General features: G+C 45.2%; 7 protein-coding genes across 10 annotated transcripts; 5 read left to right on the forward strand and 2 right to left on the reverse strand.

Annotated features, from left to right (window-relative positions):
* Positions 1-586: 586 nt before the first annotated feature.
* FGF16 (fibroblast growth factor 16) lies at positions 587-11,220 on the forward strand (the record flags this gene model as incomplete). The annotated part of the gene is given in 4 exon segments (XM_084212991.1): positions 587-794; positions 797-1,093; positions 7,267-7,370; positions 10,975-11,220. Coding segments are annotated over 4 exon segments (855 nt in total).
* Positions 11,221-16,692: 5,472 nt separating this feature from the next.
* On the reverse strand, positions 16,693-85,412 carry ATRX (ATRX chromatin remodeler). Of its 3 annotated transcripts, none has more exons than XM_084213264.1 (35): positions 85,273-85,412; positions 74,129-74,241; positions 71,094-71,149; positions 70,209-70,261; positions 68,550-68,674; positions 67,209-67,328; positions 64,086-64,195; positions 61,979-62,046; positions 58,077-61,033; positions 55,156-55,234; positions 49,043-49,173; positions 48,334-48,543; positions 46,709-46,802; positions 46,095-46,203; positions 45,321-45,500; positions 44,823-44,964; positions 44,330-44,439; positions 42,377-42,523; positions 42,008-42,185; positions 37,053-37,190; positions 36,238-36,413; positions 35,018-35,135; positions 34,349-34,479; positions 33,968-34,056; positions 33,624-33,793; positions 32,583-32,736; positions 32,169-32,272; positions 30,592-30,700; positions 29,413-29,590; positions 27,473-27,667; positions 22,805-22,954; positions 21,526-21,648; positions 20,894-20,989; positions 20,283-20,411; positions 16,693-19,547 (listed from the first exon to the last, which is right to left on the reverse strand). In XM_084213264.1, exons 1-35 carry the CDS (start codon positions 85,290-85,292, stop codon positions 19,269-19,271), a joined length of 7,341 nt encoding a protein of 2,446 aa, XP_084069390.1. In that variant the 5' UTR covers positions 85,293-85,412; the 3' UTR covers positions 16,693-19,268. The 3 variants fall into 3 exon arrangements, with proteins under 3 accessions (XP_084069390.1, XP_084069389.1, XP_084069391.1); XM_084213263.1 differs by having other exon boundaries at positions 48,334-48,546; XM_084213265.1 differs by lacking the exon at positions 67,209-67,328 and having other exon boundaries at positions 48,334-48,546.
* Positions 85,413-90,460: 5,048 nt separating this feature from the next.
* MAGT1 (magnesium transporter 1) lies at positions 90,461-100,928 on the reverse strand. Its single transcript, XM_084213132.1, has 10 exons — positions 100,817-100,928; positions 99,512-99,681; positions 98,530-98,647; positions 97,429-97,569; positions 96,762-96,902; positions 96,349-96,438; positions 95,107-95,170; positions 93,415-93,489; positions 92,894-92,984; positions 90,461-91,923 (listed from the first exon to the last, which is right to left on the reverse strand). The coding sequence occupies exons 1-10, from the start codon at positions 100,907-100,909 to the stop codon at positions 91,908-91,910; spliced, it is 999 nt and encodes a 332-aa protein (XP_084069258.1). The 5' UTR covers positions 100,910-100,928; the 3' UTR covers positions 90,461-91,907.
* Positions 100,929-102,623: 1,695 nt separating this feature from the next.
* Positions 102,624-104,907, forward strand: COX7B (cytochrome c oxidase subunit 7B). Its single transcript, XM_084213043.1, has 3 exons — positions 102,624-102,780; positions 104,037-104,161; positions 104,709-104,907. The coding sequence occupies exons 1-3, from the start codon at positions 102,744-102,746 to the stop codon at positions 104,781-104,783; spliced, it is 237 nt and encodes a 78-aa protein (XP_084069169.1). The 5' UTR covers positions 102,624-102,743; the 3' UTR covers positions 104,784-104,907.
* A 752-nt stretch (positions 104,908-105,659) lies between these two features.
* Positions 105,660-135,159, forward strand: ATP7A (ATPase copper transporting alpha). The gene is made up of 23 exons (XM_084213051.1): positions 105,660-105,723; positions 111,726-111,869; positions 114,312-114,801; positions 115,559-116,290; positions 117,035-117,241; positions 118,207-118,370; positions 118,997-119,158; positions 119,797-119,873; positions 120,039-120,264; positions 121,191-121,424; positions 121,683-121,774; positions 122,236-122,363; positions 122,509-122,663; positions 122,962-123,096; positions 125,224-125,418; positions 126,452-126,634; positions 126,928-127,141; positions 127,780-127,926; positions 128,350-128,492; positions 128,797-129,000; positions 129,537-129,654; positions 130,610-130,712; positions 132,049-135,159. Exons 2-23 carry the CDS (start codon positions 111,762-111,764, stop codon positions 132,323-132,325), a joined length of 4,494 nt encoding a protein of 1,497 aa, XP_084069177.1. The 5' UTR covers positions 105,660-105,723; positions 111,726-111,761; the 3' UTR covers positions 132,326-135,159.
* Positions 135,160-141,075: 5,916 nt separating this feature from the next.
* On the forward strand, positions 141,076-152,393 carry PGK1 (phosphoglycerate kinase 1). The gene is made up of 11 exons (XM_084212982.1): positions 141,076-141,225; positions 143,737-143,787; positions 144,639-144,794; positions 144,908-145,052; positions 147,093-147,196; positions 147,919-148,038; positions 148,659-148,773; positions 149,060-149,239; positions 149,758-149,935; positions 150,037-150,135; positions 151,924-152,393. The coding sequence occupies exons 1-11, from the start codon at positions 141,161-141,163 to the stop codon at positions 151,962-151,964; spliced, it is 1,254 nt and encodes a 417-aa protein (XP_084069108.1). The 5' UTR covers positions 141,076-141,160; the 3' UTR covers positions 151,965-152,393.
* Positions 152,394-155,296: 2,903 nt separating this feature from the next.
* On the forward strand, positions 155,297-213,750 carry AMOT (angiomotin). 2 transcript variants are annotated; one of them, XM_084212855.1, is made up of 13 exons: positions 155,297-155,393; positions 180,180-180,345; positions 181,745-182,663; positions 189,327-189,780; positions 191,192-191,336; positions 192,668-192,760; positions 195,265-195,410; positions 204,857-205,006; positions 206,488-206,678; positions 208,538-208,660; positions 209,278-209,510; positions 210,280-210,504; positions 211,470-213,750. In XM_084212855.1, exons 3-13 carry the CDS (start codon positions 181,792-181,794, stop codon positions 211,568-211,570), a joined length of 2,733 nt encoding a protein of 910 aa, XP_084068981.1. In that variant the 5' UTR covers positions 155,297-155,393; positions 180,180-180,345; positions 181,745-181,791; the 3' UTR covers positions 211,571-213,750. The 2 variants fall into 2 exon arrangements, with proteins under 2 accessions (XP_084068981.1, XP_084068980.1); XM_084212854.1 differs by lacking the exon at positions 155,297-155,393 and adding an exon at positions 166,569-166,974.
* Positions 213,751-285,385: the final 71,635 nt, after the last annotated feature.

Below are 285,385 nucleotides of genomic sequence, written 5' to 3' on the forward strand. Positions count from 1 at the left end.
CCGCTCGCTCTCCCTTCCCTCCCTGCGGCTGTAACCCGGCCGTATAGCCCGTGGGATCGCCTTTCAGGAAGATCGCATTCCGTTTTTACAAGTTCGGCTGCAAAACGCGTCTCGACCCTCTCCTCACGTGTTGTTTTTTTCCACTGTGTCCGTTCCGGGGGGTGGTGGGTGGGGGGCAAGCTCGGGGTTGAGTAGGTGGCGGCACCGACGGACCTGGGGCTTCCGACAGCCCCGGGGCCACCGACCCACCCCGGGGCTCCGACCGACTCGGCCCGTGCGGGGTCTGGGGTCGCGGCTGCGGGGTCGGGCAGGGCCGGGAGCCGGGCCGGGGCTGCCGGCGGTGCGGGAGCGGGTGCGTGCGGGAGCTCCATGATTTCATCGTCGGCTGGCGGAGACCTGCCAAGAGCTGTTACGCCTCACTGCGATGTGTAGCTTTTTCCTGCCATTTTTTTCATAATAAAAGAGGGAGTGAAGCGGGCCTTTTTTTTTTTTCTTCTTCTTCTTTTTTTTTTTCCTCTTTTTTTAAAGGAAAAAAAGAAGCCAAATGCATCAGAGAAGGGGGGGAGGGAAGCAATAGCCAAAGGGGATGCCAGTGAGGTGTGGCTTGCATTTAAATATCCAATATGTCAATGTAAGGGGAGTGTGTACGTATATAAAGTGCAGTTCGCATCCGACGGCGGGACACTGGATCCAGCGATGGGAGGCGCGGGCGGCGCGGGGCCGGGCCGGGGCCGGCAGCGCGGGGCCGGGCGGCCGCAGCCCGCGCTCTGAGCGGCCGCTCTGCCCGCGCCCCCGGGGCCGCTCCGCTCCGCGCCCATGGCCGAGGTGGGTGGCTTCCTGGGCGCGCTGGACCCCGACCTGCACGGCTTTCCCCCCGCGCTGGGCGCCGGGCTGCCCCTCGCCGACTCCCCCGGCTTCCTCAACGAGCGCCTGGGGCAGATCGAGGGGCGGCTGCAGCGGGGCTCCCCCACCGACTTCGCTCACCTCAAGGGCATCCTGCGGCGGCGGCAGCTCTACTGCCGCACCGGCTTCCACCTGGAAATCTTCCCCAACGGCACGGTGCAGGGCACCCGGCAGGACCACAGCCGCTTCGGTAAGGGGCCGGGGGGTGCCCGAGCAGGTGCCCTGCGCGCACAACTAATTACCCCGCTAATATAAATCATCCCGGGACGGATATAATTGGCCTCCTAAACAAATGCGCTCACTCCCTAGCAATGCGGGAGTTTTTATTTCCAATTTCCTAGTCTCCCGGTGCTTAGCCTTTCTGCAGGTGCACTAAAACGTGCCTTTGCAAGAAAAACTAAAAAAAAAAAAAAAAAAAAAAAAATAAAGAAAGAAAAGAGGACGGTAACCAGCTTTAGCTCTGCCTCTGAAGTTAGTCGTGAGGAAGGCAAAACAGAGACGTTCCTCGTTGGAATTTCTTGGAAATTCCTAGGTTGGAAAAAGAAATTCCTCGCTTTTTTTAGTTGTTTCTTTCTTTCTTTTTTCTTTTTTTTTTTAACTCCTCCTTCTTTCTGGCGTCTGCAGATATTTGTGAGCTTCTCCCCAAAGCGGGCAGGGATCTGTTGGCTGGAGGGGTGTCGGGAGCTGGTTTTGGGAAGGTCGTTGGAAAGGAAAGGAAAGGGGGAAGCTGAATAGGGAAAAACACTTAGGGAACCTCGGAAAGAAAGAAGATGGAACAATAGGCTGAGCACCGTGGATTTACCTTGCTGCCCGGGATACAGCTGGAAGAATGCAGTGCCTGTATCAGTGGCATACAAGAGCAGTGATGTCTAATGAGACTATATGTAATCTTCAAAAAATGCATCCCAAGCCACAGGCAAAAGGGTACAGTCAGTTTGAGCACAGTAAGAGAAATTCCCGCTACTCCAGCATCTAGTGCAGGTGTCTGTATAAGCTATCAACAAGTCCCATGCCAGTGATCTCAGCTATGTTGTCAACAGGTTGCAAGACGTGCTCGCAAGACTTTTTATAGTTTTCAAGTGATTTAACTCCTCGGTGAAAGGAATTCTTTTTTTGCCTTTACTTGTTTGTAAGCAGTCAGTTCTGATACTCCGGGAAGTGCTGCCGCTGCTATTGTTGGAGGTGTAAGGCAGGTTTTTGGAACAATTGGGGAAGCTTATCTTTCCATAAACACCAGGTGTGTGCATGGCATGTCCCTGCCTAAATCAACAAGAAAGTCATAACCCGCGGGTCAGAGTCAGGTACTAATATGCTCGCGGGGCGAGCGTTCTTTAATTACCTCCTGAAAACACCCATCTTTTAACCTTTCATGCTGTAATACGCAATGGGTTTCCACGTTCAAAGAGTCGAAAGCAAACCCATTGCATCTGCTTGGTTTTAGTTCAAGCTGCCACGTAGTGTTTCTAGTCTATCTGTTCTTTTTCCTTACCTTTGTAGAACTAAACAGCCAGTTTCCAATGGCAGCATTTGTTTCAGATCCATTTTTTATAAAGATTGAGTGAAACAAGTATATTTTCCAACTTGGAAAAAACATGTTAGACATGCTAAAACTTTTCATGGATTTTGCACGCTGACGTTTAAGTCACACAGTGATTTCAATAAATCGAAACATTGGCATTCCCTAAGTGTTTTAGCAGTCCACATCCAGCTCCGTAAACTAGACCAGACTTCAGATATTATAGTTTTCTGCTTCAGGGTTTTCCCAGAGGCGGTGTAAAATAAATAGTTATTTGTTGTAATTGCAAGACAAAGCCCCAAAGGATTAGACTGGAATCCTTGCGTTCAGATCAAGTTGGACTAAGCCTTGCTTCAGCAGAGACTCAAAGCAATAATGTATTGGCACACAGTATTCACCATCTGCATTCAGTAGCCATGAATATTTAAATTCCAATGTTACTGGTATGGTTCATATTAGGATGTCATGTATCGATGCATTCCTAAATTTTGCATGCAACAATCAGAAAGAAGTAACTTATAACAGGAATAGGCAGCCTGAGCGATTCTGGGGACTCCAAAGCTGTGGTGAGGGGTGCAGAGGTAGACAAGGGGTTCAGGGAAGCACTTTAAAGCTGCATTAAATCTTGAAGGACCTGGAGAAATACTTAGAAATCCAGGATCAAGCCTATGTGGCTGGAAGGTAGCACGAGCAGATAATTAAGGTGCTCCATGGATGGCAGAGACGCCACAGCCAAGGCACGTGTCCAGCTGCAGGTGGGATGTTGGGTAAAGCAGACTTGGCATCCCCATCTCTTAATTTGGAAGGGATTCAGGAATAGACAGGTGGTATCTGCACCCTCCCATGCACAGCCATCCCAAAAGCTACCAGATGTGCAAGATATCCTCATCTTCCAGAGAGGAAAATAGCCAAAGCCCCACTGATGTAGAGCAGTCCCAAGGTCCCAATAGTGAGGGTTAAAAGAAGAGATTCTTTTGTACCACAGCATTTGGGGGTGTGACTGTAGGACACGGGAGGTACTGGCATCATCCACCCACACTGCCTGAGCAATCACTGGAATTACTGCCTCTTATCTGTCAAGGACTGGAGCTTTCCTAAATCACACCTGTCTTCTGGAATGTGATATTTTATACTTCTAAAAACACAGATTCTTGCAAGAACAATGGCGTGCAGCTTATTTTTCCTAGAGGGGCTTTAATGCAAAATGTGGAAAAGCCCTCTAGGTTTCTTGGAAGAAAGCTCATTCTCATACTACAGAAGTGCCCAAATTCGCTCTCTTAGCTGGCAGCTCTGGCAAGGTCACCCCCAAAAGGATAAAGTGTTTTCCAAAATGTATCTCTCTCACTGCATCTACTCAGAACTTTCCTCTACAGACAAATAAAGGACGATCAAAATCTGGAGGGGGTCTGGACTGACATTAGCACCCCTATGACAATCCTTCTCAGAATGAAACTGAGAGAAATTTGCCAGGAGAATCCCTGCCAGGAGGAACTGCTCCTTTTCTGCCTCACATCTCTTTTACAGCAGCATTAAAGAAGTGAACCCAACGGTGCTACTCACTGCAGTGGAGGAGGGAAAGAGGCCTTGAGGTTGCACTGCAGATGAATAAAGGCAGAAAACAAAGCTCTTCTGGGGTACAAACCTGCTCATGGATATGTTACACAGATTCCTAGAGAAGCTGCTGAGACCTCCAGAGAAAGTTTGGCTGTAATTTTGATATTCAGACCATAGTGCACCTGTTGCTGAACAGTTGTTGAGGTTTTTAGCTGAAGCTTTAGGTTTGTAGCCATTAATACAACATCTGATGTTTCTGTACTCCAGCTCCTGAATACAGTCATGTAAGAAGAGACAGGTGCAGGGAGCTGAATTGTTCGTTGAGGGATGGTTTAGAGTAAGGCGAGAGTGTGTGGGTCTGGCCATGGCAAAGCTCAGGAGATTATTCAGTGCTTTAGTGGTAAATGAATCCAGTCAGAGTCTTAATCAAATCTCTCCAAGTCTTATCTGGAAAGACTCAAGGAACAAAGAAAATGAATAATCAAAGTGAGGGGAAAAAGGAGGCAAGTCCTGGGGGAAAGAAAAAAAGAAAGCAAAAGAAAAAAACAAAAGCATGTTCTACCACAAAAACACACCGCTACAATTGGAAAGAGAATTCTTGAGCTGGCCCCAGTGGCCACTCCCTGTGCTGCTGGGGATCAGATGTACGAAGCTGCAATTTTGTCTAGAATTGGAGTGAGTTAAGGACAGGATGGATATCCGCCCACATATTTTCAGCCTTCACTCTGTCTCCTGACTTTGTGGGTTCAAGTTATGTTCTTAATGCTCTTTCAACATAGTCATCTTCCATGCATGTCTCCAAGTGCCACTCAGCGATCAGAAAAAAGGAATACTACAAGGGATGTTGTCAGAGGAGATTGTCATGGGCACGTCTTGGAAGAAATTTCATTTGCAAAACCCATATCTACCCAACTTGCACCAGGTGAGGGATGTCTCATTCCTGCTCAGAGAGGGAAGATGCTGATGCTGCTCCTGGCTTGGTCCTTCCCAGGTCTTTGGAGACCTGGACTGATGTACCTCATACAGAGCATGTGTGTGGGCATACTCGTAAGAAAAGATCTGGGTTCCCCTGCCTTAAGACACCCTCAGTTTCTCAGTGGAACCAGCAACATTTTCCTGCTTCTCAGAAGTGACAGGAGACAAAAAAAGTGCTGATGCTGATGTCTATACCTACAGGAAGGTCGATCTACCATTCTCCAGCTACTTGATATGTTTCACTTGAATATTCCTTTGTCTCCAGCCTGGGAAACACTCCCCCATTCCTGGGTGTATCTGTGTACTCCTGCTTTACTTTTTACACTCCCGTAGTTGTCCATCTTTCCTCACTCTCTCCTTTTCAAAGAGAGGCTGTGCTAATTTCTGGTCTGCAAATGGGAAAAAGCACTCAGCAGTTCAGTAACTCCCTCCTGTCAGAACTGGTGGGTAGTGAAGAGAGGAAACCACCCCTCATCTGCACCTCTCTCCTCCCTGTTTGGGATTCTTTTCAGCTAAGAAACCACAACAGTTACTGAGAAGAGCAGAGCCAAGGTCTGTGCCTGTCTGGCTTGGAAAAGCTGCCTTCCTTGACTATACTGCCTGTTCCTGATGTTTCTGCAGGCAGGATGTGTCCCCAGGCCAGGATGTGTAGCTGGGTATATTTCAGCCTGTAAAATGTCTTCTCTGGTCCATAAAGTGTGATTTGTGGTGTTTGCTTCCCTGTTTGTCTCCAGGCCTTGCCGCTCCCAAGTCCATATTTCGTGTCCCCTAGCACCTGCTGGTTTCAGTGAGGGCTGGATTAGATGCACAAGGCCCAGAGCAGGCAGGGGAACAGCAGGACAGGTCTGAGGGTAGGGAGGAATTCCTGCAGCCGGCTTAGCTGCCAGCACCTGACGATGAGTCTGCACTGCACCAAGTGGGTCAGGGGTGTCCATGGCCGTCCGCACTGTCCTGTATTTAGGCAGTGATGCAGTGTCATCTGAGAGTTGTCACATCCATGTCCCAGGCTGTGGGGTGACCCAGAGCTGTGGCTGCCACTGAAGTCAGCTGGCTCAGGTGGCCGCTTGTCACGCGGTGGCTTAAAACCAAGGCAATACTTTTAAGAGGAGCTCTGGGAGGTAACCTGATCAGAGCATCAATTGCCCAGGGCTGGATGTTTTGGGAGCTAAATTAGGAGAATTGGAGCCATGCTAAAGGTTAGAGCAACTTTCCCCTCCAGTCAATGGAGACATGCAGTCATCAGATGAGATGAGGAAAACCCTCTTCCTTTTGCCTCCCAGCTAATTAATCCTGCACTGGACACTGGCAAAACTGCCTGTGACCTCTACATAGGTAGTGTGTGAAATCCATAATAACACAGTCCCACCACTCCTTTCAGGAAGTCTTCCTGGGCAGATTGAAGGTCCCCATCACTTGTGGTGTTGGGTAGGGGCTGTTTGTTTTTAAGTGCTTCACCAAAGGTTCTCCAGTTACAAGTCTTTCCCCCACTGAAACAGCTGCAGCTGTGGGGGTGTAGCAGCCAGACCCTGCTGTTTCTTTCCCGAGGAAATGAGGCTGCCACCATCATTGCAGGAGTGCAAGGGTAAAACAGTTGCTGTTGCCGGGCTAGGGATGGCTGGGACAGATGCTGCTGGACTGGGAAGAGGCAGGAGGCTGGGACAGGCAGCAGGACATAGGGGGCAGGAGGGGGTTCTGGCAGTAACAGTGGCAGGGGGTGATGGAGAATGGACTGGCATTTCCCTGGCTCCAAAAGCTGCAGAGGAAGATGCATTTTTAACCTGCGTGCTTTGAAGCTGAATTATATCTCTATGGCTTTATATACATTTTGCTTTGACAAGTATCCCACTGGAGTGCCAGGATGAAGATAGTCCTCACAGACATCTCTTCCAGTGCTTTTCACTTCTTTTTAGTGACCCCATGACTATAAAATCTGTAGGACAATCATCTTATTCTAGAAGACAAAACGACACTCATTTTGGTGAAGAATAAAACCTAGCTTGGTAACAGCCTTCTGACATTGCTAGTGGCCAGGACCAAGTTTCTACATCTGTCTTCTTGGTGATAATTATGAAGAAAATCCAAACCCAAACCAACAAAACCTTGCAAAGCTTTTCTCATTAGCAAAGACAATCCCTCTTAGGCAACTCAAATTCACAATGCTGGGGAGAAGCCCAGACTGGAACTCAGAAGATTGCACACAGATGGGACTATAGAGTTAAGAACTGTATTGTTACTGGGAATGGCTGGTTTGTTTGTGTTGCTGGAGCCTGGTGTTGTTTTTTTCCTCTGTATGATTTGCAGGTTTTTTTCCTTTTTAGGGATTTTGGAGTTTATTAGCCTGGCAGTGGGGCTGGTGAGCATCCGTGGGGTGGACTCCGGACTCTACCTCGGCATGAATGAGAGAGGCGAGCTCTATGGGTCGGTAAGTTCAGGCTGGGCTGATTGCACCCTGTCCCACAGCCTCAGCTGTGCCACAAGATGCTCTGGCACAGGCCCTCCACGTCCTTGGGGTGCCAGTGATCTCCAACCTACCCTTGATGCCACTGCTGTTTTAACACAAATGATATATAGGAAACTGGGTTTGAGGGAGGATTCACTCCTGCTGTGGGAGCCCACAGTGGTGCCCAGCCCCCAGACATCACACTGGGGTTTTGCCTTTCAGAAATGGTGTGGCAATGGCCAGGTAAAGGTAGGGGGACATTCAGCAAAAAGCCATGGTTGTTTATGTGTTTTCCCAGCCTGAGTAACATATTAATTGTATTCACCTCTCATGGTCAGGTCTACACCTATCTGCAGGTCTTGTCTTTATATTATGGCTCTTTAACCAACAGAAGCTGAAATTGTAGCCTGAGTGTTATTGTGAAATTCTCTGTAACTCCTTTTAGGAGTTAAGGGCTGCTGTTCATGATTTCCTAGAAGTGCCATTTTCAGGCTAAAATTTTCCATGTTTTGACTAAAAACCCCAAGTGTAAACTCGTTAAGTGTTATGACTTACAGTCAAAATGCCAGGTCTTAACAGCTGGGCAGAGGTGCTTCCTACAGGTTAATTTAACTCAGTTCCTAATTATTTAGCTCAATTAAGGGTGGATCACAGTAAAAATAAAATGAAATCAAATAAACCGGTTTTAAACCAAAGCAGAAGGCAGCACTTCCTCTCACCATCAGATAAGCTTCAGTGTACAAGTAAAACTCACGTATTCTGCATACACAGAAGCTGTAAGAAAACCTTTGATTGGCAAACCATGAGTTTAGCTCATTTTTCCTTGTCCCGTTTCCACCTGAGACTGCCACAGACCCTTCCACCGTTTAAGACACAGCTGCTGATGTTTATATGAGATAGTTGTCCAGAGAAGCTGTGGCTGCCCCTTCCCTTGCAGTGTCCAAGGGCAGGCTGGATGGGGCTTAGAGCAATGTGGGATAGTGGAAGGTGTCTCTGCCCAGGGCAGGGATGAGCTTTAAGGTCCTTTCCAACCCAAACCACTCTGTGATTCTCTGATCATCAAATACTGCATGTACCAGTAACTGTTCTTTTCCCACCTCATTTCTGTAACAGCTTCTGCCCAGCACAGCTGTTAAATGCAGAGACAGTGGTTAAATTAAAAATGTGCAAAATAGAAAAAAGAAAAATCACCAGGATTCCATAAACCACAAAACCTCCTGAAGCACACTTCAGAAAGCAGGGCTAGAGCAGCATCTCTTCTGTCAAACTCTAAGGCTGCTCAGCCGCCCCTGGAGTTTCAGCTTTCACTCATGCCTGCTGGAGAACATGAGCCCTTGTATCCCCCCCTCTTTGCCTTCAAACCTTGCAGCTCTGATTGTGAATCGAGTTTCATGATGGGTTAATTAAATTCTAGATCCCGTGTTCATGTTACAACACAGAAACAAAAATAGGGTAACATTTTACAGCACTGAATCTGGAAACAGAATTGACCTGAAGACAGTCGTGGGAGCTGTCCCTGCCCATGGCAGGGGTCTGTAATGAGGTGATCTTTAAGGTTGTTTCCAACCCGAACCATTCTGGGATCTTGTGCACCAGGCAGGACGCTGCAGGGATGCACTAAAAGGCTGCTCCGAGCTGCCGGCGTCACGAGCCAGGTCCCCAAATAACCCTGGAGTTTTAAAATCTGGGACACGTGGGTTGTACAATGATGGCTTTTGGAACTCAAAAGCCACTACAGTATTCTTAATTAAAGGTCCATAAAACAGTGCCTGACAACAGCATTAGCATTACAATGGTATTTTGGGAGATCACAGTACAGCGGTATTTTTAAATTTTCAGCAAGTTTATTATTTCCCTCTGTGCCAACTTTGCCTGATGCCTGTGTTGATGCAGCCAGAGCCAGCCATCCCCACAGCGACACGTGGAGTCCCCTCAGGACACAGAGCTTTCCGCCTGTCCCTGTTGGCCTCTCGCCAGCATTGCTGTAAAGCTCCCCAAGGATTTCAGAAATGCCACTAATAAATACTTAGGGCAGCAAAAGTCACGGGCAGCACCTTGCCTGCTGCCTGTGCGGTGTCAGGTTCAGTGGGGACATCCCGGGGCTTGGAAAGGAATAAATCACACCTTGCAGAATCACCCCAGACTCGCCAGACATTTTCCACAAGCACTGTACTCCAAACTGCCCAGTGCAGTACAGGGGAATGGGGGCAAAGCAGCAGCCAGAGTTCAGCCAGTCATCGGGTTCCAACATATTCCAAGTAGATGGCATCTGAGAGGAGGGAAAAAACCCAGCCTGTATTTATTGACAGAACTGGGAAGAGAAGCCCGTGGTTCCCTGGGTCTCAGATGGCCAAGGCTGTGGCCTAGGACTTTTGGAGGGCTCACAACTCACCTCAGGCTTTATTTAATTAGCAGCAAAACATTGAAAACAGGTTCTGAGCACAGGTGAGCTCCTGGATTGTGTTACAAAACACATCTACTCCAAGCAGTAACATTTACTGAGCACTCAGTGTGCCTCAGAGAGGACACATTCCCTGCCCAGATAGTTTACAGTGGAGGGACAGTGGCTGTAATATTAGAGCACTCTACATTTGCAGGCTGCCCTTCAGCTGAAAGGGCTCCCAGTCACCCTGGCAGTACCCTTGTGGGATGGGATGGCTGGACCCTCTGTGACAGCGCAGCAGGGCTGGCAAAGCCACCTGTGTCCTTGTGGGGCAGAGGGACAGCCTTGCTCCCCACTGCAGCCAGGCACATCCCTGTAGCTGGCACATGGAGATGGGAGGGAGAGGGAAGGAACACTGGACATAAACGAAAGGTCCATCATCAAAGAGCCACTGCCCAGACCCCCCAGCTGTAATGGCTGGATGGGAAGGCTTGCTGTGGCTGTGGTGACACCAGTGCCATCTGTCCCCCCCACACCAGCGTGGGAAGCACCAGCCACACACCCTCATCACATCACCTGTCACCACCCTAAATGTTCCCTGGGGTCTGACATCCCTCATCCCTCTGGGTCTTTTTACAGCCTCCCATCACAACTCACTGCCACTCCAGGAGGTGAAATCCTGAGCAATGCTTTCATTCCCATCTCAGTGCATCCACCTGTGTGCCCTGAACTTCCAAAGCAGTGCTTGCTCCTGTTTTCCTGTTTAGAATCCTTCAGATGTGCTGCCTGCTGCTTCTCTCCCCCAAAAGAGGGGATTTGGGGTGTGTGGTACCTTGGAGGGGGCTGCTACAGGGGGATGTGTCCTTGTTTGGCAAGCTCAAATTCACACCTGGACAGGTTTGGAGCTTTGTTGTGTTCCTGATTTATTCATTGAGCACCTTTGCAAAATCCATGCCCACCTTCTCCTGCTTTTGTCTCCTCCCTCCTCCAACTCCAGAGGTCCTTGGCTCTTGACTTGTGCCCATTTCCAGCTCTCATCCAGGGGAGTCATCCCCAGCAGCACAGTCCTCATCCTCAGGGGAGCCAGGAGAAGGCAGCTGGGAAAATGCTAGATAAACAAAGTAAGGAATGGTGGCAATGTTCTCTCCTGTATCTTTTTGACACGAGTCTCTCTCTGTTCCCCCGCTGCGCTGCCCATGGCAGAAGAAGCTCACCCGGGAGTGCGTTTTCCGCGAGCAGTTTGAGGAGAACTGGTACAACACGTACGCCTCGACGCTGTACAAGCACCCCGACTCGGAGCGCCAGTACTACGTGGCCCTCAACAAGGACGGCTCCCCCCGCGAGGGGTACAGGACTAAGAGACACCAGAAATTCACCCACTTCTTACCCCGGCCCGTGGACCCTGCCAAAATCCCTGCCATGTACAGAGACCTCTTCCACTACAGGTGATGGTTCCTGCAGTGTCAGTGTACATACCTGGGCTCCCAAGCTTTTTCCCAGAGCACTCTATTAATAGTCATTCCATCATTCCTGTAAGAGTAGATGACCTAGGGAAGCACTTACATTGAATTCAGACACTGCTGTTCCTCCTTGTTTCCAGTGTATATCGAACCTGGGTTATTTATGGGGCGGGGGCAGGGGAAGGGAGGGAACCCTACATTTAATCTTCCATTTTCGTTCACTTTCGTTACCCGGTTGCTACAAGAGAGGCTGGATATTCAATGTTACGGTTGCTTAAAGGAACGAGCAGGTGAGCAAACCTGATCGCTGGGGAAAAGAAAGCCCCAAAACCACCTAAAATGAAGAGCAGAAAAGAAAACAAAGACCACAGAACTGCTGCAGATGTTGCTGCTGAGCTGGGATAGTTCCCTGCTAAGAAAAAGCCTTTAAGTGGTGCCCTGCTTAAGCAGCCTGGGAGTTTGCAACATGGATGATGCTCCATGGACTGGTCCTGATTTGTGGGGTTCTTCCTGCTGTTGGGGTGGGAATGGGGCAAGGAACATTATTCAGATGTAAGCATGGATACTGTGCATAAGGACAAAACTATTTATAAAATGTATATGATATTTATTTTATATATTTATTTATTTCAAAATAATTTTATTTTTAATGAGAGATGCTATGACCGGATTTTCATCAGGAAGAATAAGGTCCTACTGAAACAGGAAAAAAAATGAGTTTTAAGAGCTTATCGGCAATAAAATTGTCTTTATATTATAGATTTCTCGCTAGCCCTTTTTTTTGGCACTCTTCAACAACTAACCCAGTATTTCCCTAGCAACATGAACAATAAATCCACCTCTGAAAGGGCTTTGTGCAGTAAAGATCAATTACCTAAGCACCAAACTCCTGCAGGAAGATGACATCAAATCACAGGTGTGGGAAGCACCAGCTCGGCCTCCTTGGAGCGAGAGGCAGCGCCGTGGATTTACCATCCTGCTCAAATCCAAGAGGACAAACATTTGGAGCATCTGCTGTGTTTTGGGTGGACCCATCAGTCCTGCAATAAAACCAGCACATCTTGCATGATATTTACCTGCAGCACCATGAAAAATCCGTGGAGAAATAGAAAGCAACAACAGCAATTCTAAACCCCCTCACTTTTAGGCACTTCCCGTGGATGAGGGTCACCCCCTGCTGCAGGCAGTGCTCAGATGTTCATGGCTGTGTGGCATTTTCCTCTGCAGAAGCTGCCTGGTCCCACAGTCCTGTCACCTTTCCTCTGCCTCCAGCTGGGCCCAGCAAACCTGATGATATTTGGCAGCCCTGAGCCAGCCCCATATTCCCAGCTGGTGCCCAAGAGTGCCAGGGAGCACGGCCCTCCTCCAGTCAGGCCAGGCCAGGGACACTCATGGGGGAGGCTGGGCTGTACCAGCACAGGCCTTCAAGTGACATTTGTGCCACATCTGCCCTTGCTGCCTGCTTGGGATGTCACAGACCTGCAGGGAAAGCTTCCAGCAAACGATGCCAGCTCATGTTTTGTCCCCTGCAATCAGCAGAGAGGGATTTCAGCACAGTGGGAGCAGGAGTGTGTGGTCGCAGAGGCACAGGCACTTTGCAGCACGAGGAGAGGCTGACAGCAAACAGGGTTCTCTGGAGTGTGCAAAAACCTGAACAACTACAGCTGTGGTGGCTCTGGCTTTTCCTTATCACAACTGCTTTGTCCCCAGTGTTGTTTCTTAACCTCCTTCTTGCAAAACAGTCATGGTAACACCTCAGCTCCTTCATCTTCAGCCTGTGAATTCCCAGGACATTTTCACTGACCTAGCGATGATCCACACCAGCTTCTTCATGAGCTACATCCCTGATGGAGCAGCAGCCCTAGAGGCCAGCTCAGCTCCCGACTGTCTCACCCTCTCTGCCACCTCCCATGTCCCCGCCACGTCCCTTTGCTGTCCCAGCGGGTCCAGCAGCCACCAGACGACAGGCTGGGGTTGGCAATGAGGAGATTACAGGAGCTTTACCTTCAATGATCCAGACATGAAGGAATTTAATCCCGTGTTTGAAATAAAAAGAGTTTATTTAGCTTCTTCCTCTGAGTCACTGCCGAAACATCTCATCCCCGGCTGCTGTGTCGGGAGCTCCATCGCTCACGAGACGCGTCCTCAGGTGCACTTTTGACCTTCCCCTGCATCAAGGGAAATCCCTCAGCCCTGGAGCCTTGCTTGCCCCTGGGATGATCCTGCTCCCTCCAGCCAGGGCTTTCTGTTGTGCTTGAAGATAAATCTGATGGTTAAGATCCTGCTCCTTTTCAAAATGAAGGTCAAAACCTGATCTCAGCAATGTCAAGTACATCTTTTACCAACTCCAAAGGGACATGATTTGGCCCATGGGGACGATGCTGGACTTGTTCTTCTGATACCCAACCTTCTGCCACACAGGGACACACAGGTACCAGGGATGCTGTAAAACACCTTTTCAGGATCTGGGTTCCAAAAACTCATACTTGCAAAAAGCAAAATCCACAAAGAATTTACTGGAAACCCCTTGGAAAAAGCTGGTGTCCTGTCCTGTGTGGGGAATTCATTAAATGGGGAATTCAGCACTGCTAAATCCCACCCAAATGGTACTTTCACAGGTATTGACATTGTTTGGTTCTGGGTCAGCAAAGCAGCTGAAGATGTGAGTGACCTGGGAGCAGGGGACACCACAGACATGGGGTGCATTTTGAGTGGCACAGGAGGGGGCTGTGATGCACACTGGGTTTGTGTGAGCACACTCATCTCTCCACCTCCCCCGGTCCAGCTGTTTCCCCACCTGAAGATGCCAACTGCTCCTTTGGCCTGGAGGTGTTACAGGGCTGGCAGATGGACCTTGTTAGGAAAGTTTGAGAGGAAAACATGTTTGGGTTGCTTGAAGCTAACAGAATCTTCCAAGTCAGCAAAGGAAACTGTGTTTGTTTGGGGTCTCTGCTGATGTAGATTCCATGGGATTCGAAGTCACAACAGCCAACTGTAAAACTTCTCTCAAAGGGGAGACAGAGGCTGGTGCAGGGGGTGGCTGTGATCCCCAAAAGCCCCACTGTGCCCCTGAGCCCAGAGCTGTCCTACACACAAGGCTGAGCGTCTGGAAACACCACAGCAAACGGGACAAAGGCATCTCTTCAACCCTTCTCCTTCCACGCCAGAGGGGTGGGCCTGTTCTGTGAAACATTATCCTGGGACAGCTGTGCAGAGCAGGAGGGAGGAGGCTCCAGCAAAGAGGTGGGAAAGTGCTGCAATCTCACTACGGAGGGTGCAGAAACAGAGGGGAGCTGCCTGGGAGAGGCCAACACGGAGCCAAGCACAAGTGCCTTTCTCCCTGGCCTTGGCTCATGATCCAGGGCACAGGGATGGATTGTCTGGAGACTGACCAACATCCATGTGCCCTCAGGGACATGCCCATGGAGACCCTGCTGCCTGTGGGTGGAATGCATGGCTTGGGGCTCCTTTCTCCAAAGAAGAAATGGAGAGGAGCCCCCAGAGACTCACCTCCTGTGGAGAGAGTGATGGAGAGCCCAAAACTACAGAGGGAATCCAGAAAGAAGAAATCCAGGAACTGCTGAAAGGCAATGAAGGTGTCATAGTGTTGTCTCACCTGGCTGGGCATCCAGAGAGATGTGCTGCTGCTGCCAGACTTTGGCTGAGATGTTTCTGGAAGGGCACCCAGGGATGGAGCATTCCTGAAGAAGGGCTGAAGTTTGTGTTGATGTGGAGACAAAGACATCTGCACCCCTTGGATCAGTGCTGGTTATTGCTTTTTCCAAAACTGCCCCAGAGCTGCTGACTCCTCATCGTGGAGAACACCCAGGCTGTCACCTCACACCTGGGCTGGGGTTGAGCAGGAAGCCCAGGGATTCTTAGGCTCTTCCCTCCCTGTGCCAGGAGGCATCTGGCACTGAGATGCCACAGAGCAGGGCAGGTCACCACACCAGACATGGCCAGGGCACGTGTCCTCCACTGCTGCTGCTTGTGGGCATGGCAAGAGCCCAGGAAATGAGCAACACTGAACTCCTAAAGCAGCTGGTGTGCCTGGATCGGGCTTTGGGGGGTGCATCAGGTACCAGTTCCTGTCTCACTCATTCTTAAGCAGGTTTTGTGCACACAAGGCCAGGGTGGTGTTTGAGATCAGACCTTGGAGGTGGCTGAGCACAGACCCAAGGGGTGACCCCACCTCCCCCTGTGCCCCTGCCCTTCTCCAGGGCAGTGTCCCCACTCGGGCCACAGCCCCTTCCAACACTCTCCTCCAGTGACCCCCAAGCCGTCCCTAGGGAAAGCAGGAACAGGAGCTGTGGCTGGATGAAAGGGTCACACACAGGATGAACTCATCCCACTCATCCCAGCCACACACAGCAGGGCAGGAGCTTGTCCAGACCCTTCACAGCAGCACAGCTTTGCCAGAACCACATTTGGAATTCTGCTGCTGCTCAGGCCTCATCCCCAGGGTGGGTTCCACAGCACAGAGGGTGCACAGGGGGTTATTTGACACCTGAGCAGGTCTGGGAAGTTCAGACACCACGTGATTACTGGTGCTGGTGCTGCAACACCAGCTTTTTTCCAGACTACTCCAGCTGGGAACATTTAGGACATTTGGCTTTCCATAAACATTGAAAATCTACCCAACTTCAAAACTATTTTTTGCTTGAACTGATGAATTTAGTTTTATTTACTGTGTGCAGAGTGGTTCTGCTTTTAAGATAAAGGCAAAAGCTGCTCAGGCTGGGTACAGCTGACACAGCAACGGGGCTGGTCAGTGTTAGGACACCTCAGCACAATGTTTGGGACATGGGACTCGTCCCAGGAGACCTCCCAGCCCAACACAGACAGCCACATCCAGCCTGAGCTGCCCACTGCCTTCCATCAGCGTTCAGCCAAGTTAGAAGTCACAGGGATATTTAAAAACACGCTGCCCACAGGGCCCCTTGGGGCACAACTCCAACATTTTCACCTCAGACACCATTCCCACCTCCCTCAGCTTCACCAAGGCTGTGCCCCTGAGCAGCCCTGCAGTGCCAGGGAACGAGCAGAGGGCACCTTTAAACACAAATAGTGCACTTCCCTTTGCCTAGGAAAGGGGGTGTTGTGCCCAACAGGTGGGATTTAGTAACTAAGGAAGGGAGAAGTACAACTACCAGGTTAAAATACAGCAGCACCTTATTCTGATTTGACTAAGCAGAACTTCACCTCACTTTTAACCATCTCACTGCTGGACAACTCATTTCATTTTTAACAGACAGACTGGCAGGAGCTGCTATTAATAAAGTAATTTGAAAATCTGGACCACAGCTATTTTCCCTAAATGAAATCAATGGCTATATCCACTAAAGTCACTGTAGAAAACAGTAAGAGCTTCAACTCACAGCACAGTTCTCCAAAGACACATCCCAGGCTGAATCCCTGTGGAGTTAACACTGGACTGTGAATGTAGCACAAGGCACGTTGATGTATTTTGGTCACTTTATTAAATGAGATATTAAATAGTTTAAGTTTCAACTACTAAAACAGCACTTTGAATGGTGAAAACACATAGTATATCGTCATACTTGAATGCTTCTTCTTTTTTAAAAACACATTTCCAGTCCTTATATATATTACAAAACAGCCTTATAGGAAGAGGGGACACCTTTTCTATAGTACTTAAGATATTTAATACAGAACTGAAAAGCCATCTAATAGAAACAAAGGCAAGTCTTCACAGCTGTATGATTTCAGCAGCCAAAGCTGGTTGATGGACTGAAACATTACTATACAACTGGGACAAAACATATACAATATCACAATACTAAGCAAAAACGCTTTACATCCAAAGGAATAAACAGGTTACAAAATGTGGATAATTTAGCAGGCAAAACTGTATTACAAGCAACATTTTTATTTGTCATCTTAAGCCATTTTTATCTAGTTAAAACATCTAAAACAAATATAAAAATGAGCCTTTTATTATCTTACTGATGTATGTTCTGTCTTTAAGTACTGGTTAAAGCCTGATGTTATACTCAAAGCACGTTGTTATGCAGCTAAAATGTCGAGTGAGAAACGTAAGCAAAGTGGTCCAGGTTTTACTTCAATGCTTATCTTGTATTCCTTCTTGTGCATTAGTCTTCTGTTATCCATAGGTTTGTCCAGGATGAAATAAAATGTGCCTTTCAATGTTGCCTAAAACTTCCACATTTAAGTCTTTGAGTTACTGTAAAACTCCACTTAACATTCCCAGGTTTGGTAGAAAGTACTTCTCTTATTCACAACACGTAGGAATATCGGTGACAGTTACCCAGAGTACATTTGCCTTCAAATGTTTGTCTCAACATCTCACTTTTGTCTCTTCTAGTGCCAACATGTCTCTCTTTGCTCCCTCCCCCAGATCAGTTAATTGTAGAGCTGGCAGAGCACTAGAACACACTGAGGGTCTTTTGTGGTATCTTGTCATCAAAGAGTCCAAGACAGAAACTTGTCAGCTGCGCTTGCAGCAGCCCAAACAACCTCTGTCCACGTCACAAACCAAGTGTGAGTCACACACCAAAACATCGTGGAACATCTGCACGTTTGGATGCAAAACTTGTCCATTCAGGGCAAGAACTCAAACTCTTGCAAGAAACTTCCCAGAAACCAAAATGATTTTAGTTCACGCCAGCATCAGAAGAGCCCAGCACAACGTGGAGCCACCGCCTCCATCTGTCTGCAGAGCTCTGTGCTGTCCACACACCACCACCTCCATGTTCCTGCCACTCACTTGTGCCCCCAGATGATCAATGGGGTTTTTTTGGGAGATAAGAATCAACCAAAGTCTATGCAAAGGAAAGCCCTATTTGTATTTAATAAGAACCTGACAAGCACAACAAGTGTGGGCAAAGAGAGTGATAATGGTATAGAATAAACCTGAAATTTATCTCTGGCCTACATTAAAAAAACCCCAAACCAGAACAGAAACAAAAGCAAAATCAAGCTCTTTGTGTCCTAACCCATGTTTTCACACAACTGAAGGGATGGGGAGGAGTGCATAACCCCATCTCTACAGTGAAGTCGTTTCACGCTTCTGGCAGCTCCAGAAGTTGCTGCAGCACTTTCTCTGCATGGATTTCCAATGGGCAGTGGCTGTGCCATGCTGAAGGGGGTTCTCTGACAGGCCACCTGACCCTGCCCACCACCATCTTACCCCAAAAGAGAGGAGCTGAGCGGTGTTGGCCCGTCCCCCATTGCCGGCAATGGAGGAGACAGTAGCACCAGCGTGGAGGAGTTACAGAAATGTGCTTTGTGCTGGACTCCACAGCGAGGGATCAGCCTGTGAAGGAAAAGCATCTCCCACTCCCAGACCATCAGCTGTTATTCCATCACATGGAACTGAAAATAAGAAATGGCAGCAGACTGGGGAAGGCCCAGTCATGTTTAAGGCTGGATGCACAGTTCCCTGTGTCTCAGAGCAGTAGTAGTTACAAATATTGCACTCAGTTCTGTTTCAGAGAGCATTTTCAGCTCCTGTTCCATTCAGCACAGATGACCCGTGAAGGAAACTAGACTATTTCTGTTACAACGTTCCCACTAATAGAAAGAAATGGGTAAGCAGAAAAGTATTCCATAATTTGAGGAATCAACTCTAATCAAGAACTCAGCTGTTTTCAATTCACATATGTCAGACTGAACTTACAGACCTGCAGTCCTTCCTAAGCTTCCCAAAGCTTTGCAGCCACGAAAAGCAAGCGTAGGAGTTTAGACAGGAAACCTGTGGAGATGCTACTGTAACGGGAGGACTTGTTTTCACTGAAAACAACTTGTTATCTCCTGTACTCAACATATGTAAGAAGATTCTAGGCAACATCACTGACAACAGGGAAAACATCGTGACCTATTTAAACAAAGCTGAAACACTAATATGGAACATGGTATTTTAAGGGGAGCAACCAAACTATTCTTTTTAATTTTTTTTTTTTTTTTTTACAGTTGAGTTCTGTTAGGCCATTGATTCCTAAAAAAATAAAAGTTCTTTCTCTGATTTTAACAATCCTTTAGGCTTTTAGTGCAAAATCACATTGATTTCCCTTGGGAAGGCCCTGGATTTTTGCCTCTCATTGGGGGTGGTGCTCGTTGTAGGGGTGGTGGCTGCATCCCACCAGACACTGACTGATACATTCCTCTCACATCTATGGCTGGGTAGCTGGAAGGATTCATGATTAAATTTGGAGGCTTTGGCATCATGAGGTGGCCCATGGCTGCTTGCTGGTAGGACATCTGCTGCTGCTGCTGCTGGTTGTACTGGTGCTGGAGCCGCCTGTTCATCAGGATCCTCTGGACACACCCGATCAACTGTGGAGGGAAAGCAGAGCTGCCTGAGTGCACGACCCGTCCCCCTGCTCCCAGGATCAGGTTCAGAGCTGAAATCAATTTGTTAGGGACAGCATGGCTGGGGGAAAAAGCCCCATTGTTATCACCATCCCTAATGTGATGGCATTCAGCAGCCCATTACTGGAGAAACCATTTAGTAACAGCATTTAGGGCTCAGTTCTCCTGAAGACTTGGCTATTGTGTTGCAGGCAGCATTTAGCTGAGTTGCCATGGCAACATGTACTCTACTGTGAAATTATTCCCAGGTATAAGTTACATCATCATTTGTCAGGTACCATCCATCTTCCCTTTGAAAGTCCCGCCTGTGGACTGTCAGTGTTTGTTTGCCTGAAAGAAAAACTCTTCCCTCTGACATCATCTGGGCAACTTTCAGATTCTGCAAAGTAATTCTAAGCTAAAACAACATTACCAACACTTTCTAAGATGTGTTTCCTAAGTGGCTGGCTGAGCTCTGGGAATCAGATTTCTCTTTACGCCTCATGACCTCGCAGCAAAGCCCTTCAGCTCCAAAGCCTGGAGAGCGGCTTTTTCATCAACCTCTCCCTCCCCGAGGCCAAGCAATGAACTCCAGCACACTGCTGACCACTCTGTGAGGGATATTTATGTCCTAAACATACACTTGTAGCTGAGGAATGAACACACACAAGCTCCTCATTGACACTCTGACAGTAGATAAATAAATGCAGGATATTTTACCATCTGCTGTTTCCCGAGGACGTCGTTGTAAATGGCTTCTCGGCGCTTCACGTCCAGCTCCTGGCTCGCCTGTCTGTTCAGGGCCAGGGCCTGCACCTGGCTCTCCGTCAGGGTTAAGTTTTCTTTCCACTGGAAAGCAAAAAACCCAAAACCTTCTTGGCACTGGTGGTTTGAACAAAAACCTGACAGTAACTGTGGCCCTATGTCATGTTCGCAGCTGCACCAAGAGTTAAACAGCCCAACTTCCAGTGAGTGCAGAACTGCTCCCCCAGAACCAGAACCAGCAGTTATTAGTTCTTCTAACTGGCAATTAACAGTCCACAAAATACAATAGCTACTTGCCTGTAATTGCTATTCTGATTTCTAAAAAAAACCAGCATTTTCAGAGCATGGCAAATACTTATGGATCTAAACTGCCACTCCTGTAAGGCTCTGTGCCAGCCACACACCACCAAGGGTTACTGCTGGGATACAGGTCACTCCCAACTGGAAATGATGCTCATTAATAATGCAATTCATTAGCTGGATGACAATTTGCAGTAGCAGCATCATTGATAATGTTTAATGTTTTCCACTCCTGATCTAAGGCCAGGGTTATCCATTGCACTCACTATGGCTGAAATGATGTCTTCAAGGGGCTGGATTCTTGCTGCAGCCACACTGTTGGTTGCTTCCACTACTTTCTCTCTTCCTTGATTAATGAGGTCCTGAGAAAACACCACAACACCAGTCATAAAGCACAGAAACAACAAACATTTCTTCCCCAGCCTTCTTAATCTTTCTCTTGTACATACCTAGACTTCAATTACCTCTCTGCTCTCAATTTACAGAAGTCAATGAGTCTAAGCTGCCACCTATTTGAATTTTAGCACAGAGCAGTTGAACAACATGTATATACCTTATGATTTGTACACAGCATTTGTAAAAACCTATTTTTGTACCCACAGGTTTTCAGACCAACATGAGAATGGTAAAAACCCGGGTAAAATTTCTACCATACAGACTTGAAGATGTTACAATCTCAAAAGTGGTAATTAAAGTCTGCAAAGAATGCAGGTGATGCTCCAGAATCCTGACAATCTGCCCAGGTATAGGTTTATATACATGCAAGTTAAACCTCAGTAAGGCTATATGCAAACCCCCACCCCCAAACATCCAAAATTATAAAAATATTTTGACTGACTTTATCCACAATTTGTGAGAGAAAACCCCTGCAGCAACACAGGCATGCAGTGCTCCTTACCTCCAGCTGTTGGTTACTCATGGCTGACAGAGCACCCAAATTGTAAGGGATATATGTCTGAGAGCTGAAATTTGTGGGCATTGTGTTGGTCCCTGTGGGCATGTTGAAACGCATGGTCATGCCCTGAAAAACACAGAGAGCACTGCTCACCAACCCTGACAACTGCAATAGCACACAGCCAGGGCAGCCCCAGAGACAGCCCTGAACATGCACCAGGGAGGGCTCCAAAGCTCAGCTCAGAACCCCGTTTCAGTCCCAGAGGAATCCAAGTTCCAGTCTTGAATAATCTCTGGGTTCAGCTTGTCAGCATTTGATACATAAACGACCACGGCTTATCACTACAGCTTAAGTTGGTTAAGGCAAATTTTTTATATTGAAAACCCACTAAATGTAGAGTTTGACCAGCCTGTAATGAAATTCTGAAGAAGTAAAATGCACAGTTTATTCAGGAATGTAAAGCTCATTGCCCATTTGGATTCCTTACAGGGCAACTTCAGATTTTACTCTTTATCTCCCTATTTCTTTTCACTCCCCAAACCTTTTCATCAGTTCACTCAAGGTGGTCAGTGGCAATTTATACACCCACTTTTTCTACTTTTAGTGGAAGGCTTTTGAGGGTGCCTGGCCCAGTGAAATTCAAAAGATAATTTGGGGTAACACCAACAAATCTGATTGAGAATTTCAACCTTGGTGGCATCTCATTAACTCCATTTATGACCCTGCCAAGGGTGAAGCTTTAGTTTTAGGAACACAAAGAGCTTTGTGTGTGCACCTCACACACCCAATTAATGAGGATAAATCACCATCTACTGTATCTGATACAATACAGGGCACAGGGTAACAAAATGGGCTCCACCTTATTGTAATTTCACAGATTTCTGTTGTATTATCAAGTACTGGTTTATATGCTAAAGTGTGTATTAGCTAAGGAAGGTGTCACTGTCACACAGAGCCCCTGACAGGCACTGTGTAACCCCTCTTTTCCCTCAAATGGGAAAAGAGGGGTTACACAGGACATCAGTTGAGTTTTAACATAAATTAGAAAAAAAATGCAGGTGTAAAAGTAACTTGTAATTAAAGTAGCAAAGCAAACAGAAAGAACCAGAAGGAGCAAGAAGACACAGTATCTCCATTTCTCCTATGTCAATATTTGCTTTACGTATTTATTTCTTGGTCTATAACAGTATTTAATTATCCAAAGACAAACTGAAAATGTTATTGAGATTCTAAACCTGGAAAGGTCATTTTCATATACATAAACCAGATGAAACAGCTTTACCTTCTTTTCTGCTTCATATTCTGCCCAGGCTGCCTTCCTCTCTTCTTCAGTGAGTTCCTCCTCCTCCTTATGGTCCAGGAGTGAGTCATGCTCGTGGTACCCAACGATGTACTCCTTGTTGATCTGGAGCAGCTCTGCCAGGATGGTGTCCTGTTCAAAGCAGGGGATGAAGGAGGAGTCACTCAGCAGCTCTGCCCCGTGTCCCCCCTCCTGCTCCCTCCCCATTCCACACACAGCAGCTATCAGCACTCCACAGCACAATAAAATGTGGAAATCATTGAAAAGTACAATTTTCCTCAGAGGGAGAGCAATGGTTTAACAATCTGTTGCAGAGATGACAGTGCAGTCACTTCATAAACCACAGGAATGCACTCAGATTCCACAACAATAAATGCACCTAAAAAGAATGGAATGTTCTCAGTGGCTTTTCCTGGACAACAGATAGGACCCATCAATACATCTGCATTTATTCTACAGAAACAGCAGCTCTACAGCTTCCAAACACTGAGCACTACTTTGGGTCCCACATCTCCAATTTTTTTTTAGTCAAACCTTTTTGTCTGACAGGCAAGGTGATGCTGCAGAAGATGAAGAGAGAGATCCCCACAGGACTATGAAGAATTGTCCCTGCTGCTCCTCAGGAGCTCCTTTCCTAAGGTCATTCTTGCACAGGGTTTGTGACATGACTTGTGTGCCTGATGAGCTTCATGAATTAAGGAAGCTCCAACACACCTCAAAGTTCAGGCTAAAATTGCTCATATGAAAACATCACTGAGCCACTCCTGAGAGGAATTACAGCCCAGGAGGAATCTGAGCCCCTCCAGGTCCTGCCCTCACTGTGCCAGGGTTTGCACAGGCAGGAATCCAGCCCACCCCACCCTGGCATTTTAGAATCTCGGCTGAACAATGACTGCAAAAAGTCCCCACAAACAAAGAGATTTCTGCAGCCACTCTGGGAACTGAGTCTGGAATTCCTGACCAGGGGTTCTGTCACAGCAGCTCCACAAAGCTGTTTGCTTCTGGGTGCTTGAAATGTTAATTACATTAACCAATTCTCAAGGAGCTGCTCCTTGTCCCACCCTCCTGTTTGGTGTGAATGTTCCATCACCAGCTCCTCCCAGAATATCCCGGGGGGTTTGCACCCTGCAGGGCACGGGGAGCAGAGCACGGGGGTGCTGCCAGCCCAGGGATGGGGAGGACACAAAGCCCAGAGGAGGTGGCTGAGGAACTGCCCTGGGAACAGCAGGGCTGCAAACAGCCCTGGAATTTAACCCAGCACAGCCCTCCAAATGTGCTTTCATTTACATCCAACTGGGGCTTTGCTTTTCTTTGCCTAAACTTTATTTTGTGTTGACTTTAATGATGAGAGCTTGAAAACAGGGATGCATTTAATTCAATCTTACAAGAAAAAAAATAATAAACCCACCTTACACATAAAAACCCATCAGAATAATTATTTCTTTACATTTGTTTAGCTTGTGGATAGAATGATGATTATCAATTGGTTTGTAAGCTTTAGGATGAAATCCTGGTGATGAATGAAAATATGAAGAGAGACTGAAAAAGGGGTTTGAATTTTTTAAAAAAATTGTCTTTTTAAAGTCCTGATGGAAAGTAAATGCTAGAGAGAGATCACTGTATTAGAAAGGAAATCTTCCATAAATGAATGCAATTTATGTTGTAATTCACAGTTTTTTCTCAACCAGCTGAATGTTTAATACTAAAGCTAAAAATAAAAGTAAAAAAATTAAATAAGAAGCAAACTCTTCTAATCCTGAGATCAAAATTCACAAAGCTGTCCCTGAGTATGGAAGCACAATAAACCTCATGTCCCTGTCCTGAGGTAGCATAAAATACTGATACCATATCCACTGAACCTGAACTGTGACTTTAATCTGCTTTTCCAATCTGCATTACATGGCCTCAACTGAGCCAAGTCTTCATTTCACATCAATAAAAAAGTCTAATTCCCTGAATGAGGAATGGGGAACGAGCCCAGGGCAGGGGTGCAACAGCAGGGCCAGTTCTGAGGGACACCCAGTGCCCCAACACTGCCTTTGTCCAGCTCATGGGCTGTACTGAACTGTTCTGGAAATTATAATTATAATTCTATATAATTACAGAAATATATCCTTTTTTCTATACTTCAATAAATCAAAGGTGACCAAGTGATCATTCAACCTTAAGAAACCTTTTTTGGACTGAAATTCCAAAGCAGCCCTTTCCAGCTGGGCAGGGATAGGGGATGAATGAAATCAAACAATGGAAATGAAGAGTAAATAACTGATGTGAACCACACTGGTATTACAAATATTCTGCTAACCCCAAGTATCTGCAGAGCTGAAGACCAGAAGCCGTTTCTGAGCCCTGCAGATGGGGCTGGAGCACCACAGGCATTTCTTCCCTGAGAATCTCCACACCCCAAGGTCTTGTTAGACCACAGAGGGCACAAAACTGCTGCTCCAATTAAAACTGGCCATGAAATTTGAATCATCTTCCAGGAAAACAACAGACTGCACATCTGTGCTGTCATTTTTACAGAAAATAAAAGCATTCAATACCTTCTCCCCCCTTAACAGCACTTTCCAAGAAAACTGCTCTTGGACTCAAAGCTGGATGTTGTGAAGCCAAAATTCTCAAGGATCTAGTTTAAAACCAAGCAGGATTTGTTTTTTCACTTGCAGACTTTTAAAACAATACAGAATGAATTCTCCCATCCCATTTAAAACACAAGAATTAAATATTTGGTTTTTTTTCTTCCATCCAGGAAGTTCAAAAGGAGTCAGAAGAACCCCAACACTCAGCTCTGAATTATTCCTCCTCATCCCACAGGAATTCTGGCTGAAGGATTCCTGCAGACCCTTCCCACTGTGGGATGCCCTGGAGCCAGGCAGGTTTCTGAGAAGAAAACCAATTATCCCCACAGGTTTTTCCACATTTGTGCTCAGATGGTTGGAGAAAAGATGGAACATATTTCCCCTAATTGCTGCTCACAATTCCCTCCCAGAAAGGGGCAGTTCTAAAAGGTGCATTTTCAAACCTCCTTGTCCCCATGTTCTGAGGACTCTGCTCTCCCCTGGCACTCTAAAACAATGTAAAAGCACAAAATGTGGTATTTTTACCCAGCCCTCATGTTACAGGATCTTAAAGAGAATTCTTATCTCTAAATGCTGGGTAATTACTTGATGTTACAATAAAATGTGTTCCTATCAATACATTTTTTAATCAACCTAAAAAAAAATGCTGTGTGTTGTTAAATTAATTGTTAAGGAGATTATTAACCAAGCTGAATGATGCAGCTTTGCTAAAATCACACTGAAATAAGGGATAGTTAACAGAGGTCATGGCTGAGGAACCTTGCACAGATGAATTTACTTGATTATTTACAGCCTTTTCAGCCATCAAACAAAAAGGGAATTAGAAATTTGCACACAGCATGTACTGAGATGCACATCTTCAGGAGGACAAAATACTATCTGCTAAAACCATGAGACAACACAAAAATAAGTCCAGTCCCCACATTTGCTCTATTTGCATGCAGGAAATGGTTAAAAGCTCATATTCAACTTGACTTTCACAAACCTTACACTGATGATGGCATTAATATGGAACTTAATGCATAAAACTGAGAGATGGAGCGAGCTTTGAGTTTATAAACACATTCATTAACTGATTTATTTTGTAATAGAAAACCAGAAACCTTCAAAATAGAATTATTGCATTGGATTGATCAATGCTTCAAGTTAACAGATTCAATTGCTTCACAAGTTTTTTGGGTTATTTTTGCATTTGTTAAAATAAGAAGCAGCATCAGCAAATGGTGTTGCATTGGTTCTCTTGGTGGAGGCACAAATGCACAAAGCATTAATTAAGAACGTAAAGAAAAGATAAAACACTATTAATTATATAATATCATGCCCAGACACTGCAGAGTGACCAAACCACAGAAATTTAACCAGTTCATGAACCACTGGCCACCCCTGATGTATTCCAAATGGCAAGAAGCAGAGAATTCCACAACACCTAAAGGATCAATTAGTCTTTAGCAGCTCACAAACACAGAGACTAGAAATGAAACATAAACCCACAGCCTAATCTTAAATACAAACTGACTTGGAGAAAAAGAATAAAATAATGGAACAAGTTATTCTTTCCCCTAAAGTTTAGTCTTACCTGAGTGCAACTCTTATCTCTACCTTATCTCTACTAAAGGAAGTTAAATAGGGAACTAAAACCCAAGAAGTCCTGGCAAAGGGAAATATGCATTAAGATGACTCTTAGCTCCAGTGCCACCTCACAGATGTGTTCTCACAAACTGAGGTTGTGCTGGGTCTCACCAGCACCCACTCAGATGCCAATTTGAATTTTCCTCAGTTTCATGCAGTAAAACTTCTATTCATTCAAAATGTGTGAAAAAGTGTCTTTGTTTGTTCTGACTTAAAAGTTGGATCTTTTAATGAGTCTTTCATAATGTCAATTACACTGAGAGGAAACTCCTCACCCAGCTCATTAAGGGTTTGTTTATTAATTATGATTTTATTGTGTTTCCTGCTCTTCACCTCCCCTCCGAAGCAGCCAGCGCTGCTCTACGCTACCAACCCGCAACACACTTCAACACACCCAGGTTGTTTTTACAGCACAAAACTCCTGCTGATGGCCACCACTCACTTTTGGCAGCATGGGGGTGTCCCTCTTCTTCTTCTTCTCGGAGTTGGGGTCATCCAGCAGGTCTGGCTCAAAGGTGTAGAGCTCAGTGAGCTCGTTCATGGTGAAGTGCCGCTCCACCTGCTGCTGGTCCACCACCCTGAAGGACAGCGACTGCTTCGTCACCTGCCGGTCGTAGATCTTGTCCTCCATGGTTCCCTGAACACACAACAGCCACTGCTCACCCACAGCAACACTCACAGGTGTCAAACAGCCCAAAGAGCCTCCCAGCAGTTCTCTCTGCCTCCTTTCCCTGACTGTGTTTCTGCCACTTTGAAGCCGTTTGTTTGCTGAGCAATAAAAGGAAAAACCTCCCTCCTTCCCAGCAGGAATTGTGCATGGGACAGATGTCATCTAGATGTTGACTAGAGCAAGAAAATTGGTCTTTTGGTGGTGTTTTTAAGAGATGCAGTTTTGTTTCAATTCCCCAAAGTAGGATTTTCACCCAAAAATGGCAATTTTCACAGCATGTACCTTATTTTGCTGCTTTGAGCAGCCTGTGAAAAGGAAAACAGATACCATATCACTGTGCTGGAGGGGAGAGGGAAAGGGAGGCAGTCAAGCCTAATTCACCACAGCTGTGTACAAAAAAATTAGATCTTTGATGAAAAAAAGGAAAATTACTTATTTCTGAAAAAAAAAAAAAAGATGACTGAGAAGGACGAGAACAGCACAGCCTGTTCTGAACAGCATAATTTAAAAAGGATATCAACAGTTCAAAAGTGCACAGAGAAAACTACAAAAATAAACTGAAGCCTGAAGAAAAAGCCCATTTGTGACAGTAACATGTCCCAGACAAGGATCTGCTTCAGCTGGGATGGAAAGAGTGCCTGGATCAAGGGTTAAGTGCTCCTGGGAAAGGGCTCCAGGCTCCTCTGCCACACCTGAGGGAGCAGAAGCTGAAGAGGCACTTCCTAACAGAAACAATGGCCTTCCATAAAACAAAGGTCAGTGTCCACCCAAGGTATTACCCATCTTTAACATCTGCAGGGTGTGCTATGAGTTTTCAAGTAAGACTGCATGCCTTTTTACAAAAATTCACTTCTATCCATGTGGTTTCACTGCAGTTGGACCATCAGGAGCTGCCCAGAGCAGGGCTATTCCCTAACAACAACACCACCATCCTCTGCAGGGACTGCTCCATTCAGAGTTTTGAGTGGTGTGCAAATCAAAAAGGCTGAGACTCCTGTTCTGAGTCTGGTCTGGACATGAAAATCACTGGTGGAATTCCAGAATTTGGGTTAATGAAGTGTCAGACAAGGGGGACTTAGTATGGAATGTAGGGAGCTCCTGATGCAGGGAATTATTGGCATTGACTCTATGATTTAGGATGCTGAACAATTGCTTTATTAAAATTATATTACACTATACTACACAATATTAAAGAGATACTCTACTAAAGAGATACTACAAGAATACTACTGAAAAAACCCATGACAGTCTCTGACAGACATGACACAGCTTGGACCTAATAGGCCAATCAATATAAACAACCATCACTAGAACTGAATGAAGAACTCCCTTCAGGTAAATAATTTTCCTAACACATTCCACATGTGCAAAACAACAGGTGCAAAGAATAGAGATAAGAATTGTCCTCTCTTTCTCTGAGGTTCCTCGCTGCAATTCTCAGGAAATATCCTGAGGAAGTTGTGCCTGCCTGCTCTCTGTGGAGAGAGCTGAGGTACATCACAGCAAATAATGTGACATTTATTTTACCACCTTTTCCTTCATGAGCTGCTCCAGTGGCCAAACCCTGCTCCAGATCAGAGCTGGAATATGACTGGATCAACTTGGGTCACTACAGACCCCAACACAGCCCAAAGAGGCACAGTCCCCACAGTCCCAGCTCCCAAATTTGACTGCAGGATGAAAGAGCCCAGAAAGTGAAGGCAGGAAAGTACCTGAGCCAAAAACCTGTAGACAAAGACAGGCTTGTTCTGCCCAAAGCGATAGACCCTGAAGATGCTCTGGATGTCATAGGAGGGGTTCCAGGAGGCATCAAAGATGATGACTCTGTTAGCAGCCACCAGGTTTATTCCCAGGGAACCTGCTTTAGTGGATATGATAAACAGGCGGCCTCTGGAACAGAGAACAGTTGCAAAATTTGGGTATTTTGGAAAATAAGTGTTGTTCATACACTGAAATAACTCTAAAACTTCATTAAAATAATGTATTAGGCATAAAGCAGATGCAGATTTTAGAACAACACTTTAAGCAAAACATACACTCCCAAAAATACACAGCAAGGCCTTGTGCAAATTAGCTGCTAAGAAAAACTGGTGGGGAAGAAAAAACTTTGGGGTTTGCATTTTCAAGCTCTAATGAAATTAGCTATATCAAATTAAACCATAATTTTAAACAGGCAGATTCCATGCCATAGAAACTCCTTCCTAGCCTGCCAACTTTCAGGGTAACTCTCCAATGACACTCTTTCTTTGATATATCTGGGTTTTTTGAGATTCAGAAAAATCTCACTTGGGTTCACCTTGGAACCAGTTCTTGACAGACATCTGACAGAATAAACTATTTAAAAGTATTAACACTGGACTAGTTCACTTCTTAATTTAACTTTTCCCCCCTGCACATTATGAATGATTGCACCATGATTACATACTTTATTTTTTAAACAAACCTAGGAAGGTGAAGCTCCTGAACTTTATTCAAATACAAGTCTGTACCTCTCTCTCTAAATCAGACTTGAAAGTCCAATTTTGGAGGAGCAGTGGAGGGCTGGGAGCCAATTCTGGAAGCAGCTGAAAGAATTCATTTGCTCCTGAGTGGCCCAGGGGACTGCACAGCCTTCCTAGGTCCTTGTATCCTTTAAGTGCTTGCAATAAAAACACAGTCTCTGATTTAAGTTGGTTACAATCTAAAGGACAATGAAAATAGCAAGGAAACTCTGCTGAGTACAATGGGATTGATCTGAAGTCAGGAACACATTCCTGCAGCTTTTCTGTGTGAGTTCTGATCATCACTTGCCTGGTCCTGAGGTCATTAAGCTAAAAAAAGTAAAAATAACTAGGGAACAAAAGAAAGAAAAAGGGGGAAATAAAGCATATATATCTCAGAAAAGATCTCACCTCACATTGGTTTCATCATTAAACTCCTCAGCCCATTTCTTTCTGGACTGAGCTGTGGTTGAGCCATCCAAGCGATAATAATCAATATTTCTGAACCATTTTCCTTCACCTGCAAATGCAACAGGCAAGGTATGAAAATGCTGATGGTGTAAATAACCAGATGGTAACCAATTGAAATTTAAAGACAGAAATTTATAATTAAAAAATAGTTCTGAGGTTAAATGTAAATTTAATTGTTTGAAAATATCTGAGCTTTTTTTGGTGGGGGGAAGTCCTCTTATTTTTCACACTTTCTAGCTGTATTTATAAATTTGCAGAGCTATGCTTTAACTGGGAGCCAAAGCTAATTTTAGAAGTCCCAAAGATGCTGTTACATCTCATCTTTAGGTGCTGTTAATTGCACTTTTCCAATGGATCCAGGCAGGTTCACATTACAGCACCAGTGTCAGTCTCCCACACAACCAGCACTGAGAAGTCAATGCTCCAAAGGAGATTTCAAGGGTCAAACTCATTTTGAAACTAAAACCCAGCAAAATCTTTGGGTTTAATTACCCTGTCAGATTGGGGGAAAAAATAACTACAGCTGATGGAGGATTTTCTTCTCTCAGTAATCTTCCATCTTCTCTGGCCATCAAGGTATTTGTACACAAAATTAATATCCCATAAAGAAAACAATGGTTTTGGGAGCAGCACTGCTCAGTTAAAGCCATTGAGAGAGGCAGATTGGTGAGTTCTGTCAGGAAGGGTGAACCTTGCCATGATCTAGTTTTGCTGGCCAGAGCTACCACACATGGAAAACCCCAGCCTCTAAAATCTCAGAATAAAGGCAGAGCTCCTCCAACCTCTAAAATCTCAGAATAAAGGCACAGCTCCTCAAAAAGACACCTTGTAATGTCTGAGATGACAAAATTCAGAATAGGAAGCAACAGGCAGGAACAATAAATCTGTGATAGACACATCCTGGAGATCTCCAGTCACCACCACTGAGCCACTTTTCACTTATCTCAAGTGCAAATTCATGGAAGAGTTGGTGAGAGACTGGAAAGGAAAAGCAGACTTGGAGGAGTTCTTCAATCCACATGTCCTGGGAATGAAACTGTGGGAAAGGAGGAACAGCACCCTCAAGAGCTCTGGGAACATCTCAGTGAGGTATTCCATGCCATTTGAGCATCACTAGGTTAATAACTGATTCAATACTTGTTCCCCATGAAATCCAGAAGCCAACCTGCCGCTAAATTCACATTTTCCACATTTCACACACTGGTTTAAAGCAGCCTCATTTCCCTTCACTCTCTCTCTCCCAGGAGGAAGGATCAGGATCTGCCACACACCAGAATTTAACAAAATGCCTTCTCTCAGATGTGAACATTTCATCTGCTTAGGCTTGAAGAACCCTGGATGACAGAGAGTGAAATCAGAGTCTCCACAAGGGGAGCCCAGTAACCCTGCCAGCCTCAGGGGCAGCCCAGAGCATGCAGCATCCTAATGGAAACACTGATTTCAAACCACTCCATGGGCACTGAACAGAGACTTGGGAAAGAGCTCTGAGCACTGCAGTTGTTGAAGGAGACACTCACCTTTGTAGATAGGAGGCTGATCTCTCTCAGATTTCTCCCTGTTAGCCAGCTCCAGGAAATCTTCTATCAAATCCAGAGATATCAGGGACTGGCTGAACACTAGGCTGAAAAAAGAAACAGGGAAACACAGAATTCATCTCTGGAGTTGTTTTAATTGTTGCACTGCTTCATTTTGGTTCCCTCCTCCCTCTGATACGACCTTTGAGACAAACAGAGCAAGATTTCAGTGGGGCACGAGCAGGTGTGGGAAGATCCCTGACAAAAATGAGTGCACCATGCTTGTCTGCTTCAGAAAACAGCAGAATGAAGAGAGGATGGATGGGGAACACTGTCAGACTGATATATATTTTATATATATATATGACTGTAATAGAATATATTCCTGAAGTCTTCAATGACAGGTCCAGAACTTACACTTTGTCTCCCAGCTCCTCTGCCATCCGGAGGATTTCAAAGAGCAGCACCATTTTGCCAGAATGTTCCAACACCTCAGCATCTGCATCAGTGACAAAATCTTTGTACCAGTCTGGAGCTGGGCTACCAGGATTGGAAGAGGATGTAGCTTTGCCTATTTAAAAACAAACAAACAACAAAAAAAAAAAAAAAACACCAAAGAAAAAGAAATAAACATGAGAACATGGTCTTCATTTAAATGCTCTGAACTACAGAATTGTCCCCTCATTATCAGACTTAACTGGTATGAAAGAGTTAAAAAGACAAAGAAAAAACAGCATTTGCACCACCAGCAATTACAAGAGTTAAATATTTAAGGGATGCAGAGACAGAAATTCAGCCTGCCTAAAATGTAATTCCTTTAACACATTTGATCTCTGTGAAATCTCTGTTACATACAACACCCTCCACCCCTTACACATTTACAAGATGTTGTCACTGGGATGGGGGCAAAAAAAAGAATTCTCACCTGAACTCTCCCAAAAATTTTAAATTACTCAGGGAAAGAGATTAGACACACATGAAATAATAGAATCAGAAAATTATCTCTGTGATACCAGATACAAGACAAAAGCTAGATTATTACAAGAAAAAAACAAAAATAAAGTGTGCAGCTGTAAGAAGTTTGAATAACAACTTTAAAAAGGTCTTGTGTTCCTGCTGCACTGGATCTGCTTGCTCAGCATCCAATTCAAATTCCAGATGCAACAAATTATGACAGATATATTTCCTAATCTTTCCATTAATCTTCCAGGTTATATAATTTTGTACTTCTTAATTTAAAAATTTCACTGTGCAGCTTCCCTGCCTCCAAACCCCCAAGTTCTGAGCTGATGCCCCTTGCTTTTCCAGGGTAAATACATCATCAGAAGTAGCAGGAGCTGTGACTGTGAATTGAAGAATTTGCCATTCTGCCACACAGCAGAATTGCTGGAGCCCTCTCAAATTGCCTTTTGCACAATGAAGCTGCCTCACGTTTTCACCACTCTGTGTCATCCTCACCTTCATCTGACTTTGTTGATGCTGGGTTGTTTGTAAGATCTTCTACATTTCCTTCCCCACCTCCACGAGATCTTGAATTCCAGACTTTAATCACTTCAACATCATTATCACTGCCACTTCCACTTGAGCTACACTCTTTTGTCACCTTTTTCCCCTTGGATTTTTTTTTCCTAAAAAGCAACATTAAACACCCCATTATTTTCTTTTTTTTAAATCCCACTGAAAGATAAAAACACTGAAAACATATTCTAACAGACACATCAAATGCAAAATGAGCATTCACTTTATAGAAATCAGTTCTATAAGGGAAACAACACCAACAAACTAAATAAAAGGTCAATTACTTTGCATAATCATCAGAACTTAAGCTCATGGAAGTTTCATCTGAATCTGAAGCTATGAAGTCATCCATGCTGTCTTCATCAAAATAGCCCTCAAAAGAGAAAAAACAGAAATTATTAACCATGTTCACCCAGAAGCTTTTATTAAACCTTTAGCCATCTGCTCACTCTTCATTTAAACAATGGTAAGTTCTACAAAGGCCTGGCCTTGCAAAATGTTTTAAGAATGACAACATACCCAGCAAGAAAAATATGACAAAACCAGCAGCAAAATGACCCCACAGCAACAAAGATTTCCATTAATTTGATGAAACTTTACCTACAGTTTGGCAGAGCTCATTTGGAAAGTTTTCAAGTGAGAGTATTTTGATATATCTAATTTACCTTATTTTCTTTGCTAATATAGTCCAGCTGCAAACACCAAGGGTGAGTCCAGATTCTGCTCAACATCTGGAAATCCTGGAATAGTTTAGCTCCAGCTTTGCCTCTTCCACCTTCATTGCCACCACCTACACCTGACAATAAAGTTCAGGTTTTAGAGTGAGCCCTGAAGTGAGTTTGCCACACTCTGCTCCCCTTTGAAGAGCCCAGCACAGCACATCTGAGTGTTCTTTCCAGCTGCACATCATACTGCAACATCTCTTGTAAAAGGACTCAAATTACTCACTCACAGCCATTTTTATTCCCAGTTAAAGTTGTCAAAATTAGATTTTCTCCTTTTTCTTGATAATGAGAAACATTATTACATTTCTCACATAAAAGCACATTGCTCCCCAGTACAGGAATGTACATAAAACCTTTTAAAAAGACAGACTTGTCTATTTAGGATTTGTAAAGGCAGCCCAAGGTGGACCATTTGAGTCTCAATGAATCTAACTAATCTGAGCTACCTTTAATGACCTGTAACGCTGCAGTATTCTACTACAAAAAAAAAAGATTTTTCTGTTGTCCAAGCACTTAAGTGCATAGAACAATGTCCAGAAAGTTGATTTTCACCTAGCAACTGTGGCAAAATGCCCCTTGTTAAATGCCATCAGAGCTGCAGGCACGTACCTGTCAGATGATCCAGGTAATACTGGTAGAGCTTGCACTGGATGGGAGTCATCCTCACCTCGAGCACGTACTCATACTTGGGGGGCAGGAACTTGGTTAATGCTGTGTAATCCTTCCTCTGCAATTTCACAGACACTGCTTCAGTCACAGAAACATGGCAAGCACTCCTGAGAGCTTCAGCATTTGGGGCATCTCAAAGGACAAATCACTGTGGATCAGGGATGGTGATCCTGGTGCTCTCAGCCCCAGAGGGGGAAAAATCAGTCCAGAAATACAATTTATTAAGGCCCTGCAGCAGGAACCCACCTGCCCTACTCAGGAGCTCCCTAGGCCAAAGTCTATGAGCTGCTAAACCCATGCCCAGTTCCAAGTCCTTGCAAAGCTCACTGCAACTCTAGAAGCTGCTCTGGAAACTACTTTTGGATTTTGTTAAAGAATACTAAAACCAGATTTTACCTCTGTTTTGGGTTTTTTGACTCTGACACTACTCTGTCTCCCCACTCACCCAGTGACCACAAGACAGAGCTGCTCTCTGTGGACAGCATCTGCTCTGCACAGGGCTGGAGAAAATCCATGTGGGCTCCATCCAAAGCTTTTTTTGTCTAAGGTCTAGAAAGTAACAAGTTCTTCACCCTTTTGAACCCGAATAATTTTCCTTCTCTCTTGTTTTGAGTTGTTCTGATTCTTGCAGATCAGAAAAAATACACATTCAGAAATAACTGACAAAACTGACAAACTACTCCTGAATAATTTTCCTTCTCTCTTGTTTTGAGTTGTTCTGATTCTTGCAGATCAGAAAAAATACATGTTCAGAAATAACTGACAAATTAGGACTAGCAACTTTCTGTGCAGACTTTAGGGCAGTTCTTAAATGTGCATATGGATTTAAAATGGAATGTTTCAGAGCAACTAATGTCCTACTCTACCAAAAAACGTTCTTGTCTCTCAGCAGGAAATAGCTGTGTCCTCTAATATTTGTATTTTAGAATACATTGACGTTTGGAGAAAAATTATGAAGTTTTCTAGTCATAAATAATGCAGGGATCTAACAATCTTGCAAAATACTGTGAATTTTTTTTCCCTGCAAAATAGTGAAAATATTTAAGTTAAAAGATTTATGGAGCTCTCAAATCAGAAGTTTACAGGACTTGGGTGATTTCAGAGTTAGACAAAAGAATTTTCTGGAGGGAAAGGATGAGTTAGGGACAAAGTGTTCTCACCTGAACACAGCCAGCCAACATCTCATAGAGGATGTGAGCACGTTTCTTCATCACCCGGACGTCCACGGGCGTGGAGTCGGCGCACTGCCCGTTCTGGATGGGATTGATGAACCGGTTCCGGAACTCCTTAATGGAGCCCAGCAAGTTCTCCTTGATGAAGTTAACCATGCAGTGATCTAGGAGAAACAGGTCATACTTGAGTGGTTCCAAATGGAAAGCACGGTGCTGGGATTCATGCAAACAGAAAAGAAATGTGCCACAGCTAAATGCAGCTCTCAATGAATCTTAGAAACTCTGCAGGCAGCTCCACTGCCTCAAATCCTTTTATTCCAGTCAAACTAAATATTTCTGTCACAGAAATATTACATGAAAAATCCTTTCCTAAGGATTTTTCCTCCTGAGAAGCTGAGAGGCCTCAGAAATAAAATGCAAACAATGATTGTCTGCTGCTGTGGGATGCAGCAGGTGGATCTGGGATGGGTCTCATGTGGTTGTTTCCAATTAATGGCCAATCACAGCCCAGCTGTCTCAGACCCTCTGGTCACTCACAAGATTTTATTATCATTCCATTTCCTTTCTATTCCTTGCTAGCCTTCTGATGAAATCCTTTCTTCTATTCTTTTGTATAGTTTTAATATATAATTTTCTTTTAATATAATATATATCATAAAATAATAATAAATCAGCCTTCTGAAACATGGAGTCAAGATTCTCATCTCTTCCCACATCCTGGGACCCCTGTGAACACTACCACATATATCTTCTATGGCTGACAGGCAAAAGTGCACTGAAGGAAATAAAAGACAACTACTCACATTCTATAAGATTATTCTGCAGTGGTGTTCCTGTCAGAATTATTCTTCTCCTAGATTTAATAGAATTCATTGCCTTGGAGACAGCAGATGCTTCATTTTTTAATATGTGTCCTTCATCACACACCACGAAGTCAGGACCTGGAAAGAAACAATATTAAATCTCTCTGCAATATTTCATTGCCACCAAGAACCTGACAGCCTAAAGTATCCAAAATTTGTTCTACACCAATGTTACTTTGGGGTTTTTTGAAAATTTTTGTGTGTTTTATGGTGAGATTTTTTTAGCACTGATTGGGTTCTCACTCAGCCTTTGCACAAGCATTCAGAGGAGCCACTCTGGTAAAATCAAGGCTGTTGTTTGTAAAGTCTTCATGGCAAGGATTAAACCCAGCTCTGCAAAATATTCCTGATAAAATTGTCTATTCCTGCTGCTGGTTGTGCATGGCTGCACCTCCATCCATCCTGTCAAAACTCAGTGAAACTTCCTTCTCTCCAGCTTTAGGCTGCCATCTACTGACACTTGGGCAATCCCAAAACACCCAAAAATCAGGTAACCTGAAATTTTTCATTAAGGCAAGAATAACACTAGGGGGACAGAGTGCAATCAGAAGTCTTAGATAATAAAAAACACAACCAGATTTGATCTGAATTACAGACAAGTGAATTGCCACCTTGCAGCTGGAAGTCACCTCAGGAATGTCCTCAGCTTTCTTCCAGGAGATAAAATATCAGTCTGGTTTAAGTGAGCTGCACAAGGAATGTCAAAACCACAACACATTCCCACAGCATGCAAAGCAACTCTAATAATAAGATAAATAATACCCAACTTGGCAGAACAGACTTACTCTTAATTGTTTTCAGACTTAGCACAATTTCTGGAATTTCTTTCCTTGAAAATGAAGTAAAAGATATTCTAGGATCCAAGTAGGAACTCAGAATAAATGTTTTACCAGCTCTAAACCTGACCTCAGTTCCAGCACTCTCAGCTCTGAAAGCAGCTCATGACAATTTGCTGCACCTTGGAGAAAAGCCACCAAGTGGGTTCAGCAATTCAGCACTAAAAAGGCCAATATTTGAGGAGCAAAGGAGGATTTGTCAGCAAGGACAGTTTAATCTTTTATAATTTACTGAGAATATTTTGTCTCAGACGAAATTCAAGCTGCCTTCTAAAGAATAAAATTAATTCTAGGGCAGTGATCAACAGCAGAGAATTGATTACACCTCTGACCACACACATGCCAGTGCCAGTCACCTCAGTCATGCCATTTTAAGGTGAGTTAAAAGTGATTTGAATCTTACATGTGAAGAGAAAGGAATCAAGAAGATATTTCTTTCCCAGCCAAAAAACCCAAACAAAACAAACCCCAAACTTTTAAAACAAGTCTAGAAGACAATTATGAAAATCCACATATGAATTCCAAATGCACTCAGGCTTATCCAAGCCAATACATTTCTGAATTTCCCACCTGCCACAGAAACATTTCCCCATATTATTTCATGACTTTTTACCTTCCCAGTTTTGGCAGAATGAAAACCACTGAGTGTCTACACAGCCTTCCTTTAATTTTAAGTAACCATCTCTAGCAGGGACAGATCCTTTCTCTAGTCCTCATTTCATTAAAGATTGTGATTCATTCACATGAAGGTAAAATTAAATTTTCAAACCACCTCAAAACCTGCTGTTTAGAGTAAGTGAATGACAGTAAAAATATGAAAAAACCCCATCTCAGTACAATTATTCATGGTTTGTTTGGCAGCAATGCAGCACTGATATCTTGAACTAACATCTTGGCTACAGTTCAGCAGCAGAGATTTTCATCCATTTGTGGGGTTTTTCCCTTGTTCTTCCAAAACACAAATGCAAATCATTATGGACAGAACATTCCTCAAAATATGATAAAGGAATGTAAAGCTTAAAGGGACCTCAGGGGATCATTTAGATCATTTTCTCCATCTGAGATTAGGGTTATGAGAAGGGGGCAGACCTGACAGAAGTGGGAAACTCCAGAGCCCCTCTCTTGCTAAAACACTGTGCAGCAACACCCAATTTGCTACAGATCTGAATAAATTCTGCCCTTTCCTTTCTCCTGATCATGTCAAAACCAACTAACAACACTTCTTTCATTAACCAGCTCTTAAATGGTGGAAAATTTTAGTATTTTTTTTCCTAGGCTAAAAAGTCCTACTCATGCAATCCTTCCTCAAAGTCATCTTCTCACTCTCCTGACTGTACTTGCACATGTTAATATATTAAAATACATAAAAGACAGATATAGATAGATACACACAGTTCTCCTGTTCCTCTGAAGTCTACAAGAACTTCATACAAGTGCCAATTAAAGAGAAGTATCCAAGTTAAACAGTACCAGAATTTTTGTTAGTAGCAACAAGTAAAAAAAAAAATTTAAGTGACTGAAGTTCTTCAAGCAGAGCACAGCAATGATCAATAACCAACAGCCCTTCAGCAGTGGCACAAGGCAGCCTGCAAACCCTGCATGTGTGTAAAATCCTGCCATTCTTCCACATAGCTGAGCTGGTTAATTCATGAAATCACTTCTCCACCCATAAACTTTGGCTAAACCTTCCCCCTCTGCTCCCCTTGACAGTGCAACACAAGCCTCTCCTATGCAGTGTCCTACCCCAGCAGTATTCACCAGACACATCTCATTAAATCCCAATTTTGCAGCTTTTTGAATGGGAAGTGCTCCCAGAGGCCAAGGTTTGGCTCCAAAAATTAATGGGTAACAACACACAAACACTTCTGTCTTCCTGCAATTAGTTAAAATAGAGAAAGGGATGAGGCAACATGACATGCCCTCAAGTAGTGCCAGGAGAGGTTCAGGCTGGATATTAGGAAAATTTCTTCACTGAAAGGCTGGTTAAGCATAGAAGGAACTGCCCAGGGAGGTGGGGGAGTCATCACCCCTGAAGTGTTCAAAAAATGAGCAGACATGGAAGATCAGGGCACAGTTGAGTGGGCATGGTGAGTCTGCACTCCACCCTGGAGGTCTTTTCCAACCTTGAAGTTTCTGTGATTCTACCAAAATAATTAAGGAGTTATTTCAAGGCTGGCTTTCCCAATGGTCTGACTGCACTCTATCACCAGTCCTAGAAGAGAACAGAAGCTCCATGTTCATCTGGAATTATCCAAAATCTCAGAGGGTCAATGTGCTGCAGCTTCCAAACTCAATTAAAGTACACAAAGGCACGAGCAAAGCCCAAACACTGCTCTGTGCCAGTGCCTGGAGAGCTCTGGAAGGAGAACAGACACAGCAGGATGTAAAACCCATGGGATGGCACAGGGAAGGCTACACCAGCCACTGCCTCCTCCTAACACCCCACAGTCCAGAATTTTTGGGCTTAGACAACACAAACCCATGAAGGGACAATGTTGCTGCAAAGACACATGGTAACAACCCTTATGTTTGTCCTCCCTTACATTTTCCACCAGGAAAAAAACCCCACCAAGATCAGTTATTGTGTAACATTTTATTTCATCTTGTTCTGCACCAGAACAAGACCCACTAAATACAGAATTACTGTCCTGTCACCACTGCTTTGAGACAGCAATTCACACCTTTTCTCACTCAGCTTTCACTTCCCTGACAATATTCCCAATAAATGCAATATCCTGAGAAAATCAGATACAGAATAGCACTGACAGAACAGGGTTCCCCCCTCTTTTTTGGTTTGTTGTTGGGTTTTTTTTTGTTCTTAGTAACTACAGCTTAGATAGGAGGAGTCAACCCATTGGCAAGAAGTGCATTTCCTGCATTGCTTAAATAATGTGTGTGGAATAAACACATGAGATATCAACAAAACCAGTTAAAATAGTTCATCAGATGTTGTACTGGAGCTGCCCTGACTCCACAGCCATTGTATGACTTAGTCAAGCTGGCAGAAAATTAATTAATGTTTTAGCTGCTCCAACAGGATTTCTGCAGAGCTGGAGATGCCAGTTCCACTTGGCCAATGCCAAAAATCATGAAGGTATTTTTCCCCCCTTAGAATAAATTCTTTTTTCTGTTAGAACAGAATTTAGTAGGAAATTTCACCAATCAAGCTCAATAAGTACAATTACCAATCAGAAAGAGGGGAAAAAAAAGAGAAAATTAATCACACACTGTCCATCAGATAATTAAAATCCAAGAAAACCCTACTCCACTCACTCTGCCTTCCACACCTGCATTCTCAAGGAGAAATACCAACAGTACAACACAGTTGCAAAAACTTTTAAAACCAGCTTGTAAGACACTCTGCATAACCCTAATTTTTTTTAGGTATCAGTTGCCAGTTCAGAATTTGTAGGGAAATTCTGCTATTTTGGTGACCCTTCCTAATCCTAAAATTTTTAGTCCTTTTAGGGACCACCTGAGAAATCAGTTATATCAACCCAGAATACTTACAAATGCTTCCAAACTTGTTGACATAAGTTTGCTAAATTCAGTTCAGCTCAAACCAGACATCTGTCTCCCAAGACTGAAAAAATAATTAACTGCTTTATCTGCATCCCCTTAATTAGCACTTCATTAACACTTGTTTTTTCACACTTCTAAGGTACATTGTCTACTATTTTCATGTGTAGTTGCCCCCTTGGTGGTAGATTTCCATCAAGGACAAATCAGCTTGTGGTTGTAACAAATTAACAGATTAAAACAGCCTCGGGTCCCCAACAAAAACCTCCAATTACTTTGCAAAGGAAGCAAAGCCAGCAAATAAAAATACTTGATAGGAAAAGTTTCTAGAAAATATTCCTTGCATTAGATTTAATAGAAAATACTGTTACAGAAACCTGTTTACAAAAGCAGAAGGGGGAGATTCTGAACAAATTTCTGTAACTCAGCAAAAGCCAACAAAGAAAATCTGATCAATCTTACCAACACTAGTTATTTTCTTTGCTGATATACATAAACCTGGAAGTCCAAACTATACAAGCTGCATAAATTCTCACTTACCTGGGTCAACTAAAGCTTTATTAAATATTTCTTTAAGTTTTCTACTCTTCACATTCCTGCCTTGTGCCAGGTTTCGATACATCTCGTAGCCAATGATCATCACACCTCCCTCATCCTGCCAGTGCTGCAGCATGTAGCTCCTCTCCTGAGGCCTTTTCACAGTTGCCAGCTCATAGACCTTTCAAAGGGGAAAAAACCCTTTAATTCCTCTTAAAATATCCAATAGTGATCTATTAATATTTCTGATGTATCAATGCAAGGAGATTTTTCACATAGTTACATTTCTTAGCCTTTATTTTAAGTGGTGGAGCTTCCCAATTTTGCAAATCATCCAGTTATTTCATGAAGAACTCTTTTTAAGCCTCTTACCTCTAGTTTCTCCTCATCTTCTAAACCTTCTTGCCATTTTTCAAACTCATTCAGCCAGTTCAAGGCAGTGTTGAGTGGACACACAACCAGACCTGTCCGAAAATCCAGTTTGTCACATAGCAAGACTGTGTGGAGAAAACTTACTACCTGCAAGAGAAAAAACCAGGCAGAACACCAAATAAATACCAGGAAAAAACAGATAAATGTTATCTATTCAATTATGCAATTAAATTACCAACAACAGCCTTGGTTAAACAAATAGAATTTCTGGTTAAATTTTCATGCAGGTGTATTTGCAGTTCAAACACTGCTTCCTCTGTGTTCCATGGCTGCACACATCCTTCACATACTGAGATATTTTTGAACTGCTGAATCACTTCATAGAAAACCCTCTCTTTACATTTCACCAATCATTGTTATAAATTAAACACTTCCATCAGTAATTTTTAAGCTTTCTCCCAACATTCTTCCCAAACACAAAATAAATTCACAGTTAAGTGAACTTCACTTAAAAGTGAAGTCTTCAAGCAGTTTCTCACACTTTTTTCAAGGCAAATTCCCTCAGCAGAGCTCTGCAGCAGGCTGTGGCAGTGTTTGCCAAGGATTCACCCTGCAGCCTGGCTCTGTGTTGAGGATGACAACACCTCCCTGAGGCTGGGAAAACCCAAAACCTTGTGCTGTCACTTCTGCTGGGCTGCCTGTTTTGAGCAGCAGCAAAAAAAACAGGACTGGAGGAGAGTCAGTGATCCCATGGCAGCTCCAGCTCTCCCACTGGACTTCTGGTACAACACCAGGAGTTCTCTCTGCATCACATCTTGGTATCTGGCAACTCTGATTTGATAGAGGGATCTATACTGCATGACTGTGCTTGGAACACTGGGCAGCAGAGTGCTTTTAAAACAAAAGGATTTACTGCTAGTTCTGGGTAAGACAAAACTATCCAGGAATGGCCAGCAAGTCCCCAGTTCCCTGATTTCCCTGATCTCTGCTGACATCCTGCCCTGCAGCTGGCAAAGTCTGCCAGAACTCATGGCTGGATCAGCTTTTAAGAGCTAAAAACAAATGGCAACAATCACAGAGCACAGCAGTGACTGGCAAATGGGCACATGAGGAAAAAACAACCACCTCAGCTTCATCCACCAGCCTTCAAAATCATTTCTACTGATCCATGTTTCTAACTATGGCTTTCTTTGATTTCTCAAGAAGTTACAGCCAAAATTACTGTCATTAACACATCTGGATCACTATAAAAATACCTTCTGCTGGAAGTATTTCATCAGACTACATGGTGTGTAAAGTGGAGGTGGAAAAAGTCCCCCACACAACAGCTCTGCAAAGCATTGAAAATCTCCACTAAAAGGTGTGATTAACTCCTCAAGAACCACACCAGCTAGGCTAGGATCAAGTCTGTAAAAACACACCTTTCAAAGGTGATGTTTGAAATGTTCTGTAGAATTGCAGGCTGTCAAAATACTGTGTCTGCCCCCCCCCCCATTTCCATAAACAAAGCACATTTTTAGAGATGCTGGAGCTGGAGATAAAATCCTGCTGTGCACCAGCCCCAACCACAGCTCAGCCTGGGTTTGCCTGAACTGACCATACCATGAGAGACCTCAGTTCTCTGATCATCCTCAGCTCTGTGCCACTCAAAAAACCCCCACAAACCCACCAGCATCTGGCTTTACACAAGGTTTGGCATTAAAAATAAAGCCAACCAAATCTGGTAAACCTGTACCTCAGCAGCAGCAAATTAATTTTAAAACAGTCAAGAAAATAAATCATTTAAGGGAAAAAAAATGAATGAGGAGGACAGAAAAAACACAGTTTACTTAAGATTATTTCACAGTCTTAGAAACAGGTTCCTGGAGCCTCTCCCCTGCCAGCTGTATTTATTTTCTTGTTCTGAGTTCCAAGAGAACTACACAACACTTGGAAATAAATTTTGGTTCTTACCTGTAATGTTTTTCCCAGGCCCATACAGTGAGCAAGAATGCAGCCAGAGCCAGGAGATGTCTTGGTTTTTTTTACAGATTCACAACAGCAATCCCACATGAACTGAACACCTGAAGAAAATTATTGAAAGTTTTCTGATTAAACATTCATTTTATTGAAGTTCACCCAATAAGAGACAGCTGTGATCACTGAGATCATCATAACTCTCAGGAAATTATCTGTCAGGATAATTATTGATTCATTTCTCTCCAGTGAGGTGTATGTGGGATGATCTTTGATTATATTCAAAGCTTCATTGAAGATGTGGCTACTGCTGGGTTGGGAAATATTCCTGTGAGGATGCAGACTGCCTGATCTTGGGGACAGGGAGATGAGAAGACACATTCTGGTTTTACCAGAAGGAGTTATTATTCAAATTCAGCCTGCATAGGTGCTGTGCCCCTGGACAGAAAAAAAAAAATCTTTTTTTTTTTCTTTTAAACTCTTTCCTTACCATCTACTTGGTGTGGTTTCAGTCTGGTCACTATACTCCTGTGCACCTGCACTAATGGTTCTTTGGTTTCTTCATCCTCATCTAAAACCAGCTTGGTTGTGATGGGACATTTCAGAGGTGAGGCATCTTCAATCTCTATCACCTGCAAACAGAAAAGGCCAGCAGAGGAATATTCTCACAGGAGTAACACCCAGCATCTGAGACACTTCAGTTTTATCAGAACTGGAAGCAATAATTTATTTACTAAAAAGAAACCTTCAATTCTTTACTGCATCACAATTTTGGCACTGAAATGAAGCAGCAGGGAGCTGAAACAACTTTCTAAGGTCACAGCAGTCAAATAAAACTTCCCAAGGTCAACCTGCAGATAAAACTTGGGGCTTATAAGGCTGCATGTAAGGGATTCTCAAAAATTACTAATCAAATCCCACTGAGGTTGAAGTTAAACATCATCAAGAATTGAAGGGCACAGAAATTCACACAGCAACCAGACCATACCTCTCTCAATTTCTCTCTCTCCCGTTCTCTCTCTGCTATACGTTTTCTTCTTTCTTCTTCTTCTTTAAGTGCATTTTGTGTTTCTGTTCTAAGCTTATCATCTTTAATAATCTTCCTGATCTTCTTCCTGCCTTTTCCAGGAGATTTTGAGTCATCATTGTCCTCGTTCTCAGAGTTACTCTATTAGAAATTAAGTGAAATACACATTAGCCAGAAAATTATGGCACAGACATGAAACCCTTCTTGCTTAGACAAGCTCCCAGAAATTCTTACACACACAGGTGGAATTCAACTAATGAGGAAAAAAATGCCTTTTTTAGAAGTCTGACAAAAGAAGTGCCACCTTCTTTTGTGTGCAAAGGCAGTACTGAAGGCACTGTTATCATTTGATAGTAGCTAATGATCATTAATAAAGCACTTTCTTTCCTGTTATACTGAGGCTAAATCAGATCAGCCCCTACTTACACCACACAGGAAAAGAAACCCCAACACTACCAAAGCCTTAATCTGCAATTAGTCTCATCTCCATTTAGATTAAAAATTCCATTTGCTTCAATATCATGCATTTTTACCAAGATCTAGACAGGAAAAGTTTTAGTTCAAACATAACATTTTACCTCCACAATGGTGTCATTTTACAAATTTTAGCCTGAAATGACATTGAGAAAAGCTTTAATTTTTTACTGTACTTTGTGCAGAGGTTTGAGATGCCCTGAGTAGCTGGCAGAAGAGACAGGAAATCCCTATTTATTACTTCAAAACATGACAGAGCACCTTATTCTCATTTTCACTCGATGAATCCTCTTGAACCTTTATCCTCCTTCGTTTCTTTTTCTGTTTGTAGCTCCTCTGGTTTTCTTCTGCCTCAGCTTTCTTGGCAGATCTATTAAAAAAGCAAAAGGCAATATCACTGATTAATCATAGTAATCCTCTGCCTTTACTGAAAAACAATGGTAAAGGAGGAGTAATTCATTAATCATTAATTAATAAGATATGCACTCCTTTTGTGCAGTTAGAGCTGACTTCTAAATTCTTTCCTCTCAGCCCACTGGACACCCAGAGCAAAGAGAAAACCTTTCAGAATCTCAGAACTATAAAGCATCAATTTTATACTGTGATCCACCAGTTGACAGTGATGTATTTGGCATTAAGATGTTCATTTATTTGTTGATTTTGTTTTTTGTATTGGCTCATCAAATTGTTGTGCATCCCCTACTGTGGTACAAATTCAAAATTCCCACATTTGTTGCAAAATAAATGAATGTTCTGTAATTCCTACAGACAAATATCATCAAGGGTTTTAAGAACTGTTCCAAAGTGTTTTAAGTTTTACCATCTCCCTGCACTATTAAAATCCTAAAATAAGCACAGCTCAGCTTTGTTCATACCTTGTCCTTGGTCTTTGGTCATCCTCAGACTCACTGACCTCCTCACTCACTGCAGACTCGTGGAACTCTGAGTCATTGGAGTCATCACTGCTCACTTGGAAAAGAAAGCAGCATTTATTTCATGGTGAGTGTCACTGCAAAGCCAGCAGCTCCTCACTGCACAACAAACTGCTCCAGAGCAACAAGCACTGCCAGGGTTCATCTCAGACAATGTGGGACTCACATTTATAAGAAGCAAGAGGGATAAAGAGAAGAAAAGGTTAAAATTTAAGCACCAGCTGAGTCCTGGTGGGTGGCTTATTGTGTCACAAGCCTTGAGGTTCTTATGCATGAACATCTACATTTATTTTAGGAGCAAATGGAAGAGAGCATTAAATGATAGAGAACTGTGGGGAACAGTATGGAACTTCAGAGAACCAAAGGTGATTTTTAGTTAAACAGAAGTTTTTGTTTCAAATGCTTTACATGTCATTTTATAACCACACTTTGAGAAAAGGGCTCTAATTTACACACAAAATACAAAATTGCATCACTACATTTATGGCTTGGCATTTCTTCAGGTAGTACAAGCTCAAAACTGCCTCAAAAAGCAATTAAAATACATCTAAAAGAGCAGCAGCAGCAAGACTCTCCCAAGCACTTTGAGGAGCTATTCCTGGCATTTTTAGGTAATGAAGACACCAGCATGGTATTTAACACCTTGAATTTCAGCCTGACCTTGAACACAGTGCAAAGTTTAATTGGTTTATGAATGACAAGGCTTCAAACATGAGTTGTTCTACATCCATGGGGAATGGTAACATTAATAACATAGGGCTAAAAAGGGCAAACTGAAATCAAATAGATTGTTGTGTTTGAGGGCAGTTAACTTCAAAGGCTTGCACTGAAGAACCCTAAGCTGCATCTTACTTGCACATTAATTCATGGGTGATTTACAGTCATTCCTCCTGCATGAAATGCTGTAGGTAGAGCTTTAAGGGAGGATCCTATAAGGGAGGAAATATATTAAATGCAAGCAGATAAAATTGAGAGTTTTCACAGAGGAAAATTCTAAACAAATCACATCTTTTCTTCTGTAGAAGACCACAAAAGCTGGCTGGCATTAGTGCAACACAGATCAGGGAAGCCCAGTGCACTTTTCCTGGCCAGGAAACACCCACAGGTTCTTTGTTCCTGCCTGCACCAATGAAAGGCCAGGCCAGGCTCATTTCACAGTGCCATCTGGTGCTCAGCTCCAGCCTGCTCCACTGCAGCTCCAGCACAGATACATTCCTCAGGCACTACTGCCACTCCAAGAGAGAAATTACATTAAGGACAAGACTGATTTTCCTAAATTCAGACATCCTGGCCTTGCCTCTGCTGTTTAGGATGGATATTCTAAGATTCCACAGGATTAATCCAGTTCAGAGGATACAGCAGAGAAGAGAGCTGCACTTGTATTTGACATTTCAAATAAAACTATTTCTCAAACAAAGATAAGGGAATGCTAGATTTTATACACAAGGAAGTTAAGCCAGGGATTTTAAAATCATAAAGGTTGAGATCTCCATTCTGAGAAGCTCTGGATTCATTTTACAGAAGCAAGTACTTTTTATGACCAAAAAAAAGAAATGTGGATCACGTACCTTTCCTTCTGTTTCTGCGCTTCCCCCCTTCTTTTTTGTCTTTTGGTTTCACCACCTTCTTTTCTTCTCCAGACTCCCCATCACTCACAGTGAGCTTCTGCCTCAGCAGCCTGTGTCTGTATCTGGGCTTCTTGGATGTTTCTTCCTCCTCTGAATCTGACTCAGAATTAGCTTCTTCCTTCTCTGACTTCTTGTCTTCCTTTTCCTTCTCTCCTGTCACACAGAAGAGTCAGTACCACATGCATACCAGTCACTTTATCTTACAAGAATTAAAATCTGAATTAATTTAAGCTAAATCCTGTGCTTTTCCAGGGAATTACAAGCACCAACATAGCACTTTCCTCCAATGTTTAGTATTTCCCACTGCCTGAATGCCTGCAATGCCTGTTCCAATGGCTGTGTTAGCCAAATCTCTCCTGTGCACTTGCAGGACTTACTATTCTGTATGGATAACAACACCTCAAAATCCCTAGGACTTCTTAATTGCCTACAAAACCCAGACTATAACAAAAAAATAAACACACAGAAGACTAAAAGAGATGATAATCCTCATGACCACGCACGCTGGCCTCTATGTGGCAACTACATATCAAAATCAGCAATTTGTTTTTTGCTGAAAACTTTAACAATCATCATTTTCCCAAGTGACCCTTGAAATCATGACAGGTGCCACAGCACCACTTTTTCCCAGATGCTTTTTTGTGCTTACCATCATCTCCTGTGTTCTCAGTTTGCTTCGCAGGTTTCTTCTTTCCTTCCTCCGGCTGCTCATCTGAAGACGTATCCTCATCAGAGGAAAGATTGGCTTTGATTTCTTCTAAAAGCATTTTCTTGGCAATTCTTTGAAGTAAAACAGAAAACAGTATTTATTCCATTGTTCAAGTAAATCTATGAACGACAAGTGTAATCCTACACCATTCAGAACTTCAAAAAAAGGGCTGAAAGCTGAACAAAAAAAAAAAGAGACACGTGATGAAAAGTCATTGGGGCAAGACAGGATCTATCAGCAAAAATCTCACATTCATGTAATGTGTTGACTTGCTTTTAGAAAGCAGGTTTGTAATAAAGATTCTTAAAAAGAGAAGTTGCCTGCTTTAAAGCAGACTTGAAATGGTTATAAAATGCACAGACTTAGAGATTTCATTTTATTCATGGTCTATCTGGATAACTAACCACAAGCACTTGCCTTACAGCAGCTCTTGCAAAAACCCTTCTGTGTTTATACCCAAAAAGTCTGACCAACACTACAGGACCTGAATTTCAGATAAAAATCATCCTCTTATTTCCTGCTCCACAAACTGTCCACTCAGCTTCCCATCGTTTCACTGCAGAATAAGTTTCCAGCTAATGCACAAGTGACTATGGAAAAATTATTTCTTTACATGCACTTGCAACATAAAAATCTTCTGAGTCTATCCAAGGCAGGAATGTAAAAAGCACAGGAAAATAGTGGACTTAGAGTACTTGTACTTCCAGGGGGAAAATAAATAAACCAGAACCTCCTCATATAAATATCAGGAATACTATTACATTTTCATTCATCCATTTTAAATGAAATATGTGTTTTCTAGGTGAAACCTCATCTGTCTTGCCTTTTGGGAGAATTAATGCATGCTGTGTGTACAGAGTTCAGGATGGGAAAGCTCTCACACCAGTCAAAACAACAGCTCAAAAGCCATGGAACTGAACCACAAGCCAGCCTTCACTTGGGAATGGAAAACAGGGATCTCTCAAGCAAAACTTCCTAAACACCAGAAAACCGAGCTGTTGCTTCTATGGAGCACTATAAAATGGGCTTTTAGCAATCAGTATTTCATTTTCCAGCCTGCATTGTGTCCCTAAAACATAATAATTTTTCAAAGGAACTCTTCCCAAGCTGTCTTTCCTGACACCACAGAGTATTTTCTAATTTTTAAGCAACACTCTCGCACTAATTTATATTCAGTTATTATTAAAAGATGGAAGCAAAATAGTTTCATAAACATTTCAGATTGTTCAGTGAGCCAGACCATCCATCAGCATTCAAAACACTCCCTCCCCCCTCTCTCTTGAGACGAAAAAGCTGATTAAAACTTTACCAAGCAGTACCCTTGGAGAACTTTAATTCCACATCTATCAAGAAATCGCAGCATGAACCCAAAGAAAACTTACTAAAGTGCACAGATAGTAACATCCTCTTCCAAATGCTTTTTGCATTAGGTCCTCCCAGAGGATATTTGGAAAAGGGATTTAGGATTTGGTTAAAAGTTGATTTTGTTTTTTTTAAACCCAGCAGAACATGTGTAACAGCAGCAGAAATAAACAGCTCCTCATATAAGAAACTCAGACTATATTTCTTCCATCTCTTAATGGTCAGAATTTTTTCTTCAAAATAAAACTGCTTGGAATGTCACAGGCTGGCTTCCCTTTAACAGCTTTTAACCTAAATTATTAACCTTGACTCCTACTCCAGAAAATGCAGAGAGCAGTGGTCTGGCTACTCTTCTTGTTTAATAAAAACCCAGAGTTTTGGAAGAGGAAAAATCTAAAAGATCTGGAAAAAAAATTGAAATTGAATCCTGAAAGTCCTGTCTTTGACTTATTTTGGCAAATGCATCAGCAAAGTTAACACAGCTTGTGGATGGTAATACTTACCTCTACACAAGTCACCTTTAAAAGGCTGACTTTGGTTCTTAGCAAAACAAGACCTTCATTTTAATCTGTTCTTTAATGAAGTATCTGGTTTTTTAAGAGCTATAGGAAACAGCAAATGTATCTAACACCTAAAAAAACCATGCACAAAACCTACCATCCATAAAGAGACAATGCTCTCATTTTCCTATTAATCACCAGCATAACCAACCACCAGATTGGGTAAACTGATTAGTTTCTAATTATTTATAATAAGACTGATTGAGAAGCTATTGCTATGATAGAAAATAAGTCCTGGTTTTTATCTAGGATAAAGACTTAACCACTTGCAACCAAATTAAGATGGGACTGTTTGTTAGTGAGAAAAGCTGCATTTTCTTCAATGCATTTACTGGTGTGAATTCAGGCCAAAAAATGAGACATTATTAAGATGCTCAGAATTTAAAAGAAGCCCATTTTTAATTAATTACATAGCTGATAGGAATAATAAGTGTAAGCAACATCAGAGCCAAAGAGATTAGGCCTTGTAAATGCAGGTTGACAAATGACTGATGTAACAAATGGTTTACATGAATTGTTACAAATTGAGTACAGGACTCTGGAAGCTGGGTTTAAATTAAACCACAATAGATGTTGACCAGGATAACACATCATATATCTAGTTTATGATATAACCCATTTAAAGTCACCAGGCTTCTCAGCTAAGAAACTTCACATGGTAGCTTTAACATTTTAGTATTTGCATTAATAGCAGCAAGAAAAACAAGCTATGATAGTGTGAAAATTCCCTCACTCATATTCTTCTAGAGAAAAACCAAGGAAACCCAAAGGGACTGTAATATTTACTCAGGTCAAGGACATTAAAGATTCTTGGCCATTCAGATGTAACAGTTGAGCACCAGCAATGGATTTAATTAAGAGACATTGAGAGCCATATGACCTCCAGCACAGGGTTTCAGGCAGTAAAAAAACAAAGTAAAAAATGAAATAATATTCCCTGCATTTTACTCTTTCCTGCACTAACCTGCTGAGACCTTGAGCATGTCATGTTGCCCCACTCCATCTTATCTAAATTTATGGTGACATCTGTATGAAGGGCACTCTCCCAACACACATTTAGCCAGTGCCTCACAGAATGGGGCTGCAGCCTCAACCAGGACACAGAAAACCAACTCTACCATAAAATAATAGCATGTATGCACAGTTTTGTATCAACTGGGATTTAAAGATATTTCCCATTTGTAAGAACAGCCCCAGCAGAATACATCTCTAAACAATGAATTGATTACTATGGATTTTTAAGTCGTGCTAAAAGAAAAGAGTTTTCACAAGAGACAGACTGGAAATTACCCAGGGGTTGCTTGGTTACACTGCAGGACTACTTTAAAAGCTCCTTCAGACCTTGCAGCAGAACTGGAACAGTAAGTGAAGCCTCTCATGGTGTGGAGTTAAGCCCCCATGGTAATTTGCACCATTCTTGTTCAAGAATTTTACAGTGCCAATACAATGGGATTGTTCAAAACCTCGGTGAGACAATGCTAGCACTGTAAAAATCTTTTTTCTTAAAAAGCCATGATTTTAAATTTTAGTTCACGATTGTGATGTTTTATTACCAATTAGATTACATCAACTCACACTCAGTGTTCATAAATACCTACTAATTATATGTACAAATAAGGTTGCCTGAAACAAGCCCTTGGGTGAGGAAGGATGGTGGGATGTGGCTAATAAAAGCCACCAGAATTCCAGCTAGAGCACTACTGGCTTAAATGGGCCTTCAGGATACTACTAGAAAATTCAGAACCCTTTAAAATATATTTTAAGACATTAATATTTGGATGAAATGTCATACGTGTCTAAAAAAAAAAAGAGTGAAAACTGCCAAACACTTTGTTCTAAATACTGTGCTGTCTTTGTTGGAAGAGGCTGATTTTCAAGCTGTCAGAGTTGGATTAAATTAAATGCTTGGACAAGAAAAACGTTTTACAAAAATTTATTGTAACCATCAAATACTTAAAGGCATTCTGCATTTAATACACTATTAACTTCTTAATAAACAGAACTACTGCAAACATATCAAACAGTACCATTTAAAAGATCAGAAGGACCAATAATAGTTACACAACAGAAGATGAAAGCATACAGCACTGTATAGCATAGTATGACCCACTTGGATATTGCATTTTGGCAAAAAGATGATTTCAAGGCTATTAATATTCATGTCATGCACATCCCCAGGTATGCAAATAACAGAACATCTAAACTAGAGACTTGCAAACAGGAGAGTTCCCACACTACAAACACCCAGCAGGTACTAGGTACCCTCTTTGGCCTGGAAGAAAATAGGCAACTTCTCTGAATCAGTAGGTAAACTATTTAAACACTTTGTGTTGAGTAAACAGAAGAACAAGTTTTTAACTTCTCGAAATTTGTTCCATCTTTTTACAGTTTATAGCTCTGATTTTGGTGCCAAGTACAACACATGATGAAGGTAAAGTCAGACTGCATTACCAGTTAACATGTCTGAAGGTTGACAACACTGTTTATTGACAAAATACCTCCCCATCTCATAAATAGATGTTCAAAAGGTCCCCTAAATAAAAACTTAACAAAGAGGCAGCTTTAAAACAAAGTACAGAAACTGATTTTTAAAGCCCAAATTGATATTACTGTTTGTTATCAATTAGGTTCATTTATTTCCCAATATAGCTCTTAAGCTAAATAATGATTGAGTTCTGTCAGAAACGTTCGTGCAGTAAATACTGAACTTCTGACAAAAGTGTATTGGTTTAGTTATCAACCAGAAACTCACAAGCACAAAAAAAAAAAAAAAAAGAAGAAAAAAAAATGAATGAAAACGGGACTGAAATTAAAGCATGATTTTAAAAAAATCTCATTATGCCAAAGTTTACATGTTCTGCTTATGACCCTGTGCTGTCAAGTCCCTAAAAAGCATCTTTCTTTAAAGAGCTGAATTACTGGGTTAAATTTGATGACTGAAAACACACAAGAACTAATTCAGCAGCAGCATTGTGATGCCAAACTGAGGTCCATAAAGGATAGAAAACAGTGTTTTTAAAATTTACTCCAGCCACATCTCAAAACATACAACTCTGTGAAACAAGGATTCCATATTCTAAACTAGTAAGGCTCAGAAGCAGAAAAAGACTCCACCAGCAACTGGTCCCACACATGCTACATGGCCAAAACAACAACAACAAAAAAAAATCAGTTTCTGAAACACTGTATAAAAATTTGTTGAGCAGCTCTTCAGTCTAACTACAGTAACTTCCAAAAGAATCTGTGGCTCGAGTTGAGTGACACTTCATGTAGTGCATTTAGGAAATGAAGCTTTTACATTTCTAGCCAGGCTGATTTTGATAGCTACAATGGTACTGGTAAAATATGACAAGTCTTAGCTAACTGTATCTTACAGTGATTCTTTTTTATTAAATTCCAAACTGAAGCAATACATAGAAGCCACAATTCTGAAAATATCTATGCAAAGACTTAAAATATATAATTAGTCTCTTTGATATCAATTGAGCCTATGCACAGTGCTTATAGAATCATGGCCTTAACTCACATTAATCACTTCAGGTACTTTTTAGTGGATTAAAACTCAGTTAAATTAACAGCTGAAAATATCTAATATGGTTTTCCCCACATTTGTGCTTTCTCTTTATTGAGAAAAGGCGTTTCAATTAGAAAAGCATATTAAGCAACAGTAATAACCAAATCCATTCTGAAAATATTGCAGCACTGCATACTGCACAGATGCAAACTGTCCCCTTCTACTCCAAACAACTAGCTGAAATTCACATTTAGCAGCAGCAGCTTTTGCCCTGCCTGCAAGATCCCTGTCCCCACCCTCCCACGAGCAGCGGAACCGCAGCGGGACAGCGCCGCGGCGCTTTTGGAACGCCCCCCGGCCAGGTGCGTCAGCTACCGCTTCTAAACATTTGCTTTGCATACCTGGCTCTATCACTTCTAAACATTTGCTTTGCATTCCTGGCTCTGGGCCTCTGTTTTCTGGCCCCGTGTTCACACTTGCAGGAGGCCCGTGAGCGAGTCTTTACCGGGCAGGCAGCCGTGCTTTTTACCACCTGCTTGCTCCTCCGTTGCGCCGGCTCGCGCCCACGCCTAGGCTGTGCTCTAATCGTTTTTAAGTCCTTATGGAGGGTATCATACCTATTCTCAGGGTCGTCATCATCATCATCTTCCTCTTCCTCCATTGGGATAGTCCTTGATAGAGCATCTCCCTCATCTCCTGAAAAAAAAAATCCCAACAGAAAACATTTAATGAGTGTAAATACAACAGTAAATACATGAGAGCACAATAAACAACACAACGTATGAACTGCATTTCTATCAACAATCCCCATTTGAAAACAGCTTGGTGATACCACTTTTCTACCAGTTATCTGTCTTGACAAATAAAAATAAATCTTCTTGGTGATGTTCACAGGGGTCTCAGGATGAGGGAAGAGACAAGAATCTTGACTCTATGTTTCAGAAGGCTGATTTATTCTTTTATGATATATAGTATATTAAAAGAAAATGATATATTAAAACTATACTAATAGAAGAAAGGATTTCATCAGAAGACTAGCAAGGACTATAAAGGAATGATAAGAAAACCTTGTGACTCTCAGTGAGTCCAAGCCAGCTGACTGTGATTGGCCATTAATTAGAAACAACCAACATGGACCAATCAAAGATGCACCTGCTGCATTCCACAGCAGCAGATAATTATTGTTTTTCTTTTCCTCTGAGGCTTTTCAGGAGCAAAATCCTGGCAAAAGTATTTTCAGAAAATATCATGGCAACAAATCTTGTTTTTTCAGTTTTGCTCACAACTACCTGCAACTTGCTCCTAATTACGTACTACAAATTTGGGATTTTACACCAAAACATAAGAGACTAAATACACTACTCAGGAATCAGAAATAAGTTCCCTAAGAACTTATTTGCTCTGTCAGAAGCTCCACAAGTGAGTTTGTGCCAACTGAAAAGAAGGCACAACAAACAGAGGACAGAACTGCATCCCAAGCCCGTGGGTTGCCCTGCTGCCAGGAGGGAAGTACTGGAGAACACCAACCCTTCCTATTTTTGCTTTCACACTCTGAGTGTGTGTAAAGAGTTGTATTTTGAAAATTCCACATGCTGTCCTTACTGCAGCTATCCAAACTCAGCAGCACTACGTGGCACTGTCTCCTGTACAAAGGACATCAAGACCAACAGTGTGGGACATGTGACAGAGAGGGAACAGCACAGAGGGAATCCTGCCCCGGGGCCCCTCTGTACTCTCCTGGCTGGATTGAGAAATCTGGATTGTTTCTAGCACATTCCTGGGCCTCTCCCCTTGCTTTTTGCTCTTTTTCATCTTGCATGCAAGTCAGACAAATCAGCTAGGTATTGAAATTAAGGGAAAGAAACCTCATAGTCCAAACGAGCTGAGATCCCCTTACTCATAATTTCTGTTTATTTTCTATCTGTGGGGATTGGAGGACTGGAGTACAACTAGGCTGCAAGGTGATCACAGAAAGTGCCTCATGTAGATAAATAAAAGTATCCTGTTGGTTAAACCAGATCCCAAGTCTCATTCAATGATCAATCTACAACACACAGCTTATTCAGACACAGAAGAGACCATTTCATTAATTCACCTATTAAACCAAAAGCAAACTGCAGACAAAGGCCACATTCTTCTCCTCTGAAAATACACTAACATAGGCAGAATTTCACAGAATCAAATGATAACTAAAGCTGAAAGAGACATCTGGACATGCTCTACTCCAACTCCATCCTCAAAGCAAAGCTAACTCCAAAGTCAGGTCAGTTACCTCAGGGTCTTGGCCAGTCAAGTATTGAGCATTTCCAAGGACAAAGATTCTGAAGTGCAAGAGGGCAACCAGTTCCAAACTTTGACCATGCTCAGTGTAAAAATACTCTAGTATGTCTAGCAGTTTTCCTTGATAAATGCTGCATCCACTGCCTCTCATCCTTTGGGCACACATCCAGCTCAGCCCCCCCTAAAACTGCCCGGGAGGTGATTTGCAGACAGAAATTCAGACACTCAATTTTTAGCATTCTGTCTGCAGTCTAAACCAAGCCACTTTTCTCTCAGTCTAACTCTCCTGTCAATCATGCCACAGCACAATCTTGTTCAGTTTGTACCTGCTATCCATCTCTCCAATAATGACCTAATCTTTCCATTGTGACCTGCAAATGAAACAGCTCCCAATGCCTCAGACAAATTCTTCTGACAAATTAAAACCACCTTTCTCCTCTTGGGCCATTTCAATGCCAAGTACATGAACTGTACATGAGCAATTCAATTTTTAAGGCATTTTTCACTGATGGTTCAGTGGTGCTGAAGACTGTCACCGAGTGCCATCAATTATCTGTCTATAGGAGAGTTTCAATGGCTGTGGCAGTGCCCATATGCAAAAAAAATTAGTTACTATGCAAACCATGAATAATCTGCAATCTCCCCCAGCTGTGACATCACTGGGGGAAACATTGATAAGGCAGCAGACACAGAAAAGCCCTACAAGTCCCAGAATTATCTGCATGGAGGCACAACGGATGAAAACAATGGCAGATTTCTAAGTAGCTGTTCTAAGCCTACATGGCTCATGTGAGGCATAAAAATCCTTCACTTGATTTTTAAATGTTTATTACAATGGCACAGGTCTCCAGCATCACCTCCAGTGCACAGACAGGAGGTGATTAATGTGAGTTCATATAATCTACTCCTTCCAACCAGCTTCTGCTATGTTGTCCCTGGGCAGGTGAGGCAAGGGCCAGGCTTTGGAAAGCTGGACTGCAAGGCAGTACCTGTTGTAAATATTGCCTGGAGTTTCCAAAGCACCTCCATTTACAGTGACATCATTTTTTCCCTCAAGGCACAAGCTGCATAAACTGAAATTGTAGAATCTCCCAGCCACAGGATAGCTTGGCTGGAAGGGAACTTTACAACAGGTGCTTCCAAACCCATATCAGAAAACCCGCCAGGCTGCAAACACTTAAATGTACAATTACCAACTGATGAGGGTTTTTTGCTTCTAGATTATTAAATGTCACCCAAATGAACAACTTTGGCACACCTGATGACTGACAAAATCCTGCATCAGCAGACAGCATCAAGCTTTCGGTCACGGGCCTGATCTTCTGCTCGTCGCTGCTTCCGTCGCCTGTGGAATTCTGATCATCGTTTTCCTCCTTTTCGGACTGGGAAGAGGAAGTGACAACCACCTTCTTTTTTGCCACTTTCTTTTTTAAGCTGCTCTTTTTACTTTCTTTTACTGATCCTCTTTTAACCTTTTTCTTAGTGTCTTCATAAGACTCCTCATCAGAAGAGGATGAGTCATTCTGCTCCTTCTTGGAAATCTTCTTTTTGTGGCTTATTTTCCTCTTTTCTTTCGTTTCAGTTCGTTTTTTACGCTGCACGGCATCATCATCAGAACTCTCCTCTTTTTGGGGAGATTTCTCAGTATCAGAGGATAAATCAATGTGTATTCTTTTAGCTACTCTCTCTCTCAATTTTCTCTTTTCTGTAAACACAGGTTCCTTTTTAATTTTGTCATTTTCAGAAGAATTGCTACTTCCTTTCTCTGGAGATGACTTCTCAAGATCAGAAGAGGAATTGTCTTGTTCTTTCTTGAAACCTTTCTTTTTTAATTTTTCAGATTTCTTTGCTTTGCTTTCTGATCCTTTTTTGTTCTTGAGTCTGTCTTTTGAAGACTCCAACTTGTGCTCTTTCTTTGCCGATTTCTCAGTACTCTCAGAAGAAGAATCCTCTTGTGCCTTTTTCTTTTTCAAATCCTTCTTCTTCTTAACTTCAGGACTCTCCTCTTTTTCCAGTGAAGATTTCTCAGCATCAGATGACTCATCACATTTCCCCTTTGTAGATTTTTCTTTTGAGTCTCTGCTTAGCTTGTCCTTAGCAGCTGACCTCTTACCCGTTTTTTTGTCTTTAGGAGAGTGACTAACTTCCTTCTCTGGAGAAGACTTCTCACCATCATCATCTTCATCAGAAGTTTTACCTCTCTTCTTCTTCAGATTTACCTTCCTCTTACTGCTTACTTTTTTCCTCTGCTCTTCTTCAGAGGAATCATAACTATCATCTTTTCTTGAGAAATTTTTCTTCGATTTCTTTGCAGCCTCAATTTTACTCAACATTTGTATCTCTTTTTCCAACTCAGAATCATAGTTGGAAGAATCAGAGTAGTTTTGTCGTTTCTTTTTAGCAGCAGCAGCATTCTTAGCTGATTTGCCTCTTTTAGCATCTAAATCTGAACCGGAACTGGAACTCTTCCTTTTTCGTTTCCCATTTTCATCCTTTACTGGTTGACTCTTTTGAAAATCTGAAGTCTTTTGATTCTTTGCTGGAGCTTCACTGTTGCTCTCACTGTCTGAGGAGCTGCGACTCATCATCCCCGCTTCTTTAAGGACAGCTGGCACCTCATCAGAGTCTGAGCTGTGATCTAAGTCATATGGCTTTTTGGATTTGGAAACTTTGTTAGGACTGGGACCATCAGCAGCGCTGTCAGAAGTATTTCTTTTATCATTTTTCCTCCTGGGTTGCTTGGATGCTTTCCTCTTCTGTTTTTCATTGCTCGTGTCATTGCTGTCCTCTTCTGAGTTGGGTGTCAGGGGGCTGATGTCCGTGGGGCGCCTCAGCGGGGTGGTCTTGACACGCGGCGACCTCCGGAGATCCGAGTCCTCCACGGGCACGGCCTCGTTCTCCGTGGAGGGCTCGCTACCAGCACTGTGGTTCTGTTTTCCACAATCAGAGTTTGCTGCCCCTGGTTGAGATCCATCAACGTCTTTAGATTCATCATCGACTTCAGATGCATCAGCATCTTTAGATGCATCAGCACCTCTACTGTCCTTTTCTAGGCTGTTGTCCTGATCATCAGCTTTAACTGTGGACTCTGAAAGGGAAACAGGAGTCAATTTTACAATCAGTTCTTTTGTTCCTTTAGCCGACGATTTCAGCTTGGTACCACCTTTGGTATCTTTGACAGGAGCGTTCACTTTTGTATTTGAATTTGGAGCCTCATGATCTGCTGCTGTGTTTGCACTGTCCTGCTCATCTGACGGCATCTGAATCTCCATAGCAGATTCCAGAGTCTCAAAAATATCTTCAGGAACGGATGAGGGGATGGACACAATATCCATGTCTAAAGCCTCTGTACTGTTGGGCTCATACTGTGGTTCTTCATTTCTGCCAGACTTTTTCTCTTCCCCAGGAGCTGCCTTGTTATCTGTCTGTTCCACTGAGGGAACACTTTGATCCATGGGCTCATTGTCAGGCCGCTCCGACACGACTTTTTTCTGTGTCTGTGTGGCGTCATCCTCTTTTAATGACACGGGTTCCTTTCCTTCATCTTTTTTCACCTCATTTTTTTCTGGTCTAACCTCGGTTTTTTTCTCTTTGGTATTTTTATCTTTGATTTTAACATTCAATGCTTGAATCTCCAGGTTCAGGCCTTCTTCTAGTGACAGATGAGCTTTTTTCATGTCATTCAGCACAGATTTAAAAGCTTTCAGCTGGCACAGTTTCACAGTTGGGCTTATTTCTACATTTTCTGCAGCATTTTTCAAAAAGCTTACAAAGCTAGAATTCAGATTTGTTGTAGTTTCAATCAGTTTTTTTGTTTTCTTAAGCAAGTCTTTTGGCACCATTAGTGCTTTATAAGAATATGTTAGTGAACCTGAATATGAATTATCTAATTTTTTTTCTTCCCCATTACAATTTGCATTATTTTTCTTTGGAGAAAACTTGACTGTGTGGTCATATATTTTACTTTTTTCATTTTCAACTTTCATCTTTTTTTTGTTTTGTTGAAGTAACTGTTCTAAATTTTCAAAGACACTGTCACATGCAGTGACCAAGTCCAACAAAGGCTCTGGATGGCAAATATAGCAGTGCCACTGGTTGTTTTCATCCAGGATAGTCGAGAGCTCCTTACGGCCCAGGTTGCGCAAAATGCACTTTTTACAGAAGGCGTTATGGCAAAAGTCACAGCAAATCAAATTTCCACCTTCAGCACACCACCTGCAATGAGATTGAGAAAGGTAAGAGATTTGTCTCCACACCAGCAAGGTGATACATTATTAAGTTCACCTATTTAAACATTTAGGTGATGAACAGATATCCATTACTTGAAGCTGTTACTGAAAAGCTCACTGGAGAATTGCAAAGTCAGAAAATTCATGTTTTAGATTAACAGCTCACAAAGCTGAAATGGTCAGTAATTTTTAAACAGAATTTCAGCAATGATTTCTGAGAAAAAATTAATTAAAGCTTATTTTCCCAGTTTCTTCTGAAAAACTGTGATTTATTTTACAGCAAAATTAATGAGCTTCAGTCTTTCTAGTCTGAACTCATATATTACTACTGCAGTACACAAAAACTGAAAAGTGGAGGACAATAAGCTCATAGAAACTACAGACTGCACAATTTTTACTGAATTATACATTTAGATATTTGACATAAGGACAGAGAAGTTCTTTGATATTTCAAAAATGGGAGATGCATCTGGAGAACTGAGTTTCTCAGGCTCATAAAGTTTAGAATGTCAGATTCTAGCCCTGTCTTTAAGGAGCTAGGAAGGTAGCATGTTATTTAACTAGAAATGTGATATCTTACAAGTGTTTGTTATTAGATTTCTTTAAAAATGTTTTCCTTTTCATTACTAAAACAAAGTTTAAAAAATCCTGAGGTTCAGTATTTCTTGCTGACAAACAATTGTTGATTCAGCTCTTATGTACTTGTGTTTACTTGTCAATACTGTCACAACAGCAAGAAAAAAGACCCCCAAATCAGTAGAGCTGTGGGTGTTCAGTTTTTGTACACTTTCCCATTTTGCACACACTGCAGTTTTTGTACACTTTCCCATTTTGCACACAGTGCAGTTTTTGCACACTTTCCCATTTTGCACACACTGCAGTTTTTGCACACTTTCCCATTTTGCACACAGTGCAGTTTTTGCACACTTACCTACACTGTTCATCCATCCCATCTGAATCACGACTGATGTCATCACTCATGTAATATTTGTAGCAAGTCTGTAAAGAAAGAGAGAGGACAAGGAATTCTTTATTAAATCTCCTCAACTAGGCTTCAGCAGTTCATTAGATTTCAGCACACATTAGAAGCAAGCCAGCAAAAGCAGCAGCTGCAAGGTCTTCAGCATTCTAAGTCTTTTACATTTGTTTTAATCTAAGAAACATCTTCCATGGTCCCAAACCATGACTTATTTAGATGGCTCAAGGTTTGTTTGAAAATTTAATAGGCTTTTGTTAATGGCTGCATATTTGTGTATTTTAGAACATCAGTTGAATACTTCCCTCTAGTCTGAATGTTTCTTCCATCTATTTCCTAGGTAAATCAACACCACATCTTCCCTGACACAATAAATCCCATATAAATTACAATTTTCAGCTGGATGCTCCTTATGTTACCATGTGATGCCATAAGGCTTTATATTAAAAAGTCTTCAGCATTTATCATGATGTTAACATCCAAGAATTCCATTTCCAGGTGCAAACAAAGCATTATCATTTGAAAATTTGGTAATGGTAATAAAAAAATACAAATGACTCAGCCAGGAGTACTGATGGCTTCAGCTGCTGAATTGCTGACACCAAATTTTGAAGATTTGGTGTCATTTTTTTCCCAGCTGTTACTGAAGAATGCTCTCCCAGACTTGTAGCTCTACTTTGAACTGGCATTAATACAATTCATAATGCAGAAGAGGCCTCATCACCTGAATTGACAATGATGATGCTCCATTATCTGGAACAGACTTGCACATCTGTTCAACTAAACTATCCAAACAACCAAAATCAACATAAAACCCCAGTAAAATCTGATGTTTAGACACTTGATGGAACATTCACAGTCAAAGGGAAACAGTTTCTCAGGTCTGGGACTTTTACCTAAGTAGGAGAAAAGTAAGGGCAGAACTAGGCACAGAAATAATGGAAGAGCTGGAGACGAGGGGCTTCCATTCTTCCCTCTCACATTCATATAAGGCCATGCTCAATTCAGTAAAACCAGAGAAAATCAAGGGGAACTACCCTTGAGGTAATTCAGGTAGCAGAGCTCCCAATCAAGAGCTGCTGTTGAGCCCAAGAGGCTGAGCAGGTTACAAAAATGACCCAGGTCACTGGTCACACTGCAGGAACATGGGTGTGCAAGGCTAGGAACACGAGCTGGGACTCAATGGAGGTGGGAAAGGGTCACCTTGTGAGCTGATTTTTGTAAAGCACATTTTGTATAAGAAACAAGCCAGAAGGCAGAGAAGAAACAGCCTAGACAGGCATGGCTGAGTCTGTAACACTAATGAGGAACTGGAGAGGAGGAAGAGGAGGAGGAGGAAGAGGAGGGAAATGCTCCATGTACATTATAACACAGAACTGTATCTCTATCTTCAGCAATACCTTATAACTACAATATCTCCACCACTACAGAAATATGCAAGAGAGATCTCTGCAGCTCTTTGAAAGTTAACAGAGGTCCCCACAGCAGGAGGCAGGGACATTTCCTTCCTGCCCTGTCCCACCTCTTCCCTCTGCTGCCAACTCAGGGCCTGTGTGGAGCCACCAGGAAGCCACACAGCTGAAGACTCAGATTATGGACTAGACCAGCATTACAAAGCTGCCATAACTTAAAACAGTCCAAAAGCTGGCAGAAATAGAGATGGCTTTGAAGCTGCTTTTCTGCTCCTTATTTCAGTGCTGTTTTACATGGAATGTTTTACCAGGAAATGCAGACTTGAATCTGTTCTTAAAATACATTATGAGTAGGCAGAAATTTCAGACAGATCGTTTTACATTAAAAATTCACTAACATTATACCCTTAAAGCTGTACAAGTAAATAACAAAGAAACCACCACCAGTTTAACTGGCATAGAAGAAAAAAGGAATATGAACTCATAGGTATATTTGCTTTTTTCCCCTCCTTTTATTCTCTTTAATTGTAACAGCTAATGACTGAAATCTTTGTCAACTAATGAACAAGAATCACTCCCACAAAAATCCCACCCAAACCAACTAATATGACATTTTGAAACAAAAACAAACAGAACTGTTTACCACATACCTTACAAATAAGCACTTTCAGTGTAGGGTGTCTATAGATTGAATCCTTTTGAAAATGGTTCACCTGCTGCCCACAAGCTGTACAGCTCACAATTCCATGGAGTCCTTCTTCTATGGAGGGGATTACAAACAACACAATTATTACTTTCATTCTCATTTAAGAAATCTGTATATACCTATTGCATTTTTTGCAATATTCTGGCCTGTCAGGTTTTTCATAGGCCTTTGTTTCTGCACCACCCAGCACCATAGAAATCTTTCTGTAACCATTTGCCATTTTAAGACTGAATTTTCCCCTGATTTCTATGCTGCACTTGGTCTCAAGGCACAATTCTTTCCCTTTGAGAGGTTTAAGTTGGGTTAACTGGTCACCTCATGAAAACACACCTAATTTAGACTCATCACTAAAATTCTTTCAGAGCAGCTCTGATATTCTGGACAACCTTCCCCATTTTAATCTTAGTTCAACAAATGCCACTGCAATTCATGTTTGTATTATGGCATTTCTTTCCCAAACAGTTTTAGCTTCTCAAAGAAAAACACAGAAAGCTCTCATAGAAAATGCAAGTAATCTCTGTAATAGTGACTGAAAAACCTTTTCTCACATTTTGTTCCCTTCCTGGTAGTGGTTATTGAGTTTTTCTGAAACTACACTTTTGCTGTAATCCACATGTTCTCCCCATGTTGCTGATTGCTCCCATGGTGTGTGCACCACCCTGCTGCTGCATCTACATTTGGTCAAAAAAGCTTTGTTTTTAATACCAACCCCCCACTTCAGAAGGGATGAACTTGGGCCTGCCAGGCTCACTCCATGCCAGACTCATTAATTAATACTTGGAGATTTTTTTTTTGTTTTCAACAGCAGAAAAAGGAAAATCATTGGTGAAAGTTCTGCACTTCCAAAAGGCCAATTTGGATCAAGCAGATACAGGTTTGGTAAGAGATCACTGAACTGTGACTTGTCCTTTGCTGTCATGCTCAGTGATTAAATTAATAAGGAAATTAACTCAAACAATTGAATTGAATGACTGCAATCTGAGTACAGACTCTGTATTTTTTTTTTTTTTAATTAAATAATCACTACCCCAGAATCAGAACCAAGTTCCAACACCAGCATGTTAAGGAACTGAAGGAACATTCTCAAGACACAGTACAAGCTCCCAGCAATCTGCTGCAGAAGCACAACCTCAGATGGCTCAGGGGGCAGTGAAACAGCTGATCCTGACTCAGTGAAATTCTGGACACAGGATGTGTTTGCACCCTCCAGCCATTCCTGACCACACATCCTGCAGACCCTGTGGACCTGCAAGCCCCTCTCAGGAGCTCCAAACCAGCTCAAACCCCACTTGCAAACGCTGCTGTGACCATGGATGAACTCATTCATCCCATCATACTCCTCAGGAAAGAATCCCACATTCTGCAGCACAGAATGCAAGGCTGACACACACCACAGTCCTTAAACTGCTGCAGGAATCACTGAGGGACCCAGCCAGCCCAGGGAGAACACGATATTCCCTGCCAAGCCCTGACCCTCTTCCCTCTTTTCCACAACTAAGGGGATGCACTACAGCCTCCTTGCTCAAACCTGCAAGCTGGCACCAGGAAAAGAGAGAATTTATGAGGCAAACCTTTGTAAACCATGATACTACTACCAATGACGATGATCCAAAGAAATTAAACTACCACTAATTCATTAATACTGGAGATTAATACTGATAAATTCTGTTAGGAATATTCTTAACCAAGTAGTTTATTAGCAAAAATACAACCACAACCACACTGCAGACACAAAACTTGAAAATAATGACACAATGCCTCTTACAGTCTTAGGTAAGAGCATTTGCATGCTAGAAAGGCCAGAGTTCTGCTTCTACCTCTATTTCTAATACACACAGGACATATAGTTCCTACCAGAAATGCAAATATTTCATATATATGTATGTCAGGCATAGTACATGAGTAACCAGTCCAGACACACAAAGGATGGCCTGCAAATTCCCTAGGGATGGAGATTAAAACAGCTGGAAAGGCAGGTGACACAAATTGTCCTGGGGACACAGACACAGGCCACAAAGCTCAAGCACAAGTGTCTTATTTTTTTAACACTGTACCCCTGAGAGTTCTGCTGGACCATATGTAGAATTGTTTGAAGCACCAATGGAAAAAGCATTCTTATATGACCAGGACATCTTGCATGAATAAAACAGAACTGACTCCCAAAGTTGGTTGGTAATTTAGAGAAAACATCAATGCTCCAAAAGTCACTGACACCACACGAGGCCAGGTGTAAGCACAAGCACATTTTCACAGTCATTTCACTCCCCTTCACCCACAGCAATCCATAAATTACTTTCAAGGAGAGCAAGGATCTCAAATGATACAATGGGAAGGATGAAGAGTGTGTGCAAGAGCTGTTTGTATGAATACCCTGAATACTGGTGGAGGTGTGTGAGCTAAGATATTGCAGCAGGGTTAACAAAAATATCTACCTTCTAATTGGCTATGTTATACATAATCCTCCCTCCTCTCCTTTGCTTTTGGGGGGAAAAAAAAGAGAGAAATTAATTTCTGTTAGTATTGTAATCTACCTAACTTAGCAGCAGCTATGGAAAACCAGCTGACACAGTGGCTTTTCAGAGGTGATCCTTAGAAGGGCCCACTGTTAGGGAAATTCCCCCAATTTCAAAGCAAAAGGAAGAACTCATCATATTGTTTGAGGGTTTAGGATTTTTCTTAGCTCAGTGATGGATAATCTGCCCATACATGTTAGCTGCTTTCCTGGTCAGTCAGTGAATGTTCCTGTATCAATGGTGTTCAAGTCCTTTAAAAAAGGAATACCTGTAACACCTGATTGCAACCAAGCAACTGCACCTAATGAAGCATCCTATACCTATTGAAAATAAAGAGTTTAATGGGAACTAATCTTAGCTTTCACTGCTGCATTGCAGGGGCAGCAATGGAGGCTAATTTCTATCCGCTAAAATCCTTAATGAACAAAAAGCCAGAAGAGTGGAGGTATTTTTAGGATAATTTATCAGAAATATGGACAATTTTTCGATGTACCAAATGTGGTCATAAGCAACAATTTAAACCCATTTCAACAGATGTTTTAAATTGTATTTACCTCCACGCTTTTTGGGAGCTTCAGGTTTCATTTTAACGGTATTTCTGCTTCTAAATTCAGGCCCTTTAAAATCATCTTTGTCTTCATTCAGCACTGGCTCAGGCTGTACAACCACTGTACCTAGAATAATTTTATTTAGAAATTGGAAACCATTACACATTCAAGTGAAGTGCAAAAGTTCTGATTAATAAAGCCAACAAATAAAAAAGTGCAATCTTTTGACTAAAACTCAACATAGTTTTGAATGCACAGATGTTCACAGAAAAAAAAAAAAAAAACCAGAAAACAAAACCAAAAACCCAAAACCAACACCACACATTTCAAACTACATCTGTGTTGTGGCTGTAGGACAGAAGCCAAGGACTGAATGGGCTGAGGAGCAAATTCTGCTCTTTGTGCTCTGCTGTGGCACATGCATGACAGGACTGTCACACTGCTGGGGGGGGCAGGACAGGAACTTGCTACCAATAAAGGACATCACTTAAACCCCTCAAAACCCTATGTTCTTCTCTCTTTGCCCCCTTCTATTCAGTTTCCCTCATCTTCATTTATTTCAGTATGAAATACACAAAAAAGCAATAGAATAAAACCTGCTTTGTCTTTAACGATATTCAAAATCTGATGTTTTCATTTAAACAAACTACTCATCAAAATTACGTGAAGGAAAAAACACATCTTTCCTATTTAAGAGCCCAGTTTTGTTGGGAGGACACTGAAAATAATCTAATATTTTGAAAAAATTATTTTAGAGTGACTGCTCTCAATACTGCTACTCACACAGTGAACAGCAGCAATTTTTCCTGTAACTTTCACAGATAAGAAATAGAGGAGATTAATCCAACTCACACTGAAACCAAGAATAGAGGGATGCAGGCCTACAGTATTAACTGTTTCTAAAAAATGTGCTTAAAAATAGATCCAATAATGGCATTTTCCCCTCAGAGTTAGTTTTGCTTTTGTTGATCTAATTGCTAATAACCCCAAAGACAGAACAGTAAAATAAAACCTCCACGTGACAGAGCTTGAGACTCCTGCAAAACAACAGAATAAATCATTTCCCCTGTTTTGTGATGGTTTTATAGAGATGTCAGCAGGCACATGAAATCAAGCCAGCAGCACATCCTTGTGCACCCACAGGTTAAAATCTGGAGAGTCCCGAACTGAAAGTGCTCAGGTTCCTCATTTTGTGGGCAGAAAACCAACAGGACCTTCAAGGGGCATTTTACTGATACATGTGCATTCTAGTGAATTATTTATGCTGCATCATAATCTTGGATAATTCGCTGAATTCAGAAGCAAAAAAAACCAAAAAACCACCAAACCAAAAAAGACATGACCTACCTTTAGGCAAGCTTTGCATATCTACATCATTCTCTGAGTTCTCATTTGAAATATCTTCATTTACAGTTTCATCTGCAATTTGTTCATCATCTGACCCAACATATTTTGTTACAACTGTAGGCTTCCTGCAAAGACAGAAAAAAACCCCATGCTCTGACAAACACTACAAACTGCAATTCAGGTAAGCTTTGCAGGCAAAACACCATATGAGCTGTAAAAAACTAAGTTTTTTAAATTAATTAAATTAAATTTTAAAAGAACTGGGATGCTGGGATGCTCCAAGTTATTACTATACAATTATAGGAAAATTTTCTGGTTTGGAATAGGATTTCTCCCCTCCCGTATGAAATAGAAGTATATACTAATACTAATAAAATCTTTTTGTTGTAAAATCTAGGTATGAAGTCACAATTCCAGGAAAGAAGTCTAAATAAAACACAGGTCAATGTGTGCTCATGAATGTTATCCATCATTCTAGGTTTAACAGGCAGCACAAAGAGATCACACAGATATTAGCAAATTACAAAAAGCATCTTGGCAGAAGAGATGCTTGCAAGAAAATGAAGGAAATGTAGAAAGAAATGAAAAGGCTGACTACTGAACAAAAGGATCAGCTGACAGGATTCCACACAAACAATATACACTGAATCCATGAAAATGAATGAATTTACTATGTCAGGATGGAGAGAAAAAATTACAAAATATGGAACAAATTTTTCAGCAGTCTGAAGGCAATGCATGAACTACTGCAGGATACTGGTTTTGTCAATGTAAGGTACAGTATGGTAAATGGATGGGTGAAAATTCCTTTAGTGATAAAATAGGATCAAAACACAGGACTAAAGAAGAATATGAAGAGTTCAGTATATAAAGGATTCAAAAGATGAGACAGAAACTAAAGCCAAATATAAAATCACACTTGCAAATATGGCATCAAGACAAACATAAAAAGGAGACTGAAGAATATTAATTCCAGCAGATATGGTAAAATAAAGCAACTTTGATAAAAAGGAGAGAGAAAAGAGATACAGACTTCTAAAGAACAGTACTAAGGCAGCTGTTGAGAGCTCAACTCCCTGCACTGCTCACTGGGATTTAATAAAAATCTCAGAGGACAGAATTTGAGTTAGCACCAGCTGAGAGCAGATGAGGAGGAGTTCGACTGGACTAAGTCTGCTCGTAATTGGGACACAAATAATTTGTTTCCTTGGGTTCATGCAGTTGGTAAACAATTCACTCCATACTTTTTACATCAAATAAGGAAAAAGAAAAAGCAGGGATACAGCAAATGGCAGTTTCTGCACAGCACAGTCTGATGCTGCACTCTCCCAGTACTGAACCACATAAAACCTTTTTTTCTGTATGACCCAAATTATATTTTGGGAAAAATCCTACATGTACAAATAGCAAGACTGAAGGAACTCTTGTATAAACTCCTTTGTCCTGAAGATATGGAATAATCTTGTCTTTGTAAATAATAATCAAGCTTTAGCATCCTGAGAAATGGTTTGAATTTTATGTGTCCTATGAGGCATTTGTTTTACCAGCACTCCATAACTTCATGGATTTTTACCAAAAATATTTGACACAGTGCACCCACTTTTCTATAGCTTCCCACACCCAAAAACTAATTTATTTGTTTTTATTTTCCAAACCAACCTTTTGGAACGGGATGATCCTAAGGATTTGGTTCTTTCTGAAGAACTACTTCCCTAGAAACAAGAAAAAAATGTACAAGTCAACACATTTGTATCCAAAGGAACTGTCAAAAAACAGTTTCTTGCATTAACTTGAAACAACTCAGAAATCCCAGTGTCCTTATTAAAAAATAATTTTAAAAGAGCAGCAGGAAAAGCAGTAACTACAAGTGACAATTTCTATATTCATGCCAGTTCAGTTCAGCTGAATCTCTGGAGTTGCAGGTCAGAAGTCAGCAGCTCACACAGGTTTGGGAATGCTCTTCTTGCTGTGTGAAGAAACCATCCCTTGTCCAACATGCCCTTGCAGAGGGCTCTGGCACTCAGCAGCAGCAGCAGCAGCCTGCAGCCACAAAGTGCCAGCAGAACAGACTCCTGGTGTGTGGTCACATGCCAGAAAGCACTGGCTGCTTTCAGAGCAAAACTGATTTCTTCAATTGTTTTTGCACTCAGATCACAACTAGGGCTGGGCAGTTGAAAATACCTGAATTTACAGCAGTAAAGGCAAACAAAAGCCCGACACTGGCACTTGTGATTTCTCTACAATGTTAAGATCTTGTTGACCAGAATGTCTCCAATAGGAGAACAGACAGAAGTAAGAGACACCACATGAAAAATTTCTGCTCAGTTTTGCATAGATCTAGTGTGCCCATTTTTATTTTTTTTTCAAAAAGGAAACACATTTGCCTAAAGAACAACTGTTATCTGAGTAACAGGGTGAAGGGGGATGACATTAATGGGTGCTTCTGACAGTATTATTGAAGTATTTATTGCAAAAGCAACAGACTGAACTCAGGCACTGTGCACTAGACATGCAACTAGAATTCAAAAGCATTTTTATTCCTACCTCGTCCCTGTTGTTCTCCATTGAAGCTGGACTTCCTTTAGGTTCTCTACTTTTACCTATGGAGAGAAATTCAAGGAGTCCATTGAAATGCAAGGAACATCAGAAGTTCTTCACATTGCACGTCACAGTATTGTTTATGTTTCACCTGGACAGAGATAAATAAGACTCCCAGAGACAAACTGGTGCACAACAGAAAAGACATTCCATTGTGTGGCATGAATTTTACAGAAATAATTCAGAAATCCCTTTCAGTTCAGTCCCTGGGAGCCTTGCTGTTGGTGAAGAAATACTGAAGCACTGCAAGTGCAACTGGCATGCAGAAATAATATTGTTAGTGCGTTTTTTCTGATCTCTGAGAATTTACTACAAGTATTTTCTCTCACACATCTTGGGATAAGAAACAAAGTATTAAATCTGGGATCATGGAACCACAGACAAAAATCCCATTTGATCCAAGTTCTGATGAGAATTCCTATTTCTCAAGCTTGGGAATTGTGGAATATAAAGCCTGAAGACCTGCAACCTATTGGCACCTGCTGCAATCCACCAGTCTTGGAAATGGAAGGGAAAGTTTGGAGTTCAGTGATTGAATGATTCTTGTATGAAGTTGCTCCAAAAGTTTAGGACCAGTAGGATTTTAACAGATGCTAGTGAGTAGGAAGTATAATTACAGGATACTTAACAGGATTGATTGTGATTTTTAACAGAAGACTACAAGCACTGCAACTTCTCTATCCTTAAACTTCAGTTTTGGTGAACACCAAACAATTTATTTCTATACTTTGAAAAAACTGAATCACTTACAGAATTCAATACTGGATATTTGACCTCTGCAGAACTGAGTAAATTGCAGGGAAAATCATCCAGCCATTTCCACATGTGAAGGAGGAAACACAAAATGGAAGCAGACAATGTTTATGGCCTTTTTAAGTACCTGCAACTTCTTCTCTGGAAGATTACAGACATTCCCTATTGTGAAGGAGGAACCTGAGATGTGGAAGGAGGGCGACATTTCTGCTGGAGCCTAGATACTGCCCACCTTCTACTCTTGACCAACTTTGCCCAAATGATAAACCCATGGAAAATACCAGCTTGGAGAGCTTGGCAGAGCCTCCCTGGCTCTGGCAGCCCCGGTGAGTGCAGACTCTGCACTCAGACTGGCAGCCTGATGCACATGTGCTATTCCAAAAGCAGCTGAACATGCTGCAGTGCCAGTTTCTCCCTGTGCCCACTGCAGGGGCTCCTGTGCTGCAGCCACCCCCTCCCAGCTCAGTGCTGACCTGGCTGCTCCTACCCAGCCACTCCAGGGCTGTCAGGGAGCACAGCTTCCCCTGGGACTGCAGCTCCACTCTTGGAACAAGAGCAGGCAGGCTGGCTCTCCTGAGCTCTCTGTGACTCTGCTGCTGCCAGCCACGCAGCAAAAACGAGGGAGACATCCAGTTCCAGTGCAGAGGGGATAAAGAACATTATTAAGGCTATAAAGCAAATATTGCTTCCTGGTTTAACTGACCTCTGTGTGTGGCAGACACAAAAGTTTAGGGTATGAAGTAATATCAGCTAATAGCCAACTGATTTCTAACAGCCAGCCTTCCTGGGTCACTCTAACCCACCTTCATCATCATCTCCCTCCTCACAACACTCTGCCCAACAGTTCACACATGCTCCAAATGCTGGAACAAAACAAGATCTCTTACTAAATAAATCTGATTTGGCCCCAGTCACATCCATAACTTCTGCTCGTAATGAGCACCCTCTGGATTAAAAAAAAAAATAAAAATAAAAGCAAGCACAGTTGCTAAAGACATTTTTGTTATGCACAGAACATTGGGAAGGGAAGGAAATTTGCATAGTAAATTCTGGCATTTCCTAATATTTAAGTGTTTAATCCTGACTCTTCAACTTTAATATGTTCTTTTAGATCTCAAAACCAACACTAAAATATGTCTGCTATGAATTTGCAAGTGTCTCCATTTCAAAGACAAGCTGTGTTTTACGGCAAGGAACCAAATGCTAATTTTTAACTACAGAGGATAAAGGGAGAATTCTTTTTCCCAGTGTGCTCCTCAGAAAAATTTCACTTTGAGATGGATCTACATCACAGTTTATTCTACTGTTCTGCTGAAGCACCACAAGAGCAGTTTCTTTTTCCTGGGCTAACAGTTCTGTTTGATGCTGACACGAGGAGGTGAGTGCCACAGGCAGCAGACTCTCTCTCTCTAAACAAAACATTAAAAGATAAAAACTGCACGCCAGAAAGCCCATGGAAGATATTACTTAAGACAACAGAGTCTGAAAATAAACTCTAATACAGCCAGCACACTCTTCTCCTGCACTCCACCACATGAACACAACTTTGAGCTCATTAAGCAGTACAGATTGAAAGGTTCTGCACCTGTATCCAATCCAAGAGAAACTAATAAACAAATTTAACCAGTTAAATTTGGAAACAGATTTTATTCAGTACTGACATGAAATTATTTCACTTTTAATCACTGTCATCAAACTGGTTAAACTTTGTTACCTATTCTAATTTAGAAATAAAAATTTCCAATTCTGACCTAGTGTAGGACTCTAGTTTTTTTAAAAGTATTATTTTCTTTTCAAATGTTTCTAGATTATATGTAAAAAGTCTTTTTCAAATTACTATGAAAGCAAAATCTCCAGAACTTCTCCCACACCTACAATGATTGCAAAAGCATTACTACAGTAGAAAAACCAAGACACTGCATTTATAAATTCAGGAACAGTGAACAAGGAACTCCTAGCACAGCAAATAACTGTGTGTCTGATAGCTCATGTTTCAGAGAAGGGAAATTACCAGAAGAATAGATTTTTTTCACCTTTAGAAAGATTCAGAACTGAAATGAATATTGTATCAAAGGCCTATTGTGCATTTATCAAGCTAGCACCACTTAAATCACATTAAGACTTGGTATAATGACCCAGTGAAGTGTGATATAGTGAAATAACAACATCAAGTTATTTGACTTTAGAATCACATATACATTGAAAATGAACATTAAATGTCTTTTTACCTATACTTTTGTTTTTAGATAATGCTGGAGGAGAGTTTGCGTCCTCAGATTCTTCTGATGAGTGAGCCAAGAAGTCATGGAGTTTCTGTACCAAAGTATTCAACTTGCTTTCACTGTTAAAATACAAGTAATACTCAGAGTTATCTACACATCTCACTCCAATTTATCAAGCTTGAAAGCTTATGTTTAATCTCAATGAATACACATCCACAAGAGATGTAAACATTTGTTTCTGCATATCAGAGCAAATAAAAAACATGTAATTTTTCTAAATACTGAGTGAAATAGTATGTGCAGCCTTACTGACAAAACAGCAGAAGTCCTATTTTAAGTCATTTTCACTGTTTATATACAATTATATTTAATACTATTGTTGAAAAAATTCAAGAAAGTCTGAGTGGTAATGCTGCCATGACATGAACACAGCAAAAAATTAATATTCCACTTGTCAGAAACCAGACAGGTAAGAATAATAAAATCTTTATTTTATTTTTTAAAATGTCATCTTTGGGATATAAACCCAACTAGAACTAACAAAAGAGTTTCACCTGCAAACTTAGACACAAACAGGTCCACTGAATATGACAGTGAACGTGACAGGTCCACTGGATATGAAAGTTTGCTGATGCAAAACTTTTATTAAATCTACCATCTACATACATGTGGGGGTGTTCATTTGGTCAAGAAACAACAATGCATGACCAGATCATTCCTTGATCTGTTTCTTTGAGTGCTGATGATTAATTCATAAAGAATAATCCCCTGGCAACTTTCACTAGACACTTTTAGACCCCAGGAACAATTCTGAGTACATTTACTGACTACAGCAAAAAGCAACATCTCGATCCTAGGCTTGCCTTAAAAAGCTGTTCCATTTCATAACCTCACATGGTTTATTTCTCCAAAACTCCTACAATTTCCTAGGACAAGGCTTTTCCAGCTGCCCTCATGGAGGCCAAGGGTGTTCAGCCCCTGTTTAGAAGGTGCCAGGGAGCTGTTTGCTCCCTGCCCTCCTTATCAGCCCTCTGGAATCTGCAGCTGATCTGCCCTGACTCATCACCCCTTATCTGCTGCTCCAGATGCTTTTCCCATTCCTGACCTGCCCTATCCCCAGCAGAAGTGAGCCCAGATGAAGGATGAAGGCGTTCCACCCTTCCCACTGTTTCCCCATTAATTTCAAAATAGTCTTCTAATAGCAAGAAGAAATTACATTTCCTGTGCCTGTTTTATTGGTCATCAGAACTTTTGAATACTCAACCTGAGCAGTCACCTTTACCATCACTACTGTTTCTCTGAAGCCATCAATTTATTAACTTCTGACTTTCAATTTGTTATTGCTAAAAAAACCCCCTCATTTTATCAGAAGGATGTGCAGCTGAGTGCTCTCTTGAGCTGTGAGTGAACATGCTCACATCAGTGCCAGTGACTATTCCAACCAGTGAAAATAACCACATAAAACAGCATAAACCATCCATTTAAAAAAAAATCATCTGCTATTTCTTTAAATCACCTGAGGTACTCAAAATAAAACAAAATAGCACTTTGCAATGAAAAGATTTTCTGCATGAGTGAAGGGCACTTTTCTTTCGAGACTACATGTGCACCATCAATCACTGGAGCAAGCCTGAAAGAGCAGAACAAAGCTCTTTAACTCTCAAGAGTACCTTAAAATTTTTATCTCAATCTGTCCAAAAGTCTTTCCCTCTAATTACTGGACTCATGCTGCTATACAACTGCCAGCTCCCTAATCTTGGGCTTCTCTTTTTCTCATGGATGGAAAGCATACTTGGAAAACATTACAGAAGATGATAATGGTACACTGCAGTCTTAACAGCTTGCATGCTCTCCTTTAGAAAGGAGATTTAATGACAATTTACTCGCATTAAGTGAAAAAAAAATTAGAGTTGTTCAGAATTATTTGATAGTAAAAGCATATAAAGAGATTTTATACCCATTCCAGATGGTCTGAAGAAATAAAGCACGTTTAGAAAGGCCACAAGAAAGTACATTTTTGGTAGTAAAAACAACAACAACAAAAAAGCCACACATGTGGAATTCTGCTCATTTGGTTTATATATAACTTGTTTTGGTAACAGCATTTTAGAAAGAAAATGGGAGCTAGAGATGAGTCCAGTATTACTATTGTCAATACAAAATGAATTCAGAATAGTATACATGTGTCTTTGTGACTAATACTTGGAACATTATCTACTACCATTCATTAACTCATCCTAACTAACGTAAAATTATCATTTTCAGAGCAAAGTGTTCTTGCTGACAACCAATAAAAAAAGATTATATACAAACTAAAACTAAAAAGTCTTCTCAACTTGCTTTTTCTCTTGATTATTCACCATTTTGTACCATAAGCCTTTGTTAAGTAATACCAGGTCAAATCTAAGTAAAGGTGTTACACTTACGAAATATTAATTTAGGGCAATGTTTCATCTGGTTTTGTACAAAAGTGATTTTATGTCATTCATCTATACTTGAGAAATAATAATCTATTATTTTTGTTTATACTGAAAAATGCTTATTCTTTGCAGTACAAACCCAGTCACTATTAAATTGATCCCAACCTATAAACATGTGGCTTTTGACAAACATTGGAGCCTAAAAATGCAGAACCATCTCTGAAGCACTACTGAAGCAAACAGGCTCCTCTACACTGACAGCCCCCACACTATTTATTAGTGTTTTCATACTTGAGTTTTCTAAGCAAATGGCTTCCCCACCACTGTAGAGCTATTTCAACACTGTTCAGCCTAATTAAAACAGGACTGAAAGGGAAGGTGCCCTGCTATTATTGGTTTGGCCATGAACCTGATTTGTGACCTTGGGAGCTACCTTGGAATGTACCATTCCTTACCTACATTCAGAGCAAGTGCTGTTAAAGCAAGCAATAAATGCCTGGCCCTTACAGAGTAACAAAACATCCAGAGTAGGCAAATTACCTATGAGTCCGTAAATAATTAGAATAAAGAGCCAGACAGGTTGTGTCATAATCTAGACATAACAGGCTCCATTCCAAGTGGCTCTCGAGTGCTGTTCCCTGGACATCCTTACCTGCACCAGGTTTGTGTGGCCAGGCTTTGGTAGTGGGGGGCTACAAGGGTGACAAACTTCTGTGCAAAGATGCCAAAGGCTTCCCCCATGTCCAGCTGAGCCAACACCAGACTGCTCCAAGAGGGACATGCTGCTGGCCAAGGCTGAGCCCATCAGCAGTGCCCATTGTGGCTCTGGGATTATGCATTTAGGAAGGGAAAAACCTGCTGCAAAACAGCAGCTGGGAGAGAGGAGCAAGAATGTGACAGCAACAGCCCTGCAGACACTGAGGACAGGGGAGAAGGAACATCAGGGTCAGAGGAGAGATCCATCTGCAGCCCATGGGGGCCCACAGGAGAGCAGAGACCCAGCTGCAGCCTATGGAGTGATGTTTAAGTTTCAGCTCTCATGTTTTCCAGACTCTGTACTGCATTAGTTCATAACTCTGAACTTCACATAAAGTATCAGCAAGTTCTCCTCACAGCTCAGTCACACAGAGCAATCCTTTTCCAGCCCCAGAACCAAGGACACCACTGCAGCTTCAGGCCCAAAAAGTGCAAACAGCAGAGAATTGAGGAGAGCAGTCTGGGAGGATGGGACTGCATTACCTGGAGCTGGAATTGGACAATGAACCCCAACATGGAAATGGACCAAAACTGATAAAAGTGTGAAAACCCATGACAGTCATCCAGCTTGGGTGTAGCCATGGCCAGGCTCTTGTGCTGCCCAAGGTGTATCCTGTGAATGCCTTTTAATTAATCCCTGCTTTATTCCTTTAACTCTGCCCAGCCTCTGCTCTAGGCAGCCTCCCAAGGCATCAGGAGGACCCCACAGCTGCTCAGGGTGATGCCCAAAGGAGGCTGTGAGCCCACAGGAAGCCTCTGCTGGAGCAGTCCCTTCCTGAGCCCCATGGGATGGGAAAGGACCACGCTGGAGCAGTTTGGGAAGAGCTGCAGCCCATGGGAACGACCCACATGGGAGAAGTCCATGGAGAACCACCTCCCATGGGACGGACCCCACCCCCTGCACTGCTCACCAGGAGGAGGCAGAGAATGAAGTAAAGCTGAACCTGGGAGAAAGGAAGGGATGGGGAGAAGGTATTTTAACATTGGGGATCTATTTCTCATTACTGTATTCTGATTTGATTGGCAAAAAATGAAGCTGATTTCCCCAAGCAGAGTCTGTTTTACGCATGATGGCACTTGCTGGGTGATGTCCCTGTCCTTATCTCAACTTGAACTTTTCACTGTCCTCTCCCTCCCCTGCCCAGCTGAGGAGGGGCAGTGACACAGTGGGAAGCCACCATGACCTCACCCCCTGTCCCAGCTGATGGCTGTCCTTCCCCAAAGCAAATCACATCACCTTGGACATATAAAATTTTAACAAACAGTTTTCATTTGGATCCAACTTGCCACACATTCATACAGTCATATTTCTTCTGAAGGCAGGTGAAGTGATGAAAATTCATAACCAGGGCAGTGGAAGGAGCAGCACTGACCACCTCAGCAGCAAACCCAGGACACACTGGACTATCCTCTGAAATTGCACTGAAACCCTAGTTCTTGCACTCAGTTTCTGTTTGCTTTCTTAAGACACTTCAAAAGTAGAAGTGGAGAACGTCCCAGTTATTGTCAACATCTGGAACAGTAATTTGAAAGCTGCATTTTCTTTAAACAAACACCTACCAACTATTACTCTAAACAAGCATCCCTCATGTGCATTTCAGTGGCTCCTGAAAGTGGCACAGGAGTCCTTTCCAGCTTTTATCTATCCCAAGGTTGACAAAGATGCTTTTTTTAACCATATGTCTTCCTTAAATTCAACACTTGTCTAAGATTTTTCTATGTTTAAACTTTTCATAGTTCAAGGCACAAGTTTTTTCAATTCATGTTTACAGTTGCTTCAGATTAAGTGTCAGTCATTTTTCACTTTTGAAACTGAAACACTGCAGAACAACTATTAAGCAGACAAAATTAAACAATCCTTAGGAAAAATAACTAAAGAAAAATAAAACCAGATGTACTTTTAAACTGCTGGTTTGTAGACTGCCATCCTCTGCTTCAGACTGTATCCCTGTGTGAACAGCAGAAATCCAACAACTCACAGCAAAATTCTCAGTATTTTATTTAGCATGGTGGGAAGAGAGACTACTCCTAAGCCTTGATATAATCAGGCCAGTCTTCTGTCACCTGCTAATATTCATAAAAGTTTGTCCTGATGAGAAGGAAAAGGGTTAGAATTAGCCCAATTCAAAGAGTTCAGTTACAAGGGTAGAGCCTACATTGCTGTTTCACGTAAAATATGTCAATAGTGTGACTGAACACGCAGGAATGAAATAGCTTAAATTGTGGAAAAGAGTGAAAGAGGAAACAATGTCCAGAAGCAGTTGTTATATTTTCTTATCCCAATTTAAAAAATTGAGTGAACACACCATACCTGCCATGTCCTAAGAAACCTACTTCTGTCAGAAAAAATATAAAACCAGAAAATAAAATCAGCCTACCATTATATTACTTGAACAAGTAAAATATGATTTTATAATGGTGGGAAAACAGAGCACTTCATCCCAGTGTTTGTTTTTTAACTCAACAATGGTTTTCTGCAGGCAAAAGCAACATAGCACTCTAAGTCCTAGATCAGCTTCATATTTTGGACCTTCCTTACAATGATACATCAATTCTGCCAAACCAAGTGAGGTTTTACACTCAAGATTCACACAATCTGGTTGTGCTGGCATGAAGCAGCTCTGCTGCCCAAGGACACAAACCCTCACACCCTGCACACACGTGATGCCATCCACACTCAGTGCTCTCTTTCCTCCCCCACTCCACACCAGGGCCCTCTGGAGATCCCTTAGTGCAGCCCCCAGCACAAGCAGAGGCAGGAACCACCCAGGACAATGTCCAGCCACCCAGGACAATGTCCAGCCAGGTTCCAAGTGGCTTCACAGGCCCCACAATCTTTCTGGGTGAGCTGCCTGGGTTTGACCACTATCACAGCAAAGCACTCCTCTTGTGTCAGGAGGAATTGTACCACACTGAACCAACTGGATCAGACACATCAGAAAATACCTGAACACTAAAGCTCTGACTGAAAAGAGATGGAGGCATCCAGCACTTCATCAGAGATTCTGTACCTAACACTTTGTTAACACACACTCACTTTTTTACTTTGTTTTGAACTGACTTTTAATCCACAGGGGTTTAATCAAGTGATACCTGGTGCAGTTGAAGACACTTGATGATTTGGATGAAGTAATTTTGGAGCTTAAATACAGCATAACAGGTTCAGACAAGTAAACAGAATTACCTTCCTCCAGACACACAAGGGGAATGAGAAAGCAACAGTTTAAAGTCACTAAGAGACCCTTTATTCTGTTCGAGGAAGCTTACACAATTTCTTTCTGTTCAGGTGGTGTGAATTATTACACTTCATTCACTAAGAAGTGAAAACAAAAAACTTTGTTTTTAACCTGTTCCTTTAATGAGATCTTAAAAAAACCCAAACAAGCAACATCGTCACAAATCCACAAGGCAAAAGTAAGACAAACAATCTCATTGTTAGGTCGGTTTCAATGCCACACTGAACTGTAACTTCAATGGTGAAATACCCTGCAAGCTGAGAAAGACTGAAGCTGCCACTTGAAAACCTAAACACAACATTTTCACCCTTATGAGACAAAAATCATGTGTAAGTGCACACCTTACTCTGTTGATTCAAGAAAGGAAGCTTAGTCTAGCACATATAACACACAAATCAAGCTGCACTTAAAAGGGGAAGGGAAGGGAAGGGAAGGGAAGGGAAGGGAAGGGAAGGGAAGGGAAGGGAAGGGAAGGGAAGGGAAGGGAAGGGAAGGGAAGGGAAGGGAAGGGAAGGGAAGGGAAGGGAAGGGAAGGGAAGGGAAGGGAAGGGAAGGGAAGGGAAGGGAAGGGAAGGGAAGGGAAGGGAAGGGAAGGGAAGGGAAGGGAAGGGAAGGGAAGGGAAGGGAAGGGAAGGGAAGGGAAGGGAAGGGAAGGGAAGGGAAGGGAAGGTCCCATGACCAAGAGCATCAGGGACCCCCAACTCTAAAAATGCCTTTTGCTTCATTTCCCTTCTGCTCCCTGGATCTGATCACAGGCTCCCAACGAAACTTCCTTCAGTACCAGCTCTGCTGAGAATCAAAGCTGGGCCCTTCAATTCTCCCACATAGTCCCAATCACAGCTGCCACAGCCTTGAGGGCTGTAGCTCATCCAAAGCACAGGTTTTCATTTCACAAGACAAAAGCCACCTCAGTCTCAAATTTATTACCTATTTTTAAGTCTTGCTTTACATGACAGATGCATTTGCCCAACAAAACTTCCAGGCTGAACCTATTAAAACCTACAGCTGGACCCACTCAGACAGAAATTTCTACAACTATGCAGCTTTTGGACTTGCAAATGAACTGCTTCAATGGCACTGCAGCTGACACTGGTCAGCAACCTGTGTCATCAAGTCCTTGATTTTTTTCAAGGTTTCACTCCTTTTCTAACAAAAAATCCCCAACACAAATCAATCCATCCCCCACCCTGAGTGACACCTACATTTCATCACAGACTGTGAAAGCTTTATGCTCCTCCTCTAGTAAATAAATCAGGACACTTCACCTCTTTTAAAGTCAACATAAAACCTCCCATTATATTTGCCACTGAATTTCTACAATTTCTTCTTTCTCCTGCTGCCACACCAAGGGAACAACCAGCGACTGACCCATCCATGAACTCATTCATGTGTCCAAATCACCTGCAGGCATGAGCTGAGCTCCAGCAATACAAAATGTGATTTCATGAGGTTCAGCACTATCCTTAGGCTTTCCTTCTAGAAAAGACACTTCTGGTAATCCAATTTAAAATGTACTTGGTCACAGGCTGCAGACATTTGTGTTTATGATGAACACAGCACATTTTAGCATTACTTTATATTTTCTTTTGGTGGGGTATAGGCACATAAAAAGCAGTCTCTCTTCCATCCTTCAAGCAGAGGGTACAAGGAGTTAATCTGTAACAGAAAACTGAGAATTTCAAATCCCCACAATGTTAAGGTCACCCTGCTGCAGAATTTGTATTACACACCCCTCTGATGCACCAAATTGTTTCCTAGAAAATTAGGATATCTTCAGTTAAGCCCTACAGAGACCCTGATATAAAGTTTGCAAAGCCCTAAGAGACAGTACTGAACAAAACCATAAATAACAAAGTCTCTGCAGTAAATTCCTCTCCCAGAGAATTTCATTTAAGTGCTGCAGATACTGGTTCTGGGGCACAGCTGGCACTGAAGATGACACAGTTTTCCTCTTCTTCAGGAAGAGCTGAAGAATCTGCCTATGCCCATTCCAGAACAGTGTGGAAGACAGAGAACTTTCACTGTCCCTTTAGGGAATACAGAAGATTGGTGTTGACTTACTTCCAATTATATCATTGTGGCATCAAGTAACACACCTCAAGCAACCCTGCAATATCACTCAGAACAAAGACATTCAACTGACTCAAAAATGCAGTCAATTTAATAAAAACTTTAAACCAAGTGACCAGTACCACAATGTGAGGTGAAAAATCTGGATTAAAAAATCCCCAAGAAATAAGCCTATTTTGCCAACTTTAAAAGAAACAAATAAACTACATTCATTGACTACCAGATAGTGAGGAAAATTCAAAACTTGTTTTCTTTTCCTATTGCTGTGCTTGTGTTGTACAATGTATGAATTGATAGGAACAGGTTAGATCACTGTGACAAAGATTCCTCCCCTTGAAAAGGAAAGGACAAGAAAAAAAAGAAAAAGAAGTTTTTGGCACAAAAGTTATTGAGGCATCTTTATAAATATGTACAAAGGCAGCACTTAAAAGTTTCTTAGAAGGTTACTCCAGTTTTCATAAGTCTAAATTTCTCATTTGGAACATGGAAGACCCCTAGAATCTTAACGTTAAATAAAAGTACTCTTGTAACAAAAGTTTAAAAATTCTCTGGGAGCAGACTAGTATGGATTGATGATTTTCCTCTGAAACACTGTAAGGCAATGTTCCACAAGTGCTGGGAATAGCTTTTCCATCCAAATTCAGTTTTTTGCACATCCTCCCAAGAACTGTAAGAGCGATCCCCCAGTCCTTTATTTCTGCACGCCTCTGACATGGACAAACTGCAGAGAGCAGAGGGTGAAGTGACACAAACACAGGCAGCTGACAGCCAACAGCACTTGGGGTAAATGGGAACAAAAGAGGAAGACAGGGTGCGTTTTTCTTCTTCATTTCCTTCTCTCCACCTCCAGTTTTAGGAAGAACTGGACTGGACAATAAGGCAAAGCCATGCAATGGCCAGTGCCATGTGTGACACTGCAGTGCCATGTCCAGCTCCTGGCACAGATCTAGTGAGTTACAAACTCACAGAGCTCTACGCGGGATGGGAATTGTAACAAACATTTAAACTGAATGAGAATGAGCTCATGAACAGAAGGAAAGTTCGTAGCATCAAAAAGTTGTTATGGCCATCTGCTTAAAAGCAGTGTGTCACTGGGCTGCTTGCTCCATGGGCAGAGCCCACCCAAAGACTGCACATGATCTCAGATGTACTCTGTCCATGCTTTTTGATCTGCAAAATCACCAATAATCTGAAATAATCCCATCCTCTCTGCAGGTAATCTAAGAATTACATGGAAAATGTAAGAGTTTCTGTATCCTCTTCCTCCAAAGCAGCCCCTTGCTAGCAACACTAATCGTGGCACTAATAACAACACAGGAATATGGAAAGGGTTAAACCCTGCATATCACAGACCAGGAACAAGTGGTTCAAAAGAAACCAAACAAGATTATGGACAACAGGGAACAAAATATGACAATCACAATAAAACAAAAAGCAAAGTGTTCCAAATGGAAGAGCATTTCTCAGAATATAAAATACTAATGGTGACTGCAAACCAGACCATAAATATTAGTAACTCAGATCTTTTTGTTCTACAAAAATAAAACTCTACACTTGATTTCAAGGGCTGGAGAAGAAAAAGGAGAAAGGCTCTTAATTAGCACTTCAGTCTACACAACAAAATAAACACTCCAACAAAAGAAGTTGTTTAAACTGTCAAAGCACTTTAAGAACACAGAGGGGAGAAAGTGGGAGTGAGGAGGAAGGATGAGAGATGGACCATCTCTGTCTTACAAATAAAGAAAAAAACACATGCAGAAGAAAGTGCTAACTGCTGGAAAGTCATGCACCAAATAAAGTGTATTTGCAACGCTCATGACCTACATCAGCATGTGATCAACATCAACAGTGATGATAATCATCAAAATCCTCTTTCTTCTAGATTCCTAATTGGAAGTGTTAAGGCTTCAAAACCAAGCAATACAAAAGAGGAGAACACCCACTATCCCTTCAACTTTTGTCTAAAATGACACAGTTGCTATGAAATACTCAAAATAAGGCGGGAGGTGAGGATACACAAAAATGACCCCAGAAAAACTTTACCCAAGGCTCAGCGCTAAAGCCCGAGCGACGAGCACTGGAGACACGGCGATGTTTCCCTATCGCGGTTTGCAGACATGTGTGCGTCAAGCCTGAGGGTCAAGCGCCAGCCCCTCATGGCTGGTGCAGCGCCTCAGGCACGCGGCGGCTGCGGGAGACGGGCCGGGGGGCTCGGAGCCCGGCGATTCGGACAAAACCGAAAGCGCACAAAGACAACTATTTATTAACACTTTAACATGGCGCCTCTCTCAGCCCCGCTTCCCGGGCGTTTGTCGGTTGCTGCCGTTCCGCGTCAGCCCCGCGGCCGCACGCACGGACGGACGGACGGAGCGGCCCGGCTGCGGCGGCCGCTGCCTGCGCCGGGCGCGAGGCGCGGGCGGGGGCCCGGCGCAGCTCCCGCCGCGCTCGCACGTGGGGCGGGGGCCGCCCCCGGGGCCTTCCCGCCGTACGGCGCGGTCCCTCCCGCCCTCCGCGCCGGGCCCGGCCCCGCCGCCCAGGCCGAGCGCGGCGCTGCCCTCCCGCCGCCATCCCGCCTCCCGCCCGTCCCGCCAGGACTGCGCCGCGCCGGGCCCGGCCCCGCCCCACCCCGCGCGACCGCCGCGGAGCCGCTCGCCCGGCCCGGCCGTACCTCACGGGCTCTGCGGTCATGACTCCGCCGCCGCTGCTCGGAGCGGAGCGGCCGCCCGGGCCGGGGCCGCGCTCAGGCGCTGGGCGCAGACAAAGCCACGGCCGCCGCCATCGCCAGCGCCGCCGCCATCTTATCGGAGGGATCCCGCGGGGACCTGCCTCCTGCCGCCGTCCTCCTCCGCCGCCTCCCATTGGCTCACGGCCGCCCACAGCTATTTTCTGATTGGGCGGCGCCGCGCCGACTGTTGCTAGGGCAGTTTACGTCACCATCCCAACCTTCCCCGCGCTGATTGGCTGGGGCGGGGCTGACGTCACGCTGGCGTCATGGACCGAAGCCCGTGACATCATTTCGTAACAAAGTGCACTGACGCCTGTGCCCAGCAGGGGGCCCCAGCGGGCGGCTGCGTCCATGGCGGCGGGAGCCCAGCGCTGACACTGCCGGGGGTGGACAGCGGGGACAGGAGCCCACATCACATCGGGACAGGACAGGCAGTGTCACACCGGGGACAGGACAGGCAGTGTCTCACTGGGGACAGGAGCCCACATCACTCTGGGGACAGAACAGGCAGTGTCACACTGGGACAGGACAGGCGCCACCTCATCGCAGTAGAACCGTAGCCTTGGGCCACTCTGCTGCCTGCAGCCAACCACGGCAGGTGAATCACAGCACTCAGACACGTCACCCTTACCAACAGTAACATGGAGCAGGTGCCCAAACTCCTACCAACAGCAACACAATGACCCTCCTGCTCCATGAGGATCCCCACAACAATTGTCCTGCTCCATGAGGATCCCCAGAGCAGCCCTCCTCCTCTGCAAGGATCACCACAACCACCCTCCCCTTCAACAGGATCACCAGAGTGATCCTCCTCATTTGTGGGTCACCAGAATGAGCCTCAGCCTCTCCAGGGCCCACCATCCTGAGCCTCCTCCCTGGGGATCACCAGCAGGACCCTCAGCCTCTGCAGGAACCAGCCCTGGAACTTCAAGCCCTCAAGCAAGCCTGGGAGCAGAGTTCCCCAAGATTAAGACAGCAAGACAGGGATAACATAGACCACACACAGGCTGAAGGTGAGCAGCCTCAAGAACCCTGCCCAGGGGAGCTTGGCTACAACTTCTCCTTTTTGATCAAAAAACTCTCAGATAAGGAAATGCATCACTGGCAGCTACACCTAAGTGTGCCAGGACAATTTTGCCTGCTGGTGCTAGCAGCTTCTACACCCCTGTGAGATGTTAGAAGTTGTGAAAGGAGGACTGGAATGCAGCCCTGTTCAAGGGAAAGTTGTTGCAGGCTTTTGTGAGAAGATGACTGAGCTCAGCAGGCTTCAGCAGGTTCACCAAAGCCAAGCCCAGTATCACACAGAATCTTAAACAGGTGACAAGCATTAGCCACTTGCTGTAAAGAAAACCAGTTTTGAAAATTAATCTCTTTTTCTGTAGAAACTAAAGAAAAAAAAATTACCTACTCACCTGGTTTCATCAAGCAGTGTATGAAACATGAGAAAATACCCAAGCAAATCACCTCTAACACCAATTTCATTCTGTGATAATAGAATCAACAGCAGTTCCACACTTCAGCACATCCAAGCTTACACATCTCCCAGGGAAATTCTCCAAACAGGTCTAAACACTATTTGCTTTAAATGTAACATTTTAGCCAAGAGCTGCACCCTGTATCTGGTGAATTCAGTAATAGCAGAGAGCAGATTTAGCAGCAGCTTTGTTACCAAACTCTGTCTCATGCTGGAGAGGACCAAAGTGTCACCTGCCTTCTCACTCGATTTGAGGAGAAAAAAAATCCATATTAACTGACTGCCACAAATTCCATTACAAATTGAAAAAAGCCATTCTAGGTGCTCTGCCACCAGTGAGATGAAGGAAACAGGAAGCATTACCCAGTCTTAGCTCTGCATTAGGATCCCAACTGTGTGATTAAAATAAGAACACAAAACATTCATTTTCCTCCTCAAGGGATTTAGTCAGCATTACCAACTAATATCCTACTGATTTAGAATAACACAGATTTATTTCTATTGCTCTGTAATATTTTATCCTTTCACTGTTATCTTGGGGAAGGTGTTTGAGAGTAGTTTAAAACCCCAAATTTAATTGCCTCCAGTTCATAACTTCTATCTGAAGTCACAGATGTAAAAGGATTCCTACTGTGAGAAAAGGTGGAGATAAAGTAAAAATGGGAATGCTCCCATCTCCCAGAAATTACTCCAGAAGACAAAACATGAGATTATCATGAAGCTGTCAAAAAACAGATTGGAGAAGCACAGAATCTTTTTGTAGACTGAAATCTGCAGGGAAACACTTTCCATCCAGCAGACCTGCACCCAGTTACATTTCCCCAGCACACAGGAACCCTTCCCCTGCTCCAACAGCCTTGCAGAGCCAGGATTCAGAGCTCAGCTTGCAGAACAAACCACTGCAGAGTCTCATCACAGCCATTGTTTCTCTTCATAATGATAGCAATTAGCTTTCTTAAGTACATATTACCCTACTTTTAAGGAACATGGCTGAAAGACATGTATAGCTATCAATTGACAAGAGGATATTTTAATAACTTGATGTGCTCCTGACCTAGAAATACAAACTACATATACATCTCTTTCATATTATTATCTGTGATAAAAGTAGCACAATTAATCCAGACCAATAAAAGGCTATGCTTAAATTAATTTTGTAGGAATGATCAAGATCTGAGCTGTTAATTGGAACAGATTATGTGCAATGAAACTCTGAGAAAAAGCATGATAAAACTGAAAACAGGTGATGCTCACTCCAGGGCCTGGGTTTGTTCTTTGTGTTGCTGTTGCTCTATTCCCCTTAGGAATTCCAAAGGAATGGTGTGGAGTCACTTGAGCAGTGGTTTGTAGTTGAGAATTAAATTTTTCCAGCATGAGAAAACAGCAAACACCAAGGTCCAACACAGAAACCGAGTGCCAGTACTTTCTCAAATCCTGTGTGAGAATTATTTCCCACAGCTGATGAAAGCACTTTAACTCTTTAAATAACTTTATTTTAACTTCTTAAATAATCTGATTTCAGTTTAAGTATTTTTCTATTATAGAATGAGTATTTTTTTAAAATAAACTACCACAAAGCACTGCCAACAGCCCCTGGAGGAACACTGCAGACTGTTCTCTCCCAACCAAGTTTGGCTACAAGATTCCACAATTTGGCATTATCTGATGTCATGGGCAGCATATTCAAACAAGTAGAAGCCATTCACACATCTGATTTCCTCTGGATGTTCCAAATGTTTTGAAGGTTTGACTTTTCTTCAGTACTTCTAAAACTCCGACTTTGATTTGCTGGGAATTGAGAAATCCCTGCTATGCTTTTATGTTCTGAGGGCTGAGAACAAACCTGGCTGTACATTTGCTTACACTTCCAGGGGTTGTGACCATAGAAGCATTTTTCCTCCTGAAGTCCCTAGCCAGCCATCATCTCATCACAGTCCCCAAGCATGGATGGCCACCCCCTGCCTGCCCAGAGGCTGAACTTGTTCTTACCCTCATGGCCATCACCAGCAGGGGATTAATTAAGGTTGTTTGCATGAGCACCAAGAACACAACAGATGCAGAGCTGGGCACATCTTCAACCTTGCTGGAGGACTGGGCAGTTCTGGCCCTGAAGAGCTCATGGAGCAGCTGTAAAAGGCTTGGCTGCAGGAATGACCACTTGGCACCACTATCACAGAATTCCACAATGGTTTGTGTTGGAAGGGACATTAAAGTTCATCCCATAGGCAGGGACACCTTCCACTATCCCAGGTTGCTCCAAGCCCTGTCCAACCTGGCCTTGGACACTTCCAGGCATCCAGGGGCAGTCACAGGTGCTCTGGGCACCCTGTGGCAGGGCCTCATGAAAATCACATTCTGTGCTGAACACTAGAATGGTTTGAAGGCAGGAACATCCAGTAAATTGTACATAATGCAAACCATTACACAGATTAATCCATTTAAATTTACTATCTTGCCTTGCACTTAGTGCAGAGAGCTCCCTAAATTATTTCTAGCTGTTATTCCAAAATATCTTCTCAATACACCACAGCTCCTTCTCAAAAGCAGAAAAAAGCAGCATTCACTGAGGCCAGCCCCAAAAAGCAGCATTCACTGAGGCCATTACCAAAACCACAGAGTCCATTTTCAGCTGCAGAATACACCATTTCCTCTCTTTATCACAAGTGTTCTCTCACAGTGAGCTTTCAGGGCACTCCTGAGCTATTTAATGATTCCCTTTCTAAAGGAGATGTTCTCAGCAGTTCCCAGTTTCCCCACAGCACATCTTGAATGTGTTGCCTTGGCCACCTTTGTTCTGCTGGCCCCAGCTGTGTTGCATTAACCAGGCAGTGAGCTGCCAGTGCCCCTGGCACCAAGAATCATCCTGGGTACCAACCAGAGCCAGCTGTTACCTCTCAACTGCTGCACGAGTCAAACCTTGCCAGAATTCATCCCCTCTAAACCTGCCACTGGTCCTTGCAAGCACTCCATCTTCTGCTCCACTACCACACCTGTTTCCTCCTCCAGGCACTTCAGCCTCAGCCTAGAGAACAGAAAAACTGTTGGAAAAAATGAGCATTATTTTCATCTCAGCATGGGGAAAAAAAGAGGAAAATCCCAAAAGCCCAACATCATGGCCACCTCAAGTGAAAGGTAAACATGAATTCAGCATTCACCTGCATAAGGTGTGACTGTTGAAACTTAGGCAATATGGAACTGGATGGTTTTAGAAGGACAGAATAAATTATAAGTGAAAAAGTTTATGGGAAGCATTTTACCAGCTGGGCAGGAAAACAAGCCACAGCAGTGCTGAGTTGTTCCAGGCAAATCTACAATGCTAACAAGATTCCACCTCCAGAAACACTAGGAGTTGATCTGTCTAGAACTCCAGGAATCCAAGATTTTCACAGCACGACAGCTGTCAAAGACAAGCCAAAATCATGTAATCTTTATACTATCAGCTGGCTACATGAGCATCTCTCTAGTGCTGACATTCTGAGATGTAATTCTCCACATAAACACATAGAGGCTACTAATCCAGTCTACTCACCCATACTCAGTTTACTCTCTCTATACAGACAGGCTGTGATTAACATGTTGAAACAACAGTGGAAGAAAAGAGGTTGCCTCGTTGTATGTCAAAATTCAAAAGACACAGGAGCACACATTAGACTAAAAAGTTTTATTGAAACTTGTCCAAAATCCAGTCAGGCACACAATTTATCCGTTCCACTAAGGCTCATCGTTCTGTATGGCATAGAAAAATGCATCTCGACGAGTTGAAACATCAAACAACGAAATTAGCAACGTTAAGGCACTTGAGATGTGTATCAATTCAGCAAAACTGCATAAGAATAACATTCTGCTTGGAGTGATACAATCCCTTCTGAGATTCAATTTCAAACATCCAGATTCTGTAACCCCTTGAGAGAGGAGAGGCAGAAGCTGGAGACAAAAGTCTCTCTGCCTACGAACCTCCAAGGCCACCAGAGCCTACGGAAGGAAGTGTTACTGAATCAGGCTGCAAAGATTTCCTGTAGTACAACTGCTGAATTGCACAACAGTTTTTGCTGAGGCACAATGTCTTCCACTCAATAATTCTTAAGGCAAAGTATCTTTGTGAGGTGAGAGAACAAAAGGGGAGAGCAAGCAGCACATGCATTCAATTGTAAGGCTATCAAGTGTGCCCTGGGGTAACAACGTTTATCCCAGGAGCAGAATCTCTGCCCAAAGGATAAAAATGGGGAGAAAACAAGTGGAGAATGCAAGAACTTATACAGTGACCAGAAATCTGGCATCTGTTGGTTTGCCAGGGCTCTAGGCAGTAACTTGAAAGCCAATTAGCAACTCTGAATTCATGCAACACACAGACAGTTACATTTGTAGTTTTGTTTCATATTTTTAAGAGTGTGAGTGTTGGCCAGTCTAAAAATTCTTTTTCCAGCTTTGAGTCAAAGTTTACAACTTAAACATTGCAGTTTCAGCATTTGGCAAAGAAAGATTTAACTAATTAATAACTGTTCAACATGTTGAAAACTCCCCCTTCATCTGTGAGACACCCTCTTGCATCATAGAGCAGTTGAGAACTCTTCTCAAAAATGAGACACAGCTCTAGGATTTGCACATTCCACAGTGGAACCTGGAGCATGCTCCAAGGGTTGCACACAGGCTGAAGGAAAAGATTTCCAGGTACATGAAGCTGTTTCCTCAACCATGAAAAGGCACGACAGAGAAGCTGCTGTCACCTGCTATGCACAAACAGGAAATAAGGTGGAAATTCAAGGGGAAAAAAACCAAAACCATGGTAAACAGATTATCCAAATGAATTGAAAGTACCATTTCTAGTTAGTCCATGGAAATGTAGTTTTAAGCATTATGTTCTGAATTTTGCTAGAAGTAGAGCTGCTTAAGAAGATGTAAAGCTTATGAAAGAGATTGCATCTTAACACTCTGTGTCCTTCAGAGCAAACTGCTTGCTGTATTTAAGGCACTACATTGTCTTTGGTTCAGTGTTCAACTGTCTCAGTGTAAGCAGAGGTAGCACAAACCACACACGTTGAGCTCCTCATTCCACCACATCCAAGTTCAGAGCCACCACCTTCCTGATGTTACAGACTGGAATCCTTTAGCTCATTAGGAAACTGCAAAGAGCAAAATAACAAACATTCTTATTAATTTTGTAAGAAACAAAGGTGTGCAACGCTCTACTTAGCTTTTATAAATGCCAAGAAAATCAGAGTGAGAAATGGGCCTGATGCTGCTACAACAAAAGTTGTAAAAAAAACCAAAACACTTAAAAATGAGTTTCTAATAACTCAAAACCAAAGACAACTACATCTTCTATTCAATGAAGTCAGCAGGAGTACCTAACATCATTGCAGAAACCAGAATAAAAGCTGACTAGTTATTAAACAGGGAATAATCTCAGCTGTCTTTTGCTCTTGAGAAAAGTCTTCATAAAATATCAGGTTTTATTATTTAGATATTTTTAATTGAGAACACATTTCTCATAGAGAAGGCATAACATCTGTCTGTGAGTTTAGCTTTATAGACAAATACAGCTCATTGCAGATGGTGAAATCATTAGAAACTGGTCCTTTAACATGTACTTATTGCTTCAAAATGCATAAAAGCTAGCAAACACACCTAAGGTATCTGTACCAGTCAGACACACAGAAGTGGTCAACTAACAGCATTGGACTCCTTACACAAGCAATCTCCAAATGCAGGCAGCTTTAAAGCATCAGGCATCCTCCCTGCTCTCACAAAGAAGGATTAATAATGAAGATGTATGAAATGGAAGAGAGAAAAATAGGGGGAAAAATACATTTGTTGGCAGTATAAACTGGCTGAGATATTCTGAAAATAGAAGTATTTTATAACATGTAAGGGCATGAAAAGTAGAGTTTGCTTTGGTTAGATTGAAAAATCATAATATCCATGAAACACTCTTATTTCTGCTGACTTTATCAACCAATATTGCTACTCTGAGAAAGCAGTGGAGCATTTTTAGAGGAATATTTCCTGCCAAATGAGCCAGCAGAGCTGCAGTGGGGTAGCTGTACCCCAGGGCCCAGGAGAGCAGGGGTTGCAGGGCTCAGGCTGACATACCTGTAGGGGTAGCCGTGGTACTTGGATCTGAAGACAGACAGCAGCCAGCTGAAGAACAGCACCACCAAGCCAATGCCAGCAATGCACATTACTGCAAGAGATGCACAGGGAGAGGCTGAGATGGGACACTGCCCCTGCAAACACCTCAGTGACTCAGGTTTCCAAAGCCTTCTGCAATGTTTACAGATTTGGTCAGATGAGGGCTCCACTCATTCATTGAGAAATACAAAATTAACACCAATTTTACATCAATTTTCTACAAATGCTTTGAGAAAGAATCCCTTCTTCTCCCTCTTTACTAGCAAAACACTGCAAAGCATCTTTATCTCTCTCCATCTGCCAAAAGGATTTATCTTGCAGTTTGCTAAGCAACTCCAAAACTGTCAAAAACCCAAAAGATTCTGTCAGCTTAGAGGTGGGGAGTGAACAAAACCCCCCAGTGCAAAAGCATTTCTCTTAAATGGTGTATCAAACACCCTCACTGAATGTCTTTTCTCAGAGAGCAAACTGTCAGTACTTACTTTTTCTTTTCCCCACATCCATGTCAGAAGTAGCAGCTTCGTGGAGAAGGACCATTCCTAAAGTAACTCCACCATCTACAAATGCTGTTTAAGGGTAACCAACAAAATACAGTAGACTCAAAACAACACTCTTAATCCCCTAAACTCAGCTCCCACACCATACCTGGGGCATTAAAACTCACTGGAAAAATTAAAACTTCCCAGCCAAATCAGCAACTATGGGGAAAAAAAAAAGAACACCTGAAAGACATTCATAATGCCAGCTTTTAAGTGAAAATAAATGTAAAGCTTAAAATATAAACTGGAAAGTCTTCAGGCAAAATGAAAAACATGCATTTATTATCTCAGCTTGTAATGCAGCAGCATTCCTTCCCAGAGAGCTTGGTCCACCCCTACTGCTGTTCTCCACTGGAAAATCCCCAAAAGAATTCAGCTTCTGCATTCATTCAGCCAAGAGAACAAATAAAACACATGCAGTATTTAATCCAACGTCCAAGGCTGTCTTTCAAGCAGCAATGTTTCTTTTCTAATTCTTCAAATTTAAAAAAAAAAAAAGATTGTAAAATTAAAGAAGCACAGACAACACAAAAGGCCTGATATTTGCCAAGAATGAATCCTTGCAAAGCCAAGTAGTGAATCCAGTGGAATGAAAGACAGAATTTCCAAAGATTTCATTCCATTTCACTACTAATGTCCAGTCCCAAGTCTCCTCCTGAAAGGAAAAACTGTTATCATTGAATCATTGATTGCATCAGGACCATCAGGAATCTTTCCATTTCAGACACAGCCCACCTTCAGCACAGGAGGAAGGTGACTTGAACCCATGGAAACCCCACCAAATTTAATAATTTAAAATGTCTCCAGCAATAGGTGGGTTGGGTCTGATGGACAGCAATAACACAAAAAAATATCAACAAAAAGTTTCTACTTTGAATTTGACCGAGTGGATCGAAAATACAGTAATAGAAAAAGATTCAAAGTCTTCATACAAGTGTCCATTTTAAATTTTAAAAATTAAATAGAAGAAAAGGTCCTGAATAAAAAATAAAGGAATGCTGACACAGGTGACAAGACACAGAAGAAAAGCCCCAGCCAGAAATGACCAAAGTTACAAACGGTGGACCTAAAACATACATGTGGGAACAGAAAAACAGAACTTTGAATTTTAAGGTATTCTTAAGATCCCAAAGAAGCATTTTTTGTACAAATGAGAAAAGTGAAAGCTCTCAATCTGAAAATTTCCACTTGCCTTTCTTGACAGCATGGCAAAATCCTGCATCATTTGGAGGAACAAATGGCAAGATTATAAAAAGGTAAGCAAAGAAATAAAAGATCAGTGACAGAGGAATGAATTCAACACCAAAGCAAGAAACAAGTGACACTGAAAAGAGATATGCACAGAGGAACAGGGAGTATCCTGAACAATCTTCTGATTCCACAGAGATCCACAATTTTAGTGACGTATTCAGCTTGGTACTTAAACAAGAAGGTGAGAAGCAGTAAATATTTTTCTGTTCAACTTAAAGATCAGAGGCACAGAAAAAGCACAGTTGGCAGTGCAGAAAGGATTTACAAGCTTCTGCTTCAGTGTTAGGTGGCAATTAAAGCCATGACAAAGCACCACAGAAAAGGCAGCAGCATTTGCTGACTAAAAATCTGTCACCAACCACATGCCTCTCCCAGGAAGGATACTGAACAGCAGAACTATGTGTGTTTCTGCCACAAACTGGGCTTGGCTGCTTCCATGGATATAGCTCTGTAAGAGACAAAGAGTAATTAGATTTAGAAAAGACTGGAGACATGATTAACAACAGCTACAGAGTCTGGAACTGGGATTTGCATTGTTTTTTTCAGGAGAGAGCAGAAGTTGGCGCATGAACAATTTCAGCTGTTGATCACTGATTTTTGGGGGAGCTGCAACAGAAGCAAAGATCCTTCTTCTATTACCATGCACAATCAGCCTCAGATTATATAGCAAGTGCCAAGTGCAGCTAAACCTTTGTGGTCCAGATTCTCAGTCCAGCTAAGCAAAATGCCACAAGATTAGTCCCTCCTGCATCCTAATGGGATCCAAATCTGATCCATTCCCTGACTGAGATTCTTAGGTTGAGTACACTGCTGCTTAGCTTAGGGGCAATCCCTTCAATCTGTGTGTGAACCTGACTCACTTGGCTCCAGAACCAAACATTTGGATTTTTTTTCACTTCTGGCTTAACAGAAAAACTGAAATTTGTGAAAAAATACCATTTTTTAATCCCTATGAGACACCCTATTATGGCTATGATGTTGTATCTAAGTAGGAAAAAAAAAGTTTTATCCACTTTCTACAGAAGAATACAGAAGCCTGACCCATCTAACCAGGCCCAAAAGGACATTTAATCAAATTAATTCCCTGAGTAAAAACATGAAAAAAGCCAGTATGTGATGTGTAAGCACCTGAGCAGATGCAATGCTCTCTGAACACTGTGACTACTTTCACAATGCATCTCATTCTATGTTATGAACAGAGCAGTATATTTCAAATAATGTTAAGGAATTTTTTCCCAAGAAAGAGACTTCATAAATCTGAGGTCACTAGATATTAATTTACCTCAAGAATCTCGAGGAAAGATGGTTTTACACGGAAGTCATTGGATGAGTGTGTGAGTTAACAAGACCAGATTAGAACATAATTGCCAGGCTCAGCAACAGGAATTTCAGCATCTAAGACTGAACCTATAAATACCTTTATTGTGCTGTAAGCAATTTAGAACTATCACATCCCTTCACCATTGGAGATACAACACATGTGCAAGACATGCTGATTTGCCTTGCTCACTGCAGGAGAGGTTGGTCTCACCCACAGAGAGAGGTGCCAAAAGCAGAATTTGCACTCTGGTTTGCCTCTTAGTATCAGTCTTATTCTGCAGAAAAGAAAGTGAAGGCAACACTCACCACTTGACCAGTATGGGGATTCTTATGAGCATAGGGGGGGCCTCTGATGTGGTTCCACATCTGGCCTGATGTCATTGCTAACACAAAACACTGAAAAGGAAAGAAGGAATGCTATTTAATAAGGATTCTCTTTTACTTTTAATTTAACCTGATATCTTTTCACTTTGTACCAAAATGTACTGGTTTGGAACACAGGCTAAGAACTGTCCCACTTTATCTTTGTGCAAAAGGAATCTAATCAAGCATTCAGTGAGCTGAAGGGACTAAGATCACATCTATCTGTGAAAAAGCAAAACTAATTGTATCTCATTTTCCTCTATCAGTTTTAAGAATCCTGAAATACAGAAACTTTTGAACACTTTAACTGCTACAAAACTCACTGTTACAGGGAAACAAAAGTCATGGTGACTCACCAGAGCAGCAAAGGCCCAGCCAGTTTTGTTGTAGAGAAAATCCAGATTGCTGCCCCGCAAATACACGAGGCCTCCAATGACAGCCAGCAGCAACCCCAGCATCAAGGGTCCAGCATAGTTGGGTGGCCTTATCACACGGATCTGAGCAGAGGACAGGGGAATTATTTTCTGTCAGGTAGATTAGACATCATACCTGCACTCCTGCTGAAAAACCCACAACACAGTGAGTGGAAAAACTATGGCACACACACGTTTTCTGGGTAATAAATCTGACTGGGGAGGTAAGCAATGCTTCTTCCACCAGTACTGTAACTTCAGTTTTACACAACTCTACCCTGTTCAATAATTTAGAGGTTGTTTTTCTTCCACGGGAACAGAGAACAAGAAGGAAGAACATGAGTTTTACCATCTTCTCAAATACTGCATTACACAAAATACCAGCACAGAGACTGTAAGAAAATTCAAATATGCAGTCGTTGAGTCTGAACTAGATTTTGTAGATGAGCTCTTTAGAGCAGCTCAGGAGGCACAGAACACGAGTGACATTTTCCAGCTGGCCCTGCAGAGGGGGTGCAGAGGGAAGGGGTGCTGGCCCTGCACAGGGGGTGCAGAGGGAAGGGGTGCTGGCCCTGCACAGGGGGTGCAGAGGGAAGGTGTCTGCACTCACATGGACGTCTGTCCTGTCGGCCACCCAGCGTGCCAGCTGCTCTGCCGCGAAGCCGCGCACCTGCAGCTCGTAGGTGTCCCCCCGCTTGGGCTTCCCCTTGGCAGGGAAGTTAATGAAAGTGGGGGCAGAATTCATGTTCAGCTGCAGAGAGAGAGTTCACAGAGGATATAGCCAATGAAAGGACTATTTAGTGACAATTCTATGCCATTTCTGGCTTGCAATGTTGTTACTGAATCAGCAAAATTAGCTCTTTGATTCAATGGCCGTGACTTTTAAAAAAAACAGTAGGCAGCACACAGCTGGCATTTCTGTATGTCATGCACACTTTTTTGAATCTGTTTTTTCTCCAAATACTACTTTTGATAAAGAAACCTGCCAAATAACAATACATGATTCTAAAATATGGCGTTCTAGGAAGGTCGTAGCTTGATGAATGCATTTTTAACGTAACACTAAGGAAAAAATTAACAAGAGTAATAAAAAGACATCTCTCTTCAACTCTCCAGTTCAAAAGCTTCCATTTAATAAAGTATCGCTGCCTAAACTGTGGGGCTGTTAAATAGAGATTAGTACCTCTTAAAAAAAAGTTATCATCTGCAAGACTGTAATGAACTATTAATGTGACCTACAATTCCAAGTGTACATGGAATGTTCTCACAGCTGGAGAACAAAAAAAACGTGGTCACACAATGTTAATAGAAGAGAAAAATGGCTGGGTACTTGAAAAGCAGTAACAAAAGCCTAATTTATCATTCTCTAGTAATCTAAAAATTGTAATAGCTGCTCCTAATGACATCAGTGCTTTCTATCTTGCCTCTTCACGTACCACAGAAGAATTCTATTAAGAATTACACCATAAATTATTACAGGAGACAAACCCAGGGAAAAAAGTCAAAGAAACCAATTCACTCCTTGTACCTATTCCACATCTGTCAGTTCTGTTAATATTCTTACCTACATGCTCAAGCCATCTTTCTTTCAAGAGTGACAGCTTTTAACTTTTCATTCCTTTGTTCACTATTACACTAAATTATTTAACATCTTTACCTTCTTTCCCAAAACACAATCTAAAACCAGTGTTAGAACAGAAAAAGACCTTACCATCTGAAACACGTCTGAGCCCTCGTCAAAATCTACCATAGCAAAAAAAATCTTGTTGGTAAATGCACTGGAATACCTCCAGGAGTTTGCCAGAATCTGGTATTCCTCATCAGCTTGCCTGGAAAACACACCAAGTGAGAGGCTGTGTCATGGGTTTGTCCACAGCAGTTGTGCAAGTTGTAAAGCAGCTGAGGGAGCTGTGCCCACCCATCCCAACCATGGGTGCATCCCACACCCACCCCATTAATTTTCTAGGGTTCAAAAGAAAGTTTAAGTGTTAATGAACTCACTTAAGAACAGACACTTATCTACCATCAGGGGAAGCAATTGGCACCTGCTTTTTTAAATGCAAGGGCAAGATTTGTTGAGTCCACAAACACAAGCTGAGGTAATTTCTAAATGAAAGGTGAACTGGAACTCAGCTACTCATGATTTGCCAGTTCACAGAGCACCAAAGTGTGGCCTGGTGTGCCCTTTCTTCCAGGTCAGAGGGTGGGAAACCAATAATTTCAAGGGACTAGGTAAAAAAAATCACCCTTACAGACCTCTGCCACCTCCAGATAAATACAGAAAAGCTATAATACGGTTAAGGATCCAGGATATTGGAATTGTAAATAAGTGACAAGCAATATATTAAATAAGAATGACATTGAAGCTCCATGGCCAGCAATAATTCTACAAACATTTCTTCAGCAGCTTATGCCAGGCAAGTTGAGCTTTCACCATGTCTTTCTCCAGAGTAAACACTGTTTCTGCAAAGCAGGGATTATTTTAGGAGGGAGATAAAACTGAGGATTATGTTTGCTCACAAACACATTACACACATATTCCCACACATTAAATTGCAAAGACAGTCCAACTGTAACTTGCCCATGTATATTCCTCCCACCTGTGTCAAAGTGCAACCCTGTTCTTAAATTTAGTGTCCTACAAAGCATCAGATGACTTTCATGTTCTAATTTAGGACTAAAGGAGCTCATACTTGCACACAACACACTGTCTGTGAGGCTGAAGAGCAGTGAACATCACAATCACTGAGTAGTTCCTGGGAGGGGCCTTCACGAGGCGCCGGAACTTGTCTCCGTTCATTCGGATCACGGATCTCTTACTGGCCCACTCCATCAGCTGGTTCACTTTTTCTGATAACACCATCTGAAAATCAGGTCAGAGCAATTGTTGAGTTGTTGTGGTTTTTTTTCCCCCAATCTCACAGTACAATCTCAGAAGTTTTTATATTTGATGCAAAAAATATCTGCACTGCTTTCCAAAACACCACCCAGGTGATGTGACACATCAGTAAGATTCTGCAAGGCATTCACAGAAGCTTTTGACAGTCACGTTCACATAATTCATTAACTTCAACCACCCAGTAACACACAGAGGTTTAAGCACTCAGCATGACCGGGCTGGTGAAGACCCTCAGCTCAGCAGCCACTCCTCACAGTAGATGTAGGATTTCTTTCAGGTGTGCCAACCACCTCCATCACCTCCACAGCCTTTTTGCTATACTAAGCATCAAACTGTTTCAGCTTTCAAAAATTGTGACAGTGGAATCAACACCAGAGATGGAACCAATCTCAACCTCTCATTTTCAGCACTGGTGGAAAAAAAGAACCATAATTCAGAATATATTTGAAAAACTCTGGAGTGCTCAACACTAAAATATTCCTTAAAAAGGAGACAATCAATTCTATAACATTATAAGAAGAGGCGTTAGTTTGACAAACTCACAAATGTTACATTTATCACAAAGCACTTTTCTACTCATTAACACCCTTCTTCAGATAAATATGCTACAGGAAATCATCATAATATATTCTGAATTGGAAGGGAGCCAGTAGGAGCATCAAAGTCCAACTCCTGACCCTGCACAGGACAGCCCCAAGAACCTCGCTATAACAATAATAATAACTAAAAAAAATATTATTCTCTGACTTACGACTGACACAAGTATACACACTTATATAAAGGATTTTTCTAAACCCTGCAGGTCAAGTGCGTGGAATTAAGTTGCACCTTAGCGACTACAACCAAAGACCACTCATTCTCCCCCCGCAAATCCCATACACTAGGAAGACAACGCTCGTACAGTGCTCCTAACAAGAACTGAAGAACCTGGAACCGAGGACCTTCCCTCCCTGCGGGCTCCCCTCAGAGCCGGCCGAACCTCAGGGCGGGGATCCGGGGTAAGGCCAGGCCACCCCGCCGGGCCCTGGCAGGTCCTGCCCTCATCCCGCTCAGCGAGAACCGTCCCCGGCACAACGCGGGGGCTCCGGGCGAGTCTCACCTCCTTCCGCCTCTGTCCGGCGGCGCCAGGCCCGCCACATCCCGCCAGCAGCAGCAGCACCAACGCAAGCAGCGGCACCGGCAGCGCCGCCATGGCCACCCCTCTTCGCCCGCCCCGCCCCGGCCGCTGGGAGGCCCCGCCCACGAGACGTCGATTGGCGGAGACGCCGGCTCCAGAGTCCCTGCCGGTCTCCGATTGGCTGAGCCTGTGGGAGCGCGGCGAGCTGGAGCCGTGCCATTGGTGGAGCCCTGAGGGGTGGGCGGGGCGAGCCCTGAGGGAGGGGCGGAGTGGGCCGTGAGGGAGGAAAGTGTGGTGGGAGCCCGGGGCACGATGGCAGCTGTGGGGGTCCCTCCGCCGCTTCACAGAACCCGTACGGCTCGAAGGCACCTCTGCAGATCACCCGAGACAGGGGCTCCCGGCAGGTGACACAGTGTTGCCCGCTAAGATACCGAATTCGCTACCCGGTGTGCAACAAGCCAACAATGAGAGTTCTGCTAGCCTTGAGCGCTTAGTGGTGTTCCACAAATCAAACACGTCAACTCTCAAAACTTTTTACTGTTTATAGCTTTTAACAAACAGAGTTTGTTTTCTCTGGGTACTAGTAATGTACTTCTCTTATTAATTAGTATTCTATTGGTCAATGCTTCTCTTTGCTTCCCGTACTAATTAGTGCACGGGTTGTGACTTTCTCTTCTTTTTGGTTGGTGGGTTGGTGGCCGTGATCTGCCCCGGCTGGAATTCCCTTTCCCCGGTTGGAACTGATTCCAGCCCAGTTGTTGATTTGGCTTTGTTAGTGTTTTCCTTATCGTGGGAGTGCTGCAAAATGTCCTTGTTGTCCATAAATTCTGCATTCTTTGTGTCCCCAATCAGTGGCACATCCTCCTTCCCAAGCTTTGTTAACCTCCCCCTAAGCCTGAGATAATTGAAGCATATCAAGCCCTAAACCTTAACAAGGCAGTTCTACCAAAAAGTAATTTTTTTCCCAACATCTGGACATCATTTAGAGCTTGACACCTGCTGTTTTATTAATTAAATCTCCTTCCTTGTTGATTAGGCTAGAAAGATCAAGCATCAAAGAAGATCAAATTTTACATAATCCACATTTGAAACAACACAAATTCTTGCAGATGGATTTTGAGTATCTCCAAAGAGGGGGATTCCACACCTTGCCTGGGCAGCTGTTCCAGTGCTCTGCCACCCTCAGGGTAATGAAGTCTCCTTTTGCCTCAGATACGCTTCATGTTATACACACACGCTATAAATTGCTGGGTTGTGTGTGTTACAAATACTGTTAAAATCCAAATGCACAGGGGAATACCTCAGCAGGTGTGTGCTGGGTTAAAGCTCTGATGCAGAATCTCCAGGGAGAGATGAGGACTTACTCACGCTTCAGGTTTTATTTTTAAATTATTTCTGATTTCTATTTGCACTGAAATCCCAGATTTTTCTCAACTCGACGCTTTTGCAAATTTAAATCAACTCACATAGCGAGGGAAAAAAAAGTGGTGTCAGAAGTGGGATTCGAACCCACGCCTCCATACGGAGACCAGAACACCCAATCCCGCCGCGGGAAGGCGCGGAACGCCTTGAGTCTGGCGCCTTAGACCACTCGGCCATCCTGACACTGCGTATACAGCTAACTCTGAGACACACTTAGCACTGTCTCTACTGCCGTACTCGTTTCTCTGCGTCCCGTAGTCTATCACAGAGAGCCCGTCTGTACCCGGGAGGCGCCGAACAGCAGCCAGGGATCGGCCAGGTCGGCTTGGCTTGGCTTGGCTCAGCTCAGCTCAGCCCGGCCCGGCCGCGGAGCTCCGCCGCAGCGAGGAGGAGCCCGGCGTTACCCACAAACCCCTGCCGCGCCGCCGCTTCCGCCGCGACCATTTTGTTCTTCACCGGCGTCAAGGGTACGCGTTCGGCTCTCATCATGTTCCCGCTGGCTAGGGCCGCGCAGAGCCTCGTCGGTAAGCGCAGGGGCGGCTCTCGGGGTGTGGGGGGTTCCTCAGGGGGTCTCCCCGGTTTGTGCCCTCCCCTGTGCGGACTGTCCCTCAGCCCCCGACTCGCTGTGCACCGGGGACGGTCTTGAGGGCACCTCAGGGGTTGCGGGCGGCTCTGGCGTCCTTCGCCTCTCACTTTTTTTATTTCTTTCAGCCTTTTTAAATCTCCTACTTGCTTTTTGGTATAGGACTGCTTTCCTTGGTGCTTTCTTTCCCTAGTACGTAAAGGCACATTCTGGCCTGGTGGGGTGCGGTGACAAGGGGCAGTCAATACCCGGCCCGTAGTCAAGGTTAGAGCTGGCCCTTCAGCCATACGGACTCCGCAGGGTCTGTTCTCTGCTCCTGCAGCGCCACGGGCTCATCCCGAGGTGCCGGCCCCTGAAATAAGTGTGTCTCGATAGATACTCAGCCTTCTTTATGTTCAAAGAAACACCTTGTGCAGAATTACAGAGCATGCGAGGGATGTAGTAACATGGGTATCACCATCTCTAATCAAGGTTGGGTAAAAATGCAAACCATTGACCTGAGACTGAAAGGTTTTATTTTGCTTTTTGCGCACATCACCCTCTCATCAAATGTTTTGTACACAGCTAATGGACAATCTGTCTTTTGTAGCTGTTGTTTTGATTTTTCACCATTACCTTTAATGAGTGTACCTTTTATAGTGTACGCTTGTAATGTACACCATCTGAAGATATCACTGTGTTATTTTTTTCTCTATTATTTATCTTATACCCATGGGTTATTTCAATTTCCTTCCTTCCCTCCCTTCAAAAAAAAAAAGTCCTGAAGGAATGAGGCAGGTATTACTCCATAATTTGATGGTGAGCTTCATTCTGACTTTGCTTGGGTACACATTCTGCCAGGATAGATATTTGCATGTAGAAACCTAAAAATGCTAAGCAGTAAACAAAATAGTTTATTAGAGAAACAGTAATACTGAAGAAAACATATTAATGAAAAAGTTAGGTTTTTTTTTTTTTACTGGAATTAGACTTAAAGAATAACTTTCTAGAGGGCAATTGAGAGCTGAAAAAACTTAAAGTTATTGTGTATATCCTGTGTTTTGGAGTAATTCCAGAGTTCTAAAACCAAATTAATATCTTTCCAGTATTTATAGTCTTTTAACACTAACACTTGCCTCTCTGTTGGTGGGAGATGAGGACTGGGAATGGCTTGAGCATGTATTTGAGTTGATTTCTGTACTTGTTGGCACTCCTCAGCTCGTGGCATCCAGCACACTGCAGTCAGACGAGCTCATCACAAGCATGAGCCCACCTTCCACGATAAATATGGAACCATGGTCCTCCTTGGGGGAGCCACCATGTTCACTGCTGTCTGGGGCTATGTAAGTTGGTTTTGTCACCTCTCCCTTGTGACTTGAGCTGCAGACTTTAAAAGTGTCAGCTTTGCCTATTTGAAATAAATTCAGTGGTCAGAATTTAGGAGCTTCTCACATAAGCAAATAGTGATGTGATAGAGGGGAAAGTTCTTTTAATTGCCAGCTTGACTTTGAGTTGTTTCTCAAATTTCTGCATCAGTGTATTGCCTGATTTGAAAATTTATCAGAATTACAAGTGTTCTCAATTTTACTTGGGATTTCAAACCTCTACAGGTACAGCTTTCAGCAGCAAAACTTCTGGATGAAAATACCAATATGGTGGTGGGGTTTTACATTCCAGATTCTTTCTTCTATAGTTGGATATTTCGAAACAGAAAACCGAAACATTGAAATACTATTCAATATAAATATATTCTACTTCTTTAATTAGAAAGTTAATGAGATGTTGTGTTCTAATAACAAGAAATCTGAACTGAAAACAATAAAAATAATCCTATGTCTGATGGTTTCTTTGATTTCAGAGTTAATAATCTTGGATTTTGTCCCTTTACAGGTGTTCACAACGCTGAAAATTGAGTGGGGCATTTCACCTGTGGGCAGAGTCACTCCCAGTGAATGGAGGCAGTAACAGCCTCTGCTTCCAATGAACTGGTCTAAACTTTCACTGAGAAAATGGTCATGTAATGGTATTTGTTCCCTGATTTCCACTTGGACAGTGGCATTCCTGGTCTAATAAACATATTAGAAACCTATCTGGCTCTTCCAGGTTTCCTCTGTGCTCTGCTTCTGAAATGTAAGAAATAGTGTAAAAACTCCAACTAATTTTACACAGTCCCAGTTGCTGCTGTAAAGATTACTGGTGGATAAAGGACAAGTCCAGAACTTTGTTGAGTTTTCATTTAGCCAGGTGTGTGTGTGTGAACCAACCTCACTGCGTTCCCACTGCAGACCACACATCCCTTTACATCTGACTTGTAATGACAAAGTCGAGATCCCATTTTTTTTCCCCACAAAAGGATTTTTATGGCTTGAATCCTTCCGCCAGTAGGCTGCTTCTCGTGTGACCGCTGAGAGTTGTGAAGAAATTAAAGTCAGTTTTGAGTTGGAGAGGCTCCGCAGGAGCAGGCAGTATCCCAGGATCAATGGGACTTTCCTAATGAGTTCTTAGGGAATGCCAGAATGATTTGGGGTGGAAGGGGCCCAGATTTGGGGTGATTCCAACCCTGTCCGTGCATTTAATTTCTGTTTACAGTAGAAGTAACCAGAGAAATGAGGTGGGTGAAGAATAGTTACAGGCTCATGCTGGTGTCTGATGATCAGAGATCCCAAGCTGCTTTAGCTTGGGAGGAACTTGAACCGCACCTAGTTGCGGTCGCTGCGCGCCGGGCGGGCTCCTGTCGCGATACGGTGACTGCGATCGCGACTGCGGCCCCGCCTTTTCCCGCTACCGTCACGTGTCCGTCCGCGTCACGTGGCAGTAGGCGGAGCTGAGTGCCGGTCACGTGGCGCAGCGGGGGAAGAGCGCGGCGGTGCCGGGCCGGGAGCGGCGCTCGGAGCCCGCGGTGTCGGTGAGTGCGGGCCCCGCTCGGGGCTCCCCTCCCTCCGGCAGCGCGGACGCTCCTTGGGGGCCCCGCCTTGGTTGTTTCCTTCCACCAGCGCGGACCCGCCTCGGGGCTGTCGCTTCCCCGATCCCTGGCAGTGCGGACTCTCGGGGGTTTCCCGCTTCTCTCGGCGGGCGCGGACCGAGAGCGCTCCCGCGGCCTCAAGTGCGTGCGGACCCGCCTTGGGGGCTCCCGCCTTCCCCCGTGCTCCGGGGCTGCCCCTAGGCCGTTGTCACCGTTTCCCCGGGGGGGAGGGGGGTGCGGGTGGCTGCAGCGGTGCCGGGCTGTGTGCTCCGGACGGGACGGGAGGGTTCGGGCCCCGAAACCCGCCCGGCTCGGCCGGGCTCTGCCCAGCCCCTCGGAGGGGCCGTCCGGTGCGTGAGGGTGCCCTGAACCCGGGGGTGCTCCGGGGCTTTACCCCCTCAGCGCCTCGGCGGCATCTCCGTGTCCAGGCAGCCCCGGGGCAGGCACGGCGGCTCCTGCTCAGCCGCTGCCCCGGGGGGCAGCGGGGCCGAGCGGGACCCGTGGGCTGTGCTGGTCGGGGAGCAGCCGCGGCTCGGGCCTTGGCCCGCAGGAAGTCTGCGCTCCCTTGGAAAAGTCCCTCTTGTGCTCCTGTCACTGGGCAGAGAAAGTCTCGGAGCGCTTGAGTCACTGAGCTCCTGTGCAATTCTGAGCTGCTCAGCTTGGCCCTCTGAAACGCCTTACTTAGTGTTTATTCTTATGTCACCTTATGGCACCTTATGATGGTAGCGCTCTGAGCACAAGCACCTTTTTCTTATTAAAAGCTTAGTGTGGGTATTCTAGAAAAGGGTAATAGTTGTGGATGATGCTTTGGGGTGAAATCTCGCAAAAATAAGCAAGTACAACACAACTTTTGCCTCTCTGTGTTCATGTTCTGGAAATTGTATGTAAGTAGTGTAAAGTTAAAATGTTAAAATCTTTCGTGTAGTCAGCAAAGGTTAAGTTTCTGTACTTAAACACTTGTTGAATTGTGTGGATGTAAATAAGCAAAGATTTGGTAGTGTGGGATTTCGTGTATGAGAATGCCCTGTGTGAGCACAAGCACAGTTTGATTATAAATTAATAATTATAATATATTTTCTTAGTAGAGAAAAGACCTGAAGCTTTTTTTCTTTCCCAGGTGGCAAAGAGGGAAACAAAATCTAATGTCATATGTAGTTTGCTATCTTACTCTTCTTATTTTTACTGTATAATGCATTCCACCTTGTTCTGCTGAGTACTTTGAGACTAAGCTTAAGACTGAGGAGCCCCCATTGACCTTGCTATGCTTACATAACAAGGGGTTATAAATTGTATTCTACTCATAATATTTCCTGTGATTCTTCCAAGGAAATATTCATGTTCTCCAAAAATCTGACTTCAGGAGGTTGTGGAAAGCCAAGAACGAGTTAAAGGATTTGCTAAGAATTTGTTTCAAGTACTGTAAAACTCATTAGAAATGAAGCAGAATGTTTGTAATGTGTGCTTTTTTTTTTCCCCATGCAGTTGGTATAGAAATAAATTCCCTGAGAGCAATTTCCACGCTCCGCTGACCAAGCAAGACTTGTTAAAGTCTTGAGCAACATGAATTACAGCCTATTTAAAGTGTCACGTAGCTGTGACATTTATTGCAGATGCACAGTTTCTCTCTCAATGATTAAGCCTCATCTACCCATGGGCCTATCAGACATATCTCCTACCCAGTCACCCTTTCCAGTGGCTCTGTTTGCCCGTGAACCCTATAAACCTCCTTCTTCCCTGTTGGACCCATCTCCTGTAGCACTTTTCAAGCCCAAGGGTGAGATGATGCAGCTTTTTCCCTCTCCTGCCCTTTGCTCTTTTCCACAGGTCCCTGCAGACACTGAGGGACAGGCACCTTTTTTCCATTTAATGTAAAAAGTAATTTAGCTTTCTGCTGCCATAAATAGAAAAGCTAAGTAGCACTTGGCCATTTAGAAATTTAATAAAATCCAAAGGCTGTAATTAAACTTGCAAGATTCTGTTGCTGGCATTTGTGTGGTATTTGCCAAGCTGTGACCTCTTTTAACTTCAGCAGCTATAAATTCAAGGTGATTATAAACTGGTGAAAACTGGAGCTGTGCAGGTAACCAGAAGCATCTGTCTTCCCTGGCTGTACCCCTGCTAATCCCAGAACTGGCACAAAGTGTGTCTGGGTTGCACAGAGCTCTGCTGCTCTGTGTACTCAGATATTAAAAGCACCAAAGTGCCTTTTTAGGGTTAAATGGGATTTTTGAGTTTTTACTGGTCTTGTAACTTCCTCTTTGCATTGTTCTTTTTTTTTCCAATTTTTTTTTGATAGTGTGGGTTTACGAATTACTTTGACCTCATCAAGCCTTATTTCTTCAGATATTTTTCTTACAGTGACTGGTGTTAGCACATCACAAAACTATTTAGAGAGATAAATTAATGTCTCAGTCACCTTGTGCTTGATCACTATTGAATTTTCCTTTCCATAGGGAGACATTTCTGTTGGAAGTAGAAATCACCTCTTTCTATTGCTTCATAGAAGCACTAACTGACTTCCGTCAAGAAAATGGAACTAAACACAGAGCTGGTAACTTGTAAAGGGAACTGCCATTTCTTTGTGTTGTCAAATCCTAAAAGTCTTTACTAATTGATGGTAAATGTGTTTTATAGATGGAGCAATTGGTTAAGAATAAAAGCATTATTTTTTCTCTAAAACCTGTGTAATCCACAACTTAGCATCTCAGGTCTTTTCAGCACCTCAGCTTCAAGTCTTTTCCCTGTAAGAAAATAAATTATCATTAAAAGGATGTGTCAGTGCTAACTTGCACAAGCCATTGATGTGGAATATATGGATTGCTGCAGATATTTTGACTTCTAAGTCTTTTTATTTTCTTGGGAAAATGTTAACGCAAATGAGGACAACTGGGATTAAATTGTTAATATTTGTCTGCCTTTTCTGTGCATCTAGTCCTAATTCATTGTTATAACAGGTATATTCAGTCTGCTTAGTCATGGAGTTCAGGAGGAAATATAACAAATATTTCATTCACATTTCAGCCAAATTTTTTGTACCTTGAAGCACTTGTAAGGGAGGCAGAGCATCAGAAATGAAATGAATATGACAAGGTAGAATACAGCCTGAGATGAAATTTAGATTTAACTGGTTCTCCTGGGAATTTTGCAAGAGGAGGAAAAAAGGATTTGTCTATTTAGAGTCACTGTGTATAACCCTATATTTCATTCTGAGAACAAGATCTCTTTGAAGCTCCAGGAGCACTGGAAATCCAGACAGTTTGGCTTTTTGGAAATTTCAGCAAGGCTGTACAAAACACAGACTGAGAAACAGCTCATTAACAATTCAGTGTTGGTAATAATATGACTGATTGAAGAGACCATTAGATTTGGACATGCCTCATCTTTTAGAGAACAACCTGTTTTTAAAATTAATATAAGAACTGTTAGCAATTGCAGCAAAGCAAATAAAAATCCACGCTGGTTGTCTTCCCCACCAGCAGGGAGCTCTGAGTGATGCTCATGTCAGAGAGATCTGGGTCATTCTTAATGGAAGAGAGCAAAATGAAGAGCCAGTTTGGTCCAACAGATAAATTCTGGTGAGGGAAGTTCTGGTTTCAGTCCTAGTACTTCAGGGCCTTGAGGGGTAAAAAAGGAAAATAAATTTTAAGTTTTCTTTTCTTATGCCTTTATGGTTTTTGTTTTAATTTCAGCCTCTTCCAGGAAAGGGTTTTCTCTGCTGTGTTTATGAATGAACAGCAGAAGGGCAAGGAAACAGACTGAGAAAATGGAAGAAACACTTTGTCCATACAAACTGTAATAATAATAGATGTGAAAGGAAGTTTAATGTTATTTTTACATATTTAAACAGTTGGGTTTTGAATGTGTGGGTGGGCATTTGGAGGCAGTGCTGCTGGTTACTGTCATCAGGGTTTATTCAGTGTACTGTGAGTGTGGCTGCTGTTTGTCTGACAGAGAACCTTTAACATTGTATCCTGGTTTTGTAAAAATGGATATTATTGTACTTACAGCTTGAGTCTCTAAAACCAAAGCCCAGGAGGGCAGGCAGGAGCTCAGCAGGTTTTCCCTGGCTCACAGCTGGACCCCAGCTCTCCTCCAAGGCAGCATCTTGCCAATCTTTGATTATTTAAGACATCAACTCACAGCTAAAGTGTGCCCTTACTTTATTTTTGTTTTCGAAGTACAGTACCAGGGCAGTTCAAGTTGGTCATGTACCTGAAATGCTTTTAAATTCACACCTCCAAACCTTACTGGAGGGCAGATGGGTTCTGACTGGGCTGCCTGATTTTAGTCCCATGTGCCTGGTTGTGCTCCCAAAGTTCCCTGCACGTTTCAAGTGCTTTTTGCAACTAGATTTGTGTTTCAGGTTTGTGGGAATGTTGGTGTGTCCCTGACTGTGGGGTTACAGTGCTGCCCTTGTTTGCTGGGTGTGCACTGGGCATTCCTTGGGGACAGCTGGGTGGGCACAGAGGATCACATTTCAATGGGATGGCAGGACAGCAAGAGTTTCCTTAGGTAACTTAGTGGTTTTTCAAGTATTTTGTACCTCTGAGTTTGCAGATCAGCCTGAGAAAGGAGCTGCTGTATGAAATTTGCTTAAAATATACTTTCCTGTTGGTTGATAATTCTTGTGACAGTTCTGCATTTCTGTAATGTGTGGCTATTCACACACAAATATTGCATGTTTCCAGTAACTCAGCTCTTGTAAGAGCAGTAAGAGGAGTGAGATCTGTAATAACTCCTCAGGTAGAGTTTTATCTGTTCTTAGCAGGGATGAGATGTATTTAATCTCTTGGAAAAGTCAGTATTCCCAGTTTTATACTTCTTTCAGTGCTTGTTAATTAAGTTCAACATTTCATTTTGTGCATCAGGGATGTAAACTGGTTTCAGTGATGAAACTTGTATTCTTACATGGTTTGTGGCACGTCTCAAAGTGAAAGCAGAACCCTTCAGGCCTTCTATAACAGAGAACAGTCTGGAAATGTCACCATGGAGCAGGGGAAATTTATTTTACTAAACATCAATGTAATTGAGTTTTCCAAGATAAGTCCTCAGGGTAAGAAAACAAGTTAAGCTTGTGCTTCACTTCAGCTCCTCAGTTACTCATCAGATTTTACTGCTGCTTCCATTGCTGCCAAACATTAACTGTGATCATTTTCTTGGTCACTGGCCTCTCTGTCAATAAAACCTTGCATTACTTTTTTCAACATATTAACAAAAAATCTGGAGATTTTCTTCTTGTCCCCTCTTTCCCCCTCAGTCACTTAACAGTTTGTGCATTGGGCAAAAGAAGTCCTTTCCATTAGCTGTTATTTCTACAAATTTCATTTAGGTTCAGTAATTTTTTTTCTAGGCTTGTCTTTATGAGCAAAAATAGTAATTAAACTCTTCAGAGGAGTAGAAATGAGACCTTTCTGAATGAGGTGTGGCAAAAAGCTTGATTTGCTGCCTGGGCTAACTTCAGTGTCACTTGTTTTTGCAAAGAGAGGGCAATATATGAGAGAGAGATGTGGAAAAGCAGAGTTATCAGCTGTGTCTGACCTGCCATCCTCTTGTTTCAGTATTCCAAGAGCTGCTGTCCCTCTCTCTCCCCCCTGTAATTTAATACCTCACACCAGTGAACCACAGCTTGCTGCATACAATTAAATGATCTCCTGTGTATCCCAAACTGAATTATAGATGAATAATAGAACTCTTTGCTGTTTTGAGAATTCATGGGAATAACTACATGGTGCTTTCCATTCTGTTGATACCTGCTGAGGTTTTGACATCTGAGGTGAAGGAGGTCCTCTGTTAACCCCTAGAATCCCAGAATGGTTTGGATTGGGAGGGACCTGGAAGCTCCTCTCACTCCAACCCCTGCCACGGGGACTCCTTTCACTCCATCCATCTGTATTATTTCAATCTCTGTGAGATTCTTTAGGAACTAATGTCCTGCTTGGTTTTAGCCTCCAGCAATGAGCAGACCTGAGTAGAAATTCACCATGGAGGCAAAGTCCGTGGCCATCGGCGTGGAGGGGATGACCTGCAGCTCCTGTACCCAGAGCATTGAGCAGCACCTTGGGAAGATGAATGGCATCCACAGCATTAAAGTGAGTGACTCTAGCACTGCTTCTAGCTAAGGTTTGGATGAGAAGCCATGAGAAAATGTGCTCTGAGAGAGGAAAATAACATAGGGAGAGGTTATTCTGTATGTTTCTTGGCAGGCTGATGTTGGAGGTGCACTGATGTATTTCTGGTAAATAAGAGAAAAACAGGTGCTGGCTTCACTGCAGAGGGAGTTAAGTCATTGTTGCTCTTAATTGATTATCTGCTTTACAATTAACTTGCTATTGTGAGGCAGTGGGGAAAAAAAAGGCAAGAACAGGGTTTGTCCTAATCCAGGCTTTCTTTGCCTAACTTAAATTTTTTTTCTTAGCTCAGAGGAGATATACTAACAATGTTGCTTTCTTCTGTCATGGGCTAAATATTAGACTGTAGAATATTCCAGATCATCCTTGCAGAATACATAATTTTACAGTAGTTTTAATAATGGAAGTAACTGAAAAGCTGGTAGACTTCTATGAATTTTGTAACCCAGCCTGTGGTAGAAAGAACAGTTCTAACCACAGAAAATAGAGAAGTTTATTTATTTATTTAGTGCCTGTGTTCTGAAGGCATCCTCCTACATTCTGTAGCTGTTGATTTTTCTCCAAAGAAAATATCTTCCTGGTTTTATCAACCGTTAACATCTGTTTTATGGGGATATCTTAGGTGAACGCTTCCCAGAACTGGGTACAATTTTAATTTGGGGTGTGTGATCATTGTCTGGAGCTGGTTTTGCAAGACCCATTGCAGGGTACTTCCCCTGCAGAGCAGGTCCTGCTCAGCTCAGAGCAGTTCCCTGTGGCCTGAAATTGGTGTTTGTGTACAGAAATTTTGGTGAAAAGCAGCAATATTTACAAGACAGATAATTTTTCATCTTCCTTCAGCTGTAAAGGAGCTTTAATGTGAGTTTGTGCTGTGACAGCTCTGAACAGCCCCCCTGTGCATGGCCAGATAAATCACTGGGTGTCTGCAAGCATGAACCCACGTAAAGGCTAAAAGCAGCCTGTAAAATAGTACCCCCAAAATATCTGATTTCAGAATCTTCTCTTTCTCCTTATTCTAGCAAAAGATGTCATTTTGTCAGCCTTGTGTTTTCTCAGGTGATTTCTGAGAATACACAGGTGACTTTGGATAGGATAGGGAGATTTATACAAAGTGTATAAAGTGCATATGCAGCCCCAGTGCCCTTTACATAAGGAATGAAGTAGGTTTTTAAAAGGACTGTATTAAAGCTTTTGTGTTTAGGATTTTAGGTAAATACCTTATCCCAAAGCTGAATTCTATTTCAAAAGATACATTGCAAAACCTTAGTCTGAGCAGAGCAGGACTTTTAAGAAATTTTGAGGTCCTGTTTAGTAATTATCCTTTTTACAGCATCAGGGCTTCAGTCTAGGCAGATCAATTGATTCAGAAAATTCTCTGGGAATAGTAAAACAGGGATTTGTGTAGTGATTGTGAATTAGGTCAGCAAGGGACATGAATGTTAGATGACTAATACAGCTGCTTTTAGGTTATTCTGCAGTGAAACCCATAAATGTCCATGTTGCTAATTCTGCTAAGGCTCATTATTGGGACAGAAATGAGGAAAGGTGGTTCTTAAAATGATTTAACTGATATAATTTAATCATGACTGTTGTCTTTAGGTTGTACCTTTGCCCAGAGGAAAGATAGAATTGAATTAGTAATGTGTTGGGCTTCTGGCAGGCATTGCTTTTTCCTTTTGGAAACTGCAGTTATTGTGTTTGACATATCTGTTGGGAGCAAATTAAATTGAGGCTATGTGTACCATCAGATGGGAAAGGTTATTACCAAATGGGGATGTCTCTGGGTCACCAAAATGTACAAAGAGAGGAAAAACATCTTTAATGTTTGTCACATATCAGGTGTCTAAAGTGAGTTTTGGTGAAGTCTAATGCAGGTTTTTGGTCACAGCAAGTTACCAGCCTGTGCCTCCATTGCCTGGAAATGCTGGGCTCCTTTCACTGCCGCTTAAAGCTGTGGGTTTTTTCAGAGAGTGTTTTCTGCCATCCTTGTGGCCTGGGGGCAGTTACTCCTAACTGCATTAGAATTACTGCTAACTGATTGGAATTTCTTCTGTGGGCTGTTTTGCTCCAGGGCTTGAATTGGGTTAATCATCCTAATTGAAGTGAGTTTGGCTCTGGAAGTTTCATTAGGTGGTTGGTGCTGTCTGGTTGTTGCAAGTAGAAGTGGCCAGACAGACTCTGGATGCTGGGGCTGGGAGTGGGGCTGGGATCTGCTCTCTCCAGCCCTGTTGGTGCACACAGAGCAGGAGTCACTCAGTGTGCCTCTGCTCTCTGAGGTGAGTAGTGAAAGTTCTGCTGGAGGAGTGTTGCTAATCTTTGCAAGTCAAAGCAGTTTGCAGTGTGGTGCAGTGTCTCTCCCAGCTCTGGTGCAGTTTGCTCACCTGCTTTGTTTATCCCCTCGAGGTCTCTCTGGAGGACAAGAACGCTGTCATCATCTACGACTCCAAGCTGCAAACCCCAGTGACTCTGCAGGAAGCCATCTGTGACATGGGATTTGATGCTAGCCTGGCTGATTCAAGCCCACAACCTGTTTTACCTGACACAATTTTCCTCACCCTGCCTGTCCAGTCAGCCCTAACGCCCAGGCAGATCTGTGCCACGCTGCTGAGCCACAAAGGGATCGTGGATGTGAAAGTGTCCTCTGATCAAAGAACTGCAGTGGTGACTTTCATCCCTTCCATCACCAATGGCAGGCACATTACCCAGATGGTCCCAGGAGCAGATTTGAGCATCTCTGTGCCAGAGGTAACGCCTGGAACGTGGGAAGATTCCACCTGGCCCCAGGCCAGCAGCGCTGTGCTGCGCCTGAAAGTCGATGGCATGACCTGTCACTCCTGCACCAGCACCATCGAGGGGAAGCTTGGCAAACTGCAGGGAGTTCAGAAGATTAGAGGTAAAACCTTAGTGTGTCTTTATGGAAATTGAAGTTGGCAAATTGCAAGGAATTTAACAGATTAGAGGTACAGCTTTAGTGAGTTTTTATGTAAATTGAGGTTGGCCATGCTGTTTGTCCTCTGATGGTGTTGCAGGTTTTAGATGAGATAGCTGAGTGTGACAGTGACTCTTTGTGGGACTGGGTATTTAAATATGTTTTTAATGTGGACTAGAAATGAAGAAAGGAGCCCACATTGTGGGAAGGATCTGGCTGTTACATGGGTGATGGTGTTCAGTGGTTGTTTTGCATTTGGTAGGCAGCCTGGAGTAGTTGTGTTCCATAATTTTATTACCAGTTATAGAAATCTCTAATAACAGATGCCTTTGTAAAATTGTAATTAATAATAGTTCATGTTTTCTGTCCAATTAAAAATCTAAAAGGCAAGACCAGCTTACTGATATAGTTAGCTTTGGGATAAGTGTATTGCCATAGACCTCAAAACAAGGATAAATTCAGTAAGAAGTAGGGATGCCATTTGGGAAAATCCTGGGGAAAGAGGAAGAATTTGAGGAGGAGTTGAAAATTGTTGTAGTACTAGACCAAAACTGGTTAAAGAACTAAGTTGTTTGACCAATGAAATCAATGAAATCTCCTTTCTGTTGCAGTTACATTTCTGACCATTTAAAGTGTTGCTGGAAAGCTTTGACAAGATCCTGTGATGTGGTTATTATGCTTAGGGCTGTGACATACACTTATTTTATTGATTAATTTCCAGTGTCCCTGGACAATAAGGAAGCTGTTGTTGACTACCAGCCTCCTCTAATCACAGCAGAAGAAATAAAACAGCAAATTGAAGCAGCGGGTTTCACAGCAGCCTTCAAAAAGCAGCCTAGACCCCTGAAGCTCAGTGGGATTGACCTGGAGAGGCTGAGGAATGCTCAGCCCAAGAGCTCTGAGGCATCACAGAGAGAAAACTCCAGTGGGACTGGCACAAAGACAGTTGTGTTCAGAGTTGAGGGGATGCACTGCAATTCCTGTGTCCTCAACATCCAGAGCACCGTGTCGGCGCTGCCGGCGGTGACGAGCGTCGTGGTTTCTTTAGAGAACAAATCTGCTGCTATAAACTACAACCCAAGCTTAATTAGCATAGAGAAGCTGAGGAAAGCTGTGGAGAATGTGTCCCCTGAGAGGTTCAGAGTCAGCCTTCCTGAGGAGCATGAGAACCTGGCACTTTTCCCCACGCTGGCATCTCCACTGAAATCTCACCCTGCTTCCAAGGATCCCAGCCAGCCCCTCACTCAAGTTGTTGTGATCAATATTGAGGGCATGACTTGCAACTCCTGTGTGCAGTCCATTGAGGGAGTGCTGTCCCAGAAGGCAGGTGTGAAATCTGTTCATGTTTCTCTCTCAAATGGAACTGGAACTATAGATTATGACCCACTGCAAACAAGCCCAGAAGACTTGAGGTCCTCAATAGAGGATATGGGATTTGATGCATCTTTTCCAGGTAATGACATGTAAAACTTTTAAATTTACAAGGATTTACAATTTACAATTTGATACCGCCCAAGATGAAATTTAGCAGTTGGCATACACTTTGTGCTTGCCAAGGGAAGCTTGATATCTTCACTGCAGATGGGATCATTAAAGATAATGTGCACATCCTTTAATACATCAGGTTGATTCAAATGATTGAGGAGTCTGGCAATATAAATATGTCAGATAAATGCTATTTTATGTCAATAGCTGCAGAAGTGGTTGGGTGCTCACATTTAATCCTTTTCACCCTGTTCCTGCACAAACAGCATCCCCTGAATTGCTGTAAGGAGCCTGTAGTTCCAGAGCCCCTCTCTAAGGTTAAAAACATTGGTTTTGTTTATGAAACATGCATGTGCTTACAAGTTCAGCTTTGTGCTCCAGGTAAAGTCAGTGAAACTGTGTGTGAAACTAAGGTTGCAACACAAAGGTTTGGCTTCCAGCTACAGGAGAGGACAAAGGATGTGCAACAGAACAAAGATAATGAGGAAAGGCAAAAGGAAAATAGTAACACACCTGTAAGTTAATCAGTGGCCCACCACTGTCTTGTTTTCCTTTGCTGACTCTGAGCTACAGAGGGGTGGGTGGGTCAGACTGACAAGGTGTGTGCAGTCACAGTTTCCATTTCAGTCCCAGAGATCAGCAGTGTGTCCCAGCAGCTCATCCCTCCCTGCACTGGCTGCTCACACCGTCACAAACTGTGTCTCCTTTGCAGCAAAGGCAGAGCTCCCTGTGGCCAAAGCTCAGCCCTGCCCTGAAGCACAGCTGGACTCTCACAAGCCTGAGCCACCCTCCAAAGTGCCACCAGCCCACCTTGGCAGGCAGGAGAGCAAGACCATCTCCAAGTGCTACGTGCAGGTGACAGGAATGACGTGTGCCTCGTGCGTGGCCAACATCGAGAGGAATCTGAGAAGGGAGGATGGTGAGATGTCTGTCTGTCTGTCTGTCTGTCTGTCTGTCTGTCTGTCTGTCAGTGTGGTCTGTTACATTTCCAGGCATTTTTTTGGAGAATCCTTCTGGCTTTTGCAGTGTTTTTAAGAGGTGGGTTGTCAGGACAGGTGTTCCTCCTCACCTCTGGCCCATAGGCTGGGAGCAGGGACATCCTTGCTGCTTTATGGATGTGCTGCCCCGACTCTGCTGTTGCAAAAGCAGCAGCTCCAGAGAATATTTGGATCAAATAGGGGATCCTTTGGAAGGCAGAACGGCTCTTTCCTGCTGGAGGGAGGTTCCCAGGTGTGCAGCTGAAAGGCAGAAGCAGATGTGTGCTTTAGGGAGCAGTGAGAAGGGACAGTGTGAGTGGATTAAAGGGACACAGGTTAATTTTAGCTCTGCAAGTCAGGGCACTGGTGTCTATGATTATATTTGCGGGAACAAATGGCTCACGACTGTGATGTAACAGAGTCATTAATGCAGACTGTGTTTAATTATCATAATTAAGATGGATGGGTTTCAAGTCAGCCTGGATTTTAATTTTTTTCATCCTAGAAAATGGATGACACTAAATCCTCTCAGTGCCCAGTAGGATTGCACTGTTAGATCTGCCCTACAGGTTCTCCTTAAAAAAGGCTGCCAGAAATGGTGAAGGCAGATCAGAGAAGTATGTGGTTTAGACGAGCTTCTTTTAAGGAAAAATAGGTATTTTTTCATATGGCATGGACAGAATGTTTGTAATGAGACTGTTAAAGGCATGCTGCTCATGTGGAGTGGTGCTTTATCTGTCACACCTGCACTGAGGTGCTGGTGTAGCTTCCAAACACGAGGATGTTTCTCTTTATATACAACAAGGAAGCTTTCCCAATTTCAATCACTTGTGTCGTGCCCTCACGTTACAATAAATGCAGGATGTTTCCTAAGCCTGATCTGCCACTCACACACTTTGTTTCCTAGGAATCCACTCGATCCTTGTTGCCCTGATGGCAGGGAAGGCAGAAGTGAGGTACAACCCTGCTGTGATTCACCCTGCAGCCATTGCAGAGCTCATCCGGGAGCTGGGCTTTGGAGCCACCGTGATGGAAAACTGTGGGGAAGGAGACGGCATCCTGGAGCTTGTTGTAAGCTGATCATTAAACCCAAACACCTTCAGCTTTTATTGCTTTTATCTGTTGGATGTGCCTGTGTTAGTGCCCACTGCCTAGAGTGTAATAGTGTAATAGAGGTTCATTTATAAAAAGTTAAATATAATGGTACATCAGGTGTGTATCACAGATTTTATGTGTCCTGTAAACTGTGCTGGCTTACTACTACTACAACACTGAAAAGGCAGAGAAATATTCCTGTCTCTTTCTGTTTGCTCTTCCTGTTGCTAGATATTATGGGTTTTTTTACTTTTTGAAGCTGAGTGTAGCTCAGTGTCCCCCAGCTCTGAGACTGAGCATCCAACAGAGCTTTAGCAGAGCTTAATGACCTTGTCCCTGTGCTGTGCTTCCTCTAGAAGGGTTGGAGGGAACTCTGAGCAACATGATCCTGTGGGAGGCATCCCTGCCCATGGCAGGGGTTGGAGCTGGGTGGTCTTTAAGGTCCCTTCCAGCCCAAACTATTTTGTGATTCTACAGTGCTCACCCCCCAGATCAAAGCAATAAATAATGCAGCATAGTCACGAGCACTTTTCCTACTTGGCTGAGGTGCATTTGCCAGGTAACCTGTGCTTTGCCAACAGGAAGGAACTTTTATTTTCCAGGTGAGAGGGATGACCTGTGCCTCCTGTGTGCACAAGATAGAATCCACCCTCATGAAGACCAATGGTGTCTTGTACTGCTCTGTAGCTCTTGCAACCAACAAAGCCCACATCAAGTATGACCCTGAGGCCATTGGTCCTCGAGATGTCATACAAGTGATAAAGGTGAGTTTCATGTAGGCACCAAGTCTCCTAAAATATCCAGTGTCCTTGGAAGAGTTACACACCCCAGAAATAGAAGGAAAGGCTGTTGAAGCAAAAAAATTGATCTCTCTCCTTGCATCTTCTTTCTTCTTAGTGCAGGTTTCTGCAGCTAATTTGTGTTCTCCCTTAAAAATGCTCTGTTACAGCTTTGCCTAAGTTTTTAAAAATAAATACTGTGAAAGCCAGGTCATGGTAGACTTGAAGATACCAGCTATAGGGTGGTATAAAAATCAAGAACATTTATTTTAAAATAAAGTACTGTTGCAGGTGAGAGGTGGAATAAGTTTCTCAGCCTTCTCCTTCAGTTTGTCAGTTTCTGTGCTTAGGAACAACCATTTTGGAAAGCCACATTTTAGAATAGCATTTTGTTCCAGAAGGGTTAATTTCTACATCAGATGGCCTTTCTCTTCTTGAAAAGTAACTAAACAATAGTAACAGACAATAGGAACTGAACAATAAAAACACTTTATACCAGAAATGTTAATAAAGTTAATCAAAGGGAAGACTGGCACCATCAGTAATTTGGCAACAACTGAGCACAAAGTGCATTTTAGAACTGACTGTTCTTTTTTATTATTGTGCCTTTTTTTTTTCCTTAGGATTTAGGTTTTACTACTTCCTTAGTCAAAAAGGATAGATCTGCCAGTCATCTGGATCACAAACAGGAAATCAGGCAGTAAGTATTCCTGAACATACTAAGATTCCATAAACACCTTTGATTCTTCTTTGTTACTCATGATTTTTTTCTGTGACTGTGCAGACTTACTACTTAAAATATTCTCCAGCACTTGACTGCAATACAAGTGGTTTTTCCTTTTTTTTTTTTTTTTTTAAATCTGAGGTGGAAAAGGTCTTTTGTGGTGAGCCTGGTTTTCTGTATCCCTGTGATGGGGCTGATGATTTACATGATGGTGATGGACAGCCAGCTCTCGCATGCTCACGCACATCACAACATGAGCAGTGAGGAGATGGAGGCCCTGCACTCCTCCATGGTCCTGGAGTACCAGCTCCTACCAGGATTGTCTGTCATGAATTTCCTGTCATTTTTACTCTGTGTCCCTGTACAGGTGAGTGGGGTTGTGCCAACTCCTCCTTTTTTGAGCATAAGTGCTCAAATTGGAGGGTGATGAAGAGATTAAGTTTGAAAAGTGAATGCAATTGTGCTGATACAAAATGCTTTTGAAGTTCTTACATGGTTCTGCTGTTGCCAAAATAATGGGTGCTGGGGACTCCAGGGGCAGGGCAGGCTGTGGAGAGCTGTTGTGTGCTGGTTCCTGGCTTCTTTTTCTACCTCTGTCAAGGCTGGGATTGAAGGCACTCGAGATGGTATTTTGTGTTCAGACTCAGGTGTTTATTATTTCTTGTCTATGTTAGTCTCACAGCAGTGAGTTCTGCAGTTCTTCACTAACAAGGCACAAAAATGGCTAACAATCTTTTGTTACAAGGTGTTTTAAGGCTAAACTATCTAATTAAGAAATGACACCTAAATTATTTTCACTTTTGACCCAATAACTAAACATCTGAACTCTGTAATGTGGACTTTTCTGTCCAATTACAAAATCCCACCCAAACCTATGGAGAAGAAGGTGAAGAAGAAGGACCAGCCATTGTCCTAAAATCTCCACCTTGCCCCATATACATTGCTATATTCTAAAACCTTGAACTCTTAAGTTTTCCACCCTGTGATATTGCACACTTCTAATCAAACTACACACCCAGAATCTCAGTGTTGTCAATCAATTTTGGAAGCTTCTCCAAAGGTCTGTGCCCTTCAGCATAGAAAGTTGAAAATTCTCAGCATCCAGAACTCCAGCAGCTGTGCACCTGAGGCAGCTCCTGAATCCCACTGGGAGGGCACTGGGAATACCTGAGAGTGCTGTGGAAAGACCACAGACCTGTCTAGAGCTGGGATTTTGTTCATGGAGAGGGGCAAATGCCACAAATAAACTGGGAAAGCTGCTGTGCGCTGGAGCCGTGTGAAATGCCATTGCAGGTGTTCGGGGGGTGGCACTTCTACATCCAGGCCTCCCGAGCCCTGAGGCACAACACAGCCAACATGGACGTGCTGGTGGTGCTGGCAACATCCATTGCCTTCCTCTACTCCTTCATCATCCTCCTGGTGGCAATGGCTGAGAGGGCCAAAGTGAACCCCGTGACCTTCTTCGACACGCCGCCGATGCTGTTCGTGTTCATCTCGCTGGGCCGCTGGCTGGAGCACGTGGCAAAGGTGAGCAAAGAGGAGCCAGGGCACTGGGAACCACCTTAGAACCCTGGGAAAACAGCCCATGCACAAGCTTTGCTGGGTTCTTTTAACCTTCTGTGTTGTAAAAGCATCTTTAATAACTGAACTATTAAGTTGGACTGAATGTCAGACTGTTTGCAGAGAATGTGTTCTTGAAAGGGTAAATTGCAACGTACACAGTTGTCATTTACCCAGCTTTTTTTCAATAGTATAGTCAGAAAAATATGAAAATTATTATTCTAGGGTAAAACCTCAGAAGCACTGGCAAGACTAATTTCATTACAAGCTACTGAAGCTACTATTGTTACCTTGGGCCCTGATAACGTTCTTTTAAGGTATCTTGCTTTATCATTTGTTTTTTCTATTGTCCTTTTTTTGTTGTTAATATGCTTAATTCACAGACAAATTTTACTATTCTATAGAACTATGAAGCAAATAACTTCAGATTATGCTTAATTCACAGAAAAATTTTACTATTCTATAGAACTATGAAGCAAATAACTTCAGATTTGCTGGCAGATAAAAATATTAAAATGCAGAATTAACACTGCTCTGCTTTGGTTTATTGCTGATTTATTTTTTTTTTCTGTGATGAGACAGTTAGTGGATTTTCTTAACTGGAAAGTAAATAAAATTATGATAAAATAGGCCATTTCAAAGAGCACTATGACTTTCTTGTCATCATTTTTGTATGCACTAATGCCAGCCAGTGGGGTTGTGCTTTGTGTGTAGTGCCAGCTCCTTTGCTTGGGTCATTCCACTTCCAGTCCCTTAGAAAAGCTTTGCACCATTGCAGTGAGGAGCAGGTGGATGTGGAGCTGGTTCAGCGAGGGGACATTGTCAAAGTGGTCCCAGGAGGTAAATTCCCAGTGGATGGCCGTGTCATTGAAGGACACTCCATGGTGGATGAGTCTCTCATCACAGGTCAGCATTTGCTTTTTCCAAGTGTAAAACTTTTCCTTTAAACACATCTCCAGAGGGGAGGTTGAAGCTGATGTCCTCCCCCACGTTGGCAGTTGTCTAGAGGTGCCTTTTTCAGCAGTGCTGTGTCTTGCTGCCCTTTCCTCAGGTGAGGCCATGCCTGTGACCAAGAAGCCTGGCAACACAGTTATTGCAGGCTCCATCAACCAGAACGGGTCCCTTCTCATCTCAGCCACCCACGTGGGAGCTGACACCACTCTGTCCCAGATTGTTAAACTCGTGGAGGAGGCCCAGACCTCTAAGGTAGAGTATCACCCAATTTAACACTTGAGGTTTGCTGTCTCATGCAGGCACCAGCACACCAAATCACTGCAGGGGTGGCTGAGACTGCTTGGATTTGAGTTGCAGCTGCATAATGGAGTATCTTGCTGAATAAGGACTCTGATCCTGTCTACTGAGCCAAGTCTCATCCTCTTATTAAGTAAATCTGTAATTGCCAAGTGTGGCAAGCCAAGTGTGCTGCAAGCAGCAGCTGTGATTCTTCTCTTCTGTGCCTTCAGACACAAACATGATGGTGCTGAGTGATGTTTCTCCTTCCCAGGCTCCCATCCAGCAATTTGCAGACAAACTTAGTGGCTACTTCGTTCCTTTTATTGTGGCTGTCTCTGTGGTTACCCTTTTTGCCTGGATTATAATTGGGTTTGTGGATTTTGAAATAGTGGAAAAATACTTTCTGGTAAGTAAATCTCTTTAAACACCTTCTGAAATATTTAATAAACAGCCTTATAATTCTCTTAGTCTGCAGTGGTTCCCTTTCTGGATTACCCTTGCAGGCAGTTCTGACTATTACTGCTCTTACTACATTTTTTATATTATGTATGTTTTATATTGTATCATTCCTGCAGTTATACTTAAAGAGAATCCACAGTAATTAATCAACTCTTGTAGGTTAGGATTTAAAAAAAAAAGTTAATTAAAGGAAATATTTAACATCAAAAATTTCCCACCATCCCTCCTCTGTGGGAAAAAGAAGTCCCTCCTATCACAAGCTCAAATTATGCATGTAGCTCTGTGTAAATTCATCTTGGCAATCACTGGAATTCATCTTGGTTACAAATTCCAGAGGAGGGTCAGGATCCCAACTTGGACTTAAGTGTTGCTTAGGTCACAGGGTTTCTTGTTTCAAAACTTAGAATTTCTCCGTTTTCAGCAAAGCCATCTTCATATCTGCTTTTTGTTTTTCCTTCTTTCCTCCTTACTGTACGTATCTTTGATACAGTATCTTTTATTACTGTGCATCATTGAAGAGTTGTAGCATGTGGTATCTTGTTTAGGGGAATGTCCTATAAATAAACAGTTGAGAGGATTCACAGAATTCCCAGAATCACTGGGTTGGGAGAGACCTCCAAGATCATCGAGTCCAGCCCAGCCCCAACCCCTCACCCAAGCCCTGGCCCCCAGTGCCACATCCAGGCTTTGTTAAACACACCCAGGGATGGGGACTCCACCACCTCCCCGGGCAGAACATTCCAGAACTTTATCACCTTTCTGTAAAAAACTTTCTCCTGCTCTCCAGCCTGTATTTCCCTTGGTGCAGCTCAGGCTGTGTGCTCTGGTTCTGTCAGTGCCTGGAGAAAGAGCCCAGCCTAGCTGAGCACAGGCACCTTTCAGGAGCTGTGAGAGTGATGAGGGCAGCCCTGAGTCTCCTTTTCTCCAGGCTGAGCACCCCCAGCTCCAGTGGGTAGATGCAGCTGTCAGTGGGTAGATGCAGTATGTTGCAGTGTTGTGGGGGTCCCCAGGATGAGGTGAGACATGAGAATTTGACTCCAAGTTCTCAGAAGGCTGATTTATTGTTTTTTGATATTATATTAAAAGAAAAGGATACTCTAAAACTATACTAAAGAAAGAGAAAGGAGACATCAGAAGGCTAGAAAGGAATGAATAATAAAAACCTGTGACTGACCAGAGAGTCTGACACAGCTGGACTGGGATTGGCCATGAAGTTAAAACAATTCACATGGAGCCAATCCAAGATGCACCTGTTGGTAAGCAACCTCCAAACTGCATTCCAAGCAATCAGATAATTATTGTCTTCATTTCATTTCTCCTGAGGCTTCTCAGGAGAAAAATCCCGGCGAAGAGATTTTTCATAAAACTTAATGGTGACAAGTGAACACAAGTTGGTTAATTCATCATTAATTTATTCATTCATTTTAGGTTTTGCATACCTTGCTGAGTATTAATGCTCAGCAGATACATTAGCAGGTGTTTACAACCTCCAAGACAATGCATAGCCAAATGTGTTATTCCTTTTGTTTGATTTCTTCCTGACCCACTCCCCTCTGCACCCAGGGCTACAGCAAGAGCATTTCAGCAGCAGAGGTGATCATCTGCTTCGCCTTCCAGGCCTCCATCACGGTGCCTGGGGTGTGTAGCCAAATGTGTTGTTCTGTCACAGACATGTTTAATGAAAAATCCTTTCCTTAGGATTTTTCCTCCTGAGAAGCTGAGAGGCCTCAGGAACAAAATGTAAGCAATGATTGTTTGCTGTTGTGGAATGCAGCAGGTGGATCTGGGATTGGTCTCATGTGGTTGTTTCTAATTAATGGCCAATCACAGTCTGGCTGTCTCAGACTGTTTTGGGCAGTCCAAGCCTTTGTTATTCATTCCTTTTCTATTCTTAGTCAGCCTACTATTTTTTTAGTGTAGTTTTTAATATAATATATATCATAAAATAATAAATCAGCCTTCTGAACATGGAGTCAACTTTCTCATCTCTTCCCTCATCCTGGGACCTCTGCAATCACCGTCCCATAGTTCCTGTTGTTTGATTTCTTCCTGACCCTCTCCCCTCTGTGCCCAGGGCTACAACAAGAGCATTTCAGCAGCAGAGGTGATCATCCGCTTCGCCTTCCAGGCCTCCATCACGGTGCTGTGCATCGCCTGTCCCTGCTCGCTGGGCCTGGCCACCCCCACCGCCGTCATGGTGGGCACGGGCGTGGGCGCCCAGAACGGCATCCTCATCAAGGGAGGGGAGCCCCTGGAGATGGCACACAAGGTGAGCCCTTGCTTCTTCCAAGTGTAAAACTCTTCCTTTAAACAAATCTCCAGAGGGGTTGAGGCTGATGTTCTCCCCCACGTTAGCAGTTGTTCCAGAGGGGCCTTTTTCAGCAGTGCTGTGTCTGTTGCTGCCCAGCTCTTTGGAGATGATGATGGAATGTCCGGTGTTGTATTACACTAAATAGTTTATTTGGTTGTTATTTTGCACTGGGTTACTGGAGATTTGCACAGAGTGGGCTTTGTATTGCACTGAATAGTTTGTGTTCTATCACGTGGTGTCACTATAGGACATGAAACAATGTGAGCACACACACCGCTGCTCTCAAGGTGAAGAAGAGGGAAGTTTATTTTCTGACTCCAACATTTATAGTTTTCCAAAAGTGACAGTGGATTGGAGGGTGACAGTGCCACCTCTGCAACAACACTGGACAAACCAGCAGTCCATCAAATTTCTCCTCCTCCATAAAGGAATGCAAAACAATGAGTTATTTACACAAAGTGTGTGAGAAAGTTTGCTACAAGAATGTAAACATCAGAAGGCTTAGAAAATCTTAAAAAATCAGGATGACAATGTGGTTTCTTATTCTCCTCTCCTATCACATGGTTTCTCTCTCACCCACCCCTCTGCCCAATACCCCCTGGTGGTCTCTTCCCTGGTCAGTCCCTCCCCACTTGTATCCCATTGATTGTGGTCCTTCTCCTCCACCTCTCATTCCCCTGGGGTATAAAAGTCTCCTGCCCTGGCTCCACGGCCTCTTGTCCACCTTGGAAATAAATGTACCAGGAGTTTTCCACGTGGAGAAGAGCCCCTCTGGTCTTTTCTTTCGTCTGTCTAGGATGGTGTGGGCTGGGGTCCATAGCTGGCCAGAGTTAGACCCCAGGAGCCCATCCAGACACGGTCCTACAGTCCTGGTGGGTCCCTTCCAGCTCGGGGTGTCCCATGTCAAGGTTTGATTCAAGTGGGTGCTTTTCCAAGGAACCTGCACCTCCCTGCTCAGTTCATTGAGTGAAATCTTCCTGCTTTCCTGCAGGTGAAGGTGGTTGTGTTTGACAAAACAGGGACCATCACCCACGGCACTCCAGAGGTGATGCAGGTGAAGTTCCTGGCAGAGGGGAACCTCCTCCCTCGGCACAAACTGCTGGCCATCGTGGGGACAGCAGAGAGCAGCAGCGAGCACCCCCTGGGAGCAGCCATCACCAAGTACTGCAAGAAGGTGAGGGGCTCCCACTCACAGCCTGCTCTCCCTGTGCAAGGACCTCTCTGGCAGGACTTCCTCAATGCCACCAGACTGTTCATGCAGATTGAGTAGTTGCTGTGTTTAATTGGGAAAGCTGAAAATTGTGGAGCCGCATAAATCACGTCATATTAGAGGCTCCATTCAGACCTAGATTTTGATGATTTGCCTCCTCCTCTTTGTTCAACTGCACTTTAATTTTGTGGGGTTTATAATTGCATTGTGCTTTTATGTATTTAAAAACTTCATCAGTTTCCATCCTCTTTTTCTAGGAGCTGAACTCAGAAACCCTTGGGACATGTACAGATTTTCAGGTAGTTCCTGGCTGTGGCATTAGTTGCAAAGTCACCAATATTGAAGCATTGCTCTACAGGAAAAACAGAATGGTGGAAAAAAACAATGTTAAAAATGTGACACTTGTGAAAATTGAGGAGAATGCAGATGAATCAGTGCAGCCTGCTTTGATCATTGATGCTGAACTGCCAAGTAAGTTAATTCTGGGTTTGAGAATAAAATGGACAATTTTTGCTTCTGTGTCTTTAGGATCCTTAGGAATGAGGTAATTTATTTCCATCTTGCAGAACTGGGCTGACATCAAGGCACACATTAAATAGTTGCTCAATAGTTTATTTTGTGCTCACACATCACTCAGAACATTTAAGTTAAATACAATTTCAAGTTCCACGTTGAATGTGGGACTGGAAAATCAGACAGGAGTTGTTTGTCAGCTCTCTCTGGCTTTACTTTGCTTCATCCCAAGTTACCATTTGCTAGCAAAAATTATGTGTATTTGCATAACTGGCTCGTTTTCACTCAAGAACAGCTCACTGTTAGGTCTTTCAACTCCATTGGGCTGTTCATAGAAATCAGAAGCACTGAGAAGGTGACTTGGTCCTTTACTGTCCTTTGACCTGTGGTTTTTGGCTCTCTCACATGGGGTGGCTCCCCAGGACTGAAGAAATGTCGGTGTCTCTCCTGTGAAGGTCACATGAAGAGATGGAAGGGCAGAAAGTGTTGAGGAATTCTGTATTTCTCTTTGGATTCCAGTGCATACTGGGAGAGCCTGGCTGGGATGAGCTGCAGGGAAGCTCACTGCTTATCCACATTGTGTTTTCTTCCTTCAGCTACTGTCACCTCTCAGAAATACTCAGTTCTCATTGGGAACAGGGAATGGATGACCAGGAATGGCCTCGTGGTGAGAAATGAGGTGGACAAAGCCATGATGGAGCATGAGCGGAGGGGCCGCACGGCTGTCCTGGCAGCTGTGGATGGTGAGTTCAGGGCTGCTGCTGTGTTCAGTTTGATTGCCACTAAATATCACATGAAACATCACTTAAATAGAGATTAATAAGTAGTGATGTCATAGCAGCTAGAGCTGAAGCAGAGTAATGGGATGAAAAGAGATAATTAATCAGTTTTACAGCACTTTCTTATGGGAAAGGCTCTTCCCTCACTTAGCTGACAGGACAGTTGGGCATAATACATGTAGTGGAAAGACTTCAAAGGAAGCACAAGGGGAAAAAGGAGAGAAAAAAGGAATTTTTTCCTTTTTTGCTGCCTTAATACCTCTTATCATCCCACCCTTTACTGTCAGTATGAACTGGTTCTGGAACTGGACTTACTGGGGGAAGTTAGTCCAAGTTTTTCTAAATTGATAAAGATCTACGTTAAAAACACTTTCTTTCTGTTTTCAGGAGTGCTCTGTGGCTTGATAGCTATTGCAGATACTGTGAAGCCAGAGGCTGAGCTGGCAGTGTACACTTTGAAGAGCATGGGGTTAGAAGTCGTCCTCATGACCGGTGACAACAGCAAAACAGCGCGGTCCATCGCCTCCCAGGTGGGCTTGGTGGCCTGCGCCTGGTTTCTGCAGGAAGGGTGATGTGGCATGCTCATATTGCTGGTGGCTGCTCTGCTGTGAAAGATGGTAGATTTAAAACATTTGGAATCAAGATTGCAAGAAGTTTTTGGATGGAACTAACATCAGCTGTAAATTCAGAGCTGTTTTCATATTGTCAGCTGGGTTTGCTCTTTGCCTCATGAGTGATAAAATGGGTTTCACTCTTCCTGGCTGTGTTGTTCCAGGCAGGAGCTTTGACAGCTGCTGGAAAAGCTGTGTCCTCTCTCTCTCTCTCTCTGTTCAGGTTGGCATCACCAAAGTGTTTGCAGAGGTTCTCCCCTCACACAAAGTGGCCAAAGTGAAGCAGCTGCAGGACGAAGGGAAGCGCGTGGCCATGGTTGGCGATGGGATCAACGATTCCCCAGCCCTGGCCATGGCCAGCGTGGGGATTGCCATTGGCACGGGCACGGATGTGGCCATCGAGGCAGCTGATGTGGTTCTCATCAGGGTAAGAAATCAGAGCTGAAGGGAGCTGGAAGGAGGGGTCAGAAGGCCCAGGATGTTTTGGGTGATGCAGGGGTGCACAGTCTCCATCAGCTGGAGAACTGGAGCAGAGATTGTCTTCATTGTGTTTAGTGCAGTGATTATCCCATGAAGGAAACTTCCATGTTTTCTGGGTACTGCACATTTTGGGGTAATTCAAGTTTGAGAGTGGCAAAGGAAGACAAAGTGACCTGTCCTTTGGCAAACATAAATTACATTTGGGTAACTCACCATGGCATCTTCAGGGTTCCAGGCACTTCTTCCTACACATTACCTACTCCCTGGCAGACTGTGGTCAGTGTTTGGAGCTGTCCTGGGAAGGGCTGTGGACACTGCTTGGATTGTGATGGATTGGCCTGAGCAGAGCAGCCTCCAGAGGGCTCACTGTGATCAGCCTGCTCCATCCAGTGCACTGTAGTGAGCTGTAACACAGGGGTGTGAGGGCACCACCTGTGTGCCTTCTGTCTCTCTGAGTGCTCCAATGAACATTTTCACTTGCAGGATGACCTGATGGATGTGGTAGCAAGCATAGATTTGTCCAGGAAAACTGTGAAGAGGATCCGGATCAACTTTGTCTTTGCTCTAATTTATAATCTCATTGGAGTTCCCATAGCTGCAGGTGTGTGAGTGCTGCCTGCACTAATTGGATTGGGCTCAGTGAGTAGAAGATTGCAGTGATTTACTGTTGTGTGGGAGAGTTTCCATTGTCTTTATTTCTGGCTGTCTGTAAGGGCAGAGTTCTCTGCCCAGGGACATTGCAGTGGAGTATGTGTGATGATACCTTAAAATTTAGCTTTTATATTTTTCAGGTTCTGTGCTGTTTTAGTGTGGAGTTCTGAGCTTCCTGTTAAGTGTTTGTAAGCTCTCTTCACAGAGTAGGGAGACAAAACAATTATTTTTTTAGCTGGGGATCAAGGACAAATGATCCAAATCTCAGGCCCAAAAAGCATTAACAATGGTGAACTGAAGAGAGAAAAACAAGAAGGATGGAACTTGATCACCTAAAGCTGTAACTGGACAATTAACTCCAATACCTGAATGGAGCAGAACTTATGGAAGTGAGAGGCCCTGTGAGCAGTCAGGGATTTTGTGACCATTTGGGTCCATCTTGGCTGTGGCCCTGGCTGGGCTCTTGTGCTGCCCAAGGTGGATCCATTGAGGCCTTTCAATAAATCCCTACTCCATTCTTTAGCTCTGTGTAGTCTCTGTTCTACATCAGCCTTCTCAAGGCATCAGTGAGCTGTCTTCTTCCCACACTATGGCTACTATGGATGTGCTCAGCACACCAGAATAGCTTCAAGATAAAAGATTTATTGAAAGAGCCTGATCCTGTGAACAAGCAATTTTATTGCAGGGTGGACAGGACATGCTACCCCTGAGTTTCAGGCTGAGGTTCTAATTGAGATAAACCAGAAATCCTTATGTATTAAATATTGGGTCATTTAAACTAAATTCCCATTTACTAAACAATTAAACAACAACTATAACTGGACAGTCCGTGTGAAATTGTATCTATTAATATTTGAATAATGAAGTGTTCCTGCTCTGAACTTACTGCTGATGTAATTTTCTAGGTGTCTTCCTGCCCATTGGTTTGGTTCTGCAGCCCTGGATGGGATCTGCAGCCATGGCTGCCTCCTCAGTCTCTGTTGTGCTTTCTTCTTTGCTCTTGAAGATGTGAGTAGGAATAGTCTTGTGGTTTGTGACTCGGATTTGAAGCTCAGGTCTTTTACTTTGAGTGACAGAAAATAAATGTGGAACTGTGAGAGATTTTGAAGAGCAGTTCACAAGTCTGTGTCAAGCAGACAGCAGTGTTTAGAAATGTAATTTCTAATGGGAAGAGATGTACAAACCAGAAGTGTTCAGAATGGGAAATTTCTTAACTATTGTATTTGCAGAGTGCCCCGTGGCAGGAAGGAATGATGAATCTGACTCCATGTTCTCAGAAGGCTAATTTATTATTTTATGATACTATATTATATTAAAGAATACTGTATTAAACTATACTAAAGAATACAGAAAAGATACTTACAGAAGACTAAGAAGATGATAATAATGAAAACTTGTGACTCTTTCCAGAGCCCTGACACAGCTTGGCTGTGATTGTCAATTAAGTCAAAACAATTCACGTGAAACCAATGAAACAATCTCCAAATACATTTCACATGTGAGCACAACACAAGAGAAACAAATGAGATAAGAATTTGTTTTCGTTTTTCTCTGAGGCTTCCCAGGAGAAAAGCCTGGGCAAAGAGATTTTTCAGAAAATGTGACTGTGATACTTAATGGCCTTTCTGTGTTTGTGAAAAATCTTGTTGGTCAAATTATAAATGCCTCTGACTTGTGCATAATCAGTTCATATTTCAGTGTGCTTCAGAGGTATTGATATATTATTGGAATAATTACCAGTATAGCTGGATGGGATGTGCCTGAGCTTGTCTGGCCCTTGCTGCTTGACCAAATAGTGGCAGCTGTGGTGTTTTCACCCCAGAGACACCTTTGGTTAGCTGTGTGCTCCAGCTGGGCACGTGGAGGCAACTCCAGGCATGCAGGAGCTCAGGTTTACCTCTGGCAGAGAAGCTTTAAGGTGATGGGGAAGGAAAGGAGTCTGTTCTGATGGAGGGTTTCAATCCAGAGCTTTATTCTGGCCCACAGGCCTCTGAATGCAGCAACTGCTCCACCAGAACTCTCAAACTTTGTGGTTGCTGTTCCTTTTAACCCCAGGGAGGGGGGAGGGAAGGGGTAGGAATCCCACCAGCCAGGTACAGGAGAGGAGGTTTTAAGGGACAAAGGACACCTGGATGGCCCAATGCCTCCCCAGGGGTAGAGGGCATCTTTTGAATTCTGCCAATCACTTCTGGAATGCCAGGATTGACAGACAGCAGGGGGCAAAGGAGGGGGGAGGAGAGGTGACTGACACACCTGGCAGGGAATTATCAGGGAGGGATCTGAGGTTATGAGGTAAATCCTGGAAGCACAATGCAACAATACAGTTTGGTTTTTCCTTCCTTAGGTACCAGAAGCCGAGTTCTGAGAAGCTGGAGTTCCGTGCCCGTGGCCAGCTGAGGCACAAGAGCCCGTCAGAGATCAGTGTGCACGTGGGCATCGAGGAGAGCGCGGCTGGCTCCCCCAAGCTGAGCCTGATGGATCGAATCATCACCTACAGCAGGGCCTCCATCAACTCCCTGCTCTCAGACAAGCGCTCCGTCAACAGCATCGTCCTCAGCGAGCCAGACAAGCACTCACTGCTGGTGGGGGACTTTGGGGAAGATGATGACACAGCCTTATGAAAGGCTCGCTCCTCCCACCCCACTAAGGCAAAACAAAAATACCCTGAAGCAAAAAACACAACCAAAACAGCTCTTGTGAGGTCTGTGCATGTCCTGATCCTTGTGGAGGTCTTCTGGATGCATTTCTTCTTCAGTGTAGAGGTAGTTTTTGCAGTGACTTTCCAGAGTCTTTCATGGTTTTTAATCTAGACTTACCAAATATATCTGGTGTGGGGCTGTTGATGCTCACAAACAGGGCTGTGTTCCCATCCCATGGAGCTTGCAGTATAGCATTTATTTTGGCAAATTGTCAAAATACAATTAAGGAAACTAAGGAAGCAGAAGCTGATTTCCCAGCCTTATACCAGGCTATTTTATGCATAGTGGAGTTCAGTACTGTGTTAAAAAATTGTGAATTTGCATCTGCAAAATCCTGGAGGTTCTGTTTGCAGAGAGATGTGCCTTAATTCAGAACCCTCTCACTCCCACAGCCTGCCTTCTGCCAGAAATGGGTCCTCTCAAATGCCTCTTCTTGTTGTCAACATCTGGTTCCAGCTTTTCACACTCCAGGCTTCAAATCATCTCCATGGGATCCAGATTCCTGCATGGCAGCAAACAGGGAGGTTTGGGGCCATACCCACACTGAGCTCTGCCTGCCTTCATGAAGGTTTGGGGTTGGGAGGTTTGCTCATTCCCAACCTCTCCTAAGCCAAAAACTCCTGCAACACCTGAATGCAATATCAGTGTGAGGTGGTTTTAGCCAAAGTGTTCAGCTTTAGGAAGGAGCAGTGCTCACCACCAGGATCTACTGGCACTACTCCAATGAACCTGGGGAGTTTGTCACAGACTGCCTTTAAAGTCTTTACAGTTCAGGCTTTGCCTGTGAAGTGTCTGTATTCTAGAAATGGCCCAGCATCAGTGCATTGGTTGATCCAAACCTCCTCTGCTTGTTCTGTGCAGATCCAGGCATCATGAATTCAGACAGTTGTCATTTGTTGCTGAACTGCAATATCAAAATGCAGCTCTTGATCATGAAATCATTGATGTCAAAAATATCCTCATTGAGAAAGAGATGCTCATCAGCAGTAGCTGGTTACCTGTTTGTTACTCACTGAACCTTGCTGTCCCCATCCCCTGCTGAGGCAGTCATTGGTAGGAATTGCTGGGTTCAATAATGTTGAATTTCATTATGAAGTGCAGTCTGTGATCTAAATGTGTACCAGTTGTGCTTGTAGAGGAGAAATACTCAGTGTGGTGAAGACAAAGAGATTCTCTTTAATGTTCTGCTTTTTAACTCAAAGCCTGATGTCAGGGCATAGATTGTGTATGTAAAAAGTCCTGAGTAAGCAGCTCTTGCATTTTATCTGAGAACCACCAGAACAATCCCATTGTGTGAGAGCAGAGGAGCTGTGCTGGGGGATGTGTTGTTAGGAAATCAGGGTACCTGTATTGCAGTAAGGGGAGCAGTATCATGTGCTGCTGGTTCAAGAAACAAAATATTTCTGTAGCAGGGTTTGGGTTCCTAATAGCTCTACATGAATATAGAGTGTTTTTATAAATTAGATTACAGCTGTATGTAATATGTGGTGTTGTTACATGCTGAGATCTACCACTGCACAGCCATTCCATGAGGTTTTGTTCTCAGTTTGCAGCAGCAGAGCTGTTCTTCCAAAGCAGATTGTTACCCAAAGCTGTTTGATGTGTGAGATTGGGTTTTAGTGCTTCACAATCACGCAAAGATTTCAGTTGTGTTGTTTATCAACCTTCCTTCTCGTTCCTGGCACGGTTGTGCAGGTGCAAGGGAGGTGTTTACATATTTCTGTCTCTGCTGTGGGTGGTCTCAGCCACCCCTTCAGATGGGAGTTTCAGTGCTGGCTGGGGAGTGGATGGCTTGGAAATGCCACATCACCTCCCACTGCAGGAAACAGGGAGATAATTCAGGGTTGAATTCCTGGTTAGTAAATAAAGCAGCATTAAGAGCTTGTTAAACAATTTCCAGATATATTTTTAGAGCACTTTGTCTTCAACCTTTCTTTGTCCAGATGCTGTGTAGGTTGAATGTTTACAGCTTTACCTCCAACTTTTTCCCAACACAGGTGTTTTTTCTAGGCTTTATAGTTTTCTGTGAAACTCAGTGTTTGATCCAGGTACAGCAAAATAAGGCTCTTTTTCCAAACCAGGACACTTCAAAAGGTGCAGGATGATTATCAGGGAGTAAGGAACAGCAGCTGCTGGCTGGGAAGGATGTGAGAGCAGCTTGTAGGGACAGCCAGAGGATCAGGCTTTGGGGAGAGGAAATAACTGAGCCCAAGGCAGGGTGGGGGCAAGGTGGTTGTGATAAACTCAGATTTTTTGAAAGCAGGTTCTCTGTCCAGCACTCCCCAAGGGTGAGGTAATGACTTCTAGGATGTTTATCTTAAGATTAAAATATTACAAAAGGTGCTTTACGTTGAAGAACCAAAATCCCTTTCTGTTTGAATGTACAGTGCAAGTGGAATCATGTGTGGGAGCTCAGTGTTTTCCCAAATGTAAATGTTTTAATATGTAAATAGGTTGCTCCTGTTGGAGACAGTTTGGATTCAGAAATTTAAACTATCACTTGGAAACACTCGGTTACAAACAATATTGTATTATTCCTTTGTCTATTTTATTGTTTTCTGTGTCTAGCTATTTATAAACCTATCCTATTTAATAAAAAAGTACATATGCTCCAGGCTTTAAAAGTTACTCTTTGAATCTTACCAAACTTACTTTTAAAAGAGTTTAAAACACTTGAAATTTTATACAAAAAAAAAAAAAAGAAAAGAATGGGAAGTTGCCAGAACACAATGGAAGCAAGAACACACTTTTATTTATTAAAGACTATGCTTGCTTTTTTTTTTTTTTTTTTTTTTTTTTTTTTTGCTTGGAACTTTCAACAAAATGTTTTAAACTGGAAAGCTTTTGTTATTCAGTTTTAGGGATGAAGAATGAAGAAGTGAATGCTGGTTGGAATGTTAATGTAGGTCTGTTACAGTTCTTTGCATCTCAGAACATGTTGTCTCACGTTTCCTATTCTTTTAAGACTGTGCCTCCATCATTCTAATGGCAATTATAAGCTCTGTAATAAAAATGTAGCATCCAAAGGCTGGTTTAAAGCATGTTCCTTTAAATATTTGCAGCTGTCTCAGCAAAAGGCCAAGGATTGGTGTAGTTCCAGCTCTGCTAAACACAACCTTGAGCAAACGCTGAGCCTTGTAGAGCTGGGGGCAAGTGGGGCTGGTGCAAGTTGGGAAATTGTGGAATAATCTCATGTAGGAGCATCCCTGTGTTAGCAAATGGAGGAAGAGCAGAGGCTGCTGGAGCTCACACAGTCAGAACCTGTCCCACAGAGCCCAGGACTGAGGTTTGTAACATCTCCAACCCTTTGGGCAGGAGTTGCCAGAGGTCACTCACCCTTACAGTAAAAAAAGGGTTTCTTGTGCTAGGATGAAATTTCCCCTGTTTTGGTTTGTGCCAGTTAACCCTTGTTCTGTCACTGGTTTTACTGAGCAAGTCAGGTTCAATTTGTATCCAAGTGTTTCCAGGATGAAGAATTTTGCTTTGCCTTAAGATCCAACTCTGTAATTTCATCCTCCTAGGATGCCTCAGGCCTAGTGTGCCCCATCAGATGTGCAAACCCACAATTTTAGCACTGGTTTGCAAAATGCAGGTTTGTTGCACAAAAATAGTAAGCAAAATATTTGGATGTGTTTAATTTAGGCCTTGAGTCATTTCGAATTAAGGCAGTGTGAGAGCATTCTCATTTCAAATGGAACTTTTGTTTAAGCCCTAACTGAATTAAAAATAAAATAAAATTTTAAAAATCTCATTAAGTAGCCAGGAGGCCCCACATCCGATGGACTAAGCTGTGATACATACAAAAATCTGCATTTGTCTGGCCAGCACCCTTCATTGTGGTTCAAGAAACACCAACTTTAATACAGAACTAAAACTTGTTAAGACTCTCCTGGAATTTAAAATGTGTCTCCTTTCCTGAAACCTGACAAGTCAATGATGTTTCCTAAGTAAAAAGGAGAGCTGTCCCAGAGTCAATTCTGTTACAAACCCCTGATTTCAGTTTTTCTTGAGCTCAGTTTAGCAGAGCCTCACCTCCCTTGGTAGCAGTGAGCACATGTGAGGGGTGAGCAGAGCTCTCACATTCCATAGCACTGTTTTGTTAAAAACAAAAATGGGTAAAAAATTATGTCATCAAATTGAGGTTCATTCTACATTGTAAAAATCAGTGGAACAACTACCACCTTTAAGGGCTCTGATAGAAAATGATACTAGATAGATCATGGAGGATTCATGTTAATTTAAAACTCTCTTTGGCAGTAGAGAGCAATGCTGTGTTCCTGCAGCCTGCCACAGCCAGGGTTAACACTGGAGCCTCTGCAGCTGCTGCCTCAAGCATCACCTTTGCAGGCTTGATGGAATCCATTTTCCATCTTACCAGCGTGCAGTTCCTGCATGGATTTTTGAACCACTCCCTAGATGCTTTCAGTTCAGGGTGGCTACATCATCTTTTAAGATGCTCTTTCTTTTCTTTTTCCTTTTAAAGTAACGTTTTTAGATGACATCTCTGCAGAGCAGTATGACAAGCCCTTAAGGTCAGACTCTGATTCCAAATTCAGCATCTGCCTTGATAGCAGAGCTGTGCAATGGGCAATGTGAGGGGTTTTTTACTTCCAGCTGACTGGACAATTTAAGAAGTAGCTGTGAATTTGTACCATGTCTGCTTGGTCATGAAGGAAAACTGCTGACCAGGTAAGACTGGCATGTCTATATCCCATTAAACACACCTCTAAAATAAATTTTTTAAGGAGAATTGGAGGACTGTACACACACACAAACTCATGTCCAGGAAGAAGAGACACAGAGGACTCTCCAGCATTTTTTAATTAACCCCTCAATCAATTTCATGCATGGACAGCCTGAAGCCCTTTGTCCCTGCAGATGTTGGGAATGACGTTTGCAGGCATTGGCCAGGTGAGGGAGCAGCCAGGTGTCTGCCCTTATTCTCGGAGCACTGGGCCTGTTTTTTAGGCAGTTTTTCCTGAATGGGTGCTCTTTTACCTTTCCTACACGATCCTTGTGCTTGGATATTGAGCATCTCCCAATGCAAGGAGAACAGAGCACTCAGACCTTGTGCTGCAGCCAGTTTTCAAGGGGAGGTTTAAACTGCAGCGGGTGGTTCTAAAAGCAGGAAGTTTCTGCAGCCTGGGTCACGTGACACGGATGGAGATGCAGATTATTGGTCTCACAAACACACCCCAGTGCACCAGAGCCTTTGGTCTGCCTAAACTTGTCTAGTCCTGTTCCTCTTGGATAAATGAAGCAGGATCACGCAGGAGAGGGATGTGCAAGTCTAAAGTACAGCTGCTGCTTCATATTCCTAGGAATGACTTCCTAGGAGGGTCACAGGTCTAACCCCAGCTCCTTGGGTTTGTCATTACCAGCCCTTTGCCCTCCTGGCTTTGCTGCATTGGTTAATTTAAAAGTGCAGGGGTTGAACTGTTTGCATGGGCTTTTTTTCTTTAAATATTTGCAGTATATTCTAAATATTTCACAACAGGAGGGAAGGACAGAGAGGTGACTCAAGCGTGGAAGTGAGCTTTGAATGTGTGTCCGTATTTCTTCCCTGTTCTTTATAACTCCTTTTATAAGACACAAATTGTCATGCCTGGGCCATTTCCCATCTGTAATTGTGTTCTGCCACCTCAAGTTCTCATGTGACATCCTCCCTATTCCTTTATTTCATGTTCTTCACACCAAAAAATGGAGAAAAGGCAAACAAGGATAAAACCAGACAAGACTGAATGAGCTGCACTTCTGCCAGAACAATGATCTTTGTAAGTGCATCAAGATTGCTCCAGGCTCCTTATCCAAAACTCTCCTAACCTATGGGATACAGTGGAACTGGTTCTATTCAGTAGAGTCCTCTTGGTCATCTTTATTTATGGCTTGCTTTGTCCTTTCTTGCTCAATGTCCTGTCTACCTGGGGATCCACCAGCGTCCTGCTGTCCCTTTTCCCTCAGCTGGCACGGCTGTGCCAAATCGCTGTGGGTGCCCAGGTTACTGTGTTCGTGCCACCACACACTGTAACATTGCTGCTTCACACTTTTTTACCTCTAGGAGGTGACAGGAGAGCTTTTGAAATGAAAGCCTTGTCCTAATGAATGAACCCATTTCCCAGGGAAGGCAGGGCTGTGGGCAGCAGCTGGGAAGAGCTTTCCTTTCTGAGTCAGCATCGAGGAATTTAACCTTTGCCTTCGGAGAAAGCAGCACAGCATGAAGTACAGGAAGAAAGAAAGGGATTAATTTCAGAACAGTTAAATAGTTACAGCTCTTATAGATCCAGAGAAGCCCTCCCTTATCCTCACCAGAGTGCCTCTAAGGTTTGTTCACCTGCTGTCACCTGTGCTTCTTGGCAGGTAGAAGTGGCTCCGGCCAGCTGTGCTTCGAGCAGGGGATCCCAGCCTCTGAGGGGAGGCTGGATTCAGGACCACTTTAGGATTTGACTCTCAGGCCTTGGTGAAGGCTGGATTCACAGTGACACTTCCAGATGTCCCTGCCCACAGGGGACACTGCAAGCACTGTCCAGGGGCTCTGGGTTACAAGGCTCCACCTGGTGACTGCAAGGTTGGGTCTGATTTGCTATGTCACAGGAGGGACCCCTGGGTAACCCCCAGGCTTACTCTGCAGTCAACACTGAGACCATTGCTGCACCTCATTTAATTTGAACCTTGATTGTATATTTACAGCAATATGAGATAATCTACAGTGGCACACACTGACAAACTAAAGGGATGTTCCTGGTCTCCTCCATCCTAACTGGTGACCACCTCACAGGAGATTTCATGCCACCCACCAGTTTGTTCCCACTTGTGTATGTCTTGGAGGCCTGTCCAGGCTTTCCTGACTGGCAGCAGGAGACTCCCACCCTTCTGCCTCAGGCTGGGTGTTTTCACCCATGTGAGAGCAGTGCATTAGTCTGGCTCTCCAGGTACCTTTGTGTTTCATTTCTTGTCAGTGCATGCTCATTTGAATCAGAGAATCTTTTAGGTTGGAAAAGGCCTCTGACACCACTGGGTCTGATCTTTGACCGATCACTGCCTTATCAATGAGGACTGAGAGCCACATCCAGTCCTTCCTTGAACACCTCCAGGGATGGTGACTCTACACCTCCCTGGGCAGCCCATTGCAATGTTTAACAACCTTTTCCATGAGAAATTCTTCCTGATGTCCAGCCTGACCCTCCCATGGCACAACTGGAGACTGTTTCCTCTGATCCTGTCCCTATTCCCTGGGAGCAGAGCCCGACCCCCCCAGCTGTCCCCTCCTGTCAGGAGCTGTGCAGAGCCACAGGGTCCCCCCTGATCCCCCTTTTCTCCAGGCTGAGCCCCTTCCCAGCTCCCTCAGCTGCCCCTCATAGGACTGACTCTCCAGACCCTTCCCCAGCTCTGCTGCCCTTCTCTTGACTCCCTCCAGCACCATCCTGTCAGCAGAGAACTGATTTTGTCACCACCACTTTCCCAGCGGTAGCTGTACATTTTTGTGAGTGTGGCAAAAAAATAACTCTGTCAGCAACAGAAAGGTCTATCCTATGGGCAAAAGACAAAAGACCCTTTTTCACCCAGTACAGTGCATTGCACTGTGCTATTGTCACCCAATGCACAGCCCAGTGCACTGCTGCACGTATGTTGAGGCAGGTGATTTTCGGCTGCACCCAGAACCTGCTATGAAGGCAAGGAGTGACACAACAGGGAATGGCTGTGACCTGACAGAGGACAGGGTTAGCATTGCCTCCAGCTCTGGGGTCCCCTGCACAGGAAGGACAAAGAGCAAGTCCAGAAGAGGCACCAAGATGATTGAGGGATGGAATACTACACCTATGAGGAAAGGTTGAGAGAACTGGGATTGCTCAGCCTGGAGAAAAGGTGGTTTTGTGGCCTTCCAGTACCTGAAGGGAACCTACTAGAAAGAGGGAAAAAGACTATTGACAAGGGCCTGGAGTCACAGGACAAGGGGGAATGGATTCAAACTGAGAGAGAGGAGGTTGAGATTAAGTTTTAGGAAAAAAAATCTTCCCTGTGAGGGTGCTGAGGCCCTGGCACAGGGTGCCCAGAGAAGCTGAGGCTGCCCCTGGATCCCTGGCAGTGCCCAAGGCTGGGTTGGACGCGGGGACTTGGAGCAGCCTGGGATAGCGGAAGGTGTCCCTGCCCACGGCAGGGGCTGGAACGAAATTATATTTAAGGTCTCTCCCAACCCAAACCACTCCGTGATTCTACTAAACCATGCTGCTGCAAGGTGTATCCCTTCAAACAGTTGTTTTGTCCGCACTTGTCTTGAGAAGTATTTATGTAGGTCACTTAAAAATACCCCGGGTTTTGTCTCGTCCTTTACAGTCGACGCGTGGCCTTCCCCAGGCCTATGGCTCAGCCGCGAAGTGCCTGACCTTCATCAGAAGGATTCCCGCCAGCCGACACACGTTTAGACACCATTTATGGGTGATTTTCCCTCAGATAAGGTGCGGAACCGTTAATTTCGTGCTCGGGGACAGGACCCCACACTCTCCCGACGCCCTGAGGGAGCGGCGGCTGCGTGTGGGACGTGACCGGGGCTGGCGCCGCAGCCCCGCCCCCGAGAGGCGGGCTATCCGATGATGGACAGGAGGTTTGACCAATAGAAACGCAGAGAGGACAGCACATACCAATCGCTGACGGGAGGGGCGGGGCCAGATGCCCTGGGTGGTGGCGGCGCGGGCGGCGCTGCGGCAGAACGCGGAGGCGGCGAAGCGGAGCGGGTTGAGACGAGTGATTGCGGCCGCAAACATGTCTCTCTCCAACAAACTCACCCTGGACAAGGTGGACGTGAAGGGAAAGCGCGTCGTCATGAGGTGAGGCGTTGCGGGGGGAATGTGCGTCGCCTGAGGACCTCCGTGCTCCACGCTGGGGCCGGGCCGGTGCCCCCCGGTAGCAGCCCCTTGCCCCAGCCCGGCACGTGTCGATTTGTGCGGGTTTATTTTTATTTTTTTTTTTTGCTTGCTGGGTGTTGGAGAGGCTCCTGCATCATCGTCGAGCCGGCCCGGCTCCCCTGCGGGGGCCGTGGCGGCCGGGCAGGGTGTAAATCCCGGCCCGGCTCTGCCGCCCTGGATCACCCCGCTCACACGTGTGTCGGCCACAGGAGGCTGCAGGGCAAAGCCGGCCAGCCTGCCGTGCTTCTATTCCACAGAGCTGCCCCAAAAAAAAGCTCATTTCTCAGTAATTTTTTTTTCCTTAATGCAAATTGAAAAACCATTGCACTAAAAAAGTGAAGATACGGCTCTGCTCAGCTGTCCAAATACCAATAATAATTAATTTCTTAGCAGGAATCGAATCAGAATCACAAAATGGCCTGGATTGGGAGGGACCTTAAAGCCCATCTCTTTCCATCCCCATGCCAGGGGCAAGAACACTTTTTGCTAGACCAGGTTGCTCCAAACCTCTTCTAGCCTGGCCTTGGACGCTTCCAGGGGTGGGGTGTCACCGCAGGTTTTCATCACATCCTGGTCTGAAACCCTAAAATAGGCAGTCATTGCTTATTTATAAAGCATCAGTGCCTAAAAGCGTAATGTTATAATTGTTGCCAGGTCCTAGGAGATAAGGGCACGAAGGTACGTCGTGATATGTCCTGCTCGAAATACTTTAATTATGGGGTAGTTTGTTCAAGGTCACTATAACGTGGTTACCGTGTGTGTGTTATCTGCTCTGTGAGTAAGCAGGGATAGCAAAAGTATAGCTGCTCTTATTTGCAGTCTGACAGACAACTTGCTCTTTTTACCCCTTGTCTCTTCCTCCTCGTTTTGAACTAGTTCCCTAGTTTGATTAGCAGAAACCAGCCCATGTAACAAGAACTGAAGAAGCTTGCTCAGGATTTCCGTGCACTTTCTAAGTCTGGTCTATCAAAAGATCTCTCTGTAGAAGTCTGTACCTGACTTTTTTTGGCCATCTGACTGGTTTATTTCCATTTCGGAGTCATGTTACAGAGAGCAGCCTTGCACTGGCAGGCGATGGGCTGGGTTTGCCCGCTCAAAATCTCCGTTAATTAATGCAAATTAATTAATTTTGCTGTTCTGTGAGGGGCTACCCAAACACAGCAGGTGAGCTGCCAGGCTCCGTGTCTTCCGTCTGCATCTCAGCTCTCTGAAACGAGTCACCACGTGCTCTCAGTAGTACTAAAATCGATACCTCTTCTTTTTCTCCTCATGTTCATTTTAATTCTGTGTACTCACATCCTGCTTAGCTTCGGGTCCTAGTGCCGAAGCTTCAGGAAAAGTTGAGAAATGGGGAGATGAGAGGGCTCAGGGGAGCTCAGATTTCAATGGTCTGTAGGGGGCAAGAAGGCTGAGCTGGACCTTTCTTTTGTAGTTTTGATGGCTCTGTAAAGCAAACTGACCTTTTATTCTCTCCTTTTAGGATAATGGTGCTTTTCTTTGCCCCTTCTAGAACTCCACCGCTGTGCTGTGGGACTGCCAGTTCAATTTCTTTCTGCTCAGCTACTCCTGTTTTGGTGGCAGCTTTTGTCTTTTCTTCCCGTTTGTTTCACGTGCTGAGTGGGCTGCAGGGGGATTCATTCACGCAGCTTGCTGAACGCGAGGTTTTTAATGTACAGGAGGATGGAGGATGCACACTCTGCTCTCTGCTCCAGCCATGGGTGTTCCCTCCCGTAGCTCAGTGGGCAATTTCTGCCTCGGCGGTTACGCAACGCGGCTTCCTGCACATGGGCACGAGGGATGCCAGGAGAACGGGCTGCTGAAACTCCTCCCTGCCTGCCCTCCAGCTGGCACGGCTCGGGAAGTTACCTCGAGATCCAAGTCAGGTCTTCCAGGGAGAATGTGATAAGCCACAGCAGGGAGATTAGAGCTGCAGAAGACAGAAGTTAAAGCTTCCTTGAACTGCTGTTGGCCACAGTAGTGCAGCCAAGTATTTCTGAAATGTCATTTGAGGACACAAGGTCATCAGTCGTTGTTCATTCCCTTTCCTTTGGATGTTCCTTGTTGGGGATCTGAAATGATATTGTTTAAATATGAAAAGTTCTGTCTGGGTTGATTTCCTGCTCAGCATTACTGCTGCTCTGGTCCTAAGCATTAGGATGTGTTGATGGCCCAGCCTTCCTGAGTTATTCTGGCAGTGGTTGTTCTCCATTTGTGGTGTTATCACAAGCAGAAATGGCTTATAACACATTGATTTCAGAACAGAACTTGTCAGCAGGGCAGAGGTGAACACCTAACTCTAACTGTAACAGTGTTTTTCTAGCCAGAACCTTTACTGGCAGGTTCCCTCACTCATTTGTTGAATATTTAAAGTTAAATGAATAAGTAATAAAATAAATTTGTTGAATATTTAATTTTTCTTCTGATTTTTTTTAGGGTTGACTTCAATGTTCCAATGAAGGATCACAAAATAACCAACAATCAGAGGTGAGCTGTAATTTCCATCCCAAATGGAGGCCCCGAGGTCTGTTGTGTCTCTGACTTCACCCCAGTACCTGGAACATTATCATGATTAAACTGTTATTGCTCATACCAGAATATTAAAGGTGTCAGAGAAAGTTCAACAATTTTTAATTAAACCCTCTGCAGTTGCTAGCAAACTACACTTAAATACAAGGCTGATGCTCACTGTGGCTGCTGTGGAAAGCATATGCAAAAAAATCTGTTATTTTAGAGATTAGCTTAAACTTCTTAAATTGGCCATGGCCATTTCACAGCCACATCCCTTAGTGTGTGAAAGTTGTCTCTCTTACTATCCAGAAGTCTCTGTGCCTCCTGCCTACCCTGGGGCTGTGGTAACTTGTCTTTGTTGGAATAAATGTTGCTGTGTAGCACACAAAACCCTGGAGTTTAGAAACAATGATGCCAGCTGTCTTGCCCTGCTGGTCTGCCACTTGCAGGAGGTGCCAGCTTTGCTCACCACAGTGTTGTCACTGCTCATCATTTCTCTACAGTGCAGGATCCCAGAGTAACCCAGGGAGCCTGGTAGTGTTCAGCTGTGTCCTGGCATTTCTTAGCTGAGCAGTCAGCAGAACTTAGATTACAAAATGCATTTTAATTCCATGTCCTACATTGCTTGGAAGGTAACAGTGAAATGTATGAAAACAGGCTGGGATGGAGAATTTTGTTGATGTTTCCTTAAGGAATTGTTCTGTCCAGCTCTTGTGCTGTTTCTTTTGTCATTTTTGAGGGACAGCTCCCAGGGCTGGAAGTGGTACTAATCTGCTTGCCTGGTAAACTCTAATTGAGTGCTTATTAATTGGTCTGTGCTGTTACAGAATCAAGGCAGCTGTTCCTACCATCAAGCACTGCTTGGACCATGGGGCCAAGTCCGTGGTTCTCATGAGTCACCTGGGTCGCCCGGATGGTGTCCCCATGCCTGACAAGTTCTCCCTGGCCCCAGTAGCTGTGGAGCTGAAGGCACTCCTGGGCAGGTAAAGTGGAAAAGCAGCCTGGTGTGCACCAGGCCTCCCCTGCCAAGGGACCTGGATGTTTTTCTTTCCACCAGGAAACTGGTGAGGTTACAGTGTGTGTCTTGTGTTTGCAGGGAGGTCTTGTTCCTGAAGGATTGTGTTGGTGCTGAGGTGGAGAAGGCCTGTGCCAATCCTGCTGCTGGCTCAGTCATCCTGCTGGAGAACCTCCGGTTCCACGTTGAAGAGGAAGGCAAAGGCAAGGATGCTTCAGGGAACAAGGTGAAACTTCCAAGTCTGGCTTTTTACCTGCTCTTTGCTGCAGATTGACAAGGAGCCAGCCTCCTCTCTAAAGCACTGATTGTGAACCTGCTCTTAACAGCATGTCAGAGATCTTTAGTTCAGCGTGTCCCACTGTTGTGCAAAAGCTTTGAGTGGAATACAGTGAATTTCCAAGATGAAACAGCTCAAGTGAAAGGCTATAGATGACTCAAAAAATGAGAAAGAAACAAAATAGAGCTGTGCTGCTTGTTAGGCTTCAGTATTGGATGCTAAAATGAAAATCAATTTGGAGACAGTTTGTTGCCACCAGGCCCATAAGAATGATGCTTCCTTTTTGGGTTATGTGCCTTATATTTCTGCAGCACAGGGAGTATCAAACCCTCCTCTAAGCCTGCCTGCTCTTCAGAGCAGTTCTCTAGAACCAGGCTGCCTTGCACCTCTGACATTTTGCTGAAGGTCAGCAGAGTATTTGCTCCAGACAGCTGCTTTTCTTAGCAATGGTGACCCCGCTGGCTTACAGAGATCCAGTGCTTGGAGGGAATGCTGACATGGAGTGCTGCCCTTTATGGGCTGACACAGGACTCCTGCAGCTTAGAACACAGCACAGAGTTGGTGAGCCTGTGCAGATGGCAGGGGGAAATTGAGCAAATCTGGAATTATTCACTGCTAGAACTGTGTGCCACTGCATGTATAGTGACAGGGAGAAGAGTGGGGCAAGAATTTAATTTTTTTGGGGAGAAGTCCCTTGGTTTTGTGTGTTTCTGTAATTCCCAGGTGATTTAGCTGGGTATGTGCATATGGAAGCACACACTGCACTCAGTACAACAGGGGAGAGGTGCCAGTGTCACAGCTGCCTCTCCTAACAGAGGTGAAAGTCAGTGCTATGCAAACAGTGCTGCAGTACAGGATTGCAGGCTGCTGACTGGTGCTTAAACTGTGTTTTCCCAAAGTAGATGCAGTGGTACTGGTTCCTTCTGTCAGAGCCTCTTGTGTTCTGCCCACAGATGGTCCTGGTTCCAACTGCAGCACTTAGTCTCTGTGCAGCCAGGCAGTTTGCTGAGTGAAGGAGCAGTTGGCAGCATTGTTCTACAATCTCTGTGGTCCCTTGCACTTGTCTCCTGCTCAGGCCCTGCTAAAGGGGCCCCCAAAGCTGTGCTGAGCCCTGCTGCCATCTCTTGGAGTGCCTTCCTGCCACTGTCCCTGTGGTGTCACATCTGGGTGCTGGCAGAGGCCTCCCGTGGGGTGCTGAGCTGACTGAGCAGGAGAGCCCTTGGAGAGGGGCTGGCCTGACTCCAGTCTGGGCTGCTCCTCTGCAGCAAGGGGCTGCCAGCTACCTCTGAGCAGTCACCTGCTGCCCTAGTGGGCTCTGCTGCCTCCTCATGCTGGGAGGGAGAGCTGAACTGCATAAGCCATCCTGTGAGGATTTAGTAGGATGCTTGGAGGGGTCTTTAACAGAAATACACCTGTTCTTACCCACTGCATCTTACCCACTACACTTAACTCTGCATTTCCAGCATTGGCTGCTGTCACTGTGGCCTCTTATAATGTGCAGGCCTTTTATCAGGCTGTTCATTGGTTCATCCTCAGTGCAGTCGCTAAATCAGTCCTTCAGGAGCTCAACCTTTTACTTGTGTCTTTTGGAGATTGTGCTTGCTTTGTCCAGTCAGTGAGCATGGATTTGTTTAGCCTGATCTCAGCATTGCCTTGTCTCTCCACACCCTTCCTGTGCTACCTGTGTTCACCACACAACACTGGAAGTCTGTTGGAGAGTGACAGAAAGGTTTTTGGTGCTGCAGTTCAGAAGTGTGAACAGGCCTCAGCAATAGCAGTCTAGGGGAGTTTAAAGTGGAATTTAAACCATTTAAGCTTTTTTGTTGCTTCTGCTGCACTGGGAAAAAGCAAATGAAGACAGTGACCCATTGGATGAACTGATGAGTTCCTCAAACTGACCTTTGCTTTGGGTTTCAGTCAAATAGCTGACTTTGAGCTCAGATTCAGAGTCAAAGTCTCAGGGTACAAACTTGTCCTTTCTCTTTTTAGATTAAGGCTGAGCCTGCAAAAGTGGAGGCTTTCAGAGCCTCTCTTTCCAAACTGGGAGACGTCTATGTCAACGATGCCTTTGGCACTGCACACCGAGCTCACAGGTGGGTACCCATTTCCCTTCCACAGGCAGAACTACAGAACAATATCTGCTCTGGAAACACATCAGATACTGCCCCTGAGGAGTTTTAACTTCCGTTTGGGCTTATCCCACTATCATTGTGCTGTGTTTGTTCCTCAGTAGTGGATTTACTGGAGGTAGTTGTCATCAGTGTGTGCTCTTTCAGGTTGTTTTGGGGTACAGGAGAAAGCTGAAACAAGATCTTAAGACTTGCATTGACTTTTTTTAGACTTTGAACATCTAATGATTACTTGCTTAGAGCTTGTATAAATTGTCCTGTAATCACAACAGCCCTCTTTTCCAAAAGATGCATCGCTCCAAAGTTATTATTTCATGGAGTGTGTTTGGATATGTGTACTTGCAGACAGACTGCAGTTGTCCTTTTGGAAGAAGAAATCCCCGCTCTTGGCTATTCTTACTTGTCCTCTGGTTTGTTGGATCACTAGTTGAGATGATAAATGTCTTGCAGCCCAATATTTCTATGCAAAACCAATGTCAGAAATGAAGCATGCACAGCTGTCTTATCAAGCTAGGAGAGCAAAGCCCCTGTGTATGTTTTCATGCAGGTGGTAGCTGTTCTCATTGCTGCAGCTGACTGAAGAGTTGGCTTTGTAATGCTGTGAGACATGGGGGTGTTTCTACACCTCCATGTCTCACAGGAAAAGGAAATGTTTCCTTTCCTCACTTTTTACTTTAATTCTGCAGCTCCATGGTAGGTGTCAATCTGCCTCAGAAGGCTGCTGGCTTCCTGATGAAGAAAGAACTGGATTATTTTGCCAAGGCCCTAGAGAGTCCAGAGAGACCCTTCTTGGCAATTCTTGGAGGGTAAGACTAAAGAACATTGTGACTGTATTTCTCTAACTGCCCTAACAAATGACATGTTGTTTAAGCTTTCCTTTCTAGTGTACCTGCAGTTCACATTTGTAGCTGACTCCTGAGATGTGGATTAGAGAGGAGCTAATTGATACATCTGCTCTTGTGATGATACAATCTGGCTGTTCATTGTCATTCCCCAAATGGAGACAATGCCCAGCAGTTTTTTGCCCAGATGAGCCAGGAGAGCAGTTAGAGCCATGAGATGGCCCAGAGATTGTCAGTGACCTTTCCCCCCAGTTCAGGGTACAGGAGTGCTCAGGCTCAGCACTCTGTAAATTGACACGACCTCTCATTATGCAACAGGCTGGGGCTGCATGGGCTCTGCTGAGCAGTCAGGGGAAATTGGGCTCTAAAGGGCTAAATGAGGTGTATATTTAAATAGAAAAGAAGAAATGGAGGGCTGAATAATGCTCTAGTAAATTAAATTTTAATGCTGGCTTGTTAACTTTAAAAATTCTCTCTTCTGCCCATTCCGAATAATTCTTTTGTTGGACCATTCTCTAGAACAGCCTTGGCATACCAAAGTCACAATATTCATAATTCATTGGTTTTCCTTTTCTCTCTTACAGAGCCAAAGTTCAGGATAAGATCCAGCTGATCAATAACATGCTGGATAAGGTCAATGAGATGATCATTGGTGGTGGAATGGCATTCACCTTCCTCAAAGTGCTCAACAACATGGAGGTACGAGGAGAGCAATTCTGTGTCTGCTTCTAGTGGGGAATGTGGTCTGAATGTCCCTTACATGTCCTGGGATTGAGCACTGGCTCTCTGCAAGAGTAGGGACCACTGAGAAATTACTTGACAATCTCTTTGCAAAACTCAGATTGCTGCTATGTCTCTCCATGTGCTTTTAGAAAACAATCTTTCCAGAATTGCTGTGTGGGCAGTTTGGGTGCTGATGTTCTCTTGTGTCATGACCAGGACCTAAATAAACACTACTCTTAAATTTCCCAAATGTTTCTTTTAGATTGGCAACTCTCTGTTTGATGAAGAGGGATCAAAAATTGTCAAGGACCTGATGGCCAAGGCAGAGAAGAATGGTGTGAAGATCACTCTGCCTGTTGACTTCATCACTGCTGACAAATTTGATGAGAATGCACAGACTGGGGAGGCCACGGTGGCTTCAGGCATTCCTGCTGGCTGGATGGTAGGTTTGAATGGGAAAGGGATTGACAGGAGGAACAGTAAGGAATAGGGTGGGTAGGGCTCCTCTTAAAGGAGTAGAAAGAGTAATTGTGAGCCTTGGCAAATGTTTCTGAGGGCAGTCAAGCTGTGTGGAGTTTGTTGGTTTAATGAAATTGAAGCCCTGTTGTTTGTTCTGAATTTTTAAGTCTAAAGTAGCTTCTGTGAGATTTGGATTAAAACAGCAAAAAAAAAGTAGAAATCCCTTTTATTTGACTAGAATTTAAGTAGGGTTGGCAAAGTTTTCTAACTAAGGCTTCAAGAATCTGACATTGATTTAAAACTGACTTACTGGAAGATTAAGAAGTGTTAGGAAGATAAATACCCCTCCAGACTCCACTCTCCTGCAGCAGCTGCTGGCAAATCTGTCTGTGAATAGAGAGAAATTCTTGTTTCTTGTCTGGGGTGAGGGGAAGCTTCTGGCTGGGCATGGGTGATTTGAGCTGGGGGTCAGCAGTGAGTGACTTTTCTCACTTCCCTTAGGGCCTGGACTGTGGCCCTGAGAGTGTGAAGAAGTTTGTTGAAGTTGTGGGAAGGGCCAAGCAAATCGTGTGGAACGGTCCAGTGGGAGTCTTTGAGTGGGACAAGTTTTCCAAAGGAACCAAAGCCCTGATGGACAAAGTGGTAGAAGTAACTGGAAAAGGCTGCATCACCATTATTGGTAAGTAGTTGTGTTCTTCTGTTTCTAAATGCATGGAGGAAGCTTGTGATGGCCAGCAGTGTGATAAAAATACCAGCCAAATTATTCTGTTTGTGCTACAGGTGGTGGAGATACAGCTACTTGCTGTGCTAAGTGGAACACTGAGGATAAAGTCAGCCATGTCAGCACAGGAGGTGGTGCCAGCCTGGAGCTGCTAGAGGGTAAATCCTCTTTTATCTTCATTTGTTTGAGTAAATGCAGAGTTCTGGGTGCTTTACCACTATCATTTATCAGGAAAGCACAACAACAGTGTCATGGTTTGATGCTGACCTCTTCCACCAACCAAAACAAAAAAAACATTCCCCTAAAAGTTCTCTACTTTTAACCTCCTATATTCTCAAAAACATATCCATGTTCTCAGTAGCCACACCAATACCAATATTCAAATCTCAATACTAATTAATTTAACCACAAACTCCCAAAAAACTCACTTCCTTATCAAACCAGGACACAGAGGAATGTCTTTTCTGTGCCACCATGTGGAGTTATATGTAGCTTTGGAGCTACAAGCTCCTCTTCTCCTGTTCTGTAGCCCTCACAGAGGAAGAGAGGAAGGAAAATGGAATATTCCTGCAGACAGCACAGAATGCCTCTCCCAGAAAGCGAAAATACTGGGATAGAAAATAAGAGTGGGCTGGATTTTATCACTGATCCCTCAGGATATGCCAACCAGCCTGTTGAAAATGCTCGGTTTCTGATAGGGAAGCCTCATCAGAACAGTCTGGAATTCTTGCTAGAAGTCTCTTCTTCCTGTTTGGAATTCCCTTGGTTTTGGGGAGCCCTCTAGTGCTCACCGACAAACCTGCACGAGGGTATTTGGAATTCAAAATGGCGAGGCTTGAAGGGATTCTTGTAACGAGTTCCATTGTTCTGTAAACGACTTTTCATTTCCTCTGGTAATTTGCTGTTTCCCAGTGTGTGTAAATTATCCAATGCTGTCAACTCCTCTGGAGAGGAGAAACTTCAATAAACTGCCTTGCAGCTGCTGTTTGCAGGAGTAAGATGGGAGACAGAGCTTTTGTTTCTGTTGCCTAGGGAGTGATGGGGAAGGGAAAGAATGCAGATGGCTCGAAGGAAACGCTGTGTATTCAAAAGCACAAACTTGTCTAAGTTTTGGCCCAAAATATGGGTTTGTGTGTGTGATCTTTTAAATGTAACGGAAGTCTGGCTAATTAGAAAAGCTTCTGAAGATGAAGAAAGGGGAAAAATCCCTGAAAACTCAGCAAACTAGTGAGTTGTGAACAGTGTTAGAATTCAGTCCTGCTGCACAACTTGAGCATTAGAAGGTTGTTTTTCTGAGGAAAGGCAAAACCAGAGTGGTGTCTGTTTGTTATTAAAGTAGGACAAAAAGCTAAAAATGCTTTAGAAAATGTTGTACTTTATTAATCTAGGCCCTTTTACTCATAGTTGAGAATATTCTTTGATTCCATCAGTTGGAATGAGACATGTAAATGTCTCAACCTGAGTGTTTTAGTTATTTAAAGACCTGAGACTCACAGGAGGCTTTTTCTCTTAATTCATTCTTAAAATTTCCACCCCACTCCCCAGAATTCTATTTACATGCCACTAGGGTTTTAAAAAAGTATGCAGCAACTCCCTAAATCCAGTCAAAACTCTGTTTGCCATCAAATTTAATGGAAAAGGATGTTGGGTGTTTGGATCTGGCCCTAGCAGAGACTCAGACAGAAATGTGCCATTACTGTTAATTGACAGTTGATAGCTGGGCTGTGTTAGGAATCTCTGCTGACATCTGAGTGCAGCTGTGCTTTGGGTGGATTCACTGTGTGGAGCAGGCCCATGGAATCACTGTGGTCAGCATGGAGCCAAACTCTTCCATTTTCAACCTATGATTCCTGATGCACTTTTTAACATTACATCTCTGAATGTTGTCAAGTTGTTTGAGCACAGAGAGGTCCTTAACCCTGCTGCTGTGTTTTCTCTGCCCCCAGGTAAGGTTCTCCCTGGTGTGGATGCCTTGAGCAACGTGTAGAGAGCAGAGCCCCACGCCCGGTCCCGTGCACAGCCCCTGAGATCCAGCACTTCAGCGCTTCCATATTCCAGCTCTGCCAGAGGCAGATCCCAGAATGTAAACCAGAACGGGACCTGGGAGCAGGAGGGAGCAGCAGAGAGCAGAGATTTTCCTGACTGCAGTTTACATGATGTGGGTTTGTCCACTGTTACCCCACTTGAATTAACGTAGTGAGTTGAAGCTGTTGTTGTGAATTTAGAGTGTATATATTTATATTTTGCCTTTTCAAAGAGATTAATCCCTGTTAGACGTATATCTCAGAAAGGAGTGCACTGTCCAGCTTCCATCCTAAAGGCATTTCCATCACTTGACACGGTTCAGAAACCAGAGGGGACTCCAGGTTTTTGGAGGTTGGTTGTAATAGCTGCTGAATAAATATATTTCAAGTGCTCCCAGTTGTATGTTGTCCTTATTTCAGATTTTTAGAATGGTCTGCATTAAAATGCTTTCTAGCATCTGGAATCTGAGCTGTTTTTCCTATTTGCTCTAATTATAACATTTCTAAATCTTTTTTGTTTGTCCAGTGGTTCTATAAGCACCCAGTCATCATCAAAGTGAACTTGGTTGGTAAGGAAGTAAATTGCCACAGATGAGCTGTTATGTTAAAACTTCAATGCCCCTCATAATAAAGTAAGGTGAAATTTTCAATGTGCAAGTCAAGTAAGAAAAATGCAAGTTCAGCTGCTTGTCATCTAGAGAACTTGCCTCATAGTGGGCAACTAATGTATTTCATGTTAATAGGGGGAGAATTCTGAAGACAGGTACAAATGAAGTCCCTGACAAACCGAATTGCAATGTGCCTCTGTTCCAGTTTGTTGTCCTAAAAGCACTGAAAGTAGCATGGTAAAACTGCACAGTTGGACATGGAGGTTTGTGTGTGGCAGAACTGCAGGGACTGTCAGTGAAGGCCCAGCAAGGTGCTTCCAGTGCCTGGAGCTGGATTTCCCTGTGGGCTGCCCTGTGCTGGCTCCTGTGCTTGCTGCAGGGCCAAAATGTGAGCACAAAACCAAACCTGGGACTTCTCCAGCCTCAGCCTGGCCTCAGCTTGGGGTTATGGCAGCAGTCACAGCTGTGCTCTGAGGAGAGGCACTGCTCCAGCTGAACTGCTGCTGCTTCTGCCTGCTGGATCCAGGAGGAGTGAGTGTGTGGGGCAGGCAGGGCCTGGTCTGATTCCCAGTGAAATCCCAGCAGTGGTGCCCCCAGGAGGTTCTGCACAGCACAGAGCATTAAGGATGAGCCATGGAGGGAATCCCTGAGGTAAGCAACAGGTCACAGCATGGATTCTGCTTTTCAGTTCATTTCTATATATGAAATACTACTAAAACACAATGAAAGTATGTGTTAGAACAGAGACACTCTGCCAAATTTTACGTGGTCATGAGGGGGCGTGAATTAAAACCCAATAATTGCTGAAGAGTGGTAAAGCTGCTATGAAATATATAGCTGTTATAGTTTAAAGCTAAAAGTGACTATTGCAAAGAAAGTAGAAATAATGCAAGTTATGGCAGCACTGTGGTCTCCTTCTCCTCTTCCTCCCCTCCTTTGTAACTCTCCCAAGCATTGTCTGATGGCACATGAATGATGCACATTTTTGCTGTGCTCTGCTCATGTTTTCCAGGCAGGGGTGCAGACCTCCGACAGCTGCAGGAACGAGGCAAAGAAAGGAGGGGGCTTGTCAGCCACAAAAAGACCATGGATTTTGGAAATCCACTACTACAAAAACAAACATTCCACCATGTCTTGTAACAGATCCTCGTTGTCTGGTTCTGGCAAACAAGACCTCGTGACAGCACAGCCCGTTTTTGTGTCACTCTTGTGCCCCTGTGCTGCTGGACTCCCATGGAGCAATAACAGACTTTCCCCCAGCCCTCCTTTCTGGGTGTTTACAGTGGAAGGTTGGTGTGTGGCCCAACCTCTGCTGGCTTTTTCCTCTCTCCATCAAAAACAACAAAACAAAGCTATCTGTAATTAAATACAGCAAGCAATAATAATGCTCTGTACACACACATGTCTCTGCTTAAAACCATTTTTCCACCTGAATTTGAATGCTTCCTACTCCCATCTCTGAAATATCCTTTTGTTTCCATATGGCTTGTTTTGTGTACTGTACTGTGTTCAACACAGGAAACATGGCACAGCAGGGCCAGAGAGATAACTTTAAATAAAAATGAATTGTAAATAAAAATGGATGAAGCATGTAAACAGAAGACCATATGAGCTGAACCCTTGATGGCCAGCAGCTGAGTATTTCACTGACAGACTTTCCAGGGCCTTTCTTTAAGTTTTGCCTGCTAATACTTCTTGGACAGCTTGGCTTTTACATTTTTATTGTTTTTGTTGAGAGTTTCTGGGGCAAGGAATGGTCCCTGTCAGAAAAATGGTGGAAGAAAGTTTAGAAGCAAAGCTGTTGCAGAAAGCTCATGATGTGATGGAGGTAATAGATATACAGCAGGTTTAGGGGGCTGATACTAAGAGCCAGGTGAAATAAAAAGTAAAGAACTTAAATCCTTTGGCCACACCTACCCCATGGAACATTCCAGACTGGGGCAGAGGGGCTGGAAAGTGCCTGGTGGGAAAGGCCCTGGGGGTGCTGCTCAACAGCAGCTGAACATGAGCCAGGTGTGCCCAGGTGGGCAAGAGTCCACTGGCACCTGGTGTGCCATGGTGGGGCCAGCAGGACCAGGACAGTGACTGTCCCCTGAGTGGGCACTGCTGAGGCCAGTGCTGTGTTCGCTTCTGGGCCTTTCACTTCAGAAAGGAGATGGAGGGGCTGGAGCACGTCCAGGGCAGGGAATGGAGCTGGGAAGGTGCCGGAGCCCCAGGAGCAGGGCCCAGCCTGGGGAAAAGGAGGCTCAGGAGGGACCTTTGGCTCTGCACACCTCCTGACAGGAGCGGACAGCTGGAGTCTGCTCCCAAGCAACCAGAGATAGGATAGGGGAGGTTCAGGTCGGATACAGGGAAGAACTTCGTCACGGAAAAGGTTGTTGAACATTGCAAGGCGCTGCCCAGGGAGGTGGCGAGCTCCTCATCCCTGGCGGTGTCCAGGGAACGACTGACGGGGCACCCAGCGCTCTGGCCTGGCTGGCAAGGTGGGGGTCGCTCGCAGGCTGGGCTCGCTGCTCTCACAGGTCTGTTCCAGCCCCGCCGGTGCCGCGATTCCCCTGGGCCGAGGCGCGCTGCCCGCAGGCAGCCGGCGGCTCCCCCGCCCGTGCGGAACTACAGCTCCCGGCCGGCACCGCTCGCCGGCCCGCCGGGGGATGCCGGGCGCCGTAGTTGCAGCCGCCTGCTGAAAGTTCCCCACGGCATCGGCGGGGGGCCCTTGCCGGAGCTCCCCGGCGTGAGCGGCCCGGGATGGATGTGAGGGCGGCCGCGGGGCCCGGCGGCCGCGGGGTAAGGGCGCTGCGCGGGGAGGGCGCGGCCGCGGGGCGAGGCCGGCGGCCGGCGCGGGGAAAGGCCGGCGCTGTCCCCTCAGGCACCGCCCGGGACGGGCCCCCCGAGGCGGGGCAGGGCAGCCGGGTGTTGCCGCTGCCCTCACGGGCATCTTCTCCTCCTTCCCCGGGCGGTGTGGGGCGGTCCCGGGGCTCAGCCCGCGCTGTTGGCGGCTCTGGGGGAGGCGGCGAGGCTCGGGGGCTGCTGCGGGCTGCGGGAGCCGTCCCTGCTCCTCGGTGCGGCCCCTCCCCGGCTCCGCTGTCCGGTCCAGGTGGGGCCGGGGATGTTTTGTTGCCCTGTTGCTCTGCCCCAGCCGCCAGGGATGGTCCCTGCTCTGCCCTTCTCCTCCTGCACCTGCCCCAGCTCTGAATTTGACAGAAACGTCTCCAAATCCTCCTGCTTTGATCTCTGGGAGAGCAGGTTTGGAGGGTGATAATCCCCAAAGGGTTAAAAGCTTTGCATCCGTGCCTTGCTTCGGCCGTCCCCGGTACGGTCCTTGTGGGTTTCATTCACAAACTGAGTCAGGCAGGGCCATAAATATTCACCGTGACTTCTAGCACACGGTATAAGCAGCTCAAACCCCTTCTGCCTCAATACTTTTTGGGAAGGTGAGGGCTGGAAAGCCAAATCTTCAGTGTGGAGGAGCTGTGGTGGACACAGGAGCCGGGGGGATGTTGAACACCCACTGCTTTTCTTGGTGCTGGCACCAGCCAAGGGCTGGCTGCACCAGGTGGGAGAGCCCAGCGCTGCCATGTTTCAGGCTCCTGGGGGCTGTTCAGACCTCTCACAACATCCACGCCCCGACTCCGGCATCCTCACCTGCGCTCTCCCATCTGAACATGCATAAAGAAAATCTCCACTCCATTTTCAGGTTGAAATTTTCAGCATCGCCTCTGATAAATGATTCTTAATTCAGCCCCAGTGCAGTATAAAATAGAAAATTCCATTTTTGTTCATTTTTCATTTTTATTCCTTCTATCACTTTCTAATGATATTTTTTTCATTAAGCATCTAATCACATCCTAGCATTTCTCATCAGTAAGGCTCAAGGTGCTTTACAAAAGAGGGAAAATATGATTATTCCAATTATCCGTATTAAGGCTTAGGTTTTGGGCAGCTTCTGCAGATAATACAGGCCATAAATAATTAAAAGTACAATCTAATTAGGAGAAATCCCCAGTTGTAAACTGAAATGCCACACTGAAGAAGGCAGTGTGTCACAAGGCACGGCCTTGTAACCTAATCTCCCTGATCAGAACAGTATCCCATTAACCCACAAATCTCCCCTCTCCTGACCTGTGTGCCCCTAGGACAGGTAATTCCATGTGCAGGATCCAAGGGAGGGAGTCTCAGTGACCAAAAAGCAGCCTGGAGAGTGTTCTATTGAAGTTCCTTGGCATTTGAATAAAGGTCTTGTGTTCACCAAAATATCCAGCCTGAGCTGAGCAGGGCTGGGCATAGAACTGATGGAGTATTTTAGCAGAAATAGGGTTCAGAAATAAGAAGCATTGCTCAAACTGGAGTCCAGAAGATACAAAAAAAGGTTGCGGCCTGGATCCACATCCTAAATAGAATTCTCACCTGAAACTTGCTCTGAGCTCTTTGTCAAATTTCAAAAGTTGGACATGGGCTTTTCTGTTTGGAAATTTAGTTTGCTTGTGCCAAACTGGGTCTGTGTATCCTGACACCTGCTGTCCTGCTGGGGGCTGGCTCCATCAGGATCACTGTTTATCCACATAATTCAGCAGCAGGACTAGGTGGATGAAATCCTTGTTCTCATTCCAAGTACCTGCTGTCACATCTGAGTTGTTCTGTGGGAATGCTTTTGCTCTCATCTGTGCTTACCCAGCACTCAGCAATGACCTAATTGCAACCTTCTTGTTAGGCAGAGAAATTTCTGAGTTTGGCTTTGCAGTTCACCCTCTCAGCAAGGAAATCTCTGCTCTGTAAGACCACCTTCCATCACTTCAGCCCAGTGTTTGTGAGGGATTGTGAGGCTGATGGGGGCAGTGAGTGTCTACAACAGCTTCTCCCATTGTAGCATTGCCATGTCTAATTCAGAGCAGGTGCCAACCATGTAGTCATGAAAATTCCTGAGTCTGGAGATCTCTAGCAGCTTTCTTACCACTAAAGGAACTGCACCTGTCTTAGTCTGGTGTTGTGTAATTTCCTTGTAAGTTGGTGCTATAACAGCAGCTACAAATAAAGCTGAAAAAGCCCAGACTGCCTTTCTGCCTAAGCCTGATGTGGCTTAATCTTGGCCAAGTTGGTGTAATTTTCAAATGTAACTCCAAGGGATGCTGATTGCAAGTTAGATTGAAATGAGTCCCAAAGTTCCTCAGGGTCTTAGACAGACCTGTATCTTGATATATCTGTGCTATAATTTCTTCATTTGTGTTGTGTTGACTGTAGGTCAGTCTCATTGCTGGAAGCTCTGAGTAGTGAGGCATGGCTGGAGCTCCCAGTCATGCTGGTGGTACTGGGATGTGCTGCACATGGCAGGGGAGGACCTGCAGAAATGAGGAAACTGGGAGTGCAGACATTTTGAGCAGCAGAATGAGGGAGGGTGAGGGGGGAAAATAGAAAAATCAGGAATGAAGACTAAACCACCATCAGGGTTGTGGGTGATGATGGGTTCCTCGAGAACACTCTCGTGTGCTGCTGAGGAGAAGAAGAGCTTTCCTGGAGAAGTACATTTCCACACAATGAAGCCTTTGGTTTCTTCCCATGCACATTTATAGAGCATCTTTCTTTCTTTCTTTCCCTAACCCCAGGAGAAATTCCCATTTCCTTTCATTTACCAGTGTTTGGAAGGAGGTGAGGCACTGTTGGGCTCCCTTATTAATTTCACCTGTGGGAAGCTCCACGTAAATCCCTGGATTTCCCAGTCCTGACACCCAGGAGCTGTTTGTGGAGTCAAACACAAGGTGGAGGTTCCTGCACAGGGAGGGTTTGATGCTGTCCCAGTCCTGTGACTCTTAATCCTGCCTTGCTTTGAAGTCTGAAGCTCAGGAGTCTGCATTAATGATCAAGGGGCAGAGCTGAATACAGAATTCCTATGGCACAAAGGTAAAGGTGTGGGTAGGAATGTGGGAAGAAAATATTTAAGAGCAGCCTGGCATCTATAGTTAATAATATTAAAAAAGTAATCATGTTAATGTCCTACAGGTGCTCAATTTCTCAAGGCTTTGAGCATCTTCTCATCCCCTGTAGATCACTTGTCTCTGGCTGGATCCTGTCATGTGCACAATATTAAATTCCTTGAAGAGCAGAAAACTTCAGGTTTGAAAACTCTTGTCCTTCTCTGCAGTGGGAAACTTGCTCTGCCCCCTTAGGCAGGAATGTCTGTTCCTCATGCAGTATTTCAGAGCTGTGCTTGGCATTTGGCTGTCACTCTGTCCCACTCTGCCAAGTGTCAGTGATCTCTGAATGCTTAAAAAGTTCCTTGGAACTCTGAGCAAATGTGAAGCTCTTCTAAATTTGAGATCTGTCAAGAGCAGAATGCATTAGAACAATTATTCCTGACTTTGACTTACAACTATGTTAAAACTCACTTATTTTTACCACAGAGTGTGTTCTTTTTAGGGCTTTGAGCTGTTTCTCTAATTCAGGAGCTGTTCTTCCCAATTTTTACTTCAATAAAGGAAAGCAGTCAAAAAGGGCTGTGTATCTCACTACACATAATATACAGATATATACAGCATTGTGAAGTCTTGTGTATTTTTTGTGTGAACACAGGGTTTCTTTATGTATTTAATACCATAGAGTAAATGAACATTTATGGAGGTGTCTGAGGTTTTTGGGTCAGCTGTGTCAAGTAAAAATTTGATCAAAATCCCAGGAGAAAAAACCTACCTCTGACATTACATTCCCTTCTTGTCCCCAGGGAATTAAAAAGACAAAATATTTTAAGCCATTGAACGTGCACTGAGCTTTAGTTCATTAGCTAAGAGGAGTGGGATGTCTTTCCACAGCTACATTCAAAACTGAAGAACAAAAAGCTACCTTGAAAAATGGCCTTTGGGAAGCAGATGGCAGAAGCCAAGAAACTTGAGCCCTTTGCTAATGAATACTCTGTCCTTAACATTGTCTCTTTTGTTTCCCACACTTCCATGAGCTGCACATGGATTCAATTTGCCAGTTTTTAACCCTTCTTCCTGGTGCCTGCTCCGAGCACAGTTTGGGAGCTGGGACAGCTGGCACTGAGGTGCTTGGCTTGGGGTTTGTTTTTGCTGCCTCTTTGTCCCTGGGCAGGCTCTGGCTCAGGTGTGTAAGGCAGCCCAGGAGACATGGCTTGGGTGCATCCTGGGGAGAGAGAATCAAAGCTTTTCCAGCTTCCTGGCAAAGGGTGGAACAGAGACAGGGCTGGGAGCAGGTTTGCTTTGATGAGAACACAGCAGCATTCCCACTGTGGCTCCCGTTGGGGAAGGTGTTGGAGCTGGGCTAGGACTTTTTTAAGGAGAGCTGTTTTTCTTGGCATAGCCCAAATATTGATGGAAAGTCAGGGTGGAGCCAAGGGATTTGGCATTATGGGAATTCTCACACCAGCTTGTCTTTGTGTGGCAGCACCACAGAAGTACTTTCTGCTGAGAGAGCATTTACATCAGATGTTTATTTGAGACAGAGAAATTTATTCTAGTGAGTGATGATTGCCCAGAGTAAATGCAGTTCTTAGTAATGACTGTGTTGTTTCCAAAAGCATAGCTAGCTCCTAGAGTTGCTGTTTGCTAAATTGTTAGGGACCTAATTAATCATCAATTTAAAACAAAAATGGGATTTCATATCAAGAATATAATGCACTCTCATCCCTCATTTTTCTCTTGATAACTGTTGAACAAGGATCACCAGCAGAGAGTGCTGGTGCTCTTCCAGAGTGTGGCAGCCGCTTTTGAAAATGATTGTAAAATCTAATCAGACTTTTTTCCATAATTCTATTTTTAGTTTTTCATTTACATGAAAATGAAATGTTAATCAATTACCTGTAACTTGATATCTTGCTCTCTCTAATTATCAGTCTTTTGTAGCTTACTACAGGGAAAAGACTGCTTTGAGGAGCATATCTGTGTATTCATAAAAATTCTAATTGGCACTTTTTGAAAAAGTTATTTAAGAGAAATTAAACAATTTTATTTCAATATGTTTTTTGTATCTAACATTTTTTTCTCCTTTCATTTCTCTTCTTCAATTTCATGTTCAGAACAAGTTGGTTACAGTACGGCTTCTCTGTAGCAGGGGAAGATGATTCTGCTCCTGCAATTTTCAGAACTCTTGCATGCACATGGCACTCAGTGTTTCACTGAGACCATGCCTTTACCCTTCCCAGGCACTGCAAGGTTGTTCCCAGACAGAGATTGCTGTTGGCTGGACCTCTCTCATTTCTCACTTTTGAGTCTGCTTCTGATATCAGCGTTAAAAATGAGTTGCAAGAGCTTTAAATCAAAGAGCACCCCCTGTCCCCCCTCCCTGTGGTATTTATCAATACAGCTGCACCATTTTCAGGCCTGGAGACTTTGAAGAGGTTGGGTTTTTGGGTATCAAACCAGCGATGGTTTGATCCATTCTTAGGCTTTATGGTCATTGAAATATCAGGATTAGCAAGTCTGGTTTTTGCTGCAGAACCTGCTGTACATCTTGTTCACTTGTAATTTCACACAATCTTTAGTCCTTGAGAGCAAACAAATACTGAGCTGAAGTTCAGTGCCTCCATGCCTTACTTTTACAGTTCACTCTGGTCCAAATCCACTGGAAGTTGAGGGAATCTTTCAATTAATTCCAGCAGATTTTAAAGACACATCTCTTTTTAAAGAGACTTGAGAGGTAAGAGCATAGAGAAGCAAGAGAATGGTCACCTTTCCTACATTTAAGTTGTTAACATATAATAGATATCAGCTAAAGGCTTACAGGTCCATCTTTGGGAGAAGAACAGTATTTTGTAAGGAAATCACTTTGTCCAGACTAAGCTTATTTTGCCCAGACTACATTTAACTGCAGGGCACTGAGGTGTGAATGTGTTTAGGGCAAAGCTGCAACATTTGTTTTTCCATAGTTGGCAGTTGTTTACCACTCTCCTGGATACACAGCTCTCCTCTGCAGTTCTGCAGAGAGAGGGGCCAAGGTTCAGCAGTTAGAATAATTCTCCTTACAGGTGGTACCTGATCAATCACCTCACGGGTGACATGTCACTGCTGACCTCTATATTACATTTCACTGTGGTAAGCTGTTCCTTTTCTCCCCCTTCCGTGCAGGCCTTTTCTTCACCCCAGGAACCACGCTGCACTTGAGTTACAATCCATTAGAGGCACCTCCCAGACTGACAGACTTTTAAAACTCTTCACACGAAGCAGCATGAAAAATCTTAGATGAGTTGGGGCTGTGTTACAGTGTAAATCACAGCAGAGACAGGACATGAAGTTGGCTTTGCAGAGGTTTCTGTATCAGTTACTTCCCTCCCAGAAGTTATGTGGTCATCAAAGTTTTATTGTGTGGAATTGGTAAAATAATACACTTGTATAGAAAGACACAGCAGCTACTTAGTGAAGGCCAGAGGAATAAGTAGTGTGTAACTGTTCCTGCTCGTGTGTTTTGGGAATAGAATTTTTCTAGCAATTCCACGCATGTCAAGTTTGATGGTGGTAATTTCTGGTGCTCTGGATCTGTGAATAGCTGTTCTTTTCATCTTGGTGAATAATAACTCATGTAGTTCATGCCTCAACCTCTCATCTGTCTGATTCCTTTTCCATTCAGAAATCATAGTTCTCCAGCCATACCCAACCCAGGACCCAAACCCTTCCAGGCCTTGTTACAGCTCAGGGCTGGATGTGGCAGCAACACCAAATCCTCTGCAAATGATGCAAAGATGGCCATGGCCAGCCTGAAGGGGCTGAGTGCTGAAACCAGGTGGTGAAAGAGCAGCAAAAGCTGCAGTACTGCATGTCTGAGCTCACTACCTGTGGGCAGCAAGGCAGGCCCTCTGCAAGTGCAGAACTCCCAGCCTGACTTTGGACCAACCACTCAACTTTCTGGTACCTTGGTGCTTTCTCCACACATTTCTTGTGATTTTAATGAGGCTTTGAAATCTTTTAGTCTTGTTTTGATCTGTGTTCCCAAACGTGGTGTTGGTTCCCTTACTTCCTTTTATTCAATGAGTATCTGTCAAACACACCTGGAAGTGTCCAAGGCCAGGTTGGACAGGGCTTAGAGCAACCTGGGAGGGTGGAAGGCATCCCTGCCCAAGGCAGGGGCTGAAATGAAATGAGCTTTAAGGTCCCTTCCAACCCAAACCATTCTGACTTTGTCTTCTCTGACAAGAAATACACTCTCCCTTTTCAGAAATTCCTGTTCCTTGCTCCTGCTCACATTCCTGGCAAACATCCTCAGTTCCTCTTCTTAGGTTTTTTTCCTGTTTCTTTGTATTACTGTCTGTTTACTGTAGGGTCATTATTTTGCCCAATAATGTATTTTATAGACAAAGAGCCCCTCACTTTGGTGGGGACATTCTGTCTGGCCCCAAGAGCTAAATGCCACTTCTGAGCCCTGCTAACACTTTATTTTTATGTGCAAGAAGAAAAGCTCTGTTAAACTGGCCCGAGATCAGAGATGCAGGGAAATGAATTCAGGGCCCTGTGCAGTGTGCTGAGTGGATGCTGAGCTGAGCTGTGTCTGTACAGGAGGGATAATATCAGCAGCTTCCTGAGCTCCAGCTGCTGCGGACAAAGGGCGCCTGAGTTACAGCCATTCCTGGAGGGAGGAACTTTAAGATGGAGGAATTTTAAAGAATGTGAAGGACAGCCTCTTAAAAAATTGTAGGTGGAGCAACTCCAGGTTTTCCTAAGCCCGAGATTTATTCTCCTACTTTGAATTAGTTGCCGTTGTAGCGCTTATCTTTTGTGCTTTTTAGCACAACCACCGTGACCTTTGTGTGATTGCATAAATTGGCCCGAGCACGCTGGAACAGTTATTAGGAACCCCTTTCTTGTGTTGTTTCCTGAATTCCCACATTGTGGCGTGATGTGTGTATGGAAACTGCTCGCTTCCTCCGCTGGCAGCCGTTCAGATGTGTGCTGGAGCTCCTGAGCACCGGCCTGGGCGGGGAGCTGGGTGAAGGGAGGATACAAGGGGAGAGTGCTTTAAGGAAGAGAGTTTGGATTTCATGCAGCTTTGTTCTTTTGCAGTCCCGATAAGGTTGGTATCTCCAGTTGTGTGGGTTGCACACGAGCAGTGCTCCTGGAATAGGCAGCAGAGGAGCCGAGGTTAACACGCCTCGGGCAAGGCTCGCTGCTCCCCAGTGCCTGCATGAAGCAATGCTTGTGCTTTCCTGATGACTCTGCCTCCTCTCTTTACTCCCATATTTTCTTTGAGCATGTGGGAGGGAGACAGGATGTGTGACTGAAGCACAGTTTATAACTCTTTCCCTCGCTCTAGCTGTGCTAATTTTCCTTACAACGCTGCCCCACAGCATCCAGCAAATGCTGCCTTCAGTAGCTGCTTCTCCACTGCCTGTTTTTTTTCCTTTGGCGTTTCAAACTGTAAAGTTATGGGATGTTAATGAGCTGTTTACATGTGTTTCTCCATTTCTTCCATTAAAACATTCCAGTGAATGAATGTTGGTTATGAGGGGGGAAAAAAATAGATATTTATAGATGCTGCATTTGGGATTTCTGTAATTCCACTTCCTGAATTTTTGGCCAAGTCTTTCTTTTCAATGCTAACATTTGGGAATGTTGGAAAGGATTTATTTGCTCAGAGTGATTAAAAGGTAAATGGCTGAATCATGCCATCTCTCCTCACATGAAGGCCAAATTTCACAGAGCAAGGATTTGACATGTGGCCAGTTTTTGCACTTTCAGGTTTTTTTTTGGAAACTGGTGGCATCTTAGCCTCAAACCTTACCAAATTGGTACTGCTTAGTGAGCTTCATATTTGCATGATCAGGCCTTTATGCATTTAATCAGCTGTGGACACACCGTGACAGCTGCATTCAGTTTTCTGTTTCACTCTTTTTTTTGAAATTACAAGGTAATAACCAGGAGCCAAGTGGAAGCTGTCACTGGGAGATTGTCCTCCTCTGGAGTTCAGGACAGGAATGGCCTCACTGGGGGAGGAATGCAGTGCTCCCTATGCAGAAGCTGGAGGAGGAGGTGGATTGTGAGAAAGGCAGGGTAGATTGTTTGTACACAAATGAGTCCCTACTGAAGGACCAGTTTGTTATCTCTCGGCCTTGTTTAGACTGGGGCTTTGCCCTGATTACAGGGATGGGGTGAGGAGAAGTTGGTGTTGCTTAGCCCATTTCAGAACAAGAACTTTGCCTCTCTGGTGCAAAGACTGCAGAGCTGACTGTGTTACTGCCATTACTAATCCTCTATTAAATCTTCCAAAACAGGACTGCCTTAAGTATTTCTTTTTAGAAGCATTTTGGGATCCTTTTACAGGCTTTTGAATGGGGTCACATGCACAAAGGTGATGTGTCCCTGCTTTGCTGTAAAGGTTGTGGAATGTTTAAAGATAAACTGTTTTAAGAGTTGAAATTCCACACTCTGATTCCAGGCACTAAAGCCTTCAGCAAATGCCACTTCTGAATGTGGTCACCATCTTTTATCTTGTGATAAAATGCTGAAACACAGCAAAATCAGAGTTGTATTTGGGGAGAACTGAAGTGTCTTCAGTCTCATCTTTCCACACTGGCCATTATTTCCAGCTGTGGCAGAATAGTAGAGGTCTGTGGTTATTGCCTATTAGGATAGCCTAAACTTTGGAAGATCACGTGATGTACATTTTGGTTTTAAGTAGAACATTATATACAGGGATTTTCTTTAATACCCTGCCTATATGCAGTTAGTCATGATCAGTCCTTGCCTCGCTTTCATTTATTTTCAGCATTTGGCCAGCAAAAACGGGGCTGAGTCCTGGGCTGGTGTACATTGCTATAAACCCATTTCAGTGCAGTGGCTTGGCAGGTTGGTTTGGTGGGGCTGACTCCTGTAGGTGCTTCCACAGCTGCCCAGGTGGGACCTCCTGCAGAGGGACCGGGGCTGTCCTGGGGGGCGCTGGGCACAGCATCACCAGCCAGGCCAGGGAGGGGATTGTCCTTCTGTGCTGCGCTCTGCACCGGGGTGTTCTCACCTCGGATGTTTTGAGCCATTTTGGGCACCACAATATAAAAAAAGATATGAAGCTTTTAGAAGAGTGTACAAAGGAGGCCACGAGGACAGGGAAAGGTCTAGACGGAAACTCTTGTGAGGAGTGGCTGAGGTCACTTGGTGTGCTCAGCCTGGAGGAGACCTCGTTGTGTCTTCGACATCCTCCCGAGGCGCAGTGGAGGAGCAGCTCCGACTTCTCTCTGTGAGCACGGACAGGAGCCAAGGGAGCGGCTGGAGCTGTTCAGGGGAGGCTTAGGTTGGGTATTCGGGAAAGGTTCTCGCCCCGGTGCGTGCTGGGCACTGCCCAGGCTCCCCAGAGAATGGGCACGGCCCCAAGAGCTCCAGGAGCTTTTGGACGCCGCTCCGGGCACAGGGTGGGGTTGTTGGGGTGCGTGTGCGGGGCCAGGATCCGCAGCGCTGCTCCCCGCGGCTCGGGCCGGTCCGTGTGTCCGTGTGTCCGTGTGTCCGCACACAATAGCGGCGGCGGGCGGGCGGGCGGAGCGGAGCGGGGGCGGTGCCGCGGGCGGGGCGGGCCCGGGGGCGGCGGCGCTTCCTGCCCGCCCCGGCCCAGCGCTCCCGCGGGCCGCCCGCGCCCACAGCAGCGGAAGGAGGCGGAGGAGGGAGCCGAGCCGCCCGTGCCGCCCGCTCCGCTGCGCTCCGTGCCGCCCAGCCCGCCCGGTGCCGCTCCGCCGCCGCGCACAGGTAACCGGAGAAGCAGCGAGCGCAGCCGAGCCCGCCCGGGCGCGATGCCGCGGGCCGCCCTTCGCTGCCGGGGCCGCGGGCGCTGCCACTGCCCCGGGCGGCGCTGCCACTGACAGCCGAGCTGCCACCGCCGGGACGCGGACTTTCCCCTCTTTGTGTTTATTCTGCCGCTCTCGAGGTACCGCTATCCTCCTCCCAGCGACCGCGGGCAGGTCCTGGCTGACTCTGGGATTTTTTTTTATCCCCCCCCCCCCCCTTCCAGCTCGATTGCCTGTTTTGAAAGTATATTTATTTTTAATAAAAGAAAAAGTCGAGCCACAAATCCAGTTCGTATCACATTGCCCGTACTGTGGAGTCCGGTTTATTTCTGCGGTTAAAAAAAGTTTACTCCCCCTCCTCCAGTTTTATTGACACTGAGGATGAAGAAGGATTTGCAAATGAAAGCGCCTTGAAATACAGCATCTTTTGGAGAGAGCTCTGCAGTTCTCCAGCCCGTTAAATCTCGAATTCCACCCTTTGCCCCTGCTGAATCCACTGTTCTGCCCTTTACTCTCTGGGGTAAAAAACCAAACAACAACAACAAAAACCCGAGGGGAAAAAGAATACCTTTGGCAGCAGGGAAGCTTTGTGTGACTGACCCAACGAGCTACAAGTGTCCAGTTTCTGAAAAGAAGAAAACCCTTTTGTCTTCAGCAGATCAGTAGGTAAGAGATGTGCTCATGCTGCAAGGGACTCTGCATTCTTTCTCCAGCCTTAACCTGGGAGTTAGATTGGCTCTCTTCTCTGTCAGCTTTTGTCCATCACTTCTCTCTCCTGTAAAGTTTGCTTTTTATCTTGCAAAAGAAAAAAAAGAACAAAATACGCTCATCCACCTATTTCACCAGTGGCAGTAAATTGCCAAAACGAATAGTGATGTACTTGTGTGTAATTGGATTGAGTAAAACTCGGTGGAAGTCGCTGAAGTGGGTTTGTGTCAGGCTGTGTTTGAAAGCAGCCGTTTCTTGTGGTGCTCTTTTCTTTTGAGAAAATAATTGCAGTCATTGTGCTTGTAATCCACGTGTTGAGATTGTCTTTGCTGGTCGTGCTGCACAGAGGAGCATCTATGTGCATTTCTGTATCACACGTGCAAACAGGGCTGCCACCATCGGCCGATTTCTTGTTTTACTCTGGAATTTGTTTTACATTAAGTGCTTTACTGCTGTGTCACAAGGTGCAAAAGTGTTGCACCCATAATTAGCACGCCTTAACAGATTATTGAACATGGTCAGGAGCACGCTTGGCACTGTGCACAGTGAATATGAGGGGATGTGTTCTTTGTTTTGAGATTTTTTCTTCCCGAAGTAAGGCTGAAAACGCAGCAGGGACATGTGCACATAATAACTGGATGGAGGCCCAGTCTCTGTGCAGGGAAACATATTTTGCAGAATACTCCTTTCTGTAGGGGCCAAGTGCTGAGTGTGTCCTGGTTTACAAGTGATAATACCACAGTGAATGTCTCATTTTCCTTCTCCCCCAGCTCTGTACCTACATTCCTCCTTCCTTCTTTGCTAGCAGGCATTTCTTCAAGGGAAGGACCTGTGGAATTTTGTGTGGCTGCTAGTGGGACTCCTTATGTCAGGGGAGATTGTATTGTTCCCTGTGGAATCACACAGCATCCCCCAGCAGGAGGAACTGCCTGTTCATGTGGTGAAACCAGCCTTGACACTGAGCTCTTCCCCGCTGCGTGGGTTTTTCCTGTGGATGATACAGGAAATGCTACATATTGGTCTGTCCTGCTCCCCGTTCCTCTTTCTTTTTTAAGATTTTTTTTTTCCTTCCTCTTCCCTGGAGGGATTTGTGTGGGAAAAGAAAGTGGAAGAGGTGGGGCAGCAAGGCAGCGTGCTGTGAGCTGCTGGACCCTCAGAGACCTGGGGGTGCCGCAGTCTCTGCTGAGGTGCAGCAGCCACTGGGGCGCCTTGCGAGGGGACTGGGGCCAGTGACTGACCAGGATCCCTCCTGGGGCAGAGGACAGGGTCTTGGTTTTGGCTGCTCTCTCACGTTTTTCTGCTTGACTGTTTCAGGGCACTGAGCCTTTTCTACCAGGTTGGGAACACAAGAGCTGTGTTCTCGAGCTTTCCCTACGCCCTCGTGCTGCTGCTGTGTGAGCCATGGGCAGCATCACCTCGGTTTTTAAGGGCTGCTGTGAAAACATGAACCCTCCCATCAGGCCCATGACCCTGTTAAATCCCTGGGTCAGACTTTCACCAAGGTTACCTCAGTGACTGCTCCTAGAGGGAGCAGGGTCATGAGCTGACCCTGGAAAAATGTGTGCTGTAGTTGAGGTTGCAGGTTCATCTAGGACACCTGGTCTCCCTCTCTTTTATTTCCAGGATACTTATTTGCAACATAACCCCATCCTTCAAAGATTCCTGGGAGCCACAAAGACAACATAAAATGATTTATTTTTCTTGAGGAAAGGGTGGGATTTCCAGATGGAGGGAATGGGGTGCCTGCTCATCCCAGAAGTGCTTTGCCTTTTGGATTCTGGAGGTTTTTTGCAGGCAGTGCTGACTGCCCTGGGAAGGGCGCTGGAGGCAGAAGGGAGCTGGGCAGAGCAGGCCATGTGGTGGGACGTGAGCTTGGAGCTTGCCATGACACTTGAATTGAAATTGTGCTGGCTGGTTAATGTGCTGATAGCGTGGTTCATCATCCTGCCTGCTCCTGGTGACACACAACATTAGATTGTGCCATAAAGGTGGGACAAGCAAAGCATTCCCCTTTCCCAGAGCACTCTTTGGACTAATGCTTTGTGGCCGTTGAGAATGCCACAGCTGGGCCACAAGGTTTTCATATGCCTGATACAAATGTATAAAAATTCTCTGTGGCCTCTAATACAGCTCAAAGGGCAGCTGATTTAGACGTGCCTGAGTGTTGAGGTCAGGAGATCACATTCCATAGGTTACTAGATGAAAGTGCTTCAAGAGGGTATAGCATAAATATTTGATTCATGTAGAAGGGATTGGTGCAAATCCTTTTGTTCCTTCCCCAAAGATGTTCTGGAGGAAAAGCACTGTTAGGAGGGGAAAAAAAGCCAAACCCACCGAACAACAGAAAACTTGTAACTTCTTTGTGCTGGAGGAAGTTGGATGGTAACATAGTGTATTATTGCTGAATTCCACTAAAATTCTTCTCGTGGGATACACGGTCTTGGAGAACTCTGAAGGGAACTAATGTTTTTAAGTGTAAAATGACTCATAATGCATGGGCTCTTGAGGTTGGGTTTAACATTGTATGCAAACATTGCCAGCTGGTGGGGATCTTTTGGGATAAATAAGAACTGTATTTGCACAAGAAGGCTTGAATGATGCATTTCAGATGCATCCTGATTAGCATAAGCCATTCACTTTGCAAAAGAATAGCCAGAATCCCAGAAGTGGAGATAATTTAATAGTTCTCTTGTTCTCTTTAGTCTGTCTTGCATCAGCAGACTGACCAATCTTTTTGTTTATTTAGAAATAAGGTTGCATTGCTTTGCTGTGCATTTTCCTAACCATGACAGTGAAATTGAGAATTTGCAACCCCCAAGTTCTCAGAGCACAAATGCTTCTCCCACTTCTAGCCCTTCCTTTTGTTTCCAGTTGAGTGTAATGTGATTTATATATTTATTTTTGGTGGTTATTTTGATAGAACAACTTGCACCATTTAATTCTTCCTAGGGCTCAGCACAATGATGCCTTGCTCCATGGCTGGGGCTCACTGTCACTGCAATGAGCAGACAGCTCAAGGAAAATTTGAGCTCATTAAAGCTTAATTTTCGTAACATGGAGTAAAATCCGAGCTTGGTTTAGATTGTTGTATTAATGCATACACAGGAATAGGTCTTCAATTTTAGAATTATCAACAGTCCAAGAGTGTGTTAATGTGTAAATACTTCTGGCAGTGAAAGAATTTGTCTGTTTATACCCCCCTTGTGGGGCAGAACTCCTTGTGCACTTTTTGTTTCATTCTTACTAGTGGCTCTTAAAGCGCTGCAGAGCTCTGACCTGCAGGGAAGACAAAACCCAGTATAATAAAGTTCTTACAAGTTCAGAGTATGCATTAAGCTAGAACCTGGCTCCAAACACCTGTAAATGATGAGATTCTCTGTTTGGTGCAGAATATGTTGTGTGCTGGGCTCTGTTGTGAATTAAAAGGAAAATGATGACCTTGTTCTTGGCAAAAGATTCTTGGATTAATGGATGTTCCCACTTTGGGCTGAAGTGTAAATGCTTTCAGAATAAAGTAAGATGCCTGTTTTCTTCTATCTGGCTGTTGTTGCACATTCCCACATTTCAAGGTATTTTCAGACACTCACTTTTGAAGAAGTCCTCTCAAAGGGTTCCTAATCAAAGCAGCCTTATGGATTTTTTTTCCTCTTCTTGCTATTGTGGACGATATAGTGGGAGTGGAATGTCCTTGGTTGCCAATGTTTGCTGCTAGGTATCCCCCTTCCATGGAGACCAAGTGTTTATAAAAGTGTGAGAACAGCCATTCTTGGGGATTGGCAATAAGGTCCAGGCTCTCTTTCTCCTCTTCTGTCCACTGAAATACAAGAGAGGACTTGGTTCCTCATAGAAGTGTTCCAAACTGCCTGTTGCTGGGGTTATACACTTGCAGGAAGCACTAGAGGATTTGTCACTAAAGTGATTTAGTCCATTGTGTTGAATCTGGGCCACAACCCATTTCTCTAAGCTCATTCCTTTCAGGAATTCTTTGCTTTTCTTACTTTCTGATGAGTAGGTACTTTCTAGGTTAGGCTTCCACATACCCTGGTACCTGATCTTCTCTCTGCACGTGCCCCATATGTGGCAGCAGCATTATATTGTAGACTTAAATAATTGGTTTTTTTTGAAAGAGCAGGCACCTACCTGCCCTGTGAGTCCAGTCTGGCTGCAGGAGTTGTTAAACCCTTTTATACAGGAGAGAGTGTATTCCCAAGCAGCTCTGGAATGCAGTGCTGGCCACAGGAAGAACTTCATGCTGCAGCCTCCATGGCCATACCTTCAGCCTTTCCAAAAGCATTTGGTCCATGCTTTGGACAGATCTGATGCTGGAACTGTGTCCATATGAAAGTAGTGGGCTGTATGGAGAACTCTAAGGTCAGCAAATATCCAAATCTTGCATGTTAGCTGGCTCTCCAGAGTAGCCTTGAAATGTTGTCTTCAGGACAGGAAAAAAATCCAACAGCTTTGGGGAAAAAGAGTGTGAAGTTGTTCCTAGGAGCAATAATTTTTTAAACATGCAATATAGCCTTTTCTTACTTGCCTGCTATGCCTGTGAGTGAAAGGAATTTTTCACGGTTGATGGAATTTGTGTTTACATGGACACTTGGATGTAATTTTAAAAGTAAGAATAGATTTAAAAGATACCTGTGAATAAAATGGCCATTCAGGGCAAACCAGGCATTTGATGTCAGCAGGAGCTTGGTGCATGAGAAGTGAATAGGAATAGAAAATGAAATATGAATTAAAAAAACTCCCCTGAGAACAGAATTCAAAGACCTGTGGAAACAAACCAACCCCTCAAAGCTTTAAAATCCTGCCTTAGTAGAGTGGAGAGGTTTGTGTGTGGAGCTCAGCCTAGGTGCAGGAGGGACGTGTGTTGGAATGTCCCTGGGATGGAGCTGTGGGTTCCTGCTGGTGGTTGTTGGATGTGTCACCCTTGTCCTGGGCAGCTCCCACAGGGCTTGGCTGGCCCTGGAGAAGTGAGGGCTCCCTCCTGTTCCCAAGAGCTGAGTGTCTCCTCTGGTCCTGGCAGGCACTCTGCATTCTTGGTCCTGCAGAAGGGCTTCAGAGATAAATGCTGCCATTCAGACTTGCTGCTTTTTTACTTTCTTGTCCTCTCTGAGAATGACTCTTGTCTAGTTTGGTTGTGTCTCAGCTTAAAATAACTTTTTTTTTTTTTTTTAAATACTAAATATTTGAAATTCTTTGGGAGTTTGGAGAGGTCTTTGGTCATTTTCCTTGGTAACCACTGTTGGGCTAAGGCTCATCAGTATTGGTCACAGTATAGAACCAGACTTTGTGCAAATGACAAAGAAGTTTGCTGATCCAATAAAATTGGTTTTTAAAGGCTTATTTGTATTACTGAAGCACTTACAGTGTCCAATTGTAGACCAAGATGTTGTTGAACAGTTCTCTTATATGAATGTTTATGAATTAAGCCAGTTTAGGATTTTGTTTAATGAGTTAATTAGCATTTGTAAAACCTTGTCTAAGAGTTGTGTCACGGTAATATTTTCTTTAAAATGTTTTGTGTTTCTACACAACTTCTTTTTTGAAAGAATTACTTAATATATTAGGATTATTTACTGTAACCCTCAAGGAAAGTAATTCCACATTTCAGTGACTTTGTTCCCATCAGGGTTTGGTGGACTTTTCCTGCTGTTCTAATTTGGGTGGTTCTGTGTTCAGCTGAAACAAATTTGATTGCTTCATACTGGGGCTAGCCTTGTTGTGGGGCTTGGGAAAATATATCTTCCTTGTTTTCCCATTGTCTTTTTGAAAAGAAGCAAAGCTGAAACCTCCTCTGTATTTTTGGAGGGCCAGAACTTAAAACCAGTGTGAGATGGCATTCCTGCCTGTGCTGGGGGGTTGGAACGAGATGGGTTTTAATGTTCCTTCCAACCCAGACCAGTCTGGGATCCTGGGATAGCCTGTGGAGGTGCACAAGGAGGTGGTAATCTGAAATTTTCTGGAGTCATCACAGCTGAGTGCTGATATTTGTGTTGGGTAAAAACAAATTTGGAACACTTTTTACTGTAAATGATGAAGGTTGAAGAGACCAAGAGCCATTATGTAGCCTGTTCCACCCTTCCTTTGGGTAAGATCAGGGATCTGCGGAGAGCAGGCACAAAAGAGCACTCCAAAGTTACATGAGAAAGAGCAGCTTCTGCTCTTGTCGAGTTGGGATTGGGTGTGGAGCACTTGGATCTTCTTTAGAAAAGAAAAAATTATAAAAAAATCTTAGCACTGCTGGGGGGAAGAGTGGATTTAGCATGTGCTGAAAGCCCAGTGGATTTCTGATTTGGGGGAGCAGGGATGGCAGTAGGAACTGTGTGTGGGACACTGCTGGCCCCATGCCCTGCTGCTCAGGGGGTTTGAAGGGAGCTTCCATAGAGCAGTTTCAAAAGGCTGGGATGGAGGTCAGGGCCCAGGGTGGTGCAGGGGGAGGCAAACTGCAGGATGTGTTCCCTTGGGAGCCCAGGACAGCAGCTTTTCCTGCCTGGAGAGGCTCTGGCACTGCATTCCTCAGGCAGGGGAGAGCTGAGTGCATTTCCTGCACAAGCCCTGCTGGCATTGACTGAGCTCTCAGGGGGAGCAGGGAAGGTTAATCACCTTGGATTTGTGCTCCAGGAGCTGTGTGTTACCTCTGCTTTCTGTGCACTCAGTGAAGTTCATTTTGTTCATTTGGGCTCTGAATCTTTAACTGTTTTTCTGCAGCTGCTGAGGATCCTTTGCAGAAGTATCTTCTCCAGCTGTAGAAAACTCTCAGAGGGTTCCTCTGCCTTCTGCTTGCACAAGTCCTGGGGTGCCAACATCCCTGATCCATTTAGGCAGGATCTGTGCTTGCTGTTACTACAGAAAATCTTCCTAGCAGTGATGAAGTTTCTATTAGCAAGGCAGAAGTCGTGCTGGTGTGGTTTACACGAAGTTTCCTAAGCAATACACCTAAAACCAATTATTTCCTACTGTAACTGCATCTGTTTTAGAGTGGTTGCTGGAATACTCACATTGAAAGAAATCAATTCTCTGAGTGACATAGTTGTGGCAACAAAAAACATCAGTATAGGCCAAGACTTAGCCAGTCACCACTGTGCTAAAATGAATGGAGTAATATCTTCCTCCCAGTGTGGTGGTGAGGCTCAATTAATCATCTTATAGGTAATTAAAGGTTTTTTATGAGGTGCACATGAAAAGCCCAGGTGGTTATGATAAAAGAACAACACCAAAACCACTTTTATAACATCCTTGCTGTCTAAAAATGTAGTGGGCTGGATCTTCTGAAGGGTTTTAGTTTTAATTCATATTTTTAACCCATGGCACGCACTGAGATCTCTCAGTGGTGTTGGGCTGTCCCAGTATTGCACTGGGTTTGTGCCCTTCCTTCAGCCACAGCATCTCTGGCTGATAACTGGCAATTTACCTGTATTTTAGCTTATTCTTTTTCTAAAGGAAACAAAAAGCAGACCTGACACCAAAGGAGGGGGCATTCCTGCCTGCTCTCTGGATTCTGTGAAACAGCATTCTGAAATAAGAAGAGCTCTTCCATATGGGGGCTTAAAATAGTTTAAATTGTGGTATTGCTAGAAAAAGCCAGAAAATTCCATGCTAAAGTTAGGCCATAGTGGTTGTTTTCTACTCTGCATCCTCCTCCACCTACCTTTTTTTTATTTGTGTCAACTTATGATATAAATTTTCAGGATGTCACAACTGACATATGAGGAAAAACTACCTTAAGGTGGCACAAAATGGATATATCTCTTTGAGAATCATATTTCCATTGTTTTCAGGGCTGCTTAAGCTTTTAGCTTCGAATTTTGACTTTATTTTTAACGTAGATGGTGATTCCAATCTTTTTTCTTTCTTTTTTTTTTTTTTTTTAATCTCAGCAGCAATTAAAAGAGTCTGATCCTATCTGTAGGGACAAATGATGCACTGTCAACATTTTGCTCCCTTCTGATAATGCACATGAAACCGGTTTGCGTGTTTGAAGATTACATTTTACTCTCACATGGTTTTCATTATCTGAGAGCCCCGAGGAGAGGCCTGGACTAAATCAGGGAAGGAATGGAGAAACCACACAATGCAATGAAACTGGTGCTGAGGCATAGTTGGGATAGTTGTGGGACAGGGGCTGCTGACGACAGAAGCAGGGCGCTGCCTGAGTGCCAGCAGCAGCCAGAAGTGGAGCATTCTCAAAACACAAAACAAAGCTTGATGTTGAATTCAAACTGCAGCTTGGGCTTGCAGCAATTCCCCAGTTCTGCAGGGATAATAACTGGAAATTGCTGAAGTTTGAGGCAGATGAATCTTGCTTGCTCTGTGCTGGGAGGCAGCCCTCTGAAATGAGACCTGGTGTGGCTGAAGCTGCGTGAACTTGAGCTGGTTTTAGCAAGAAGACATCTAAAAGGTGAGATCTTGGCCTTTCTGGAGTTGGTAGCAGAGCTTCCATTGCCTGTGCTGGAATTTGTGTTTCATTAATTATGCAGAAATGGCAGTACCTGCCCCTAAAGGGTTGTGACTCTGCAGATGTGTGAGCGGTGTTAGGTAGTGCTGCATAACAGTTTAATAGAGCGGTGTGATGTCTTCATGGAGAAATATTCTCAATAAAACCAGCTGCTTTTCCTATCAGACTGGTATATTCAGAATAAATCATCCTGCTCCTGTCACTTTTAAAATTTTAGGGAGGAACTTGAAATCCCAAAGCATTCTTTTCAAAGTACTTAAAAGCCACTACTCATTCCTATTTATACTGGGCTTTGTAAGTATTTATTCTTTTTTTCCTTTGTAATATAAAGCCTAAATTATGTTGGTGAAGATTATAGGAATTTCCCTGTGAAGAAATTGATACTTTTTAGTGGGGGGAGCAGTAATTCAAAGGTCAAATAAGGTCTTGTCAGTTTTTTCCTTTGAGATGTAATTTAGAGGGGATCTTCCCATGTTGATGTCTTGACTTATTTATCTCCAGCCAGGCCAAGCAACCTGCTGCCTTTTCTTCAGCCTGCCAGGCTTCCCTGTGCCTGGTGCCAGTGACACAAGTGTTTGAGGGGCAGGATCAGGGACAGTCTAATCCTTGCTCAGGTGGACTCAGTCTGGCTGGGAGGGTTGTTAAAACCAGGACCAGTCTTTGGTTGTTCTCCTGGCCTTTCCTTGCTGTAGCACGATGATCTAATACAATGGGTATGCATCCTATTTGCCCCCCTCCGGGTGACATTGTTCTTGTTTTTCGTTAAAAGAAGGAAGTTTTTCTTGTTTGCCCGGTGACTCTGCCCTTCTGGAATGAAGATGAGTAATGCTGGCAGCACTCCATGCACCTGCTGGGTGCCACCCTCCGGGATCACCTGAGCCACGGGCAGCAGATGGAGGCAGGCAGGGCCAGGAGGGTTGAATGGGAGTTGGGGAGGTGTTTATGGTTGGAGTCTGGAACCTCCTCCTGCTTAGGAGCAGGTGCTAAAGTGATCTCACAACGCTGGGACTTGTTGGGTGCTGCCTTGCAGGTCTGGGTGTTGGCGCCAGACGTTGGGAATCTTTATTCTCCAGGACTAGCCTGGTGTGTATTCTCTCCCTTCTCCTCCTCCTCCTTTTGGGTAGGACTGGAAGGAAGCAAAGAGCATTCAGTGATAACCTCCAGTGTTCATTAAATAATTTGGCACCTTGCCTCTGAGTCCCTGATGCTCCCAGCCACTCCAAAGCGAGCCTTTGTGCGGAACAGCCACGGCTCCAATGACACAGGTTGAGTGAATTCTGCAGGATCGGGGATCAGCCTGCTGGGTTTGCGTGGGCCATGGAGCAGCAGAGTGTTTCCATTACCCAGGGGTGACTCAGCATGGGAGTATTGCCCAGGGACTTCACAGCTGGTCCTTTCCACACTGTTTCCTGTCCCCTCCTCTATTACAGGGTACAGGTCTCTCTGAAGAAAGCCCAACACCTAAAAACCAGCCAAAAACTTCATCTAGCTGGTAGCATCCCATCCCCTGCTGCCAGCCAGGATGAGCAGTATCACGAGCACATCCTTTAAGAAACCACAGAATTGCTTTACAGAATTTGCTGCTGGAGTTTGAAGTGTGACACTGGATTGTTTCAGGCGTGAGTGACACAAAATTTCGGAGTAAAACTGAAAGTGCTTAACTGTAGTTCCTCCCTGATGAGGTGGTGAACCTGTTCCCATCCCACCTGATGTGTAAGCTAATTAGCTCCTTGGCTAAGCAGTAATTCTGGGCAAGTATGCACAGGCTGTCCTCACAGGGACTCTTGCATTCCTCTTCATTTCACAAGCTAAAGAAAGATGCTTCTCTTTGCTTGTGAGGTTATTATTGCTCCATGCAGGTTAATTGAGCTATAGCATTAGAGCCACTCATCAAACAGTGGTGAGTCGCTCACTTGTCTAAGCTTGTTTATTTTTATAATGCTGGAAAATATTTGCATGCTGTACAGAAATGTGCTGCTTTGGTTCCCTACAGCCTGGCAGTATTATCATTTTAAATTCTTCATTAATCTTCCTTCCTCACGAGGGACTGGCAAGGTTCCTGTGCATAATTACATGATGTTTAAGTCAGAAGCCTCAGCTACTGGGTTTTTACACAATGCCCTGCAAACATGAGGCTTTTCTTCCTTAAATAGTACCTACATTACCCCCATTTTGTGTCCATTCTTGATCTCAGCATGGTGAAGCATTATTTGCAATTCCTGTCTTAGTTCTACCAGTTCTAGGTTGTGATGTTTCCTCCAGAGCTTTTCCCTCAAATTACCAGCAGTAATTTCAGACCAGAGTTTAAAATGAGGTGTAGGATGATAGAGCTGCAATGCTTGGGAGCAAATTGAAAAATTGATTCAGCCTGGGAAATCTCACCGTGGTTGCTTGGATGAGATTTGATCTAAACCTGAATTTTCCTCTGGAAAAGGTGTTTCTAGGCTTTGTGGCTATGGAGAGTGCACCATCCCATCCATACAGTTTGGCAGTCTGATTTCAGCCCTATCAATCATAATAGATGTAGGCTAAACCCCCAAATATGTCTGTTTAAAGTATCTACAGAACCTTCCCAATTTCCTTTCAGCTCTATCATAACAACTTTTCCAGTGGATCTCACTAATTTCCATCTTTGGCACAGTGAAAACCGAAATTGCTGGAAGAGCCTGACAAAAAATAGAGTTTGGTGTCCAAATAAATAACACATGGGCTTCAGCACCAATTGTACTGTTCATTTTTGTGTTTTGTTAATAGAAAAGTTAACTCACTGGTTCTGCCAGGAGGTTCCAGCCTGCTCAGAAAGCAGATTCCAGGAATGCTGCCACCCAAGTTAGTTGCACAAGATTTTCTTTGTTAATTAAAAATAATGGGATAAAACTGGAAAAAATAGGCTACCAGTTGGTATTTAAAGAAAGCGGATTTGTTGGCCAGAATATCTTCATATTGTATCTCAGCCCACCTTTTGCTTTGGGTTTCCAGGTTGATTTCTAATTTACATCCACCCTAAAATTAGTAGTATTCAGTTCCAGCAAATGTTTTCAGTGTGAACTGTGCCCTCCCTCCATCAGCTCAGCAGAATGAGCTGGTAGTGCTGAGGAGTGAAGCTCTGCGTGTGAAATGGTTCCTGGAGCATTTGAAGGAGTTAAACATGCACAGATTGGATTTGTCTGTTGAAAGAAAAATCTTTAAGGCAGAGAGGCAGAATCTCAAGCTGGATTGTATCTTTGTATTAAAAAAATAAACAACATCCCCCCCCCCACCTCCTTAGATTTTTCCAGTTGAGACAAAAGAAATCTTTGGGTGGAAAGGCAGCATCATATTGCATAATAAAAGCCTTTTTATACTCTAATAAAAAGGGTTGCTCAGGGCAGCTTGGTTTAAAAAAAAAAATTATAAAAAGAAGAGTCAGGGATGATTCTGGTGTGAGGGGGATGAGGAATCCTTAACTTCTGTTGTGCAACACTGGGAAAAGAGGCTAGAAATTGCTCTGGTTATCTGCTGTCTTTAATGCCTGGTTTAAAGGTTCTTTACTGCATATTTGCTGGCAGCTGTTTTCAATATATCCCTCTCGAGCTAAGTCACCAGTTAAGAATTTGACATTAGCTGCTTTTTTCAACCACCATCTTGAAGTACCACACCACACAACACTGCCTTGTTCTCTCCTTAGATATTGTTCATGTGCCTTGAAATTGCTGTTGACACCTCAAGTATTTAACTTGCAGATCTGAGATAGTTTTTGTTGGGTGTGGATTTGTGCTGTAATAAGTCAGAGACAGAAGTATCCATGTCTGCATTCCTTCACTGCATCTGTTCACTTTATTTTTTGCAACATTCCAGGAAATTAAGTTAAATTATACGTATCAATGAATATTTTTAGTTTCGCTGGTTCTGTTTTCATTGCCTTTCCTTAAATTATGAACACACCAAGTGCACAAATATGTTCCACATCTTTTGCATTGCTTGCCTTTTTCTTTGGGACACTTTCAGTAACTGCTTCTTGTAACATGCCTAAATACACATTGTTCTGTATTCTCCTGCTTCTCCTCTCAATGGTTAAAGTTTCTTTAGTGTTTCATATTCTGAAGGAAAAAAGTAACGTAATTAAAGAGTGTTTTGGGAATTAGAGCTGTGCTCTGCAATGTATTTCTGGCATAAGCTCTTGTCAGTGTCCTTTTCTTCCCCTGACTTTCCCAGTCTGTAAAATAAAGCTAATATTCACAAACTGATCATTCTCACAGTCATTTCTGAGGCACAGTGTGTTGAAGTTTATCAAGCATTTCACAGTGTCACCATCCAGCAGAGGATTTCTGCTGACACAGTTTGAAATACCCAGCACCATTGGCAAAGGAGCCATAAGCACAGGGCATCCTCATCTGTGCTGCAGCTTTCATTCTGAGCAAAAAATAAAACAATGGAGTTAAAGAATTAGCGGGTTTTAATCACTGTTTCACTTGGAGGCACAGATGGGACAAAGCATTACTTGGCAACATTTAATCTTGGAGCAGAAATGGTCATGATTAAAGCAGCAGCTGGAGTAGATTGCTGGGGACATGGGGGTTCATTCATCCTAAAGGGATCAAAATTGTTGGGCTCTGGGAGAAAACAAGAAGCTACAAAAGGAAAATGTGAAATAGGGCCCAAGGTTTATTATTTTGAGGGTCCCATCTGTTGATTAAAATGATGTTTTCAATGCTTTCCTCAGAATTATTTTGGGAGCGAGGAGAGTATCAAGTGATCTGGCCTGCTGAAGAGGAGCCTGAAGCCATCTCTGAGTGGAGACCTTGGGTTTGCAGGAGGAAGGCTGAGTGTGTCCCCCCATGTGGCAGAACTGCTCCTCCTCACCAGGGAACTCCAAGTGAAGGACAAAGGTATGTGCCACTTCAAACAGCATTTCAAAGGAGTCACATTCCAGGTCAGCTAACAGGGCCTGAATTCCTGCCGTGGTGGGCAGCCTGGAATGAGGTGGATTTTAACTTTCCCTTCATTAGGATTTGCAGAAGGCTTTTGTGTGCCCAGTGGGAGTCCTTGTGTTGCAGGGGTTGGCTGGTCTAAGGGAGCAAACAGGGAGGTTATGGAGGTGCAGCACAAAGCAGATCCTTCAGGCCTCCTGGTTCTGCCACGGAACAAACTGTTGGGAACAAGTTACCTTCTGCTGAGGGACAATGTAATACAGAAAAAAGGTCACAAAAGAAAATGCTGGAACACCAACACGTGTTCTGCTGTCAGGGCAGAGCCACAGCTTGGCCAGCGAGTGAGGCTTACTCTCTATTCTGAGCTGTTCTAGCTCAAAAGTAGCTCTGCTTTCAGTTACATGTCTCAAAGGTATCATTAATTTTTGATATTTCAACTCGGGCAAGGCCAATGGGCCTGAGTTTCCATGACACACTCCTGACTCCACTGGGAGACTGAGCAAAATGTAATTGCTGTTGGTCACTGGCTTAATCTGTACTTAGGATGTGCCTGACATTGGCTCTTTGTGTTTCTCTCATTGGGACGCAGTGTTTTTTCCTGCCACTCAGAGGTCTTTTTCTGTTCCTTAGATCAGACAACTCTTTTTCCTCCCCTTGCATTTGCATGCATTCCGCTGAGGGTATTTAGATGTGTGAGGATTTGGTTGCCTTTGTATAGCAGGAAGTTCCCGAGTCCTCACTTGCACCGTGCCTGGGGTTTTCTGCGGCAGGGAGAAGAGGTGCTGATCTCACTCTGGGCATTTCATAACTCTGAAAACCTGCTGGCTAACTAGGTATTAATGAATTGCTTTATCCAAGCCGAAAGATTTCTTTACTTCTTTTGAACCATATGCTATCTCAATGGGCCTCTTTTTTGTTTTTTTTCCTTTCCCTTAAAACTGACAAGTTGCTGATTTCACACTTCTATCCTTGTCTGCCTACAAATACGGGAAGTGTATTTCACTGTTGGTAACTCCAAGTATAAAGCAAACAGGTTTCAAGCATATTTACCATCATCCTGTGAATTCCGCGTCTCCTTTTTGCCCGAGATGCTGTCTGAGGTATTTGGCACGCATCCCTACAGCTTGCAGTGGATTGATTTGCCTATAAACTTTCAAGTCACCTTTCATCACCTTTCTGAGGCTTTGCCCCCCGGGCATGCACGTCCTTCTTAGGTCTCCGTGGGCCTTGATGACCCCCATTGTTATGGGAACCTTTGGTAATCTAACCTGCTTTTTTTCTGTATTTCAAACCCTTGCTCCTGAATATCTCTCCCTCCATCCACTCAGGCGCTAATAACCGTGTCTCCTTTCCTTAGGTCAAGGGCAGCTTTTACATTCCACCCAAAAGGCACCACAGTTTGAGATGAGGAATTCAGAAGAGCAAGCAGCTACGACAGTTTTACAGCGCCTGCTGCAGGAGCAGCTCCGATACGGGAACCCAAATGACAACCGCAACCTTCTGGCCTTACACCAGCAAGCCACAGGCAATGCCCCCCCTTTCAGCAGCACCGGCAGCCCGGCCGCTCAGAACGAAGGGCTGAGCTCCCAGGACCACCAGCTCGTCACTCATGCTGCCCGCCAGGAGCCCCAGGGCCAGGAGATACAGGTGGACAACAGCATCATGGAGAAGCAGCTCTCGCCGCGCCTCCAGAACAGCGAGGACCTCCCGACCTACGAGGAGGCCAAGGTGCAGTCGCAGTATTTCCGGGGCCAGCCGCACGCCAGCGTCGGGGCCGCCTTCTACGTCACGGGCGTCACCAACCAGAAGATGAGGACTGAGGGGCGGCCCACGGTGCAGCGGGTGAGCCCGGGGAAGGTGCACCAGGACGAGGGGCTGAAGGACCTCAAGCAGGGCCACGTGCGCTCCCTGAGCGAGCGGCTGATGCAGCTGTCCCTGGCCACCAGCGGCGTCAAGGCCCACGCGCCCGTCACGAGCGCGCCGCTCTCCCCGCTCTCCCCGCTCTCTCCCCAGCAGTCCAGCGACCCTTACAAAAATTCTGGCTCCAATGAGTTCTACAAGAACTCGGTGCAGCCCCCTTCCCAGCCCAGCATCAAAGGAATGGAGCAGCGGGGGCCTCCCCCGGAGTACCCCTACAAAAACGTGTCCACCCCGTCTATGAACTGCAAGCCTCAGGACTCGGGGCATTTCTATAGTGAGCATCGCATGAGCCAGCAGGGAAGATCTGATGGGCCCATGATGAGGTATCAGCATCCCCCTGAGTATGGCTCAGTCAGGTAAGAGAGACCTTAAAACACGCCCTGTGACAGCCACGTAGGGAACAACATAAAACCCTCAATCACCTTCACTCCTGAGCACCTTCACCTTCACTTTCCTTCAGCAAAGACCCCATTTTCATTATGTGACATGACATGTTGTGTTCAGCTGCAGACTCTCTGGAAGGACTGTTACCTGCTTCAGTAGCTGACTAGAGAGGCCTGATGCTTTTTTATTAAAAAAAAAAAAAAAAGATCCAAAACAAGCCAACCGGATTTTATGGTATGGGGAAGTTCAATGCTGAGGCTCCAGAGCCTCACAAAGCTTTGCTACAAAAGCCAAAGTTATGGTGTGATTCATTGTAGAAACTTGCAGTTACTTACTGCAAGACTTAAGCTGTTCTTTAATTACATCCTCCAGAAAAAGGTTTTTCTTAAAACTGCATCACATAGGAAAGGAGAAAGTGAATGAAAGCAATAATGGTGCAGGTAGCAAAAATCACCTCTGAGCGTCCTGTAGAGTTTTTAGAATTTTATTTTCAGTGGCCTGAAGTGTAGGAGAGGAAAACGGAATATGCTTTGTGCCTCATCCCAGGCTTGCTCGTTCAGCTTTTGCTCATTTTTCTTGCATCATTTGAAATCTCAGCCTGTTCTGGTTCCCTCTAGATAAGGAGCTGGATTTGGCTTGAGCCAAACACTGATGTCCGTGTGGGAAGATGAAGTTTTATTAAGGTGGGCTAAAACCCCAGCTTCACTTTACCTGTTCCCATATCATCTCATTTCTGCCTGACACCAGGTGGGGTCTGGTGTGATAATTTTGGCTTCATTTTGAAGCTAAAAGGGTAATTCAAAGGAGCAACGGGAGGATGTAAATGGAGAGGTCTCTGTGAATTTGTGTTTGCACATTTTGAGGGAAGCATGAAGAAACCAGTCAGTATTTGGGAGCAGAGTCTGAGCTTTAGGGAATTTGAATCTGCTCAGAACCTTCCTAGCCCTATGAGGAGCTATTTTCAGAGTTTGTCCACCATTGTTTGTGATCTGAAATGACTTCAGCAGCATACAAGCCTGATGAAAAGGCCCTTTGATCTGGCTAAATAAATAATAAAGAGGCCAGGAAAAGGGGAAGTAAAGGGTTTAGGGGGGGTAATGATTGTAGAAGCTCGTTGCAAATGTTTTTGCAAATTCAAAGGCCTCAAACCTCTGTGCACATGGGACAGGGAAACAGCTCCTCAGTGGTTCTGCTGCATCAGAAATACTCCTTATATTATATGCAGTGAGATGTAGCCTGCTTGCTGTTCAAGGGAGAGGTATTTGAAAACACGCCAACAGTCAGCTCCTCTAGACAGGGTGATTTTTGTCTGTATTGGATGGATCCTGGCTGCTTTGAAAGAACATGGTGGGGGGAAGGAGGGGGAGGAGAAAGGTTCAGCTGGCAAGGTTTCCAGTAGGGGAAGCAACTGAAATTTGTCTTCAAAGCGCTGGGAATCTAATGAGGTTACTTTTTAACCTAAATAGCTGCACATAGGAGAGGTTTCCTTTGCAGGCAAATGCTGGAGCAGTAGAACAATTGCAAGACTAATCCATAAATTACAGAGCAGCGTAGCAAAGGAAGGCAGCGAGTCCTCTATTCCCCTCCCTCTCCCGCATGCTGTAAGAGAAACTGTCATTTAGACAAGAAACCTTCTGTGTTGCTAAAGGTGCAGCTGGGTGATGGTGCGGGGATTTTAAAGGCAAACAGCTCCGGGGAGAGCTTTTGCCTCTCACCAGGAGCGTCCTTGCAGTCTCCAGTTTTCCTGCACCGCGGCTCGGCCTTTATCGGGATTCATTTGGATTGGTAAATGTGTGCATTTTTTGAATTGTGCGTCAAGGAAACAAAGCCCCTTCTCTCTGCTCCCGAAGCCACACCCTTTTCTGCGGGTTTTTCCCCTCATTGTTCGGGGGAATTTGAGGGTGACCTAATGATGCGGTTAAATAAAACTCGTTGAGCAAGATAAACATTGGGGAATTCACAGCATTCTCATGCTTCACCCTCCCCAGTCTGGGAAAGGAATGGGCTGTGTGGTAAGTTTAAACCAGTCTGCAAACAGTTTGCTTCACCTGCTCCTGGGCGGTGTAAGTTTGGGAACAGTGTATGTTGGTAATGATGTTGGTTTAATGTAAATACCGGGCATGCCGGAGGCATCTCTGCTGTTATTTGGAAATTTTACAGAAAGTTTAGAAGAGGGCTGGCCACGTGTGATGTTCCAGAGTTGGGTTCTCTCCCTAATACTTCAGCTACACTTTAGCACTGGTTGTGAAAACAACCCTCCAGTCTAAGAGGAGAGCATGGGTGCCTTGGGCTCCGTGTCCTGGGGCTGCAAGGGCTCCTGTGGCAGCACAGCGAGAGCTGGAGCAGCTTTGGGTGCAGTGGGGGCTCCTCTCTGATGCAGCTTTGGGTGCAGAGGAAGCCCCTGCCTGATGCATTTTTGGGTACAGAGGAAGCCCCTGCCTGATGCATTTTTGGGTACAGAGGAAGCCCCTGCCTGATGCATTTTTGGGTACAGAGGAAGCTCCTGTCTGGTGCAGGTTTGGGTGCAGAAGGAAGCTACTGTCTGGTGCATTTTTGAGTGCAGAGGAAGCTCCTGTCTGGTGAATTTCTAGGTCCAGAGGAAGCTCCTGTCTGGTGAATTTCTAGGTCCAGAGGAAGCTCCTGTCTGCTGCATTTTTTGGGTGCAGAGGAAGCTCTTGTCTGGTGCAGGTTTAGGTACAGAAAAAGCCTCTATCTGATGCATTTTTGGGTGCAGAGGAAACTCCTGTCTGATGCATTTTTGGGTGCAGAGGAAGCTCCTTGTCTCTCTGATTCAAGCGCCATCCTCTGTCTGGAGCCCAAGTGACTGAGCTCCTGCTGTGGTGATTAATCCCATCGACTTCACAGAAAGTTTTTGAGAGGGAGGTCTGCAGAATTTGTCCCATAATTAGTAAATCACTGTGTGCACTTCGTTCCCCTGAGCAGCATCAAAGTGGGGGCTAATCAGGTGTGACTGGGCAGCAGAACAAAAATTCCTGGGTTTGATTTCGGCTGTGTAATGGAGTGGAGCCTGCTCCCTCCCGCGGGCAGCATTTCCTGGTTTGTGCAGGAGGGGAACTGGAGCTTCTTGAACATGAAACAGGCATTAGAAAAAACCTTAACAAGCCAGAGACCTTTCCTGGTCTCTTCATTCTTCTGCCTTCCCCACTGTGCTGCTGTGCCACAGACCTTGTGTGTGACCCTCTGTCCTGGCAGCCTGAGCACCCCATGGCTGCAGAGCTGCCCTCGCTCCCTGGCTCTGCCTTCCTGCCCCAAAAACTCAGCTGACCCTGCTGCTTGCAGAGCCATAAATCCAGGTTTGTACTTGGCCTTTGTGGAGTTCCTCTGCTCCATGCCAGAGAGCAGAAATTCCTGCGTGGTGCACAGAGAAGTGGCCCTTAAAGTTACGCTTTTAAACCCAAACACTTGTGGGGATAATTGCTCTGAGTTTTGTTTTCCCCCTGCGTTTGGTTTATTCAGGTCTCTGTGACACTGAGGCAAATGGAAGGAGATTGTGTAATTTTGTTGTGTATGTGTTTTGAGAGTCTACATTTTTTCTGAAGTGGTTGGTTCAGATAAAATTGTCATTGCTATTGCGGGGTTACCTGAGGACTCATTCTCTCATGGAGGGAATTTTCTGCTACCATTTTATCAGCAATGCTGTTAAGTGACACCAATAGTAATTTTAACCTTTAAATTTTGCAGTGTAGCATAAAAATATTGAAAAATTTTTTGTTTACCTTTCTGACTCTCTTAACACAAAATTGCTTTACCAGAGAAATAAATTCTTAATTTCTCTTGCTAATATAAAGAAATCCCAGAGCCAGGTATTTTTTACCCACAAAACGTATGTAAGTATTTTATAAGACAAAATTTTAAACAGTGGGAATGCCAAAAAGTTCTTTGAATGTGTATGTAAAAGTTTGCATGCAAGATCTTAAAAAGTCTGGTGTCACTGTGAGGTTACTAGGATTTTTAAATATAATTTTTTAAAGCTGATATTTTTTAAATACCAATTTTTAGGATGTATTAACCCAGCTGTGCTGTCTCGTTCTGCTGGGAATATAAATGCATTTGTGACATTTTGGAAGCCCTAATGCTGTTGGTAATGCCACAGAGCTAGAGGCTCCAAGCTCTCATGTTCTAGCTTGAGCCCACAAGATTGGTATAATTTCAAGACTATGAGAGGCTTTGGATGTGAGTGCCAAGATGCTGGAATTCTTGGAAATGTATCCTGTTTAGAAATACTCAGCCATGATTTCCTAGAGTTGTTCTTTACAATAGGTTTAAAAAGAAAGGATCATTACAAGGCATGTCATTTCCACTGGCCCTTCAGAATCAAAGTGCTGCTGTTGTGTTTCTTTGGCCATCATTTTGTTCATCTCATTGGTGCTTAGGATGGCAAGGTTCTGCCACTGGGTCTCTGTTGACAGAACAACAAGATGTTTTTAGTCAAATAGCTCAAAACGTTAACATTGGCATCTAAATCATCTTCATGAGGCTTTTAAGATTAACTCACTGACACCAGTCTCCCCGAGTAACTGCTCTAGGCTGTTTTCAGACTGGAAAAGAGTGTTTTGTTGGTTGAAAATTGGTTTGTTTGCACCCATGAGGCAGACTGGCAATGTATTTCTTTTTGATCTAACTCTGTGGGTCATCACAGATGAAATGTCACAGCAAGGTTATTCCCTAATTGATTACAACATCAAAGCAAAGCTGTGGTGATAGGTAAAGAATAAACTCAAGGAGGTGAGTGGTTTGTGAGGATGCAAAGTTTTAACTCTGCACACAACGGGGTGAGCTAAGAAAGCAGCTGGAAACCACCTGAGACAAACCAGGTGACCTTGAGCATGGCCTGTGATGGTTTTGCCTCATTCTTCATGATGAGAACTGGCAAATGAAGTTAATGAAATCAGTGCAACAATAAGTAGAGCTGCCCCCCTGGGAGGAGAAGAACCAAATTGCTGCTACTAAACTGAACATTCCTGAGGAAATTAATTGCACATCACTCTTCTGCATGACCCCTGAAATCCTCATGCTGCAAATGATCATTTCTGGGGAAGTACAGCTCCTGAAATGATGCTGCTGGCAGGGACCACAGTCACCTGAATGTGAGGAGAGAAACAGTAGCTGGAGCAGTGATTCTATGTTTTTTTTCTTAGTTAACAAAGGCTAGATTTGTTTCCCCATTAAGGAATTTGAGCGGGAGCTTGGAGGTTTCTCTTCAGGGAAGCAGGGCAATGAGACATGAAGGGCATGATGCTGAAATAGTGAACCCTGTGCTGAGCTGAGAGCTGCTGAACTCCCCTGTGCTGCTGCCAGATGTGAGTAATGCCCAGATGGAGTGGTGGGTGCAAGGAGTGATTCCTTCTTTCTTGGAGAGCAGGAAGGATGGTGCTGAGTGTTTGCACTTGGGCTCAGAAGCGTTGTGTGCAACCCTTGAGCTCCCAGCTCAGCTTCCTGCTCGCTGCTGTGAGTTCCTCCAAGGCTCCTGGTGCTGTGGGAATGTTGTGAGCTGCCTTCCATCCTCTGCAGGGCAGGAGTCCCTCCTGGGAGCACAGGCAGCCAGGGAGGTATTCTGTAGCAGTTCTGGCCAGGTGGAACAACAGTGTGTGCTTTTCCAGCTGCAGGGCTGAAGTGCATCCCAAAGGGTGGGAATTTTGTCAGAGCAGCAGGACATGCTGAGCTGCCAGGCTGGGTCTGCTCTGGCCTGAGCTCCACGCTCAAGAAGAGACTGGCTGCAGCATGAAGAGGGAGGGACTTCAACTGTTAGAATAAAGAACATCTAGAGAAGTTAAAGGTTGAATGTTTTTGGAGGAGAAAGCAAATCCTGCCTCCTGAGGTCATCCAAGCATGATAAATCCACACAATCTTCTCAGGGAGATTTCTTTCTTGGCTAATGCAGCAGGAGTCGAGTTGGGGATCTCCAGAGCCTGGGAAATGTGAGAGGGTGTAGCTTGGATTTAGTTCTGTGGTGGACTCAGGCGTGTTATAGATTGTTAGATGTGTCTCTGATAGCCTGCAGAGGTTATTGTTAGGAGCAGTAAACACACCTACTGCACAGGACAGGGCAGATTGGAATGAAATGCTGCTTCTGATCCTTAGGTCGGTTTTCATATCCTTTCATTTTCTCATTTAACCAGGCTGCAGTTTATTGATTGATATTTCAGAAAGCTCAGATCAGTGATGCTGGAATAGTAGCATCAAGCTTAGCCAATGCTTTCAGCTCTCTATCCTGGCTTGCAGAAGAAAATTAATTGTTTTCTCGATGACAGATGGCACATTTAAGGCCAGAACAAAAGAGCCTGTTCCTAGCAGTCCTTAGTTGAACAGTTTTATCCACAAAGTGTGGAGAAAAGTTATGAAAATAATTTTGGCCAGTGGTTGTTGATGTACTTTCTTTTAGTACTTCTGTAAAAAATTAGTTTCTAGGAAACACCTTTGTGCCTTTAGAATAAATTTTCTGCCAAAGATTTGATTTTGAAATGCTTTTTAAAAATAGTCTTCTAAAATGGAAGAAAGCCTCACTTGAGTCTTTTGCATGGGAAGACCTGTGCACAGGAGCTGCACACCTTGTCCCTGGTTTGTGCACCTTCCTCTGCGTGACTCTGACGGAGCCCGTGCTCTCTGTTTTCCAGGCAGAACCCAGATGTGCAGCTGCAGTTACAACAGAGACCACCTCACCACCACAGCCCAACTTCTTCCTTGACATCCCTGGGATCTTTGACTTTGCTGCAGTCTCCACCACCCTCTAGGCTGTCCCCTTCCCAGCACCAGCAACCTCTGACTCCCAGCCAGGCAGATCCTGGCGTGCTGCCACGGCCCCAGCAGCCGTTCTTGTCCAACCCGGTCCAGCAGGGGGATCTGTACCGACTATGCCAGCCCTTCCTGGGCCCGCAGCAGCAGCAAGGCGACTCCTACTCCATGATGACCCGGGCCCAGCAGATCCCTTCCCCCTACCAGCAGGTGCAAGTGGATCCTTTTGCCATCGTGTCCAGGGCCCAGCAGATGGTGGAAATCCTGTCCGAGGAGAACCGGTCCCTACGGCAGGAGCTGGATGGGTGCTATGAGAAAGTGGCCCGGCTGCAGAAGGTGGGTGGTTGTGCAATTCAGGCATTCTCCTGTCTCTGGTCTAGCCCCTAATTGAATCATTTAACCTGCAAGTGTTGGATTCCTTTGCTGAAGGGATTGATGACGTACTTTAGAGTCGTTTGTATGCAGATTGATTAGTCTGTGTCCAGTGCCTTTGGAATCAGCTTAACTTTGGCAGAAGATGGAATCAAAGCCTTCAGTTTTCTGCTAACAGTTTGTTGACTGTGCTCAAAAGCACATCCTCCTCAGCTGCTGAAGAGGCTGACTGCTTGGCTTGCTTGCCTAAGTTAAGGCTTGTCCAGGATAGCAGCAATTTCATTTTCCCAAAAAGACTTCAGAGCTGCAGGAAGGGCCTGCTTGGGGTGGCATGAGACCACAGCCACTCAAGGAGGCACAGGGGACATTGCTACAAAACTGGTTGGCACCAGTGTGCAGGGCAAGTAGTGCTGCTATGGCTACACTAAAGACATTTGGACTGCAGGACTGGGACTAACACTCCTTTTGTCCCTCTCTCAACACCACACAATTTCCATGAAAACTTAATGTCTTGATTTGGACCCACCTATTTGCCACCTTTGGCTTTATGGAACAAACAGAATAAATGGTGCTAAGACATTTAAAAGGAAATACCCCAGTGAGACCCATCATTAATGTGCATGTGTGGAGGTATTTTTATGCTGCCTCACAGAAATAACTTCTTGATGACCAGTGGCTTAAAGCTGGGCAGGAGGTCAGCTCTGCTTTTGCCTTGCAGCTGTGGAAAAGCTGATGCTACTTAGCAATTTAGGACTTTGTGGGCCTTGCTGTGCTCTTTGCACCGAGCTGTGTTTGGGGCCAGAAACGTGTGGCTGCTTGTCCTTGAGTTCAGGTGACCAGTGTGGCTTTCCACACTCATTATTCCCCATGTTACCTCTTACCAGGGACATATGTTCATTTGGTTGTATTTTTTTTGAATGTTTCTGGCCAGGAAATACTTGAGAGAATTGTTTGACAGCTTCCTGATAATGACAGAAGGATAGAAATGCACTTCCCTCCACCTCCCTGTTGATCACTTGCTGTAGACAGTGCTGATGGGGTTTGCTGTGGTCTGGATCCATATTTCCATAGCAAATCATGCCCAGGAAGGAGAGTAAGGAGAGAATCTCCTGCTCTGGATGATCAGAGAAGCTTTACACTGAAGGATAGAGCATATTCTAAAAAGAATGATAAAGCATATTTTATTGCAAAATTATTCAGCCACTTGTATTCTTTCTATAGAGGGAATCATCACAGACTTGAGACTTTCTTTTACTTAGCGTCTAAGTGTAGGTTTCCCTCAATAAAGAACACTTGAGACAAAGTAATCTCCTGTCTGAGACAATGAAATTTGTTAGTGGAAAATAGTAAGTGCTTGTTTTCACTTCCACTGCAGCTGGAAACAGAAATTCAGCAAGTTTCAGAGGCCTACAAAAACCTGGAGAAATCATCCTCTAAGCGGGACGCCCTGGAAAAAGCCATGAGAAACAAACTGGAAGGAGAAATTCGTAGGCTTCATGATTTCAACAGGGATCTAAGAGGTAAATGAAGTAAAACTTCTGTTCTTCAATGCTGGGGTTTTTTATTGTTATGCTTACTTGGCAGGACAGAGTTTTGCTGCAGAATTCAGTGTCTGACACGATTGGAATATGACAGGATACTCAGGTGCATTCAGTAGTCAGAGATTTTAAGCACTTGCTGGAGGAATGGAACAGACAGGTTTAGGAGAGGGCTGCAGTCTTTCATTTCCAGCCTGTTTCTCATTGACAAGAAACATGTGATAAGCCAAATACCATAAACCAGATGCAAGCCTGGAATTCTCTCATGTCTTATATCCTAGAGACAATTTGTACAATTTGTTCAGTTTACACAAATGGAAAGAGGTTTTGCTGACTGCCTAATCCCACAGCAGGCATGTTCACTTTATTTCCTGTCCAGTGACCCTTTTTGCACTGACATACAAACTGCAGAGTGTCTGTTCTTCCTGAAGGTCTTGTCATTCCTTATCAGTGTAGGCATCTGGTTTTTTGGATCTCCCTTCCTTTTCCAGAGTGAGATGTTATTGGTGTCTGGTTCTTGCTAAGAGGCTGAGGCAGCCCCATGGCTGGCAGCAGAGTGGTGTTGAGTGGTATTTGACCTTACTGGGGGGAAAAGTTTAGGCATTAGTTTGGAAGGTGGAAATCATCTGAAATTTGACATTTTTGAAGGTGCACAAACAGTTGTTTAAACTGTAAGTTTAATATTTTTAAGAAAGCCTTCTGATTTTCCTGCATGCTGTCACTGCCTCATGTCTTTAACCAAAACTCCCAGAAATAGTTTTGCATCCAGGGAGTAAAGCCATACATTTCCCAGTACTGTACCCAAAGGCCTGCATTAAATAATCTTATTCTTAATAAAACACAGCATAAACCTTTTCATTCTAATTTTCACAGACTGATACAAGTTTTTAGCAGCTTGGAGCAGCAGAGCTGTTAAGCTGTTTTTAGGGTTTTACACTATTCCCTCAAGTCAGGTAATTGGACAACAGTAATTTAATCTCCTGTTAAGATTTAGTGGAGAGTTATAAGAGATCTTTTAATTGCATGGTGGGATTTGTGTGAAAAAAATAAAAGTATAAATTGAAAAAATAAACTTCTGTGTTATAGATGTTAAAAATAATTTCTTTGGAACTTTAGCCTGTTTTGTCTCATTGAGTGTATTTCCTTAAGGACATAATTAAAAACATTTCAAAAGTGAGTGCCAGTTTCTGATAGAAATTAGCTGTAGAATTAGCAGATCCATTCCCCCAGCATCAGGAATGTCCTGAGCAGATGTAACTTAATGCTTGAAAGTTGTTAATTATTTCTTTTGCTTTTATTGAATTGTTTTGCAGAGCGCATGGAGACAGCCAACAAGCAGCTGGCAGAGAAGGAGTTTGAGGGCTCTGAAGACAATCGGAAAACCATCTCCCAGCTCTTTGCACAAAGTGAGTTTCACAGCCTTTGTGGGTCAGTGGAAAGCTCCAGTCACCTGGGAGGGAGGACAGTGCAGCAGGTTAATGATCAGCACAGAAACCAGGGCAGTGGCAGCCCAAAGCTGGCAGTGCAGAAAGGAGGAGGGATCCAAGAATCCCTTTTCTGTCAGTGTCTAAAGTCCATCTGATGGGATTTATTAGAGATATTGGAGCAAAGGTAATTTTCAGTTAAACTGTAAAATTAGTGTTTACCCCATAATTTACGTATTTTATCCATCTATTTTATTCCTTGAAAGCTTTGAAATGAAAGCTTCCCCAGGCTAGCAGGAGTCCTGGCATGAGTTAAGGCCAGTAGGAGAGGAGCCTGCTAGGTCTCCTATCTCCTTCCTCTTTAATTTGCCACTGCCCTATCCTGTTGAGCAAAAATAAAGGGGATGAACACTCCTGCAGTCTGCTGGGCTGGGTGAGGGTCAGGAATTCTGTCCACAGCAGTGGATTTATCACAAGGCAAACCAAAATGACGGGTGTGAAATGCTGCTTTTCCTTTGTTCTGAAATGTCTTGAGGCTGACGGCGTCGGGCCAACTTTTCTCTCATCCCACAGTGTGCTCCACCCTTCTGACAATGCTCACTTTTCTCCAATTGTTATATAAAAAGGTAGTGCAATAAAATTGCAAAACAGAGTTTTTCTGTGGTGTAATAGACACTGTAGCTACCCTGGCAGATTCTGGTGTCCCTCTCTTGTGTCATCTTTAGCTTATTCCTTGTGGTTTGCCTTGCAAGCAAATGGCTGTCAGGGAGTGAATTCCAAACTCCTGGGAAGTCTGGGAGTTTAGTCTCTCCTTCTGCTGGGTAGACATTGAGGTTCATAGGTGCACCCAGAAATTGGAGAGGTCAAAGCTGTGTGGCCTCTCCTTTTGGATGAACATGGAAGCCACAGTGCTGCATTTAATCATTTCTAGGGGTGCTGCAGGACTTGTCAAGTGAAGCAGCTCTCACTTGGAAAAAAGTGTGCAACAAAACCTCCAAAAGCCTCTCTGCAAGCATTTCCAGACTAACAAACAGCCTGGTAGCACTGACTGATACCTGCTGGCATAATGCCACCCTGTCTCAATGCAGCTCAGTGTAATGTGCTCACACTGGCACCAACTCATTCCTGGGTGGAGGAGAAATGCTGGGGAAAGATGGGCAAAAAAAAAAAAAAATCATGTGATGACATTTGTCCTTATGTCCTGGGCTGGCTCAGGGTTTGCTCTGCAGAGCTCTGGGTGCTGTTGGTGGACAGGTTTGTTTTGCAACCTGTGTGTGGGCTGTGTTGATTCCCTGGCAGAAGGGAATCTTTAGCTACTCTGTGTTGCTAAAGCTTTGCTCCTGGCTCTTTGCTGGCAGAAGAAAGGGAGTAATTGTGGTCCTGTAAATATAGTTATGCACATGCTTGCACAAATGGGCCTGTGTGCTCCATATGCAGTCTGTCCTAACACCCAGCACCTCGTTCCTGTTTTTCAAGCCTTCCACTCCTTGTCCTCATTCCTTTGTCGTGGGATATTGGTTTCTGGAATGCAGTTTCTCTGGTGTCATCAGTGCTGGGTGTAGATCACTCCAGGGAGTATTCTGTGGTTGTGTATGCAGCAAGTGGGTTAATGTTATCTTTGGAGCTGGTTGGCTCGAGCTGGGAATGGCAACATACACAGAGGACATCGGCTCTGTGTTGTGGCTTTGCCTAACACCCTTTGTGATAATTTCTCCAGTCTCCAATTATTTTTATCCTATCTATGTTTTTTATGAAGGCAGTGCCCTGTTCCTGCAACACTCAGCATTGCTGCTCCAGGTCTTCCTGGAGAGCAGCAGAAAAGGATGAGCTGCTGTGTTTGGAGTGGCAGGTCTGCTCTGGGAAAGGACAGAACAGATGTATGTGCCTCGCTTCTGGCCCAGGGGGTCAATTTTACAGACAGTAGAAGAAGACTGAGGAGTTCTTACTGCTGATTTGTTTTCTGACTCCTCTGAAGATATTGCTGGGGGGGTCCTCTGAGAAAGGACAGAATCCCCTTCCAATTTGGGGGGTCAGTGTGGAAAAAAGGAACACAAGTTTTTCAGGAAACAGTTTTTCAGCAGACACCAGTCTGCTATCTCTCTCCCCAGCTTGAGATATTAAAATTACTCAGTTTGTTTTCCACTGCTGAAAGCGCAGAGGTGAGGAGGTGCCAAGTTTCACTAACCATCTGCATAATCACAGCAAATTACCTGAGTAACTGTACTGAGTGATGCACCTTCTGTTCCTTCTCACTATCTTTGTGGCACATTGTTGCTTGAAGATACCATACTTGTTTTTCAGGATTACAGGTCCTTCTCTTCCTTGAAAGCCATGTCCTTTCCTTTTCCCTCTTAGCACTAGATTTGCATTCTCTTTCTTCTAAGAAGTCCAGTGAAGTCTTCCCCTCACCTCTGGAGTGAAAGGCTCCTGAAAACTGGGCAGAGACAAGTGCTGTGTATTGATAACTATCACTTTTTTATCTCTAGACAAGGAAACACAGAGGGAAAAAGAGAAACTGGAAATAGAGCTGGCTGCTGCCCGCTCCACCAACGAGGACCAGCGGAGGCACATCGAGATCAGAGACCAGGCCCTGAACAACGCTCAGGCCAAGGTGGTGAAACTGGAGGAGGAGGTAAGAATGCTGAGAAAGAGGAGTCAGGGTAGCTTGTGTTCCAGCAAGAGTGGCTGTGGGAATGAGTTTGTCTTGTGGAAGTTATAAGGAAATCTGCTTTCTTCAAAGCTGTTTCTATCGGCTTAGCTTTGTGTTGACTAGCTAAACAGATAAGCCACAAATCTCTATTTCCTTGGAAATGCTTTTGTCTAAGCAGCCATATTTTGTTTTCTTTTTGTTTCAACTGGTAAAAGTGGGCTGGAAGTGGAATCTCAGCCCTGGAAACCTGCTGAACTTGGCAGAAATTCAGATCTGGATGGACTTTCAAGCAATATCAGATGAATGTGGCTTGTCCCTTTGCCAGGTGTGGGGACAGTGCAGATCACCGTGTGTGCCCAGCATTTGTAATAAGCTGGGCATGACCTTAGTTGTTTTCTCTCCCTTTCCTCCCAAGAAGGAATAATACATTTGAGCTGCTTAGCTGGGCAGCTTTCACAGCAGTTTCTTTTGTAGCCTTGTCCCTGCCACTCATGGCTTTCACCTTTGTCCCTTCTGCGTCACGGTGTCCGTCCTTTCCTCCTGCGTTCTGCTCTCCTCTCAAAGGCCCCATTTCCCACTCCAGCCTCTGCTTCCTTTACTCCTACTCTTCCTCCATGGAGAGTCTCAGGAGGAAATCTCCTGACCAAGCACACTTCCTCGCTGCAGATTTGTTCTCCAACCCTGCCATCTCCCTGGCTACCAGCACTCAGCGTCACCCTCGGCTGGGCACTGTGCCTATGTCCACCTGAATTTTGCTGCTTTCAGAGACATTCCTCAAACCCTCCCCCTTGTCTCCTTTTAGTTCTCTCTCCCTTCAGGATCCCATTGTGCCAGGAGAGGAGGAATGATCAAACACTAAGTGAATATCCTCCTCTCCCAGGTACAGGTGTAGCTCATTTCTGAGTTTTAGCCTGCTCTTCTCTGAGCTCTGGATTTGCCTCAATAGCCCTCCCCTGAATCTTCCTGTGTCTCTCCCAGGTGTCCTTATTTTTTGCCCTTCCTTTAATCTCTTCGTGGAAGCCTTTCCTCAGTCCCTCTGGGTCTCCCCTGGACCTTCTCTGCTCATTCAGGATGTTCTTGTGGGTTTATCTGCTGTCATAACCTCTTTTAGCCTGGCATGGCTGGCTTGCACTCACTCAGGGGACAGGGAGCATTAGGTTATAGGGTAATTTACATCTGACATGGCTCTCTTTAACTCTCAAACTATTCTCATTGATTCTGCAATCTATTGGAGCTCTTTGGCTTTCATTCAAATTCATTTAAAAGTCTGGTGGGTCACTAACTCTAAGTACATGGGACATCCTTGTGGTTTCCCTGGAAAATGCTTGGAGTCAGTGTGGGTGAGGTGCTCTGATCAGCTGGGGCAGCACACACAGCACTTGGCTGGGTTGATCCTCTGTGTAGGCACTCTTTTTGGCTCCTTCACACTAAAGTTGAAGCCTTGAGGGGTAATAATAATTGTGTGTTTTCTTTTCAAAAGACTAAAGACTGCTCTTGTTCCACTAGAAGAATTGAGTTCAGTGCTGTGGCAAAGCATTTCTGCCTAGGTAGAATAGTGAAATAGGTAAGTCACTCTGGGCTAAATTGCATGATAGCTTAAAAAGCACACACAGGCTGATCCAGGGTGAAATGATCTGCATGAGGGCTTGGTCACATGCATCCAACCTTTGCTCGAATCCCAGGGTGTGCAGGAAGTGCCACCCTTCCTGCTGTAGATAAATATGGAAGCGTCTCAGTGAGGGAGCAGGAATTAACTCTGCTTTTTCCTAGAGGTGAGAGAGAATAAGCGGAAAGAAATGGAAAAAAGTCACTTTTGCAGGTTTCCCAAATCACTTTTTAATGAAATGCTTAGGATTACAACGCATTTGTTGCCTCATTAGTGTTGAACTGTGGAAAGTTCTCCAATCCCCAGGCTGTTTGGTAATTCCCAAAGGCAGCCAAGGAGCTGCTCAGAGCTCAGGGCACATTTAGAAGGGGCTGGGAACACCATTCTGAGTTAGTGGCATTCAGTGGCCAAGAGATATGAGCAATTAGTGGATTATTTCTTTATTCTGGCCAGGTTAATCTGAGTGACTAGTCTCTGTAAGTGTCAGGAATTTCCAAACTGGTCCTGCAGCAGAGGGTGGAGTTTCTTAGGCTCAGGTTTGGCAGCTACTCTGGCTCAGGGCCTGGGGGGGGGGATGCATATTTCAGTTGTTGCCTCCTCTAATGTAAGTTTTCAGCTTTTTTTTTTACCCTTTCCATTTTGACTTCCTATTAAGCAAAAGTAACCTTGCCTTGTGTGCACCAGATCCTTTATAAATTAATATTTCCATTCTAGGGAGAGCTATAAGCCATATATGATTTTAAATGTTGCATTGGAATTGAAGCTTTAGGTTCTTTTCAAAACCCTTGGCTTGAATTGCCAATCTGGACAAAATCTGTGAAATGTAGACACTTGTCTACACCTGTGGAGCTTTGAGGGTTTTTATAAATGCTGGATTTTAGCATCCAAGTTAGAGGGAAAGGAGAGATCATGGGATGTTAAATGTGATGGAGAAAGGAATGATCTTGGAGATACTGAAGTACAGTGTGAAGCAGTTGGATGCAAAAGTAGACATGCACAGAATGCTTCTCCTGTTAGCAGGGGTGAAATGGCTCTTCAAATTTAGAACAAGCTGCCATTTAAGTTTTTGATAGTGTGGGGTTTATTTCTGCAAAGTGCAAAATAGGGTGAGTGATCATAAATATTTAAAGCAAACTTAAATGTGTCTACGAACAGAATTGTTAAGTATGTATATGTTTTATGTATAATATTTAAACTTTACTACTTCTCTGCTCTCCATAAAGATATACACAGTTATTAACCCCTATTTTCACTGCTCTATTTTTGTTCTTGCCTTTAGTAAATGTTCCACAGTTTTGCATAAATCAGCAGCTTACTAAAATGGTTTCTAGTGAAGTATTGGTCTGTGGTTTCTGAAATCAAAACTTCAGATTATTTTCATTACATGTAATACATTTGACATAAATTGAACATATTTGAGGTAAAATGAATTTTGGCTTAAAAATGCACATCACAGTCAGAAACAGTGATAGTATTTGGAGCTAAAGCAATGAAAAATTCTCATTTTGGACCATGGATTGCTGTGAGGGTCTCAGGTGGGATGGCAGCAGGGTTGTGGCTGCTCACACAGGATTTAACCCCATCTGCTCACATCCACCTTGACAGCCTGGAGCAGATGGAGCAGTTAAGCTGGGCTTTGCTTTGGGCCAGGGCCAGAACTGCTGGCTTTGCAGGAAGGACCATCCTGACCCACCTGACTCTGAGTAAATGCTGACTTGCTGCCAGTCCTTACCAGACCTGGATTGTTGCAGGAGGGAGTTTGGTGCCAAATACTTTATCTAACCACAACTGCTGAGTGCAGAGGCTACAAGTGCTACTGGTTTTACTTTTTTTTTGTTTTGTTTTCTCCTCAAACTTGGTCATTTCTACTTAACCTATTTAATTTATACCATGGAAGACCACACTTCAACTTAAGAAAAGTTTGTGGGTTTTTTATAGTAGTGTTACTTGTACTCCTTTGCTCCACTGCTTTACAAATCACTTTTTTACCAAGTGCCTCAAGGAGACAGCTTTGAAGAATAATGACAAGCATCAGGAACATAAAAATATCTGCTCTTTGCCATCCTCACACACACACCTTGCAGTAAGAAGAGGAGACCACCTATGTAATGGGTAGAAACTGGGGGATAAGGCAGAGGACAAGTTTGAATGAAATATCTTTTCTAAAATTGCTTGTGCTTGGAAGTTCTAAGATCATTCAGCCATCACAATTCCAGATGTAGCAGATACCAGCTGAGATGATGTGTTCATCTCTCACTGTGCTGTTGTGGAGAGAAAAAATGCTCTATTTCTGATAACACTGAGGCTTCAGTCTGGGGGGAAATGCAAAAATACATTTCCCAGTGACATCTATTGTACTTTTTAAGCTGTGCCTGAGATACTTTCAGAACAGAGCCTTGGCTTGTAGAGAGGAGGCCCAAAGGAGAGCTGCTTGATGCCTGCTCTAGTTTTTTCCAGTCGCTTTCCTGGGTCTATAAAAAGATATTCCTGCTCTCCACAGCTTTGTTTCACATAGACTGAGAGCTACCTAATACTCCTTTCAGGAAAGAATTGCTTCTAAAAGGGACAATTTTTGGATGGCTTGTCACTCCTGGATGGATTGGGTGCCGGGGAGAGAAACCTCCCTGTTTTCCCTGTAACTGCTTCCCTCTAATGAGCTGCATTCTTGTGACAGAGCTGCCTTTTTATTGCCATGTCACTGTCTCACATGTTCTGCCTGTTAGTGATTTTCCAGTGATGGCTTTGAGAGTTAGAACTTTATTTTAACACAAACAAACGGGGCGACGACATTGTGACATTGCCATGCCACAAGCGCTGTTCCCTAGCACGGGATAGTGTTACCAAATTGTTTCAGCAGGAATTCTTGCTGAGGCCACTGGCGCCTTGTTGGGCCTGAATTCAAACAAACTGAGGCTTCAAAGGCATCCTAGAGGAATATATTCCAACTGCAAGAGGGTGAGGTGATGTAAACGTGCTTGCTGGCTTTTTTTTTTTTTTTTTTTCTTTTTAAACTACATTTCTGCCATAGCAGGCAAATTCTTGTGGGGAAACACATTTTCAGCTGCATCTGAATGGATTCCGCTTTAGGATAAACCCAGAATGTTATGAAAACACCCTGAATATATTAAACAAAGGACTTTGAAGACATCAGAAATAGTGGGTGGGAGACAAGCAGATGCTGATGAGTGTTACCAATTTGCTGAAATAGGAGCTGTCCAAGATGAAGAGGGTAATGGCTAGGTTTGACAAAATGCCTGGGAGAATTCTGAATCAGTGCAGGAAGTCTTCTCTTCTTCCCCAGAAAAAAAAAAAAAAAAAATTTCTTTGCTGAGTAACTCATCTGGAAGCAATGAATCTCTTTCCTCAAAGAAGATCCTTCCCCCTCACCTGCTGTGTCCAGGGCTGTGTTTGTCCTGCACAGGCAGCTCCAGTTGGAGGATGTTACAGCCTCCCTTGTGCCTTGTGCCTTGACTGAAAATTCCTCATTCCTGAGTGCTCCTGCTCCCTTTCCATCAACCTCTGTGCCCTCCTCAGAGCCTTCCTTCTGCAAGGACCTGGGATCCCTGAAAGGCATTACATGGTTTGCCAAAGCCTAAATAAATGAGGAACAGGATTTGTTTGGCTTTTAGAATGTTGTTAATTCCCTTTCTGCTGGGCAGTTGTAATAATAATCAAATTAATAATCAAATATCCCCTGTTTCTTAGAGGAAAACTTGTCTTTGGCCCTTGATTTTAGACTATGCAAGTACATGCCAAGGGAGAGGGGAAGTTAAATGAAACTGGAAATACTTGATCAGGCAGCCAGGGAGTCTTTCAGGGATATTTCCCTGCATTGCTTTGCTCTTTGTGCCCTGGATTTCTGCAGAGCCCAGGTCAGTCATGGTCATCTTTATTTTTCTTGTCTGAGTCCTGTTGCAGCATTTACATAAACTGTGTAGTAAATGGCAGCTGGAGAGTGGCTGCTCCTGTTTACATTGGTTTAGTTAGAATTATAGCCTGACCTCTGATGCTTGCTTAGGACATTTTCCAAAGCAGTCAGAGATTGACCTGGAGATGATAAGGACATTATTGAAATTGTGCTGTAGGAAATGCTGGGAGTGGATACAGTCATCCTGCTGTGCTTCCAGACATGCACTGAGGTTATTTGAGATCTGACATCATAAAGAGGTGTTAAAATAAAGATATTCTCATTAGCAAAACGCTCTGCATTTTCAGAGCTCCCTTGGAGGCAAAGCAGTTACGATACATTAAGTGAACATGAGCTTGCTTCTTAGTTAAATGCTGTACCATCAAAAGGAAAATTACTATCTTGTCAAATTTATTTAAAATTACACTGCAAAGGGTGTGACTGCATCCTTGTAAAGCTCCAGGAATGAACTCTTATCTAGAGCACGTGTTCTCTGCAAGGCCTGATGCAGAGGAGAGAATTCCTGTGGCCTTTGATGCCATCCCTGCCCTGGTTGATGTTGCTGTGGCCCTTGGCACTGAGCAGCCAATTTTGGTTCTTTGCTGGGTGAGGGAAGGTGGGGAATCCATGGCAAATGACCAAGAACAAGCCTCAGCTCGCTGCCTTTTTTCCTTCTTCCCATCTTAGTTATGTCTTCAGCACCTTGGCAATACTCAGGAAATTGTTTCCAATTCCTGTCTTAGGAAAACAAGATCATACTCTTGATTTCTGCTAATGAAATCCCTCTGTGCTTAGAAGAATCATTCCTGATCTTCTTTACAATGAGAGTTAGATCTGGTCAGAGAGGTGAAAACCAAAAATGTATAAATTTAGATTTCCCTTCCAGCACTTCTGGAGAATCTTGGTTCACAGAAAAGTAAATTTTTCTCACAAATACTTGCAGTAGGAGAATGGCAGAGCTGGAAATGAACGAGAGTGCCAGAATATGCAGTGACTTAACTGAGGGCAGCAAGTGCATGAAATGAGATTATTTTATAGAGAAAGGATAATTCTGACAAATGACATTAGGAAAATTGAGTTGTCTGGAGCACATCCCATGCCTTTTTAAAACTTACTGAACACCTGGGTTCCAAAAACCTGAAAATTATTTCAAGAATTCGTGAATTAATTCCGGTTTTAAGCTGTTGAAAAGAATACACACAGCAGCCCTAAATCTTCCAACATTCCTAATTCTTCCTGATGCTGGAAGATGAAGTGATTCTTGTGAAGGGAGAAAAAAAATAAATGTTGTCTTTCTGCAAAGCCACTGAACAAGCTGTGCCTGTACGCTGGGGCTGGTGCCCGAGTCAGGCATGTGCAGGCAGTGCTGGGAGCTTGGGCAACAGCTTGTGTTGCAACTTTTCACCTGCAGGTTTGGCTGATGGGAGAACGTTCAAAGTGGATGTTTCAGTGGAATTTCTGTGTCCTAATTCTGCTTTTTGGCTGGGCTCTTGGTATTCTTTGAATGCAGGCCAGAGTGTTAATCCACACATATGCATACTCAGGTTTGTTAATTGTGAAACTGTAAAATGTGGTGGCTGCTTTTGCAGGCTTTTACCTGTGTGTTAAAAACCTGCTCAGGAACTGAAATGCTTTGGAGTAGGTAATGAGACCAAATGTCCATCACCTCATCCTTAACTTCTTTTATAAAGAAGAGAGAGGGAGGAGAGCTGGTTTTGAAGAGATTCTTTTTCAGCTCAATGTGTGGTATTTGACTGCTAGTGAGTTTATCAAGTTGTTCCTCACTCTTGTCCAGGTCAAAACCCAAGATACTGAGTGCTCTCCATTTCTGGGTTCTGCTGCTGACCCTGTATTTATCACTTTTGGCTACTTTGAGCTGCTGTTAATCTAACTTTAAAACTGGTGCATTAATCCACACTTCAGTGGAGTCTGACAAACTTTACATTGGTGTTATCAAGTGCTATGATCTGGAATAAAAAGATTTATTAAGTATAACACATTTATTGATTTTCTGCAGAGCAGCAGTGGACTATTAAGTTACATTTAAATGTTCTCATCCCTCCCATTCCAAAGAAGCTTGAAATCTTGAGCAATCAAAGAATAAAAATACCTTTCTACTGTACATGCACTGGTGGGAAGTCCTTTGGCTGGATTGCTCACTGTTTGTTGTAACTTTTATTATAAAATTCTTGTTTGGGGAAAATCCTCTAAGGCAGCAGCGTTCACGCTGTGAGATTAGATGCCTGCTGACTTTATGGAGAGAAGAAAAGGATACTATGTCTGAGATTAATAATTGGGAGATTTTTCTGTCTCTGCTCTTTGCATTGCCTGAAGGAACAGGAGTGAGAAAAGGAAAAATTTTTTAAGACATAAATGATAAGAATTGGAGCAAAGGTGTGGTATAAGAACAGCTCATGTTGTTCAGATCAAAGTATCCTGTGTGTGCTGAAGCTGAGAGCAGATTCCTAGGGAGCACTGTCAGCGTGGGGCCAGCCAGCCCTGATACTTTCCCAGAATACTTTCCGCTTCCAAGAAGGACTTCCTGAGCCAAAAGTGGTGTCTTTTGTCTTTAATATCCCTCAGTGGACTTTTCTTCCATCAAGCTGTAGAGCAGCTCTTTGAACTCACATAAGGGAGTCTGTGTTTTGCATTGTGGTGCTTGTCTAGAACTTTGGCTCTGACTGTTGGGAAAAGTTGCCTTCTTCCTGCTATTTTTGTATTTCAGGGTTTATGACAATCAGAGCTACAAAAGCAGTGCCCCAGATTGGCTGCACAGAGCCAGCTAATTGCAATTGTTAGTCTTTTCCTAAACAGAAAATAATGCCCACAGGTGTGCAGTATTCCTTATATTTGAATAGAACCGGGCCCTGGATATGTTTAATTTTATTTAAATCATATTTTAGTTCATTTTTATTCTGCATGAACTGTGGATTAACCTTGCTTAGTTACTGGGGGGATCAGTGTGGTACTTTTTCTTGCTTCTTGTGAGGCAGCTTGGTTTGCAGGATGAACAGTGGAGGAGGATGGAAGGGGAGTGGCAGGAACAGAGCAGGACCTCTCAGGCCTAGAAGAATGGCCAGACTGCTGGGATAAATCTGGATAAACCTGGGCTATGGCTGGTGTGTGCTTTGATCCTATTATTTTATCGTGATTGGAAAGCAATAGGATGCTACAAATTTTGATTCAGTTTCTGCTTAATCTTGTAAAAATGCTGCCAGCAATTTTCAATACTGCACTGAGAGTGTTCCCAACTTGGGGATCAGGTCTAAACACTGCTGCAGTTACCTTGGAAACGTGTGTCAAGTCACTCAAACTCTGTTTCAGTCCCTGGTGCCCTTTCTAGTCCATTGCTCTTCTCAGACATTTGCCACAGATAATTTCTTCTGTTTCCCCATCGTTACCGTGGGGTCACTGAGGACAAAAAGGACAAAAACACCCAGCAGGGAAGCAGAGCTGGGACAGAGCTGTAACATCCTAGTGGCCAGGCCAGGGCAGGAGGCCAGGGCCCACTGACAGCATGGCATCTGTCATGACTCATGGTATGGTTTGGGCTGGAAGGGACCTTCAGGATCATCCAATTCCAACCCTCTGCCATAGGGACACCTCCCACTGTCCCAGGCTGCTCCAAGCCCTGTCCAGCCTGGCCTTGGAGACTTCCAGGGATAGCCACAGCTGCTCTGGCACCCTGTGCCAGGGCCTCAAACCCTCACAGGGGAGAATTCCTCCCAGTATTGCTAAGCCTGTGCTCTGGCCATGTGAAGCCATCCCCCCTTGTCCTGTCCCTCTCCATCTCTCCTGTGGGCTCCCTTCAGGTGCTGGAAGTCACCCGGACATTTTCTTCCCGGCTGGTGACAAAGCCCAAAGTTCACTCACTCATTCCCATTGTTTATGCTGCCTTTTCTTGCTTTGTTTCAGCTGAAGAAGAAGCAGGTCTATGTGGAGAAGGTGGAGAAGATGCAGCAGGCCTTGGTTCAGCTGCAGGCAGCGTGTGAGAAGAGGGAGCAGCTGGAGCACCGGCTGCGCACCCGGCTGGAGAGGGAGCTGGAATCTCTCCGCATGCAGCAGGTACCCCTGGCCCTGCTGGGCTCCTGGATTGCACCCAGCCCCACACACAGGAGAAAGGCATCTTTTATCTTGTGCTCTTAAAAACCTTCTTTTTCACTAGTTAGATTCATGGATTTCCTGGCTATTCTATTGCTTTTACCCAATTTAATTCTGTTTCAACCAGAGATAGGGAGCGATAGGGGATCCATCCTGTGACAAGATCAGAAATAGCTTCATAGCTGCATGCTGCTGTACCTTTAAATGCCATGGTTATGTTCTTTGAAATGATTTAAAAATTCTTGTTCACAGTTTGGGATTTTACATAAAATTCATTAACAACTGGCCTGAAAAGAGGCCCTCCCTTTTGAATTTAAAAAAGCACACAAGACTAAACTAGCAAAGCCAATTTTATAAATGCAGGTGATGGAAATAGATGGGAGTTTCACACAGACTGTATTGCAATATTATTAAGAGTCTTTTTCAGTGAAAAGAATGAATGAGAAGTAGATTGTGCAGATGTGTTAAGAATTGCATTAATTTCAGGCTGTGTTAAATACAGATGAATTGTCAGGTGTCTAAATTTTACTGGAAATAGGATGCAGGCCTGTGTTCTAAATCACATTTCAGCTTACTTTTATCTCCTAACTTCCATCTCTGCATAGGAATAGATATTTAAATATTGGGGGTTTGCATTGGTTTTAGTAATTTGATAAACTTTTCTGTTACACTTTTGGAAGATCAGGTACTCTAAACCCCACAACTTTTTACATCAAGCCTGAGTCAACACAAAAATTGCTTTCCTGATATGGTTAAAAATTCTGAGCTCAGAATAAAATAGTTAGTCTGCCCTATTTCTATTCCTTTAAACCATTTTTTCAAAATATATTTTAAGTCAAATGTCTTGCTAATCCCACATGAGACTTCTTTATAAAACTGCAAGTTTTATTCATTGAACTATTATCTGAGCAAATCAACGTGCTTCCTTACTTTAAAAGGGAACACTGCCTGCTTTACAACTGAATTATTTCAGTCCCCAGCTATACACTGATCATATTAATTTAGTAATCAAATGCTTGAAAATATTTTGGATATATTTTTTTGCAGGGATGATACTAGTCAGTGCCTTGCTGAACGCTTGGGAGTCAGTCTGTGTTACATCAGGCATTATGGAAGGGCTGTGCACATCACACCTCTATAGACCAGTCCAGCTCTGAGATGCATATTTGGGACTTTGGGAAGGCCCAAATATACATCTTTGGAAAAAAAAAAAAAAAGATACTTTCCATTTACTTTTGTGAAAAAAAGGCCTTGGGAGGAGTATTTTGCATCTCAGGTATTTTCTTGTGAGCCTGCCCAGCACAGCATAAAGGCACTGCATTTCCCTCTGGGGGGTTCTTGTGTCAAAGCAGTGACAAAAAGCAAAGCAGCCAACCCTGAGCCTTACAGCTGCATCCTGAGACTCCTGTTTTTGTTTGGTTTGTTCTCTTGCTCCTGGGGATCAGCGTCAGGGCACATCTCAGGCTGCCAATGTCTCTGAGTACAACGCCACAGCGCTGATGGAGCTCCTGCGTGAGAAGGAGGAGAGGATCCTTGCTCTGGAAGCTGACATGACCAAGTGGGAGCAGAAATACCTGGAGGAAAGTGTGATGAGACAGTTTGCTTTGGATGCAGCTGCGACTGTGGCTGCTCAGAGGTAAATGGGACTTTTCACAGGACTGGGATTATTTTCTTTTTCCAGTTGAATGTCATATTTCCCACCCAGGAATGTTGTCATGCCATCCTCCTGTGATTGCTCATCCTGTGGTCTGAACAGCTCCTCAGAACTCTGCAAGCAAGTGGAGCTTGGCTGCTCTTCCTGGGAGCTGTGCAATTGCCAGCAATTAGAAATGCTTTTCCAGGGGAAGATTCCTCCACAGGCAGGATCCATTTTCCAGACTCAGAATTGTTCTGAGCCGTTCCTAGATGTTGTTGATTCAAAGGAGAAGAGACTTGGGGGTTTTTTATTTTTAAAACAGGAATCAGTCCTTGCTGAAGTCATGTGAGATGGGGTGAGCTTGGTGATTCACATCATTCACCCTGAATGGCTTCCTTGTTCTCCAGAATGTTTTTGCAAATTACTTTGTGGTATTGTCTGGTTACTAACCAGAAGCATCTACTAGGAAATTCTGCTCAAAACATTCTGCTGTGGATGGAAAGCACTGCTTGTGGGGGTGGGAAGGGTGTCTGAAATTTGGTAACATGCTCCCATTCCAAGACAACTGTACAGAAACACTTATTATGGCTGTGAATAGGCCAAGTGCCTCAGCTGGTTGGTAAACAAGAGCTGTTACTGGAGTGCAACTCCTTAGCATTAGGCCTTGCTTGCATGTAATTTCATTGCTCACTAGTTTATGGTTCTGGACAGCAGATTTTATTGTAGATTGTTCCATGAGCCAAATCCAGATAGGGATGTTATCACAACTGGCTTCCCAGCTTCTAAGATCACACTGGAATTACAGGGGTGAAGCTGCAGATCTGCTGTGTTAGTGTTTAAAGACTTATCTTATCTTGCTCCAGAAGGAAGCTGTTATTTTAGGGTATTGATGCTTCTTGTGCACTGTTTTCCACCTCCCCAGAGATTCCCTAAAGGCTCCAGCTGCTGCTTGTGCTTAGAGGCCATGTTATATTTTCAGCATGGGCTGATAAGTTGGGGCCTGGGCTATTGTTTATCATGGGCTGGGAGGGGATGTGTTAGGCCTGCTCAGGTTTCACTAAATGAACAAGAATGTTGTCCAGTCAGGAAAGAGCCTCTGCTTTTCCATTTCCATCTAGATTCCACTAATTCCAGCGGCAACCTCATCAACACTGTCCAGATTTCTTTCCCTTTCCTTTAACAGAGGAAGGTGGCATCCCTTGGGAAGCTGAGGTTGCAGGAAGGATGCTTTAGAGCCCAGGCAGGAACTGGGTCAGGCTGGGTTTCTTTGGTGAATGATCTTTTCATGCCTTGCCACATTCACAAGTGGAATGAAATACTCATTATTTGGTCAGTGGACTGCCCAACTATCACAGTGCTAACAGTAGGCCTTAAATGGAATCATCTGAAACTCTTTTCACCTCATTCCAGAATATTTGGACCAAGCTGCTTAGGATTGCTTAAGAAACTTCCATTCCTTGTTCCCTTTGGTATTCATATCCACTGTTGGAAGGGGAAGGGAAAAGGCTTTTAATCTAAAGTTGAAGAGTGCCTGGTGTTCCTTTCCCCTCCCTGTGTCCTTGGATTTTCCTCCTTGATCACTTTAGAGTAGTGCAATGACTCAGTTCAGGTGAGGCACTGTCCCAAAATGGACGGGAGGATGTTGTTGTAATGATCTCCATGTTTTTGTAATCCCTTTTCACTAGGACACAAATGAAATTAGGAGCTGGATTTTTCAAAGACACTGAGCCAGCTTAAACTCAAAAAAAAAAAAAAAAAGTGGATATCCATGTTTATTCCATTTGAGCAGCACTTTTGTGCTGCTGGGGGGAAAGCAGCAAACTTAGCAGGTCCTTCATGTGCTGTGCTGCTTGTTGCAGGGACACCACGGTGATCAGCCACTCGCCCAACCCCAGCTACGACACCTCCCTGGAAGCTCGCATCCAGAAGGAGGAGGAGGAGATCCTGCTGGCCAACAGGAGATGTCTCGACATGGAGGGAAGGTGAAGTGCACTTTGGGCCTGTCTGGCTTCCTTGGGACAGGGATTTGAGATGAACTGCCTGGGTAGACACCTCAGAACCAGAAATTCTTGTGTCTTCACCAGCAGCAGCCATGTCAAATGCCAGACACTCATTTGGCCAAGGAAGTATAAACACAGCAATCCAAAACCTGTCTTGATACTGAGGGCTAATGCAAAAAAGTCTTGGATTTTTTGCATCTAGCTTGTTCCTCTTCTCTCTTCAGGGCATTTTCATCAGACCCCAGGCTCCAGCCACCCTTTAACAGGCTCACAGAGCTGTTTTCCCTGGGGTTAGGCCCAGACTCCCCAAAGTGTGTTAATTCTTTCTGTTGGTCTCACGTCCTGCCCATTATTCTCAGGTTTGTTTCAGAGCTCCTTCCATGGCTGTTTAGAGCAGTTTCCAGTAGCCAGAGGGGGGTGGGTGTATCCCACTCTCTCACATGATCTAGAGAGCAGCCAGTGCCCAGGACAATCTCCTGGCATCCTCCCTCCACCTCTCCAAGTGCCTCAGGGAGCCCTAGTGCCAGCCATGGGGACACTGAGGCCTCAGTCCAGGGAGATGGGAGACACTTAAACTGTTCTTTCTCTTTGCCCCAAAGGATTAAGACCCTGCACGCCCAGATCATCGAGAAGGATGCCATGATCAAAGTGCTGCAGCAGCGCTCCCGCAAGGAGCCTGGCAAGACAGAGCAGCTCTCCTCCATGAGACCTGCCAAGTCCCTCATGTCCATCTCCAACGCTGGCTCAGGCTTGCTGTCCCACTCCTCAACCCTGAGCAGCACCCCCATCCTGGAGGAGAAGAGGGAGGACAAGAGCTGGAAGGGTAGCCTGGGTAAGTTCCAGATGCCGGTGGCAATTCTGGTTCAGAGCTTGGAGGGGAGGCAGGAGCAGCAGAGGAGGGTGTGTTGGACAGATAGAGCAGGCTGGCCTGGCCTGCAGTAAAGCTGGATGTAAGATGGGAGACATTTGAAACAGCTGCTTATTTTAATCACTTCTGGGAATTAGTGACTTTTGTTACTCATGCTCTGCCATTAAATATGTAAGCCTTTATTTTGCCATCTGACTTTAGGGATGCCTGGGATACAGTTTTCAGGGTTCCCAAGCACTTGCTTTCAGATGGGTGTTACAGCTGGCTGAAGGTGTAAAGTGTCCTTGAATTGGAGCAGAGATTTTAATCAGGATTTCTATCCTGTAATGTTGTGCCTGCACCAACATGACTTCTATCTGGAATGGCTCAACAGCGTTGTTCTGAGAAATGGAGTTGTTACAAAGCAAATCCCAGGTGATTTTTTTTTTCCCTGGGAGAAGTTAGGCCCAGAACTGAGAGTAAAAAACCCTGAAATGTAAATGAGGACCTGTTGCAGGTGATTTCAGAGAGTGCAGATTGGTGCCCACCGTGTTACAAGCAGCAACAGGGGCACTGCTATTGCTCAGGTACTTCAGCAGCCAGGGGAGGAAGGTGCTGTGCAAAGGCCAGCCAGTGCTGCCTTTTGGGGGAGGGAGCACTTTGCAGCTCCTGGAGCAATCAGTGCAGAGTGGTGCAGAGCTGATACCAGTTAGTTTTCTGTGACTGTGACATTTCCTTCCCTTTTCCCACACAGGTGTTCTGCTGGGAACAGAATATCGCTCTGAATCCATCCCCTCCACCCCCTCTCCTGTCCTGCCCTCCACACCATTGCTGTCAGCCCACTCCAAGACAGGCAGCAGAGACTGCAGCACCCAGACAGACAGGGGCAGTGAGCAGGGCAAAGCTGCTCCTTCCCCTGCAGCTCCCACCCCAGCACGACTCCCCAGCACCAACCTGACCTACAGTGCAGAGAAAACAGGTAACAGAGCTCAGCCCCAGTGCCAGGGGGCACCCTGCCACCCACTCACCATCCCTGATGTCCCTTCCTCCCTCCAGGCAAACTGGGGTTAGTTTTTGTGAGGACAAGTGTGATTGAGTGGTCTCAAACACACTGAAGGGATAAAAGAAAAGCCTGAGGAGTGGCAGCGTAAGCGTGGGCACACTGGGCAGGGAGGTGCAGCAAGATTTCAGACTTGAGAACAGGGAGATGCAAATCCCTGGGCAGTCTCTGAGTCAGTGTCTGCCCTGAAGTAAGTTGTGAGTAGGATGTGGGGTTTAAACACATGAAAATGGGCTGTTCAAACTGGCTATTGCATTGAGTGGGCATCCAGAGCCAGGTGCACTCAGAGAGGGGGAGGGAGAAGGAGGAGAGAGAGCTATCACAATAAAGCTGTCTTGGTACCATCCCAGTCACAGGAGCAGCTTCAGCCTTGGAGATCCAGTTGACAGTGACTGTCCCAGGAGCTGAATTTGCTTCCCACAGAGCTCCCAGCTGGCAAGAGCTGCTCATTTTCCAGCCCACTCTGCCAAATCAATGCAGATTACACAACCTTGCCTCTTCTCCTTACAGACACATTACAATGCTGTTGTTCTTCATGGCACAGAGTGTTTGGCTGGGCTCTGCCTCCTGCCCATGCTGTGCTGTTTAATGGGTATTGAGGGAGAACAGGTCTGGTGGTGAAAATCCACCCTGACTGCATTGGTTTACATGCAGTCACTCCAGTTTTGTGTGGATTTGTGTATCAGTGGGAGGTACCCAAAGGGAATTTGATAAAATAGCTTTATTTGTCTGGCTGCATACATGGGAATTGAATTTTTTAAAACTAAATAAGTTATTAGCTGTCTTTGGCCAATGATACAAGATGACTTAAAATGTTAATGTCATATTTCTAACCTCATTGAAGTTACACCTTTAATTGTCTCTTGTTTTTCCTCATCACATAGATGGGCCACTCTTCCACTCCAGCACTCTTGAAAGAAAAGCCCCTGTTCAGACTGTGGGGCAGGACCTCCCAGATGGAGAGATGGTAGAATACCTCATCTGAAAGGCTGTGCCAGGATCTGAGCTGGGATAACAGTAGCAAGAAATTTTTAAAAGACATTTTTATTGGGGAAAAAAAAAAATGTAGTACCTGAGTAATAAAAGAACACTCAGCTGTTTGCTCTTGTATATTATGTCTCAAAAGTTTGGACAGGTTAATTTATAATTTGTTCTAAATTATAAAAAACCCGTAACACTTCTTCTTTGAAAGTTTTCCCCTTTATTTTTTAAATACTGGATCTGGTAACATCTGGAGAAAAACACTAGACCTTAGGTGCACTACATCTGATATTTCATTTCAGTGTTTTGAAAGTCTCTTAAGCAGAAGTACCTGCTCTCACAGGTGCTGATACATGTCTAGCTTGAATGTAGTGAGGTGAGCTTAATAGCCTTAAAATGATCAGAACCAGGGACGTGGCTGTGAGCATCACTTAATGGTGTTGGAATGCAGGTGTTCTGGGGAGCTTTGACAAATCTGAGCTGTGATCAAGGGAGATTTCCCTTTCACTTCCTCTGTCCTCTCAGTGTAAGAACTCAGAGTAGGTGTTTCATGTTCATAGGCTGAAAAGATGTCCATTTTCAGTGTGGTAACATTTGTTTTTTACTTCCCAAATTCCTTTTTTAATTATTTTGTTATTAAAACAAACTACTCTGGTGATTAATGTCACATTTCATATTTGTAGTTCCTTTTGCAAGATTTGCCACACTTTTATACTTAAGTACTTTTTCAATAATTTTTACAGTGGATAGTAAATAATATATTGCATTCATGTTTTACATAAATTAATAAGGAGAATTTACAGGCCCAGCCCTGGTCTGTTAGATCAGATTTGTGACATCATAATTCCATTGGCTTTAGTGAAACTACTTCAAATTTACCATAGCTCAAGTGGGAAGCCCTGTTAGAGATGTAACAACTTAATCTACTGCATCTGTGGAGATCTTTCTCTGTAGCAGACTTTTCTATATTTCAAATGCCCTTCAACTTTGTATATCCCTCCTTTCTGGAGAGACTGGATTCTTTTTCACATTGCAAAGCCTCAGAGGTAGAGCTTTAAAGAGAAGCTCTGTGCAAAGGTTCAGATGGCAGATTCTCTCCTTTCAAAATACTTCTTTAATTCATCTGAGTGGAGAGAGCAGTTTAAAGAAAGTCCCAGAGGCATTACAGAAAAAAAAGTTACATATTTAAGTCATGAGGTTCACTTCCAGATTTTTGGGAGCTAGCACAGATGCAGCAGTGCTTTGGTTACAGAAACTATAAGGAGATATTAAGACCAATAGAAGTACATGAGTATTTTTTTTTTGTTACTGTCTTTGCATTTTATTAAAACACTTCAATATTAATTTCTGTTAAAAACCTACTCTTTTTTTGTACTTGAAAATTAAAATATTTCATTAGCCAGTGGTCACACACTGGGAACCTGGCTAATTTCAGCTTTCTGTACAGCATTAGAATAGCAAAATTTTCATTACAGATCATTTCACCCCAGAAATAAGGAAATCCAGCAATTAATTATCACAGAGTTAGTTAGTGAATGTCTTTAATTCCTGTTTGACCCTACTGCTGTGGTGTTCAAATGAAATGGCCTCACCAGACCACCAGGGATGACAGGAGTTCCACAGTGGGAGTGCAGAGGAGGTGCCTCTCTCTGCACAGGTGGTGCCTAAAGGTCAGCCCTGAGCTTTCCTTCTGATAGCAATCGCTTCAAATCCAAGGAAAACACTTCCCAGCATTTCCTGCAGCTTTGCTGCTGGTTTGGGATCTCCAGGCCATATTCCCAGTCTGCAGGAGGCAGAGGTGGCCAAGCTGGAGATGCTGTGGCCAGGCACAAACCCCTTCCATCAGCCAGGCACTGCCAGGCTCTGCCTGTCCCGTGGGACAACGTCTGTCCAGACAGTTCCACACCTCCCTTCCCTCTGAGCCATTCCCTGCTCTTTTCCAGGCACTCTGTTCACCACCACTTCATTCCCATCCCTGAGAATGTCTTGCTTTTATTTCTCTTGGTTTAATTCCATCCCCTTTATGAAGTAATGCCCACCCTGGATGATTTGATTTCTCTTCCTCCTCCACAGTTGTTGAAAATGCAGCTTTTCTCATTAGCTCAAGGTGTTCACCTTTTTTGCCATTTCAGTATAAGTAGCTATATTATATTTTGTGAGTTTGGCTTAAAATGAGCAAGGGAAATCAAATGCCATTGAGTGAGGGTGGGGGGGGGAGAACTGTTTGAATGCTTTTCTCTTCCTTTAGAGTCAGGATAAGTAATATTCCATCCTTACAAATACATTTCAGCATCTGGAAAGAAGTTTTATAACTGTAGGGCTCTAAATAAACAGTTACAACTCACTTGATTCACATAAATTCTGAAATGTCTGGGAAAATTTGGATCTTTTGCAGATAAAACCTCTTTCAGAAAACTGATTTTCACCAATCAGTATTGGCTGTTCAGGTGAAAGTAATTGGTTTATCCTCCCTGCAGCTCACTGTTTTCAAGTGGAGGGCCACTGCATTTTGTTTTTACAAATCAAAAAGGACACAGTAGCTTTTTGTGAATAAAATACAGCAACTATCTCCTCCAGAAATGGAAGCCAGGCTGTCTCTGACAGCCTGAACCATCAGGATTGCAGGAGCCTTGGCAGTTCCTTACCCATTGAAGTAATTTTGGAAGATGATGCAGTTTCACACTGCTTAGGTCGGGCTCTTTGCCCTATTTTGTAATTTCAGTTTCTTCCAAAAAAGCAAAACCCCAAAACTTTGCTGTGGAAGCTGGAGGTTGTTTTCCTGTGCTGACAAACTGGGAGCCATCAGGAATGTATTTTTCCCCTGGAGCTTCCTCAGAGCCATCCTGATGTGAATGTAAACGAGCTGCTTGCTTTGAGGAAGATGTGTACTATAGTCTTCAGTCTCTGTACAGATTTTTAATTTGTTTTTAAAATGGAAACTTCTTTAAGGAGACAAACTGCACACCTAGTTCCTTTGCCTTCTGTAGAGCTTATTTCTAGTAGAAAGTGGTTTTTAACAATGACTGCAACGACCTTTGCAAACCAAAATTTTAGACTAAGAGTTTTTCTTAAACTCGGGTATTAGAAGCAGAATTGTAGCTTTTATAAAGAAAGCCACATATTCTTTGTAGAGCAAAACAAGAAAATGAAGTTTAGTTATTTTTCCTCTTTCCTTTCACCGCTTACAGAAAGGCCAAACTCCCAAGTCCTTCCCTGGGGCAGCTCCTTTGTGGTTTCACTGCTCAGGGAACTGCCTGAGATCCAGAGACTTTTGTTCCACCTGGCCCAATTTGTTCTGAAATGAAACAGCTCCTACCTGGCAGCTCCTGGGGGCTCCAGGGATGTGTGAGGAGTCTGCAGGGGGACACTGAGGTCACCAGGTGTGCTGGGGCTGAGCTGTGCCCGTGTGTGAAAGCTGAGCACAGCCTTTGCTTTGGTTTTTGGGGCTGTCTCAGTTGGGGGGGCTCACAGAGTTTTATGCCAGGCCCATTTCCAAGGCCACCTCCTGCTCCAGGGGCCAGCAGTGTGTGACACCCCCGAGGCTCTGCACACCAGAAAAACCCAAATTCACACCAGACAAACCCACACCCGGAGTGCCCAGGGGTAGCTGAGCTTCCCCTCCCCAGGGCTGGCACAGCTTATCCTGGATTTGTGCTCCCTGCCAGGGGCTGGGGAGGGGGGAGGGTCTCTTCTCATGTATTTGTATAGGAACTCTTTTGTAAAAGTTAGTGGTTTTATGTCTAGGAAGTAAAAAGACATTGTAAAATGTAATTGTACTGTATTTATGAAGAAAATACATTTCTTTTCAAAAAGATCTTCTTCTAAGTTGGTTTTAGAGTTTGGTTTCCACCACCACCATCTTGCAGGGTTTTTGGGGGGCAGATGGCTTTGAGCAGTTTCCCTCCAAGCAGGGTTGGGGTCTAACAGGGGCCCACTCAGCTGCTTCTCTTTGGGACCCAAAATATCAAAGCATGAATTCAAATACTAAAGTTTACCATTTCACAACCATAGACAGTGTGTCAAGAGAATGATCTTTCCTATATAAATCTATATTGAAGTGAATCACGTGGTTTATTTTTTTCCCCCTTTATTTAACCTATCCAAGTTTATTTTGTCATTTGTGACAGGGCTGTTTTGAAATTCAGCTGCTGAAATAGCCCTTAAGTCTTTGAAGGTTTATGGCAGCTTTAATTCTAGAAAGAAAACAAAATAGTCAGTGTAAATATGCACTAAGAAGTCTTGTAAATGTTGTGTTTCCGGGTATTTTTCAAGAACGGACCCTCCGTGTATTTTTCAAGAAAGGACCCTGTGTTTTCAGCTTTTTTCCCCTGATTTTCTTGTTTTGCAGTAAATTTGTTTGGTATGAGAAGCTTATGGAATACAAAACAAAAACAATCTTCACCTTCCCTCCTCCTCACTACTGCTTGGCCTCTGTCTTTGGGTTTTCAACTCCTAATCAGAGATTTTACAGGATCAAGTAATTGCCATTCCACTCTCTTCCCTTAAGCATCCCGATTTATTTTTCCCCCTGCAGCTGCCCACAGCTCGCACCTTTTAACAGCAGATTAGCAGCACTTTGAGCTGCGGTGACAGCCACCTCTCCTTTGATGCTCGGTCCCTTTTCCAGACATCTGAGGCCATCAGCACACGAGCAGCCTCAGCCCTGTGAGTATTTTCCACATCACAGCCTGCACTAGACCCTTGTGCTTTTTGTTCCCGTATTCTTGGTGCATTTTGCTGCCTCCTAATTTATCTCTCCCCTCTCCCGGAGCAGGGATTACTGGGAAGCTGCTTGAAAGTGGCCAGCCTCGATGCAATTTCACTGTTGACTTTTGAGTTTGATCTTAACGTAGCTGTCACCTCCCCTGCTGTAATAAATACCAGCCTGACAAATCCTGGGGCCAGTGGTCAGCTCAGCACATCCATCCCCTCCACTCTCAGGCCTTTTGATGTTGTTTCTATAAATCTCTCTGGCGTGCCAGAGCAGAAATGAGAAGACAAAAAAAAAAAAAAAAAAAAACAAAAACAAACAAAAACCCAAAAAACTCAAAACAAAAACCAAACCCCAACCTGGCCAGACAAAACCCCCCAGCTCCAGGAGCTGGCTAATAGCTGCTTTATTTAATGACACAAGTGTGGCCCATCTGCACAGGGGTGTGAGAGGAGTAGTTGGGCACTTCACAAGCAAAGATCCAACCCCTGCTCCGTGGGGAGCAGCCAGGAGCCGTGCAGGGAGGATTTGGGATTTCTCTGGGATTCCACGTGCCCTCACCTCTGCTGCTGACCAGCCCACTTGTTCTTCAACATCTCCCAGAGGCCATCCCAGGTCTGCTGCTGCATCTGCTGAACACCTGCAAGGGAAAGGCACCTCCTTCAGTCCCATTATCTGCTACTTGGCCTGCCAAGAGCTGGGGCTTAAAAGGGAATAAAAATGAAAGGGATGGTGCTTTAGGTTTGGTTGGTTGGGGTTTTTTTCCCCCCTCTCTGTTGGCTGCAGCCTTTAGGTGAAAAAGCTCCTTTGCTCTAAATCCTCACTTAGTGGTTGACTCCATGCCAGCCCCATGGGTGGGAGGAGGGAGTTGGAAGCTGAAGCAGTGCACAGTGAGCACAGCACGCTCCCAAGGGCTGCATTATTCTATTTATTGTAAAGTCTTGCCTGTTATTGCTGTTAAACACCTCCAGAGAAAAGCAAAATTCCATAATGCCACAGGACCTTTCCCAGCAACAACTCTGTGCCTCCCCTTCCTGCTCCCCAAGGCAAAATTGGAGCATTTTATGTATTTTGGAGCATTTATCTGAATTCTGTAAGGAAGAATAATATAAAATGGCAGCAAAACACTGGCCCTGTAAAGGTGCTTTTACAGTGCTATTTATATCCAGTGACGTTGTGGTGAGATAATCTTCACTTTGTACTGTGGAGGTAAACAGGAGAGGAAAATTGTCATTGATGCCTTGCCAGAAGGAGCAATAATCTTTTAAATATAAGGCTTTTGTATATATATACACACACACATAAATGCATGCAATTTATAAAACCTGGTAATTTTGAGAACCTAATTGTACCTGATGAAATTTTCTTTTCCTCCCTTGTCATTTTTTTTTTTTTCTCAAACATAAATGGGCGGGTTTGGAACTTCATTGTGTCTCTGCCCTTGTGTTTCCTGTTGCTGCATTTCAGAACTCAAAACCAAGAAAGAACCCCTCCTGTCTGCAGCTTTTCAGGTCTTTATTAAAGTATTTTGAGTGTATTTTGGTGGCTGTTCCTTTGCTGGTCACCCCAAAGGACAGGATGATGCTCATTCACAGCCACAGTATCCCTGTCTGCACATCCATCCCCTTTGGCAGGAGGAAAATCCCTGTCCTGTCCTCCTGTGGGAACCACCAGCACTTCCCTGCTGGAGCACCCAGCCCTCCAGTACCTAAAAGAGACCAAAAGAGCTGGAGAGGGACTTTGGTGATAGAGCAAGGGGAAATGGCTTCAAAGTGACAGAGGGTAGGGTTAGAGGGGATATTGGGAAGAAATTCTCCCCTGTGAGGGTGGGCAGGCCCTGGCACAGGGTGCCCAAGCAGCTGGGGCTGCCCCTGGATCCCTGGCAGTGCCCCAGGCCAGGCTGGATGGGGCTGGGAGCAGTGGGATGGTGGGAGGTGACCCTGCCCAGGGCAGAGGGGTTTGGAACACGATCCCAGTCTGGTCAGAACCAAAACATCTGCACTTGGACCCAGCTCCCCCAGCAGACAGCTCTCCCTGCCCAGCTGGGGACACAAACCAAAGGCAAGAGTACGGCTGGAAGGCTAAAAACAGAGTCCTGAGAGCCTCAGCCCCGTTGCTTATCCCCACACTTTAACCCTCTGCAGCCACGTTATCTGGGATGTGGACCCAGGAGAAATGAGATTTGCCAAGGGAGAAGGGCTGGAAGACTTAATGAGCTGCCTGCTGGCCCTCAGCAATTAGTGCTGGACGGTACAGCCCAATTAGGGCACTATTAACTTTAGTTCTCTGGAAATACAGCCATTAATATTACTAATAATTCTCCTGACCTCAAAGTAATTGCAGAACATTAAAGGAGAAAACTGTTTCTAATTAAGCAATTCCCAATCCTTCTGTTTTCCCTTTTTTCTGAGCCTCTGGTGCCCTCTCAGCCATCCCAGTGTGGGGCTTGCCTGGCTCAGAGATGGGATGTGCAGTGGGGCAGAAATTGCTGTCCCTGCTGCTAAGAAGTGACATTCCTGGGACTCTTCAGCACTTAAAACCCCAAAGTCTGGACAAGCCATAATCCTGCACTCTCTAAACAATTTCTGATGGGAAATCTTTCACTGCCAGATTAAATCCTTGGAAGGAGAATCTGAAACTTCCACTGGTGCCCAAATCATAAAATCACAGAATGGTTTGGGTAAGAAGGAATCAAAGTTCCAAATCCCTCTGCCATGGCCAGGGACACCTTCCACTGCCCCAGGCTGCTCCCAGCCCTGTCCATCCCAGCCTTGGACACTTCCAGGGATCCAGGGGCAGCCACAGCTGCTCTGGACACCCTGGGCCACCCTCACAGGGGAGAATTTCTTCCTCATATCAATTGAAATTAAAGTAATTGCATTAGTGAGGAGAAAATGGAGGTTAAAGCTGAGAAAATCAACATCAGGAGTTGGAGATGCCCAGCTGGCACAGCCATGTGCTGCACATCAAACTCAGTTTGACCTGAAGGGTGAAACAGCTTTGCCTGTACAGACACAGTGGGCAGGGGCTGCTCTCCCCCTCTCACAGCCCAAAGCAAGGCTGCTGAGTGACACCCCACAGCACAAAAATCCAAATTTAACCCTTCCCACAGCCTGTTGTGGTAATGAACCCCAGATTTCTGTTCCAGTTCAAGCACCAGGAGGAGTGAGGATAAGCAGCTGTGCCAGCTCCACTCACGGGGGGTGGTTTGGTGGTTTAACACTCAAATTCTGCTGCTGACTCTCAGAAAAAAAAAAAAGATACCCCAGGCTGGATGGGAAAACAAAGCTCTTTATGGAGTGGCTGAGCAAACCAGGCTTGAATCAACCATGTGTAGGAAATGATTTTGGTGCTAACACATGTAAATTTGTTATAATTATTAACCAGGGCTTGGGGTGCTGGCATCACCAACACAGTGCTGCTCCCTGTGCCCCTCACTGCAGCCACACAAAATGCTGCTCCTGGCCCTCCTCAGCAGGGCAGGGACACTGGGGCAGCTCTAAACGTGGACTTTGTGAGCTCAGTGTTACCAAAGAAAACTCAATACCCAGACAAGACACAGAAAAGAGGAATGGCAAATTTCAGCCATGGTTTGCTGTGGGTAGAAACTTGTGTAAAATCCTCTCTTTGCTAATGGGTTCTTAAAAGACATATATTGCATGAGAGATTTTACTTATTCTCTAAAAACCTAAATTTCTCAGTTTAGTTAGGGTAGTCAGGGCACCACCCAGCCCGGAGCCTGGGCCAAATGCACCTTTCTCACTTTGGTTTTTTAACATGAAGGAAGGCGAGAACGGGATTTTGGAAAGCAGCATTTTTTTCCTGGAGAGTTTCAAGCAAAGCACAGCAGTTTGGCAGCAGGATTTGGGCTTTTGGGAACATGTCCTGGGGCCTCTCGCTGATCTGAGTGACCCCGAGAAAAGGTGGAAATTCTCTTTTCCCAGCCTGGCTCTCAAAGAAGGAATCAGAGCTCTTCAGTTCTTACTCCCAAGGTTGTTTATTGTTCTTTATCTATAAATTTTTTCTCCTGTCCTGCTGAGGTCCATTCAGCAAGACAGCCCAGGGCACTCTGCCTGCCCCTGGGGCAGTGTTATGTCTTTATACTAAAAACTGCATGTACAATGTTTACTTTAACTCCCCAATACCCATCACCTGTGTTAGACAGTGAGCTTCTGCTCTAAACCAATCCAAAAGTGCCACCATCACAGCAGAAGATGGAGGCCAAGAAGAAGAAGGAGAAAGGCTGGACACGCCCAGATTCCTCAGTCTTTCCCCCTGAACCCCCATTCTAAAAACCCCAAAATCGACTTTTTCACCCCGTAATAAATTCACTATCATTCTACTTAAACTGTTGTGGCTTGCAGAGCTTCATCTAAGGTTGGTAACTTGCTCCACGGGTCATAATCAAAACCACAGGCACCTTGGGCTCTGTGCCAGGGTCCCTGAGAGCCCTGCAGGGTCCTGGCTGCTCAGGACAGACAGAGGGATGTCCTGGCTCCTGACAGGAACGTTTCCACCTGCAGCTCAGCACAGCAAGGGACATAAAGGAACTGACTCTCCCAGACATCCATGCTTTTTTAAAAAAAGAGGATTTCATGCTTCAAAGAGCAGGCGAAGAGAGGCCAGTCCCATTTCTCACCCAAACAGCGCCATCGGCAGCCGCGCTGCTGCGGGCGGGTCCCGGGCAGCCCCAGCCCCGCGGATAAACAGATCGATAAGGGAACGATGAGGGAGCGATAAGGGACGGGTGAGGGAACCAGCCCCGGGGCTGCAGGTGCCACAAGGCAGCCGCATTTCACAGACTCGCCCAGATCTTTATTAAATTCATCTGTGCTCCCGAAAGCAGTCGGTGCCTCGTTGGTTACACAGCTGCAAAACGCTGCTCTGGAGGAGGCAGGAGAGGCGGCGCTGCCCGGGAGAGTGGGGGGGCTCTGGGGGGACACCAAGGAGCAGGGAAACCTCAAATATCATTAACTTAAAAAAAAAAAAAATAAAATCAAACCCACCCCGCACCCTGCTCTTACTGAGCACATCAAAACCTGAGGAGGGAGGCTGCACACGCTGCGAGAGGACAGATGAGTTTTGCCACTGTGCCACAAAAAACCCTTTACAAGCAATACTGAAATTATAGGGATCTGGGGGCAGCACTTTTGCGAGCTGATCCTTTCTGGAGCTTTGCACTTCTCCATCTCACGAAGCAGAGCCCACACCCATCCCTGGGCAGAGGCCAAAGCTGGGTGGGTGCCCACGGGCTGGGAGTGGGCACAGAGCAGCCCGTGGGTGCCCAGGCTGTGCCCACAGCTCCGGGCTCATGCCAGCTCCTCCCTTCTCCACGCAGCCTCTGGGCCCATCGTCCTGCAGTGACAGGACAAGGAGGGATGGGTAAAAATTAAACAGGAGAAGTTTAGCTAAGATAGTAGGAAGAAAATCGTCCAGTGAGGGTGGGCAGGCCCTGGCACAGGGTGCCCAGAGCAGCTGGGGCTGCCCCTGGATCCCTGAAGTGTCCAAGGTCAGGCTGGACACTGGGGCTGGGAGCAGCCTGGGACGGTGGAAAGTGTCCCTGCCATGGCAGAGGGGCTTGGGACTAGATGATCTTCAAGGTCCCCTTCCATCCTTTAACATTCCATGGTTTTATCCCGGCCACCATCAGCTCTTCCTCCGTGCTCTGGCCCGGCGCGGCCATCCCAGCGGGGACATCAGGGCCACCCCCGCTCCCGGCGCACCGCCGTGTCACTGGGGCCGGTGCTGACGGCTCGGGCTGTGTCTGCAGGGTCAGGGCACTGCTTTCCCCAGATCCTCTAGATGGCAATCGCTCTCAGCCCTGCCGAGCCTCCTCCCGCAGCTCGCTGCGAACGCGGAGCCAGCCCGGCTGATGCTCTGAGCCCCGTGTCACCTGTCAGCGACCCTCGTGTCCCGCTCCCTGCCGGCTCCCGGGGCTCTGGCCCTTCTCCCGACCTCCCTGCTCCCGACACCGGGCTTTGGGACGAGCCACCAGCCCTGACATCAGTTCCTGCGTCTCACGGGGGACAAACACACCTAATCGAGTCACCCAGTTCATTCCCAGCTGGCTAGAAAAGATTTTCTCATTGTAACCAAACTTTAAAGTGCATTTTTAAGTGCAGAGAGGCTGGCCAGGCAAGGAGGAGTTTGCAGCTGCCTTGGTGCCGTGGGTGCCAAAGAGGGCTGAGCCCAGGGCACCCCACATTTGGCCAACCCCACCCGTGGGGCCGTGGGGGACAGGGAGCAGCGGGGTCCTGCTGTGGAACCCGAGACTGGAGCAGCTTCCAGCCGGGAAACTGCAGATCTCGTCCATCCCTGGCTGCCCCCGGCGATGGGTGCAGTAAATGGAATTTATTGTGCCCAAAGGAGAGCCCCGAGCCGCGGGGCCACTCACTGCAGCTGCTGGGTGGGTGCCAGGGCAAATATTGCTGCTTTCTCTGGTAAAAAATAACCACAGACAGCTTCAGCCTCACTGATGGGAGGCGGGGAAAAACAGGAGTCGCTTTCCAGCTGTGTTTCCTCATGCTCACACTTAGGCACTGCTGCTGCCTAATTTCCACCTGCGGGCTCCTGGGCTGCTGCGGGAGCCGGGCAGGGGCACCAAGGCCCGGGGGGTTTGCTCCGTCTGCTGCCTCATCCCTCATCCTGCCTCCAGCCGAGCACCAGCCCGGCTCATCCCACTGCCCCATCCCACCCTGCAGCCCTGTTCCAGATTGCAAGGCAAGATGCATTCTATTGCCATCTGTATGGCAGTTGTCTGGTGCCAAGTGGGCAATGCTCCTTATCTCTCTTCCTGAGTGATCATAATCAACAGGGGGACATCTGCTGATAAGGGGCTATTGAATGTCACCACATGGCTGATAAGAACTACAACATCCCATTGTGAGATGCTCCGCCCAGAGGGAGGAGCCAAGCATTCCTACCCAGATATAATCTGGAGATTCTGACACACCACACAGCTCTTTCTCCACTGGACTCCCCAGAGGAGCAGCAGCTGCTGCTATTTCCACGGATCTGCAGAGGAAGAATTCACCCCTTTCCTACAGGACCCCCTGCTCCAACAGAACCACGCCTGACACTCCAGGAGGATGCAGCCCCTTTTCCAACCGGACTGCTACCAACACCCTGAGTTCTGACTCTGTCAGTGTTGTTCTGGTGTATTGCATTGTTTTATTTTATCCTTTTATTTTTTCCCTTCCCTATTAAAGAACTGTTATTTCCTGCTCCCATATTTTTGCCTGAGAGCCCCATAATTTAAAATTCACAGCAATTCGGAGGGGTGGGGAGGGTTTGCATTCTCCATTTCAGGTGAGGCTCCTGTCTCCTTTAGCAGGCACCTGGCTTTCCAAACCAAGACAAGCCCCATCCCATCCCATCCCATCCCATCCCATCCCATCCCATCCCATCCCATCCCACTGCCCACCTCTTGCTTTTCTCAGCTTTTACAGAGACAGGGCAACTGAGAGGTGTTTTAAAAGATTTTATTCTGTTATGAGTCTGGATGAATAATGAGACACAAGAAATGTAAAACTCAATGCCATTCCATCAGAAGTTAACTTATTTTTTTGGTTCTAATATTTCATAAATGTTTTAGTTAATTAATTTTTGTTATATAATGTTATTATTTTAATATTAATTATATATATAAGATAAAGATGTGGCTTTGTTATAATTTTTATCATATTTTAATAGTATTTTTATAGTTTTAATTTTTAAAAATATTTAGGTTTTTTGCAAGGTTCTATTTTGAATTTTGTTGAAATTTATTTTTAATTTTTAAAAAAAATGTTATTTTAATTTTATGGGCTTTTTTAAAGTTAGTGTATTTTATTTTAGTGTTTGTATATAGATGTATAAGATTGTATGAGCTTTTTGTTAGATTTTGAGAATTGAAATAAAATCTTTTAAAATGCCTCTCAGTTGCCCCATCTCTGTAAAAGCTAAGAAAACCAACATTCACTGTCCTTCAGTTTCAACAATTTTTCCACAAGTTCAGATTTCGTGGGGAAGGTGCCTGGGCTCTTTCTGCCCCAGGTGCAGCCCCTCTTCCCACCCCCACCAGAGCCATGGGCAGGTGAGGGTGTGCAGGGGCTGGACAGCTGGCCTGCCAGCAAAGCTGAGTTAATAAAAGAAATAACAATTGATGATTTTTGAGTGTATCCATAGCAAGGAAGAAGACAAGGCTGTCAGCATGGAAACAGATTAGAAAAGACACATGAGAATTTTTGTAAGCTAGACTACGTGCCTCAGTGGATGTGTATATGTGCTTTTAAAAATTTTTGTAGAACTTTTGCCAATTATATTGACATTATTTGCTTTGCACCAATGAATATAAGTTATTGTGATGTTGTTCATGACTTAAGATCACGCTTTGTTAAGAGTATATAAGCTGGGGAAAATGCAGAATAAAAACCATTTTTCTCCTTGGACCCTGATCACGTGTGGATGTTCTGTCTGACCTAACAGTGACAAGGGTGCAGCACATCCAGAGAAAGGAGCTGCTCATTTTCCCTGCCTCAGGAACAGGATGAGCTGCAGGCATGTTGGACACTGAGCAGCTTTGCAGGGCTGCTTTTCCCTGGTGAGACATTTGCCCAGGGCTGGAGTTGACTCAGCACCAGGGATGAGGAGCTGCAGAAGGGAGCAAGCAGAAAATAATGAATCATGATAGAAAATGATAAATCCCTGCAATAATAAATAATGCAGTAAGAGGTAATTAATTATCTCCATTTGTGCTGGGCTGCCTGGTTATTGATTTAGGTGTGTTCCCAGCCCTGGCAGCCCTGACTCCTTCAGGATTTCAGCACCTGTGTTCCTCCACCTTCCCTACTGTGCTGCAGGTGCGTGCAGGACTCGCATCTCCCAGACCAGGAGCTGCCCCTGGGCTGTCCTGTGCCCATGCTGTCACCCAGGTGTCCTTGGGCACAGAAGTGTTGGGATCAGCTGCAGGGACAGGGAAATCACCGCTGGGTGACCCTGGGGGGAGCGGGCGGACGTGGCCGCAGCCCAGCCCCGGCTGCAGCAGCGATGTCAGAGGCACCAGATGGCTCCTTTTCTGCCTGCCTTAATGGTGCCTAATGAGGTCACTCCCATAAAAGAGTTAATTATTTCCTGGGAGCCATTTGCTAACGTAATTAAGTCTCTTTCATGCCTGGTTTTAGCGACTGGCTGAGAGCAGGGCTGGTGTGAAAGGCGAAGCAAGGGGTGACTGCTCCAGCAGTGCCCACTGCCTTGTGCTGGGCACCCAAACCAGGAGCCTTTCTGTTCCTCTCTCCCAGAAATGGGCAGCATTTTTCATCCTGGGCTGGTTTTTCATCCTCCTTCCCCCCAGAAGCACTACAAAGGCCATTGCAATGTGTGATGTCATTTGGAAGTGCAAAGGATGGGTTTTAAAGGCTTGTTGTGTCTGGTACCTTGGGTGTGATGGAGTTCCTTCAGTTCTTCTTCCTTAGGAAGCACAGATGGCATCCTGAGCATTTTTACTGAAATGACCAGGGAAGGGCTGTGCCCCCAGAGGCCATCCTGCTCCTTCTCCCAAACCTGTGGGTGAAACACAACCACGAGCATCTGCCAGGGCAGCGCAGCCACAGGAGCAACAGCTCCAGCTATTCCCACACGTGCACAGCTTTAATTAAAAAATAAACTGGCAGACACCATAAAAAATTCAAACTTAAATGCCTTTAACATCCATCTGCAAGGCTGAGTGGCTGCCACTCCCCACTGGGTTCAAGAGGCTCCATGTCCCACTCAGGATCCTGGGTCCTGCTGCTGGTACCTGATGTTGTCCCTCCATGGGGTGGCATCTGGAGAGCACACCCCACAGGGGTGCAAGGAAGAGGGGTGCCTGCAAGCTCCCAGGAATGCTTTGAGTGCTTTCATTTCGTTTTATTAGGGTTTTTCTGCTCCCTAGTGGGTGTTGCAGGTGTCACCCAGGGGAGGAGGAGTTCTGTGGCCACACAGCAAGGCCGATGTGGGGAGGTGGCCCCGTGCTGCAGAGCCCGTGGGACAGGAGGTCACAGTGCCAGGTCTGGCCCTGCTCCCTCTCAGGGCTCCCAGTGATGGGGACAGCCAGCAATCCCACAGGGGAACTTGTTGTGTCCCTTATCTCACTCCTTGGGAGCTGGGGTAGTTGATCCCTGCTCTGCAAGACCAAAGACTCAGAACATGATGGTGCTGCTTCCCTGCCAGGCCACCACTGAATTATTTAATCTCTTCTGAAAAATCTGCCTGGTGCCTGGCAGGGAGGGAAACTCCCCAGGCTCTGCCTGGAACCTCTTTTTCTCTCGTTTTTTATGGTTTTTTTTGCATGAATCTGCCTTTTGCTGTTCTGCCCCTGGAGAAGGTGGTACCATCCCCCTGTCCAGCAGTGACAAACCCTGCTCCCCTCCCGGGTGTGCTGCTGCTCCTGGCTGATTATTCCTGTTAATTACTTCCTTCAGAGCAGGAGCCAGATGCAGAGCTGTCAGCTCTGAGTGCTGCTTGGCTTTTGCCCTCCCATCTGCAGCCACTGGCCTTGGAGAATCCTCCTGGAGGCTCTCGGTGCCTCTGGCAGGAGCACAAACAGCAGGGCTGCAAGGGCACCGTGCCACCAGCGCTCCCAGACGGGGCTGTGGTCCCAAATCCTTCCATTCCTGGTGTTTTTCTGGATGCTTGGGCACAGGGATGTGCTGGGCAGAGCAGAGGATGCAGGAACAGAGGCTGTGGGGGTACCAAGCCCTGTGTGAGATGGGCTGCTCTGCCCAGCCTGGGCCCAGCACCAGCTCACAGCTGCTGGCTCTGGGTCCTGCAGGGGGGCTCTGCAGAGGGGAGCAGCTCCACTGGGGCCAGAGCAGCCTCAGCAGAGCTGTGGGAACAGGGCTCTTCCTCAGGGGGCTTCCTCTCCCTCTGGATCCAAGCACCAAGCATTTACCAATGGTGCTGACCCTCAGGAGGGACAGGCTGTGCTGGGCACAGCAGCTGCTTCTGCTTCCCCTCCCTTCATCCCAGGCTGGCTGATTGCTCTGGCCCAGTTTCCACGTGGGAAAAGCCCAGCTGGGGATGATGGACAGGAAGATGCTGCTCAGCAGGAGCAGCAGGGAGTTATTTACTCCCTCCCACCCTGGGAGCACACACACCACAGCCCCTGGGCTGCACCACGGGGCTACTCCTGGGCAAAGCAGATTAATAAATATCCTGGCAGGGCTGGGAATGAAAATGGGGTTTCACAGGCTGCACCTTGCCCTGTGCTGAGCTCAGCTGTAGAGCAGCAGAACCCAGCCCAGGTCTGCTCCTGGCGCACTGGAGGGTCCTTCAAGGGGCTGATGCTCTCTGCCTCTCATGCCTCCCCTGAAAGGAGGCTGCAGGAAGGGAACCCAGAGCAGGTGTTTGCTGGCAGAGCAGTGTTTGGAGGCCTCTCTGTATCCATTTTTCATTGCAGTGCTTCACAGCACATTTCTGGAAGCAGCAGAGAGGAGCATCTGCTGACAAGAACCTCCCATGGCCACCAGAACTGGTGAGAAGCGCTGGAGCCAGGGCAGCAGCTGAGCAGAGGCACTGCCCAGAGCTGGGTGGCTTTCAGTGCTTCATCCTTGCTTGCTGGAGGGGAGAAGGGAGTGGCTGGGTCTCTGCAAATCCCAGGGCACCCAGAGCAGCAGAGGCCAGCACCAGCCAGGGCCCCGAGAGCCTGCTGCTGAATCCCCCATCTTCACAGCGCTGGAAAGAATTCAAAATACTCTCTGCTGGTGTTTGGCACATCCTTTTGCAATCCTTAATGCTCACCTCTCCCTGCTGAATGAGCTTGGTGGGTTTCAGGAGGCCTGGAGGGAGAGGAATTCACCCTGACTGGTGGCAGTGACCTTCAGGAGGAGCAGGAGTGCCCCAGGTGAGCTGAGAGCACCAGGACTTGGTGCCAAAGGCACAAACTGAGTGTCACCGTGGTGCTGCAGAGATGGACAAAGCTGAGGGGCAAGTGCTGTTCCAGGAGGTGATGATGCTCACACTCATCATCATCATCATCACCACCCCAGGGCTGGTCAGGCCAAGGCAGAGCCACAGCCAGATGGACAGGGCTGTTTGTCTGCACTGCCACCACACCACCTGTGTGTCTGCAGCTCTGTCAAAGAGCAATAATCCTTTAATCACCTGTAAAAATGCCAATTTTTCTTGCAGGGAGAATGACTGTCAAAGGGTTCTTGCAAATTGCTCTGGAAGCTGGGCCAGAAAAAGTGAAAGCAAAGCTCCTCAGCCACCTGCCCCAAGTTATTTTTTGCTTTCTCATACCTGGTTTTGCTCCAGGGTGAAATGCTCAGCCCCGGTCCAGCAGCAGAAAGCAGGGCTCAGGCTCTGTGACCCCTGCTGTGGGGCGGCTCCAGCAGCAGCATCCCATGGCTGGGGAGGCTCCTGCACAGGAGGGACCTGCTGCCTGCACGGGACCCTGAGCTCCCCTGATCCCCCAGCACAGATCCAGCTGCCTCAGCACAGCCTTGAGTCCCTCTTCTCTCCTTTATCCCACCTGGGCTGGCAGAACCCCTGTGCCAGAGGGGCCTGGGGGGGTCAGGAAGCAGCTGGAGCTGCTGCAGGGCAGGACAGGAGCACCTGAGCCACTCCCAGACCTCCAGCCCTTCCCAAACCGGGCTAAACCCCAGATGTTGGGAAGGATGAAAGTTTGACAAGAAAGTCTCACAGGTATGTGTGCTTGGCAGAAAGATTTTTGAATGTAGAGTCTGAAGAAGGAATAGAGATGGAAGCAAGTTTTGATATAGACAAAAAGAACTACTGAGCCAGTCTTACTGGGTAACCAAGGGTGTGTTAGTTAGAAGGGGTTTTTATGGCTCAGAGCAAAGGATAAACCCACCCCAAACAAGAAGATGTTTTTACCAAGCAGAAAGAGAGCGCAGGCAAACAAGTCAGCAAATGTGGAAAGTAGAAAAAAGGTCTCAGAATTTTCTACTGCAAGAAAACTGAAAAACAGCTTCTAGCCTAAACTGTAATGAACTGACTTTAGTGACTGGAGAGCAGTACCATGGATATGGTAATTACAGGAGTTATCATAGGCTATAGGTAAAAGTTAAGGTGTAGGTTGGCTCTGCTGCATTAAGATGCTCAGCAAAGAAAAGTAAATAATGCATTGTAACCTAAACTCAGGGTCTGCAGGCCTGCCTGCAGCTGGAGCTGACAGCTGTGGGCACAGCTCTGTCACCCACAGCCCTGGACTGCTGTAACTCTTGGATACAATAAACTGCATTTTGAGGAGCTGCCTGGAGTCCCACATCCCTCATTCAGGCTCTTACACCCACCACCCCTTGGACTGAGGGAGTTCACCTGGGTGCAGTTCAGGTGAGGCTCTGTGCTCACAGCTGCATCGCTGCTGGGTGCTCTGCTGGCTCTAAACCCTGGCTGCTGCTGCTGAGCTTTGCTCCCTGGCACACTTGACTTTGCATCCAGGTTTTGCCTTGCACAGACACGGGTTATGACAGTGGTGAGCCCCCTCAGCTGTTCTGGTGGCCAAGCCAAGGTCCTCCTGCTCCTGCCTGGCTGGTTTGTCCCTGTCATGGGCTGGCAGCAGTCTTTGGTCCTTTACTTTGTGGCCTCCTGGCTGAAACAGCTCCTCCATTGTGCCAGTGATCACAGGGGTCACAGGAGGAGGGAAGAGATGAGAAAGTTGACTCCATGTTCAGAAGGCTTGGTTTATTATTTTATGATATATATTACATTAAAAACTATACTAAAAGAATAGAAGAAAGGATTTCATCAGAAGGCTGGCTAAGAATAGAATAGGAAAGAATAACAAAGGTTCAGACTGCCCAACACAGTCTGAGACAGCCGGACTGTGATTGGCCATTAATTGGAAACAACCACATGAGACCAATCCCAGATCCACCTGCTGCATTCCACAGCAGCAAACAATCATTGCTTAAATTTTGTTCCTGAGGCCTCTCAGCTTCTCAGGAGGAAAAATCTTAAGGAAAGGGTTTTTCATAGAACATGTCAGTGACACTCCATGGCCAGGTGGGACACAGGAGAGAGCAGCTGGGTGGGAGTGGGGTGGCCAGGGGGCTGTAAATCCCACCAGCACAGGAGAAAAGCAGCAGTTTGGAAGTTGAATGGAAGTAAAGAACTGAAGTCCCAGTGCCTGCTCCTTGCCCACACTCTCCATGCCCAAGTGCCCCAGCAGCACCACCCAGCCCTGCAGCCCATTCTGCTCCCAGCCCCTTCCCCTGGGGAGGCTCCCTCTGCAGTGGTGCTCCCAAGCAAATTGCCATGGAAACGGAGCCAAGGCAACCAAAATCTGCCTCCAAGCCTGGGCCAGGGGCTCCTGCCAGGGGAGGGGCTTTGTTCACCCCTGCTGCCTCCACCCTCTGCCCCTGGGGCTTGGAGCTCCAGAGGCAGCAAGGACAGGGCAGGGAAACCCATCCCAGAGCTCCCTGGGATGTTCCAGCTTTCCCTGGGACTCTGAGGGTTAATGGCTCCCTATTTCTGTGACCTGGCAGGAGTTTGCAGTGGTTTTTAATAAAAATGTACACGTTGAACTGATGCTGGTGGGGACCAGCTGCAGGGGAGAAACTCCTTAAAGTGCAGGGCCCTGGCTGCTTGGGCATGGTCAGAGACAGATCAGTCCCTGCTGACTGGCTCAGACTGCTGCATGGGCATGGCTGCATTCAGAGCTGCTTCCTGGTCCCAGTTTCCTTCCCCAGTGGTGCTGGTGGCTGGCTGGGACCCCCTGTCCCTGCTGTCCCCTCTCTGCCCTTCCTCTCCCTGCTGGATGGGCTTTGCTTGCTCCAGGCTCGTGGCCAGAAAACGAGGAAAGCTGGCTACTGGGTGGGGAACAAAGACTCTAAACTATTCTTTAGTAAATATCAACCCCAAAATAAAGCCCAAAACCTCAGCAGGGTCAGACCCACCCCAGAGAGGAGCTGCAGTGGGAGCAGAGGAAAGGCAGAGCCAGATCTCTGTTTCTTCCACTGTAAGGGGCCCAGAAGAAGAGGCTTTCCCCAAAAGTTCCTCTTCCTTCAGGCATTTCTCTGCCTCTCCCTGGGTTTCCAGCCTCCAGCCACTTTTGGGCAAGGTTGTTCAGCTGGGTCCATGGCTGAGCAGAGCTCACTTTGCCTTCTACTCACTTAGGTATAAATAATCTTTTACTATATTAATTACTTTGCACAGAAGGATAAGACATAAATTATAACCCAATGGTTATAATTGCATGTTCTTAGCACGTGTGCCTCGTTACTAATTATCCCCCTTCTCCCAGGCAGATTAAAAAGGAGAATCACTGGATTGTGGCTGCCAGGGAATGAGGCTGCTGAGGGAGGAGAGGGAGCCCCTTCTTGCCACCAAAGGGGTGTGAAATACTGCCACAAATACAAATATAGCCCCTTCCCTCCCCAAATTAAATTAGTTGGAGGTGGTGCCTGCAGATTTCCTGTGGGACAGTGATGCCCATGGCAGCTCTGAGACCTTCCTCCCATTCCACTCACAGTGGAGCTTCTCTTGGGTTTATACCAAAAAGAAAACTGTGTTGAAAGCTTTTTTACTTATTCCTGCTAGGCCTGTGGCTTTCCAGCAAGTGCCCTTTGGGGCAGGGTGAGTGGTTGCTGGCTCTGCAGAGCCTGCAAAAAAGAAAGAGGCGAAAAATGTCATTGTTGTGGCTGTGAGTGATGCCCAGCATGACCTGCCATCTACACTGGGGTCACTGCAGGAACTGAATAATAAAATGTTCTTCACATCCTCAGCCTGGGTGCAGCACTGGACATCACCTCTGGTTTTGTGCTCACCATCAGCCCCATGGCACCTTGGGGTACCCCAGGGACAGCCTCGGGTTGTGTATTCACTTCCAGATTTAACAATCCACAGCTTCCAGGTCCTGCCTGCTGTTCCTGCTTAGGGAAAGGGTCTGCCAGGTCATGAGAGGACACATTGTACCTGCAGTGGGCGGCAGGTCCTGGCTGAGGGACCTGGAGTAAAGCTGGAGAGCTCCCTGAAGCCACACTGGGTTTGCTCTGCTGCAGAATAAACCAGCATCTCACCCTTGGGACAGTTTATCCTCGCCTTCCTCAGCATCCCTGAACACAATCTCCCTGCTGGGAGCTCTGCACAGCCCAAAGCCTTCCCCCAGCCCAGCCTGCAGCAGAGCCCTCAGGCTCCAGCCCCTTCCTTCCAGGCTGGCTGCCTTGCAGCCCAAATTACACTGGAAGCTTTTTTTGGGGCAATTTTCCAACCTCTGGATGTGCCAAGCTGTGTTTGGTGACGAGGCTCAGGGGCAGCAGCGCTTGGCCGTGCTCCCAGCAGGGAGTGAGAGCGCACTGAGCCCCGGTTTAGGGTCCCCAGCAGGGTTCTCCTAAGGGTTAGGCTGAGATTAGAGGTTTCCAGGGCTGCACTGTGGGGATGGAAGGGAGGGAGCAGCTGCGGGGTCAGGGTGATGCTCCTCCCGCAGCAGCGCCTGAGCCTGAGCCTCTCTCCGGGGGCTCTCCAACACCCAGCCCAGATCCCGCTTAAAAATAGTTGCAAGTGTTAATTGCAGGCGCTGATGGTTCAGCAAGCTCCTGCTGAAACCTCAGCTGAACCTGGGAAGGAGCAGATAAAGCACGATCCTTTTCACAGCTTGTGGAAAAGCTCGGATTCTTCGGGATAGGCGGGAGAGCAGGGAGCGTGTCGGCTCCGTTCTTTCTGCGGCAGGAATACAGAGTATTTGCAAGGTTATCTCTCTCTGAATGGCAAATTTCCTCTCCTCTCGTAACTCCTTTATTGCCATCAGCTTTCCTTGACGGGGTTTATTTCTGAGGATGTATTCCATCGTTTATCAAACTCATCACAGAGATACTTGGACTTTCTGCATGAGGTGTGAGAGGAGCTGCCCTGTCGGGGTGGTGCTCATCCATCCCTCCTCACCGCAGTCCCTGCTCTTATCAGAGCTCAGAGAAATCAGTATTTATTATTTGTCAGTCCAAGAAAACATTCCAGCAGCTCACAGGATTTAACAGCACATCCCTGCTCTGCCTGAGCCTGGTGTAGGAAGCTGCAGGATTTTTTCCCCCTCTTTTGTCTGAATTTCTGCAGGGAGGAGGAGCAGGGGAGCAGCCCCAGCCCCAGCTCTTTGCCCTGCATGAGAGAAATGTTGCTGCGAGTGGGCTTAAAAATTATTACATTTCACACTGCAGACTTTGAGACACGAGCAGAACTCATACACAGAGATGGTTTTTGTTGTGCCATGGTGATTTCACGGGCAGAATGCTGCAGGTGAAGCTGAGATCTGAAAAGAGTTCCTCCACCCTGGAGGCAGCTTCCCAGGGGAGAGCACGGGTGCAGCAGTGGGGATGGAGGTGTGCAGAGCCAGGAACAGGGATGTTCATCCTCCTCCTCCAGCCACCAGGGGAACAAAACTCCCCCAGCCACCGGGGTGAAAAACGCCAATCACTTCTTTTTAAAAGTTTAAAGGTTTAATAGTAATAAAATGGTTATAGAAATAGCAATACAGCTAGAGTAATAATAATCTGTACAACTTGAATTAGGACAACATGAGACAACAAAAACAAAGTTACAGATGTCCAGGTACCTTTTTCTGGGCAGCACCAGCCTGAAAAAGGACACCCCTTAACAAAGGATTAACCCTTAAAAACAACAGCCTGTTGCATATTCATACACCTCATACATGATGCATAAATTCCAAACAAAGGATTCTGTCTGGTCATCCTCAACTTCTTCCTCCTAATCCTAACAGCACCTTTGAGGTGGGAAGAAGTTCCTTTCTTCTGATAATGGAGCAATAAATTCTTTTTCTCTGAAAGATTGAGGTGTCCAGTGGCTGCTAGCTCGCTGCAAGTCCTTTCTTTAAAAAAGTATCTTACATAGCACAGTTTCTATTTTAACATTTTGTTATAACCCAAAACTATATTTAACACACTACTTAAGAGAATTAATACAGCATCACTTTCTCACACAACACATGTAATATTCATTTTAATATTTGTGAAAAGCCAATCATAAAATAGGCATTTTTCACAACCGGGGTGGTCACCAATGCCACAGGTGCCACCCGGGGTGCTCAGTGCTCCCTCAGACACGACTGGGGAGGTGTCTCTGACCTCCACCAAGCACAAAATTGCTCTTTCACATAATTATGCCTTGAATTAAAATAGTTCCTGAGCAGCCTGAAAACCTGAAACCTTCATCTCCAGTGCCTCAGCACCTCAGCAGGGCCAGGAGATGAAGATCCCATGGGCAGGGGCTGCCTGGCTCCCAGCCCTGAGGGATTCTTCTGCCACTGCTATCACAGATATAAACTGTCTGTGGGCAGACTGGGGAATTGCTGAGTTTTCTGGGGATTTACAGTATTTTTATCATATTTTGGTTCTGGCAACCCTGTCCACCCCTCCCTCCTCCTGTGCTGCTCCCAGAGGCCACATCCAGCATCCCATCCCTTTTGTGTCTGAAAGGGAAGAGCATCAGCAAATGCCTCATTTGCTGTTTTGCATATGCATCAAAAAATGGCATCGTTTGTCATGGTTGACAAAATTACCTTTCCTTTTTTTTTTTTATTTTTTAATTTGCTGGTGTTTGAGGAGAAAACAAGGTAAACAGTGAGTGGTGTCCTGTGCAATGACAAACAGCTCCCAGGCAGTAACGCTGCCGTGCTGCCTGGGCTCTGTAAGAGTAATAATCATAAAAAAGAAAGACATTAGTATACCTGGATTCATTACAAGTTCAGTAAAAGCCTTCAGGAGGAGAGGAAGCTTTGTCATTTAACTTGCAGAATTGCCTAAGAAGAGGAGTTAATCAACCCATGAGTGATTTACACTCACTGAAGGTATCTTGTCAAAACCAGCCCAAATTTTATGTCTCTCTCCTCTGGGGAGGAACAGGATATACATTTTCCACAGGCTGGTAATGTAATAAAGCAAGTTTTTTCCTTGGAAATTGCAGATGAGGTGATTTTTGCTGGCCCCAAGGCTGGCTGTGGTGATGTCCCACCCCCATGGCCCTTGTGTCTCGCTGCCCTTGGGCTGGGGCTCCCTGCTCTGATGGCTCAGGGGCTCTGTGTGCTCCACTCTGGAATATTTCTGCTCCATTCCCCATCCCCACCCCTGCTGTGCCTCTGGCCACGTCCTTCCCTCCCTTCTGCACGTGCTTTTGGCTCTCCTGGTTGTGCCAAACACCATCCCTGGTGCCTGCTTCCCGTTCCTGCCTGCCAGGGCTTGGTGCTGTGCCAGTGCCAGGGTGGGCAACACGGAGCTCCAACCCACAGCAAGCCTCCCCTCCCCTCCTGTCTGCTTTGGGGTGCTGAAGGACAGCAAATAATCATTCCCTGCTGCTCCAGCCTAATGTCTGTCTCCATTTCCTATAATTATGTGGCCATTCTGATTTATTTATTTATTTATTTTAAAATTGCAGCAGCAGAAGCAAGCAAGGAGGCATGGCCAGGACTGATGCCCAGGCTGCTGTAGGAAGGTCTGGGCATTGAATAACCCCTCTCAGAACGAGGATCTGACAAATAAGAGCCTTTTAAGCCCCATGCAGTCCTGGGTGAGCGGGAATGGGAGCTCTTGCCAATCTGCCTCCCATTGTAGGGAGCTCCAGAGAAGAGTTCTGGGGGTGAGACCTGAGCTTTCCCCTGCCAGGCTTCATCCTTCCCAAGTATCACCAGAGAATCACAGAGTAGTCTGGGCTGGAAAGAACCTTGCAACTCATCTCATTCCATCCCTCTGTGGGACACTTTCCCCTATCCCAGGTTGCTCCGAGCCCTGTCCCCCCTCATCCATCCACACACTGGGTGTGCTGGCCTGTGTTCATCCCTCAGTGCCTTTTGGCAGGACTCTGGTGCCAGCTGGATTCCTGAGGAGCTCAGGAGTGCTTTCCAGGGGTACTGGGATGAGGCTGGTGCTGGGGAGCAGCTCCCCCTGACCCACAGCCTCCCACTCCTCAGCAGCCTCGCCTCCAGCCCCCTCCCTCTCTGGAGCTGGGGGCTTTTGCCCTGACCCCTGCTCAGGGTAAGTGCCCTGAGCACCTCCAGGTGTTCTGGAGCCTTCAGCAGCTCCTGGTTTGATCTGGAGCCCCGAGAGGCTCCGCCAGCATTGCAGGGCTGCTGCAGCAGAGCTCAGGCTGCAAAGGCAGCGCCTTTCCACGGGCTCTGCTCCTCACAGAGGCCCTGGTAATGCCCCCCTCGTGCGGGCAGGCTTTCTCAGGAGTGACTTCCATTAAGCAGTGTGTGAGGGTTAATTAATTTTTAATGTTAACAACCTTTCCTTTGTGTCACACGGAGGCTGATCCGGCTGCAGGGGAGGCGAGCCCCGCTCCCCGCCGCTCCGTGCTGGGGACGCCTTTCAGCAATTATCCCTGTGAACAGAATTTTCTCTGCTCCATACTCTACCCTGTAATCTAGAGAAAGTGACATTTTCTGTGGCACAATGTGGGTTAGCCTCTCGTTCTGATGATGCTGCCTTTGCCAATGGATTTTTTTCCCAGTGGCATATGGCACGCACTGTTACATCTGCTCCCATTTCCAAGTGATCCTTTACCCTTTGTTGAATTTTTACAAATGCTATCAGTCTAAATAATCCAGAAGGCTGCTATGGCAACAAAACGAGAATGCTGCTGCTCTCTCTTCCCTTCTTCCCCCCCTTTTTTTAACCCTGGAGTACAAGGGAGGCGGATGTTGGCTGTGTCCTTCAGCAGTGTGGATGCCTTGGGATGGGGTTGGATCCCAGTCAACCCCACCACCCTCCCATGTCTGCTGGCATTGAAAGAGCAGAGAAAAAACACTCTGATGATCCCTGTAAGGGCTGTGTCATGTGTGGGGGTGAAGCTCTCCAGGGAAAACACCATCAATCCCACAGCTGTTCCTGGTGGGGAAGCTCCCCAAGGCCATTTCCCCCCATCCCAAGGCCATTTCCCCCATCCCTGGTGGGGAAGCTCCCCAAGGCCATTTCCCCCCATCCAAGGCCATTTCCCCCCATCCAAGGCCATTTCCCCCCATCCTAAGACCATTTCCCCCCATCCCAAGACCATTTCCCCCCATCCCAAGACCATTTTCCCCCACCCCAAGGCCATTTCCCCCCATCCCAAGGCCATTTCCCCCCCACCCCAAGGCCATTTCCCCCCATCCAAGGCCATTTCCCCCCATCCAAGGCCATTTCCCCCATCCCTGGTGGGGAAGCTCTCCAAGGCCATTTCCCCCCATCCCAAGACCATTTCCCCCCATCCAAGGCCATTTCCCCCCATCCAAGGCCATTTCCCCCCATCCCAAGGCCATTTCCCCCCATCCCAAGGCCATTTTCCCCATCCCAAGGCCATTTCCCCCATCCAAGGCCATTTCCTCCCATCCCAAGACCATTTCCTCCCATCCCAAGGCCATTTTCCCCATCCCAAGGCCATTTCCCCCCATCCAAGGCCATTTCCCCCATCCAAGGCCATTTCCCCCCATCCAAGGCCATTTCCCCCCCACCCCAAGGCCATTTCCCCCCATCCAAGGCCATTTCCCCCCATCCAAGGCCATTTCCCCCATCCCTGGTGGGGAAGCTCTCCAAGGCCATTTCCCCCCATCCCAAGACCATTTCCCCCCATCCAAGGCCATTTTCCCCCATCCAAGGCCATTTCCCCCCATCCCAAGGCCATTTCCCCCATCCAAGGCCATTTCCTCCCATCCAAGGCCATTTTCCCCCATCCAAGGCCATTTTCCCCATCCCAAGGCCATTTCCCCCCCATCCAAGGCCATTTCCCCCCATCCAAGGCCATTTCCTCCCATCCAAGGCCATTTCCCCCCATCCAAGGCCATTTCCCCCATCCCAAGGCCATTTCCCCCATCCCTGGTGGGGAAGCTCTCCAAGGCCATTTCCCCCAATCCCATGGCCACGGTGGAGGTGCAAAGTCTTGCACACAAGTGTCAGAATCAGCAGCTCAGAAATCCACCTGAATTAACTTAAAGAAGCAGGCACAAAGGGCTGGTGGATCCCTCACAAAGGGGAGCTGGGCCCAGGCCTGGAGAAGATGCAAATCATTTGGATAATTAGTAGCAGATAAACAATCCATGAACCCGCTGGGATGAGGAAGGGCTGCACACTGGGACCTGTTGCTCTCCCCTGGACTTTGTTCCTGGCAGGGAGGAGCTGGGATGGGCAGGGCAAGCAGAGCTGGTTTTGGGGTGTCCCACCTGTGGCTGCCAGGGTCTCACCCCACACCCATCCCCATGAATCCTCCAGCAGGGATGTCCCTCTGTCACAAGCACACAGCCAGGACCCACCCCCACATTTCTGGGTACCCCTCTCCAGTGTGAGCTGTGGGTGGGTGCTTGAGCACTGCTGATTATGGCTGGGAATGAGATTTGTTAGCAAACCATTCCTAATTCCTGGTGCTCCCAGGCACCAGCTGTCCCTGAGTGCTGCCAGCCCTGGCTGCCAGCTGGGGTGGCTCCAGGCCAGAGGCTCCTCCAGAGCAGCTGTGGTTGCCCCTGGATCCCTGGCAGTGTCCAAGGCCAGGCTGGACAGGGCTGGGAGCAGCCTGGGACAGTGAAAGGTGTCCCTGCCCATGGCAGGGGGTAGAACAGGATGGTCTTTAAGGTTCCTCCTAACCCAACCCATTCCATAATTCTGATTCCCCCTCTCCTGCACCTCCATCCCAGCCCTGACCCACCTGAGGAGGATGGATTTGCAAGGAGGGTGGGTTGGTGATCTCCTGCTGTTGGGTACTAAATGTTTCTGATTTTCTTCTGCTGCTCAGGAGAGCTCTCAGCCATAAGAAACCTGTCAGACCTCTCTGGTACAAAGGTACTAAGTTAATAAAATTTGTCCATAAAATCAGACAAAAGGCATCACAGTTTTTATTAAGATCTAAACTGTGCAGTCTGTTTTATTACCATCCTTTATAAATTATCCACCCAAACCTCTGTCTTTTGCAGACAGCCTGTGCCCAGATTTACTGCATTCCAAAGACTCTGAATTTCCTGGGGTAGGGCAGGGAATGGCTGTCCCATCCCTGGCAGTGTCCAGGGCCAGGCTGGACAGGGCTTGGAGCAGCCTGGGACAGTGGGAGGTGTCCCTGCCATGGCAGGGGGTGGAACTGGATGATCTTTAAGGTCCCTCCAAGCACAAACCATTCTAGGATGCTGTTCAGAGAAGGAGGTTCCTCCCCCAGTGGGGCTGCAGGGTGCCCCCAGGAGATGTTCCTGATCACAGACAGGCTTCAAAAAACCCCAAAACCTCCAGGCAACACTCAAAGCCATGGTAAAGCTGTTTAGAAACCTGACATTTGGCCCTGACAGCAGACCTTAGCAGGCTCTGAGTGTTTTAAATGCTGTTTTTTCCTCTGTTTGGGGAAGGGAAAAGCTGGTGTCCTGTCAGATCCCAGGCTTGGAGGCGCTGCAAGTATTTAACAACCTGTTGTAGCAACGCTGGAGGGGATTTTGCATATCCTGACCCCTTCCTGCATGGCCAGAGACACTCCTGGACTTGCCACCATAAATGAGGAGCAGCACTAAACCCTGCTAAGCCAGGCTTTGGCAGATGCCAGAGCAGCAGCTTTTCCTCCCAGGCCAGGGGAGCAGCTCCACAGGGCAGAGGCAGAGGAGGAATGATCTCCCCTGCTTCCCCCCAGCAGTTTTCAGCTGGTGGCTGGGGAATAAAAGAGTCACCTTGGAATAGCAAAGTGAGCTGGGTTTATCTTTAAAAGCAGATGTCTTTTAATAGATTGGCAATTTCTTCTCCATTATTGTCTGAAGCACGCTGCTGCCTGGGGAAGGGGTTGTGTGTTTTATACTTGCTTTTGTGAAATCACACAATTATACAGTGATAGAATCACAGAATCATAAAGGGCCTTGAAGCCCCTGTTGTTCCAAGCCCCTGCCATGGGCATGTTGCACCAGACCAGGTGGCTCCAAGCCCTGTCCAGCCCAGACCAGTCAAAGTCTGGGGAAAAATTTCACTGAGAAAGAGTTTATTAATGAAACTTCCTTCTGTGGGGCATCATTAACTTCCCTCCTCATCCTCATAACATCCTGCCCTAGGTGCAATCAAAGGTGTGAGCAGGAGTGGCTGAAACCTTGGGCTGTTTAATGGAAAACAGCCAGCTGCTCTTTGGGCAGCAGAAAATGGGTTTCAGACTCAAGGTACCCATGTGTGGAGGTGTGTGTGTGTACATATATATATATAAAATAGAGATTTTTTTCCCTCCCTTGGATGAGTTCCAGGCCCCACTCCACTGATTCATCACCCTCAGCCTCAGAGCCCTGAACAGCTCTGACTGCCACACACGGATATGATCTTCCCAGAACAGACAGCAATTCATCACTTTTGTCATCAAAAAGCAGTTTTTCTTGAAGATTGCAGTGCAATCTAATCTCAGGCCTTCTCCCCTCCTACAAGGTGCATCTGATGGATGTAGAGATGACAGCAGAGCTCCTGGCTGGATTGGGGTTCTGCAATCATTTCCTGCAGGGGTGTTTTGTTGGTGGGGTTTGGGGTGACCTCACACTTGGTGTGGGCTGGGAGGGACAGAGAGGGGTCCTTGGTGCCCCTCCAGGTGGGGTCACTTGGTGTCCCTTCCCAGTGACATGTTAGAAGGGGATTTGGAAAAAATATGGCTCTCCCAAAAGCCTCCTAAGTGCTGTTTTCACCAACGTCTCCTTTGGGGCTCCAGTCCCAAAGCTCTGCTGTGTGCAAAGAAAACACAGTGCTCAAACCCCAAACTCCCCAGGCTGGAGAGACGTGGGGTGGAGCCCTGTCTGATTTCCTCCATCCAAATCCTGCCTCCTCCTGCCAAACTTTCCCTCATTGCCATATCCAAAAATAAAAGTGTCCTGCTGTGAACTTTTGCATGAAAGCATTGAGGGCTGCTCGTCATGTGCAGCAGCCTGAGAGTGCTGGCTCCTACAGGGACAGAGGGAACTGAACTCTCACAGCCTGGTGCAGGCACTGAGTCACCCTGCAGCCTCTGGAGCAGCTGGGGATCCCAGTTCACCACTTGCCTGATCCCCCAGCCAGGGAATTCCTGAGCAGCCCCTGGAGCACTCCAGTAAAAGCAGGGATTTGAGCTGCCACACCATCACAGGGACACGGGATGTCATCCTGTGTCACTGCCAATAACAAGAGAAAAAAGGACAAAAATGCCACCCCAGAGCTGCAGCACAGCTCGGGAGGCATGGCTGAAACACAGGAACAAACTAGGAAATAGTGATAACTATAAATAATATTTGTTTTTCAGAACCATCCCATTTCTGTCAATGAGGCTCAGAGGTTTGTCATTTATTGCCTCTGATTTTCCCATTTCTTAAAAAGCAGAAAGGGCAGGGAAGTGATTTCTGTCAGAGGAGGAAATTTACTGGAGGAATTTTTCAAAGGGGAAAGTACAAAAGGATTGATTTTCCTAAAAAAAAAAAAAGCCCAGCAGTAAAAAGTAGCCATAAATCAAGCAGCTTTCTAAGAAGATTATTTTAACAACATTTGACATCAGTAAGGGTGAGCTGTGCTGTAAAAATGGGTGTCTGTGTTGTCACAACAGCTCGAGGAGAGGAGGATGGGGTGAGGGCAGCCTGAGTATTTTGGGGAAATGGGGACACTTGTCCTGCCAGAGAGGACAAAACATTGCTTGGGAAAATGCTAATAAGAACAAAGAAGTTTATCAGTGTTATATTTTCTGAGTCTTAAGGCCATTCCTGTATTTCAGCCAAATTTCTGAGCCTGTGCAAAACCCAGCAGGTGGAAGAGAGCAGAAGTCAAAGCCCAGTGGATTTATGTTGGGAAAACGATGGCGGTGGGGTGGGAATGGCCCAGAGGGACTGTGCCAGCTCCTGGGCCGGGGCATTTCTGACCAGAGGCACACACCAGAGCCATGGGCACCTTCAAAGCCAATTCCCAACCCTTCCAGGCACTCTGGGACCTGCCAGGATTACCTGGGCAGTGCACAGGGGTGTGCCATTCACATTCTCTGAAAAACACCTTCACCCAGGATTGTCCTCCTGGGAATCTGAGAGGCCTCAGAGAAAAGGAAAACAATTCTTATCTCATTTGCTTCTCCTGTGCTGTGCTCATGTGGAATGTGTTTGGAGATTGTTCACCCACAGGGGATTGTTCCATTGCATTCTGCTGTGAGCTGTTTTCACTCATTGGGCAATCAGGGCTCTGGAGAGAGTTTTCATTATTATGTTTTTATTTATTTATCTTTTTATCCTTCATTATTATATTTTTATTTATTATTCTAATGAGTTTTCATTATTATGTTTTTAGCATTCTGTAAGTATCCTTTCTGTATTCTTTAGTATAGTATTCTCTAATATAATATAGTATCATAAAATAATAAATTAGCCTTCTGAGAACATGGAGTCAGATTCATCATTCCTGCCTTCATTGGGGCACCCCACAAATACAGCACAGGGGAAGGAGAGGCTTTGGGGGGGCTCTGGGAGCTGGGCTGGGCAGAGCAGGAGCAGCAGAGATGCCCCGACCACAGCCACTGCTGCTCTCTCCCTGCAGACATCTCCTCTCCGGGAGCTGCCTGGCTCCAGGGCATTTTTAAAGTGTCATTTATTTAAATTTTGCAGTTTAATCTAACGCCCCTGCTGCGGGGCTGATGTGCCTGTAGAGTGAAAATGCAATTCTGGCTTAAAAATAGCATCGTGGTGAAGAATTTCATTTTGGGTCCATTTTTCACCCCCGTTTCTGGGCGAGGTCTCATTTGATCCCTCCGGAGGTGGGAGCGGGGTTGTATCTCTGTAAACAGCCATGTGCTACAATTAATAACACCTTGTAGCTGGCTGTGCCTGTGCACAGGCTCCTTGTCAGAGTAAAGATCTGCTTGTAGATAAGATGGAGAGTTTATAAAGCAGCATAATTAATAACCTGCTACATTATTGCCTACCCATCCTGCCTGCCAAGCCGCCACAGGCCCAAACAAGTGACAACTACCAGAGAAGATGACACAGAAATACAGCTCCAGCTCTGCTCCACGAAGCACTAAAGTCCTTTTTGGAAGTTATCTGGTTCCCCTCCCCGTGGAGCAGTGATGCTGGTCCTCCAGACCTGCCCTGCTGTGAGCTGCCCATGCTGGCCATGGGTGTGTGCTGTGTTCCTTGGCTCAGGGTGACATCTAGCTGAGCTATCCCTCATTTTGAGCCCCCTTCAGCAGCTTGTTTTACTTAACCCCCCTCCAGTTTCAAGTAGGGAATGAAAATGGGAGGTTTTGGGTGTTTTTCTTAAATGGTGCCTTAATTTTGGGCTACTGTTAGGAATAGAAAAGGAGGCCAGATTTCAATTCAAGGTAATTAAGCCCCTAATGAAGCACCTGAGCAGTCCCTCAGGGATGTGCAGGGGGGTAATTACAAAGAGCTGGGGGGAAAAGCCATGACACAGAACAATGGCCTTCCCCTAGGAAGGAAATCAAACACCTACAACTTGTATGTTGTTTAATTAAAAATATTAATGAATATATTAATTATTCAGGAACTGAGAGAAGAGCTGGGGAATGTTAACCTGGCTGGGCAAGAGGAAGGATTTCAGGTGTGAGAGGAAGGTGGGAAGGGACTGTGTCACCCTGGGCTGTGTCCCCCAGGGGAGAGGGGTGGCACCTTCCACCTCTGGGGGAGATGAGCCCATCCTTTCAATAATTGATGGGGTTGGATTTTGTTCTGCCACATCCATCACTGCTCCCCTCCCTGTGGGTTGCACCCCTTGGGGGACACCCCAAGCTGCCAGTGCCTCACCTGGCTGTCCCTGCTGGCGACTCAGAGGTGACATTGGCTGTGTTCTGGAGGTGGCTGCACACAGCCTTTCACCCCAATAAACCCCTGGGGATGCTGGTGTGGCAGTGAGTGTGGCACTGGGGAGGGTGGATTTCTCCTGAAGGAGCAGTTTCCTGTGTTTGATAAGCAGGCATGGTAATTTCATACATCTGCTGATAATACTTAGGCTTTTACACACTATAAAAGCTGTTTTTAGAGAAAACAGTCCATGGAGCCCAAAAATGAGCTTTTCCAGACCCCAGAATTCAGTGCTCAGAGTAACTCACCCAGGTTTAACCTCATCCTTGGCAGTTTCCTCATTAACTACTTCCAGCTCTGTGGGGCTGGGCTCACAACCTCCTCCTCTCTCCCCCCACTCCTGCTGAGGATGTCAAAAGCTTTTCCAGGCCTGTAATTTGGGAATCATGTTGGTCAAGAGACTAAAGAGCAGCAGGATCAAATTGGTGCTGTTCTCAAGGCAGGCAGGGCTGCTGGAAAGGATGGATGAGGGGTGAGGTGTGCCAGCCACTCCTGGGAGAGCTGCAGCCAAAATATTGTGGCCTGCAATAGGGTTTTTTTGGGGTGGTTTGTCATCCCTCCAGCACAGGGCACCCCCTGGCCCCTCCAGGCAGGACAGAGAGGCTGGAGGCTCTTGCCTGCTGCACAACACCTTTTCCTGACCCAAAATCATGCCTGACAATATTTTTGTGAAGAGCTGAGGTGCCTCTGTTGTGCTGATCTCCAGCTCATCTTAAACAGCCTGGTGCTTTGAGTAGAAAATTCCCACAGGAATAGGTTTGTGCTGCATTTCTGTTGCAAATGCCAGGAAAATGGATCAAAGAGCTTTTCTCCCCAACAGATTGAGCCCTGACATTGAAAAAGGCATTTCCAGCAGCTCTAGCAGAGGGCTTGGTCCCCATCCAGCACTGCCCAGACCCAGGGAGAGCTGAGGGAGCGTGGCCATGGTCCATCAGGAGAGCATCCACATCCTCTGCTTCTATCATGGTGCCGTGGCCAGCTCTGGGAAAAGTGTTTTGTGTCCAAAGAAGCATTTTATTTCAGCTGCAGGTCTGAGTAAGAGCACAGATGGGACTGCCTGCAATGCAGGACAGCACACACAGGGAGAGCAGTGAGACCTTGGTGAGGAGCAAAATTTGATTTGGAAGGATGAGGCTCCAAGGAATATTGAGCTTTGTGGTATAAACTACCTAGAAATAAAGCCTGAATCTCTGCCTGCTGGGGAAGAGAGGGAGAAGGGAAAAGCTGCTCTGACTTCATTAGGGAGGGAACAAGAAGAGGGAAGAGAGGCTCTGCACCCTGACCCAGCTGCCCCAGGCACTGGGGCTCCATCTTCAGGAGCAGAAAACCATCAATTTATTCATCCCACAGGCATCAAACACACTTCTGGTTACAGGACAGAGGTGTTTCTTTCCCCTTATCACCCAATTTTCACAGCTCAGATTTTGGAAGAAGCGCTGAACTTGGGAGCTGTGTACTTTGGTGGATCCCTCCAGCTCAGGGCATCTTGTGATTCTGTGAACTTTGTGCATTTCCCAGCCCAGCATGGCCAGACACCCAACCCAGCACCCTGAGTATGTCAGAGGCACAGGGGATGCAAACCCCACAGTCCAGTGCTGCCTTCCATGAGCTGTGGGAGGAGTGGAGTGACCAGGAGAGAGGGCACCAACTCCAGGGATGGATGGGTGCCTCAGAATCCACACAGGGGAGAGGTGGCTGGTTGAACTCTGAGGACATGAACATCCCATTCTGGGCTAAGCATCCCCAGGGCTGGCAGGGTGGCTCTCAGGTTTCTGTGGTTGAAATGACTCCCAAGGTATTAAAGTCTCTTTTTCTCCCAGCCCCGTGACCGAAGAAGAAGTTGAGATTCATTGGTTCCGCTTTTCAAGGCTGTTTATTTTCTCTTATCTGTTCCATTCTTTCTCTGCCCTGCTGAGGTCTGCCCAGCAGGTTGGGTTATAGCACACTGCCTGCCCTTGGGGTGGTGTTGGCTTTTATACTAAGAACTATGTGTGCTTTATTTACAATAATTTTCCAATACCTGTCACCGATGTTAGACAGTCTGTCTCTGCTCTAAACCAATCCAGAAGTGTCACTGTCACAGCAGAAGGTGGAGGCTAAGAAGAAGAAGGAGAAGAAGGAGAAGAAGGAGAAGAAGAAGAAGAAGAAGAAGAAGAAGAAGAAGAAGAAGAAGAAGAAGAAGAAGAAGAAGAAGAAGAAGAAGAAGAAGAAGAAGAAGAAGAAAGGAGGAGGAGAAGGAGGAAAAGGAGAAGAAGGACAGGACACACCCAGATTCCTCCATCTTGCCTCTTGAACCCCCATTCTAAATCCCCAAAATTCTACTTTTTCACCCTGTGATAAATTCACTATCATTCTACTCAAACTCTTGTTGCTTGTAACTCTTCACACAAAGTTGGTAATTGTTTCCATGGCTAAAATCAAAGGCACAGGTGTTTCTGACTCTGTGCCAAGGTCTCTGAGCCTCCTGCCAGGGTCTCGAGTCCTCCAGGGCAGCCCAAGGAATGTTCTGGGCTCCAACAGGTGGCACCAGGCTCATCTCAGAGCAAGCAAATCCCAAGTCATGGAATCCTTTAATCTGGCAGAAACCTATTTGGGAAGGGAGCCCAGGTGTCCATCTCCCTTGGCAGTGCCACACAAGAGTCACAGCAAGTGAGAAATGCTGCTCTGTGCTTAAATACAGGGGAGGGAGAGATGGAAACATCCAGGGGGAGAAAACACAACACACTTATCGCTCAACAATTATTGGCAAGACTAATTTGCCCCTGAATGCTGCAATAAAGCCATTCCCAGAATAGTGCAGCTGCATGAGTACCAGGAAAAAATGATTAAATCTTCTATATGTGTGTGTATGTGAGTGCAATGTTAAACATTGCTGAAATAAGAAGGTCAGGAGCTTGGAAATCTTAAATAGCACCTTTGGGCCCCAGCTTTGCTGCTGTCCTCAGGGAGAGCAAGGCCCAGCTCCAAACAACACACTGGCACTGCTGCTGGACCTCTGAGGGCTTTGCAGGCATCAGCACATCTGTCCTCAGAAATTCTCTCTCAGAGCCAGGTGGGTATTTCCTGCTATCTCAGCACAGGATGAGCATATCACTTGTTACAAACCCCTGGCCTCATTTTCTACAAGTTGTCAAGTGGCCACAGGGTTGAAGTTTCCACAGGAAAATCTGTTATTTCATACATGTTTACTTGTAAAAGAGAGAAACTGGTGAGAGATGCCTTGCAGACATTTCTCCTGCCGAACTGGATAAAATAGTACTGGGGGGAAAACAACAAAAAAGACAAGAAAAGCTTTTGCTGTTCTCCTCTGAACAGTTTAATCTTACCAGCAATGCAAGCCATGCCCTGAGCTGCTTTTGGGTACCTGAGCTCTTCTGCTTCCCTTCTGACACCATGGGTTTGATAGCTCTCCTCAGATCCCTCTTCTTTGTGTAGTGCTGCTGCTAAGGGAAGGGCTGTGCCAGATATTAGTACCTAAATACTGTTCATTCCTGGAAAAAAAATATATCTCCTCCACCAGGAGAATCCACAGCAGGGCTGGGACGGACAGGGCTGGAAACCTGAGACAAAGCCTGAGCTGGTTTCGTGGTTTGACAGCTTAGTTTCAGCTTTGGTCTCTTCAGAGCAGAGGCAGTTTGGGCTGCCAGTCACCAAAGCCAAGTAAGAAACTTTGATTTGCGGGTCCTGATCCATGTTTAGAGCTCAGGGTTCATTGAGTGTTACACCCCATAACCTGCACCTCCACTGAGTTGCTCCCAGGGCTGGAGCCCCTCTGCTCTGGGGTGCTCACCTGGAGAGGGACTGGGGACAAGGCATGGAGGGACAGGACAAGGAGGAATGAATAAGGGCAGATTTAGATTAGATTTTAAGAAGAAATCCTTCCCTGGGAGGGTGGGCAGGCCCTGGCACAGGGTGCCCAGAGCAGCTGGGGCTGCCCCTGGATCCCTGGCAATGCCCAAGGCCAGGCTGGACAGGGCTTGGAACAGCCTGGGACAGTGGGAGGTGTCCCTGCCATGGCAGGGGGGATGAAATGGGATGATCTTGAAGGTCCCTTCCAACCCAAACCATTCCAAGATTCCATAAGTAAAGGAGAAGTTCCAGGATGAGCTGTGGGCACAGTGTGGCTCAGGGATCAACTCAGCACCTTGAAATGCCCACAGGAATTTTATCTTAATTTTTAATGTATTCAAACCTGAGGCCCTTTTGAAGCTTTTTCATTACAAGATTAGGTTCTGAATTTGCCTTGGCAGCCCTTTGAGGGGATGCTTCCAGCACGTGGCAGGCTGAGAGAAACAAGAAGTCTTGCAGTGATTGATGGAAATATACAAATATTTGCAAACATTAACTGCAGGGGCAGCACTGGAACCTCCTCAGAGCTCCAACTCAGTCACTGAAGTGGCACCAGCTTATCAGGAGGCTCTAAATTAAACTGGGATGGTAACACTGCCCTGAGCCTCCACTTCTCGACACAAAAGTTGGGTTTTCAATAGGATTTCTGGCAGAGTTTCTGTCTGTGAGTCAAAAAACCAACACAGAAATCCCTGGGACTGGCAGTGCCTGGGCTTGGCTTGGACCAAAGGACTTGGGGTGGCCCTGCTGCCTTCTCAGTGTCACCCTGAAGAGGTCCTTAAGGAAATCAAACCTGCCAGAGGTCTCTGTAACCCTCTCCTGCCATTCCAGCAGAGAAACTCCTCCTTCAGTTCAGTGCAGGGGCACAGGATCTGCCCTTCCTTTGGAGCCCAGGACAGAGCTGAGGCACTGACAGAGCTGGGCACGGCAAAAATCCCCTGTGGGCCTGAGGAGGACATTCCCTCCCTGCTTCCCTGCAGGAGCCAGGCTGCCATGGAATAAAATCCAGACTGGAAAGATGGAGAGGTCTTGGAGAGAAGAGAGGGAGCTGAGCTCTGCCACTCTGACCAGCCAGTCTGCACCTGGGGAGCAGAGAACAAGAAGCCTAAAAACCAGACCTTGTATTAATATTAGATTTAATATTTTCAAAAGTGAAAGGAAAAAAGGTTGAGCTTAAACCTGTTGGACAGTTCTAGTTTAGAGCAGCAGAGCTGCCCTTCACAGCAGGGACAAACAATCCATCACCTCTGGGATGTGAGCTGGGACCTGCAGGAAGGCACAAGGGACGGCCATGAGGTTTAAATGCAGAAGAGAAAAATCAGATGTCTGATTTTATTTTAAAATTAACGTTCCTAAGTTACACTTCCCAAGCAGTTTGACAGCAGCTGGATTTAGAGCTGGTTTGGGCTGGCTTTTCTTCATCATTTATTTCAGTATCTTTATGAAGATGCCTTTGAAATGGGACCTGGGGCCATCCAGGTGGCTCACCTGCCTTTTCCACTGAGTTTGAAGGGGCAGCTGGGACATTCCTCTGGCTCTGCTCCAGGGGTTTCCCAGGAGCCTTGGCTCCCCTCTGGGTCACCAGAACTGATGCCCTGAGAAGGCTGAGCTAGAGCAGAGGCTGGACAGAGCTAAAGAATGAAGTAGGGGTTTATTAAAAGGATCTCCTCAATGGATGCACCTTGGGCAGCACCAGAGCCCAGCCAGGGCTGTACCCAAGATGAACCAAAATGGTCACAAAAATCCCCAACTGCTCACAGGGTCTCTCACTGTGATCAGTTCTGCTCCATTTGCACCTTGCAGTTCATTGTCCCATCCCAGCCCCAGCCCCTGCAGTCCCACCCTGCTTGTTTCTCTCTCCAGCCCATGGTGTTTGTGCTCTTGGGCTGAGATTTGGATCATTTGTCCTTGGTGCCCAGCTGGAGCAGGAATTGTTTTGTCTCCCTGCTCTGTACACAGAGCTCACCATCCCCTCATGTGAAGCCCAGACCCACACAATAAAGCAGCACACAAACTGAGAAATATAAAAGCTAAACCTGAGGCACCAACAGAAGGTAATTTTATACACAAGGTGGTCTCTGAAAGAGGCTGAGTGTAAAGATGGGGCAGGAAATACAGCAACATTTAATGCTAAATGTGCTCCAGATGAAAATCTCTCCCTTGCAGGAGGACAGGGACTCCTCAGGCTCCCCAGGCCTGTCCAGGGGATGCTGCTGAGGATGCTGCTGAGCTGGGGGTGACTTCCTGTACCTCAGGCACGGCCTCTAAATCATTCTGGTTATTTGGTGGCTGAGGAGACATTAATAACTGTTCCCCTCATGGTGAAATCAATCTGAGTGCTCGAGTCAATCAGGAATAACAGTGTGCTCCATCTCCTCTCTGGGCACTTTTCAGCCTCTCTACAGTAGCTGTAAAATCAGGTTTTATGATCTTCCCTTGATGAAATAATGAAATTAAATCCCTGATGGACGGTATACCAGGCACTACAATTCATGGGTGGAACAAGAACGTGTGTTTGGACAGCTCAGGACAGCAGGCAGAGCTTTTTTATAGAGTTTGGGTGGTTTTTTTTGCTACTGTGTTTTATTTCATTCCACAACCTTCCCATTATATCCAGCATTAATTCATGGGCCATCATTTGAAGCTTAGAATGCAAAACCAGCAGAGTGTGCAGGGGGTGAGTGTTTTATGTGTGTGCACAATTACTTTGCTGAATGTTTTATTCACTTTCAAGTGCCTCTTTTTCACATATCCTAATGCTTTAAATAACATTTTTATCAGAGTGTTTAGGATTTAAGTAGGTATCCTCCTCTGAAAGATGCTTTCTGGGGAGCTTTGGCATTTAAAAAATTAAAGCAGAGTAGCTGAAGCTTAACTCTCCAAGCTCTTTAACATGTGTTATGTGACTTGGATGCTAAATTTGAGGCTCTCTATGCCCTTTTTGATCCTATAACTGAAGTAGCAGGAAGAATTTGGATGAATTGGGGCAGTAATAGATTGTGGGATCTCTCAAACTGACATTTCCCCACAGCAGAGCAGTGTGGTTGATGGGAGGCAGTGCACAACAGAGGCAGTACAAGAGCAGTTGGCACCAAGATAACATTTCAAACAAGAAAAATGAAGTTGTTTCAGTTCTAAAGGCAGCAAATTACCTGGCTGGGTTGCTGTGTGTGACAACCAGCATCTGAAACACCATCATGCAGCAGGATTTTTGGCTGATGCCTGTGCTTTTTCAAACTGCTCATTGCTTGCTCAACCATTTGTACATTCTTCTCCTTTTTCACAGAGATACTTCCATTATTTGCTCATCACAGGGTGTTCATGTTTATACACACTCTTATAAACCTGCCCTGAGCAGACAGAACTTGCAGAAGCCACAAATCCTCCAATCCCTCATGCTGGGGCAGAGGGACCTGCAGGATGAGCCCTGTGCTGGTCCCTTGGGGCTGTGGGTGCCATGTCTGCCTCCTGCTCCCTCCTTTTTGGGCCAGATTTTGCCTCCTTTGTGCCATGAGACATCACAGTGGGGCTCTGCTCATCCCACCTGGGTTCTGCACATCCCACCTGGGTTCTGCACATCCCACCTGGGGTTCTGCACATCCCCCCTGGGGTTCTGCCATCACTGTTCTGGGCATCCCACCAGGGGCTGTCGTTTCTTTGGGGCTCTGCACACCCCACCTGGGTTCTGCATGTCCCACCTTAGGTTCTGCTCATCCCACCTGGGTTCTGCCATCACTCTGGAACTCTGGGCATCCCATCCTGGGCTGGGATTCTGTCATTTCTGGGGGATTCTGCACGTCCCACTTGAAGCTGCTTTTGCTTCAGAGTTTTTCATGTCCTATCTGGGGCTGCTGCAGCTCCCACCTGAGATTCTGCTCATCCCACCTGGGTTCTGCACATCCCACCTGGGGTTTTGCACATCCCACCTGAGATTCTGCTCATCCCACCTGGGTTCTGCACATCCCACCTGGGGTTTTGCACATCCCACCTGAGATTCTGCTCATCCCACCTGGGTTCTGCTCATCCCACCTGAGGTTCTGCACATCCCACCTGGGTTCTGCACATCCCACCTGAGGTTCTGCTCATCCCACCTGAGGTTCTGCACATCCCACCTGAGGTTCTGCACATCCCCCCTGGGTTCTGCTCATCCCACCTGGGTTCTGCCATCACTGTTCTGGGCATCCCACTTGGGGCTGTCATTTCTCTGAGGTTCTGCTCATCCCACCTGGGGTTCTGTCTCAGCACATCCCACCCGGGGCTGCCCCAGCTCTGATTTCCCGACGAGTGAGGCCGAGCAGCGCTGTCACACTGCCGGGCTCATGAAATTAACCCTTAAAGCGCCATCCCAGCGCCCAGGAGCAGCAGCCGGGGGCCAAGGCTCGCTCCATTAAACACTAACCCGAAGTGGGTAATGAAGCGTGCTGGCAGTGATAAATCCTGCCATTAGCGCCTGCCTTCGGGACATCCCTGCTGCTGGGACAGGGCGGAGGGCCGGGAGCCTCTCCCAGCCACCCTTCCCCAGGAATTAAGTGGTGACTGAGCCGTGCCAGGTGTGAAAAATGCCTATTTTATGATTGGCTTTTCACAAATATTAAAATGAATATTACATGTGTTGTGTTACAAAGTGATGCTGTATTAATTCTCTTGAGTAGTGTGTTAAATATAGTTTTAGGTTATAACAAAATGTTAAAATAGAAACTGTGCTATGTAAGATACTTTTTTAAAGAAAGGACTTGCAGCGAGCTAGCAGCCACAGGACACCTAAATCTTTCAGAGAAAAAGAATTTATTGCTGCATTATCAGAAGAAACGAACTTCTTCCCGCCTCGAAGGTGCCGTTAAGATTCAGAGGAAGAAGCTGAGGATGACCAGACAGAATCCTGTGTTTAAATGGAATTTATGCATCATGTATGAGGTGTATGAATATGCAACAGGCTGTTGCTTTTAAGGGTTAATCCTCTGTTAACGTGTGTCCTTTTTCAGGCTGGTGCTGCCCAGAAAGAGGTACCCAGACGTCTGTAACTCTGTTTCTATTGTCTCATATTGTCCTAATTCCAATTGTCCAAATTAATATTACTCCAATTGTCTTACTATTTTTATAACCATTAAACTATTAAACTTTTAAAACTATTATACTATTAAACTTTAAAAATTTTAAAAACAAGTGATTGGTGTTTTTCAGACAGGGATGCTCTCAGTGTTTCCCCACAGCCTCTCCGTGTGCCCATTCATCTCCAGGTGCTGCTGCCCACTAGGTTTTACATCATCCTTCTGAGAGGAATGGTGGATTTGTCTTTCCAAACAAGCTGTGGGGCTGCTGGTAGATAAAACCAGCATTGGGAGATAAAAGAAACAATGGGAAGGATTCCACTGATTGATGAATGGAAAAAGATATTTGCTTTTACAAATAGACTTTAGGGTTGCTGATAAATGAAATTAAACATTGAAAAATGAAAGAAACAATGGGGAAGAAAAACCCCTAAATTCCATATTAATTAAAAATGAAAAGGGAGGGTTATACTTTAGAGGGAAATCTTTGTATCAGGTGTTTTTGGAAGTCTGAACCTCTCAAGTACCTCAGAAATGGGGAAAGAGAGAAGGGAAATGTGGCTGGGAAATTGGGATAAAAAGGAGGCTGCATTCTCCAAAAACTGGAAAGCCCCCAGGGGAATGCCCCATGGCCTCTCTCTTCATTTGAATAAAGCCAAAGAAGGGCTCCTCTGTCTCCTTTTTGACATCAGCCTCTGGTGTTTGTGGATTAATTTTCCTAACACTTCTTCAACTTGGAAAAAGCTTTCTGGAGTACAGTTTTCTCTTCCTTTACATGCTCTTAGGTCTTTCTACTGCTTTACAGCATCTGCCATAATACCTGTCTGCTTTTATTGCTTTGGAAATTACTGTGTGTTAATGTGCTTTTGGATTTCCTGCATTCTCGTCCACACAGGGATTAGAGACACTGCAGTTCAGTGGTGATGGAGTAATTTTAAAGAAAAAACAAAAGAAAAAAGAAAGGAAAAAAAGAAAAAAAAAAGGAAAAAAAAGGAAAAGAAGAGAGGGAGATGGGAAATGTTATAAATGCATGAGTTTAAATCAGGAATTATTTTTATGGTATACATTCTTTTATCTCCATGAGCTAGATAAACCAGCTTTCTAATGGAGGGGAGTTGAATGAATTGTGCCCTTGGACTGGGACACTGCAGGCCAGGGAAGCCAAAGCAGAGAATGGATTCAGGTGGAAATCACTGTCAGGTGTCAGCCTGCTCAGACTGAGGGGCATAAATGTGGCTTTTGGAGACACTGAGGTGACAGCAGGGTTGGGTGCTCAGCCTCCTCTACACAAACACAACATCTTGAAATGTTCCTTTGCTGTTATAATTTCCCAACTCAAACCTCTTTAAAGAGCCAGTCCACCCCTGCTCATGGAGTATTGAAGCCACCTTGGAGGTGTTTTTATTTTGTCTCTAAGCACAGCCAGGGATCCCACAGGGTGCAGGGATGGGATTCATGTTCCTGCAGCTGAGCACATGCTCCAGTGTCTCAGGACTCTAGCTGGTCACAGTGACCCCAAGGTGTGTTAGAAATTCTCTTTTCCCAGCCTGGCTCTCAAAGAAGGAATCAGAGCTCTTCATTTCTCAGTCCCAAGGTTGTTTATTGTATCTTATCTATAAAATATTTTCTCCTGTCTAGCCGAGGTCCACTCAGCAAGGCAGTCCAGGGCACTCTGCCTGCCCCTGGGGCAGTGTTATCTTTTTGTACTAAAAACTACATGTACAATGTTTACAATCACTTCCCAATACCCATCACCTATGTTAGACAGTGAGCTTCTACCTTAAACCAATCCAAAAGTGCCAGCATCACAGCAGAAGATGGAGGCCAAAAGAAAGAAGGAGAAAGGCTGGACATGCCCAGATTCCTCCATCTTGCCCCCTGAACCCCCATTCTAAAAACCCCAAAAATCTATTTTTCACCCTGTGACAAATTCCCTATCATTCTACTTAAACTGTCGTGGCTTGTAATTCTTCATATAAAGGTTGGTAATTGTTTTTTCCAAGGGCTAAATCAAAGGCACAGAGGTCATGGGCTCTGTGCCAAGGTCTCTGAGCCCCCTGGGCAGGGTCTCGAGTCCTCCAGAGCAGCCAGAGTAATTTCCTGGGTTCTGACACCAGTGCTTTGCTAAACAGGGCCCTCAGAAGCTTGAACAGATGATGCATCTCTGATGCTACAAGCACAACCAGGCCCTCCATTTATATTGACTAATCTGACTTTAAACTGTGGCAAAACCACTACTTGTATTACACCTGCGAGCCCTCCTACATCCATCAGATTTTTCAGCTGTTAACAACAGCTCTAAAGGATGTTTGGAGTGTGCAGGCTGAATGTTTGCCTATAAAATATACATGTCTACAAGGAAAGCTCATTTGTAGGTTGTGTGGCCCTGAGCAGGCGGAATGAGTGCCCATTCCCAGGATTTTCACTGACAGAGCTCAGCGCCCTGGGCACAAAAAGGAGTCCCTGCCTTGGGGACAGGAGCTGTGGAACTGACCCCACCTGATGTAACCCAGTGGGTGCACAGGATGCAGGAAAATGTGAGGCAGAATCTGCTCTGTCATGTAAACAAGGGATTTTCTTTCTTTCCATATAAACCATCTGAATTTCCACCCTTCCTGCCCATGCTTTGAAGACAGGGAGGGAAAAAAAGTGGTGGATGCCTGTGCTTGCAGAGGGCAGATGTTGGACTGGGAAGTTTTGATAAATACTGAAGGCCCATCCATGTTTTCAGCCAAATATAAATTAATTTTGCAGCACAGAGATCATTAGAGGATTATATGGGAACAAAACCCCTCAAACCTATTTTGTGGTGCAGATGGGGGAATTTTTCACATTTTTGGGAACTCCTGGGTATGGCACGGGACATTTCATGTGATCACTCAGACTTCCAGCACATGAAATCTGGGGAATGTGTGTTTCCCACAGCAAACACATCCAGCTTGGCAGCTAAACCCCATCAATCCTTATTTAACCTGCTAACCATCAAATCAAATCTTATTCCAATACTAAAATCTGTTCAAGTTTTGCTTTGCACTGGGCCCTTCCTGTGCTCTGGGGGCAGTGGAGCTGTGCTCATCCTGGTGCCAGCTGTGTTCTGGCAGTGCCAAGGAGCTGCTGAGGGATGCTCCTCAGAGTGCTCACCCCTCTGCAGGCCCTGGGCACCAGCAGGATCAGGGGAAGGCAGAAGTGATGGTTGGGGCCATGAACAGTGGTTCACCACTTTTCTCACAGATTTTGGCAGGTCCTCAGAAGCAGGAATAACCCTTCAGACTGTGCTAGATGAGTAATGTGATGGTTCACTCTCACAATTAAAAGGCAAATATAATGTATAATATATGTTAGGAGAAGTTTTATAGGTTCATAGTTATGTTTTACCCCCCTTGTGTTGTTATCAGGGGGTGGCCTGGGTTTGGGACATGTGGGAGGGTGGGATTGTTACTGTGGCAGCACCTGAGCTCCAATCAAGATTTAAAGAAGTGATCTCCACCACTGGACAGTGAAGGAGTCAATGGACAGAACTTTGGGAGGGGCTAAAGGGTTAAAAGGTGATAAGCACATGCTGGGAAAAATCCTCTGCTCCCAGCTCTGTAATATTTCCTTTATTCAGTCTTCTGTTGTATTTTTGATAAGGCTTTAATAAACTTTTAAAATTTTTTGGAAGTGAGTAGTGTTTCTCACAAGATGCACAGATTCCAGTGCCATGAGCTGCTGCACTGACTCAAGGGTTCAGTCACACTCTTCCAGCAGCCTGCTTTGATCTTTCTGAGTTTGGAGAAGAAAAATTTCTTCACCTGAGAGGGTGGCCAGGCACTGGAACAGGATGCTCAGGGAGGTGGTTGAATCACTGTCCTGGAAGTGTTCAATGTGTGAATGTGTGGTTTAGTGCTGGGCTGGCAGAGGTTGGACTCGATGACCACAGAGGGCTTTTCCAACCTCTGAAATATGATAGAAATCATATTTCTATGGTTCTTTGATCAGCAATGCCTTTAAAATATTGACTGCCACACAAATGTACCACCCAAGGCAGATGCAGCATTGAATCTTCTCTGAATCCATGGTGTCTCAATTGGAAAACAAGGGTACAGCACCTGTCCTCCCCTTGTTAATTATTTCTATCTTGTCTTCAACCATATATCTTGTTTAGGGCACACCAAGTCACAGCTAGATTAGATTACAGCAAGGAAACAGGATTATTTTAAGTAGATAATATAAAACATGTCTATGGAAACTCTAGGCTAATTGCATTATCTATGGTACATTGTGAGAGAATTATCTATATGGTATTAGGGGGTGGAAACCTGCCAAAATGCTCTTTAAAATGGGAGTGGGTTGTAACAACGAGTCACTCACTGGGCACAAATAAATTAAAAGGCAGAAGGCTTTGGGGCTGATCATTTCTGACTCTCATTTTGTCTTCCTGCAACCACAGATTGATGGTTAAATCATAAAACCATGGAATGCTTGGGGTTGGCAGGGGCTCTAAAGCCCATCCAGTGCCACCCCTGCCATGGCAGGGACACCTCCCACTGTGCCAGGCTGCTCCAAACCCCATCCAACCTGGCCTTGGACACTTGCAGGGATCCAGGGGCAGCCATAATTCCTGCCACAGCTGTCCCAGGGCCTCCCCACCATCACAGGGAACAATTCCTTCCTCACCTAAATCTCTTTTCTCGTATTTTAAATCCAGTTTGTCATAGGAACCCCCCCAGCCAGGTGAAGGGTGATCATGTTTGCCAGCAGACAGCCCTTCCAACTCCATCCCTTGCTGCTCAGAAACAAGTCAGAGATGGATCCAAAGAGCACAGAGACAGAAAGCCAGCAAATGCCACTTACAGTCAATGGCTCTGTTTTCATGAGACATTAAAGTTTCCATCATAGTCTGTCCAATCTGCACCAAATGAAAGTGACAAAAGTTGTAATGATTTTTCTCCTCCTGCTGACAAGTGGCTGGGAATAACAGAGTCAGCCACCAGCAGTGTTGTGGTTTGCTTGGAGCTGGAGCCCAACCAAGTGTCATCAGCAAGATCAGAGATAATTTATCTGACAGGCTACTAATGAACCTAAATATGACAACAAAAATGACTTTCTGATCTACCCGAGAATTTAGGAACTGAGAAACCTGCTTGGATTCTGGGTCTGGGCATCACACTGCCCTTAGCCCCACAGCTCACACTGCTGGAGGTTCAGAAGGAAATGGAAAAAATTCCTGAGTCACCAGCAATTTGGCTGGGAGAGCCCAGAGTCTGGCTGGGAGCTGGCAGCCCACGGCCTCAGCTGCTGCTGTCCCTGCCAAGCCTCACCGTGTCACCCTGCACAACTGACCTCCCTTTTCTCCTGAAGGAGGAAAGCAGCTATTTCCTCCTTTAAAAAGGTCTCTTTGAACACAGAATCACATCACTGCTACACAGCAGGAGGCTGCACACTGCAGTGGGAGTGCTGGGGAGGGAAAGGCCCACCTGGGTTTTGCAGGTAACAACATCTTGCTCAAAAATTCCTTTTTTTTTTGGCTCTGCTGTGACTTCCGTTGCTGTTACAACTTCCCAGTCTTCCAGAGAAGAATCCTCAAATACCCAGCCCTGCTCTGGGTTTTCATGCCCATCTCACACAGAATTCACAGAATGACCAGGTTGGAGAGACCTTCTAGATCATTGAGTCCAGCCCAGCCCCAACCCCTCACCCAAACCCTGGCCCCCAGTGCCACATCCAGGCTTTGTTAAACACACCCAGGGATGGGGACTCCACCATCTCCCCGGGCAGAACATTCCAGAACTTTATCACCTTTCTGTAAAAAACTTTCTCCTGCTCTCCAGCCTGTATTTCCCTTGGTGCAGCTCAGGCTGTGTGCTCTGGTTCTGTCAGTGCCTGGAGACAGAGCCCAACCCCAGCTGAGCACAGGCACCTTTCAGGAGCTGTGCAGAGTGATGAGGGCACTCTCTCTGAAGCAGGGCATGCCTCACAAAGTTGGGAAAAACTGATGCCACCCAGAATTTGTCACATCAGTTACTGAGCTCAGGCAGCTTAGACAAATTTGGACCCATGTCTGTCGCCCTGATTTTTTAAGATTTTCTAAGCCTTCTGATGTTTACATTCTTGTAACGAACTTCCTCACACACTCTCTGTAAATAACTCATTGTTTTGCATTCTTTTATAGAGGAGGAGAAATTTGATAGACTGTTGGTTTGTCCAGTGTCACTGGAGAGGTGGCACTGTCACTGTCCACTTCTGGAAATCTATAAATGTTAGTCAGAAATTAAAAAGCTTCTTTTTACCTTGTAAGAGCAGCGTGCCCATGCCGTGTTATATGTGTCCTATAGTGACATATGTCCCCAGACTAAGCACTGGATGTTATTTCCTCCCTGGATGATGCCTCTGCCTCCAGGTTGCCAGCACAACTGGTGCTCTCTGCCCTGGTCTTCCCCTCCCACTGTGAGTTTTGGAGCCTGAGCCAGGCACCAGCAGGGCCCTGGGGATGCCCTGGCTGGGAATTCCTTGGTGCCAATTCCTGTGGTGCCTGAGGAGCAGGCAGGGCTGGGGCTGCTGCAGCTGGGAGGATCCAGCACTGGGAGATGAGTGTGAGCTCTGCCCTGTGCTCCTGGAATGTCTCCACACTCAGATTTCTCATTACCCAGGCGTTAATTAAAGACTTGGGGGGAAGCTCCTGCTTCTCCTGTGGGATCAGAGGGAAGTGCAGCTCCTGCAGTGCCTCCTGCCAGTGTTCACACACAGCCACTGCTTCATCTGAGTTACACCTGTCACTACAGGACATGAAAGAACACAAGCACACACCGCTGTTCTCAAGGTGAAGAGAAAAAGGGAAGTTTAATTTCTGACTTTTAACATTTATAGTTTTCTAAAAGTGTCAGTGGATTGGAGGGGACTGTGCCACCTCTCCAATGACACTGGAAAAACCAGCAATCAAATTTCTCCTCCTCCATAAAAGAATGCAAACCAATAAGTTATTTACAGAAAGTGTGTGAGAAAGTTTGCTACAAAAATGTCAATATCAGAAGGCTCAGAAAATCTTAAAAAATCAGGATGACAGCAACCCTGCACTGTGGCCTCAAAAGCTGCTCTGCTACTGGTAACAGGCTCCTGCCGGGAAATTTGGGACCATTTACTCCTAAAATGTCTCCTGGGAGCTGATTTCTGTTCCAGCAGAGCTGCAGGGAGTTTATGAAACACAAGGAGTGGAGGGGGAGCAAAGCTGCCTTCTCTGGCATCTGAAGAAAATGGTGCAAAGAAAAGCAATATTCTCTGTGCAGCACAACAAGCTCCTGGCCTCCCTCTTCTCTTTCATGATTTAAATGCTCCAGAGACTTGCAGAATTTGCAGGGCAGGGTAATGGGAGATCCCTTCCTAAGGGCTCTGACAACAAGGTCTAGAAAAGGACTGTTGGGGCAGGGGGAGGGCAATCTGTAGCTATGACAGGTCAGAGTTTTAATAAAATATCATGCCAATGATGGCACAATCATCAGAAAGCAAAAATTTCTCATTTGTTTGCTTCCTACAGGTTTGCCTAGAGCCAGGAGAGTTTTGAAGGTGCGTTTATTCTTCATAAAATGCAGATTAGAGGACTGATGTTGGTGAATCTCATTTTAGTGCATCCAGCAACTTTGGCTTGCAAAAAGGGAGAAGGAGAATTTTGTATTTTTTTGAAGGAGTTCAGAACCTCCTAGATTTTCATCAACAAAAAAAAATCCCACTGTTCTACAGAAAAAAAAAAAAAAGAAAACCAAAATAAACTTGTTTGGTTTTTCAAAAAGCCTGAAGAGAACAACATCAGCTTTGTCCCCTGAGCCTGTGGCAAGGCCTTGGGTCATGATTTCCTTTGTGCTTTAAAGCCGTGTGCTGCCCCGGGCTCAGGCCACATGGATGCTTCCCCAGCGTCTTGTAGCCCTCTCTGCAGCCACGGGAGCTGGACAAAGCCGGTTAGCCACTCCCAAAGCTTGGCCAGAGGCGGCCACAAGATTTTCCACCCCTGGGCCCTCCTCATGGACCCCCGGCGGTGGTGCCGCCTGTGGCATGGGAGGCACACGCGAGAGAGATGCTGCGAAGTCCCAAGGTAAAGGAAGGAGTTGTTACAAATGATCAAATAGGCAGCCAAATGAGAAAGACTTTAACAAATATTTATTAGATCAATAACAAAATATAATTTCGAAAAACCCACCACAGCCAAGGCAGCGTCAATTCCGGAATTTGGCGCTGGGTGAACCTGGATCCGACTGACAGAGTGTCAGCATCTCCCCGGTGGTTCACCCCGACTGTTTCATACAGCCAGCTTATATCCCGTGTATTCTGCCTGGGGCAGAAATGACAGAATGTCCTTTGTGTCCCTTCACATGTAGAGCTGGATTATATGGATACAAAGCCAGTCCAGGTGTCCGGATGGCTGTCTGAGATTCCTTCTTTCGCATGTAATGGAGTGTAGATGGTAGATGCAATCTGCTCCAGGTGCAGGTCCTCATGAAAGGCTCAGGCATTCCTGGGAAGTCGATACTCATGGCCTGGGAAGGCTTCATTCTTAAACTAACAGACTTGATATTATCTTAATGTTTTCCAGGAACTAATTGAATGGAAATAAGACTCTGCTTCCAGCCAGGGTGGTCAAAGACATGAGCTGGATTTTGACAATATTTTATATACACATATATATATATATAAATAGCATGAGTTAACTCTAATATATATAACAGAGTGGGCATTTATATGGGTGTCAAGGAGGCTTTATTCCTCGATGGGTCCAGGGAAAAGTGTCAAAGGAGGAAGGCTTGGGGAGGGACTGATAAAGGGAGTGGGTGTGAAGGGAGGAGACACAGAACAATCAATGAGCTCAGGGCAAGGGAGGAATGTAAAACACAGCTGAGCCTATGGGGGCTACACAGAGGAGGGGAGGAGCCCTGGAGACAAATCATGTAACAGGGTAGGGATGATTGATACAGAAAATTCTCGAAATTAAGGGGGAGGGTGGTTACCATCACAGAGGGAGTGGGCAGCACCATAGGGAGAAGAAGAGGTTTGTAAGGGCAGAAGCGGAGGAGCGGAGGAGCGGAGGATCGCTCACTTTGAGGGGCAGGCCCCTGGCGGGAAAGGAAGGCGATAAAACACCATGGGGCGAACCATCGTGAGGGGATCACATAGGGGGAACTGGGGATCAAACCATTTCCAAACAGACCACAATTAACAGAACCAACATTAACTTTCTTTTAAAACACACAACGCCACAGCATCTCATCCCAGTTTTCATCTCACACACTGAGGCACAGAAGTTGGAGCCCTCTGTGGTTCCCCAACAGAGAAAAATCTATCGATTAGATATCAGCAAGAAATCCCTCCCTGGTGGGCGCTGAGGGCCTGGCACAGGCTCACGGAGCGGCCGTGGCTGCCCCGGATCCCTGAAGTGTCCCAGGCCGGGCTGGACAGGGTTGGAGCAGCCTGGGACAGTGGGAGGTGTCCCTGCCATGGCAGAGGGCAGGATGAGATGATCTTCAAGGCTCCTTCCAACCCAAACCATCCTGTGATTCCACGAAATGCCCTCCAGGGCAGCCTGAGCGAGGCCAGAACATCAAAGCTGCTCAGCAAATGTCCTCTTTTCCCTGCAAAGCACTTGGTGTGGCAGCACTTTGCTGGAAGGGAGCTGGCAGGCACAATTAAACCTGGCTTTCAATGAAATTTTTGCAGTTGCTACCCAGGCTGCTCTCAGGCCTCATGTATTAATTATTCCTCTTCCCAAGCTGTTCAGTGGGCCTGTTACGAACAGGGAAAATAAAACAAACCCCAAATTAAAAGCACATTGCCCTGATTAAATTTCTGCTCTGGTCCTTCTGGCTGCAATCACCTCGGTGTGGCTGAAAATCCTCATTTTACTCAATTCTGCTGCTGAGCCTGCCTCCCTCCCCAGGGAGGGAGAGGATGGGCTGGGGGGTTTGGGCTTCCATCAGCCCTGAGAAGAAGCTGCTCAAGCAGCATGTCCAGCAAGCCAGGATGGTCCAGCAAGAGAAAATCTGAGATAGAAACATTTTAAGAAATCAGTATCACCTGGAAATGTGTTTTAAGCAAAATAAAAAAAAAAGAGAGAGAGAGAGAAAAAAATTAGACTATCCTTGCAATTTTCTGTTATTTTCCCATTCTGCTCACATAGAAGTTCACCTTCCTCTGTTTCAGTGGACAGGACGCTGCTGTTGTGGCTGGACTGAGAGCCTGGAGGGTTCTCCTGAGTTTCCAGGCTCATTTCCCAGGGCAGGAGCCAGCAGGGATGGGCAGGAGCCTGTGTAGGTTGCTCCAGGGAATGAGCCAATAAAACGTTCACAGCACATGAGGCACTTGCAGGAGGATATGGGAATTCAGCTGTGGAGAAGGGATTTGAGAGAGGCTCCTGCCAGTTTCAAAGTTTTTTTGGCAAGTGAGGGTTTTGGACTCTGCCACCTTTGAAAGAGGAGTCTGGGGAGGGGTGGGTTGGAGGGGATGGGCTCTGTGGGAGGCACAAATCACAGCTGGGCTGTTTGCATCCCCAGATCCTCTGTATTGTTATTTATGCAGTCAATTAAAGAGCCATGTGTGCCTGATGCACCTCTGACCACCAGAGCAGCGCACTCCCAGCTCCCTCCCCAGCTTTGCAAAGTCACTTTTCACAGAAATGTGCCCTTCTTGCCACCTAAAAAGCAAAATTTCTATCAAAATTCTGTGTTGTTGAAATCCAGCTTGGGCCCTGTTCTGCCTGGGGCCGTTGGCAGGTTCCAGGGCTCATTAGGTGTGGGAATAGGAGCCTCCCATTTGATACAGAAATGTTGTCAGGGAGGGCCATAAAGATTTCATCTTGGTTTTGGTGACAATAAAATGTGAGATTTGATAATTAGAACATGCTGTGACAGCTGCTTGTAGACGTTTTCTGGGCTGTAATGTCAATCTGCATCTCTTGTCAACGCTCTATTCAGCAGAATTTGCTGAGATGCCCTTGCCTCCTTGGAGAAATGATGAAGGAAATAGCCCTTAGCTCAGCAAAACCTTTCTGAGCAAGAGATTTTTGGTAGGATAACTGGCTGCAAACTAACCAATATGGTTTTTTTTTCTCGTATGAAATGCCTGTTGTTCCAAGATAAACTTTCAAATAAAATTTTCCATTGAAAACCTGCATAAGAAATGCTCCCATTTTGCTTGTCGTTATTAATAACGCTGCTCTATGAACAGGGGAACTAGGACATTAATCAAAACCCCTAATATCTATATATTAAATACCCAGCTTCAAATCTGATGTGGAAATGAATTTTTTAAAACATTGGTTTTCATTATGAAGGTATCATTCTTGGTAAATGAGAATGAAGGCCATTATTTTACTTAAGCAGTACATGTGACATAAAACATTAAAGACTTTTCAAACCGTTATCGATTTTCTCATAAATGTGACAATTCCAGCAAATTACACCTTCAGAATACACATTACAGTATAAATACCCTCACAGCCATTCTGGGTAGTGACCCTATTAAAAAAACCTGTTGCCAGCATGGATAAAAACCACTTTCAAAGCCCATATTCCCCCAAAACATTTTCTGGGCCAGGAATGTGCATCCACTCAGCCAGAAAGCCTCTGGCCTCCTTCCATGGAACTGGTGGGGCTGGATAATACAGATTTTGTCTTGCCAAGCTGCAGTTTCAGCCACCTGGACAAAGGGCAGGGTTTGCAAGGGTGCCCTGAGCCCTGCCAGAGCATCCACCCCCTGACCTTGCCAGGCTTTCCCTGAGCTCCTCCAGCTCCCAAATGATTCCCTGCTTCCAGCCCCCTGCCCTGGCTGTCAGTGCTGTTGCAAGTTGTGAGTAAAAGGAAGAAATCTCTGTCTTTATGAAGATGTCTTGTTTTCCAGTGAGGAGGAAGGAGCTCCCCTGCTCTCTTTGGGACCCCAAAATCTGCTGCCTCCAACGCTGCTCTGCAGCCCCCAGACGTGCTGGGCACCCACCAACACCCTCATCTCAGTGTCACCCCCAGCCCTCTGAGGCAAACTGCTGCAAACCAACCACACAGCAGGGTTACACTGGATATTAGGAAGAGATTTTTCCCTGTGAGGGTGGGCAGGCCCTGGCACAGGGTGCCCTGAGCAGCTGTGGCTGCCCCTGCATCCCTGGAAGTGTCCAAGGCCAGGCTGGACAGGGCTTGGAGCAGCCTGGGACAGTGGAAGGTGTCCCTGTCCATGAAATTAAGATGATTTAGGGTGAAGCTAGATGATCATGAAGACGCCTTCCAACCCAAATCATTCTGTAATTCTGTGCCCTTCAATGACAGGCACTTTAAATATTGCAGCCTGGCTGCAGTCAAGCCGTGCTGCAAAAACAAAACCCTTCCAGTTGTGTGCAGCAGCTCCTTCTCTTTGGCTGCCTCAGCAGCACACAGCTCCTCCAGCCATCCCCAGGCTTTCTGTCAGTGATTAATGCACAGCAGGAGCAGCTGGAAAGCCTCAGATGAAGCAGGCTGCAGGATTGCTTTGGTAAATGACAGTGAAAATGCCATTTTTTCCCCTTGTGAACACCCCAGCAGGCTCTGGAGCCATCCCAGCACAGTGGGGCAACTTTTATTTGAGGGCCACATTCACTGGGGATGTTTGGGGTTTTCAGAGGACACAGCTGCAGCCAGCACCCAGGGTACCCTGTGGTGATGTTTGAGGGTCCCCAGGATGAGGGAGGAGATGAGAATCTTGACTCCATGCTTCAGAAGGCTGATTTATTATTTTATGATATATATTATATTAAAAGAAAATGATATATTAGAACTATACTAAAGAAGGAGAAAGGAGACATCAGAAGGCTAGCAAAGGAATGAATAATAAAATCTTGTGACTGACCAGAATCCCAACACAACTGACTGGGATTGGTCATCAAGTAGAAACAATCCACATGGAACCAATCCAAGATGCCCCTGTTGGTAAGCAACCTCCAGACCACATTCCAAGCAATCAGATAATTATTGCTTCCATTTAATTTCTGAGGCCTCTCAGCTTCTCAGGAGAAAAATCCTGGCAAAGGGATTTTTCAGAAAATATGTCAGTGACAGTACCCCGTGACTGACTCCTTATATTGAGCCAGGAGATCCCTGGACATGTGACATGGAGCCATCCTCTTTCCCCTGCCTTGCTCCACTTGCAGTGTCTTATTGCAATTCCTTGGACTGCAGCTGGACTCATCTTCAGAGAGCAGGTGGCTGGGAGAGCAAAGATAAAGGATGTGCTTTACAGTCAGCTTTAAAGCAAGAGTGATAACTGTTCAAAGGAGTCTACCAAAAGTTGGGCTGCTGTGGTTGTTTAATTAACTTGAAAAATGGGCTTTTGCTTTTCTGTTCCTATTTTTTTTTTAAAGTATAATTTAGCCTTTCCCCAGCTAAATATATGTCAAAAGCTGCAGTTATTTTGCTTAGGGCAAAAATCACTGCTTCCTTCCCTGTTTTTGTTGCTGTCCTGTATATAATACTGAGAACATAAGACAACACAAAAACGTGGCTCTGTAACAGCTTTTACTTTTTGCATTTTATCAGGCCCAAGTGCACATAAATACCTCTGTGTGTGTGTGTGTGTATACATTTAAACTGTTGTACCATTGAGGTTGGGTGGGTTTTGGCACCCACACCCCACAGAACCTCTGTGCTCCCAACACCTTCAGGGTGAAGCTTCCAAATCCCCGTCCTTGGGAGAGAGCAATCTCCAGGCAGAGAAGGTAGCAAGTGAGAAACAGCTAATAATGTGATTTATCTCCCCCAGAACCTACTTTGTGTTACTCCAAGCTGTGCACAGGAGCCAGGATGCACAGCAGGCAGGAAGGTGTTCTCCTGCAGGCAGGAAGGTGTTCTCCTGCCAGCCCTGGACAGTTTGCAGCCCCTCTGGGCCCCACCCCTGCCTCCTGCACACATCCCCTCCCCAGCTTCACAGCACCCCATGCCTCACTCACAATGACATCTCCTGCCATCCTTTGTACTTGTTCTTGTACCAAAATCATGACAGGTTTCACTTGGGGAGCTGCTCTCCCCTAAAGAGTGAGAAACCCTGATTTAGGGGAAGTTCCTGCTCTCTCTGGTGCCATTTGCATTTTGCCTTCACTGACACTACCCACAATGTAAGAAGAAAGAAATAGGAAATAAATCCTTCTTTCTTTTTACCAGTGATCCAATGTTTTCCTTTCTTCACTTTACAACTCCACAGCCTTTATGCTTTTAATTCCCCTGAGTATTTTAGGTTGTAGCTTGCATTCCATGTGCTGTACAAGCAAGAGCCCAGCTGTAGCAGAAAATTCCTAAAGGCACAAAGCCTCTGTTGTTGGATGCTTCCCCGTCCCTGGAAGTGTTCAAAGCCAGGTTGGATGGAGTTCTGAGCAACCTGGTCTAGTGGAAGGCAGGGGGTTTGGAAGGAGAAGATCTTTCAGGTCTCTTCCAACCCAAACCATTCTATGAAAACCAGGTTTTTTCCCCTCTATATCAGTTTGGGCTAGAGGGACATTGTGCTCTAGATTCATACTAGGGATGAATATACACATATGAATATATATATTTATATATATATCTGTATAAACACACATACATGTGTAGAGAACCACTGAGAATTTTTTTAAAGTTTTTAATGTTTTTTAAATGTTTTTTTATATTTTTCATTGAATGTCTGAAGTGCAACTGCAGAGGAGAGATCCTGCACTTAGGAAATGCAGGTAATATCAGCACCCTCTGCTCTGCCAAGCTCAGAGCCTCGGGGATATATCAGCTTCAGTGAAATTCAGAGATGGGATCTAAATTCAGAATCTTTCCTGCTTCTATCTGTTCCAAGTTTACTGCTTAGGAAAAGTTTTCCAGCTTGCAGTAAAAGCCATTGGTGTGATTTCCAAGACCTTCCACCTGGTCTAGTGGAAGGGGAGGCAGCCTATGGCAGGGGGGCTGGAATGGGGGTGAGATTTAAGGTCTCTTCCAACCCAAACCATTCTGGGATTCTCTGGCTTTGTCCCAGAGTGTGTCACCACCCTCTCCCCGGAGCCCAGGGGTGTCACTGATAGGATAATGATGCCTTGACACCCCAGCTGATGCCGTGTGACAATGACTGATGACTCCTGTATCATTAGGGATTTCCTTTCCCTCCCCCTTTGGGAACATCAGGAGATCTGTTTGCTAAACAAGAAGTAGTGCCCTGCCTTCTTCCTCGATAAAAACTCCCCCCCAAAAGAGGGAGGATCTAAATTTGCAATTCATATGTAAAGATCTGGTGCCACATGGGTGGTGCAGTAACTCTGCACCCCTCAAGGCAAGGAGCCTGCCAGGGGAACGTGCCAGAACCAAACACCCACCACTTGTCACTCTGCTGCTGCACACAAAGCTCTGCTCCACCACGCTCCTCTCCCATTTCCTCCAGGGTTACACTGACATGTTTTATGTCCTTTAATAGCACCTGCTGTTAGATACCAAATGACAGCAATAGATTGGAGAGTTTATAAAAGCTCATGGAGGGCTTTCAGATCAGGTGGCAGCTCTGAAGCTGCCTGTGAGTTTTACACACGCATGGGAAATGCATATGAGGACAACCTTAATTTTTTTTTTTAACTGAACTTTGTTATTCAGACACACTCAGAAGAGTGGAAAAAAGAGTCTTGAATTCCAACAGCTAATGCAGAATCAAAGATGTGATGAACAATCACATCATTATATGTCAGAAGTGAAGTTAATTTTAAAGTAGTGAAATTTCACATTAAAAGCTAAAAATATATAGGGATGACATCCATTTAAAGTGTGCTCTTATGAAAAAAGTTAAACTGTGTGTGTCTGCTTGTCTTCTGGCTTGGCACTGCTGCATCCAGAGCCAAAGTGTTCACTCAGGCTGATCTCTGTGGCTTTTTGGATATTCTGTGTTCATTATGGATTGTTCTCAATGTGCTGTAAGGTCAATGGGCATAAGGCTCCTCTAAGGGGTTGGGGATTTTCTGTGCCACTTTGGAAGAGGAGGTGAGCCTTGGAAATTCAAAGAGCACTGGATTTGTGAGTGAAAAAGAGCACCTCTGTGCAGGGAATATTCAAGTTCCAGATGTCTTTTCTCTCCGCTTCTCCCCCACTGCACACCCTGAGTAACCTCTGGACTAGTCAAAGACAGCTGAATGAAAGATCTCATCAGCTCAGAGCAGCACAGCAGAAACACTTCCAAAATTGAAAGTAGGCAGGCTCTGTGGGCAATAACACTGACACGTGCCTTTTGGGACTATTCTTATTTTCACATCCAGTTTTACAGAGTGCTCCCTGCCACATCTGATGACAAGGGACGCTGCAGTCTCGCCCCAGGACGAGGCACACCATGCACCCAAGACATTCCCACTGGCTTCTTGGCCACAAACCAGGCTCAGAGGATGCTGTGTGTGAAGCCAAGTGGTGCTCCAAGAGGAGAAGCTACCTGCCTCACACCAAAGTGTCACACCAAAGTGTCCAACAAAGGTGAATCATTGCCCCAGTTAGTGGCAAGAGCCTTGGCTTGGGAAGGATGATAGTCAGTGGGAGAGTGGAGCTGTCACAGCACTACTGGGTCTTAAATTAAAGCCACTTTCACTGCCATGGTAGGCTGGCATGGGAGGGCCACCAGAGGGAAGGTTATCAGGCCACTGGTGGCAACCCTGATCAACCTGCCAGGGTGACCTCCAGTCTGTAAAGGGACTTGGAGAGCTGAAAAGGGCTGAAAGCTGGCATGTCAATGCTGAAATACCAGCTTGTACGTGATGCTCCTTCACCAGAGCCTTCCTGGCTCAATGTGAAGTGCCTCTCCAGCAGAGAAGACCTTGGCAAAGCTTAGCAGGACCTTGCTTTTTGCCTAGGCTCATCCCTTTGGCATCAGCAAAACGTGCTGCCCAAGATGCTGGGGCTGGAATAAGGAATAAAATCCAGCATTCAGCTCTTCCCTGGCTGCAGGGAGCAGCACCTGCCAGGGCAGAGCAGCAGCTGCTCTTCCCCTGCTCCCAAGGACCGGGGAACGTGAGCACTACAATTACTGAGCACAATTAATTCATTCTTGATTCAGTCTTTCATTTCAGTGTTCTCCAAGGGGAATCTTTCTGAGACTCAAGACTGGGAAGCACAGTGCAGGCAAAGCAGAAGATGTTCAATGTAACTAAGAGTGCAGACATCTCCCTCCCACAGAAATTATATTGTGTATGGGAGATTATTCTATCTCTCACTCTGCATTTTTACATTCTGTTTACTAGAGCAGCCCGAGACAAAACCCTTGTGTTTCCTAACATGGAGAAACCTGGCAGATCCCTCACATTTTTCACAGCTCTTCCTCACCAGTTGACTTTCCTGTGTGTTTTTGGTAGTACCACAGTGAGAGTAAGGAGAGTAAGAAGTGCTGGACTCCAGGAAGTCCCAATATAAACTCGCCTCAGTGGGAAAAAAATTATCATCTTGCCTCATTTTATTTCCTATACAGAACTAAATGAATCATATAAGAGGAATCACAGGCTGAAGGAGGCAGTGATTTGCAGGAAGATTTGTTTCCACTGCTTTTGAGCAGCATGGAAAAAATGGATCAGATCAGAAAAACGAGCCCAGAAAGGACCAGGATAGATTTGACTCTTTAGGATTAATTTTCTTTTAAGATGCCTATTGTAAGAAATGTGATTATGTAAAAGATGACACAGTTACAGATTAGGAGTGATGGGCTGAGGAAATAGCAGATAAAAGAAAAAGGAATAAAAGCAAAAGCTGAAATGGGTCAATTAATTATCTTTAAAAATGATCTTTTTTTTTTTTGAGGAAATAGTGTCTTTCTGAAATGGTGCCAACCTTTGATCACAGCTCCCTGGCTGTACTGAAAGCATCCTCTAAGGAAATTCAGGTGGGAGTGTGTGTGTCTCTTACTCCTCTCCCCAAATTCAGCTCCCACCCCTGCACTGGCTTAGCTGCTTCCATGGAGAGAGTGACAAAAATCCTCCCTGCAGGATAACTTTGACCTGAGCTGGGGGAAAGCTTGAAAAGACAGAAGGGTTTTGCTTTCTCTTGTTTTTCCAGGGGTGGATGGTGACTGACAGACTGGAGCAAGGTCTGTGCTCAAAGGCTGAGCTACAGCTGAGTGTGGCTCGTGGATTTAGAGGAGAGCAGCTCCCCTGAAGCTGTCCCCTGCAGCTCCCAGCAGGGCTGGAAACACTCCCCAGGCAGCAGGTCTGGTCCTGGTTCCCTGCAGGAGCTCAGGGGCCACCAAGCACTTCTGGTATTCCAGGACAGAGAAGGTTTGATGTGCTCAGAATGGTTAAAAGCTGTGTTTTCCTTCTCTTTTCCTTCTTCACCAATAATTTGCCCCCAAGGGCAATAAAACCAGCAAAAGCATCCCAATCTGACTCATTACTTTTTTTGCCACAGGGAAACTGGCTCATACTGAGGGTCTCTGGGATTGGTGGGAGCCCTGAGCATGTTCCCCACCTTTGGCAGGAATAAAGATCCAAAATGTCCCTGAGGGGGTCCTTAGGAGCCTCACTCAGCCTTTTTTGGGGACCATACACTTGGATGCTACACTGAGTTTTTTTCCTGGGTACAGAATTGTCTGGAAGGTATTTAAAGCATTGGCATTCTGAAGAATTACTGCTTCTAATTGTATTTTCAACTTCAATTAGTTTCATACCACAGGAGGTGTGAGAGCCTGTGCTGGCAGGGAGAGCTGGTGCTGATCTGCAGGAAGGGTCTCCTCTCCATGTATTCCTCATGTTCATCTCTCAGACAAATGGCTATGGGGTGAGACCCCACAGAGAACACATCTGCAGAGAAAAATGGCTACAGCAGCAGCAGCTTCTGAAAGCTCTCTGCATGGACTGAGGCAAATGGAGGCCAGTAAGTCACAGGGAGAAGGGAGGTGGGGACGTGCTCTCTCTCCAGGGCTCACAAGCAGCAGGATTTCATCCAACTTGTTTTTATAACATTATTTTCACTTGGGTTGACAGAACTGGTTGTGCTGTGCACAGGAGATGTGTTTGCTGTGGCAGGAGTCACTGCTGCTGCTCCACCAGGGTGTGTTCTGTGCTCAGAGGTGCCATGGGACACTCTCCATGCTGAGCCCAGGCTGGGGATGCAGAAAACAGACCTGAACTGCTCAGTGCATGTAAATATCATGTGATTCCCAAACACACACTGATGGAGAGACACACTGAGCCAGTGGAAAGGCTGGGATGGGAAAAGAGGGTTTGCTCAGGTCCCATCCCATCTGTGCACTCCTGAAGTCCTTTAGCTATGGGAAGGCACTGTGAGAATAGGAAAGAGTTGATGGTGTCTGTTAGGACCAATGTAGAGCCATTTTAGAAGATTTAAGGATTTGTGCTCCTCAGGAGCTCTCTGCAGACAGCCAGGGTCACACCATCTTCTGGGTTATTAGAGCAGCTCTGTCAATACTGGCCAAACTAGGCTAAACTGTCTCCTTGTTTCCATAGTGACATTTCTGCCTGTGTGAGTAATTTTGGGCTCTTCCCTGTTGCACTCAAAACCACAGAGTAAAACAGAGGCTTAGCAGGCAATGGGACTGTTGTGCATCAAGGGGATGTCCCAGTGGAGCTGCATCCACAGGGACAGCACAGCACAGAGGTGCCTTCCCAGGGCAGGGCAGCCACACAGATTTCTCTCCCCCATTTTCTGATGTATAAATACTCAAAAAAGCAAATTGTCTTCAGCTTTGTTTCGCAGTTGGCAGCAGTGTCTGCCCAAGGACTGGCTGTGCTCTGTTTATATCCAAAATAACCTCAGAGAGCAGTGCCTGGTATCTGGCACCAGCATGAGGGCAGTGATGGTGCTCTGATGTTCATTCAGATGTGACTCTGAACCTCAATCCCCAATCCTTTAAATGGGAAAATCTACCCTGCAGAGAGAACCACTGTGACCCTTCCAGCTCTGCTGGTTAGCTATGACCAAACCCTAAATTAAACCCTGCTAATGAACCTAATTGGGGTTACCAGTGGGGTGGTGCAGTCTACAGCACCAGCCTTTGTGGTGTCCAGTATCCCCAGTGTGGTCAGTGCTGTGCTCCAACACTCCTCCCAGTTCAGTGGGTGTGGAAGAAGTTTTACAGCAACTTCTATGAGCCAGAGAGAAGTTTGGTAAGAGGATCCATGTTTGATAAGAGGATCCATGTTTGAGAAGAGGATCAACACTTACTCCTGAAAGAATTTTCTACCAAGGTCGTTGACATAGAAACAAAGAAAGAAATATGGGTTAAAGATTTGACTACTGGACTGGTGGACTGGCTCAGTGGAATTAATAACATGAAGGAAGGGATGTGTGTGTGCTGGCAGAGAATGGCCCTCGTGGGGATTTTGCTCCTTGTGCACTTATCTGGAGTAGATAGGAACGAACAGGATGGGTGGTTCCAGAGCTGAAGTTGGATGAGTGGGTGACACTGGCCACTGGGTGGGTTGAAGCATGGACCCTCAAAGAACATGCTGTGAAGATGATCATTCAGAAGGATAAATTAGAGAAATCAGAAAATGCCTGTTCCAATGAGCACTTTGTTTATCTCTTGTGATCAATGAGTAAAGTGTAAACTGATGAGTTTTGTAAGAATGCAGGCTATAAAAAATCCAGTTTGGAGCCTTCTGAAAATGGAGTGTGTTGTTTTGTATTGTCTCTGTCTCAACTACCACAAGCAGGAGCTGAAGCCACATCATCCCTCCAACCTTGTGCAAGCTAGTGAACAAAACAACCCCTGTTTCCATGTGTTTTACCAAACTCACATTCTCTAATTGCAAAAGAGACACCTCAGTCTGGAGAACAAATGGCCAGGGTCTGGTGATCAACATGATGAATTTGGCCATGTGTGCTGTGTTTGTTCAGTGAAGTACAGTTGTCAAATAATATGCTTCCAGGCTCTGTGAAGCAAATTAATTTTGTATCCTTTAATCAAAAAACCCTTATATTTTTCAAAACAATACCCTCTTTGCCTCCCCTGAGGGCCCTGCAGAGCATAAAGCAATGCACAGAAAGGAGAGAAATAGATGGAGAAAATAAACGCAGTGACAACATGACAAATCTTTATAATCTGGGAGAAATTTCTGTCGTTTTTTATTGCTGTGTGGATCTGAGCCCGGAGTTCTGTTATCTGCTGTGGTAAATAAGGATGAATTAATGTGAAAAAAAATGTTTATTTATAGCATGAATATACTGCTGAGTAATATAGTGGGGTTTTTGCTGCTTGGGAACACAGAGACCAAGACTTATTCCAATGGAACTCTTCTGCAACCCTGGCAAGCACGTCCTGCTGACACATCCTAAAGCCAGGAACATCCAGGGTCATGGGATGGCCTGTGGGGAGTCAATCAAAACTCCAGGAATGGAAAACAACAAGCAGAAAATCAGTTTTAAAAAGAGTTTTTAAGAGAATATGTGAATTAATATTGGAACTCCTTGTCACAGGATGCTGTGGGTGCTAGGAGATTGCATAGCTCAAAAACAAGTGGGGGAAATGTTACAGGAGAAAACATCATTGAGGGATCTCAAATGCCAGTACAGAATCTCTGGGCTGGGCAGTGCCAGGGCTGCAGTGAGGGTCTGGGAGCATTTCCTAGGAAAGTGTTGCTGTCTGTTTGTCCCCTTTGCAGTCTCTCCTGGCTGCTAGAGTGACCTCCAGCATGATCCAGCAGGGACCTTGCCAACTTCTGAGGGGAGGGTTTATCCACAGCCTCCCTCACTCCTGCTGCACATAACCAATGTGGACCTAAACCAGCAAGAAATTATGGGATCTAGGGTCTCTAAGTTCTGACTCAGGGACAAAAAGAACAAGGGAATTTGGGTTAAACTGATAAGACCCCTGAGGTAGATAAGGCCCTGATATCCTGAGTGTGATGCCATGGAAACCAGGTGTGAGCAGGATTGAGGCCTTGGAGGTGCCCTCTTGAGTGGTGACTCATGAGTGATCTTTGGCAAGGTACAGACCCAGCACCTCAGTGTTCCTTAACAGAAATGAGCTCAGTTTTTAACCAAAAACTCTTCCCCCACACCAGTTTTCCACACAAGCTGTACTGCAAGTGTCTTTATAGTCATTGATTGTGATGAAGCTTTCCTAGGGCTCAGCCAGGTAAAATTTCTGGGTTTCATGGCCCTGCTGTCTCAGCAATCTCGTCTGGATGAATAAGAACACTGAACATATCTCTTCTCTTGTCTTATTCTGGAGTGTCAGAAGAGAATGAAAATGAGCTGAATGGCCTCTCTGCCTGTTCCAAACAAATTCTTGTTCTCTCAGGTGAGTGTGGTTGAAAGAAGCTGCTGTTCAGACTAGTGCCTACCCTAGAGAACAAGCTAACATGTAGGGTTAAGAGGGGGAAAATGGTTACATTTCCAAATCACCAGCTCTGTGTGTTGCAAATTCATCACTAAGGCTGGGAAATCTCCCCTTGCCCCAGTGGGAGCAGAGTCATCATTGCTGTCTGTGTCATTAGCCTTCCCAGCCACTTTTATCTCATGGCATAAACAGAGTTCACATCCTCAAGGGACACCCAGAGCAGCATTTTGGCTTCCCTGCTTCCTCAGACCTGATCCCTGCTCCAGATTAGGGTTGGCACTTCAGTAAACACCTGATTTTCAGCAAGTGCAGCAACTCCAGTGGGACTTTTCCTGTGCCAAGCATCAGGCGAGTGCCTGAGTCTCCTGTACTCAGCACATTCCTGTACTCACCTGAGTATCCTGTACTCAGAATTTTTTTGTACTCACCTGAGTATCTTGTATTCAGAACTTTCCTATACTCACCTGAGTATCTTTTACTCAGAACTTTCCTGTACTCAGAACTTTCCTGTACACACCTGAGCATCCTGTACTCAGTACTTTCCTGTACTCAGCTCTTTCTTGTACTCACCTGAATATCCTGTACTCAGTGCTTTCCTGTACTCACCTGAGTATCCTGTACTCACCTGAGCATCCTGTACTCAGGGCTTTCCTGTACACACCTGAGCATCCTGTACTCAGCACTTTCCTGTCCTCAGCACTTTCCTGTACTCACCTGAGCATCCCAGTGATCTGAGCTCTGTGTCTTTGTGCAGTGAACCTGTGCCCAGGGATGGATCACGTGCAGCCAGAGGTGGCCCAGAATTTCCCATGCACCTGAAGTGGCCTTTGGCATTTGGCCAGGAATTGTGGCCATCCCTGCATGGTACTGAAAGGATGAATTTATCAACAGGGTTTGTGAGCCCACATTTCAAGCATTCAGCATCTGTTGCCACTAAGGAACACCCAGCAAAGAGCAGCCACAAAAATGCTGGCAGGAGCACCAGCCTTGGCTGTGGATGTGTGAGGATGCATCTCCTGGCCTTTGCCAGAGGAAGGGTCAGGCTTTGCTGGCTCAGATCCCTCTGGGCACTGGCTCAGATCTGCCACCAACAAACGGGGTGGGGAGCAGGGCTGGGGGCTCCAGCCCATTTCCTGCTGACAAAATCACCTGAGCACAGAGAGAGTCTCATTTTGAGAGCAGTGAGGGGAGGATTTGCTACTAGAGAGCAAGGAGGATGTTGGAGCACCACGTTATCACTCACTGCAGTTACACTTATGTTTAAAATCAGGGATTAAAACCTAACCATGGAGTCTGCAAAGAGTAACAGATAAATTCAGCCCATGCTCTGCTTTAATTTTTTCAGATGAATGTTTCTTTTTATACCAAGCATATGGTGCACTAGATTTCAAGTCTCATTGATAAAGACTCTAATCTCTGTCGTGTCTTTATTATATTTTTCCATTTTCTGCTGAGTAGGAAAATGGCATTGGAGGCCATCTGTCAGCATGATCACAGTGCAATTTGCAGAGGTTCCAGGCCAGTGTGGTGCTAGTGGCAGCTCACTCTTCTCCTCCAGACTTGGGTTCTTATGGAACCAATACAGCCCCATTAAACAGTTCCTTCCCAAACATAAACTCGTTTGTGCAGCATGCTAATGATAATAATGCAAATGAATCTGTCATCTTTTGTAGCTACTATCCCTAACCACCCTATTCATGAATATATGGTAATTAAGCTATTGCTGCAAATGTAACTGTGTCAGCATTGCTAAATTAAGGGCTGTACTGTAAATAAAAATGGGGTCATAAAAAGGAAAGAAGGCAGTAAAATATAATGGGTAGAAATACTAAGAGCAAAGTAGTAGAGGCTTTGCACAAGCAAAGGAAATTACTTTAAAGGCTCCTGCTAAAGGGCCTGTTTGGATACCCTGGTTTGCAATTGCAGATAGACGCTGATTCCTTACAAAAATAGCTGGTTTTGTCTTCAAATGCAATTTTAAATCCCATGACACCTGCAGGTTTGTAATTAAATCAATAAAGGATCATTAGTGTATTACTCCTCTACTGTGTCTCCATCCCTGAGCTCATTAATAACCGTGTAAAGTGTGACAACATGACTGAATGGACTCCTTTTGGAAAAGTTTGCCACAGGAAAGTAAGAGGTTCCTATTGCCAAAGAGCAATTTGTAGTCTGGACTATGCAAAGTCATGAGTTTTTTTACTTGGTAAACTCAGTCCCCAGTGCAGCCAGTTTTAAAAGCCAAGCAGAATTATTCCCAGAATCATATTTCCATTAAATTGGAGAAAAAAATGGATATTTGCGGCAGAAACAATTTTGTTACACAAATGTAAATCATGAGAAACACCACTGGAATCAATATTTTGCTCAGGTTCAATGCATAAATTATATCAGAGTCTGGCTGTGGGTGACAACTGCAGGGGCACATCAGGCTTACTGGTGGGACCTGGACAACCACAATGCTGCTTCAGTAGGAGAGACTTGAGGGTTGAAGAGATGAAAAGACAAAATCCTGAATTAAAATAGATGTCCTTGCTGAGGGGGAGAGAGAAAAGATGGGAATGATTCAGTTTGGGGAGGTGAAAACAGATTCACAGAAAGAAGGATGGACACTCATGAGGCATTTATTGCATATTCTGCATTTGCAGACTTCGCCTGCATCCCTGATTTTCGTGGCACATAAATCCCAGGAGCACAATGCTCAAAACTGCAGGACACTGCACACAAAGAAAGCCACAGCCTGTAATTAGCCTGGGAGATGCATAGAGGATAAACAGCCCTGAAGATGGCACACAGGGAGATTTATCTGTAAAGTGAGAGTTTTCTCCACCAAGTCAGATAGAAGAAGTTTATCTTTCTCTGAGGGATCTAATCCCTTCTGCTCCAGCACAGAAGCTGATTGCCAGCAGAGATTGGGAGATTTTCTCCAGGTTGTTTATTCCCCTTGCATCCACAATGTGATTTTCTGCCTTTTTTTCTCTAGCTCAGCCAGAGCAGAGCCCTGAGAAGGATAGGGCACAGGATTTGATGTCCCCAATATGCAAATCCTAATTGAATACAGATAAGTGTAGGCTACACCTATTTGCAGCACTATATATATATATTTATGAAAATATATATATAAATTATACTGGGAGAGGCACAGTATAGAGCTGTGTGGTTCCACAGCATTTTCAGGTACTGTCTGGGAAGTTCTGGCTGAACTCTCCAAGGCACATCACCTGGCAGCCACCCCCCACAGCAGATCCCCTTTGCTTTGGCAGTGCTGAACATCTGAGGCCAACTGGATTTTGCAATGACCCCCCAATTTCTGAAGCACTGGGCACACACCATCCAATACAGAAGGGATCCCCCTCCTTCTTGGCATTTCAAGCAGTTTGCACCCCAAATCCCCACTCCTGTCCTGCCTCTGGTGTTTCACCTGGGGCTGGGGAAGGGCAATATGATGCTGGGGGAAATAAAAACTCTGCAGCCCTGCAGGTATGGCCGAGAGCAAACCCTTCTTGTTGCCCTCTCACATATGCAGCATTTGCTTTTGCCCAGCTGGCATGGGGTGAAAGAAATGACTTTGAGTTTCCAGTTCTCTCTAGAGATTTCAGAGGTTTTCTTGAAATGCAGGGTGGCTCAGAGCTGCTGGGGAAAGGAAGTCTGTGAACCAAGGACTAAACATAGCAAAAATAATATCAGGCAGTGATGGAATGTGAAATAATCCCAGTCACTTAATGCAAAGTGACCATACCCAGCTCCAGAGTAATTATAGATAGAATCACAGAACCATGGAATGGTTTGGGTTGGGAGGGACCTTAAAGCTCATCCAGTGCCACCCCCTGCCATGGGCCAGGACACCTTCCACTGTCCCAGGTTGCTCCAAGCCCCAGTGTCCAACCTGGCCTTGCACACTTCCAGGGATCCAGGGGCAGCCACAGCTTCTCTGGGCACCCTGTGCCAGGGCCTCAGCACCCTCACAGTTAAAGAATTTCTTTCAAATACCCAAAATTCTCATTTAAAAAGAGTTAATATTTGCACACTAAGGAAAAGGCCAGGTTTGAAGACAGATATCCAGGGCAAGAGAGCATAAAGAAGGTACTTCAAAGGGATTTGTCCTAAAGGCTAAAATTAGAGGTGAATTGTGGGAAGAAAGGAATTACTCTTTTGGTCTCATACAAATACTCTCACGTTGCTGAGTGCTCCTGGCTGCCAAGCCCTGTGCAGTTCCCTGGCACTGTGTGCCATTACACCCTGCTCTTCCCAGGAGATTTATTGCCAGGTCAAGGTCTTTGCTTCCTTTTCTGACAAGTCCAGCATGTACCAAACCCACGTGTGTGTCTGTTGGGGAAACTGCTGGGACATATCTAAGCACTCCCACTGGGTGCAGGCATCCTTGGACGGATCAGTGTGTGCTGCAGAGCTCCATGCAGGGACCACAGGAGCAAACACATCACCCACCCTCTGTGATGCACACAGGACCAAAGAGCAGAAATGAGCAGGGGTCTGTTGAGGAGCCCTGTGACTGCTGCTCGAGGTCACCTGTCCCCTCCTGGCCCCTGCAGGAGCCAGCACTTGTGAGATGCTGCAGCTCAGTGCCAGACTTGCCAGGCTTGGTGTGGGCAGACAGCCAGCCCAGGGTGTGTCCTCTGCAGGAGGGAGGCAGAGATGGGGATGCTCTTTTAGCAAAAGGGGAAAAGGACCTGGCAAGGAAAGGGAGACAAACCCCTTGGGTAACAGGGCTGGAGAACCAGGAGCAGGGGGAAAAAATGTACAGATACCGCTGAGAAAGTGGGGGTGACAAAATCAGTTCTCTGCTGACAGGATGGTGCTGGAGGGAGTCAAGAGAAGGGCAGCAGAGCTGGGGAAGGGTCTGGAGAGTCAGTCCTATGAGGGGCAGCTGATGGAGCTGGGAAGGGGCTCAGCCTGGAGAAAAGGGGGATCAGGGGGGACCCTGTGGCTCTGTGCAGCTCCTGACAGGAGGGGACAGCCAGGATCGTCAGACTCTGCTCCCAATTAACAAACAACAGGATAAGAGGAAATGGCCTAAAGTTGCATCAGGAGAGGTTTAGATTGGATATTATTATTATTGCCTTTCTCCAGGCAGCACTGACTGAACCAGAGGACGCAGCCAAGCTGCACCAAGGGATATACAGGTTGGATATTAGGAAAAGATTTTTTACAGAAAGGTGATAAAGTTCTGGAATGTTCTGCCTGGGGAGGTGGTGGAGTCCCCATCCCTGGGTGTGTTTAACAAAGCCTGGATGTGGCACTGGGGGCCAGGGTTGACGTGTTGGGGCTGGCTTGGACTCAATGATCTTGGAGGTCGCTTCCAACTTGGTGATTCTGTGATTCTGTGAATTATGAAAAATTCCTTCATCAAAAGGGTGGTCAAGCACTGGAACAGGCTGGCCAGGGAAGTGCTGGAATCACCAACCCTGGAAGAGTTCACAAGGTGTGTGGATGTGGCACTTGGGGACATGGTTTAGCAGTGAACGTGGTGCTGGTTTAATGGTTGGACTCAATGATCTGAGAGATCTTCTCCAGCCTTGCTGATTCCATGACTCTGTGGTCCATTGCAGGATGGAAGGAACGTTGTGACAACAGGAATTAAACTCATTTTCCTGTTCAGCTCAGTGGGAGCAGCAGGTGTAAGTCCTGGAGCCTGATCTTCCCCTGACGTGAACGAGGCTCTGCCACTGTCATGGGCCAAGCTGTCCCCTCTGCCACCAGCAGAGCCTGGGGTGTTTGCTCAGTGTGTGCTCAGTGGAGCAAAAAAACCCCAGAATCTAAAATAATGCTAATAATTCCAGAGAAAAATTAAAACTACTGAAGAGGAGGTGTAGAAATCTCCTGCTCATGTCTGCACCACCAGCTGTAGCTCCAAACATCTTGTCAAGCTCTATTTCATCAAGCTGCACCACTTCTTGCAAATCCAAGTGGAATGGCAGCCCTGCAGGGATTACCCTCTGCCCAGTTAGCAGCAAAAAGGTTCTGAAAAGAACCAGAAAGTTGAGAAGAAAAAGATTTTCAGTTTCCTACTTTAATTTCCCTGTTTGGATGACCTGAAGTCATCTAAGGCAGCGATGATATAGAAAAAAAAGAAAAAAAAATCTGTGGTATTTTCTTAAGGGATGGATTATTTTTAGCCATGGAGATTTAAAGTTCTCTCCAAGTTCCTGAACTTTCAGAACTTTTCTTCACTAAGGAGCTTGACAGCAAAGCAGGTTCCCTTTTTTCTCTTTTTCCCAAGTTTTCAACCGATCTAATTAAAATATGCAAAATCTGCCTTTATGCACAATGAAGGAAAACACTTTTTTTTCAGCAAGATAAAAGGCATTTTTCCAGAGGCTTTATTTCTGAGGATAGCTGACTGCTCCCCTTTCCATTTTTAGGGCTCAACAACTGTCCACTTTCTGGTAAAGAAATGGGAAATAAATAATTTTGTCCATTTTACTTGTTACTGTTCTTGAGATAACAGGCACCATACAGCTTTTGTGACACAAAATGGGTTGTCAGTGCCCCACTGGGCCTGATTCTGGTTGACACCAGTGCCACCAGGCACTGCCAGAGCTTGGTGTACATGGAAATCTGATCCTTGATGGTTAATTGAGCTCAGGTGGCTCCAGAGGAGTGAATTCCCAAATGGGATAGACATTTATAGCCTCTGAAAATGGAGTTTGGGTTGGTATGGTGTTTCAAAAATGACACTGCTTTTTGTGGGATTTTTGGGGGTCTTTTGCATTGCTTTTTGAGGGAAGTTTCCCTGCTGCAGCTTTGCCCTGTTCCCCTGCTAACACCTCTCAGAAAGGAAGCTGGAGAAGCCCCCCCTACGTTTTCTCTACACAATAACCAGAGACTTTTGCTTTAATTTTTTGTCTCACTAGAACTGCTCTCTCTCTGTAATCTGAACTAATCTTGGCTGCTAAATGGACTCTCTCCTTGGGCTCAAGGCTGTTCCCTGGCAGTAAATTCAGCTCATCCCACTGGAGCAGGGACAAATGGATGTCATTTACAAAGCCAAGTGCACCCACTCAGCACACACACAGGGACAGTGCAGTGGAACCCCTTGTCCTCGATTGCAAGGTAATGTGGGCTCTATCCCCATCTGTCAGAGCTGGGGCAGTTCTCCTCTGTTCACTGGGCAGTTTTTTCTTTCTCTCTCCCACAGCCCATCCTCCCTCCAGCAGATCTCTGCTGTCCATGGCCAGGGAGTGTCCCTGCAGGGCTGATCAAATTCCACCATCCCATGGGGAGATGCTGTGCCCAGGGCAGGAGCCAAGCATTCCTACCTGGATACAATCTGCCCTGGAACAGCACAGCAGCCTTTGCCCCCTGCATTCCCAGAGGAGCAGCTTTCTCCTGCCCTGCATTCCCAGAGGGAGAGCAGGCCCATCTCCAGCAGCCCTGCAGCTGCAGAGGAAAACTCCCCCCTTGTGCAGGATCCTGCTGCAGCAGAACCACAGCTGGCACTGCAGGAGGGCTGAGCCCCCATGGGATGGGGCTGTGCCACCACCCTGGGATGGGGCTGTGCCACCACCCTGGGATGAGGCTGTGCCCCCACCCTGACACAAAGGGGACAGGTAGGATTCTGACTTTGGCAGTGTTAGTTTGTATTCATGCATTGTTTATTATATTTTTTTAAATTTTCTTCCCAGATAAAGAACTGTTATTCCTGCTCCAATATCTTTACGTGAGAGCCCCTTAATTCCAAAATTATAACAATTTGGAGGGAGGGGATTTACATTTTTCAGGTCAGGGGAGGCTCCTGCTTTCCTTAGCAAACACCTGGCTTTTCAAACCAAGACTCCCCTGCAGCAGCCCCTCATGTGCCCCAGCCCTTGGAACTCCAACCCAAACCCTAAAACACAGCTTGACTCAACCTGAACAGGGAGAACATAATTTTGTGTTCTTGGACTGACACAAAACACAGGCAGGAGTTTTGAATAAATGATTTGCTGTGAATTATTTACTCAGTGCTGCTCAGAACCTCAGAGGACAGGGAGGGCAGCTCAACATTTGCACCATGAAATATTGAGTGGACTCCAGTGCTGTTTGCAGGGGAAGAAGAGCTTGTCCCGATGCTGTGACAGATTTAGGTGGTGCCTCCCTGACAGGGCTGCTGGTGGGCTCTGGAACTTTGAGCCATGGAACCTGGCATTGTCTGTGTCATGTTTTTGTGCCCCATTAAAGCTGTGGTTGCATTTCTCCTCACAGGTGGCTGCATCTCTGTCACACACAAAGTGGTCCCTGTGCACAGGCTGTAGCCAGTAAACTCTTTCCTCAAGGGAAGCGTGAGTGAGGTACAGCAAATTCAGAGTGTGAGTATGTATTATTCATCTTTTAACAATATCAAAGCAAAATTTAGGGGAGTTTGGCAATTATTTTGATCATTAAAAGGGCAGGACATGGGTTTGATGTGTCTATAAGGCCAGTGACAGGCTCTTCTTGAGCATCAAGATTCAGAGCATGAAGTGCAAGAAAGGTTCATTGTGACAGTTATGGTGCTTACAAAGGAAAAGGAATTTAATGCTGTGATGTTGTGCCCATGACAAAACCACATTTGCACCATAAAATACTGAGGACAGGGGACCAGGGGACAGAACTCCCACCTGGGTGTGGTCCTGCCCATGTGGATGTGGCTGTGGGAATGTCACAGTGTGACAGTGGAGGCAGGATCAGTGGGACCTCTCTCCTGGCTGGCTCCTCTCAGAGGGCAGTTCCTCTCTCCTGGCCTAAGGAAAGTCCTGCATTCAGCTGGAGGGGCAGAAAGGGGAGAAGTGAGCCCCAGGGCAACCTGGTGGGTCAGGGGGAAAGGGAAGGAGGAAAAGTTCCTTTGTCTGGTCATAGCAAACTATCCTGGCCAGGGAAGAGGTGAAAGCTGGAATTCACTGGATTCACTCTGTCTTTAAAGGAGTTGGGAGCCTTGATCAGTTGTCTGACAGACTTTGACATCCACGAGACAAAGTAGCTGGGACATGAGGAGGAGATGTGGGCTCAGAGCCCTGAGATGGCTGCAGAGCTCAGGTCCAGAGCTGGTCCCTGGACAGGGCATCACCCAGTGCTGTGCTGGGCGGTACTGGTGGCTCTGGGACAGTCATGGTCCAGCCTCCCTGTGACAGGAGCAGGCTGGTGGGGCTCTGAGGGTGTGAGGGAACCATGAGTGGCTGGGTGGATGTGTGTGGGTGTGTGGGTGTATGGGTGCTGGGGTTTAAGCCCAGCCAGCAACAAAGTACAATGTAGACCATTCACTCACACACACTCCACAAATATGATGGGGTGGAAGACTGGAAAGAAGGCAAAACCTGTGGGTTGAAATAAAAACAGCTTAAGAACTGAAATAAAATACATCATCATCATCATTGTCATCATTCAACTGTAATGAAAAGGGAGGTGACAACAGAGAGACAGGAATAAGCTCTAAGAAGGTCAGAGATGCACACACAGTGCAGACACGGGCCACTGCTGACAGATGTCCAGCTTGTCCCCCAGCAGTGACAGTGACCCTGGCCAGCTCCCCTAGTTCCCATACTGGGCAGGATACTGTGGTGGACCCTTGGCCAGCTCAGGCACCTGCCCACTGCACAGCCTTGGCTTGGGGTGAGCCCTGCTCAGCCACAGCTGCAACACTGGGCTGTGAGCATCACCGTCCTCAAACTGAGCCCAACGCAGGGCCCTGCACACAGCCTGGGGGGAGAACTCACTCCATCCCCAGCCCAAACAGCGTGTGTGTGAATGTGCGTGTGTCTGTGTGAATGGGAGTGTGTCTGTGTGAATGGGAGTGTGTGTGTGTGAATGTGCGTGTGTCAGTGTGAATGGGAGTGTGTCTGTGTGCGTGTGCGAGGGGTGCCTGTACCCATGGGAGGGTGGGAGTGGAGTGGCTGAACGTGTGAGGTGCCCGCGCTTGAGTGGGGTGTGTACTGGGGGGTTGTGTGGGTGTGCAGGGGTGTGTGTCGCGTGTGTTGGTGTGTGGGGTGTGAATCTGTGTGTGTAGGGTGTGTCGCTGTGTGTAGGGTGTGTGTCTGTGTGCTGGGTGTGTGTCTCTGTGTGCGGGGTGTGTGTGTCGCTGTGTGTAGGGTGTGCTGGGTGTGTGTCTCTGTGTGCGGGGTGTGTGTGTCGCTGCGTGTAGGGTGTGCGGGGTGTGTGTGTCGCTGTGTGCGTGTGCGGGGCGGGTGTCTCCTCGCGAGGGGCGGCGTGTGCCCGTGAGCGGGTGCGGGGGGCGCGGCGTGTGCCCGGCCGCTGGGCTCGGCTCGGCTCGGCTCGGCTCGGCTC

This window comes from Fringilla coelebs, assembly GCF_963513975.1.
Source record: "Fringilla coelebs genome assembly, chromosome: 11".
In the NCBI taxonomy this organism is placed as follows: Eukaryota; Metazoa; Chordata; class Aves; order Passeriformes; family Fringillidae; genus Fringilla; species Fringilla coelebs.

Excerpts from the sequence above, each read along its gene's own strand:
- ATRX (XM_084213263.1), bottom strand. The coding sequence starts at position 85,292 with ATGACCGCAGAGCCCGTGAG. Across the intron at positions 61,034-61,978 it reads GGGATGGATGAACAGTGTAG|GTGGTGTGCTGAAGGTGGAA; the intron begins GTAAGTGTGCAA and ends ATCTCATTGCAG. Across the intron at positions 20,412-20,893 it reads AAGACATCATTTCAGCCATA|TGGAAAGAAAACTTAACCCT; the intron begins GTGAGTGCAATG and ends TTTGCTTTCCAG.
- MAGT1 (XM_084213132.1), bottom strand. The coding sequence starts at position 100,909 with ATGGCGGCGCTGCCGGTGCCGCTGCTTGCGTTGGTGCTGCTGCTGCTG. Across the intron at positions 97,570-98,529 it reads GCTCAGACGTGTTTCAGATG|CTGAACATGAATTCTGCCCC; the intron begins GTAAGGTCTTTT and ends CTCTCTCTGCAG. Across the intron at positions 95,171-96,348 it reads ATCCCCATACTGGTCAAGTG|AGCTATATCCATGGAAGCAG; the intron begins GTGAGTGTTGCC and ends TGTCTCTTACAG.
- COX7B (XM_084213043.1), top strand. The coding sequence starts at position 102,744 with ATGTTCCCGCTGGCTAGGGCCGCGCAGAGCCTCGTCG. Across the intron at positions 102,781-104,036 it reads GGCCGCGCAGAGCCTCGTCG|CTCGTGGCATCCAGCACACT; the intron begins GTAAGCGCAGGG and ends GGCACTCCTCAG. Across the intron at positions 104,162-104,708 it reads TCACTGCTGTCTGGGGCTAT|GTGTTCACAACGCTGAAAAT; the intron begins GTAAGTTGGTTT and ends GTCCCTTTACAG.
- ATP7A (XM_084213051.1), top strand. The coding sequence starts at position 111,762 with ATGGAGGCAAAGTCCGTGGCCATCGGCGTGGAGGGGATGACCTGCAGC. Across the intron at positions 111,870-114,311 it reads ATGGCATCCACAGCATTAAA|GTCTCTCTGGAGGACAAGAA; the intron begins GTGAGTGACTCT and ends TATCCCCTCGAG. Across the intron at positions 122,364-122,508 it reads GGATGAGTCTCTCATCACAG|GTGAGGCCATGCCTGTGACC; the intron begins GTCAGCATTTGC and ends CCCTTTCCTCAG.
- PGK1 (XM_084212982.1), top strand. The coding sequence starts at position 141,161 with ATGTCTCTCTCCAACAAACTCACCCTGGACAAGGTGGACGTGAAGGGA. Across the intron at positions 143,788-144,638 it reads AAAATAACCAACAATCAGAG|AATCAAGGCAGCTGTTCCTA; the intron begins GTGAGCTGTAAT and ends GTGCTGTTACAG. Across the intron at positions 148,039-148,658 it reads TTCTTGGCAATTCTTGGAGG|AGCCAAAGTTCAGGATAAGA; the intron begins GTAAGACTAAAG and ends TCTCTCTTACAG.
- AMOT (XM_084212855.1), top strand. The coding sequence starts at position 181,792 with ATGAGGAATTCAGAAGAGCAAGCAGCTACGACAGTTTTACAGCGCCTG. Across the intron at positions 191,337-192,667 it reads TTTCAACAGGGATCTAAGAG|AGCGCATGGAGACAGCCAAC; the intron begins GTAAATGAAGTA and ends ATTGTTTTGCAG. Across the intron at positions 205,007-206,487 it reads AATCTCTCCGCATGCAGCAG|CGTCAGGGCACATCTCAGGC; the intron begins GTACCCCTGGCC and ends CCTGGGGATCAG.